Source organism: Puntigrus tetrazona, chromosome 16, assembly GCF_018831695.1.
Source record: "Puntigrus tetrazona isolate hp1 chromosome 16, ASM1883169v1, whole genome shotgun sequence".
In the NCBI taxonomy this organism is placed as follows: Eukaryota; Metazoa; Chordata; class Actinopteri; order Cypriniformes; family Cyprinidae; genus Puntigrus; species Puntigrus tetrazona.
The window spans coordinates 14,510,515-14,715,718 of NC_056714.1; the positions used below are offsets into that span (position 1 = coordinate 14,510,515).

General features: G+C 36.7%; 15 protein-coding genes and 2 long non-coding RNA genes across 40 annotated transcripts; 4 read left to right on the forward strand and 13 right to left on the reverse strand.

The window, feature by feature from the left end:
* Positions 1-310: 310 nt before the first annotated feature.
* LOC122360167 lies at positions 311-5,194 on the reverse strand. Of its 2 annotated transcripts, none has more exons than XM_043260555.1 (9): positions 5,109-5,194; positions 4,568-4,676; positions 3,191-3,493; positions 2,759-3,055; positions 2,578-2,664; positions 1,005-1,100; positions 758-783; positions 600-658; positions 311-468 (listed from the first exon to the last, which is right to left on the reverse strand). In XM_043260555.1, the coding sequence occupies exons 2-9, from the start codon at positions 4,623-4,625 to the stop codon at positions 465-467; spliced, it is 930 nt and encodes a 309-aa protein (XP_043116490.1). In that variant the 5' UTR covers positions 4,626-4,676; positions 5,109-5,194; the 3' UTR covers positions 311-464. The 2 variants fall into 2 exon arrangements, with proteins under 2 accessions (XP_043116490.1, XP_043116491.1); XM_043260556.1 differs by having other exon boundaries at positions 4,568-4,673; positions 5,109-5,154.
* A 2,352-nt stretch (positions 5,195-7,546) lies between these two features.
* On the reverse strand, positions 7,547-13,602 carry LOC122360169. The gene is made up of 7 exons (XM_043260558.1): positions 13,572-13,602; positions 13,309-13,433; positions 12,018-12,332; positions 10,752-11,060; positions 8,157-8,216; positions 7,921-8,001; positions 7,547-7,805 (listed from the first exon to the last, which is right to left on the reverse strand). Exons 2-7 carry the CDS (start codon positions 13,367-13,369, stop codon positions 7,768-7,770), a joined length of 864 nt encoding a protein of 287 aa, XP_043116493.1. The 5' UTR covers positions 13,370-13,433; positions 13,572-13,602; the 3' UTR covers positions 7,547-7,767.
* Positions 13,603-16,330: 2,728 nt separating this feature from the next.
* LOC122360164 lies at positions 16,331-22,561 on the reverse strand. Of its 6 annotated transcripts, none has more exons than XM_043260545.1 (9): positions 22,543-22,561; positions 22,161-22,278; positions 18,954-19,262; positions 18,562-18,870; positions 18,402-18,473; positions 18,096-18,176; positions 17,881-17,943; positions 16,935-17,015; positions 16,331-16,848 (listed from the first exon to the last, which is right to left on the reverse strand). In XM_043260545.1, the coding sequence occupies exons 1-9, from the start codon at positions 22,555-22,557 to the stop codon at positions 16,799-16,801; spliced, it is 1,098 nt and encodes a 365-aa protein (XP_043116480.1). In that variant the 5' UTR covers positions 22,558-22,561; the 3' UTR covers positions 16,331-16,798. The 6 variants fall into 6 exon arrangements, with proteins under 6 accessions (XP_043116480.1, XP_043116482.1, XP_043116476.1 ...); XM_043260547.1 differs by having other exon boundaries at positions 22,539-22,557; XM_043260541.1 differs by lacking the exon at positions 22,543-22,561 and adding an exon at positions 22,366-22,430.
* A 1,470-nt stretch (positions 22,562-24,031) lies between these two features.
* LOC122360166 lies at positions 24,032-28,682 on the forward strand. Of its 4 annotated transcripts, none has more exons than XM_043260551.1 (10): positions 24,032-24,405; positions 24,654-24,962; positions 25,046-25,351; positions 25,440-25,508; positions 25,703-25,783; positions 26,419-26,502; positions 27,205-27,232; positions 27,326-27,400; positions 27,902-27,964; positions 28,167-28,682. In XM_043260551.1, the coding sequence occupies exons 1-8, from the start codon at positions 24,354-24,356 to the stop codon at positions 27,336-27,338; spliced, it is 942 nt and encodes a 313-aa protein (XP_043116486.1). In that variant the 5' UTR covers positions 24,032-24,353; the 3' UTR covers positions 27,339-27,400; positions 27,902-27,964; positions 28,167-28,682. The 4 variants fall into 4 exon arrangements, with proteins under 4 accessions (XP_043116486.1, XP_043116487.1, XP_043116489.1 ...); XM_043260552.1 differs by having other exon boundaries at positions 25,706-25,783; positions 27,896-27,964; XM_043260550.1 differs by having other exon boundaries at positions 24,033-24,405; positions 27,896-27,964.
* A 1,018-nt stretch (positions 28,683-29,700) lies between these two features.
* On the reverse strand, positions 29,701-34,228 carry LOC122360165. 2 transcript variants are annotated; one of them, XM_043260548.1, is made up of 9 exons: positions 33,713-34,225; positions 32,926-33,231; positions 32,534-32,842; positions 32,367-32,402; positions 31,901-31,987; positions 31,557-31,594; positions 31,390-31,464; positions 31,217-31,285; positions 29,701-31,044 (listed from the first exon to the last, which is right to left on the reverse strand). In XM_043260548.1, exons 1-9 carry the CDS (start codon positions 33,771-33,773, stop codon positions 30,991-30,993), a joined length of 1,035 nt encoding a protein of 344 aa, XP_043116483.1. In that variant the 5' UTR covers positions 33,774-34,225; the 3' UTR covers positions 29,701-30,990. The 2 variants fall into 2 exon arrangements, with proteins under 2 accessions (XP_043116483.1, XP_043116484.1); XM_043260549.1 differs by lacking the exon at positions 31,901-31,987 and having other exon boundaries at positions 33,713-34,228.
* A 104-nt stretch (positions 34,229-34,332) lies between these two features.
* setdb1b (SET domain bifurcated histone lysine methyltransferase 1b) lies at positions 34,333-46,551 on the reverse strand. 2 transcript variants are annotated; one of them, XM_043261381.1, is made up of 22 exons: positions 46,343-46,551; positions 44,878-45,111; positions 44,366-44,529; positions 44,234-44,277; positions 43,629-43,926; positions 43,280-43,481; positions 43,131-43,204; positions 42,667-42,857; positions 42,383-42,512; positions 41,797-41,929; positions 41,572-41,700; positions 40,969-41,257; positions 40,377-40,729; positions 39,268-39,384; positions 38,978-39,147; positions 38,644-38,886; positions 37,409-37,573; positions 36,458-36,630; positions 36,034-36,121; positions 35,483-35,721; positions 35,282-35,370; positions 34,333-34,915 (listed from the first exon to the last, which is right to left on the reverse strand). In XM_043261381.1, the coding sequence occupies exons 2-22, from the start codon at positions 45,105-45,107 to the stop codon at positions 34,798-34,800; spliced, it is 3,639 nt and encodes a 1,212-aa protein (XP_043117316.1). In that variant the 5' UTR covers positions 45,108-45,111; positions 46,343-46,551; the 3' UTR covers positions 34,333-34,797. The 2 variants fall into 2 exon arrangements, with proteins under 2 accessions (XP_043117316.1, XP_043117315.1); XM_043261380.1 differs by having other exon boundaries at positions 41,797-41,932.
* A 587-nt stretch (positions 46,552-47,138) lies between these two features.
* Positions 47,139-57,591, forward strand: znf687a (zinc finger protein 687a). Of its 3 annotated transcripts, XM_043261167.1 has the most exons (12): positions 47,139-47,674; positions 48,343-50,389; positions 52,143-52,221; positions 52,324-52,408; positions 53,167-53,351; positions 53,438-53,629; positions 53,754-53,916; positions 54,003-54,224; positions 54,603-54,715; positions 54,821-54,923; positions 55,295-55,754; positions 57,153-57,591. In XM_043261167.1, the coding sequence occupies exons 2-12, from the start codon at positions 48,358-48,360 to the stop codon at positions 57,188-57,190; spliced, it is 3,672 nt and encodes a 1,223-aa protein (XP_043117102.1). In that variant the 5' UTR covers positions 47,139-47,674; positions 48,343-48,357; the 3' UTR covers positions 57,191-57,591. The 3 variants fall into 3 exon arrangements, with proteins under 3 accessions (XP_043117102.1, XP_043117100.1, XP_043117101.1); XM_043261165.1 differs by lacking the exon at positions 57,153-57,591 and having other exon boundaries at positions 47,141-47,674; positions 55,295-56,123; XM_043261166.1 differs by lacking the exons at positions 47,139-47,674; positions 57,153-57,591 and adding an exon at positions 47,745-47,954 and having other exon boundaries at positions 55,295-56,123.
* Positions 57,592-57,799: 208 nt separating this feature from the next.
* On the reverse strand, positions 57,800-70,728 carry otoa (otoancorin). The gene is made up of 30 exons (XM_043261481.1): positions 70,689-70,728; positions 69,394-69,483; positions 69,198-69,292; positions 68,410-68,431; positions 67,971-68,007; positions 67,727-67,856; positions 67,336-67,404; positions 66,657-66,847; positions 66,369-66,532; positions 66,183-66,260; positions 65,967-66,091; positions 65,673-65,815; positions 64,876-64,984; positions 64,564-64,782; positions 64,306-64,467; positions 64,054-64,194; positions 63,912-63,967; positions 63,159-63,279; positions 62,937-63,055; positions 62,657-62,792; positions 61,833-62,026; positions 61,557-61,647; positions 61,107-61,272; positions 60,800-60,987; positions 60,513-60,665; positions 59,857-59,999; positions 59,599-59,735; positions 59,415-59,512; positions 58,474-58,696; positions 57,800-58,344 (listed from the first exon to the last, which is right to left on the reverse strand). The coding sequence occupies exons 3-30, from the start codon at positions 69,288-69,290 to the stop codon at positions 58,265-58,267; spliced, it is 3,588 nt and encodes a 1,195-aa protein (XP_043117416.1). The 5' UTR covers positions 69,291-69,292; positions 69,394-69,483; positions 70,689-70,728; the 3' UTR covers positions 57,800-58,264.
* A 1,236-nt stretch (positions 70,729-71,964) lies between these two features.
* LOC122359961 (RIIa domain-containing protein 1) lies at positions 71,965-72,835 on the reverse strand. 2 transcript variants are annotated; one of them, XM_043260210.1, is made up of 4 exons: positions 72,694-72,835; positions 72,455-72,531; positions 72,319-72,347; positions 71,965-72,074 (listed from the first exon to the last, which is right to left on the reverse strand). In XM_043260210.1, exons 1-4 carry the CDS (start codon positions 72,772-72,774, stop codon positions 72,010-72,012), a joined length of 252 nt encoding a protein of 83 aa, XP_043116145.1. In that variant the 5' UTR covers positions 72,775-72,835; the 3' UTR covers positions 71,965-72,009. The 2 variants fall into 2 exon arrangements, with proteins under 2 accessions (XP_043116145.1, XP_043116144.1); XM_043260209.1 differs by having other exon boundaries at positions 72,319-72,365.
* A 47-nt stretch (positions 72,836-72,882) lies between these two features.
* Positions 72,883-133,200, forward strand: LOC122359962. 7 transcript variants are annotated; one of them, XR_006252743.1, is made up of 7 exons: positions 74,859-75,415; positions 79,228-79,402; positions 91,946-92,155; positions 102,040-102,104; positions 120,362-120,519; positions 122,806-122,959; positions 132,380-133,200. It is a non-coding gene; the product is annotated as an uncharacterized LOC122359962 (long non-coding RNA). The 7 variants fall into 7 exon arrangements; XR_006252742.1 differs by lacking the exon at positions 132,380-133,200 and adding an exon at positions 123,875-124,877; XR_006252744.1 differs by lacking the exon at positions 132,380-133,200 and adding an exon at positions 124,752-124,877.
* Positions 122,700-127,818, reverse strand: LOC122359963. The gene is made up of 4 exons (XR_006252747.1): positions 127,079-127,818; positions 126,525-126,626; positions 126,336-126,426; positions 122,700-126,251 (listed from the first exon to the last, which is right to left on the reverse strand). It is a non-coding gene; the product is annotated as an uncharacterized LOC122359963 (long non-coding RNA).
* Positions 133,201-133,373: 173 nt separating the features above from the next.
* On the reverse strand, positions 133,374-140,378 carry il6r (interleukin 6 receptor). The gene is made up of 10 exons (XM_043260201.1): positions 139,873-140,378; positions 137,908-138,531; positions 137,703-137,826; positions 136,849-137,018; positions 136,627-136,778; positions 136,363-136,525; positions 135,771-135,808; positions 135,587-135,644; positions 135,248-135,359; positions 133,374-135,126 (listed from the first exon to the last, which is right to left on the reverse strand). Exons 1-10 carry the CDS (start codon positions 139,961-139,963, stop codon positions 134,880-134,882), a joined length of 1,779 nt encoding a protein of 592 aa, XP_043116136.1. The 5' UTR covers positions 139,964-140,378; the 3' UTR covers positions 133,374-134,879.
* A 680-nt stretch (positions 140,379-141,058) lies between these two features.
* On the reverse strand, positions 141,059-167,244 carry atp8b2 (ATPase phospholipid transporting 8B2). The gene is given in 30 exon segments (XM_043260197.1): positions 141,059-142,780; positions 144,286-144,765; positions 145,213-145,343; positions 145,945-146,083; positions 146,188-146,433; positions 146,526-146,568; positions 146,570-146,607; positions 146,690-146,913; positions 148,556-148,739; positions 149,813-150,041; positions 150,140-150,245; positions 150,332-150,443; positions 151,235-151,369; positions 151,371-151,400; positions 151,852-151,967; positions 152,687-152,875; positions 153,092-153,260; positions 153,359-153,393; positions 154,162-154,370; positions 155,867-156,063; positions 156,176-156,264; positions 156,342-156,500; positions 157,318-157,397; positions 157,490-157,560; positions 158,186-158,258; positions 158,515-158,576; positions 158,739-158,837; positions 159,072-159,185; positions 159,299-159,357; positions 166,160-167,244. Coding segments are annotated over 30 exon segments (4,017 nt in total). The 5' UTR covers positions 166,266-167,244; the 3' UTR covers positions 141,059-142,687.
* A 5,069-nt stretch (positions 167,245-172,313) lies between these two features.
* Positions 172,314-177,654, reverse strand: aqp10a (aquaporin 10a). The gene is made up of 6 exons (XM_043260203.1): positions 176,287-177,654; positions 174,937-175,063; positions 174,679-174,816; positions 174,415-174,533; positions 173,961-174,178; positions 172,314-173,702 (listed from the first exon to the last, which is right to left on the reverse strand). The coding sequence occupies exons 1-6, from the start codon at positions 176,380-176,382 to the stop codon at positions 173,498-173,500; spliced, it is 903 nt and encodes a 300-aa protein (XP_043116138.1). The 5' UTR covers positions 176,383-177,654; the 3' UTR covers positions 172,314-173,497.
* si:dkey-92i15.4 lies at positions 177,217-186,574 on the reverse strand. Of its 2 annotated transcripts, XM_043260200.1 has the most exons (8): positions 186,381-186,574; positions 185,339-185,436; positions 179,376-182,384; positions 179,026-179,215; positions 178,722-178,820; positions 178,315-178,528; positions 177,993-178,109; positions 177,217-177,848 (listed from the first exon to the last, which is right to left on the reverse strand). In XM_043260200.1, the coding sequence occupies exons 3-8, from the start codon at positions 182,120-182,122 to the stop codon at positions 177,691-177,693; spliced, it is 3,525 nt and encodes a 1,174-aa protein (XP_043116135.1). In that variant the 5' UTR covers positions 182,123-182,384; positions 185,339-185,436; positions 186,381-186,574; the 3' UTR covers positions 177,217-177,690. The 2 variants fall into 2 exon arrangements, with proteins under 2 accessions (XP_043116135.1, XP_043116134.1); XM_043260199.1 differs by lacking the exons at positions 185,339-185,436; positions 186,381-186,574 and adding an exon at positions 183,688-184,295.
* Positions 179,084-190,503, forward strand: c16h1orf43 (chromosome 16 C1orf43 homolog). Of its 3 annotated transcripts, XM_043260205.1 has the most exons (9): positions 179,084-179,222; positions 183,489-183,556; positions 186,916-187,069; positions 187,595-187,696; positions 188,050-188,158; positions 188,226-188,279; positions 189,243-189,409; positions 189,493-189,551; positions 189,633-190,503. In XM_043260205.1, exons 4-9 carry the CDS (start codon positions 187,634-187,636, stop codon positions 189,838-189,840), a joined length of 660 nt encoding a protein of 219 aa, XP_043116140.1. In that variant the 5' UTR covers positions 179,084-179,222; positions 183,489-183,556; positions 186,916-187,069; positions 187,595-187,633; the 3' UTR covers positions 189,841-190,503. The 3 variants fall into 3 exon arrangements, with proteins under 3 accessions (XP_043116140.1, XP_043116141.1, XP_043116139.1); XM_043260206.1 differs by lacking the exon at positions 183,489-183,556 and having other exon boundaries at positions 179,095-179,222; XM_043260204.1 differs by lacking the exons at positions 179,084-179,222; positions 183,489-183,556; positions 186,916-187,069 and adding an exon at positions 187,084-187,357.
* Positions 190,504-191,383: 880 nt separating this feature from the next.
* Positions 191,384-204,452, reverse strand: tuft1a (tuftelin 1a). Its single transcript, XM_043260202.1, has 12 exons — positions 204,271-204,452; positions 198,630-198,698; positions 197,522-197,623; positions 197,332-197,418; positions 197,169-197,234; positions 196,991-197,068; positions 195,585-195,695; positions 194,284-194,507; positions 194,063-194,168; positions 193,883-193,966; positions 192,872-192,966; positions 191,384-192,753 (listed from the first exon to the last, which is right to left on the reverse strand). The coding sequence occupies exons 1-12, from the start codon at positions 204,325-204,327 to the stop codon at positions 192,681-192,683; spliced, it is 1,152 nt and encodes a 383-aa protein (XP_043116137.1). The 5' UTR covers positions 204,328-204,452; the 3' UTR covers positions 191,384-192,680.
* Positions 204,453-205,204: the final 752 nt, after the last annotated feature.

Below are 205,204 nucleotides of genomic sequence, written 5' to 3' on the forward strand. Positions count from 1 at the left end.
TCCAGAAGAACACCAAAGTGTAAAACGCCCTTTTAGAAGAAGAAGAAGAATGACTTCGACTAAAAATACAATTTCAAACATTAAACATTTTTGTGTCTATATAGAAATCACTAAATAAGAAATATTTCAGAAGTAAACATACAAATGCATTGATTCATTATAAAATGATAACAGAACCAAGAATAACATGTGCTGAGGTGTCATTACTGACATGACTTTATTGAGGAATGAATTCTTGAAGGAGGTATTCATAAACTCATTGAGTATTCCTGAATTATATTTATAGTTACGAAAAATTACAATTACAAGATCACCAAAATGTTTTATTCAAACTGTGAAGTAGAAACATTTACCATTAAATTGTTGTCAACCAATTCATTTGCAATGAAGTCTCTTAATCACAACCAACTTATTGGTTAAGCAACCTTTTGCTTGATTCTCTTCTCATCATTAGCCAGTTTCCATTATCTGTAAAAAAAAAAAAAAATCATTATAATTACTTAAATATTTATTTCCTTTCATATCTTTCTATGATATTGTCTGTAATAAACAAATAAGGCTGTATAAATCCTTCTGGTCTTTGAATAGTGTTTTCTCACATTATTGTCTTTGACATGCTTTCTGCTGGAATCCCAGAATACGTCACATATGTCAGCAACTAAATATCAATGAACAGGATATGGTTATAGTTAAGATATTAAATGAAATTCATACATTGATCTTACCAATCAAACAACAAATAAGAAATAATACTTACATCAGAATCAATAATCCCCTTGGTATCTGAATAGTGTCAAATAAGATAAAAAATACTGTTCACAAAATTTGTCGTCATGAAGTGGCTTTTTAATAGGATATTTATTTTGCATAAAACATTTCATTTAAACTCCTAAAAAAAACTCCAATTCTTCTACATCACGAAAGCGATGTGCATATATTTAATGTTAGACATAGTCTGAACTGTTTGTTCTATAATACTAAGTATTACAAGGTAATTGGCCTACCTGCTTTTTTTGTATAAACCACCCAAAGCATAACGGCAGGAAGGAGAACAGCTAACACAGTGAATATAACCAAAATCACCACCATCGGGGAAGAGGCTGCAGACAGACATATTCAGGATCAGTTATATGTGCATTTGAAAATGGGCTTCTCTCACAGTGTGGAATCTTTTTTGGTGAATGACACCCTTAAATTTTAATATTGTGTGTCATTTCGTGGATGAGCCACAACTGTCTTTCTGTTATATGATAGTTGTCCATCGGTGCCTTGTTGGTCCTGAGCAGTTCAACTGCCCGCTGTTCTTTAGAAAAAACCTAAAGCTCCTTCACATTCTTTAGTTTTCCAGCATCCTCTGCATATCTGAACCCTTTCCAACATTTACCGTATGATTTTGAAATCAGTCTTTTCACACTGGTGACACTTGGGGGACTCATACTGTTATATAAGGTGAAAACTTATCGCTTAGCATAGAGCATTAAATCCTAATAGATGTTCCTAATCCTGTTCAAAAATGACCAAAGAGTTTTTGTATTTTTCTGGAGGATTTTTCTGAAGAACTGCTCAGGATCAACAAGGCACTGATGAACAGCTATCATATAATAGAAAGACAGTTGTAGATCGTCCAGAAAACTACACACAAATAAAAAACAAAGTATAATTTCCAATTAATAAAAATATGTATGCAACTTTGTATTATAGCCTACCATAATTTTACATTTTGCCAGTAATTTTCACACATAAGATAGGAAATTTTATTTTATGATTATTTTACACAATAATTAAAGTAGAATACTAGTATCTTTAATATTGAAAGTTAAATAATTGAATATAATACAAACTCATAAAATAAAATATGTGAGAATATCCCATCTTGTTGAATAAAAATAAAAAGTCAGGTCATGGTTAAATCTAGATGTATTCACATTTGACTGTTTTAAAGTGTTCGATGTATTCTACACTCATGATACACGAGACAGGACAGGTTATGTTTGTCTGCTGAAAAGTAAAAAGATACCAGGAAAACAATAGTGTGATGTAAGCAACACTACAACAAACAAAACTGATCATGGGTGTGTTAGATTTGTGCAAATAAAAAACTTTGAAAATAACCAGTCCTATTATTGGCACTAAAGGGCCCCTTTTATGGCTCCGTACAATGCATGCATTATTCATTTTCTGTGCTTTTTTCAATTATCCCAATTATTCCATGCCTTAATTATCTGTATTTCATTCAGCTGATGGTTCCGGGGGGTTAATGCTAAAGCTCTAGTGTTATTATGGAGCAAGAACCTCACCACCAAAGATAACCTTGCTTCAATAAACTCAAAATAACTTGCCAAAGTGGTCCTGCCTGAACTTATGTTAATGGAATGAATCTTATAGTAATCTAATATTTCACAATTAGCACATTAAGCTATTTTATCCTGACTGAATGATATTGATGATTCTTAGAGTCTCTGATATTATTAGGGCCTATACTAAAATTGATTTACAAGATATTGTTCACACCTGAATAATAGTAAATCTGGCTGAACAGTTAACAGTAAACATTCATCTAAACTGCTGTTTATATACCTGGTTGTGTAGGAGTTGTTGGTGTCTGTACAATTGTCGTTGAGGTGGTCAATGGAGTCAGTGTCTTTATCCTGGCTGTAGAAGAAGCTGTAGAAGATGAATGTTTGGTTACATCAAAGACTATGTTAAAGTACTGAATATCAATACAAAACTATAATAAGTTGTTAAAAATACAATTTACTTGTATATTCAGCAGTAAATGTAGCTACTATCTTCCCAGTAACCTGACATCTCCACTCTCTGTTGAGATCTTCTCTCAGGAGTGTTGTAGTCAGAGAGCTGTTACAGTGTCCTGATGGTGATATCTTATATCTGGGGTCTGTCTGAAGATTCACACCGGCCTCATTCACCCAGATCAGCTCAACTCCCTCATCACGGACCAAAACATCACAAGAGACTCGATCATATGAATATAACTGGCAGGACAGAGTCACAGAGCTGCCAGGACTGATCTCAGACTGTGAAGATGATGAAGAGACTTAAACAGAAAATAAGAAAAAAGAAATCACATGACAGACTTTATCACTCTTCACTCTTTACAAACTTCACTCTTTATATAGTAATCATGCAATTTAGCTTTTTTAAAATGTAATTTACATTATTATACAATTACCAAGGAGGACATGCAGAAAAACTTGTCTATCCATATGTCCATATTGTTGGCAGATGTAAATTCCATAATCGTCTTTAGTGACTGTCTTGATGTTCAGAGAGCAGTCAGGGCCCAGACTCAGTCTCTCATGTTTCTCTCTGTTATACTTAATTTTCCCATTGACAATCAGATCAACAGTCTCTAAATATGTTAGCCTGTCATAGTTCCATGAAGTTGATGTGCAGTCAGAAAGAGCATTACAGGGCAAACGGACATTTTCACCAACAGTGCTGAATATGTGAGTCACTTCTGATCTACTGGTGCCTGAAACACAATTGATTTGGATCACCATTGTGCTATATATTACTAAACAATACATTGCCCTTTACTACACTACCATCAACATTTGGTTGGGCTAGCCAACATTATAAAAGACGGCCATAAAAAATGATCTAGTGGAGAAGATAAGGGTGTTACATAGTCTTTTTGACACAAGCAACCAGATTTTGAAACAGCTTTTTCTTAGATTTGATTCTTTTCCCCTTTCAACTCTCATATCACATCAGAAAGGCATTTGTTTTCAATAAAAATTAAGGAAAAAATCCAAAAATTAAAAAAAAGGTATTGGGTAAGATCAAGGGTATATGCATGTCCTGATTTAGCTGAGTTCGATGTGTTCCTAGGTCAACATATTTTGTTGACCCTGGAACAACATTTTCTTCCAAAAATGTAGTATTGGCCATATCTCTACACATAAACCTAATCTTAATGATAGATGAGTGGCACTGATTTGCAAGCATCAGAAACTGATTGAAGCCTAAACTTCGCAAAAAACTAAAAACTGGTTCCTCAAAACTGACTGGTAAACCACAATAACGTCACAGAGTCAACAAAGATCTAGACCTAGGAACACATCGAACTCAGCAAAATCAGGTTCTGCGCGAGGACTTATATGTCCCAATAAGTCTGCATCCATAAAATGTTTATAAAAATGTACACTTACACTCACTGTTGCATTGCATTCTGTTTTATAACGTACTACTGAGATGCAAAAATTTGCTGTTGTTGCAATAAGTAGTATAGACAGCAGAAAATGTGGTTATTTGTATCAAGTGTATATAGAATCTATTGCTATTTGCCCTTTAATTTCTAAATACCGCTACTTGCACTTAGTGTAGCATCTAATTGCTATCTACACTGAATGTAAAAAGCATCCATTGGCATTTGCACTCGGAGGAAATACTATCTATCATTATTTGCACTTGTAAACATCCATTGCTAAGAAAATATGGTATATTTCTATTTGCATAGTAAAAAGAGCTGGCGTCAATACATTATCACATGCATATCTAAATGCAACTTACAGAAGTTTTACAATGCATATGGAAATGTGTTTACCTGTGAGAAATGAACAGAGAATGATTAGTCCCAGACACTTGTGATACTTAACAGCCATCTTTTTGTTGCTGTCAGTTTTCCCTTCAACTTAATGTCAGCCTCTTCTCTGCTGTGAAAAAAGTGCTTTTATAAAGTGTCGTTATAACACAAATAATATACTTTAAAATAATACACTCAAGTGTGAATTAATTGTAATGGTTTTGAAAAATTACCAGCACTTTCTTTTTAATTGTGTACTGTCAAATGTACTGGCAAACAATTAATGTAGACTAGGCTAAATACTCTACTGTCAGGAAATTATTGTTTATCATTTACTGATCATCAACAAATGAATTGCACAAACTTTAAATCATGAGTATTTGTATAATCAGGTGCATACATTTAGTATATATTATAAACATCTAAAAATAATTAACATTAAAACTTTTTTCATTTTATTTTTTTAGTTAATACATCAACTTAAGCATGCTTCTTTGAAGGACAATAATTTTACATTTATAAGTACAACTTAAGTGTGTTACTGAAAAACATTCAGCAATACCTTCACTTGCAGACTCATAAAGACTAGCTTGAGCGTCCAGTTCCTCGCCAGCTTCTGAAGTTGAGATGTTGAGACCGGTATAGAATGCAATGGTATGTAGCAACTTTCCCGAAAAAAGAGGAACTGAAAAAAACCCCCCCAAAAATCAGAGAAGTAAAATTTACTTATTTTACTAAGTAACTAAGTTTTTGCACATATATTTTTAAAGTAAAATGTAAAGTTGTCCGATCTAGTGGTTAATAAATAGAACTACATGCATCTTGTGGAAGAACATTGTAGCCAGAGCTTTTTCTGCTTTTTCGGGCTATGATCTAAAGTGTTACCCTCTTGTTACGTGTACTTACTGTGTTAGTAAAATCATTTGATTTATGCTACAATAGATATTATGCTATACGCTATAATAGATTAAAGAAACATTTTTATTATTTAACACACATTTTTACAGATATTTTCCAAGAACAGAATGCAATAAAAATAAATTGCCGTTTATATAAAATACAATAAACAGTGATTTTTCTCCTCCCAAATCATCCAAAATTGTCCAATTGTCCTAAATTCTTCCTCGGCTGACATCATTAAGAGCCACTTGAAGTTGCATTTAAACTGCATTTTGGAAGTTCATACTTGGGGGCACCATAGAAATCCACTACATGAAGAAAAATGTTTTCCTCAACAAAAAAAAAATGACAAGGAAGCGAACAAGTCATCTCAAAATGTTTGTTCTATATGTAAACTACTCCATTAATGTGCATTGGAGCCCATTAGAGTGGAGATCCCTGTCAACTACTCCCTGACACATTTTCACTATTTTATACTATTAAGTTCTTTGTTGTTTTCCAGTTACCTGTGTACTTTTATAGTCCATTGTTATTTTATTATTTATTGCTTTGTTGTATCACAGCATTGGCAACTCTTACTGATTTTTCTTTAATCATTGCTGTGACACAGAATACTCACAAAGTCCTTATTTTTATACTCTGTTAAATTTAAGCTTTGTGCAACATTTCTTTACATCATGCAAACTTCATATGTATTAACTTTTTTTGCAACATATATTTATCTAATTGTGATCACAGATGAAACCCGCATCAGAAGGGGAGGACCTTTCTTCTCCCTCGTGCACTGCAGGGACAACTATGTTTCGAAGTTAATATCAATGAATATACTATGTAATACATTTAAAATAATATTAACTTATCTATTTACTTACACAGTAACTACATGTACCAAGGGAGTATCAAGGCATAACTTTAGATTACTGATTATGATGTTATATCCTCCAGAAAGTCTAGTGTCTTCAGTGATCTGCTGTTTCTCCATACTCTCCATACTCTTCCATGCCTGTTGTCTGAGGCCATTCTGTTACGGTGCTCTCATTGTGCTGCGTAGTTTCGAAACGGAGAAGATAACGTTCATATTTTGCTTTTATTTCAGTTAATTCAAGTCAATCACCCAAGGGTTTTTATGCACTGTAACCTTGATACTTTATCTGCACAATAAAGTAAAATAGCATTCATCTGCTAACTTTGTCTCATTTTTGCATGCAACATAAATTAACAAGGTGTTAATGATGAAGTGCAGACAGTAACAACATTTATCAAATTACCTAAATATATTTGCTCAGGTGGATGCTGGGGTATTATCAGATTGCAGTAAATATATACATTTGTTAATTACCTTTACATACAGTTAGCGAGTTGGAGTGGTAGCCCAAACACACCTAGTCATAGAAGGCCACTATTGTTAAGCTGATCAGCAAGGTAGCCAAGGCTCATAAAGACAGTAATACATGCAGTGGACATGACATCTATTGGTGATTTCTTATATGCTCACAGCAAGACCAAACACATTAACATTGTCATGCACATTGCCATTCCAATTCCTCACACACCGTGTTTCCATGTTTTAGGGGGACATTCTATAAATTATCCTGTATGTTTTATAAGCTTGTTTTGACATGGGGACTTAAACAATGTCCCCACAAGGTCAAAATTTGCTGGTATTCCGATCCTTGTGGAGACATTTAGACACACACACACACACACACACACACACACACATATGTGTGCGTTTACTGTTATACACAAATTAATGCTGAATTATAAATCTTTTGATTTAAGAATTTCACAGCGTTTTATAACCACTACATGTTTGTTGTGTTTGCATCAAATAGATGCAAATAGTTAACAATAAATCAATTTTCTGACTGCAGTCATCTTATGCCTTTCATTACATGTGCTAGTATTCGTTTTGTTAGAGTATGTTATGTTATGTTATGTTATGTTATGTTGTTGTGTATTATGTTTTCTAAAATGTAAATGTTAAAACTAAACTGTGTAATAAAAAACATAAATCTTAAATTTAGTGTAAACAAAAAATGTTGTTTGAGAGTGCATAGAGAGACAATGCTACACTTCTCTCACCAGGGAACAGTGATGTGTGGTACATGTCTCCGGATGGATTTATTAGAAATCAGTTTTTAGAGAAACAATGGACAGGTACATTGAGTTTGGAGCTGTGTATAGTTAACTATTAATGCATTTTAAGAATCATTCTATTGAAACATGTCAGACCAAAATTAGCATATCCATATATAAAAATATCATTTGGTTGTTTTCTTTCATGTTGTTTGTAAAAAAGAGTATTTTCTTTTCTAATATCATTGTTTCCTCTGGGTGGTCTGAGTCTTTCTTCTTTCTTAAAAAAACAAACAAACAAAACCAAAAATGAACAAATAAAAGAACTTGTAAGTTTGACCATGTTTGAAGATTGTTATATTAAATGATCAGATATTGTGATGTCCAAAACTCACCAGCTCTTCTTGCACAGATGATCTGAAGAAGAATCACAGTAGGAGCAGCAAACACTGCAACCTCAACAATAATCACAATCACTAGAGGAAAGATGTGTGGACAGACGATAGAGAGAAAAAAATTAATTAACCTGTAAAACTGTAAATAACTAGAAATCAAATGAACAATTACTGTCAGAATATTTACAGATTTATTCAGTATTATAAAGTTAGCAAGATGTAAACTCATTTTATACCTCTGAAGGATAATCCAGCAGTCTTACTGACTTCAATTTCTGATGTTGTGTTATCTGCACCTGTGGATTATGAATATTAATTTAGTTTAAACATACTGCACTGTCAGCTGTCACTGGCAAGGTACACTTTTGTCTCTCTTAGTTTCAAATATGTACACTTTAAATACTAATGAAAGATCCTTTAGGTACAAACATGTACCTAAAAGATACTGCACCAGTGACAACTCTTGTAGCTTTATTAGTGTGTGATGTATGAAAAAAACCCCATCAACATTATTTCACACATTTTGTATACACATATTCATATTAGCAGAACAGACATTATGAAATTACATACACAGGGTCGAAGTTTTTCTGCTGGATGTTTGGTCTGATTGACCGCTTTAACATGATGGTGAATATTAAGAAACATCTAATCAATGAATTCCACAATTGACCATTCAGACCGATGTGTGTCAGAAAGATCATTTCTTACATAAATGTTTATTTAGATACTGATTGATTCTAAAACTGAAAACTAGGAGAGTGGGGTAAATGCCCTCCTACTGTTTTTCCCAAAATAAACACAAGAAAAAATCAAGATGAATGTTTATTGTAGGCCAACTATAGACTATATTAAGTGACATCGAAGTTTTCACTCCATACATAAAGCTTACACTGGTGATGTACTTAAGAAAAAATTTCACAGTAAACGATAGAATTTTCCAGACTGATATCACGTCAGTTTGTACATATTTTAAAAGGTAGCTAATTTACAAAAATTTGAACAACCTCACTCGTACGAATTTATACGATTATTGTTAAATCGTACGTATTTTATAAGATGCCAATTCATATGAATGATCTACACCTAGTCCTGCCTCTAAACATACCCGGCAAATCGTACAAAAACATATGAGTGAGTAAAATTTCAGTAAAATTTCAATTAGTTTCATTTGAGGGCCAGATTATCAAATTAACATTTTGAAGGGGGCCAAGGGGGTTGGAGGCCATACTGATCTCTTTATGAGGGTTAGACATTAGAAATTAAACTTACATGCATATTCAGCAGCAAAATTAACTAATACTATGAACACTAACATCTATAGGAAGTTAACATTAGTGCTATCTGTGAATAGTTTAAAATTCAATGACATCTTTTTACCAAGTAGCCTGTTATTAACAATGGCCAGCATTGTATTCTAACAATGCAATACTGCGACTGATGTCTCTATTAAATTAATTTTACCTATTAATTATAGGAAATCAATGTTGCACTACAAATGAACAAGTCCGAGATGTTCGGATCCGTTTGCAAGCTTTTAATGAGGAGGGTCAGGCAGGCAGAGTATCAACATCAATGACAGGAATGTAGGAGGTAAAGCAGAGACAGAAACGATAGCAGGCAGAGGTCGAGATGGGCAGCGATCATCAGAGGTAAGATAGTCCAGGCAAAATGAACAGAGAATCAGGGGCGGTCCAAGGGTCAATACGAATAATGCCTAGAATTATCAGCCGTGCCAAGGATAAGACATGGCACTGAGTGGAAAGTGTGCAGGGTTTATATAGGTGAGTGTAATAGGTAACACATGGGCAGGCAAGCAGTCTGGGGAGCAAGGCATGATGAGACTTGTAGTTGGGGCTCAATATTTGGGGGAAGGTTCCCTCCGGCGGCCGTCAGAGAAAGACAACAGTGATAAATGACAACAGTGTTGGGGAAAGTTAGTCTACTTGCATTACAATATCGCGTTACTCCCTTAAAAAATTACCCAGCAAAAAAAAAGTACCCAGCAGGCACCGAACGTCTATATAATGTCAGATTGATGTTGGACATGATGACAGACATTGCGTTTCAGTTGAAAATGAAAAACGGGTCGACATCAATATTTGACATGGCCTTAACGTTGGATTTTGGTTACACAACCTAAAAACAACAAATATCAATGTCAGCTGATGTCTGTATGAGACATCAATTTAACATTGACATTAAACATGGAATTTACATTGAATTTTGTTCACCTGACGTTGCAAATAAAAGTGAACCAAATATCGACGTCTTATGATTTTGTGTGCCTGCTGTCAATTTTTAAATATGAGCGGGACTTGATTGTTTGTTTTTAATGTATGAAGTATTTTCAGGTAAATATAAAAGCTTTATCACACCAAAAACTGAGGAAAAATAAATCCACAGCCACATCTGTACTCTAGAATACAGTTATTTTCTTGTAAAAAAAAAGCAATGCATTACTTTACTAATTACTTGAAAAATTATCTTATTACATAATCAGAATTAGTGACCTAATATTTGATAGATACGAAAGAAGACTATTCATAACCATCACGCTGTAGAATATGATTATCATATTTAATTTCTTGCTTTTCAAAACAGAAAGTTGCAGTTAAATGTTAAATCTAAACACACACACACACACACACACACACACACACACACACACTGAAGCTATGTTAAAACTGAACTACATAAAGCAGTTTTAGGTGTTTAGGTGAATGACAGTGAAGTGCAGTCCATGTACCTTTAAATTACTGCCTGAATAACACATGACATATCTTGATGTTATTTAGAGCAATTATTATAAGAATATGCAAATATCCTACCTAAATACTTTATAATATATGTGGCTGAGGTCTTCACTTCATTTCTCTGAGTAAGCAGACATGTCCACTCTCTGTTGAGATCTTCACTCAGGAGTCTTGTAGTCAGAGAGCTTTTACAGTGTTTTGAGGAGAATGATATCTTATATCTGGGGTCTGTCTGAAGATTCACACCGGACTCATTCACCCAGATCAGTTCAACTCCTTCAGCACGGACCAAAACATCACAAGAGACTCGATCATAAAACAACTGACAGAAAAGAGTCACAGAGCTGCCTGGACTGATCTCAGACTGAGAGGATGATGAAGAGACTGAAACAGAAAATAAGACAGAAATGATGACAATGACCGTTAATTCTGAGATAATCAGAGGCGGACAGCAGTGAAGTATATTTACTTGAGTCTTTTACTTAAGCACACTTTTTGAGTATCTGTACTTTACTTGAGTTGTACTTTTTCTGGAAACATATGACTTTAACTTCCCTACATTTGAAACACAAATACTGTACTTTTCACTTCACTACATTACTACCAAGGTCCTTAAAGTAGAAAGTACTTTCTACTGTATGTAGAAACTTTAAAGACAGTTGGTGATTTTTTTTCTTCTCTAAATGCGAGTAGTGTTTTTTTTCGGGTGATAGACATTCTATCAGTAATCACTCTTGAAGGGTCACGTGAACTTCAATCATTTTAGACCGTTCTTTTTTTACATCCTCCCAACAAAGACAACTGATGACAAAACGGAAGAAGACGTCTCCTTGGTGCAGTGAGTGGCCATATTTAGAAAGTATGCTTCAGTTTTGTGAAAAGGTTAAAGAATAAATTTGTTTCAAATGTTTGTTTTGTTTGCCAAAAACAAACTATATCACAGCCTTTAACACCTTGCCGTCCAACTTGCGGGAGACGTCTTTTTCCATTTAATACTCCTACTACTCTTGTTAATAAGCTCTTTATTACACAGATATTACAAACTAGTCAGTGTATTCAGTAGGTTGCTTCAGAGGCATAAAGTATTGCAAGTATAACATACAACAATGTAACAATAATACATTGACTGGAAATTTACTCATAATACGTAAGTACTTTTAAAAGCTAGTACTTCTATACTTTCACTTAAGTAAAAATTTGTGCTTAAAACTTTCACTTGTATTGGAGTAATATTTGACCCGTAGTATCTATACTTTCACTCAAGCATTGAATTTGTGTACTTTGTCCGCCTCTGGAGATAATTTTGCCCTTTGTAAATTAATCACATAATCCAGAATATACCCTGAAGAACATGCAGAAAAACAAGTGCATCGGTTCCTTTTTGTTCTCCATTCAAATATTGTCGGCAGCTGTAAAATCCACTATCTTCTTCTGTGATTTTCTGGATGTTTAGAGAGCAGTTAGAGCCCAGACTCAGTCTCTCATGTCTCTCTACGTCTTTCTTCTTTATTCCTCCAGCAATCAGTTCAACTGTATTTGATTGTTTGCTGTAGGTCCAAGTAGTTGATGTACATTTAGAAAGAACATTTTTACAGGGCAGATGGACATTTTCACCAGAACTGTAGAACACATAAGTGTCATCCATTTCACTGGTCCCTGAAACAGAGAAGACTTGACTGATCCTTATTCCTTATGTGCCACAGATTTTTGCTTAAAAAAAGTTTTTCTCATTTAAATGGCATGAGACTTCATGGCTTTGTCAACACTTGCTAGTGTTACATAAAAGAAACAAATAAATAAATACATCAGAATGATATCTGGATGTATGTTGTGACCCCATTTTAAGTTGAATCGGAAACGGACAAAATAGATGCTGATTATTTTTTTACATTTTCTTTAATAAAATCCCTAAATTAACCACAATGACGCAAATACACAGAATTGTGTGTGACAGGTGACAACACTCTCAAGCATCCACAATGTGAAACGCTCACAATCATACACACTTATATCATGAATTTCCAACGACATTACTCAATGACAAATTAGCCATTGAGTAATGCAGTTGGAATTTCGTGTTATTTTACATTTTAAAATGTTTATTTTTGTTCATTTTCAGAGTGTTAGTTAAACCATGGCACATTGGCAAAGTTGTCTCATGAAGGTGAGAAATGTGTGAATTTTACATAAAATATGCTATTATACATAAATAATATACATGAAATGTAAATAGAAGACTCTTCTCATGATTATGGCTTTTTAAATTTTCTATACATTATATAAATTTGCACATTATATGAATAGCACAAATGCTGCCAAAACTGCACAAATGTAGAGAATAAACATGAATAAAGTGATATTACATAAAATTACTTTATTATGTTACAAAATAATATTTGTTCTGTCTGGGAATATCCCAAACATCCAGACTGTACCCCCCAAACAAACAGTGCATAAACATTTTACTATATGAAACTACCCATGTGACAATTCAGGAATAAAATAATATTTACAGATGCCAACATGAGAGATCGCAAAAGACCAGCTCTAATACAATGTTTATTTGTATGCATATTCGTATTTGTTTAACTTTTTCACCAATGTTGTAGAAAGCAAATAGAAAAGTGTTTACCTGTAAAAGGCGAGTAGAGCGTTATTAGTCCTAGAAGACACACAAGACACTTATCAGCCATTTTGTGTTGCTGTTAATCTTCCCTTCGGTTTAACAGAATCAGCTCGTCTTTAGCTCGTTTCTTCCTGTAATCACAGAAACAGTTTGCTTGTTTTTAGAAAATTTGAAAAGATGAAATCAACAAGCTAACAGGAGAATTCATTATACCAACAAAATTAACAGTATCTTATGCTAAAATCTAGAAATAGTGTCCAGATCATCACCAGCTTCTAGAGTTGAGATGTTCAGACCAATACAGAACTCAATGGTATGAAGCAACTTCATGAGAAAGAAGAGGAACTACGGAGTGATTCAGGTTTTGACCTAAAATGTGTTTTAAACCAGTGTGGGTAAACTAACCATGTTTAGCATGTTTACATGTGAAGAACAGCTATTAGTATCTTTAAATAACTAAGGACATTTACCTGGTCAGAGTCACAAATTCAGTCTTCCACTCATAACCCTCGTGTACAAGTGGGTAATGGAACTTAATGGTGATTTTTGAGAGCCCAGTAATGCAAGGCCACAAGCCTCTCTCTTGCTTGGCAACAAAGTAAAAGGAAGCAGCAGAGGAAGCTTAAGGGTGGATATGCTGGTCTACAGTAGACTGAGTGCAACACAAGGTTTGTGACTAAACAGTTAGTTGGTCAGATGAGAGGTCAGATGTTTTTGTTCTTTCATCAGAGTCCTCTAATTTCATCCACCTACTCTCAACGTGATAGTTTGTACCTAAATCAGTTTTATTATTGAATGAAGTTGTACAAAATATGTAGTTTGAATTTAACTCCAATAAAATCTTGTAGTAATTGCGGGTTAGCACTTGCATCTTGTTTGACAAAATCTGGGATGTTCATAGTGTACAGGTTCATGTCAATGATGAGCTGATTTGTTCTTCCATAAGAGAACCAACAGTTCAGGAAAACTGTAGTCAACTTCATGCCTCTGTAAACATGAATCATTGAAAATACCATGAGCAAAGAAATATGAATCTTTTTTATATTCGATCATTGATAATTAGATCCAAGTGTTGATCATATTTATTTTTAGTATAGTATTTTAGTCAGTTTGCCATGTTTATTTCACAGTGGCTGCATGCTTATGCTGCATGCTGGTGAAAGGTTTTATTGTTTTTATCATCCAATTAAATCTTCCATTTTGCGTCAGTTCGTATTTAACGGTTACACAATTTCCTTTGTTGTGGCTAATGCCGAAATAAGTGATCTGTTTAAAAGAGTTGTAGAGGAACCATGAGAACGCGGTTTCTCATGTCAAATTCTGCACTGTTTAATTTTTCATGCAATAGGGTATGTGGCTCACTATTTTTACCACTTTTTACCACTTCAGTTTTATCCATTGTCTGCTTAAAAGTCTCTTAAATCTCTTAAAAGTTGAATCGATTATGATTGGCTTTTGATATTTGTATTATTTCAACAATTTGTTTCTCCTAGTTGTGGTGTGGACTATGGTTTGGCTGATCTTTTTTTCTTGAGTAGAAATCTGATTTAGGGAAGTTAATCAGGGAATACTTCCAATAACACATTAAGAGACTAGAGCCTTTTTATATGACAAATCAAATGTGTGTATTATACACCCCTAGTGAAATGCTTGAAAAAGACACAACCATATAAGCAAAGGAAAAAAAAATATTTTGGTACAAGCAGGTTTGGTAATAAAACAGTCGATTTAACTCAACAAAAGAGCAAATGAAACATGAATGCCTTAACTGCCATCCGTTGGTGAACAGGAAGAACATTCAGCAAAAACAACGATGGTAATCCTGAACAACGTAACTCCAGTTGCAAAACAGGTCCACCATCCAAGTAACTGAACAAAGATTACATCTTTATAATCCTTGTGCATAAGATCTGTTTAATCAACAAGTCTTACCCTTTCCGAATGATGATTAAAGAGATCAATTGATAGTGGCAATAAAGAGTTCTTCTAAAATAGAAGATTTAAACTTAACATTAGCAATGAACTGCTTTAAAAGTTAACAAACAAATCATACATAACCCAAAGAAAGAACACGTGAAAACACATACAAAAACCAGCAAATACATAAACTAAGGAAAATACCATACTCCTTGCTTTGGTTGAGCTTAAAACAAAGGTTCCCTTTCAGTCAGTTGCTCCAAGTCACGTCGGATGTCCCTGGAACAACATTTTAATCCAAAACTTTAGTCTTTATCATATCTTACACTTAAACCCAACCTTACCCATGAGTAATGCCTAAATCAGATTTAATAATAAATAATAATAATAAATAAATGACACTGATGTACAAGCACCAAACACTGATTGTAGGTCTAAACTTCACAAAAACTATAAACTGGTTCTTCAAATATGATTGGCTAATATCAGATCGAAAGACGTTGACCTAGGAATATGCAGAACTCAAAATCAGGTTCTGCTTGTCTCTTCAGACATGTTTGAGAACATGCAAATGGTGGAAAAGTGGGGAAACATCTCATCTTAAATCTGGTGCTGTCCGTGAAAATGAGATGCTCTATGGTACTTCAAAAGCTGGAGGACACACAAGTTACTCAACATGGCTTTTGATATTGACCCCTTTGTTCAGGGACTCATTATTCCATTCCAGTTTATGTCTCAGTTGTTGAAAGTTTTTGTGTTTATACAAATATTTAATTGTGTTGGTTTTAATGGAAACTGTAATGATCTCTGTAGGTTTAGTACTGATTGGTCACCTTTTATTGGTGGTTTATTAAAACAAATACATTCTGAAGGAATATGTACCAAAACAGTACAGAAAAATATTTTTTAAAATACATTTTTTTCTTTTTAAATTACATTTTTTAAATGGGTAAATTAATGGTTTGTAATGGTATTTGTAGTGGAAACCATTAGAACTGCAATGGTTTTTATTATTGTTGGTGAAAAGTAAACTAAAATAATTTTGTTGAGGGAACCATATTATACGAATTTCTGAAATTACTACAGCTGTTATGAACTGCACAGGGACACAAAGGTTGAGGAGCATTTATTAGAAGAATAATCCATAAACAATTTAAAACCAGACACAGGCCACACACAACCAAACAGCAAACAGTGATTAGTTTAAGTCCTAGATGCAGACAAACACAGAAATCCACAGTCAGAAGACCAAAAAAACCCCAAGACATTAGAAGAGGATACAAACACTCTGAACTAACATCTACGACTTAATGATGACTGACAAGAGCAGGTATGGTTGAAGAGTCCAGACCAAGTCTAATGCTAGATGAAGCCCGTGAAGGAATGACAATAATGTGAGGAGGAGTGCTCTCTAGTGGAAAACCAGGTTACTCCAGCTCCAGATGATGGTGGCCGCAGCAATGGACAAAATTGTTGATGTACAAAATCCCCAGCATACTATCATACACTGATTATGTATTTATTATATGTCTAAATGAAACACATTGAAAGACATTCCTGCTATTTGAATGTTTTTTTCTCAAATTGAAGACAACTTTATTTCTTCTGAGTGGTGGGAGTTTTTCCTCCCTACAAAAAAATTGTAATAAAAAATATTTATCTCATACAAATTTTTGAGATGTAAATCATCAGATATTGTGATGCTCAAAACTCACCAGCTCTTCTTGCACAGATGATCTGAAGAAGAATCACAGTAGGAGCAGCAAACACTGCAACCTCAACAATAATCACAATCACTAGAAGAAAGATGTGTGAAGAGAGTAAAGAGGAAAAAAGAATGAATCTGTGAAACTGTAACATCAAGCATATATAAAATAAACAATTACATATTGTAGTTTAATTAATAGTTTCAGTAAAAGTTATCAGTATAAATAAATGCGTCCAAAGATATTTCATAGCTCTGAATAATAATCCAGTTTCTTATGTTGAGTCGACTGGATCTGTGGATCATAATTAATTCAGTTCAAACATGATGTGACATGAACAATAAAGACTGATAAACAGTGTGCACAGATGCAGTCCCTTTTTAGACTTTTGGGTAATAAATGAATATTTCTGTGTAATTTTCTATATAACAGATGTATTTTTCATGTATAAATACAAGAAATATATAAGGTATTGGCCTATGTCTAAATGTAAGGCTTCTGTCCATGTAACCTAAATGAAAACTTTAGAAAAACAATTATTTACATCTAATCCTCAACACATTACCTCTTTGTACCATTATATGATTCTATGTGTGTCAATCAGTTGTTTAGAAGTAAATAAAAGCCTAAATTAAATCTGTCCTCTAAAGTAATCGTATCTCTTTACAACTGCTCAATTGAGTTAGATCTGTTTTCTAATTTTTTTTGGCAGGCTTTATATTTTGGTCTCCACTTTCAACGGAGGAACAGATACTTCATGGGTCATTACAAACATCTTAATAATAGTTCGTTAGTTTCGTGGATTTGGAACATCTTGAGGTTGAGGAAATGAAAGAATGTTTTAAAGGGGTGAGCAACACCTTCAGAAGAGAGTAAAGCTAAAATATTTATGGACTGATATGAGAGTTTCTGCCAATGAGTGAAAACCAATAACATGAGGAATACATGGATGCACCTTTAATTGGTGTAAGATGGCAGAATGTGATGTGGGTTGGAATCACTGGTATTGTTCTACCATCTTTAATTGAAAAAGATAAATGTTAGTTCAGATAAATCATACTGCATATAGCAATCATATTTCAGGTAACACTCAAGAGGAAACCAGCATTGTGCATCTAACAGAGATTCCTATAACACTGATTATTTGTTTTTGTATACTTAATTATGTACCTGGTTGAGTGAAAGTTACTGGTGTGGTTGTCATTGAGTTAGAGACTGTCTCTAGAGTCACTGTCTTTGTCTCAAATGGAGCTGTAAAAGATACATTTTCAGATGTTCATATTTTAATTTTTGATGATCAGTACAAAGTTATAAATAAAATACAAAAAATAACAATATGCATAAACAACATTAAGTTATTGAATTCTTTTTTACAATTTTGGAGCTATTATTATCAAATGAGGAAGACAGATCAATAAAAAAACATGTTTAAATGCAGTAGATTAATTAATAAACATTCAAGAGCTGATTACGTACCTGGTGGAGTGAAAGTTACTGTGGTAGTCAATGAGCTGGTGACAGGAGCCACTGTCTTTGTCTCAAATGGAGCTGTAAAATTTTCAGATGATCATATTTTAATTCTTGATGATCAGTACAAAGGTATAAATAACTGAAATTATACATAATAACTGTTTACTTGAATACTTGACAGTATATGAGACTGAGGTCTTCACTTGATTTCTCTGAGTAACCTGACATCTCCACTCTCTGTTGAGATCTTCACTCAGGAGTCTTGTAGTCAGAGAGCTGTAGCAGTATGTTGAGGAGAATGATATCTTATATCTGGGGTCTGTCTGAAGATTCACACCGGCCTCATTCACCCAGATCAGCTGAACTCCTTCAGCACGGACCAAAGCATCACAAGAGACTCCATCATAAAACAACTGACAGAAGAGAGTCACAGAGCTGCCTGGACTGATCTCAGACTGAGACGATGATGAAGAGACTGAAACAGAAAATAAGACAGAAATGACCATCTTCACAGTTTTAATATATTATCATATGTGTTGAAATGACATAAACACTGACCATAGAGAACATACAGATAAACAGGTGCATCACTTGGTGGTCTATTCACATATTGTTGGCAGGTGTAAAGTCCACTATCTTTTTCTGTAATTTTCTGGATGTTTAGAGAGCAGTCAGAGCCCAGACTCAGTCTCTCATGTCTCTCTACGTCTTTCTTCTTTTTTCCTCCAGCAATCAGTTCAACTGTATTTGATTGTCTGCTGTAGGTCCAAATAGTTGATGTACAGTCAGAAAGTGCATTATTACAGGGCAGACGGACATTTTCACCAGAACTGCTGAACACATAAGTCATTTCTGCTCCACTGGTACCTGAAAGACAAGAACACATTATCCACCCTTTCTCTATATACTGTTTATTCTCCGTGGGGTCGTATTGATGCTGGAGCCAGTTCATCGCAATACTTGCATATATATATATATAAATATTTGTGTTTACATTGTGTAAAATAGCGTGCTTGGCAATTTATGGAGAAACTAGCAGCCAGGAAACAGACAAGTGACAAATCCTGAGTGACAAAGTCATGTACACGCACTGCAGAATCCCGGGCTGAGAACGGCTGGATACAGCACAAAAAAAAAAAATTCATAATGATCACAATTCATGAGCTTTAGTTCTGATAATATTCTTTTTTATTGTTTAACTTTTTTAAAAAAGTATTTTTTTTAAATATTTTTTTAAATTGATGATAAAGACATTTAGAGTGTTACCAAATAATTCTAAGACAAAAAAGACTCAAAAACGGCAGCAAAATCTGAACACTGGAGTAATGAAACTGAAAACTTTAGCTTTGATCACAAGAATAAATTACACTACATTTCAATTACAAAACTGTAAAATACATGTACTTTTTGCTTGTATTGTATTTTTTACTTTGGATCAAATAAATGCAGGCTTGGTGAGCAGAAGAGACGTCTTTAAAAAATAAAAAAATGTTCAATAACTTTTGACAGGTAGTGTAAATAAAATACAGCAAATATGTGTTGGTGGTGTGGTTGCATTTCATTCATTTTGACAGTTGATGAGCTCTCCAATAAGAAACAGCAGGATGGGATTCAGGCTGCACCATCTTTTCAGAATTTCAGGTAATCTGTGACTTTCAATGCATTTGGTGCCACAAAGTGTGACCGTCTGAATGAACCTGCAAGCACAAAAAGCAGTGTTTACACATTTTCAAAACCTCACTTTTCAAACTTGTTGGTGCTGTATGCACATGTGATGTTAAAAAAAATGTTACATGCTACATCTAAACACACCTACAATAATGAGTTTTATTACAGGGACAGTTCTATGAGTGGATATCCAGGGCTTAGCATGTATCAGAATATACAGCATACACTTCAAATAATACACTGGCTTTTATAAAAGAGACAAATATAATTAAAATGATAATTGAAATGATATAATTATTTGGGGGCTCAGCCTCCTTAGCCCACCTCTAGCACTGCACTCAAGACCGCACCAAAAAATCAATAATAAAATGCACACTTTAAATACAATGTAACTTGCTTTGAATGAAAGAATGTCAAATGAATAAATGTAAAACTAAATGTTTTGGTTTTCTAATTCTGCATTTCTGTAAATGCTTGCTGTATGGTTGCTGCTTTTGCTTGGAGAAATCTCTTGTAACAGTGTCACAACATCCTTTTGTGTAACTGCGGTTTTTATTTAGTAACGTTATAAAGTTGATGGAAGCTAGTGTGAATTATGTGCCATTTTTCTTTCGGGCGCGTCCTGGCCAGAACGTGTTAAAAACACAAGTAATCGATGTCATTCACAGATCGGTCTCCACAACCAAACAAAGCCAAGAGAAGTCTCAAGAGAGGACTCCAATACACCTCCGATGCAGACGACATGACCACAAACATGATAATAAAATGCAAAAGATGTTTTTAACAGTGGTGTTTCTTAACTCAGTTTTCCTCAGCAGGTTCACGTTAGCTCGCGGTTTTGTGTTAACTTGAGGCTGTCTGTGAATTAAGGGACCGTCTCTAAGTTACGTACAACATCGGCGCACGCCTCTAATTAAGTGAATTTGGGCTAAATTAATTTACCGGTATATATAATTAGCGATATGGTATTCACAAGGCTCCCAAAATACACCTCTGATGTTGAAGACGACATACTAAAAACCTGAAAATAGCAAATAAAATATGTACTAAAAAATATTGTGTAAATTCTCCAATGAAACAGTTGCGCACTTTACGCACTTTACCTCAGTATTTCACCTTAATTAGCTGTTAGGGTTAAATGACGACCGGCCAGATGAGCTAACTTGCATTTAAGGGCAGGAAAACGTGTTTCTCAGTTTACCTAGATATTATTTCGACTAGTATAGGTGACCATGACTTACTCACCAGTTTCAGTCAGTCAGAAAAAAGGCTCCAACTCCAGACATGAAAAACGGCACAAAGAATAATGTTAGTTTGCTGTTGAAAATTATTATTTTTTTCAATTTAGTTTTTAGTTTTTTATAAAATAAATATAATATACTAACCTTGGTGTTAAGTGAATGATGCACCATTCCACCTTTGCCACTTCCAAAAAAAAAAAAAAAAAAATGGAGTACCCCTTGCCATTGGTCAGTTTTTCAGGGGCAAGTAGTGAAGAAATACAGTAGTGACCATACATTTTCTCATAATCCTTTGCTGTTTACAGTAAAATACTGTAATCAGCAAACATTTTACAGTATCTTACTGTCCATATTACAGTAAAATACTGTTCAAATGACAAAAATCTTTTGCAGTGTAGAAGCTAAAGTTTGATTACAAAAAAAAAGCAAAAGAGTAATAGTTTTTATATTTTTATATTTTAATATTTTTCTATGGACCCTTGTTATTTGTTATTCTAATAAATAAAAAGCCTGTTGGACTATGACAGCAGCTTTAACAGAGTTGGCTAGCAGAATGCAAAATAAGTCATGCCTATTATTGGTTCCCTCTGTGCTACTTCAAAGTCCTGTCACAGACGCATTGTGGGCAGCGACACAGAGAGTAACTGAAACACTGCAGTGTTCACGGACGCAGATAGTTTAGGAATCTTCTTCACTATAATATATAATAATGGCTCCTGTAGTTTTTCTCATCCAATATAAGTCTAAGGGATATTTTTCATTTTTAATAATTAATAATAATAAAACTGTAAGTCTGGTCAATCTGAATGGATATAGCACATAGCTTTTCTTACAGAGCACAAAGAAATGTGTTTACCTGTGAGAAGTGAGCAGAGAATGGTCAGTCGCAGCAGACACATGAGACACTTTTCAGCCATAGTTGTATCTGTAAGACTTTTCTTCCTATCATCAGCTCTTCTCCAGCTTGTCACTTCCTGAATCACAAAAAACATTTTAACAGCATCTGTATTCTACGAAATGTACACTTCTTATGCAGGTTTATGATCTGATTAGTTAATTACACTTAGAGAATTGACACTAGTGTAGAAGAGAACAAACACCACATTACTTAAAGTGAACATTATAAAGCTCATCACCAGATTTTTACATACACCCACTCAAAATGTTCAGTAATACCGTCATTTGACATTTTAAGATATAAAGACTATTTTAAAAAAAAAGGAAGAGAAACTACCAACAGTTTTCACACCCATCAGTCTAAACTGTTTTATCGCGAGTTGAGCAAGAATGGAAACTCAAACTTCGCAGTAACAAATCTTAACAGTGAGCTCACAACTCTGAAAATACTGGAGAAAACATATAACTTGTGCACAACCCACAGCCACAAGGCTAAAATTAAAAGACTCAAAGACTATTAAAAGAGAACTTATCTCTCTCTACCTCTCTCTCTCTTTCTATCTATCTATTATAGTTTTATGTTAGGTTATTCATACATGAAACAGATTTCCCTAATAGTACTAATAACTCAAATTAAATTTTCATACTTAATGACCAGTTTTAAATATTTATCATCAATAAATCAATTTCTTCAGCTTTATACATTTTAATCGAATATTGTTAGTTCCACAGCATATCATATTTACTTATATTAATACTTTTAACTAAATAAAGTTAACTGTATTCACAATAAAAATATTTATTACTTATTCTAAGCTATTCCAATAAACACATTTTGAAAATATGGTTATATAATAGCCGAATAATAATAATAATACAAATAAAAGGTGGTTAATTTATAGATTAATTAATAAACTGTGCATTAAATGTTAAAATTAATTCAAACATACTGAAATTTTACATTCTATTCAAGTCTACATAAATCCTAAATATTTTGAGAGCACACAGAGAGTCAATGCTACACTTCTCCTAGCAGGCACTCAACACCTCTGGATGGATACGTTTATATATTTATACCTGCTGTCTGTAAATTATGTAAAAATTATAAAATGTAAAATAATGTTAAATTTAAATATGGGAAGTAAAGGATCACAAAATAATTTACTTTCAAATAATCAATTACCACAAAAAAATGCATTGCCTGTAACTGACTGATGAAATGAAGACACAGGTGAGGTGTGTGGGACCCAAAAAATGTGTCCGATCTAGATAAGAAGAAAAACAAGAAAAGAAGAAACGTCCCAAATGAAACTGATAAATGAACTGCTGTAAACAAAATTGAAATAAAATGTATTTAAAATATTTAAAATAATGTAAAAAACTCTTTTTTGACTTCTGGTAATTTTATTAACCATTCCTGTTTGTTCATTTGTTGTCATGTTTGTTGTTGTTGTTGTTTTTTAAATAAAACAAAAATATACAACTTATTGTCAATTATTTAATATAAATCATTCATATAGACTACTAGAAAAAGACCAAAAAAGTAGCATAAATCGTCAAAACAGCAGCAGGAGCATAAGAAATGTATCAGTCTTTTTCGGTTTTTGTCATTCTATCTCTCCATCATCATCAGTTCCTCTTCTTTTTGCAGCTTTCTGTAATCATGAGGACAACTTTAACCAATGTATGCCTCAAACCAAAATAGAATTCAGTGTCATGAAGCAACTTGCTAAAAGGAAGAGGAACTGCTGATGGAATGACTTTGGTTTCTCATCTATCGGTCTAAACTGACGATCGCTTCTGTGCGTGTGAGGACAACCAACCATGTTTATAGGAAGGAAAAGCTAAAGAACAGCTATAAATATTACATAGAGGAACAGAAATCCATATTTTGGGTGTTTGCTAATAAAATCACTGCACTTTGGTTCAGTATATCACCATTCTTTAGATTGTTACAGATGTTTCGCACAATGAGATTAAAGTATAGGCATGTGTACAGCAGAAAAGACAATTAAAATAAACACGTGACACACTTCTCCATTACACATTACAACAGTGTCATTGAAATGCAACTGCATCGTGAGGATTGTGACTTAACCATCAGTTGCTCAGAAGAGAGGAAGCTAAAAACAACAAGGATTATCTGGAGAAAATGGCTGATATGTGTTTGCTGGGACTGATATTTCTTTGTCCACTTCTCACAGGTAAAAAATGTGTAATATCTGCGTAATCTGAAGATCTATTTACATATAAAGCAATATTAATCATTTTTAATTTTTAACATTAATTGAACATTTATGCTTGCTGATGTTCATGCTGTGACCTCATGTTCTGTTTGGAATGTAATTTTTTTATTGAATGTACTGACACACGGCAGCGTGTAAATCCTGAGATACACTGCACAAGTTTTGATCTGATCGAAATCTGATCAATCAGATGTGGTGTATTTCAGGTTTGAATGGAGCGGAAATGACCTATGTGTTCTGCGGTTCTGGTGAAAATGTCCGTCTGCCCTGTAATAATTCTCTTTCTGACTGTACATCAACTACTTGGACCTACAGCAAACAATCAAATACAGTTGAACTGATTGCTGGAGGAATAAAGAAGAAAGACGTAGAGAGACATGAGAGACTGAGTCTGGGCTCTGACTGCTCTCTAAACATCCAGAAAATCACAGAAAAAGATCGTGGACTTTACACCTGCCAACAATATGTGAATAGACCACCAAGTGATGCACCTGTTTATCTGCATGTTCTCTATGGTCAGTGTTTATGTCATTTCAACACATATGATAATATATTAAAAGTGTGAAGATTGTCATTTCTGTCTTATTTTCTGTTTCAGTCTCTTCATCCTCTCAGTCTGAGATCAGTCCAGGCAGCTCTGTGACTCTCTTCTGTCAGTTGTTTTATGATGGAGTCTCTTGTGATGCTTTGGTCCGTGCTGAAGGAGTTCAGCTGATCTGGGTGAATCAGACCGGTGTGAATCTTCAGACAGACCCCAGATATAAGATATCATTCTCCTCAACATACTGCTACAGCTCTCTGACTACAAGACTCCTGAGAGAAGATCTCAACAGAGAGTGGAGATGTCAGGTTACTCAGAGAAATAAAGTGAAGACCTCAGCCTCATATACTGTCAAGTATTCAAGTAAACAGTTATTATGTATAATTTCAGTTATTTATACCTTTGTACTGATCATCAAGAATTAAAATATGATCATCTGAAAATTTTACAGCTCCATTTGAGACAAAGACAGTGGCTCCTGTCACCAGCTCATTGACTACCACAACTTTCACTCCACCAGGTACATAATCAGCTCTTGAATGTTTATTAATTAATCTACTGCATTTAAACATGTTTTTTTTTATTGATCTGTCTTCCTCATTTTTCCTCATAATAGTAGCTCTAGATTGTAAAAAAGAATTCAATAACTTAATGTTGTTTGTGCATATTGTTATTTTTTGTATTTCCACAAATACGGCTCATCTAAACCAAAAGCAGCAACTACACTCATCCCAACTACCAGAAAAAACTCTGAGAAGCAAACAAGTCCTACACCAAAACTGTCAGATAAACTAAGTATGCATAAATGTCATTATAATTCCACTGAGTTTATTAAGAATCTTCTTGTAAAAGCAAAGCTCACTGTTAGAGTGTGGCTGATCACAAACTTTTGTCACTATAACTTAAAACTACTGTGTGAAAATTACTCTTTAATCATATATCATTCCAAAGCAATCGTGCCTGTGTTATGGGAATTTAGTAAACATATATTCTCTGTTATTAAGTGAGTAGATGGTTTTCATTGCATACACTGTAAAAAAATGTTGACCTCCCAACTCAAAATGTTCTAGTGACTCGTTGCATCAAACCTTTTCCTAATCAGCCTAATTGAATTTATTGTTTTTCAAATGTGGCAACAGTTGTCCCAACTAAAATGTGTTCTGGGCAGTGCAGAAATTCAACTGGGCCAATGGGAAAATTTAGATCAGTAGAAAATTTGGAGTTGGGGAGGTCTGAAATTTTTTAATGTATAAAACTGCATATAAAGTGGCAAATGGCAAGCTTGAAGGATTGTGGGCTCTTTCCAGCAGTAATAAACCCCTTTAGAAACTTCAAATATGATTTTTTCATTCTAAATACAATTATACTATATTTTCTTGTCAGTACTTGAAATGACAGCAATGTACCGTTGTGCTGTTGTTTTCCCTCAGTGATTGGGATTGGTGTTGCTGCTGCTGCATTAGCTCTTCTCCTTCCTGCAGTTATTCTTTGGGTGATTTGTAAAAAAAGAGCTGGTGAGTTTTTAAATTTAACTCAGCATTTATGACAACATACCAACAGTCCAAAACATTCAAAGTTTTTCCAGACAAACATGTCAGTTTCTGTTTTATCATATGATTTCAATTTGGAAAGATTTTGAAGTGCTCGGCCTGAACTATAGTTTGCGTCATTTCACTCATAAGTTGAGAGAAAACAATGAATTAATAAATTAAATTACAAATTAAAAATGAAAACTTGTCATCATTTACTAACCCTAATTTTGTCCCAGATTTAAATGACTTTCTTTCTTCTGAGGAACCTAAAAATGGATTTTTTTTGAGAAATGTTTGGTTACGCTATATTTAAATAGCCCACGTTGAACATTATGCTCACTGTCGACACGTCAGCTAACTTGTATTAAAGTATCAGCTGAGATGTTGACGTAGCAAAGTCGCATTTGCCTAAAGTGTGTTTCTGTCCATACAGAGGAGGTCAGTGATAACCAAACCTGTTCTTTTATTGTGTTCTACAGAAGAACAAAAGTCATAAATTTTTAAAATAGCATAAGGGTAAGTGAATGGTGGCGTAATTTTTATTTTTAATAAACTAAGGCAAACATAATTTTATAATTCTAGCATTTAAAAAATTCTAGTGAATCAAGTGTCAGTTTGGGTGTGTTTTACTCATTTGTTTTTATCAAAAATATTCCTATTTCACGAGACAACATTATTTTTTAGAAAAAGAAGAGTGGCTAATGACGCTGTGGTAAGTATCATAATACCGAAGTCAAAGTTATGGACTGTTTTTATTTACATTAGATTCAAGCATCAGCTAAATGTCAGTGTTTCTTTTCTGAAGGACACAAATATGAATACATATGATGTACCCAATAATACAATCAACATATCGATCAATCCTACTCCCGGCACTAACGTAAGTAAACAATATGATTAGTCTTCATGTTTATAGATTGTGTATCCACATTTTTCTTCAATGCAGAAGTTAGCCTACGGGTAAGGCTTTAAGCCTATGGATGAGGTTTTACCGTTTTTAGACCAGAAGCATCTCATTTACAAGTTTAGATATTTTTCCTGTTTAAAACTTTAATTCTTTAGTTATATCGTTTACTAAGCCTGACAGAAAATGAAAAGTTGCAGTTTAGTACACAATCTAACTACAGAAGAGCCTAGGTACTCATTTGCAACCGTCGCTAGAAACAGTGTCTATTTTTTTTCTCCAAGGAGTTATTAAAAAAGGATACAGCACTACTTCATGAAATTCTCTTCATACATCAGTTCAGTATTGAGCTATTTACATTTCAGCCCCAACATTGTTTTAATTCAGTCAGAACAGAGTTCGCCAATCAATCAGCACCTGCAGATAAAATAATTAACCTACTTTTATGGGTTCATTTTTCATTTTTTTAAGGAGCAGAATGATGATGTGACTTACACTGAGGTGGCCACATACAACAAAACACAAGCAAAACAGAATCAAGTGAGTAACACACTTTTCTGTTCTTCAGTCACTGTATAAATCCATTCACCTTCTCTCAGCATGAGATTATTTTGCACACCGAGCTTTTTTCTCTTTTTCTAAATTCTTTCAAATTTGTTTCTTGAATTATAGTTATCATGCTATGATAACTGTGAGTTAAAAACATTCCGCTTGTGTAACAGTATCTGTGATTTATATTCAGGTTAATGCAGACAAAGTGACTTATGCTGCCATCACAGTAACAGCTAAACCTCAGGATAACTGCAGTCAACTTTATGCTTCTGTGAACAAGAACCATCACAAATAACACAAACAGTCAATAATTACACAAAGACCTCACGATATCATTATTTTATCATTATTGACATTGTAAATATTTTACATTTATAATCAAACCCAAGTTTTGATCGTATTTACCTGTTGGACTTTGGTGAGTTCGGGATGTTTTCGAATGAACAATGTTAATCTTTTCAATGTAACAGTCCAAAACATTTTCATCGCTTTAGTTACAGAGGTGCTAGATTCAATGCAGTCTTGTGAAACTTTTGGATGAAATTAAAAAATGTTGGTTGAACAGATGTTTGAAATGATGTTTTGCACATAAAGGTGAGAGAACTGTAAATGTGAAGAAACTGCGCTATATTTTGCATAAATTAGGTTCAGTTAAGAATAAGGTTCTTGTGATTTCGTTGTAAAATAAATGTCTGGTGCATATTAATCTGTTTTGATGGTTCTTAAAATCCATGTGTGGTTGTTTATTAAGAGCAAGTTCAACAAACAGATGATAAGGCTGGCAGTGAGTCAGTAACATCCGTCAGCATGGGCAGGTCCGGGAATCAATAAACAGGAAAACAGGCAGAAATCATACAGGAACCGCAAACAGGAATAACAGGTAGAATGCTCAGTAAGGCAGGTAATCTGGCAATACTTCACATCAAGCATATGGAGGGCCTTGAGTTACATAGCCCTCAAACAGGAAATGAGAATAGAAGGAGCAGAGTTGATGTACATATCAGTGCAATTTGAAAATGAGTTCATATAATTTGAATATCCAATTAAGTTAAAATATATTCAATTCAATTCAATTCAAGTTTATTTGTATAGCGCTTTTTACAATGGCTATTGTTCCAAAGCAGCTTCACAAAAGCAAATTATTATATAACAAAAGCAAATCATTCCATAGACAAAGCAAGTCACTACACAGCAGGATGCGTTACAAAATAGCAGGATGAATTACAATGCAGAAAGTTCAAGATAGAATTAGTCCAGACAGAAGGTTGAGTTTTCCTCGACGTCATCGCAGGAAGGTCATCTCCTCACTGGGTCCACTGGAGAGGCTCGGTAACTAGATGCCTCGGGATATACATCCCGAGGTGGAGACAAAAGGATAATTAGAGTAGCGGCCATTCATACTATTGGGAATCACGATGTACTGTAGCATAGTTTTATGTTAATCTTTACGAGTATGCTTTGCTAAAAAGATATGTCTATATGAATTAAAAAAAAAAAAATCTAAATTTCAAACAGTTCCAGCTCCACGGACATCACCCGTTTTCATCAAAACACTGACTGCACACATATTAACAGTTTAATATGGACATGAATCATGATGTTTTGAGCAAATGACAAACACATTTAGAATTAGTTTATAGAGTTTATCCAATGGACTCCATCCATTACATTCAAATGTAAACAAATTTCTATGCAAAACACAGGCGAGTGATGTGAATGGCAAATGATGTTTTCTCTGTATCAGCTACAGAGAATTTATTATAATTCAGATATATGACATTTCAGAATATCAAAATCGCATTTGGCAACAACAAAAAAACAGATATTTAAGATATTTATATAGGTTGATTTTGAGTACTTTAATGTTGATCATTGTTCATTTCTTTGTCATTATATATTAACTAACATTAATTTATCCAAAAAAATGAACTTTACCTAACAAACGCTGCAGAAGGCATTGCGACTTTAAGCAGCATTTCATTACAGAGCGTGCTGAATTTATTAGGAAATGAAAGACATCCAGTGATAACAATTCACATGTAGACTCTAAGTCTAGCTCAAGTGTCCAGATCCTCACCAACTTTTACAGCTGAGCCATTGAGAGCAGATTAGCTTGCTAAAAGCTTGCTATTTGGTCTAAACTGAGTTCACAGATCATCACTTCTATGTTTGTCGGTTGAAGCAGTGTGGCCAAAGTAAGGCAGAGCCGCACACTGGTTCTCACACAGAACAGTCACATGATTTGACAAAGTTCTGAAAACTCTTCATGCAATTATGCACAATGCATTAAGAGCTAGGGGTGAAAAGTTTTGAACAGGATGATTTTTTCATTTAGTTTAAAGGTCACATTTTTTTATTTGGTACAGCACTTAAGAAGCTACATACATACTTAAATGTTTTCCAGAAGACTAAATAAGTACAATTTATCATCCATTGAACATCCAAAAGTTTTCACCCCATAGCTCTTTATGCATAGTGTTGCCTTCTTGAGCATCAGTGAATGTTTTCACCTTACATAATAGTCCCTGAATTGTCCCCAGTGTGAAAAGATTGATCTTATAATCATACAGTCAGTGTTGGAAAGGGTTCAGATATGCACCCTTGCATAATGCGCAGGAGCTTTAGGTTTTTTCTAAAGAACAGCAGGACCAACAAGGCACCGATGGACAACTATCCTATAACAGAAAGACAGTTGTGGATCATCCAGGAAACAAAACACAATATTAAGATTTAAGGGTATGTAAACTTATGAATGGGGTAATTTTTTACCAATTCAGTTATTATTTTGTCTTGTGGAGAATATATTAATATTTTTCTTATGTGAAATAGTTTACTCAGAATAGTATTAAATAAACAACAACATGCAACTGTCCTGATCCCTCTTATTTTGTTAAAATTATTAACGTTTTGCATATTTCGCAAGGGTTATGTAAACCTATGAGCACAGCTGTACAATGAATCTCAAAATCTTATTTGTGAGTGGTGGAGGTGGTGGCGTAAGGTCCATCTTGAGGTTAATGTTCTCTTCTTTCGATGGCAGCGTACGTCACCGTATGATCAGAATCATTCTGAAAGAACATCATTTTCTCAGTCAGTGTGTACATTTCAACCCACAGCTGTTATTAGCCTACTTCTTGTTAAAGCTTCATTTATTTGCAAAGTCAGAGCTACACAGCAGGTGGACGTATTTTCTCTGAACAAGATCAAGTGAATGCGTGGGTGCCGTGTCTATCTACTCACGTAGCGCACTTGCACTGGGTTTTTACTAGAAGCAGTCACCTCAGAATAGGTCACATCATCTGTCTGTTCCTAAACATCAATAGAAACATGGCAAATGAGAAAATTAGATTTCTGACAGTACAGTAAATTGCACTGTAGGAAATACAAATAGACACATAATACCATTAACTCACACTGGTGTCTGGCATAGTAGGATCGGACATGTTGATGGTTTCATAGGTCCCTTTATGTTCATTACTATCTTTGACCTTATGATAACAAGCAGTTATTAGTAATTGCATGAATTATACATTTTACTGAACTTAAAATACAGTAATTGCATGCAAACAACTGCCATTACCGAATTCACCACAGAGCTGCCAGTGCCTTTTTTATTACCTATAAAATGCAAAGCGTTTATGTAACGATTCAACAGATATGCAAAACACAGAATGTCTGCAATGCTTATCACACTCAAATAAGAATCGGTTGCCCCACTGAAATGAATGATGGAAAAAGATTCTTTTAACTTGATAACTGTATCTCCGCAGGAATAAATGTCTGTTTTAATACTTCATGGTTCGATATAATCCATATGTTGCTATGATTTACACAATCCCAAAATGACGGTTGATTGTTCACGATAAAGCGAGATCTGATTATGTTTGTGTGTTATTGCACAAAGGAGGAAATATAAGCATTTACCAGCTCTTTTTTTACGGATCACGCAGAAAACAGCAACAAGAGCAAAAGCCAACACAGCAGCCACGGCTGAGCTCACAATCACGGTCGCTAAAGGAGAGAGGACAGCCAGGCATAGTCATGCGCAGAAACCATCTGTAATGAGTGTTTCCTTGTTCCTTTATGCTCTCTTGCTCTTTTTTCTTAGCTGCCTGTGTTGAGTTACCAAGTACCCCTACCCCTGACTTGGTTTATTTCCTGTGGTTTTTTGCTCTTGATACTTTTTTGCATTTTGCTATTGTTTTGCAAATGCATTCAAACTCAAAACTACAGACAGACTAATACTATCATGAAATGCAGCATCCGTTTTTTTTATATTTTTTGACAGTTATAGTTTAAAGAGAGTTTAGGTCTGGAATCAGCCATATAGAATTGGTATCATTATTATGTCAGATAAATGTCATGTGGCCTAATTATCATAATCATGTACCATGTTCTTGAGACTCTGATGGGTCTGTTGAGGGATCTGTGGAGAATGAAAGATATATGAAAGATGGGCAAGCAAAAGCCTCTTTTACACTAGTATTATAGTTTGTTCTGATAATATCATTGATATTGTGAGGTTATTTTAAAATAATGTTTAAAAAGTCTCCTCACCTGCATGTTTGAGAGTGTATGGAGCTGTGGTCCTCACTTGATTTCTCTGAGTAACCTGACATCTCCACTCTCTGTTGAGATCTTCACTCAGGAGTTTTGTAGTCAGAGAGCTGTAGCAGTGTTCTGGGGAGAATGATATCTTATATCTGGGGTCTGTCTGAAGATTCACACCGGCCTCATTCACCCAGATCAGCTGAACTCCTTCAGTACGGACCAAAGCATCACAAGAGACTTTATCATAAAACAACTGACAGAAGAGAGTCACAGAGCTGCCTGGACTGATCTCAGACTGAGACGATGATGAAGAGACTGAAACAGAAAATAAGACAGAAATGACAATCTTCACACTTTTAATATATTATCATATGTGTTGAAATGACATAAACACTGACCATAGAGAACATGCAGATAAACAGGTGCATCACTTGGTGGGCTATTCACATATTGTTGGCAGTTGTAAAATCCATGATCTTCTTTTGTGACTTTTTTGATGTTTAGAGAGCAGTCAGAGCCCAGACTCAGTCTCTCGTGTCTCTCTATGTCTTTCTTCTTTATTCCTCCAGCAATCAGTTCAACTGTCTTTGATTGTCTGCTGTAGGTCCAAGTAGTTGATGTACAGTCAGAAAGAGCATTATTACAGGGCAGACGGACATTTTCACCAGAACTATGAAACACGCTGTTATCCATTTCACAGGTCCCTGGAAAAATAAACACACTGGCAGACAAAGCAAAATATTTAAAATAAAAATATCCTTGCTTAAGGCAAATAGCACGCCATGGAGAATAAACTCTCTTATAAGAGAGGAATTGTTCAAATCATTAACATTTTCCTAATATGAAAGGAACTATGAATTATATTTCTGCACGTGCCACTATGTCCAGTTTTAGTGCTTTCAGGAATAACACAGATAAGTTTCCAACCACATTTCTGGAGGCCCCTCAACATTTTGCATCTTTCCTTTGACACATACATTTTAGGTGCTATAAATCAGGTGTGTTTGATAAAGGACACATTGAAAACGTGAAGGTTTGGAACAACTGATGTAAAGTAAGCAGCACAACTCCGAAATCACACAATGAAAAACTGCAACATTAAACTGATAACTTTTTTCCAACCAGACTAATTCAACTACACAACGATTTGTAATAGCATGTGTTGTAGAGAAATAGATAGTTTACCTGTGAGAAATGAAGAGAGGATTATCAGTCCCAGCAGACTCATTTGACGCTCATCAGCCATTTTATTATCAATTTCAGTCGGCTTGTCTTCATTATACGATCGCAACTAAACAGTTATAAGCCCCTCCTGGGATTGTTAACTTCCTCAAATCTGACCAATTGCATGTTTAAATCCTGCTATTCAGTAACGCAATGACAAGTGTATAACTGAGAAGAGTTGTTTCACTTACAAATGTTAATTGAAATTCAAATCGATTTCACTTCTAGCTTGTCTTTTCACTCACTCATTGAAGTCACTTAGAGCACAATCTGCAGGAAGTCACAGAGAGTTTTCGTTACAACCCCAGTAGTTCACATTTCCTGTAGAGTCTTGGCTTTTGTTGAATGGGACACGTCCCTCACTCTAAAGACTTTTGTGTGAACCAGTTTCACTTCTTTAAGCAATTCCACTGAGCTTAGAAAGAGACTTCCTTTTTTAATTTTTCCTTTCCAATTTCCAATGAAGTACATTTTCAATGTGCTGTAGTCCAAAAGATCATTTCGTGACTCATCACACTCTGGCGTTACGAAATCTTCTGTTGTTATGTTAAGTCATGTGAACAAAGTCTCACAACACCGGATGACATTTTTGGTCTTTGTAGAACTTTAATTCAAATAGCGACAAAAGTACAATTTTGTCTGTTTTCATAAACTTGTTGACCAACAAAAGCACATTTACACAGAAGCGTACGAAGACGATCACAAACAATAAGTAAAATGAAAAAAATAAAAACATCCTCATTTTTAGAACTACATATATAAAAGCAAAACAGGGTATTGAGATTGATGTATAAAAAAAGAACCAGGAGTTTACAGAAAGGATTGCATAAACCATAATGATAGATGAAGTGGCGGGGGGGTTTAAGGCAAAACTCTGAAGCGGGGCAACTGAAATCAAGCATACGTACACTTTTTTACAACCTCAGTAAGTTTCTGAACAAATTCCTTGTTGTTCAGAGTCTGCTCAGTTCTCATCAGTAGAGCGGACCAGTATAAGTGTTCACTGGCACATCTAGAACGGGAGGTATCTTTAGTGCGTGTGTGTGTTACAGCAGTCGTCCCCTGCATTCTGTTGATCCACAGCAGCACAGAAGCTCCTTGCCCTCCACGCTGCCAACTTCATAATTATAATCCCACGTCAGCTCTGTCCCTGCTCGGATGCGCCTGTAGAAACACACCGGTTAATACAAAGACCACAGCTACATTTACATAAAGCGTAGTCTTTAAATATTAAATATAACAGCTCTAACGCATATAAAAAATTATTACACTATAAAGACTTATACTATTATACTACAAAGCAAATTGCATGTATAAAAACCTATCAGAGTCATAAACACACACCAACGCGATAAATATGTTATTAAATTATTCATGTTTTTAAAGATTAACTTTGAGCGAACAGAAGATGACAGTATCACACAGACACCAATATTAAATGTGAAAAACTAAAATATTAATAACAGCCAATGACTGGCATGTAAAATTATTAAATTTACAAATCAAAACAAAAAGATGCGTTACACTCACTTGCTAGCAAAGAAGGCCACCCAGGGGAAGCGGAGATCATGAGTATCCACGAACACATTCTGGACGAATAGATTGGGGCTGCAGCTATGCTGTGAGACAAATACAGCGGAGAAAGATAGGATATAAACACAGAAGTAGCAAACTAGCCTTAGACTCACGTACATGTCTAATGTAAGTCCATCATACGTGGGTGTGTCTTACATTGAGGTAGCGTCCGAGGTTGCCCTCCAGTTTGGCATCAATGATATAACAGGATTCCTCCCCATCAAAAAACTGGCGGGTGTTTTTAGGGCCACTTTCGGCCCCCCCACCTCCCTGTCCATGAGATGGGCCTGACCCTCCTCCTCCTGCACCCCCTCCTCCTGTTTTCACCATCAGACTGTGGGACTTCAAAGCTATGCCCCGTGTGGACTTTACCGCCACCTGCCTCTTCACCACAGCTGAGAGAGAGAAAGATCTATCGGTGTTCTGTATAGTGCCTTGTTACAGGGACTTGAATGATGCTGAACGCAAGATCATTCACCCTTCTAATTGTGCCAGTTTGGTTTTCATAGCCTTTTACTATGACAACAGACGAAAACTTAATTCATAACAAAGAAGTAGGGACATAAAGGGTTAAAAAGGATTTCTGCTCATTCGCCTCTACTACAAGCAGATGCAGTCATCCGATGGAGAAGTAGCAAAAGTCTGACATAAAGAAGTCTACTGATGTAACAGGAAAACAAGCAACTTCTCCTTTTCCTCAATTTTACCCTGAGTCTTTTTCTCCCTCTCCTTGTTGTCATCTGATCCTGAGCTTATAGTCTGCACATCATCGCTGTCAGAGAGGGTCATTACATCCTGAACAAAAGACAGAAAATCATAAAAAGAGTGCAAGATGAGAGGTAAATGATAGAGAGAGACAGTGATTATCAAAGAGTGACAGAAAAAGAGGAACAAAGAGAAATTTCATGTGAAAAGCAAACAGGGTGTGTGAAAACTAGACCAGTGGTTTTCAAACTTGCTCCTGTGTACCAACAGCTCTGCACATTTTTTTTTTATTTTATTCTTTTAAATACTTAATTCAGATCATCAGCTTATTAAGAAAGAGCACCTGGGACTCAAATGAGTGTGTGAGATAAAAAAAAAAATGTGCAGAGCAGTGTGTCCGGAGTAACAGGACTGTTCTGCACTCACCTTCTTCTCGGTCTTCATCCCCCCCTCCACCTTGATGCTCTGATTCGCAGAAGTGGAAGACTGGCTGGTGAGCCAAGATGCCACTTTACTCTTCCCGGTCTCCTCTGGCATCGGAGGTGGCTTCCTTTCCTCACCTGTGGACACACTCAGTCCGTCCTTACTGTCCTGACTCTCTACAGCCAAGAAAGACAATGATGGGAAAGTAAATTTAGGAAAAACATGTTCAAATTAATTTCACCACAAAATAAAAAGCAGAAAGTTAACAATATGCAACACATGTAATATAATAATAAAAATTTCATCACCACAATAAAATAGTTTATGAATATAATAAAAAAGACTATTAATAACAGTTCATTTGCCACAAAAAATACAAATCAATGTAAATTATATACACTTTATGAGATATTACTATTAAAAGGTCATAAAACCCCAGACCACTTTTTTTTGTAGGACTTTAGCGGAGGTGTTTGTGTTGCATAACATAGAAGGTCATGCTAACATTGATTCATTTTAAAAGTTTGAGAAAACTAGGTAATCTGAAGCTTTTTTGCACAATATTCATTTTCCGGGTTTGAAATCTACAGTGTGTTGACGTCACAATTTGTGATGTGGCAAAGGACGATAATACATAGATGCTGAAGAGTGCAAATGGCTGTGCATTTATGTTTTTAACGCAATGGGAGCAAAATGAACCTGTCTGAAACCAAAGTAGTCTATGTTTTGTCTTCTCTCTTTTACCTCTGCAGCACAATATTCACACTTTTTTGACATCTTTTAAAACTGTGGTGACAACTAACTAATGCTGAACCAGCGGGTTTCATGACCCTTAATAATATTTATACTGACTGTCATGAAAATCCTACTCAGACCTCGTCCTTGACAAATTTAGTGACAAGTTATAAGACTTCTCCTCGAGCTTGGCCTGTAGTGTCCTGTCTCAGTGCTCACCTTCCTTCATTCCTTTGGCCTGTCTGCGAGTGGTGTAGCTTCTCCACACAGAGCTGGTGGAATAATATGTGTCTTTCACAAATGTGTCGTCTGAGCTGTCACTCTCATCTTCGTTAGACTCTTCGTCTTTGTCATCGTCACTGTCTTCAGATGAATCATCTTGGCCTAGTAAATGAGGGGAAAAAAAAGTATTATATAAATTATAACCTGGATAATGCTGGATATAATTGAAGGATAATGAACTTGTGATTAAACTCAAAGAAAATAAACAGAAAAACTATCTGGAGTTATCTTCCTCCAAATGGCATGAGACTTTGTACAAATGGTCAACACTTTCTAGATCTACAAAGAAAAAAAAAACAGTCACACTCAAAGTCAACAAAATGTAATAAGTTTTTGTAAACAAATCATTTTATTCTGTTTATTAATATGTTAATTCACATGTGTAGTTTACCCCCCCAGCTTTTTATGTAAAATTCACTTTATAAAAATCCACATTTCTAAACATTCCTTCATGGGGATAACATGGATCATTTGACATGGTTTAGTGTTAGATTTTTGTCCATCTTTTGGCAAATGTGGTTTTAAAGATGAAAAAACAACAACTCACTTTTTCCAGTAGATGGCTGCAGAGCTCCACTATTTGATATTTGACTAACTGAAAGATCTTTTCACAAGTTTTATTCAGTTGAATTCATATCTGCATCTTATGAAATCAGTTATAACCATAAAATTACTTATGTAAAGTTTAGCACTTTTTCTAATGAAAGAAGTCTGTTTTTTAAAAATGTTACATTGATTAGAATGTTACCCAAAACCTAAACAAGATGTCCCACAAAAACTACACAAATGTGAAGCATTAATAAACATAATAAACTTTCATTTTTTTAAATAAATAAATAAAAATCACAAAATTGCATTGACCATGAGTGTACACCCCAAAGACCGCACATGGGTTAAGTAAAAAAATCTAAATAAACTAATGTTCATGTTCATGTTCATGATGAACTACACCTGTTAGGAGACCTGTGTGAACTTGAGAAGAACTGACTTCACACTAAATCACCTAGAGAACAGTTAGGTAAAAGTGATTATTGCCAAAGTGCCACTTAAAAAGTTAGGAAAACTCATGATTTTGACTCCTGATTATTGTACTTGGTTTAACATTTGATATCCTTACATCCACTCTTTTTTATAACAAGCAGAAAGGTCAGATGTGTGCATAGGTCTCTCACTTTTGCCGGTAGTGCTGCTGTTACGCTCCTCCATCTTGGTGGTGGATTTACCGTGTTGGGAGGAAGCAGGTAGTTTAACCCTGCTCATGTCCACCCCGCTGCCCTCGCTGTCGGAGCAGTGGGCTTCACTCTCGTAACCTTCCTTAAAGTTCTCCACGCTCTCAATGTGGTCCAGATTGGCAAAGTATTCATCACCCATTTCCAAACCTTCTTTATCGGCAAAGTCATCTGTCAGGATTTTACCTGATAGAGAAAGAATCAATCATTACTTACTTACTTAATAAACTTCTTTTGAATAAACTAAAAAGTCCAAATCATGTTCTGAGTGGGTTACCTGCATAGATACAAACAAATGAGCCCTTGGCGATGTCATCAAGGCAACGAATGCCCCAGCCCTTGTTTTGGGTCTTAAAGAGCTGCAGACGGACCTGTAAACCGTGCTGAACCAGACGGTTAGTGCACATCTGATGATTACAGCGGCAGCGCTTATTACATTCATAGATCCTGAGAACGCAAACGAGAGGGGGAAAAAAAGAAAGACAGAACAATTCACATTAAGTTGAATGGTTTGACTGTAGATCAAAATCATAATGCCACTATGGAGGACTGTTATATCACACAGACCCTGTAGGGAGACACTCTTCCAGTCTCTTGTGATGGTATCCAGCGTTGGGGTTGATCTGCCCACCTGGCGCACACCCTGTAGCCTGCAGAGTCAGCTGATGACACGAACACTTGGATCTACAAACAAACAAAAATGTACGCAACAAAGAACAACAGAGATGCATATTTAAAAATGCAGTCGTCATATTTATGTACATTTTTATACGGTTTGAAAAAACGTAACCAATAATTAGGGAAAAAGTTGTGAAGTAATAATATTCTCCATTTACCCTCATGTCAACGTGCAATGTTATTTTCTTTACATGATACAATCTGGACATAAAAAGGTCAGATGATCTAATGTTGAGACTTGACTTTTACATGTGATGGGCTGCAGGTGGTCTTTTTATACAATAAAGTTTTTTTTATGCATGTTAGTTGTACCACATAACTGACATGTTTAAATGAGGATAAAAAAAAAAAACAACCATCACAAAAATCTCGTTTTACTGGAAGACCCAGCTAAAAATAGGGGTATATGTATGGATGAATCAATTAATCAATCACAATAAGATTAAAATATATATGCCAAACTAGAGCAGCATTATTTCGGATAAATGGAGAATCGTGTTTTTAAGAATAGAGATCACAATTCTGAACTAAGCAAAATAATGTGTAATTTATTAAAAGCTGCAAAAGAAAATTAATGATTCAATCAAATATTTCACTTGTTTCATTACTGAATGAATCTGCATTTTTCAACAAACAAATTTTATTCACTACCACAGATATCGGTGTCATTTATACCAGTACTTCTATGATAATATGAATGACTTAAGTCAGAAATAACACTGTGTGATTAAAAAGGCTCTTTGTGAAGCTGTTTCACACCAGACATGATAACTGCCCTCTCTGTCAGCCACAGTACAAACACAGATTTCAATGGTCAAAGACTTGATAGACACAGACACTGTCATTTAGAAATATGGCCATGTGAGTGTTTGAATTAGGATTGCGATCTTTAAACAATTAATAGTGCACCGCTACGCTAAACTACATTTTATTTTCTTTACTATAAAGCTTTTTTCATACACTATTGTGTATGCTGAAAGCCAGTCAACGTTACTAACTTGTCTCTACAGCCGTCAGTGCAGTCACAGCCCACCAGGAAGTCTGTGCTGGTGTTAATATACACTCCATCTGCTGGGATCCTTTCTTTACTGTAGGCCACGCTGGGAGGAGGAGTGTTGTCGATCTCATTCACACAGGACAAGGGAATGTCTTCACGACCGCCCGTGATGTCCCGGATAAAGTAGAACGGCCTCTGGGGTTGGAATCGACGGTCCACCAGCACATAAGGGTCCAGACAGAACATCTCCAAGAAAATGAAGTCACAGTGTGTCTGGAAGAGGTAGCGCTGGATTTCCGACATATTTCTCAGACTCAAGCCACACGGGGACTTGTAGATGACATGGAATGACATCTGTGTGAGGGCAAATATAAGTTGGTATGTTTATTAGTGACAAACCACCATTAAAAACACGTTAGACAGGAAAAAGGCCCAACCAAGCAGCTTTTTGTTCGTCAATGTGACCAACTTGAACACAAAGAAATTTTTTACCCTCACTCAAACCTTCAAATTGCGCAGCTACCTTCTGACTGTATTGTGAACATTTTTTGCCGAAGAGCAGTAAATGTTACTACAACCAAAGACACACAAACCTTGCGGTTAAGGCGTCTGCGGCCAGTCATGCGCCGAAACTCGTAGAGCAATGGAGTAAGAAGTGGGTTGCGTCCTCGATGCAGGTTGGGGCGGGTGGGCCGGATGCGCTTTAGACAGTCCGGAGTGCAGTTGTGTGTAAGATAGAAGAGTCTGTCATTCGGAGCCTGGTACGATGGCTCCTGAGGAATACGCTCACTTGTGTAGGTTGACACAGCTGTCTGCAAAGTATGTGGGGCTGGTGTGATTGGCGTCAATGTATGCACAGGTCCAGACTGTAGGAGAAAGAGCCTGCAGAGGAAGAGAAAGATATAAAGCATTGTGTTTCCCAAATAAATGACACTTAACCACACCCTGACTTTCATTTTTTTTTTTGCCTGGTTGAGCAGGCAGTCTTCAATGATGGATAACTCAATGTGAACATGTACTTCTGAAGGATTTGAATTAAATGACTGGTATTATTTTTAATTGGTTGGACAATCTAAGATACCAAGACAAAATGAGGCCAAGTAAAGAAAGGTTTTAAGTTTTAGGACAACTTCAAAATGTTGACTACTGTAGATCACAGTAGTGATGAGTACCGTGTGATTGGGTGTCACACTAACCTGGAGGTATTAGTTTGAACGGTGCCGATCAGTGCTTTGGGTTGGAGGTCAGTGGTCACGGTCTGACGAGGTTGCAGTGCAACCTGACCAGTGCTCTTTTTGGCCATTTGACTCTTTAAACTAGGACTTCTGAAATGGAGAATGAGATGATCCTGGTCAATGGTTTACCATGTTTAAGTAAATTGTGATATATTGTGAAAGAACAATCGCTCTTAAAGCACGCACTCAGTGCGGACAGGCTGTGGGGGTCCGGGAGCCACTGGACGAGGCGGTGGGATCTGTGGGGCTACAGGCCGACTAGACGCAGAAGCACTGTTGTCACTAGTGTACTGCACTACAGGGCCCTTTGTTCTCAATGCTCCTGACAACACAGAAACAGTTTTAGTATGATGAGATGGTTCTATAAAAATTATGCATAACATCTAAATTAACAAAATCAAATATAATGTTGCAAATAGCATAAGCAATTATGAACAAAATAGAGAGATTTGTAGCTATACATCTAAAAATGTGTAGAATATACATTGACTGAATGGCTAATATTCATTTTAATTTTATAATCATTACAGTCAAGCGCAGCACTCACTTCAGCATGTGTTCTCGTGTGCTGTCTTCATGTCACTTACAGTATTAAATCACACCAGCTTAAAACTATGATGAACTGTAGCTGGTGTAACTGTTTTTATATCGTTAACAGTGAAGGTGTAGGTTTATATTTCCCAGGCCTATGCATGCATAAAATTTTTATTTGCAAAACTGGCTTATTTTCATAAGACGAACATATATGGACAAACACAAAGAAATCTGTTACCCATATTAGGCCGCAGTCTTTGTTGACCAGCCATTTTCTTCTCTTGACTGTTAGCCGTGTTCATTTTCAGATTAAACATGGGTTCTAGTCTTGTAGAGCCCCGATAAATCCACTCACTCCGCTTATCATCCTGAAACATTGAATAAACAATATTGCTCATGTTGAAACATCATTTAACACACAGCGACTCTGCATATGAACATGAGGGCGATCAAAGAAATTAAGCAACAAATGAAACAAAAAATCTCTAACTAAGACACTTCTATTCGTGCTGCTGAGCTGACCAGAAAAAGCATTTTGACAAGGCTGCCATCCACTTCTTCCACACGGCTTTTCCACCACGTTCCTTCCCATTCCGTCTTTATGATTTGTCCCGGCTTCAGCAGCACCATGGGCCTGTTGGGATACGACGTGATGTACTCCTCAATGAAATCTTTGCATGATGCGTCCTCAATATCTTCCCAGGTCTTTTTTACTGAACACAGATTGAGAGAGAGAGAGACAAAAATAGAGAAAGATCCAATGTGTCAAAGCGTAATTACTTTTTTTTTTATTATTCATATTTTGAACTAGTAAAGTACATTATGTATTATTACTTATTGATATTAACTGATTATTTATTCAATTTGTTATATCTGAAAGGTGATACGAAAAAAAAAATTAAGTCACTTAAAAACATCAGCAGTGTTTAATTTTACATTAAAAGAGAGCAAAACAAAAAGGTTGAAAAAAAAAAAAAAAGTCTTACATGGTCTGCAGATTGGGTAGAGCTCGGGTAGGCCCACATACGAGGCATAACCATCATCAAAGAAAATCAGAAACCTACAAAAACATTCAATCAGTAATCAATGCATTCTATCCTTCCATACTGTCCTAACATCTTCTGTTTATTCTCACCTCATACGGTTTTTGCTGTTGGGCATCTCAGCAACTACGCCTGCATAAAGCCAGACTTGATTGCCATCCTTGTATCTGGCAACAACCCGGGCACCAACAAACAGTCTCTCCAGTGTTGGGTGGTAATCAAATGCCACGTGGTTCCCAGAGAGAAGACTCTTTCCTTTATTCTCAAACTTCACCTTATACTTGAAATTGTTCCCTGTTAAATTTTGATATCAAAAAGAATAAAAATCAAGCTTTTTTATTATTAAATTTTGTAGTTCACACATAAACACACTCACACACAGCTTGAAATGTACAATATGAGAGGATTGTTCAAAACAGGCGATAAATTGCGTGCACTTACCCACTTGTTTGATGGCGACAAGCGTCCCACGATGCCATGTCTTGGTGCGTTTTTTACCCAAAAGTGTCATGTTGATCTTGATAGCATCCTGTTTTAAATTAGGGTTTGGTTGGGTGGGAGCGTTCCTTGGGCCTGAGGACATAAAAACAGCTGGAACAGCCAGAGCACCATGGGATTGTGCAGGAGGGGCTACTGCTTTAGCTGGTGTGATACTCGACTGGGGCGTTCTGCTGACAGACTGGGCCAGGTTCTGCACCTGCTGAGATGTTCTTTGAAGAGCAGCTGAAGCCTCCTTAAACTTTAAATGCAGCACAGACACACAACACAGAAAAGGAAACAATACAACATTAAGGTGAAATCACATTAGTGAAACTATTGTAAAAAAGGTCCGTGATGAATTACACGGTCTTGTCAATAAAGCGAGCTCACACAGAAGTCAATGGCAAACCAAGCAGCTTTGTGTTAGTCAAATTCAATCTGTGTGGGAAAATCTTTCACCGTCATGGGAACTTCTTTTGGGTTTGCCCACAAAAAAAAAAAGGGTCAAACATGGTTAAACTTCACTACTGGTTTGTCAAATGATACGAAGGACACATTTCTCTTACCGCCGAGTCCTTGGCTGGAGTAACCACCTTCTTGGGAGGAACCACTGTGAAAGGCATTCACACTGTTACTGCTCATATTTTACATCTAGAAAATGAAATGGCTAAATAAACAAAACACAGCTTTTAACTTACCGCATCCCACAGCAATGACATCGTCGTCGTCGTCGTCATCAATTTCAATGACCTCAGAAGGGTTTGCTCCGCCTCCTGCCTCATCCTCAGAGCTGCTCTCACGATACACTAGACCCATATTATTGTACACTTCCTTCACTAGAGCTTCGCACTGAACCACAGACCTTTGAAAACAGACAGGTCTATGAACTTTGTCCTCCGGAATTTAGAAATGTAAAATTTTTAGTTAACAAAATGGTGGCTTTTGGATAATCAATCGTATTATCAAAAGTAGTATAGGCTTGTTATTGATTTAGTAGAAAATTACAACTTGTGTTGTATTTTTGTTGGGAGTGGCTATTTGCTAATTATAATATGCCATTTAGTTATAAATTCTATTTACACTTAAAATAGCAGGTTGTTCTTCTATTTGTACTACGCATTGCAAATAGCGGTAATTATCTGTACCTCAGTGTCTACGAGCTGTATTGTGTTGATCTCCATGCATCATCACTCTCACACTTTAAACTCACTCGGAAGCATTACAGCAAAGAGCATCCATATCGGCGACCTCCTTCTCCCTCTGCTCAACCCAATCCTGCAGCTGCTCAAGCTGAGCTTTCCTCTGCTGCACAGCTTCGCTGCTGTCCACCTGCTCCTCGATCCACTTGCGCAGCTCGTCCAAAGACACCCCTAGCTCCTCCTCCAACTCTGGATCCAACTCCATCTCCATGCCTGAGGCCAAACTGGCGCCCACCTCCATAACTCTGAAAGAAAGGGAAGACGGTGTTAACATGTCACAGCAGGAATCACAAAACAAATAACTTTGCCACAGGATCTTAAAGGGTTAAAGGTTAAGTTTATCAGCTAGCTTTGTATTATTACAATGTTGGTAGAAATAATGTGTAACATACTTAGATTTTTTTTTTAATTTCCTCTTAATTCCATACATTCACCGATTAAATTGCAGCTGGGCAAAGCTAGTGCATAAATGTAAAATGTCATATGCAGAAGATCTAATGTTATTGATAGAAACTAATGTTAGTGGTAGCATACGTCCTCTCTAACCACTGGTATTTATTTCCTGCCATTTAATTTAGCTATTTACACGTATAAAAATAATGTATAACATGTATAATATTTTGTGTTTCCTGCAATAAGATATTTAATTACAGATTTTTAACAAAAGCTTTTTTTTCCCCCTGATTGTACTTCTGTATTTTTTTTCCACACCTACTGTATCAAGTTTCCTACTTTTTGCCTTCAGCCCTATTTTTCCATAATCTCCATTCAAGCAGCACCTTTTTTTCCCGCTGCACAAACTACCGATTTTTTAATACCTATAGAGAAAACTACAGACCATTCTATAGTTCACAATCTTTCAAGGGTGAGGTATTAATGCCATAAACAAGCAAAACTGTATTATGCAAGTAAACAGTAGTTTGTGGAAATGCATTCATGCTACTTCTGAGCAGCATTAAACAACATATTTAAATGCAACTTCAGAAGCTACTCTGGCTGAGCCACATTTGCAGTGCAAGTTCCCTGTGATTGTAAAATATTGTTGCAAATATACAATACACGGGCAAAGTAGCATTTCTGTAAATATATAAATTATTCTGTTTAGGATATGTAAACACAACCTGTCATGCGGACACCATGGCTTTTAATTCGGCACTTTAACTGGCATCTATCTGACAAGGAAAAAAGCTGTATTTTTCGTTTATGTTTATATTCGTAACACATGAAAATGGTCGCTATGAGTAACAACACTCCAACAACCACAATTCCTGCAAGACCTCTAAACGGCGCGCAACACACGTATGCGAAGAAAAAACAGATCATTGTGTCCCTTTCTGGTCGGAAAAAAATGAATACGCACGCCGCGTTTTAGTTGTCTTAAAAAGTACATGCAGGGACACATAAACAAAAGATTTATGAAATGCAGAAACGAGTGAGCTTTATTCAATTGTGTTGATGCTAACTGGGTTAGCTTACCTCTCCTGGCGTGTTTATCCCTCCAGCTGTTTTGCAGATTTCCTATTTCCGCCGTGCATCAATGGACAGAAAATCAACAACACAATGTTAACAGCGTTTTCCTATTCTAGGAGCATTTTAGTGTAATTTTATGTAAACATAAAAGCTCCGGTCCTCGAACACCACGAACGTGTATGACTGATGACGATTCTACGAGCCGACCAATCGGCTTTTGCCTGACGAGTGAGTGGCAGTTAAACTGAGCAATTGAATCCAAGCAAAAAACTTGAGCACGCCCTATAGGACTGCACTGCCAGCCAAGTGAATCAAATTATTTATTATTAGCTCCAAGGAAACTATCATTACAAGTAAAGGATCCATGTAAACAATTTATTGAAATACTGACAATACCGCAACATTAACTGACAGCTCAGTATTAATAAATAGTTTAGATAAAAAGAGGTGTTAAGCCCACCCATAGTTAAAACCGATGCAAGAACCCAGACTGTTCAGATATTATTATTTAAACAAGACCTCACTGTTGACTTTTTATGATTATATAAAGGTCACGTTAAAGAAGACATTACCAAAACATTATCATAGTACATAATCACACAAATAGTAATGCACATATTGCAATGGCTGACTTTTGGCAAATATCAACCACAGTCCGTGATAAGAAGCTCTGTTGATTTATGAAAATCGGTTCTTTCGAGCAGTTCGTTTCAGCGGACTCGGTTCTTTTACATTGTCAGGTTGCTTTCAAATCATGGCATAATATTACATAGCCTACATGTCAATCTTAAATATATGGGTATTAAAACATGTATAATTGTTACGCAGGTATTACAAACTTCTGAAAAAAAAAATTCAATTTATTGATCCAAGTTGATTGAGTTAACCTTTGAAATAGAGGGTCAACTAATTAATTCAAAAGATCCGACTCGATGGAACGATTCTTTGACATCGATATAGCGCTGCAGCAGGTCGTGGTCGTACACACTTCATACATTTGCTGTATAAAGTTGTATGCATCAGCAGTGGCTCTTCCGGAGTGAAAGGGTTGTCAAATTCAAGTTGCCCGTGTGTGGTTGTGATGGGCATAAACTCCTGTTCGCCGTTGTCACATGCAACAGGTAACTTAACGTTACGCTGTGAAAAATAGCTGCGTCATGGCTTCATATCAGCAAAGCAGCTGAACACAAGAGAATAAATCGAAGAAATCAGCCACTCTCTTTTCTCTGCTTCACTTCTCGACATCTGCATGTGTACGACTTGTTTTTCTTCAGAGGTGACGCAAATACTGTGCGCCGTCCTGGGTCAGTCCAGGAGTAGACGAGAATATTTGGTCAGGTAAAAAAAAAGTTTTACGCTTGGGCACGTAGAGCAACAATGCGCGCATTTATCGCTTTACTGTCACTATACATATATACTAATAATTGCCATCGTTATCGCACGAACTTCTTGTTTGTTGTATTATCGACGTCAGACGTTGCAGACGGCGCATTAAGCTAATCTACTGTAGCTGTTGGGCTAGACACTTTAGCAAGACTATTATATTTTACAGATACGATTGATAATGGCAACCTGCAGACTGACAGTTATCGCACAACTACATTCTCTCTGAAAATAGGTAACGCTAGCCGTGATATCGCGCTAAAGACACCTGGAGCATTTTGGGATGTTTTTGGTTTAGCTAGCATATGACAGGACTACTGTAAAGTTGCAGATGAAATGATAAACGCTCGCATTACTCGGTATTCCGTACATTCACAGTTTCAATTGCAGCTGGGCAAAGCTAATGCATAAACGTAAAATGCCATATGCAGAAGACCCAATGTTATTGATAGAATCTAATGTTATTAGTAGCGTACTTCCTGTCTAACCCCTGACGTTTATTTCCTGCCATTTAATCTAACTATTAACTGCCGATTGAATTTTTGTTCTTAAATGAGAATTTTTAAGCTCCTGTGTGCGAGTTCAGTAATTTGACATTAATTTTGTATTGTCTTGTAATGCAGGTATTTGTCATTCACATGGGAATGGGGGACATGAAGACACCAGATTTTGATGACCTGCTGGCAGCATTTGACATTCCAGACATTGACGCCAAAGAAGCAATTCAGTCTGACACTGATGGTAATCACAATGAGCGCAGTGGTGTTGTTGGAAAGGAAAGAAGTGGAAGTCCATGCCTAAGACCTCCAGAAAGCCCTGAGCCTGTTCCTTTAGCTTCTCATAATGACCCCTCCATGGTCAGTGTGATTGTAAAAAACAGTGTACATTCTGATGACAAAATTGAGGGGAATGTAACCGAAGGGGATGTTTCTGATGAGTCTCCCCAGAAAGGTCCCAGTGAAGATGGCCTGGGGCCACCAGATCCGTTCATCTATAATGGACTTAAAACTGATGAGGCTATACAACCCTCTCAACCACCAGCTCTAACCCGGATGCAGCCCAATGGCCAACTTTGGTCTCTCTCTGCTCCTAATGTTTCTAGTGATGACAACCAGGATGGCACTTCTTCTAAACACCCTTCTAGCACTTTCTCCCCACCTCAGGCTTTACCCCTGACTGATCCTCCCATCTTGTCTTCACATTTCATTAGTTCAGACTTTCCTTCAAGAGTTGGTTGTGAGGAAGCGCCACCATTAAACGGCGCTTTGAGGGCAGGAGTCCGCCGACACTTATCTGAAGATGAAGAATCTGAACCCGATCTCGGTAGCCCTGCGCTTGTCATACAAGAAAGCCCAGATTCCCAGCGGTGCTCTGCTCCAAAGGTACCACGCATGCAGCGGTCTCCTTCAAGTGTGTTTCAGCCGCCCTCTCCCTCATCCCCTTCCTTACCGGTTAGTAACACTCAAATCGAAGAGCCATCTGTCCAGAATCCAACAGTTCTACAAAGCGGCGACAACCCAACATCTTTGACCCCCACAAATGATCTGCCAGTTGAAGAAAAAGACGTGGAGCATATAATCGAGGAGAGAGATTCTCCTGAAAGCCCTGAGCCAGAAATCCCTCATCCTCTGCCATCAAATCAACAGGAAGCCAGTGAGCCAGAACAGAAGGTCAGAAAAGAAGAAGCCCCTCAAGATCAAGTTATTGACATGAGCCTAAGTGTGCTGGAGAATAGTGGTCTTCAGGAAAAAACAGAGGATGGAGGAGGTGAGGAGACACAAGGGAAATCCACCAAAGCTAGTTTGGTAGATTTCCCCCCTGAAGATGTCACAAGCTCCAGCAAGACCTCCTCCAAACCTCTTAAAGTCAGAATCAAGACTGTCAAAACGTCTGCTGGAAACATCACACGTACTGTATCTAAAGCGGCTCCCAAAGGAGGGACCTCCAAGGGTCCTGGTGGCTCTAAAATTCAAGCAGGGGCCCATAGGATTCAAAGGTCTGGTAATGCTCCTCAAGGGCGAGCTCAGGGTTCAAAGGTGACGATGTTGCCTGTGTCCACCCTCCAGGATGCGAGCACAGCTATGTTATTCGCAGCCAGCAAGGCACAGAATCAAATGGCCGCTGGTCTTTCCACCACTGCAGTCAAGATCACCAGAGCATCAACCCTCCCCTCCGTCACCTCTTCTCCCATGCCTGGGGTTCGCAGTTTGGGGCAGAAAACGGTGAATGGGAATCCCGGGTCTGCCAAACCAGCCTCCATTGTGAACAGCCCGGGAGCTGTGATCTCACGCAGCCAGTCCAGCCTCGTCGAGGCCTTCAACAAAATCCTAAACAGTAAGAATCCACTGCCAAGTTATCAGCCAGATCTCTCCATCCCGCCTCCCCCAGAATGGGGTCTTCGAGTCCCCTTAACAGGATACCGCTGTCTTGAATGCGGGGATGCGTTCGCTCTGGAGCGCAGCCTGGCGAGACACTATGATCGGCGCTCTATGAGGATCGAGGTGACCTGTAACCATTGCTCCAAACGCCTGGCTTTCTTTAATAAGTGCAGCTTGCTGCTCCACGCACGAGAGCACAAGGACAAGGGGCTGGTTATGCAGTGCTCACACCTCGTCATGAGTCCTGTCAGCGTGGAGCAGATGATTGGCCAGCAGGATACCGTGCCTATAGGTTTGTGTCTCTGTTATTGTTAGCGTATATATTGATGGGAGTAGGAAAAGAATACTTTTAAGGCCTTTTCTCAAAAACTCAATATTTTTAGACATCGTGAGATAACAATACTTGTGAGTGAGGGTGAAAATATTTTAGATTTAACATTTTGGTTCACACAGGGATGATCTACAGAAAATTTAAGAGAAACCAAAAAATATGCAAAAAACTTTTTGCTGAGGTGGATTCTTTTGCATCAAAAATACTAATAAATACAATGCACACAAGTAGTGGGTCCAAATAAAGGGGGGTTTCAAGTATCAAAACAATAAGGATAATGCAGCTTCGAATTGGTGTTATTGTTTTTCGGTACATTAGAAAGTGTCCTCTTTAATATAAGCCGCAGTGTGTATCTTTTGGTAGCTTTAGAGGTTAAAGGGATCATCTGAGATTCTGAGAATCCTGGCAAATTGTCGTACCTCTGCACAGACCCCTCCCAACATAGTTGATTGACAAGACTGTCTTACTTTAGACCCGCCCTGAGTGATCTGTTTCCGGTTCAGAGGAAGATTAAGCTGTTGAGGTGTTTTGTTGTTGTACTTAGTAATAAATATAGCGGTCATCATTTACTCCCGATATCTAAAGAAGTAGTCCAGAGTGACTTACTTAGTGAGTACTTACTATTTCTTTGAAGTTAATGCACCAATCATGATCTACATAAATGTGTCAGGGTCAGCAGAGCTCATTAGCATTAAAGGCAATGGCTTAAGGGAAAAGAAGGTTTTTAACACTACCATTGAAAAATGTAAACAAAGTATGTTATCGACTTTTTTATTAAGACCCTAAAGAATCACAAATACCTTATATGGATGAATTTAAATTCTTAATTAGAGTTTTATGTTTTCTTAATGCCTGAACAAATTTAATTTTAAAAACATTCAAAAATATACCAAAAAAGCCCCTTGCTGCTGGGGCGTAGAACATCCGTAAATCAGTGCTCTTTGGATACAGGATTCTTTTGCATCAAAAATACTTATAAATCCAAGGCACTCAAGGATGTGGAAAAATGAAAAGGCCTTTATGATTACTTTGTACTTGACTAAGGTGTGTCCTTTTGAGATTACTTTGAGTTATATATATTATTTATTTTTTTTATTAATAATTGATAAATGTAGAATTTATTGGGTAGAATTTATAATTATGTTTCTCCTGTTGTTTCGATACCCGTTTCAATGACTATCATGTGATGATCCCTGAGTGTGTTTGTAAATTGACACCCTTATGAAGGCCAGTTAGCCGCAACGCATCGGTGCACAAATGCGTTCGTTAATTATAAACCCATGCGGATGTGGTTTTTAATTTTTGCACACTACTCAAGCGTCTCGGATTTATAAGTATTTTTGATACATTTGAAAAACATTCTGGAAGTAAAAACAGACATGAAACTCATAGTTGTAGGTAACAGTAGCAGGTGTGCACACGGGGATCAGGGAGCAGCCACTGTCTCAATCCACAGGGAATCTGTGCACTGCAAAACAAAAAACTCAATCACTGATGCAGAATAATTCAGCTGGGGCTTGTTCTTTCTGCACGCTTTTTCAAAGAACAGTCTCTGTGCTCGGTGCGTTGCACAAGAACTCTTTAGGGAGCTGAACTATAAATCACAGAAGGTTTACAGTGGTGTAGATAATTAGTACATTTCATTAAACCGTGTGCATTTCGGAATGATTTAGCTGATGTGTTATTTGTGCTTACAGTACAGTCTCTTTTACAGGTGTGCTTTCTACAGCTGCCTCCGCTTTATCTGCAATTAAAGAAAGTGGTGTCCATCTGTCCCAATCTTCTGATAGCAGGTAACGGGACACTGTCAGATCTTGTTCATAAATAAATGAAAACTGAATGTGACAGAGTGATTAAGATGCTGTCTGGTGTGTTTGTTTACTCGATGTTCTCAGCTGTCCCGAGTGTTGGAGTCCATTCAAGGGGAAGGCAGAATTAGTAGCACACTTTCAAGAGGTGGAGCCTGGTGGCATTGAAACGGTGAGTGAGTGCATGTGTGGGTGTCAGGACAAGAGTGAGCTGCCTTTTTAGTGCTTCATTCGCTTTGCAGTAGTTAAGACTTGCATCTGAAAAATATATTTACATTTTTCATTACAGTAATGTTGTGGATATTATTTTAAAATAAAATAAATAATAAAATGAACAATATTATTTTTACAAGTTGTTAATATTACATAAAAATGATAATTTCATGAAATTGAAAATGTATTCACCCTCAGGACATCCAAAGCGTAGATTAGTTTGTTTCCTTATTGAAACGGAAATTTTGAATTTGCTTGCTCAATAAATGGATCCTCTGCAGTAAATGGGTGCCGTCAGAGTGAGAGTCCTGATAATCTGCACAAATCCAGACTTTCAATAATGTCTTGTGAATTGAATTGAAACGCTGTTTGTTTGTAATAAATAAACCAGTAATAAAGATTTTTTTAGCTTCAAACCATTGCTTTTATTCAGTCTTCTGAGCTGAAATATGCACAGATCAAGGACAATGTGCAAGTTTAAGCAGTCTAGAACCATTCTAACAAATTTCTTGGTGGATTTTAATGTGGACACCGAGGACAATGGTTTAAAATAAAACAAATCCTAATGTTGGAGTTGTTTATTACAAACATGCAGATGAAGATCATTTTGAGCATCCATTGGTAAGCAAGTGAAGTAACAGTTTTTTAAATTTTCATTGTAGTGTGAACTATTCCTTTGATATTAATTAGTAATATTAGATTTTGATTTCTCTCTAGTGCTGCATGCAGTGTTCTCCTCCGATGCCGCTGTGGAACCCATGTAGTGCTGCGGCTCACCGGCGGTTACATCAACAGCTCTCTCCGCTGGTGTGCCCCGAATGCGGTGTCACCTGTCAGTATCACGACCTCAGCACTCATCTGACTCAAACCTGCCTCCACTACTCACGCCGCCTTGGATATAGGTAACCTCCTAGCCATACAGACTACTAATAAACCCTTGTTTCATCTATTGGATTTTTATTCTCATTCTCCCTCATTTTCATCGCAGATGTGCTTGTTGTCATTTGGTGTTTGGAGGAGTGAATAGTTTGAACGCTGTAAAGACTCACATGCAGACGGCTCACTGTGAGGTCTTCCATAAATGCCCCTCCTGTCCCATGGCTTTTAAATCTTCCTCTAGCGCTGAAGCCCACTGCGCCTCCCAGCATCCCGAACTCCCTGAGACAGCAAGGCAGTCCAAGTAAGTTTGGAAAACTGCCTTGAAACAGTAGCTACAGGAAATTGCAATCAAACACAGTTAAGCAAATAGCATTTGAATGTTCACATATTTTGAGGAGCTGACAACCACTGTTTTTTTATGACAGGGAGATCTATAAATGTGTGATGTGTCGGACTGTTTTTACTCAAAAAGCATTGCTCAGCGTTCACATTGACACTCACCTAGCCAAGCAGAAGATGCACGTCTTTAAATGTCCCGACTGTAACAAGCTGTTCACGCAGAGAGGTTCCCTACTTGAGCATGTTAAGGTTTGCTTTCTTTTTAGTTCGTCCAAAAAATAAGCTCTGTTCAGTGACATTATGAGAGTATGACCTCATTGTAATTTCGCCTTTAGGACTCTCACAGGAACTTTTATGATACGGCGGCTCAGAGCAGCTTGGTAAAAATGGAGAGTTCCGATGGGGAGGAGTGGGGACGGGATGAAGACGAGGGCAGAGGAAGAATGGCGAGAGAGGACGGGAACGCTGCCAACCAGAGTTGGAGCTGCTCACAGTGTCAGACGCACTACACGGATAAAGAGAACTACATCACCCACATGTCTGAGCAGCACGGCAAGGTCGGGACTTCATCACGCAGAGCTCACAAAATAGGAGATTATTTGCACTGACAAAATATTTCAATAGCCCTACCTCAGAAAAAAAGAAAATATTTGTCTAGTATTTTTATTTTTATGCATGTTTAAGAATATCGTATTAAAAAAAATGCTGGGTGGGAATGCCAAGATGCGCATCAATTCTAGAAATATAACACATTCAAGTAGGATAACCTTCTCCTAGTTTTCTTAGTGATATTTAGTGGCAGTTCCCGGGAAGTAACCATTTCATTCTCTTTGACTGGTTAGATGGAAATGGGGCTTTATTCAGGGTTTTATGTTAAAATTTTTGTATGGAAACATAGCTAATGTTTTTTTTTTTTTTTTTTTTGTTTATTGAAGGAACTGAAGAAGTTTCCATGCACTCTTTGTGAAGGGTCCTTCTCTTCATCCTCAAGTTTAAGACGCCACATTCGCGTCAAGCACAAAGGCATCAAAAGAGCATTTTATTGCCAGTAAGTAAAAAGCGTTTTTTTTTTCTATTAGGGCCTTTTTTGTTTTTAAAATAGCATTCATTCTCTTCTTTCCAAAGTGATTTACTGTCATTTCCTGTTATGAAGACTCTGTACAGGTGGGAAGAGGAGTTTCAGTAGTAAGCTGATTCTTGAGAAACATATTCAGGCTCAGCATGGAGGAGACAGAAGAGCAGCCGCAAAGAGTCAAGTAAGAGAGGAGCAAAACATGTCCAAAGCCATGCTCACCTGACAGTGATTATTCTTGCTTAATATCAAAGTATTTTAGCTTTTGAAAATGTAATTGCACCTTGTTTCTTCACTGATCATTGAGATTGGTGTCGGTTCAGTTTCATGAAATTCAGTGAGAAGCTGCTCTATAGAAGCTCGAATCAGTTCGGTGTCGATTCAGTTCTCTCAAAATGAATCAATTCTGAAACAAGTAAAGTTTTCTCAAACGTTAAGTCAAACCTGTCACAGCTGGACGCAATTTACCCATGGTTAAAGCTCATTGAAAGTGAAGAACTTCCTGTAGTTTTGCCACACTAAGCGACTTTCGGTGTCCCTCTCTCACTTTTTCAGGCAGTTCCTCGTGTCACAGATGCAGCTGACAGCTCGTCTGAGCACGATGGTTGTCCTGGCGCTTTGGCCGGGGCCTCAATTGAAGCAGAGAGCCAGCTGGCGGAGAGCAGCCTGACCAGGCCCGGCAGAAGAGCTGCAGCCGAGGAGCAGGAAGCAGGATTCCGCTGCATGCCGTGTGGTTTCACCACAGAGCTCAGAGAAGAGTTTCTCCAGCATATTGTCTGTCATCGTGACGGGGGCAGCAGCTTTCAGTGTCAGCAGTGTGGAGCGTGTTTCGCTTCCTCTTCCTCTCTCAGCAGACATCTCTTCATCAGCCACCGTGTGCGTGATTCCCCCTCCGAGCACACCGAGGCCTCTCCTCTCACTGGTTCAAATTCGGTGACCTCTGACTCCGCAGTTGCAGCAGGGTCCCCGGGGTCGCCCTCGAGTGTAGGGGGGACGCAGGCGGAGGACGGGGAAGGTAAGCACACCTGTAAGGTGTGTGGACGTTACTTTAGCAAACCTGCTGATCTTAATACACACTTCAGAACTCACGGCATGGCCTTCATCACTGCATACAAAACAGACAAACCGGCATAGAGACAGGAACATGTCACCCCAAAATAAGCAAAAATTAAGAAACCGTTTACCTAAAAAACAAAAAAAAACGAATTTTAAGAATTCTTTTGTGATTTTTTTTTATTTTGTAGCGTTTTAATTTAACACACCAATTCTCAATACTTAAATGCTAAATATTAGCGCTGTCAAATGATTCATTGCTATTAATCACATCCAAAATAAAGGTTAGTTTACATTATGTACACTGTGCATATTTATTGTGTATATATAAATATATAACCACATGCAGTATATATTTTGAATTGATTTCCATGTATATATTTATGTTCATATAATTAATATTCTATATATCTATATATATTTTCTTAACTATATACGTGCATGTGTATTTATAGATGCATCATAAATATACACTGCACATATTATGTAAACAACACCTTTATATATTTGGATACGATTAATTGCAATTAATTGTTTGACAGCAGTACTAAATATGTAATTTTCATTACTGCAATATAAAAGAAAATGTATTTACACATCTTTTATATATACTTTAATTTATAGCCCTTTATGCTGATTTAAATAAAAACTACAGCATCACAATAACAGACCAATAATACACAACAAACTGCTGTATTACCGTAATGAATATCTAGTTTCAGAAATCTCAAAAGTAAAATGGTAAGATTAAGATAAAGAGAGTTTGGCTGAGAAAATGTACTTAATTGTAATATTTAATTCAATTCAAGAAAATTTCAATTTCTCAATGCAAAATGTAATTTCTTGAATTTTATTTTAGGGGTTTTTGGGGTGCTTATGTAAGATTTTATTATAAAGCGTGTATGTAATTGAAAGTCTCCGAATTATAAACCTTTGGCTGTCACAAGCTGTTAACACTCCACATTCTCACCTAGTGCAGTAAATGTGTGTAATAACACGTAGAACTCTGCTAGACAAGTTTCATAGACAAATGATACTGTAGATCAATGATTAGGTTTGATCAACCTAAAAACTGATTTCTGTTACGTTTCTCACAATTGATCTGAGAGCTTGAGAGACACTAAGCCTCGTATTCAGAGAATGTCATACACGCGTTTACCAGCCCTGCTAAATTCTTGTGCCTACTGATTCCATTCTACAACAGTCCGTTTTGTCCAATGCTAAATGCAGCTGCTTCTAGATAAAATACTGTAATTGCTAACAGTTTAGCACAGCCAAATGCTCCCGAATCAGGTGACTCCTTTTGTGCTTGAATTATTTTTGTTTAATGTTTGTATTTCTTCTATTTGTGTTTCCACAGAGGCATTAAAATCAGGAAACTCGCTGAATAGTTGCTGATCTTTTAGAATGAGAACAAAAAAAGTGCCTTCTTCATTTAGTCTAAGATTAAGATTACTGTTAAAGGCTGCAGATGAGTCATTTTTATGCTTGCGCTGGAATGATGTTTTATTGGTGCCTTACATATCTTGTCTACTGGTTTTCTTTTAAAAGATGATTAATATAGATTTGTTTTACTGTAACCTCCTGATTTTTTTTTTTCTGGCTGTTTCATATGGATTGTGTTGAAATAAATAAAAATACCATAATGGCTAAATCACTACTCTATGACTAGTTCTAATCTACTGTACTCATTTGATAAACGTGTGTGTGTGTGTGTATATATATGCATGTATGTTTCTCTCCCATAAAACCTAAAATGTTGCTATTGTATTTTTTACAGTAAAGTTCTGGCAACTACATCAAGTTTTTCTTTTCTTTTTTTTCTAGTGTACTATTTTAAATAACTTTTCTATTTTAATATATTGTCTTCAGCAGCACATGATCATTCAGTAGTCATTCTAATGTGCTGATTTTAGTCTTGGTTACGGTCACCTTCATCACGTGAGTGTGTGAAAGTCTCAACCTTGAGTATTCAAATCTCACACTTGCTTTCTGTACAGACAGATCTTTATTAACCTTTATGTTTAGGTATAAATGATTTTAAATAGAACACGACCTCTAATACAAACATTTAACTGCAATTAAATAACTGAAAATAAAACTTCATCTCAGATACACCTTAATGAAGTACACACCGGGTTTACTCACATAAATAATAACATGGAATAATAACAGATGTGCATTTGAAAAAAACCCAAATAGCAATATTATCAAATATAATTTCTCTTTATAGTTAAAGTTAAAGATAGGCTAGACCCGCATTTTGTCAAACCCCCATCTCACCATCTCGTGCTATCTTTGGTTAGGGTCTAATCACTGAGTTTAAATGTGCAATCAGTGACTTAGTGTTAAATAAAGTTTTGAAACGAAGCGATTATAGCATTTCTTAAATCTACTGCTTTGCTGGTTGATCATACATCAGCCTCTGTCATTGGACACATGGCAGGCGGTGGCCTTTGACCTTTCTGCGCCTTAGAGAATGTATCCAAACAACAGCAGTGCAATGGCCTGCATGAGGAGGACACATCCCGCCATGCTCTCTACAGCTGCACCTAGAGTACAAAGACAAAACATATTTGTGTATGTGCATACGATAAAAAAAAAAATAATAATAATAATATATATATATATATATACACATTGAGATTATTAAAAATCATTTGTGGGAGACTATCACTTACCTCCTTTTAGTGGTAGCGTGGCTGATCCGCCTGAGCCGGAGCCGGAGCCTGGACTGGAGATTGAGGTGGCGTTTCCAGTGGACACCTCACTACGTGTAGTTTTTAGCCCCACAGCTTCATCCAGTGCAGCATTTTGATCGACTTTCAGCCCTGAACGCTGAGCCTCTGTTACTGCCGCAGCATTGTCAGGACCCAAAGCCTTCAATTGGCTGACTGACAGTGCCTGATCACAAATGACAAGAGTAACTTTTTCTTTACTTACAGAGCAACTCAATTAAAGGGATACTCAATGCCAAATTGTTTTTAGTTGAGTCAACTTAAGTTTTTTAGTTACTTAATGTTAATTTAAGTGACAATTAAATATTTTAGTTGACTAAACTAAAACTTTTTTCAAGTTAAAACAACTTTTTTTACAGTGCAAAAACCACACAAAGTAAAAATTATTGTAAACAATATGACTAGTTAGTGAATTAATACATTTCAGGTCAAAAGTTTATAGAATCTACAAAATGAAAATTTCACATAAATGATGTTTACATATAGTTCACAAAAGAAAATTATTTATAAATTATTTTTGATTTTTATAAAAATCACCCTGTTCAAATTTTACATCCTCTTAAATTACTAATACAGTGTTCTTGAGAATTTCAGAAGGTTCAAACGATCACCGCTACAGAAGGAAAATCCATATATTAACACCAGAGGGTGAAAACTTTTGAACAGAATGGAGATCTTTCTTATTTTGCCTAAATATATATTTTTTCATTTAGTACTGGCCTTCGAAGGCTGCAGAAGATACTCATGTTTCTCAAGAGACAAAATAAATTTACCCCGATCTTTTTTGAGGAACAGCTCATTATTAAGAATCAAGGATACTCGAGCATAAGAAATTCAGCAAGAATAAAAAACATGAACGTTTGCAAACAAGAGAGTAAACTTACAGCTAAGCGATCCGAGGATATGAGAGGGATGGCGGACGGCTGAATGAATGACAGGACAGATGAATTTAGACTTCCCAGCTCGGCACCACTTAAACCAGCTGGAAATACATTAAATGACAGTCAGCTTGAAATAGTCACGTGTAAATATTTAAGAGTCTATGACTTAGTGTCCTTTGTAGCTCACCGATGATGTTGCCCATAGCGCTGACTTGAGCTTCAGTCCATGTTTGTGACTTTCCAAACACAGCCACAGCTTTTTCCTTCAGACGCTCTCTAATGTTCAAAGGACAAGGAGCACGACCCACCGCCTCTACTGACTCCCTGAGAAACACACGCATGACAGGAAATCACAAGGTATACCGCAGCGTTCCTGTGCTCTAGGGTAAACAGACATTCTTAGATTTGTGAATATGACAATGAATGTGGAAGCGATTTGTCTAACCTGAAGCTGAGGGAATTGAGCTGATCGACCTGGCCAGGCTGCAGACCACAGATAAACTGCCCCAGACCCACCATCTCCAGCTGTCCCAGTCTAGATACATTGATTGCAGCCACCCTTTCAAAGACCTGCCAGACTGATGTCCTCTGCAGAATTCAGCAGTTTCAGTATTTGCTTTTGTATAAGTAAAATTTGTATACATGATATATTCAAAAAAATTAACTGATAAAAAATAAATTAGTTTGTGGTTGCTTTTGTTGTTGTGTTTTTGAAAGAAGTCTTTAATGCTAACTAAGACTGAATTTATTTGATCAAAAATACGATAAAAACAGCAATACTAAATATTCAAAAAATTTCAACTATTTTAAAATTTTATTTATTCCTCTAATGTCAAAACTAAATTTGAAGTGGTCTTTAAACCAGTCTTCAGTGACATGATCCTTTAGAAATCATTCTCATTTGATGATACACCTGTTATCATTATCAATGTTGAAAAAAAGAGAAAATCTGGATTATTTCATAAATACAATTTGCTGATTTTAAAATAGACAGATGTTTTTGTAAACATATTTAGCATTTTAACAGTCAAAAAAAAAAGAAGCGCATACAGTGTGTATGTTTGGTGATTGTGTGTGTGTGTGTGTGTGTGTTTGTATTACCTGCGTCTGGGTAAAGTTGCAGGTGGTCATAGTCTCTAGAGTGTCCAGTGAGGCAATGCTGAGGTTGCTCAGCTCTTCAGCACTGAAGCCCTGGCAGATGCAGCCCAGATCCGCGATCTGAGACTCGTTCCACATGGACACACTCCCCCAAGCCTGACATATAGAAAGACACTAAAGTCAAGTTGTGAAGGTTTTCTTACATTATGTATGTATAGGCTATATTACGATTTAACTTTGCGAAGTGTGTGTGTGTGTGTGTGTGTGTGTGTGTGTGTGTGTGTGTGTACCTCCACAGTTTTGAGTCTGAGTGCAGCCAGTTGTTCTGTGCTGTAGTTGGTTATCTCTCCTAATGTCGGCACACCATCTTTGAAAGCCTGCACAGTCATTTTACTGAACTGGGCTGGACTCCAGTATATGTTCCCCTGTTTGAGATCTTCAATATATATGAGTGTGGGCTCTGTTAGGGAGGGCACCACTGTGTTTATAATTGCCACAGTGAAAGAAAGAAAGAAAAAGAGACAATTGGCATATTGTTAGATCTCACAAAAATATTCTGAATATTCCGGTTGTTTCACAACTCTCTGCCACACATACCTTCACGCCTCCTGCGGTTTTGTAGCGTGCTACTCGTTTTGAGGTCGAAAAGTTTGCGACGAAATGCAGAGAGATCGAACCAAGAGCGGAACTCCTTTGGAGGAGGAACTGCAGGCTGAGTCGGCAAACTATTCATCAGGTCTGACAGATATGACTTTATCCAGCTCTGCAAGAGAGATGAGGGATGGATGGGTAAATTAAAAAGAAATAATTAATAAAATGACAGCCATTTAAAATAAAATTAAGAAAACAATTACTCATTTATTTAATGACAAGTAAAAATACAAATGTAAGATTGTGAATACAAATGTAAGAATTTTAATAATCCTTTATTATTTATTATTTCATTTTGTTTTTAATTATTTTAACATCAGTTAAATTTATGTTACATGAAATAATGTACATTTAATCTGACTTTTTCATAATCTACAGCATTGCTGAGATTCTTACTTTGGGTGGCAGCTTTTCGATGGCTGTGTCATTAAGTAGCAAAAGCGGCCCAAGCCCCCTCATATCTTCCTCTGACCATAAAGTAGGGTCCCTTGTTTAAAGAAAACACATGCAGCACAGACTGAGTGAGAAAAAGAGCGTTCAATGCAAGGAATTTTTCAAATGTTTAAAATGCAGTTGTTTTGAAACCACTGCAGGCACAGTCTCTTTAACAACAAAACAACTAGAAAATGTGGCCTGCCGAGGTGGGCTGTGTGATTTTGCACGCGCTGTTACCCGAAGGTGGTCGTGAGCAGCCTGAACAGATGCTCTCTGTGCTGTTGCTGGATACACTGACAGGAGGCGAGAGCCTGCAGAGTGGAGTTCAGAGCCGCGGGATTCAGAGAGGAAATCCAGACAGGGTCCAGCTCACACAGCAGAGGACCTAGAGTCAAAACCTCCGCCGCAGACAGATCAGACGCATTCTTCTTCTGCACAGATACAGGATGTAGATTAGAACAATGCGTACAGTTCTAGTACGGAAGATTTTTCCTTTTCTGTTGATGTCACATGGTCTGTATTTTCCAATGGATAATGTATAATGTTATAGAAATTATATAATGGATAATGTTAAGCATCAGTCATTTAATATTTTACAGCTTTTTTATTGTTTTTCCACGTATTTATTTTATAAACCTGTGCTTTTCTAAAAGCAAACATTTTAACTTTTAAATTTCAACATGCATGCAAAATGTAAAAAATAATTGTACCTCACTTTACTGCATTTAAAGTTTACATTCTTTAATTCGGCTAAGATGTCGTGCTGTGATTGATTTGGAGAGCGGCAATTTGCATACGTTTGCATTTCCTGCCTCTTGCATTTGCATCGAATGTACAGTAAGTCAATGGAACGAAAAGTGTACTGTGACGCCCATTAAGTCTAACTGGATGTAATGTACGCCATCCAATCAGTTCATGATGGATAAGTCCCACCCTGCATTTTTTCACTTAAATATTCACTTTTACCCAGAAGTGCATCACGTTACAGAACAGAAAAGGTTTGCAAACAGCAGCACGTTAACCCTTTAGATGTGTGTCGGTTATTTTGGACAGGATATTACCAGGCAGCCGATGGCTCTTTTGGTAAGTGCGCTGCGTGCTGGAGAGCTGTTTGGTAGAAAGGACAGGTTGACCTGATTCATCTTCTCCATGAAAGCAGGACACACGGCATCGGACAGGTTTTGAATCTTCTCCACTCTGAATGCGTCGTAACAGAATGGATAGTGTGAGAGGAGACAAGTACAAAATAAAAAACGCGTCTGTCTCAGGATATGATTTAAAGTTAAATTCAATTTGAATGCATTCAACTTTCATGCATATACAGCCCTGTTCTGTTCTTACGGTAGATGGATGAGCAGCACAGCTGGGATGGCCTGGAGCTCAGAGTTTTTAACGTCATTGAAATATCCTGGTCTCTGTTCCTCCAAGCTGGCAAAGAGCTTTTGAGCTGTACAGCGAATCTAAGAATAAAAAGAAGATCATGATGTGAATTTTTGTATATTTGATCATAGAAAAGTTCACACAAGAAGGTGTGTAAATGCATAATGTATACGTGATGTTTACCTGAACCCTGGAGAGCCATGCGCAGGAATTGTTAAGTGTCTGTGCCATTTCCAAAGCATCAGTTCGATTGATTTTTTCAATCATTTCACAAGTGACACCCTGTACAGCCTGACCCAGCTTCCTGTTGACAACACCGAGAGCTTGATCAGGATTACTACACAGATTTTCAGTCTGGACAGTTCAACACTAGCTGTCAAAGTCAAAGATTTCACAGAAAACTGCATAGTGTTCGAGGAATACATATCGCAATTTTTTTGCTTCAGAATGTGATCCAGTCAGAGGCTATGAAATATGTTTCATACTGTAAAATAAATTAACATTTAGACGATAATTTTAGTTTGTCACCCTAGCAATGAAGTACGCATTTCTGCATGAGTTTATTGTGGTCAGAACAACCTAAGTAAGTAATGTGTGTGATCCTTAAGTAGTGGGTGATCCTCAGTCAGCTTGCTGCCCAGTTTTTTTTACAAAGTTGGCAAGTGCATGATGCTCTCATTTTAAGATCTGCCCAAATTTTACAGTCAGCTCTAATGTTAAAAGTCATCTATCTAATTCCAGTCTTTATGCAGACAACATTTATTAAGATGCATTCTGCTTACAAGTTTACATGAGATATTTATCATTGTTTTATTTAGTAGCATTTTCATTTCGTTTTCTTATTCTTAAGGTCTTACCTATCTTATTTAAAAAAATCCTTCTAGGTCTACACAAAGCAGCTGTATTATGTTTCAATCATATACTGTAGAGTCTCACCGTAATTCACTAAGGCTGATCTTATTACCCAAAATCTTCTTCAGAAGGAAAGCTGACTACAAACAGAAATAAGGAATTAGAGAAAAAAACAGACGTAATGGTAATGGGTTTAAATATTTATATTAGTGTCTAGCGCTTATACTTGAGCACGAGTCCATCCGCGTCCCTGCAGCTGATCCACGGAGCTGAGGTCTGCCTTCTCCAGCATGGACAGAGGCACAGAAGAGAGGAGAGAATCTGGCAACCCCTTCACCAGCACAGATGCATTCACATCACGACGGAACTGTGGATTTAATAAAACCAAGACAAGGAGGAGGATCAAGGATGATAGTTAATGGCTTGGTCACTTTTTATTCTTCTTATTTGGAGAAGCTCTTTCTGAATGAACTCTTACCGCTTCCAGTAGTGCTGTTTTTTGTAGGGAGGACATCTTATCACTCATATTGTTCAGGGATGGATTTCCCAGCAGCCCTTCTGCCTTCACATTCTTGAGGACGGAACTGGCCACCCCTCTCACCACCGTACCCAGAGACAACAACTTCTCACCACTTACATTCTACACAAGACAGCATTATCATGAGAACAAAACAATACAAAACAAAAACAAAACAAATATATATATATAAGGGAAAAACCGAGCATAAAATGAAACCTTAGCAGCTTCCAACAGTTTCTTAGCCAGAGTCTTAGCTTGAGCTGGGCTCCAACTGGCCTGACTCAAGCTGGTGAGGGTATTGTTCAGGTCCTCAGAGGTGAAGCGGGACAGACGGGAAAGAGGAAGGGCAGACACGGCGGAGCCCAGAGACAGCAGAAGCTCAGGAGAGGAAGAACTGCCATCATTCAGAATGTTCTGTACTAGCTGTCTTTTCATCTGAGGGAGGGTTGAGTGGAAGAACGAGTTACATCACATTAATTCTACAGAGATTTGGGAGCAACAGAGATTTAATGAAGTGGCAATTCTGACCTTGTCTATTTCAGGGTTGTTACAGGCTTCAATCTGAGACAGCAGTTTTCTACTAAAATTCAGATTCAGAGACTGTGCACCATCAAAGAAACAAGCCAAAGAGCCCAGCCTGTCAAAAAAAAGGAGAAGCTGATGTAACAGAAGTGAATATGTTATCCGTGGAAGCATGTTTCCATATTAGAGTAAATAAACTACAAACATAATGAGACTTTATATTTTGCAGCTCTGTTTCAAACTTTATATTTCATAGTGTGTATTAAAATCTCACAATTCTAATTTTATATATTATAGATACAATGTTATTGTTTGTAAATGCAACTCTGTACTTTGACTAAATACTTTATACTAGGATTTTATTTCTCACAATTTTGAATTTGTTTCTTACAAATGTAACTTTGTCTGATCTTTTTATCATAACTGTAGCATACATTTCACAATAATTTATATCTAGAAATTTTTAATCCGTTTGTTATAATTGATACAATTTAACAATGTGACTTTATATCTTCAAATGTAAACTTTTTGTTCTCATAACTGTGACTTTATATCCCACAATGGAACTTTATATCTCAAAATTGGGATTTCATTTCTTGTAATTGAAAATTAGTCACATTGTGAGTATATATGCAGTATTTAATCACTTTAATTTAATTTAATTTGTATCAATGTAATATTTCATTTATTTTAAACAGAGAGGAAACATGCATTACAGAGGAACCAATGCATTACTGCTGATAAAGATATCTCAAATATCTTTTACCAAACACACTAAAAACACTAATGATGGAAATCCCAACCTGTCCAGGTTTTGAGTGAAATTGTCAGTGCTGGAACACTCTTGTTTTAAACGCTGAAAAAGTGTTCGACCAAGAGCAGGCTGTATTCCGTTAGCATTTTGAAATGATGGAGGAAAATCTGAAGTCCTGAAAAACCCGCATAGCTGAGAAAGAAAAAAAGATTACTCTAGTTATTTGCAGAGCTATAAGCGGTTTCGAATTTACATTTTGTAAATGCTCTGAGAAACAAAAGCGACGAAACAATACACATTTGAACTATGCCACTGATTTGCATATCACAGGTAAGACTCTGACCTCTTCCTTAGGGATGGCCTTTGCTTCTTCTAAAGACAGTCGAGATAGAAAAGGCCCCATCATTGTCAACACCGTAGAGTTCAACCACTGCATTTTGGAAGGGCATATATGGACAGCTGTTGAAGCTAAAAAAAAAGTGTATATTCAATAAAAATAAAATATCAGTAGCTTTTCTTTTTCCAACACTTTGCCATTCCAGACTTCGTTCCCATTTACCATTCATCATTGCATGTTGAGTCCCTTGAGCTCCTGCATTCATCCCAGTCATCTCTGCTCTGACTGATGGGCCATTTTCTAGATTAGTCCAAAAAAGTGATGCCTAGATCAGTATATTATATTATCACATTTTAAATGATCGGGTCTGCTTCGATGATTAAGGCTTGCAGATCACTCAAGACTTACGTATGATAGGTTTTTCCAGTGATCCTGAAGGCTGGGTGCTGAAGGCAGGTGCTTTCAGATGGCATTTAAATTCATTTAACGTAACTCTCTCTTTGATCCACCCTATAACCGTATTTCTCTTTTCCTCAGACAGAACGCTGAACACTTCACCAAACACCTTCATCCTTTAGCATCGTGAGGGAGAAGAGACGACGGACACAAACAAGGAAACAATATTTCACTTCAACACTGAGGACTAAGATAAAGTTGTTTAGTCACTCGAGATTAATTAAAACGAAATACGCTCACGTTTCAGCCAGGTGAGAGCTTTGTGAAAACGCTGGCAACACAAAGCTAGATTGAGGCATTGTTTCTAAGAAGGGTTTAGACGTCCATAAAAGCTTTGTGAGATCTTCTTTACTGAGGTCTGTTCCATTCTGCACGATCGCCATCCAGGAAAGAGGAGCAATGAATGCCTGCATAAAACATCGAGGACCTTCCTAAGTGTGCACAAATGTAAAAATAAATAAATCAAATGAAGAGAGAGAATGAAAAAAACATGCGTTAATTCTGTCTGAACTGTAAAGCACTGAACACCACATAGTTAAGCGCTACCAATATCATATTATTTTATATTATATTTAGTATTAATCTCATTCAAAATGACTTTTTGTTTACATTATATATTTATATGCACTGTATATATATTTATGTGTATATATATATATATATATATATATATATATATATATATATATATATATATATATATATATATATATAAAACAAAGCATATTTTTATATTTTATTCATATAAATTATTATATATAAATATATTTTATATATAACCATAACACATATACAATACATGCATGTGTTTGTATTTATATATACATAATAACTATGTACAGTATACACACATATATTATGTAAACAAAAACTTTTATTTTGTAAGCCATTAATCATTTGCTGGTAGTCAAGCACTAACCGAACTATTCCTCATGAGATCAATCATATGGCCCAAGTTGGTGCAGTTCTGCATCTTCTCAGCAATGTTCTACATGTAATGTAGATTTCCATTCAGGATAAGCATAAAATAAAGACAAAATATATAAATACATATGGGTGTTTCTCCTGCGTATCTCTCTGTATTTAAGCCAAAAACATGTATTTGCCAATAAATGTCCCAAGCCAACCCCCAGCACTTAACTAAATCTGTATTTATTCATTTTAAAAGCTGCAAAACGTTAGTGAGTTAGTAACCCTTCACAAGGGAGTTTGATTGACAAATGAGCTGACTAATCATAATCATAATCATAATCATGACTAATGATGAAGGGGGGCGATCTTATGTGTGTGTTTGAGATATTGAGAGTTACCCAGACTGAGTCCTGTTCCCCTGCTGTTTCATTAATCTTTGGTTTAGGCTGAGAGAGGACAGACTGAGTGAGCGAGGAGAGAAGCTCTGGAAAAATAGAGATGGGGCTCGCCATCATTTGTCCATATGAGCTAAAAGATAAACAAAGAAAATGTAGTTTTCCATGCAATGAAATGTGATCATTAGTATTCAAATATACACCTGGCATATAGTTGCTCTATAACATTAGCTCAATGGCAGTCTACCTGTTCTTTGAATTGTTCATAACAGGCACCTGGTGACCTGAAACAATACAACCACATCATTTAACAAAAGACACAACGCATGACCGAGAAACAAAAGCAGTCTCTATTTTATGACTGGAAACAAAAGGAACAAGCCTTTGCTGGTTCTGTATACTGGTATAGAACAATTGTTATTTTTACTTCATAATATATATTGTATTTACGACGGTAGATTAGTAATACATTTTGTTCAGGTTGTGGCAGAACTGGAATGGATGCGATATGCAAATATATCCTTCACTCCTTGCTTGGACACTTTAATTTGCTTATGGTTTATGCAATATAGCTATTATTTATTACATTTAACACAGGTTTAACAGGTTTAAGTCATTTTGATACCTTGCAAGGCAAAATGTGTTCAAGCTAACAGGTAATGAACATGTAGCTATAAAAAGTTTACCTTTCTTGAAGCATGCGCTCATCTGTCAGGAAACAAAGTAAATGTAAATATTACATTACAAAATAACGTAACGGGAACATGCAGTTTGTTCTGAATATGATTTTTTTTAAATGCCTTAACGTGAATGTTGTTTTACCCTCACATCACTTTCAATATTTAACTATGAAATTCCATTATAAAAAAATATTCATTATTTTCTGTATTAATTTTGTCAAAATAAAATAATTGTAATATTTATTGTACGAAAAATATTTATATATTTTGTTAAGAGCAAAATGTAAATTAATATTCATGTAATAAGTTATGGGATGGACACAAAGAAAAATCATAGTATATATAAACCTATACTTTTTTTGTTTTTCTATGTAAGCGTAATTTTATAAATTGTGTGAACAGTGCAATCTCACAGAAGTTTGTATATACATATATATATATATATATATATATATATTATGAAAAGGCTAATTCGTAGGCATTCCTCAAACCTATATGTTTTTTCATAGGTTTCATACAGATTTCACCACCTGATAAAATATATTCAGTTATACGTCAAAATGCATAAATTTGTACGAGTGACCTAGCTGTAAGATAACGTGTACCTATGTAACTAACCTAAGTTAGCCTTATCAGGACAAAGCCATTTTATTTGTGTCATTTCCACATAACATTACAGAAGTTACACTATTGTTTCAGAAAAATATTTCAGTAGGGTCTGCAGTTAAAGAAACCTGTTTATCTTAGTCCATCACAGCAATTTGTGTTTGAAATCTATTGATCGTGTTAGTTACCAGTTTCTTGGCCATTTCCCTGAAGTCTGCAGGCAGTCTAGGAAATCCTATTATTGACTGGTTGAAGGGCATCTCCTTCATACCCTGTGACATTACTGTAATAACACAGAACATTTATAATGAAATTAGTGACATTTTTGTTAATTGTACACAAATACGTGTCTCTTAAAAAGTGTAAAACTATTAAAGCAGTTACCCGTAGCCCACTGGACTAGAAACGAGAGGATCAGAACCTCCTGTATAACCCCATTTGGCTGTTCCCTGTTCTCTTTCTCCAAATGAGGTTCTATGGACATTCAATGTGGATTTAGAAGATTTCAATAAATTTTCAATAAACACATTGCAATGATCCCAAAAACATTCATATAACCATATTACATTCTAGCTATTATGCGACAGAGGTAAATCACACGAGGACAATACAGACGTATCTGAGGACAATTCCATTCAATTGCCTCAATGTTTGCATATAGTACAAAAACTTTGCATTATTTAAACATGCAAGAGCAAAATGAAAACTGAACTGTAGAACTATATATATATATATATATATATATATATATATATATATATATATATATATATATATATATAATCGCTTATTATGCATGATAATGTTTGCATAGTGATAAAATACATACAAATAACATAAGATAAAATCACCAGTATATAGGTATATTAAAAGCACATTTGCAAAAAAACGGAATACTGTTTTCTTTCTGTTTTGTGGTGTCCCTGACCAATTTGTATCTTATGTTCCAGTGTTACTATGGTTTTTGTAGGCATGCCAGCTGACTAGCGTTCCCTCCATCTACCTGAGAGGATTTGGGATGAGCGCTAGGATACCGCCTGTGCGAGATCACTCTCCCTGGAATACAGGTAGACAAAAACAGCCTTTATTTCTGATCTAGAATAGCTGTATGACAAAGCAAATCTGTACAATGTAACTAATGATTGAATTTCCTTCGATTTGAATAGCTTATTTGTTTTGGTGCTGCGGTATTATGTTGCCTCAAAGAGTATTATCAGTGCATGAACTGAGCATGCATTTATGACAGATTCGACGCAAATGTTTTTATTCGGTCTGACTCAAAGGGAATGAAGCATAGCAAATAAATTACGTTGGTCACCTCAGCTGACATCATTTTAGGGCGTTACGGCAATAGATGTCATGTCGCCACATACACACATTTATTTATTATTTCGACTGCAAACCCCAGAGCAATAACGAACCCTGTCCTATTTATACATTTATTATGTACAAATCATCTAATAAAATGCATTTTATCAAATACTTCTATTGGTGCTAAAAGGATGCTAAATACGATTCTAAATGCCTTAGTTTTACTTTGAAAATATAAAAAGTGACATTTAAATACTTACATTTAAGGGTTCAACATTTAAATATTTATGAAAACAGACATAAACTAAAGCCATTAAATATAACAAGGACTTTTCCGATACAGTTTAAAATGTGATGGAGCCACTCACCGTGATGCGATGATCTTGAGATGATACAAGTGTACTGCAGCTGTTAGTCTGAACGTCTGTTGAACAGGTGCACACTGGGACATCATTTTCCTCTCAACCCCACCCAACACAGAATCTGTCAGGTGTGTCAGCTGTGAAATTACTTGTGTGGGCTTGTGGGATCTTTTCATCGCCTTGCGCTTTTTTTTTTTTTTTAAATAAAAGGTACGAACAGACTTTTCTTATAGTAGTTGAAACTATCATCTTTTGAAACAATACACTAGACTTAACATATATTATAGCTTTTTAAGTGCAAGATGAGTTATGTTGGTTTAGGGGTTAATGAGCTGTTGTACTGTATTAGATAGATTTTACATTGAGAGGACAATTAGTTGAATGAGCAGTAATTTATTTGGTCCCTGGAGGCTTGTTAAATCCAAAAAATCATCCCCCATGAGTAGTGTAAAAAAAAAAACGCTAAACGAATGGCCAAATGTCAAAAACAGCACTAATTTGGACTGTTGAGTTGGATTTTAAGCTAATTTAAGACGAAGCTATGACACAACTGAATGGAAAGCTTAAAATGCTCTAACAGTTTATGCTATAAAACAAAATAGAAATGATATGTGAGGTCTGGACATACTTGAACAGAAAGACCTGCTTAATTCAGCTTAATTTGCCTTTCATCTCTGTGGTCTCATTTAACAAATAAACCTGGACTGTCCTCTCCCCTGATACACACACTAATGATTGCTGATAATAGTATATAACAAAGATGCTTTCATGCTGAAAATCCAGCTTTGATAACAGCAATTAATTACATTTTAAATAGAAATGTAACATATGCAAATATATTTTTTTTTTGCTAACCTTAAAAGGGCAAAAAAATGTTACAGTTCAAAACCTTTTAACAGGTAGGTTTATATATTTATACACGCATACACACACACACACACACATATATATATATATATATATATATATATATATATATATATATATATATATATATATATATATATAGATACATATATATATACATATATATACATATACATAGATATACATATACATATCTATATATAGATATATGATATATATATATATATATGATATAGATATATATCTATATCTATCTGTCTATATATCTCTATCTATCTATCTATCTATCTATCTATATATATATATATATATATATATATATATATATATATATATATATATATATATATATATATATATATGTCCCTCTCACTTCTGACATGCTTTAATATGTAGGATCAAGACAGACACGAAATTCAATTTTTTTCTCTCTTTTATTACAAAACACTATCCACTTTTTTCACTTTTTCTGCATATTCATTTGCTCCTGAATTTTCCTTGGCAATCCTGGGTCGCAGAAGTGATCTGGGGGGAAAAAGATCTTGGCTTTAATTTGGAATTCCACACATAAAAGTACACACTTTTATTTTATTATAAAATCAAATAAGATGTTTATGTTTATTACATTTTACACGGTTCTGTTGTAATATACTCTCCACCATATTTTGAAGAAAAATAAACCGTTTAATCTAAGCAGACTTGCATTCTAAATGAAAGCAGTTTGGCAAAAAAATACTAAGCGGTTTGCAAGAAAGTTTTACCTATTTACCTGCGGCAAATTCACGAATATCTGTAGGCCTGTTTAGAAACACACCCCTGTTAAAAAGAGACACACATAGAGAGAACTGATTCATACAAACAGGTTGTGTGAGGTTGATGGAGACTTATAGAATATAAGGACTGACCTTAAGAAGCCGCTCAGTAACATTTCCACCTCCGGATGAGTCGTTAAATATTTTTCATTAGCTATCCGTGTCTTGACCTGGAGCATAATTTAGGTTTTGCTTTAGGAAAATCAAATTAATCATATTTCCCATACAATTCATTTAATAAATGCTCACTCTTTAGAGGCTCGTTCATAGAACTTCATAAAGCGCCAAAACATTTTAAGCATAATAACTTTAAGCAGAAGAAAATGAAATACCTTAAACTGATGCAGCTTCTCCTGCTGCTCTGGACTTAAAGCGCCCAAATCGACTTTTTCCAGAGTGTTTCTCTCCGCCATCTCTGCGTCTCTGCGCCGGCGTCACTAAGCACCTGATGTTGACGTGCGTCACGCATTCAGTTGCTAAGCAACAAACGTACGCTTCCGTATGCACACATTTTATAAAAAAGTCGCTCGGGTACATTTATGTTCATAACATCAAATTCACAATTTTTTTTTAATTATTATTGTATCAGCTTTCACATTACTAGAATTTTTGCTAACGCGATGTTCAAACTAGATTGTGTTTAACGTTATACAGGAGTTTTATGCAAACATGAATACATCAGTCATAAATATCTGCGTTTATGGGCTCACGTCTCAGTGAGCTACGATGGATTATAGCCTATAATTTATGATGAAATGTTTATTTCCTCATATAACCCATGGGAACAGATGACAGCACGGAGCCGTTGAGAATCTAAACTACAAACAGACACAGATAGCGCGCGAAGCTGGTGCTCACCGGTAAGTGAGATTCATTTTAACGATATTACTTAGCTATATATCTATACAGAAAGAAGAAAGAGTCGTTATCGTCAATTCAAAGAAATGTTTCAAAGTAACTTACATCCTATAACACAAGGATTAAATAAGAGCTACAAGGATGGAAAACCGTAAAAATAAACAAGAAAGTCTCTATAAAACAAGATTAAGATTAAGATAAGCAAGATTTAAACAACTTGCAACATGAGCTTTACCATTACACTTTGTAGACACAGTAACATCATGTCGTAACTATGTGAAAAACAGTAACATGTGACAGCCAGGGAGCTATTATACATTCTGGGAGAAAATACAAAGTAAATTGTTTATTTTGTATTATCCTACATTATGTATATTAACGGTCGCATTCAATGAAACCATATTTAAACCATATTCCATATATTGCCTCGATGTTTTTATATAATACATTTCAGGTCATGGAAACTATACTGAGTCAGTTGCGTTGTTGGCGATGGTGAAATTAATACCAACATTAAAAAGTTTCACAGGATTATGAACTTATTGCCTGAAAGTGATGTTTTTTTATTTTCCCTTTCTCTGCGAAGGACTATGTAGATGTATTTTCCCTGATATAGCCAAGTTGTCTATCAATTCTGATCATTTGTATTCAGCCTGTGTGCTCATACGTCACTGCCTTCATCATAATTTATACATTTTATTATTATATTTAACCTATAGAATATGTACGGTTATGTTTAGATTTTTATTTATGTATATATTATCATTATTAATATAAACATTTTTTGAACATATACAGTACTGTGCAAAAGTTTTAGGCAGGTGTGACAAAATGCTGTAAACAAATGCTTCCAGAAATATAAATAATGATTTAATTAAAACTAATCAAAAATCTAAAATCAAATCTAGTGACCACCCTTGCCTTCAAAACAGCAGCAATTCTTCTAGGTGCACTTGGCAGTTTTTGAAGGAACTCGACTGGCAGGTTGTTCCAAACATCTTGGAGGACTAACCACAGATCCTCTGTGAATGTAGGCTTTCTCACATCCTTCTGTCTCTTCATGTAGTCCCAGACACACTCAATGATGTTGAAATCAGGGCTCTGTGGTCGCCATGCCATCACTTCCAGTACTTCTTCTTCTTCTTTAAACTGAAGATAGTTCTTAATGATTATGGCTGTATGTTTGGGGTAGTTGTCCCGCCTCCCTGAAGGTACTGCACGATGGATAAGTGTCTGCCTGTATTTCTCAGCATTGAGAGTCCGAAACGTTTAAGGAACCTCCACCATGCTTCACTGTTGCCTGCAGACACTCATTATGGTACTGCTCTCCAGCCTTCTTTTTCAAAAGAGCTTGAACAGCACATCTTGAAACCTCAGTCTCTTGTAGGATCATATTTTGCATTGCTAGAAAATAGAACATAGTGTTTTATGCATATTGCTTTAATGCAATACCTGCTTGTCGTGTAGATGAGGAACGCCAAAAGGACATTAATGCAATATGTATTAAATACCTGTTGTGTCCTGCAGATAAGGACAGCCAAAATGACTAGGCTTAGAGCAAAAGTGGCAGCAACAGCAACGGCACAATCTGCAGACAACAATTTGTCACCAAAATATTAATGCATTGAGAAGAAAATATTTTAACATTTGCTTTAGAATAATTGATTTATGAACCATGCCTGCACTAATAGTAACTACAAGGTAAAAAAGGCCACCTGTCAAAACTATAGTACTATATTTCTAATCTAGTGATAATAATAATAATAATAGATTATACAGAGTATATTAAATCTGTTTATATATCATCTCTTTTACTTAAAGCAAGTTCCCTGTTGCTAGCAGCAATGTTTTTCTCCACAACTTTAGTTTAGCTTCCTCATTAGGGATCTATTTCCTGTTTACATTTTTTAAGAGATTACTAAAAGTTCTCTTAGTTTAGTGCAGTTTTTGGTTGTGTGCTCAGATCTGTTTCCTCTTTGAGATTGCACAACTGAGTTTTGACACTGACACTGGATTAAGGAGTGTCTTGCAAAACAGGAATTTCTTCTTGAACTTATTTTTTGCAGTCTGTAGTTCCATAACCTCGACCAACTAGGCTAATTATTACTACTGATACTACTACTACTGATTGCTACTGATATCCTTTCATTTTGCGTGGAATTTCTGAACAGCAACCATAACAGACGGTGAAGCCTGGTAAGAAAACGTTTGCATGCGATTTGCAGAAAGCTCAATTGTCCTGCATGTATATTTTGATGCTAAAGTCAAACTGTTTGGCAATGTCTTTGAAAGAGTAGCCCTACATTTTACCGTTTATCATACCATACTTTAACTAATGAGACAGTAGTAAACTTGTAAAAGGTTACTCCAAATGCTAGCTATTTGTTCATTATTATTTATTTTATGGACTATACTTACAGTGTTGCCTCACTGATGAATCACTATTGTTGGCATCAGAAGACATATCTGTAAATGCAATTATATTACAAACATTCAGCATTTGGATTAGCAAGTTCTTTCTACTTTTTTTCCCTACCACCATTTCCTGAAGGCACATTCGCTGCACATTCCAACACTGGACTATACATTTGAGGTTATTTCATTCCAGCATGTTTCAAAAGTAATAGTTAATAACATGATTAATGATGTTAAAGGTTATTAATGATGTTTAATACCTGGCAGCTTTGTGTTAAGAACTGGATTGCTGGTGAAATTTGTGCCTAAAAAAAAAAAAAGAGATGCCGCTGTTATCTTATTTATGCATAGTTTTTGTATATCTTTTGTTATTGGTGTGAACAAAAAGCAAAGTGATAAAAAAAAGTCGAGGAGTACTCACAAGAACATGTGAGGTGATTGGTATACGTCTACAAGAGATTAAAAAGCATTAATATGTGCAATCCTTAAAATAAAGAGCAGTAAATCTGTTCTGAAAAGATAAATAGCCAAATTGCCAAATTAACTCACTGGACAAGAGATGTGGCATTTGACTAAAGCTGCACAGTAAGTCACACTTATTCCTCGATTAGTTACGTTTTTGAAGGGATGAGAAAAGTGAGCAATCCTTCTATCTAGGATTGCAGTGAATTGCTAGTAGAGAAATGTGAGACATTTAGTAATCATGGTAAAACTTTCACAACTTTACATTTTGCTTGTTTTCACTAATGTCTAGTACAAGACAAAACAAAACATTTTTAACAGTGACAAATGGTAACACAAAACACAGAAAATGGCTCATATTAAACTAGTGGTATAATCTAAATCAAATCTAGATGGCAGTTATCGCATATTATGGAACATTTTGATGTAATGCATAGAACATGAAACCTAATGGCCACTTGGTGTTATAGTGGCCATTTTAAAAAGAACACATCACAAAACTACGACGATAGTGACCTCTTGTGGTTAAATAACACATAAAATAACATTAAATTACATTAAATAAAAGTAATTTATCGCACAGGGAAATACATAACATTCTCATATTTAAAAAGTTCAAGTTAATCGTGGCCTTTTTAGAGATATTTACATCAAGGGTCCACTCCGCGTCGCACGCGGGGTCCTGCGCGTTCACGGCTACAGCGTCAGGAAGCTCGAAGTCATAGGATGAGTCTTCTCTCCGGATACCGACACACGTTTCACCTGCTGCGCGATATTCATGCAAATTAATTACATCTGTCTGTCGTAATCCCCGCATTAAAACCGGTCTTAGTGCTCAGCGTCAACTTTACTCTTTGGCTACTTTATAGAATGACAGATACATAAAGATCCCACCTGCTCGGACTGAGCTAACCTGACAAAATGCCTGACAAAATGAAAGCAAACTATATTTTTGAATGAAACCTTTTCCCATGTACGTCATATAGAATTCTAATAACTCAAATAGCTCATCGATAGCCTATTTCGTTTCGCTTATGTGCATAACATGCATTTTCGTTAACTATGGCAATGGGAAAGCTTACCTTGGAGTGACTTTATCTCGACGAGTGAAACGCACGAAAAAAAGGCAAGAAATGATATCGCGGAACGCATGATGTTGCTGCATTAGCGGCTTTGGCTGAATGAAAGTGTATCGCCAAGCGCGTGCCCAGCTAAGTCCCCAGCTGGAGTGCACGCCTCCCGTCCGCACGACGTTCGAGGCGCTGAAGTTATTATGGAGGACGCTGTTTGTGCATGCAGATATATTTATTGATATGGGCGGGATCGGCATATGACGCTACGAGCCATGTTTCCCCTTCGTACACTGCGCTTTGGAGTTTTGAAAACCTGGAAAGGTTGCGCAGTTACTTCCCGTCGCGTGCACGCGCTCTCAAGTGGCCAAGACAACATGTGTGGGTATTTGGACAAAGCCATGGTTACCATGGATAATATAGTTAAAAACGTGCGAACCACAAATTAACCATGGCATTGCTACACTAACCATATAGTTTAACCGTATATTTGTTCTGTAGAGGCAATAGCAGTAACAGTTGCCAATGATAAAAAAAAAAATTATGAGGTGCAACTAAAAGACATGTTTTCATGTTTCAATCTTAGCTGGCCAGCATATGCAAGGGTTTCCCAACTCAGTTTATTACATGCCCTCTCAACAATGGCAGATCAGGTACCACTAAAAAGAACATGTCAGCCAATGTATAGTATTGCTTGTGGGCACTGAAAGATGTAGGGATGTGTTTCAAACTGATCCGGCATGAATGGTCTGTGACAAAGTCCACAACAAGCTGACTGGCTGGTCTTAGTCAATTTACCTGTCAGTCAGATGGCCTCTTTCGAGCAGGCTGTCACTGGTCAGGCAAAGGACTGACCGCACAAGGTCCTTAAGTGCTGTGGAGAAGATTCACATGGCATTGCCTTAGACAACCACTCTGATAAAAACCTGATCAAAATCTTTTTTAATAAATCTCTTTGTGAAATACAGCACTGCTGGGTTAAAGTAAAAATATAGTTCATTTCTATGAATTATTTGTAGGTTGTTATAAATACAGGTTTGTTTAAACAAAACATTACTAAGTGTAAATAGGAAGGGAATTACTAGCGCTTTATATATTAAATATTTTTATATAAAATACAGGAATATAAATATATAAATGTATATACATGTAAATATTTTCAAAATACATACTGTATGACTTTTCATATATACATAATAAATATACACAGTACACATACATTTCGTCATAGTTATAAAATTCGTCATAGTTATTAGTATTAGTCATTAGTCTGACATCAGTTAAAATGGTCACACTTCAGCAGTTAGTTACTAACAGCCGACTGGGTATGAGTAGGTCATTTCTATTGTCAGCAAACGTGACACATAAAACACTTTCAAAATGCAAATAAACCAATAGGCTGAACCCAGTCTGGAATAAATGCTGTAATAATGCTACTCATTCACACACTGACACACTCAGAATTGCACTACTTGCCAAATAAAGTCATAATGTATTGCCTTGATGGTTGTTTACATACAAGGAATTCATTTTTGTATAATATTCCAACGCAATCATTGAGGTGTTAGCCTTGTGGTAGAAATATTATGATTTGTTCTGTCACTATCCCTGGGGCTAACATGATTCCTCAAATTTGAAGTCTGAAGGGAACTGTAATTGGTATAATGTAACTACTTTCAGCTAATGAATTACAAACACAGATTATAAGGAAGAGAAATATACACTCAATAGAAGTCAGATGTATAAAAACCCTATGTATAAAAATCACGTTTGAGCCTGCTGGAAAGTACCTTCCTCTGGCAGGGGGGAGGTAACAAGGCAAGAACGTTTAGCAAGTTCTTATTGTCTGATGAAGGCCTTGAAAATTGCAGAAATGTCTGGGGTTTTTTGTTTTTTTAAAGAAACTTTCATTGTTTTTTGTTTTGTTTTGTTTTTTTGAGGACCAACATTTATTTTGTAGCACTTATCTGACCGTGAAAACAATTATTACAGATGTATGTTCTCTTAACTAGGCTATATTAAAGCTATGGTCTAATTCTGTCACTGATGTGTAATTTTCAGGAACACACGCTGGTGTTTATCGCTGGACTTGGAACCGTGTCAGCTGTCGCAGTAATGTTGCAACAGAACTGCAAACCTGTACACATGAAAAGTGAAGAAAACGAGGCTTTTTTACTATGCTGTTTAGAACAAGAAATCCGTGGCCTGCGCTTGTCTGAAAATGTACACCAGCTTGGTAAGACATTTAATATTTGACTTGACAAACATAGGTGTACCTAAGTATTCAATATACAGCTACTGTACGTCTGTGTATTAGTAACAGGTCAGCACATGAATCAATCGTTTTCAAGTTCATATAGTAAACATTTGCAGGATTCCACAGACATTTACATTGTAAGGAAATCTTTTTTTACTATTTTAAGTTGCTTATACTAAATGGCCAAAAATAGAGTTATTTATTGTTTATTTGTTATGTGACTAAGTTATGTGGCACATGATCTGTTCTCACTTAAATGCTGAGTGAATGCTGGCTTACTTTGTAAAATGAGTTAACTTTGTAAAAGACAGAAAGTGCCATTAGAAAACTTGAGAAGGTTATGTACAACCATGCAGTTTATCAACAGTTAACTTTGAAAAAGTGAACATAACACAAAATCACAAAATCAATGAGGAAAATATCTAACATTTTGTTCCACAGAAAAAAAGTCATACAATGTGCACAAAAGCAATTTGATTTACCTTTTTAGGGTATTGCTGTGGATATAATGCACAAAGTTTACTTTTAATGAGCAAAACCGTTGCCAAGATAATAGACTTACTTCCATTTTGTTTAGAAAATGAAAACGCACTTACTAAGGGCTCTAGATTATTGTGACCAATACATAGGTTAACACCAGGAAATGCGGTTGAGGGGTTTCCACTGAAAAAGGTTTGCTTGTTAAGAGAAGTAACATTAGAGTTGAAGGTTGCGTGGTTATAGAAGTTACAGAAACAAGGTGGCAATCATTCAGATTTATTCAAAGTCATTGTTTCCTGTGAGTGGCTGCAATATTTATTCTGTTATTATGGCAGCCTCTGCATACCCTAAGATATGCAGAAAAATCATGTGCATGAGGGATTGCAAGCAGTCCAGTAGTATAGTGACGTTTGTCTATTGCTATTGTGACAAAATAAGAAACTATATGTTTCAGTATTGAAGGCCTGTCATATTCCTTGCTATATTGAGCATGCATGTAGAGTCATGTGAATTGTCACTACAATTTTTAACAAAATAAACTTTTACTGTAAGTTGATCTTTTGTTGCTGCTGGTAAATAGAACTATTTTCAGGCGTTCTGATCATCTGATCAACGGTTTCACGGCAAAAAACATCCGAGTAGATTCCTGAAGATCGTAAAACGCGCTAGTGAAACTGTAGCTGGCTCTTGTCATTGCTGTCTGCAGGTTGTGTTGACAGGCTCGAAACCTTTAAAGACCACTTTAATGACAGACAGACACAACTGTCTTTAGGATGACAACCACTTACGGTTTTGGTCAGTGTTAAGGGTTAGTGGTTAGTCAACGCTTTCACAGAGCAGCTCTCGTCCTCTCATCTGCTGTGCATTAAAAAATGATCTGAAGTGTAAAAAAATTAATCAGACACACACCTGAAAAGTTTTTTTTAGTATTTTATTAGCAGAAATCCCCTACAAATATTTTGCACCCAGGCACAAAGGGTTCTTAAAAGAGGTTAAAGTGTTTAAAAGGCAGTAGTTGCAATGAGCATAGTGGTTCTGCGTAATATAATATTGCTAAACATCATTTATGACACACTGATACAAATATAAGCAAACATAGAAGTGCCCACTTCCTTTACCACAAAGTCACAGTGGGCACTGTATTAATATAAATCAATGGCACAATCAAACACTGATTCAACAGATTTCATTTTGCTTCCACAGCAGCAGTTTACAGGAAATACTTGCCCTGGACACACGGTTACTTTTATGTTCATATGTCCACACACATTTTTTGCTCACTATAGTGCCATGCAATGCACCAAGTTCCTTCCCACAGACTGACTGAGCCAGTGACAGATATATCAATAGTTTTACTAGAACTTAGACGTATGAAGTTACATTATAACTTAGTTATGTATAGTTTTATTTGCATATGCATATGTAGTTATGTATACTAAATGTGGCTATTTGCATAGCAGGCACATAATATGTAGTATATATATATATATATATATATATATATATATATATATATATATATATAATATATATAGGTCTAAAATACATAATAAAATAGTATAATTATATAGCTTCATTTCAGGTTTAGTTAAGAGTCACAATCGATTTAGTTAAAAATACAATCATAAAATCAAAAGACTAAGTGTAGCATCATTCTTTACGCTAAAAACCAGCCTAGATGTGGTTAGGACCTCGTTATATAAAAGATAAGAGCATAGCGAACGACTGAAGACTGAAGATCGCCCAGGTGCAATGATTGAGTGTTTCCTGTGGTTAAATCAACAGGAAAAGCTATTAGCTGTACTCACCGCTGTTTGTACTGTAATTCACTGCTTACCATAATGTCACACATTTCAAAAGATAAGGATAATAAGATAATGATTTGAACTATTCTGACATCATAACAGCAGTATTTTATAAAATAGCAAGCATACATACCATAGTCAGATTATATTTTCAGCAGAACCTTGCCCGCTAAGAACATATCCTGACCTATAAGCACAAAATTACACAAATATTAAAAGACAAATATTACACAAAGGCATGTGTTCAGTTTATTCACGGTAGTTTTTAAGTCGAGCTTACCCTTGTTTTTTCAGATAAAGCACAGCAAGGAGAATAATCGCCAACCCCACAAAGGCACCCACTCCAATATATACATAAACACTCCAGTTAGAAAAGCTCACTAGGAATCAAACAAACATTAAGCACAACAGAAAGGTGTTAGAGTATAAAAACACTAGATTATAGGCTTTTCAACATTAGATCCTGCTGACTTTCATTGTATAGACAAAAAAAAAAGACATTGTTCAGAATTTATTCTTAAACGCTTCACTGAAGAAAAAGTCAGGTTTGGAATTGTAAACAATTTTAACATTAAAATATGTGTGATTGTAAAGTCATGATATACAGCGTGCTTCTGTAGAAGATACAAGTGACTGATTTAAGAGAAAAAAAAAGTTAAACAGAGGCAGAATTCCGGTGGAAAACCAGACTCACCGTAAATTCGAAAATAGAAAACAAAAATTCCATTCTATTGCTTTGAAATGCTTTGACATTCTATGAGCTAATGAATCATATAAGCTGCGTAATCAAATGGCTTTATCCACACTTGCAAACTACTTCTAGATTTAAATATTTAGCTAAATCTTTCGCAGATTTTTCACAAATTCACATGAAGGGAATGAATAGGAAAAAGTCAATAAAATGCATACAGTCACTGCTGCATACCATTATGACTTAAAGCTGGTGTTTGATTGTGCCGTGGCCAAGCTGTTTCTATTCTAAAAAATCTACAAAAAGCCTATTTTGCCAACAGAAAAGACTGGCAACCTTTTATTTCAAAACCTTCGTGTTATGAGCATAAATTAGCGCTGTAATAGAAGCAGCTGGCCTTACCTTCAGGAAGTGTAGTAGGATGAGATGCATCACCTGCAACACAGTCATTTCATTTGTTATGCGTACTAGGCAATGCAAGTGTTTTGTTCCAATCAATTTACATTACTGTAGGTGCATTTAAGATGCTTGCTTCAACATTTACAGGTTAAAAAAGTATGACAAACTGTATTGCACTCTTCTATAGCAACTTCTTCACCAGGTAATACGTATTCTATTGTCAGTGCAGGCACATTTATAAATATTATCTAGTCAGTAAATCCAGTATATAGCAGTAAATGCATTACTTACATGAGCACTGCAGCTTTTCATTGATCTACACAATAAATGAAAAGAGAAAGCATGAAGCAAATCAATGCTATTAAATTAAATACCTAGCGGTAGATAAAAGCTAAAACACATCAGCAATATTAAACTTACATTAGTGTGAGGGCAGATGAGCAGGCATTCAAATCTTTCAGGACACGTCTGTAAGACGGCTGCATTCACTGTCAAATTTACAATTGGGAATATATACACCTTTTTCCCTTCAGCATCAGAAATCCCTGCCACTTTTTCCTGATCAAGGGAGCAAGAAAAAAAATAATAAAGTAAGTTAGGAAAGGTTAAGGTTAAACATTTGTATACTAGTGCTGTCAAAAGATTTATTGTGATTAATCGCATCCAAAATATGTTTTTGTTAATATAATATATGTGTGTATGTGTGTGCACTGTGTATATTTATTATGTACACAGGTGCCTCTCAATAAATTAGAATGTAGTGGAAAAGTTGACTAATTCACTATCTCAACATATTAGAATACTTCATGAGACCAATAAAAAACATTTTTAGTTAATTGTTGGTCATCTGGAAAGTACGGGGGGTTATTATAGGGAAAAAAGGGAAATTTTTGTTGAAATGTAATTTTTTCCCTTTAATAACCCCCCGTTTATTATAGGGGGAAAAAAAAGACATTTCAACAAAATAAGAAAACTCAACATTCATCCTGTTCAAAAGCATCAGTGAATGTTTGAACCTTTTTTAATAGATGTGTTTGAGTCTATGAGTGTTGGACTATATGTTAACTTCTTTTGTGCAAGGACAGTACTAATATATATAAAAAAAATAACACGCGTTGTGTATAATCCGTTATTTTGTTAAGATTTTTCACATTTTGACAGATTCTGCAAGGGGTGTATATAAAAACTGGCCTTGTCAGTGATAACTCCATGCGTTCGATATAATGCAGAAACGCAGATTTTGACAAAATTATTCATATCACTGTTTACTAAAGACAAAAAAAAATGTGTACATCGACAAGCCATTGGGTCTCGCAGTCATAGATGTCCTCCGGAAATTCATAGGGCATGTTAAAGTTGAACTGTCCATCACTCAGCCTCTCCCCTTTGCACTGCAGCTCATCAGACTCTACCGATGACAACACGATACATAACAGCAGAGCCACAACTGAAAGAGACATGCACCAAACAATCAGAATATTAGGTATACGTGCATATAATACATTTTAACATACGCAATACATTTTAACAACATTTTGATATATAAAGTTAATAAAACATTTATGTGTCCTCTTGATTGGGCTACTGGCCAACAGAAGAAACAAAACCTTATTGTTGATTTATTATTGCATTTGATTAGCTTATTCTATATTTACATAAACGTTGTGGCTTTAATTGTACTATAACTTTAAAAATCTCGGAAGTCACATGTTGCATCATACGATTACTGCAGCCAATCACAAAAAAAAAAAATTACATCACAGGAAATGATAACGCCACATACGCCACAACAACACTCAGCTAGCTAGATGTGTGTTTAATGATGAAAATGTGACATTATCTATCATTAACATGTATATAAACTGTGGTCAAAAGTCACAGGGACTATAGCGTCTACGAGTAAAACAGCTCAACAACATCCTGGGGGTTAAGAGACAAGATATAATAAGCTGAACGTAATAGCACTAAACGTTCAACAAAAACAAAACTTCTTAACTGTTCTGCATTAGCCTAATTTCCTCGAGAGAGTCATCTACTGGGTTTAACAGGAAAGTTACTGCTGGTTTAAGGCTGGCGGACTACATATTATCCTCTCACATGAGAATGCTTTATGTGTCTGCATGAACACCTGCGCTTTGATCACGATCACGATTTGAGCAGCTTCCTAACAGGAAACCCAGTGAATCTAGCGGAAAAAAAGTGAAACTAATCATGATCCAACCGCGAACATCGTCTAAGGGCACGCATAAAACAGTCAACCAACGCCGATTTAAAACCGCGTTTGATGTATTTGGCTCAATGAAGCTAAGTCGGCGATCTTTAAAATATTTTAAAGACCAATTTTGCATCAAAGATGACCCCAAAAAAAGCACAGCGCAACGCTATTACGCTTAGCAAAACGTATTGTAGCCGCAAAAACGAAAATGATTATTTAAAATGCTTACCGAGAATACTCAGGACTGCTTTCATCTTGTATCGAAAGATATGTCCTACTAGTACTATTGCTACTGTACTTTCTGTCAATTGCCTGCCACTTCCTTAGATCTGAATGGTCACTCTGAGTGGGCGGGGCAAGTGTTTGGTTACTGACAGGTCTACACGTTTTTATTTACATCTATCTTTGTCTAAATAAAAATAGAAATGTAAACAAACTTTGGAGTCTCTTTGGATTGATTATCTTACTTCCACTTCCACTTCCATCCGATTACATGTAGGAATGCAAAGTATTGTTTTCAATGAAACAACGAGCTTTTGTTTGACGTGATTATTATAATTTCAGCGCATAATCACAACAGTTTTTTTTACTGGCCAATCTCAAATTTCATCAGCAGCAGTTTCTGAAAAAACCCCAGCACCAGGGATTGAAATTCGCTTTTTCACTCACCAGTCAATTTAACTACTGACTGTTTAAGTTACAGGCCATTCATAACAGCAGAGAGGGACTCGACAGGCTCGCCGCAGACACCCAGCAAAAGTGATTACATCACATGGGCTAATGAATAACTTCATAAAATGGCTCATCATAAATGCACATTTTTATTATTCAGCGGCGTATTTAGGCCTATATAATGCATCCTTCCGTTGCAAGTGGAATTAAAACGCAAAGTTTTATCTTCAAGTCACTTTCCTTCATTAAAAAACGTAATAAATCGGTTAAAAAATGTAATGACACACTTATCTCTCGTTTTCTAACGCCGGTGTTATATTTGTTTGTTCAGTGGTTAGTGTGCCGTTTGAGAGAGTGCATTCCACTGAGCTTAGTAATTGTTTGCCTTAAACTTTCATTTTACAGACCGTACGCTGTGTGAGGTTAAAATAAGTTAAAATAAATAAATAAAAATCAATGAAACAAATCACTTCAATTGTTAGGCCCTATAGTAAGCAAGTAAGATAATGCGTTATACATGAACAACCCTTTAGTACAGTGTATGTGTCACACCTTTCTAATAGTGTTCTCTAATGCTCTTGTGGTTAGGATTGGGGGGTTTTTCTGACATGCTACAGTCAGAGGGAAGGGGCACAGAAAACAATACCTAGACAGTCAAAAAAAGAAGAGATGACAGTCCATAACCACAACCGGTTTGTATATGGAAGCAGTCCAGATGTCACACCCATGAATCATGATGGTGGAGCACACAAAGAGTATCAACTCAGAGATCTAATCTGACCAACTCCTACTGAAATCTTGTGTCTTTTACAATAAACAAAACCACTCAGATGAGCTTGTGCATACCACTAAAGTATAATTATTGGTAAATGAAACGCACTTCTAAGAAATAGTTCCTTTCTGTTGGGTTTTTGGAGTAAATGACTAATTGAATTGAACAAACTAAACCATTCTCTTTTTTTCCGGACATAGCATCACTGCTTAAGACAAGAATAGACTTAAATATCGATTGCAGTGATTTACAGTTGTTCTCATTATTGGTTTATGAAGGTCTGTGAGGTCATTACAGGGTGTTGGTGTGTGTCATGCTCTGCTACAAAATATTAATCCACATCCTTCAATATGAGAGCCATATACATTATAAAACCATATGCAAAAAAAATACACAACAAAGTTCTGCATAGTTATGTAGTAGTATGTATGAACCGTTGGGCCGTAATGTCACTTCTGTTCTGCTTCATGTTGTTCATTCATAATAATGTTACTCATAAACACTCGACGAGAATAAATAACTTAGATTTAATCCTCTTCAAACGGACAAAATAATAATATGCAGGCAGACAGGCAGAACAAAAACCACACGTATTAACCTTGACGACCGGACAAAGGTGAACTCACACACACAGGACTAAAATATACAATGTAAATACTTAATAAATGAGACACAGGTGGAGACGCTAAGACAGTTAACTAAAGTAGGTCACGCGGAACACATGGCACACGGCAAAGACACACCCAAAAATAAATCATTGGCCTTCTTTATTATCCCATTACAATTTATTGTTCTAAATGTTGAACAATGCATTTTGTCAATTAGATATGTTTCAAAGTAATCAGTGAATTTTAAGCCTTGTGGTATAGTTTTTCTCTAAACTCGGTCATGTTATGTTTGCGTATATGCATCTTTTTAAAGGCAATACCTTCCACTTGACTGGGGGAAAGGTAACAAAACAGAGAAGGTTTAGCACTTTTATGCATATTTTGGTCTCAAACTAAACAGTTTGAGATGTATTTGTGTCATGTCACACAATAGCAAAGGTTGTAATGACACTTCCTTGTCTTGTGTGACTCATGAGGTTGAGACCTGACTATGAGAACTTATCCTAAACGGGGTCATTACAGTTCACTAATTTCTGTCTATCATTCTGGTGGCACATGAGGTGATGTTATTGGCAGATGATTGGCTGTAGCAGTAGACAGGCGGCCTTTAATCCTGCTGTTACCATGGCAACCACTGTAACCTCTAAGACTCTTGTGCATGGGGAATTCCAACCATTCGTATATTCGTGTAAGTTAGTCTGTTGCTGCAAATTTAATATGAGAAATTTAAAGAGAATATCTTTTTCAGTACTAAAGGCCTGTGATACTCCTTGCATGAATAATATATTAAGCACGTATGCAGGCTCACAAGAATGGTGCTATTTTGTTAAAATTGGATTCAACAAAGTAAACTTACAAAAAGTTGATCTTTTGTTGCTGCTGGTAACATGCAAACAGAACTATTTCCTGGCATTCTGGTGATCTGATCAACAGTTTCTCTGCAAAAACGTCGGTGTGTATTCCTATAGGTTGTGAAACAAGCCAGTAAAACTAGAAGTGATGTTTTTTTTGTAACTTACCATTATAGTGATTAGCTTTTCCTTTGGTTGGGCACTTTTGTCTACATTGTTATCATTTTCTTCTTATTAATGCAGCGATGCAACATGAAATCAACATATTTGGTTTCAAAGGAAGAAAGATAATAAATAAGTTGCTTTTAGAAGGTGACCTATGTTTTAATCGATTTATTATATAATTACATTTTTTTCTGTTAGTGTATTTTTTATGTGTTTATTAAAGATCTTTTATACTTTAAATGTTCGCCCAAAAGATTTAGCATCGGTAAAGAAAAGGCCTACTGTAAGTGTAACCTCATGCGTCATCAGAGTTATGGTTAAAAAATCCATAACTGCAAAACAGTGACCTAGACATATATGGTATCACTTTGAAGCTTAGAACTTTCTTTTAACAGATTTCACTTCTGCTTTTATGGTGCACAAAATAACCTGATAAGGTCTGAATTTGTGTATGATCTCTCAAAAGTAAGAAAATAGAGATCCCTACAGGACACTTTGCCTGTCCATTAGAAATTCATTAGACCAGTCCCTCGAGAGTGCACTAAATTGTCCTCAGTTTAACAGCACTGCTAATACACCCATGACATACTAAACTGTCTTTGTATGGTGAGAAAACAATAACATAAGCCTAAGTGAAAAGCCTGAGTTTTGTCATCTGAAGCAAAGTCTGTTAAAGTAGGAAATATTTACAACATACAACGAAACAAGCTATTCTTTACACTTGCTGAGTCTGTATCAGAACCTGTTTTACTGACCATATTAAAATTCTTTAGATGTAGCAGCTTCTGACAATAGACACCACTTAAAAAAAGGAGGAAATGCAAATATGTACATGCAGACAGACACCCGAAGAAAGACCTACGGTATTCTTGTAATTCATCATGTTTCCAATAAATGGGTGTGACTGTTTACCACAACAATTGCTAGGGATACAGTAATCTACAATTGTGGCAATACCAGCAGACAAGATATTATCTTTCTTTCTGACTCAGAGGATAAGCAGGGTCCCAATTCGCTCTGTCCGTTTTTTTAGTTTCTCTGCACTTTTTCCAGGCATTCAGAACAACTCTTAGTATTGTGGTGAGGGTTGAAGAAACACACAAGGAGATTTATTAAACAACTGAAAGTAATACAAGTGCTGGGGAAAGTGTGGTGGGTCCATGTTGTGAAGTGCTGGCTGAGCGCAAGAACAAAAGAGAGCAAGAGGGCAAGGGAGAGAGAGAAGAGAAGAGAGAGAGGAGAGGAGAGGAGAGGAGAGGAGAGGAGAGGAGAGGAGAGGAGAGAAGAGAGCTGACTTATATAGCAGTCATAACTTACTTAGCTTTGTGAGCATAACACTGACACTGACATTAACAAGGAGATAATTTGACTCAATAAAAAGCTGATTTGCATGCTGATATATTATCTTTTGATCAACTTCCTGAGAAAGTGAAAAGAAAAAACTACCCACATCAATTTTTTGCGCTGCTGGTATAACATTTACTGTTATTTGATTATTATAACACCATGGCGTGTCGTATGCATAACTATGACTGTGTAAAATACAATAAATTGTAGATAACTGTCTTTGTGCCAAACATCTTTTCCCCCCCTTACGGGCAGATATAAATATGCAAAGTTCAAGGAATGAAGTTTAATTTCTATGTTTCCCTTTAATGCTTATTTGACCAGGCATGTAAACCAGACACACGTCTTGCTTCTTAAAATACTAACAAATTATTACAATTCTAAAGTTTAGTTTTTCAAGGAAGATAATATTTTAATTGTTTTAGATATCTTAGTCAAGCATGAAGAAATGATATAATCGTCTGTTTTCCACTCACTGTCTAATGCTAGGAAACAAAAGTTCCTCTGCCTCCCATCTGACACCCACTCAGAACTCGTGACTACAGTGCAAATCTTAACCATCTTCCCAGTGATGAAAGGAAAGGAAGTCCATATAAGGACTTCTACAGCCATCTTATAGTAGAGAAAGGAAACATAAGTTTGTTTTGTCCATCAACACGTGGACTTCAAACATCATGCAACATAACAGTGACATTTTTAAATAGCTCTATGGATGAGACAAGCAAAGAAAACAGAAAGTGCAGTCCACTTTCTTATATTTTCTCTAGGTGATTCAGATACAGCAAAAAAAAAAAGAAAAAAAGACTGCACAGGTTTACACAGGCTTGTCTGCTTCTGATTGTTACACAATAATAAGTGAACATACTGTCATCATTTATATATATATATATATATATATATATATATATATATATATATATATATATAAGACTATTATTTTTAAAAGTGAAATTTTGTTGTGACATGCTGGCAAATGAACATATGGGAGAAATAAAATGAATAATAAAGAAACTATCCCTTTATTTCCTGTAAGTGTGCCTATGTGTCACACTGTGAATGTATTTTGAAGTTTAAATAAAAATGACTATTTGTAGACATACACTGTCAATTAATTATTTTAACTACAAATCTATGCCCTAAAACCGCAGATCAAACCATTCTGATATCCTCTTTTTTGTGACTTCTAAGCTGATAGTCTATGATATAGCCCTACAATATTATTCTTAGAGATATTCATTAGAGCTATATATAGATTATAAAAAAAATGATATAAGATCCTGTCACTGTTATTCAATCACAGATATCTATATTATGTCATTTCAAAACAAAGTGCTGCATAGTTATGTGGTTCACAGATTTCTGCAAAGCCACTATCCAGTGTGTGATTAAGTATTATGTTACTCATTCTGCTTCATGTTACTACATCATCGTGTTATTCATTTACACAGACACACTCAGCATTATGCTCATATTACTTTATTGTATCACTACCTTAAGTGCCTTAAGTGTTGAACTATTGTTAGGTATTTTGTCAGTAATTGAACAGAATATTCTGAAGTGTTTTGGTTGAATTTAAATATTGCAATTTGTCCACTATCCCCAGGGCTAACACATTATCCTTTAAATTGGCCTGAAGGGAACTTCAACTCTTTCCCTGCTAAAAAACGCTTTTACCTCAATCCCTGTTCTAGGTGTATTATGATAGGGGAAGCCCTAGTGCATATCCTGAATGAGTCACTCAACTTCCAGGGTCTAGGACAATATAGAACATAATATAGATCATATATGGAGATCATGCATGTAGATCGTGTTTTGACCATTTTGAAACTGATGGGGACGAAGTGGCTAGTCGGTGATGGAGATGCTTTTACAGACACATAAACATCAAGTTACACCATGGATAGATAGATAATCCAGTTTTATGAACATGAATATGTATATGTATATGCGTGTGTGTGTGTGTATGTACATATGTATCTATGTATACAGCCTGAATGCATGTCTGAGTGTATTTGTGTGTGCATAAAGGTGTGTGTGTTTGTGTGTGTTTTTTTCTGTTTACTGAATACCATTTCAGTTATTCATATAATTTTATCACAGGTAAAATAAAATAAAATTTGAATATATTTTGCTTGAAGATGCACTACTTTGATAAACCTGCGTTTTTGAAACCTACCTGCATTCAAGTGATTATAAAACATGAACACTTTTTATTAAGACAGAATATTTTTTGTTGTTGTTGTTTGAAAGCGGAGACGTGGTCATATACTCAGAGCAGAAAATACCCTGAAGGCTGTAAAATGTAGGTGTGAACACCGCTGAGAAATGTCACCACAGACAAATCAAAATTTGTTAAATTCCCTGAATGAACCAGAAAAGATTGGATATGAATGGTAAACAATTGTTACAGATATCTATTCTCGTAGCTAGGCATATTAAACGTATGAAAACAATATAAACATGCACTGTTCCTTCACTGTAATCTAACACCATTGACGATTGATGTTTCATTTCCAGGAAGGCAGCTGGTGGTCTAAATCAGGAGAGCTGGACTTGGAACCCAGTCAGCAGTTTGTCCAGTGTGGTTATATAACACAGAGCTGCAAACCTGAACACACAATGTGTCATCTAGATTTTACTCTATAAATTAAATACTGTGGATTACTATGCTGTTTGGATGAAGAAAACTGCATGGGCTGTACTTGTCTGAAAATGGACACCAGCTTGGTAAGACTATGCATTTTATTTGGCTTAACAAACATTGTTATATAAAATTATTGTTATTTACACCGCTTCGCGTCGGGCTGCAGATAAGCCTGTCTAGCTTTATTCTGTGATAATAACCTGCTGGATGTTTTTGTTGCTCATACTAAATGTAAAAAAATATTGGAGGTTGATTTTAAATGGGTGATTCTTTTTTTTTTTTTGAAGTGAACTTGTAGGATGTTATATACTGTACATTATACCAAGCACTGACTTTCCTTTGTGCTGGTTCATGTTAAGTTATATTCATATATATTTGTCAAAAACAAACCTTTAATATCATTGTTTACTCTTGTTTCTGAGTGTCATGGAACTACTTTGTTAGCCTGAGCAGAGAATATTTTATTCATAACATGCACTAAAGTGTGCCTGGTTAATATGCACAAGGCAATAAAAATAAAAAGCCTTTTCAGCCTGATAAACTTAAATGACACTGCATAAATAATTGATTGTAACTGAGATCTTAAAGATGCACTCACGAAGAGATCTGGGTAAATGTACTAAATATTAAAATGATTATATTAATTAATATAACTGTAAATGTTTAAAATACTTCTTAAATGTTAGTATTACAAGTACTAAAATATAAAGTGTTCCCCTCAGCTGCGGTTTAAAAATAAAAAAATAAAAAAATTCAGGTACACGCTTAAAATATTTGTATAGCATTTTATTAAATGAAAAGGGGGTTTTATGCATAAATGAAACAAGTCATTACAAAGAATTATTTAATGCAATACAATAGCTAAGCAAATATAAGCGAATAACATATATGACTTGTATAAAGGTTTAAACAAACATCTGCTTGTCTCTTATCAGTGGCCACTTACTTTACCACAAAGTAAAAATGGACACTGTGTAATTATAAATCAATGGCTACAGGGAGAAAGAACTGAGCAGACAGCATAGCACATAGTCACTACTTTGTAACGTACATTAATACATGTATATCATGTAGTTATTGGTGATCTACTACATTATATTTTGAGTTATTTATTATAGATAGTTAATATTTGAGGCTGGTTCTAAAGCAGTGGCAGGTGCTGAGTGGGTTTGACTGGTAATGTATTAGACGTGTGGACGCACTGGCACAGCATTTCTTTTCATTTTGCTTTCACAGCAGCAGTTTATAGGAAATACTTGCCCTGGATGCAGTTACTTTTATGTTCATATGTCCACACACATTTTTTGCTCACTATAGTGCCATGCAATCCACCAAGTTCCTTCCCACAGTCTGACTGAGCCAGTGACAGATATATCAATAGTTTTACTAGAACTTATGAAGTTACATTATAACTAAATTCCCACAGACTGACTGACTGAGCCAGTGAAAAATATATTATTAATACAAAAGATATTATTAAATATATATACTATTAATTAAATTTATATATATATAATATATAAAGTTTTATATATTACAATATAAAGTATTATTATTTTTATCTATGGACATCAATGCTTATAGACTTACTGAATGTTCCCATTTGCATAAGTATTTATGCTAAAATAATTTAAATAGTTTTTATTTGTGCTCATCAAAATATATGTAGTATTTCATATTTAAATATAACATTCTGTTAAACAAAATAATATCATTATTGTATCATTTAAGTTAGAGTCATGATCATAATTAAAAAGAGACAAACACAAAATCATAAGAGCTATAAACCCCTGGCATGCTAAATGTGTAAATGTGAAAACACAGAGTTAATGCTATATAACAGAACAGCAATCACCGCAGATATTGAGCTCACCTTAGAACCGAAATATATATAGGCTATCAATTATGCCATTTATGGAGGTGCTTATGTAATGTGTTATTCATTTAAACACCTTTACCTATTTATTTCTTTACAAAAAAATTGTTTGCCCATCACCCTCTATAAAGTTTAAGAAGTGGTTAATGAAGAAATGAAGACTGAAGAGTGCCCAGGTGCAACCATGAAACTTCTTCTGTGGTTAAATAAAAAGAGAAGGGAAATGCTGTTAGAGGTACTCGCCACTGGCTCTACTTTTATTGACTGCACAATATAATGTGGTATTTTTTAAAAGACCAAATATAATGATTGGAATTGTTGAACATCGTACCCACATCACGGTACAGAACACTACTTATTATACACACCTGAATCAAACGACCTCTTCAGCAGCGCAAGGGCAGCAACGAGCACGTACTGAGCTACAAGCACAGAATGATCCGCGGTTACAAATATACTAATAGACAAATATGTTTTTTATTGCAGTAATAAAACACTGTGTACGAATGAATATTCACACTTTTTATAGGGCCTTACCATTTTATATAAAGAGTGACAATGATCAGAATCAGCAGCACGCACCCTCCAATCCAAATGGCAGTGCTCCAGTCAGTCAGACCCACTGAAAAAACAAACAAACATACATGTGTGCATAAAAACAGAAAATGAAATGCATCATTTAACAAGACATGCTCTCATGTCTTTCCAAACCTGTATGACCTTTTTCATTTTAAATAACATAAAGAGTGTTGTAATTATATTTCTGATTATCTGATCAACCGTTTCTGCAAAAACATACGTGCAGATTCCTAAAGGCTGTGAAACAACTAGCAAATGAAAATGCTTCAGGGTTTTGTCCTCATGGTTCATGTTCATTTCATAACATTCTGGTGTCTGAAACAGGATCCTACCTTGCCGGCCTACAGTAAACCTATTTTTGCCTATAGAAAAAGTGAACGTACAGACTTGTGTTTAAAACAATTCAGAAGCTGTTGACTTTACCTTCAGGAAGTGTAGTTGAAGTCATATTAACTTTAGGAAGTGCAGTTGAAGTGATGTCACCTGTAGACCAATGTTATTACGCTTGTTATTGCACATAATAGGGCAAAAGAAAAGATATTTAGTCATTCATAGTAAGTCACTCGATATTACTACGTGCTAGCACTAGGGATTTAACACTAGGAATGTTTAGAAAGCTTTCGTTGTCAGTCAAATCAAGATATAGTAAGTCAGTTACTCACAAGAGCACAGTTCTTTCTTGTTGATCTGCAAAACAAATAAAAAGTCCATAGCAAAGCAATGTTTGTTAAGCTACGCTATTAAATTAATTTGATAGCCATAAAACCTGAAACACATAAACAGTACGACACTTACATTGGCGGAGGGACAGATGAGCAGGCATTCCAGTTTTTCGTGGCAGGTCTTCAAGATGGCTGTGCTTGCTGTTGCATTAAGAAGCGGATCTATGTACTTCGTAATTCCATCAGAGGAAACAATTCCTGCCACACTTCCCTAATAAATAAAGAAATAAAGAATGGTGGCTTGGAAGAGTTAAGAATAAGCACTTGTGTACAATTACATTTTCACTAAAGCAATGTGCAATGTATTGTTTATAACGCCATGTCATCTTTATGTTTAGGCTACAACCCTAAACAGACAAACGGTATGAGATTTAGTCACTGGATATATGTATTAATAGACTGTAATAGCCCCAACAAACAAACAGTACTTTCAGCGTGACCTCCTTATCTCTCTTCTTCCGTCTTGTAAAGAAGTCATGGAGCAGAGGTTTAGTTCTATTACACTTACTGTTTTTACTACGCTTACTTTTTCCATCCGGTCAGCTGTTTGTATTAAATTGTGACTTGAAGACCAGACCATGTTTTACGAGTAATAAACGCCACTGTATATTTTTGTAGTATGTAAAAACATTTACATTGATGACCCATTGGGTCTCGCAGTCACGGACATCCTTTTTAAGGGCGTATGTCATGTTGAAGTAGAACTGTCCATCACGCTGTCTCTCCCCGGTGCATCGCGCTGCTGTTTCTGACAGTATGATGCATGACAGGAAGGCACAAACTGAAAAATACATGAACAAAACCATTAGTATACCATGATCATTTGAACAGCAAATATATATATTGATGGCATGTATCCTGTCGTTGTATTAAAGATTTAGTACTTTTGCAGTATCTGGAAAATATTACCACATTAATCTAAATTCAAATCGTTTCATTTTCACAACAAACGCTTTTTTGTAAACACACTTTCTCTGAAATGATAGCATCCTGGTCTAAAGAGACCAGTTTCTCAGTTTTGACATGTACAAGACAAACACACTGACACTGTGTGTATTCTCAGCAGATAACTAAGGTTAAGAGCTAAATTATAGCCCATGTGTATACCCCGCAATCAAAGATCGACACTTAGCTATAATTGAGCTTTGTCAACAGCAACCTACTGTTAATTATATTTAAACATCACTTAAATACGAGATCAAGAGAAATCGACAAACATAGCTGTATTTATTTTCCACTCAAACCACACTTACTTTCCTTTTTATAATCTACCGCTGGGATTATTTTACTTGTATTTTAATAAGACATTGGTGTTAAAGCATCTTAACAGATTTTCCTATATATTCTGAAGTCAACAATGGTTAAATTCAGACGAGTAATTGTTAAGTACTGCGACGTGCGTCCTGAAAGGGTAATCAGCGTCGCCCTGGAAACCAGCGAGGGACACCTCTGCACACTCATCACATCTGCAGCTCATTAGGAGCTAGCTTTATAAGCCGCATGAGCCATGCAATGACTCCATGAGACAGCAATAATGCTAATCTCTCATCTTTCCTCAGACAACAGCGTGTAACCCATCAGCCCACAGCACTGGAGCACCTGTTTTAAATTGTCACTCATTCAGTCACTGTAAATAAATCCACCCTCCGGTGCACTTATTTTGAGCTGTCCTTGTCATACGATTCTTTACTCCATGGCACGTGGAGTATTTCTCCACGAGATATTTTCTTTTCTTTTTTGTGTGTGACAGAAGCGGTTCTGTCACAGGCGCTCCTCACCCAAAATAGAGGAAATCCTTCAGCGGTTCACCGAGGTAAGTATCCGCCAGCAGCAAACTGTTGAGCGCCTTGCCACTCGCCAGAGTGAGACCAAGCAGGAGCGTTCCGCAATATGTGCAGCTCGTTACTTCCATGAGTGGGATTATAAACCCCGTCTGCCAGCCTGTGCCCAGGCCGCTGAACTTGTGCATCTTGCGCAGCATTGGCTGCTAGAGGGGGCTCCATCGGCCAGCCAGGTAGCGGAAAGCGCGGTGGAGTGTTTTATTCGGGCCCTCCCTCTACCTCACCGACAGGCGGTCGAAATGTGGAACCCAACCACCAACCTGGAACTCGTGGAAGCCACCGAACTGGCAGACGCAGCCCAACATCATGAGGCTGGGGAGCAAGCACCGCAGTTTCCCTGGAGGGTGGTAAAGGAGTGACGCGTGCCAGAGGGCACCCAGTGACCAATGCCAATGGAGGACCTTGCATCCTACACCACCACACACCAACTGGCGCTACAGAATGGTAAGTCGTTTCGGGCCCTTCTGGATTCTGGTATTGTGGTCAGCCTGGTACAGTCTCACATCCTCGCCCAACACACAGAGTACAAAACCTTACTGCTCATCACATGTGTTCACTGGGATGCACGACAAGTCCCAGCACACAGAGTAACCATTTCCGCTGCTCCTGGCGCCTGGCTTGTGGAAGTGGGGGAGAAAAAATTGAACGAGACGTTCCTGGAGCTAACACGCTCACATCTCACGGCAGGTCATATAGAGGATGCGGGACCTCTTCCACTGGCCACGCCTGGACTAGGAATTCAAGCGGTTCTGCCAACCTGCCGCCCAGGACACCCGTCAGGAGCTGCAGGTGTGGAGCGCTGACACAATCTTTAAACAATTTAAAGAACTACCCACATAACTGCGTGTAAGTGGCTTTACACGACACACCTTTATCTGGTCTTGTTTATTGTCTGGAATAAACAAACCCCCCCTGTGAACGCAAAAAGCCGAACCATTTCACCGTGCTCTCATGCAAAACACAGATAGGGTCATCCATATTAAAACCTTCACAGCCATTTTAGAGCGAGAAAGAAACATTGCCTTGGGCTGTTTCTAAATGACAACGTAAGACTTTCTCTGACTAACAAAAAACCACTTCCAGAAGCATATAAAAAAACTGTTTTGTTGTGTACAATATACAAACACACAACCCACACTCAGCATGCTCTAATAGAGGGGTGTTTCCTGCTTTCTATATAAGCAAAAACAATAGCTGTTGTATGAAGTTTTTTTTCCCTCTGCATGAGTTGCACTGCAGCGCGGATGAATCTAATGCTGAGGTGAATGTGTATCTGTAGTGAATCCTGTAGTTATCACATGTTCTAATCTACGTCTTGGAAGATATGACCCAAACTAGAATTTTCAGTTAATATTGTCACCCGAACAAGCAAATCTGCCATGCTTTATTTTGACTGAGGAAATAAAAAGCATCATCATAAATTGCGCCACCGATGGTGATTTAATCTAACGATCAGATAGCTCGTATCGCATCAAACCCTGCAGATTAAATTAATTCTTTTAACCTCAAAAACCAAACTATGCTCCCCTCGAATTGGTTTTCTTTAAAGTGCAAGTCTTTCGCTCGAACAGCCCGTCCTGTCTGAAGGGTTGCTCCTGGAGGGAAAATCCCGAATAAACCAGACCGAATCGAATGCCAAAAAAAGTGTGATATTTTGGCTGTAATTTTGATGTTGGGTGAAAAAAAAGGTAACGTTTGCCTAATTCCGGGTGACCGCATGAAACCGTTTCTAACTCGGAGCAAAAAAGTAGGCTAATAATACTGTAATTATTGTAGGCGATAAGCGGTAAATTTACATACTATTTATACACACACCTTGAAAACATTTCAGGGCTAGTCATCAAACGTGACAAGCATATTTTTAAATCACCAGCAGTTACTTTATGCAAATTCCTTTATATCATGTCGTTTATACTGTGTAATAACCACAGAAGATATTTTAAAGAATGCTTTGTGTCCACTGATTTCCACTTTTTGGACTTTATTTTAGAATAAAGAACACTCTAGAAAACACAACACACTATTTAGACTAATGGCTGGATATGCTGATTTTGTTAATAATTTTGTTTGTATACGTGTGTTATATTTTAACATTCATTAGAGATGTTGGAACCAAATAATTGATTGTATACAAATTGGGAAGTCACTGGTAATGACAAATAAATGTTTGTTAAGAGGTGTCTGGAAATGAGCACTATTCACAAAAAGATGAGACTTATGTGAATAAGAACTGACTGACTATGCCATTTTGCTTTGTTGCCAGTGGTTGTGCCAAGGTTTGACTTCCTGCTCTCTTTTACTTTTCTGATTGCCTAATCCAGGGATTCCCAAAACCTTCAGCCACACCTCTTACATGCTAAACATTGACCTGAAGCAGCTTCTAAGATTTGAAGTTTGCATGTTCAGTGTTTTCTGACATTAATGTTGGCAACCTAATATTTGTGTGTGATAGCCCTGCTCATGTCAAGATGAGCTAAAAGTAGCTCTGTACAGTATGAAACACATAATAGTAACGGCTGACAATGAATGTTGCAGAAACAATTTGTCAGGTAGCTTAACTGATTTATACATTTTAACATTAATGTTATATTGTAACTATGGAAGTCAGTTGTGAAAACAGCCTGATTACAATTTACTATTATTTGTTGTGTTCTGCAGAACTAAGACATTCATGCAGGTTTGGAACTACTTGAGAGTGAGAGATGGTAAATGACAGAATTTATTATTATTTATTATTCCTTAAGATTCCTTATTGTAAAATGATTGTGAATTCAGTTCAGCTCCTTTAACTCAACTCTAACTTTTTTAGTCTTTTATATTACAAACATTGCAAACTGTTATGAGTTTACACGTGGAATCTATATTTTTTCTATTTAAGCCATTTGGTTTATGATGACATAGTTCATTCATATTTACATTGTAATACTAATACAGAACCTATACACAATGTATCACCATAAACATAAGCCATTCCAGATCACACACACACACACACTCTAACTTGTATCGCTAATGGTTCTTATACCTTTTTCTTGATAGAAAAATGGGTACGACCGTTTGTAAAATCATAAAATCAGATCTCTCTGGAGACCGGTCCTGCACAGACAGATGCTAACACAAATAAACACAATGAAAATACACAAATTCTTCACCATCTGACAGTTGTTTTTTTTTTGTATTTATGTCAAATAAGGAAAGTGAGGAGATACAACTTTCCACATACTAAACATAAACACAGAGTGAATCTGCATTCAATAACAAGGCAGTGAGTCACAGTTAGTAGTAACACCCGTTTCATCACGCTCCTTTCTGACGCAAGTTACGTGTTCTGGACTGCTGAATTGTTATAAATATTGCTATTGTCTTGGGAATACAAGTTGTATTCACAGTTATTCATTGTTCAATCCAAGAGATTTGTAAATGGCAGATTTAATTCCAATGAGCTGTTTGGTTATGTATCTCAAGGTGTCTCTATGGTTAGAGCTGTCTCGTAGTAATGTGCAGTGAGAAGGGCTCATGGGAAAAGCAGAAGGGGAAAACAGAATCTCCAGCCATAACAGATTGTGAATACAAGTAATTAACTTGTGCAATGTTGTAGCAATGATGCCAGAACCATTTTCTGCTCAAATGAAAGCATACTCATAGGAATACTTCACTAGATATCTACAGCCCTTTTCCCATTCCATTTTCTCATTCCATTCCCTTATCTATAAATTAAATGCTTATTTCAATTAAACAAATACAAATAAAATTACTACTTAAATTTTGGGGTAGCACCCTGGTAAGCACAGGTACAGTGTTCAACACTGGACGAAAGAGAACTGAACAGGCTAGAGCTTAAGCATGGCAGATAGTGAGGGACAGGTACTGGGGTTTAGCTGAGGATAGACCAATAAACCAATGAGGACCGGAACAAAACCAAATATGGGCAAAGAGGAACTAAACTAAAGGCAGATGACAGAAACTGAATAAAAAACAACTGAAGGGGTGTGACAGTTATCTTGTTATTTGTCTGTTTCCTCTGTTCATATTACCATATATGTCTTATGATGCTGTGTTACGTATATGAAGTGTCTCCTGAGATTTGTCATTAAAGAATTATAATTTTGATATTTATTCTTTGTATTCAAAATGTGCACATGCTGAAATGAAAGGATTTCAGCAAATGCAGCCTCGTTAGAAAGATCCTGTTACTGTTGTTCAATCACATATATGACTAATACTAACTTGTCAGGAAATGTTTGAACAACAGCCTACACGTGTAGCTAATGTGTTTTTTTTGTGTCGTCACAGTGTGGTGTAGTGTTATGTAGTGTGGTGTATTTCTGCCCATGTGCTCCCTGTGTCCTAGTTTTACCTCTTGTATGCCCATATTTGGCTCTGTTCCTGTTCCTAATAGTTCATTCAGTTCCAGCTGTTTTTGTTTAATTCTCTTCTTTGCATTTATTAATTAAGCCCATGCTTTCTATTGTCTATAACATACAGTATTCATGTTAGTCTTCTTGTCTTATATCACCATTTTTGGATTGTCTATAAAAGATTGCTTATTTTGAGTTTAAATCTCATCTGTATTCTTTGCTTCCCACAAAAGGCAATTTGTGACACCCAGTGTATTATATTATTGCAAGGTCTTGTCGTTCTGTCAAAGAAGGGAAAATTTCTTTCTTTTTTTTTTTTTTTTTTTTTTTTTTTTTGGTCATGTGTTTGCAATTTGGGAAGTACGTCTCTCCTGCCAAGCAAAATGAAGAAATTGCTTTTGAGGACCCCTGTTAAATATGCCAAATATGTCTATTTTACAGTTCCATAGTTAACCTGCCAAACAGCACCATTCCTAACCTCTGCTGAGTTATGTTACAACAAAACTGCCAGTAGAATAGTCAGAAAAGTTATGTGCTAATTTTATGTCACAAGCTCACAAAAGGAATAACAATACCTATTTTATTTTGTAGATTAAAAAACCTTTTGAATGGTGAGGACTGTGGATTGCACTTCTCTATACATGGAGACCAGCATGGTAAGTCTATGCTTATATTGCAAATTCTTGTTATTCAGCAAATCTAGAAATATAATGGAAAATTCCTCCATTTTATAAAACCGTAACATATGCTGGTTAACATTCCTCAAACTCATCCCTTTTTAACTTGTCAAAAACAGCTCTATGTACAGCTACCTGTTTTAGTGTATGTCTATTTAAATGTTAATTAGCTCTGCTTACCCAAACTAATACACCTATGTCCTTTTTTATCATGTGGAAGGAATAAATACTCTACAGTTCATGTCCAGAGCAAATCATTTTAATAATTCCTGCATACTTCCCTAACACATCATGAATAGAGGCAGAAGAGTGGAAAAACAAGAAAGCAGTTTGTCCCTTCCTATCAAACTTCTTCTTTCTCTCCACTTTTTGGTGGTTTTATTGAAGTAAAAGTGTAGCAATGTCACAGTTGGTGTAACTTAGAACACACAAAGATGAGAGAATAATAATCACTTTACTGACAACTATCCCCTACTTAAATTATGCGAAGAAATTGGATGTCTTGAGATTTATAGGTTGTGTGAGATTGGCCAACACAACATTACCCACAAAACACGTCGAGATAAAGCACTTTGTGAAAGGAAGGTGGTGTCTATGTAAATGATGGATGACTCAGCAAAATAGCAATTACAGGCCCTGTCTATTGCAGCAAACAGAGGAAAGGGTTTATAAAATCAGGCAGAGCAATTCATGAGCATAGAAAAAAGCATAGTTATTTTCTGACATTAGAGGTTGAAGACTGACCAAAGGTCTTTCACTGTTTCTTGCATAAATTTCTTGTTCTACCAAAGCTGAGGTGAAATGGGTACTCTAGTGCAGTAATGTTTGTATATTACATTATATTGTGACAAATATCAGGTGTTTGAAGACCTGTACCAGGACTGATATTCTGTTCTAAAGCATGCATGTGAGAATTATTAACAATTTGATGTTTCACTATAAGTTGTTTTTGTGTTGCTACTGGTAACGTACTGCAAACATAACTGTTTCCTGGCAGAAACATCTGTGCAGACTGGTTCTTGGTGGTTTAGAAACAGCTAGCCCCTTTAATATCAGACTCGCCATCGCAGTCTTGACTCATTCTAACTTATCTTCTCAGCTTCTGAACAATGGCCTGTAGAGATAGAAATCATTTCAAAATTTTATTGATAAAATCTTTAGCAGTGCCAGATTCACTTCACACAACGTGACTGCGGACACCTCAATCAAACCAGACTACAGATTAGGGAAATTCCCTGGTCAACATGAGAAGTACTTTGTCAGCAGATCCAGTGACATTTCAATTTTACTACACATTACTACTTGAGGCTAGATCCGAAGCAAAGACAGGAGCTGAGTGTTAATCATTTTTTCCTAATTTGGACATTTTTCCTTTGTCCCCTCATTAGTATGGTTTCCACTTATTGGTTTCCAGGTGTGTTTGGTCTAGTCTAGTCTAGTTTCCTATTTAAGTTTGTTTCTCAGTTTCTTTTACTGTTCAGTGACTGTTACGTTTAGCTTTGTTCTGTTCCTGTACTACATTTGATTTAAACACTGATTCTAATTTATCTCCTGTGACGTCTGGTCCTATGTTCCTGGGACGATGACATCTGTAGCTACAAAAAAAGTGTTCTGAAAAGTACCCTTTTGGAATAAAAAGGAAACCCGGCTCATGACAAATATTTCACTGCGTGAAAACGAGGAGACTTTTCACATAGTGCATACATCTGTCTGTTCTTTTACTTCTCCCCACTCCAAACCTCCCACATTCACCCACTCTTAAATAAAGCTGGTCTGATGAAACACAGGGTGTGTATTTGGACTGCTGTTTTAGAGTAAGAAATTAAAGACATCCCCTATTTTTATTTATTTTTTTTATCAAAATCTCCCATGACTTCCAACATCTGATGCAACACAACAGAGACTTCTAGTCAGTTCCATAATAGATGGGTGTTACATCTGTTTAAAAAAGGGCAGGAGAGAAGAAGATATTGTAGTATCTTAAATCTTGTAAAAATTTTAAATACACTGAAAAAAAACAATGTAAAATGACATTAAAAAAATGCACAGGCACTCAGCACCCCGATTTACCTTTGTCCTCTGATTTACAAAACATACTTAAAGACGTGTTTGTTCTTATGTAAGCTGATACATCCCATTCATCACTCTATATAGGCTGTGGGATGTGTAGTGGAACACAGAACCTATGCAGGACTATTGTAAGGCAAATGCTGTAAATGTGTCAGCAGTATAACCTTAAAATCTGCTACAAATGCCTAAAAATGCTAAACAAGATACTGATAGCTCAGTAAAACCAGAAGTCAATAGAAAGTAGCCATGAGGATGCATAAACAAACCAGTGTGTGTGTGTGTGTGTGTGTGAGGACTTCTGCTGCAGCTTCACACCAGATCCACTAGTTTAATCACTTGAGTGAGTGCTACAGTCTTCTCAGTTAAACAGGATTATGTTGAGAATCCTCTCAAAGGAGACACTAGTCTCATGTAGCCTTCAGACTGATAGCAAACCTTGACCGATTTGAAAGATTAAGACCCACTTAAGACCTCAAATGACTCATATGGTAGATAAGGCTGATGTTGATTGAGGGAACCTAAACAATAATTTACACCATTCTGCTGAACAAAACGTTTTAGATAGTAGATTGAAATATAGAAAATTTAGTAGTGTCCACTCAGATATTTGATAAACCGCTTCCTTCTCAAATAAATTTAAACTTATACCCGCTTTCTGGTAGAGATATCAACTGGATATCTCCTTCCTTAAGATACTTGCAGACAGCAGAACAATATAGGAAACCACATTTGTCAAGAGTTAGAAAAAGTGTTGAGGATGTTTAATATCTTGATGAAGATGTTTTTTGCCTTGGGCTCAGCCGAGTCGGAATGAACCCAGAACATCCTAAGTTCACACCGTTTATACAGTTACAGCTCACTATCTTTCAGGAAAGGGAGGAAAAGGAATGGGCGTGCTGTGATGTGTGGCCAAGTACGGTGTCCCATTGAATTTGTGTTCTGCATATAACCCATCAAAGTGCACACATACAGCAGTGAGAAGTCAACAAACACACACAGACAGGGTTGGCAGCAGCTGGTATCGAGAGTGGAGATAGCACTGGATTATTACTTCCCACCTACAATCCCTACCAGACCGGAGACTTGGAAATTAAGGATTTAATGGCAGCGGTGACGAGGCACGCCCCTCCTCTCGGACACGCCCACTCCCATTGGGAGCCTCCTGAAGGGCGGTGAATAAAGGACGGGGTGATGATGACAAAATATATATATATATGAGCAATGAGCCTGTCCTGATCTGAACTACAGGGCATCATTGCTGCTGGATAGGGGATTCTCCCTGCTGCTTTTCCGGGAACAGGTGTGGCTGTAGAAGAAATCTTCTACAGATGACAGAAATCTTCCAGCCCTAATTCTTTGTTACGAGCCTAAAGCGAGTACTAACAAAAATATTAAACGCGGTTATCTATGTCATGACTGAGATTTAGGTACCTCGAATAGATATAATTAGAAAGCTGGTTTCTCAGCTTTGTTTTTAAGAAGAGTGATAACGTGATATCACACGAGTTGAGCCACTTATGAAATATGGTTTTTGCTACTTTAACCAAATTCATGGGCATTGTTCAAGCACTTTCAAATTATGTTATATTGTCTTCTTTCTTCAGAATACCTACCATCATGGTTTCACCAACACACTTCATCTTTTTCTGTTAACACTTAACACAATAACCTTTAAGGCCGCTTGCTGTCCAGCATAAAGTATCACCTTTGCAACTCCCTCACCATACCTTAGCATCTAGCAAAGATATAAAGTTGATTTAAATAACTAACCAGCTGAAATATGCACATTTAGTTGTCAATATAAGGCATTTTGAATTTCTACATGTTCCTCAACGTGTTAAAAGGAAGGAAAACATTTTAAAATGTAAAACCAAGGTAGTAACTTCACAAGACATAGAAGGTCTTTTATTTTCAATTTTATTAACAGAAAGCCTTTCATCAAGAAAGCAAAGAGATTAAAAAAAAAGATATATTATTATATATTATTATATATATATTATATATCTTTAGATATATTAATAAATGTATTTAATATCATAATATTACGCACATTACAATAAAGTGTAACAGCATCCTTTCTGTTTTAAAGTTATGTATAAACAGAACAATAGTGTGCAATATTATACTTTAAGGCGTTTTAAGGCTGGAGCTGAACTGGAGTTCATCTCCCCGTACTGATGCATAGTTTAGAGGCAGACGGTGTAGAAAGAGGGGCAGTTTTGAGTGTGAAAAGATAAATAACAAAGCATTGCCACTACAGCACATCCTGGTTTTGGTTATTGAAGAATTTCATCCTATGGCAAAAAAACAAACAAGTCATTTACTCAAAGTAAAATCAGTCGACCCAGACACACATACACAAAGATGAAGTATTAACATTTACATAAATTAAATGCAATGGTCTTTATTTTTTCTAATAGGACAGAATCATCAGCGTCATCTTTACAGGCTAACTTTGCAAAAGGCACTCACCTTATTCCAATGATGATAAATGCACCAACTGTAATTAAAGCAATTAAAGCAATGCTCCAGGCAGGTAAATCTGTTGAATATACGTGTAAAAAAGATAATTAAAATTAAATAATAGAAGGTTTAGATTCCATAGTGAAATACCATCAGATAAAAGCTAAACTATTGCCTTTACCAATGCCTTTATGGATGCCATCATATGTGGTATTCCCTAGCAGGGTGTTAGGTGATCCAGAAAGTTTCAAATCTGTAACTTTAGCCAAAAAAGCAAGCAAAAGCACACTTAAAATACACAGACAAGTACACGTTTCCATAGCAGGTCTGCGTAAGGTGTGAATTTCTTACCTGTATAATCTATGAAACACTTAAACTGTAAGAGAAGGAAAGGGATATTTTACAACAAGGTCTGTTCCAGTGACTTGACAATGTAGCACTGCTTTTAGAATCACACAAAGCTACCTCGGGGCAGTCGAGCTGCCACTGCAAGCTCTCGCAGACGCTCAGCGTGAGATTCCGAGGGGTTACGTGCACCACGACGTGCGGCCTCTTCCCACTGGCATTCGGAGTCGAGTCCACAATGAACGTCCCGTTCTGTACAAACAACAGCAAACCGGGGAGTCGCTAAACATCGCACTTAAACAGCTACATCCTTAACAGCAAACGTTCTGACCTGGTAGTACCACCCGTGCTCACAGCTTCCAGCGCGCGGGACGCCCGGTGGCACGGGCGCAGAGAACGTGTATCCGCGCGACGAGCGCAGGCTCTCACACGACACCGTCTGATTTGAAGGGCATTCTGATGCGGAGCACAAAGCACGCCGTGCCTTAATTTTCACTCTGCGCAGTTCACCATGCTTAGATGTTACGAACAAAAACTTTGTTACAGTGAGGAAAACTCTTACCGTTGGATGTGGACGCGCACCTCGCAAAAATAAATGCTAAAACTAGTCGCTTAGTCATCGGATGCATCTTCGCCGTGCTCCTCAGTTCCGCGGACTCCACGCCGGAGGCAAAGCGTCTATTTATAGCCCGACGAGCTGGGCACTGTAGGTGTGTCTCGAGGAGCGTGCAGTACAGACAGTAACAAAACACCGAGATGGACTGTAGATAGAAAGCAGAATACACTAATAAAAGATCAGTTTCTAGTCTCGAATTAGCTTTTTGCACCTTTGTACCTTTGTAATACACTGGATTTCCCTAACACAGACGTGATGAGAAAGTCACATGATCATTCAAAACTTGACAAGCAGCCAGAGGTGGACATAACAAAGTACATTTGCTTTTTGCATATCTGTACTTTGAGTATTATTTTTTTTCTGCAATTTTTTCTATGACTTGAGTATTTAGTAAATTTCCTACTTTATTAAATATGAATATAATGTAATATTTCATTTGGACAACTTTAAAGGCACCTTTCTCATTGATTTTTTCATTCTTATTTTTATTTTATTTTTTTGTATTTTTCAAACAGTTGTATCATCATCCTAACTAATCATACATCAGTTGGAGGCTTGTTTATTCGGTTTATTAATTTTATTTACTTATTTGTTTTTATTTATTTGTTCGTTTAATATCACACCAATATTTTCCTTAAAGCAACAACTAATATTCTCTAACAAATTATGTGCATGTGCAAAAAAATAATAATTTTCTTTATTAGAACTCACTCGTTCTGACAGACTTCCGATATTGCAGAGGTAAAGTAACTCTTTGTTTCACCTCAGCAGGACAGGGGCAAGGAGGTGGAGTATTTCAGTGAAGCGATCAATAACCCATCTCATTAGGTGTTTACCTGCCTGGCTTGGCTGGCCTTGCTTCATTTTTACGTTTCATTGGCGAGTACATTGTTGGAGTAGAATTTGCTGTTGAAAATGCCCTGCCCTCTTCTGCGTAAACATAGCGGCTTTCGTGTCTTACAAATGATTTATATAGCAGTCTCTGTTTTATTTCTGAATCCCTAATATTTTGGCCTTGAAAGATGTGAAATGAGGTAGCGTTCCTAAACCCACAGAGGGTCTGATTATAACAAAAGCATGGTGAATGAAACATTTGTGCAATTGTAAGCATTCAAATCCAGGTTGACACCTAAAGTGATACACCCTTGTCTGTTTGCTCTATTACCATGTTGAGATCCATGTTAGTAGGTTAGTATGAATAAAACTGAGAAACACTAGGCTATATTGTGTGAATGGGAGACTGGTTTATGGCTTTTGGCTGTGTTGGATATATAAATCTAATTTAGTATTTCAAATGAATTGTGTATAGGGCAGTGCAGTAGAACATTGTCTACAGAGATGTGGTTTCATGTGGTTTGAGATTGGATCAATTGATGTTTGTAAGCATTTCACCACAGCAATTCAATATTAATTTGCTGTACTAAATGTAGTCTTCAGATAACAAAATGCTGTTGTTACTTTAACCCGGGTAATTTCAGCTGAATCTCATGGCAATTTGTACATATTTTACAGAGGGGGGCGGGATTCGTACAAATTCGTATGACCTCACTCATACTAATTCCTACAATTTTTGCTAAATCGTACATATTTTACAGGTTGCCAGTTCATGGAATTTGTACGAATGACCTACACTTAACCCCGTCCCTAAACCTACTGGGGTTTTAGACAGATCATACAAAATCGTGCAAGTGAGGTCGTACCAATACGTACAAATTTGCCAACTCGTAAAATACATACAGATTGGTCATGAGAGCGTGTTGGTTAATTCACCATCTAAGAGATTAAAGAATGAACTATATAGGTGCTGTACACAGCTAGCCTATAAAACACTGTATTTTCCTAATTTTTATATATTTTTCCCCTGTATACTATATATTACTATATATTAATGTGACAATGTTCCCAGAGTCTCCCTAAATACTATATATTTTAGTTTTATATTGTGTGTTTAGGAAGTGAGAGTGTTAATTGAGTTATTTAGTAAGACTGAAAAGCAATATAACACTCAAGTCCGTTGGACCATATGATGTGCTTTGTTTTTGATATTGTTTTTTTTTTACCTTTTAAAGGCAGTTACTTTGTTCGAATAGTTTTGCACAACACTCCACCCAGGCAAAAACATAACATTTCCTGGTTAATAATGTAAAGGTCCTTCACAGCAAATTGAAAAAAATGCAATATCCATCACAATGTGTGGCAAGCTGCAGTGTCTAATGAGGGCAAATTAAGTTGTTAACGCGTTTGGAAAATTAAGTTCTTAACTTAATTAAAAGGGCAAATAATTTGTAACGCGTTTGCCAAGCAATGATTTTCAGATTATTTCCAGCAGCAAAGTAGTAACCTTTGGCATTGGTCATGACTGGGACAGCGTCCAAAAGAGGAAGTGCACTTGAAAAACACTCCATGACTAAGAAAATCACTGCTCGCTGCCAATGTCCCTTTTCCACATTTTCAAAAATGTTTCTGTCTACTGTTTCTGATAGTTGGGTAAGGAGCATTCATTACTGTCACTTTTTACCCAGCCATCCAATTAATTGAGTAAGGGTGTGATAAATACACCTATCAACCATCCTTACGGCATTATTATATTCAGCAATATTCTTGAGATATTTTTACTGTTATGGATCCAAAGCCTTTCAGCTGAATGTTTTTGAATCCCTGGCATTTTTCAGCAGACTAAAACATTTTGGTGGACACATGTTAATTCAGTATATATTGTTAGTAATGTGGATTAATTGCCTTTTTTGCATTCATGACAAATACTTTGAAATGTTTATTATTTGAATCTGAGACTGATTAATGTGCAAATGACCCTGAGTTTACTTGTAAATTTATGAATGAGGCCTGTTGACAGGACATTTCCTGCGGTGAGTCATATAGTTGTAGTCTGACTCAGACACTCCTAAATGTCACATGAAGACTGTGATGCAACGGCTGAGAGTCAGAGTTTTAAATGTCCTTCAGCTTACACAAGGGGTTCACACAAACCCTAATGAAGGCTGTTATTATCTAGGACAGCAGCAAGCAGCAATGATATTATCAAAATATCTGGTTAATTGACTTAAGAAAATGCTCATTTGGTGGATTTGAGTGGTCGCAATGTCACAAATCTGTTTTGTCTGGTATCTAAGTCATGGGTTGTCTGATACGCAAACCAAACCAAAAGATCTTGTCTGCTACCCAAGGTGTCTGTTACCCACAACTGCGTAATCTAAAAATCATCTATCAGCCTGAGAGGTTTACAGAGGAAGCCACCGATTACCATAAAAAGTGAGCAGGGTTTATTTAATCATCTTTGTTGTGCATGTTTAAATTCTCAACCTTCGTCTGAATGCTGTAGCATTCTAGAAATTTTTGTTGCAGATACTTCTTGTGAAAATAATGCCTGAACAATTATTTATTATAAAGGATCTAAGAGATATGTGTATTCTAATTTGAGTTCCTGATAGCTTATGTTGGTTATGTGCACCTGTCACTATGGTTAGGGCTATGATTTCAGTCCAGATAAAGATTTAAAAGTAAAAGGGCCATAGATACACAAAATCCCCACTATAATGAGAAAAGAATGCACGGTCATGCTCTACTCACAATTTATTGTGATTTAAATAATTTGTTCAGACCTTTATTGCAAAATGACTCTAGAGATTCATGCATAAGATCCTGTCACTGTTATTGAGATTAAAGAACGAACATTATAGGTGCTGTAGAAAGCTAGCCTATAAAACACAGTATTTTCTAACCTTTTTTTTAACCTGGATTTCCCCTGCATACCATTTATTAATGTGACAATATGCCCACAGTCTCCTTTAATACTCCTTTAATATATATTATATGTTTAGTAAGATGGAAAATACACAACAGCTTAAACATTAAAAAAAATTGTATAATGACAAGCCTTTTCTTAGTTTTAATTTTTCCAAGAATAATCTCTCTCTTTACTATTGACTGAACAGTACACTAAATCACAAGAAACAAACTTCCAGTCATTACTCAGATGGCTGGGAAGTGTGACACTTTGACTATAGTTACAATTAAAACTGATGTAGTTCCCAAGTTTCCTTTTTCAAAAGACAGAATATAACATACAAGACCATTGGACCAAATGATATTTTTTTTTTGTTGTTGTTGATTTCAGTTGGTAAGCAAAAAGTAGTTCTGACACTATATATAAATGAATAGAAAATTACAATATTTGTTCCAGTAAACATTTTTCCATCTTGGTTGTATGTGTGAATGAGAGAGAGAGATGCACAGGCACTCTCTCTCTCTCTCTCTCTCTCTCTCAGCAACATGGAAAGTACCTCAACGAGAAGATAACAAATCAATGATGTTTCTGAATGCAAAAACAGTTGCCTGGAAAATACCAGCAATCCCAAAGTCTTTGTTTCGCTGGTTCATTGTGTTTAATGAGGAGCTAAACACTGGAGGAGAGAAGCAGGTTTGGATATGAAATAAATAATGAGGCACAGCGCTAGTTATTCCCTATTTATCTTTTACAATACCCTGATTACAACCGGGAAACAACTGCTAGTTGTCTATAATCTTGGACAAGCTTTTTGATAGATTTTTTCGGAAAGCATCTTTCACTGTAGACCTAATTCTACAGTGTTTATTGAATTATTTTTCAGTCCTGGAGGGCAGAGAGCTGTTTACATCTCAAGTTGCAAACGGATTCCAGTTATGCAACCGTACTACATAACAGCACAGAGATGCAGATTCTCACACTCGAAAAGGGAAGAAAACATCTGTGTTCTGGAAATGGGGATTACTGTAATTTTTTAGATGAAAAATACTGTGGATTGCACTTCTCGGAACACGAACGCCAGTACGGTAAGACAATGTGCATTTTATCGAACGTTCGGTTGATGAACGTTACTGTATTCAGCTACGACTGTAGTAAACAAAAGCCTCTTGCGGGACTTGCAGGATGTCTGTATAATGCACACAGAACCGACCTGCTTTTGTTTTGTGCTCAGATTATGTTAGGGCATATTTAATAGATTTGTTTTATTTCATTAAAAATTTAAAATGCTATCATATAATATTCTGGTTTTTGGTATCAAGGTGATACATTGCTGGGCAAATAAAATCTGACAATACTTAATCCATTTCATAAACGTTTCAAAACAAGTAAGTTTAACAAATGTGTAAATCCTTTTTATTCTTTCCTCCTTTAGAAAGACGATTTGTCGCACATATTGTCTGTACACAATCACATTTTATTTATGTTTTACAACATAATAGGTCCCCTTTAAAGTTTGAACCAAATAAATAACATTACGCTGTGATTACATGACAGGATTTTCAGGATTCACTGTGTAAGCTGCAGCACTGAAAGATGTTTTTAATTTATTAAATACATATCATTACATATTTTTAATAATCTCTGTGAAGCCGTGGTTTACTCCACCTCGCGTCGTGCCTAACAATGCCCCTTAGCTGTTAAACACTTTGCTGTACAATGGCACTTATAAAGCTTATTACTCCAGGGTATTGCAGCCTCAGACTGTTTTTGTGTCTTGCAAATGAATGGACTTAAAATGTCGAAGAGTACTTGTTAAACTTTGATTTAAAAAAAAAAAAGGCACAGAAGATTAAGGTGAGCCATCTTAGTTCTGGGCCAACATGAAAGAGGGCTAAAAAGGGAGGTCAGACAGACGAAGACATATGCAAGCAGGTATGAGAGTGAGATGAGAGATCAGGACAAAAAGGTAATATAGAATAGAGTAAACACGGTATTTTTAAAGCATCATAAAACAGAGGGCGTCAAAAAAAAAACTGTTTCAGTACTAAAGGCCTGTGACATTTTTTTCGCTCGATATCTTAAACACGCATGTCTCATGTACTCCATTCCAAATCATCAAAGTAATGTTGTTACAGTGCAGTGTTTTTCTGTTGCTACTAATAAACAGAATTGTTTGCTGGTAGGCTGATGATCTCAACAGCGGTGTTCTCGTCAGAAGCTGTGCAGACGGGTTCTTTGAGGTTGTGTTGTGAGCACAGCTATCTGTGAGATAACATAATGAGCATCTACTTGAATCACTCATCCCTAAATCGTGCCATCAGACAACTTCTTGATGGAAGAAGGCAGTTAAATACTCATTTTGGGTGTCAACATCTCTGCTTAATAGCTCTTCTGTTACTGGATTGACTGATATTTTCTGATGGGATCTGGCATCCGGGGGTTGGATCCTTAATATTATCTGGCATGGAGACCCGATCCGACACAATATACGAAATTCTTAAGGAGCAGCTTACTGTCAAGATATGCAGGCATGTTTAGAAAATAAAACATGCTTATAAATCATTTAGGATCAATGCTTTTCATTGATCTGCAAAATAAATAAGCAAGCACAAAGCAAAGCAATGCTGATTCAGTTATGCTACTTAATATCAATAACAAATAGCATTCAATAAAGACAACAAAGTATAGCAGTGCTCACATTTCTGGTTGGGCTAACATGCAGATATTCAAGATTTTCAAGACAGGCCTGCAGGGATGGTTCCAAGTCTATGTGAAACCAAAATTGACCATATTTATTTTGTTAGTGTACACCCAAATGTGTTTTCTAATGTTTTTTTGTTTTTAAATATAATTAAAATAAATGCCGTATGGAACGCATGCAGTCAGACTGCTTTGGAATATAACCGACCTACCATTTAAAACAAAACAAAAACATAACAAAAACATAATGTAGCATTAGTATAAGACTACTAAACTAAAACATTTAACAATAGCTATACAGAAGGGAAGATATTAAGAACTGGAAAAACCTTTGCCGAAAAACCTCATTCAAATAGTCATTACATTTGCCGCTAAACATTGTTCTTCCACCAAAAATGTTGCCCCAGTAAGAATCACTTTAGGTTTATTTAGGTTATGATACTTCTACAATATCTGCAAACAGTGATTAGCTGTCGCACAACTCAGAAAAAATCAGATGACTGATGCTGGTATCTCCCAATGATAACACAATCTACAAATAACTACCTTAAAACGTTAGCGGTCTATGGAATGTTCCCATTTGGATACGTAAAAGCATACGTTTACACTGTAAAGACATATGTCTTTATGGCAAACCATAGTGAAACCTGAAAAAGGTTGTGACATTGTGGAAGACAGACAACACTCACAAACCACAAAACAGGTTAATATAAGTTCTGGAAAAACAAACTTCTGTGATTTATGTTTGAGAGTAAGGATAGAGAGAAAATATCATTAGCTCAGTATAAAAGCAACAGAAGTCAATGAAAAATTCCACGACGGGATTAGCGTGTGTGAACTCTTAGCAAGTGTAATTCCTTTCATCTGTATAGCTTTAATCTCCCGAGGGGATGCTACAGTCTTCTCAGTTTAATAGTATTTTAGGATTAGCCACTGATACACGATATCCTCTCAAAAGAAACAATTGGAATGGACAAATAAATCATTGCAATAAAGCACAGAGTACAACACCAAACCAAATTAACGTCAAACTGAATGAAAATAATGTTAAGACGTTCAGAGTTTCCACAAATCTGGCCTCATCTGATCTAGGCTATTATGAATGCCGCTGCTGGATAAAGGACTCACCCTGCTGCTTTTTTATTTGTGCCCTTTCCTATGTCAATAACTTGCATTACCAAGGAGGTTTACTACAACTGTTTACTGTTTACGTGAGTGAATGTCTGTCGCTAAGGCAGTAAGGTCTATGATACATCTAAATATGTGAGCTATTCAGATCGTATCAATGGCTGGTTACTAGCAAACATCTGATCGACAGTCGAAGTGTTGGTGCAAGTAAAATAAATATAAAAGAATCAGTAACTGAAGTGCTTTTTCTGAGCTGATGTGTGTGATGGATGATGCTTTCTAGAGAGATAAACAGAATAAACAGTGTTTTTGAAAGTGTATATGCAAAACGAAGGTCTAACTGAATGTGTGAAAGATTCTATCTCTGTGACAAACGGCTGCTTCAAAGGAGAAGAGCTCAGGGCTTCCCCTAAACCATAAATCACATCTGAAAATGACGTAGAGTTTTCAGTAATCAGATCACTTTGAGTTAGCAATATTTGTCAATTATTTGACAATATATATTTGTCATTTGGCAATGGCAACTTTATTTATATAGCACTATTTAAACACCACAAGCTGACACGTGTTTTAGTGTATCACACAGGCAACACATATAATGCAATTGTCACTGATTTCATGCTGTACTTCATAAAATCCTGGTATGTTTGATATGTAACCCATCCAATACATTCTAGATGTTTTTCAAAGCTAACTGATGCCCGTATTTGTCTCTGCAATAAATTGATGGTGAGTGATAGCTGTTATATAGCAGCAGTAAAAGTGTTTAAACTGGCCACACTTTCAGAACCTGCAGGTAGGGAGTTGTAGGGAGGAAACCAGGCATAAAGCGATGCTGGCACAGACAGAAGATGCAGACTTCACACAGAAACCAGTGAATAGACAAAAACCTGAATAAACTAAAGATCACGGTCAATGATCATTTTCATTGTTAAAATGTAAATGCTAATTTATCAGTAATTTGATACATGTAAAAGTAATCGGTGAGATAGGTTAAATATCTCGCTTGTCATGTGTTTGTTTAAAAACAGTCGAGTACTTCCCTCTAAATGGTAGAAGGTGGTCCCGTTCGACCACGACATCTGAAGTTTTTCACAGTTATTGTTCTGTGGTCATGATGCCTGAGGCTGCGACTAGGGAGACGGTAACAAAACTGTTTTCTGCTATAAAATACCTCAACAAACAAGATCTATGGCTTGTGCCGTCTTGTTCCTGAATGCCAAGGACATTCGATCCAGTCTAACCACACACACTATTCCTGTTGCCTGGAATTTTTCTTTAACACTAAAGACCGGTCCAGGTGTGTTTATTTAGGATTAGAGCTAATTACTGCAGCACAGATATGCCTGCCTAACCTGCCAAAAAACGCTATTCCTACAATGACAGTGCGCTCAGTTATTCATAAACATACAGAATATAAATACATTAGATGCTAGTGCATGGCATCGGAGGTATTTAGTGTGTGTTTAACACAAAACTAGATAACAGAAATTACAGGTCAGTTACATGTTACTAAATGTTGATTTTTTTTTTTATATAATGTCTGTTAAATGAGTTCAAATATAGGCAATACGTAAGGCCTGAGTATAAAAACTATAAAATATTCTATAGCCTACCTTAAATGTGGAACCGGTGGTTGTGTAGAGTATTTTCAACACAATTCATACAGATTTTACAAGGCGGCTAATTCGTATATATTTGTACAACCTCATTCAAACTATTTTGCACAATTTGTCTAAACCCCAGTGGCGGGTAGGTTTAGGGGCAGGTTTAGGAGTAGGCCATTCATACTAATTCCAAAAAATCGGCAACTCATAGAACATGAACAATTTAGTAAAAGTCATAAGAATTTGTACAAGCGAGGTCATAAGAACTTGAGAATTAGCCACGTCATGAAATATGTGCAAATTGCTTTAAATGTATTGGATTCATTTATTGTGATGTTTGCTGATGTCTCGCTCTCACTAACAAATATCTAAAGGTCAAGCACAGTCAACAGGAAAAATGGCTAAATGAGGCGTTCCAGTGGTGCCTCGGGTCCAACTCAAAGAAGTGTATATCTGAAAAGGGAGATAATATGATGAAGGCCTGCGATGAGCGAATATCAAACGCGATAGACAATAGAGCAAACAGTGCCAGAGAGTAATCAGAGGGCCAAAGCCAAATACGGGAATAAGAGGTCAGATTCAAAGCGAGCAGTTCCTTTTATTTGATTTAATTTGAAACGCAATACTATTTGATATGCTTCCTTATTCTTTTATATATTTCATTATGTTCAAGTAAGAATAAGCATGTTTCTTGAATTTTTACTAACAATAGTGTTTTACACTGAATGACAACGTAACATTATCTCAACCGGATTTTGATATTTTATTCTCCAAAAAATTGATCTGCAACCTTAAAAGTAGAAACTTCATTTAATGTGCTTTCTACACTCTCAGAAATAAAGGTACAAAAGCTGTCACTCGTGTGGTACCCTTTCAAAAAATACATGTTTGTACCTAAAGAGTTCAATTTGGTATCTTAAAGGTACACATTTGAATCTAATATGGATATTTGCATTTCTGAATACCTAATACAAATCTTTTAAAAAGCTACCCTGATCTGATGTCTTCAAAGTTATGGCTATGTGAGACTATTTAACACTTTACAAAAAAAACCCCACAAAATTACTCATAAATAGGGCCCTTTTGTTGTGAAGGAGGGGTCTGGACTGTCTCCAGATTAATCAGTAAAAAGGCAGCAGAGCCGTCACGAATGACATCTTTTCCTGTTGGCAAAAAAAAAAACCTCTAGAGAAAAAGTGGTGTGATTATTTTTCTGCCACGTGAGTGGCTGTAACAATCACACCACAGGTTTATTATAGGTCACAGTTTCTTGCTTGATTTCCTGTTTCAACAAAGCTGAGGCGAACTGGCACTTCACTAGCGGCATAGTTGGTGTGTCCTTAATTCATATGTTTTGAGTTGAAACCACAGAAATTCCCAGCATTCTCCTGGGTATTTCTGTTATTGTTCTGTCCAATATCAGTTGTTTGAAGACAATAGTTTCTTTACTAAAGGCTTGTGATGTTCCATTTATAGATCCCATCTAAAGCATGCATGCATGTGTGATGCACATCATTAACAAAGTAAAAACTCAACTCTTTTCTCTGTCCTGATTAGCGTCTGCTAAATGACTAAATGTAAATGTAAACTTTTACTATGAGTCGTTCTTTTGCTGCTATACTGATGATAAACAGAACAGAGGATTTTACCCATCACTGAATCAATTAAACAAACAAATTATAGTAATTGGTGTTAAATAGTACCTAGCCAGACTTTGAGATCAAATGCAGTGCTCAGATATAGAGAACTGACTGACCACTTCACTTCATATCAGCGCATCAACTATCTGTCTTCAAAGCTGCTGCATAAGCAGTCTGGGAGAAATCAATAAGCTGAGTCAAAATGTTTTTAAAGCATTTTATTAACAGAAATTGCCTAGCACTCCTTTCTTCTGCCTGTTGTTTTTTATTTTGAAGTCCACGGTGACTGATTCTATTATAAAATCGGCAGGTCAGTTCATGTTTGTGCCATTAAGACAGTATCGTGTCAGAGATACAGATTACTTAAAGGTAAGATGATTATAATTTAACTGTCAGTTATTGTCTGTCAAAAATACATGCAGAGCTTTTCGCTTTCTGTTATCATCTCAAATACAAATTGAGTTCTATGAAAAACACTAGGCTGCTTTATGCTGGAGTTGGCTCGCTTTCCAACAATGAAGCTACAGTAAGTAGCCAACGTCTTTTTATAAATAAATAAATAAACATTTACACACCGAGCACGTGTCTGTTTGTGTAACAGTCATGCAGTTTTCTTTTAGAAGTTTTATAGATTTTTAGTACACATAATCCATGCGTATCATAGGTGGACAGATGCAGTACTTATATAATAATACACTTGTATATGTACTTTAATTATTGATAGATCAAGAGAGAGAGAAAGAGACGACAGTTCTATGCATCTCTCTCTGCAAACACTGAAGCTGCGATTTACCTCCTCTTTGCTGATCAATATCTGACCTTTCTTGCTTTTATCTCGCTCGCGCTCTCAAGAGAAAACGTTCTTTTTTGTCTAGTGCAAGCTCATGATTTCTCCCCAGAGTCTTAAAGGGACAAACACCCAGAGCTGTGTTTGAGTAGTTTTTGAGTAGTTAATATTTAAGTGATCGCAGGGGGGGTTATATGGCAGTAGGCTATGCTTCAAAAATTAACAGGATTTGTTCATTTCCTTCATTTGTGTACAGTTAGAGTTCACTTCATCAAACACTCCTTTGCTTCTGCTCATTTCATCTTATGCGTTTCGCTTATTTGATTTTATTTTGTATAATTCACTAGGTTTAGCAGATCTGATTTTAATAAACAACATGATATGTTGGCCAGCCATTGTTCACTTATAACCACATATAAACATGATTTTCTGAAACCTTGTGCTGTAAATGAGAGCTGCTTAGGTTTGTTTAAAAAATGTAAGAATTTTCATGAAAGATAATATATCTGTGAAGAAAACTAAATCTTTTTTTGTCATCTGTTTTACTCAACAGATTATTATTGCCTTCTGACTCAAGATAGACTACAAGTTTGCTGGCCTCAAAAAATACCTCTTTGTTTAAAAAAAAAGCATAGCTGATTTGTAACAGTTTATTTGCACATTACCTTGATTTAAATTAGCACTATAGCATAAGCGTTGAACCAGAAAATGAACGTTTTTTAAGACTTTTTTAGAAAAAAAAGCTCACTTTGTATGATTTATAAGCGTTTTGAAATGTGAGGACATGGGGCAGTAACCTAGTAATACCTGCCATACTGGTTTTAATATACAAATTCATGTCCCGACACACGCACAATCACCTGAGATGGCTGTTTAATGAAAAGTGGGTCTAAAGTGTGCGTAGCTTTTTTGGCGAGGTGTAGATTTTATCAGGCAATCCCAGACTCCCAAAAATAAGATGTTTCTTTTTTTTCGCAAAAATTAAATGTCTTTTCAAGTCTCTGATTAAACCAGAAAATAAGTGTTGATGGTGAACAATTGCTTATTGTCTGTAATCTTGTCAGACTTTTTGATAGATTTTATTACAAAGCATCTTTAATTGTAAGCTAATGCTGTTTATTTGTTATATTTTCAGTCCTGGAGCCCCAAGAGCTGTTTACATCTTGAATGTCAAACGGATTCAAGCTGGTTCAAAAACTCGAAAAGGGAAGAAAAGCTATATTTATATTTTGCTATCCTTTTTGGATGAGGACGGCTGCGTAGTGCACTCCTCTAAACACGGACACCTGTATGGTAAGACAATGTGTATTTTATTGAACGTTTGATTGAACGTTAGTGTATTTATTTATGACTATAGTAAACTACAGTCTGTGCAATGTCTGCAGGACTTGTCTGTATAATGCACACAGAACTGCACTGCTTTTGACATCTAGGTATTATATTGTTGGTCAAAAGAAATACGTATATACCTAATGTATTAGAACAAGTCAGATTTAAAAAATGTTGTTTATTCTTTCTTTCTTCAATGGCGTGATAGATAGACGTTTTTTGCGTATTTGATTTATGTTTTAGGTCAACAAATAATTTCCAGACAATTTTGAGCTGCTTGGTATATGTATGATTTGACTGACGTAGAGGAAATGAATTAAAATCTTATATAATAGATACCAGATTGTACAGTTCATACCAGGACAATCTTTGGCTCTTGCTGTTGTAAAGCTGCATAAAAAAAGTCAAATGCATGACTAAATGTATGAGAAAGGCTTCCTGCTTCAAACAGAAAAGACGAATGTGAGTTGTTTTCTCCAGTTAAAGTGCACAGCTAAAGTTAGTACACCTCCTCTGAATAAATTCGAAAGATATATTTTCTGGTTGCACCTTACTTTGCTTCTCCAATTTGCCATTCTATTAAACTACATTATCAATTACTTATTGCTTATTTTCAACTACAAAATATCAAAATAAAGCAATTCAGATTCATTGGAAATATGTGTCTCTACATACTTTTCTGCAACCCCTTAATTATGTACTTTACTGCACATTTCCAAGAAGTTTCTAAGTGAAATGTCGAGAGAGTAACGCTAACGTGTTTAATATGTCATGTCTTGACCGTATATATATATATATGTATATATATATCTGTGACCCTGTTTCAGTACTAAAGGTTCGTCACTTTCACTTTTACGTTACTTTCACATATAATATGCATTTGTGGTGCACACTGGAAATCATTTACGGCGGAACTGTGCACTAGAAGGCTGATCATCTGTATCATCTACACATTCATAGTAATCTATCTACTTGAGTCATCAGCCAAACCACTTTAACACTTTAACTGTAGAAAAATCAATGAACTACTCATCAAAATTTTAATAAAAGCATTTTGTCAACAGAAATCCCACAAAGCATTTGCACCTAGACAGCAAGTTTAAAGTGTTTTAATCATTACAAAAAGTATAGCATAGTGATGCTGTGCAATACAGCTAAATAGTAGGCCTAAATAAGTAAACAAGGTAAATAAGTAAATAAGGATTTAACTAGTAATACATCGGATGTATGATGTACTGACAAATATTTCATACTTGCCCAACAGAAAATAGCAGCCACAGTGAAGGATGTAAAAAAAAATATAATAAAGAAAATAATGATTCAGTCTGTCAGTTTGCCAAGGTCAGCCGCTGCTGGTTAATTCAAGGCTTTCCTTTCAGGAGTCATGGTTGTAGTGTAGTTGAAAGCATTTATAACAACTATTTCCCACAGTTGTGTGTTTATTTCGGATTGGGGCTAAACACTGCAGCATGATTAGGTGACAGTTCTATAATTAACCCGCCAGATATAGTGTGCAGTTATTTCTGCTTTAAAGCAGATGTCATTACAAAGAACGCAATACAACAGCTTGCAATACAGTAGTAAGTATTTTAACATGTCAGTCATGACATCTGGCTGCCATTTGATACAACTCTGGTGTTATGCATAGTTTCGCTTCACACTTAACATCCGACGGCTTCATGTCACACTATCGTAAATTTCTTCAGACGATAGCGGTCAACCCGTATGGGTTTTTTGAAAGCAGATATTGCTGAAGCTGATGAAAATGGATTTAAAAATAAATGTGTGAAATAAAGTTGTTTTTTTAAAATGAATAAATATAATTAAAAAGCGAAGAAGTAAACACTTTTTTTTAACTAAAGCCAAGGTAACGCTCATTTTTCATGTAGCGCGCAGTAAAAAAGTACATGAAAATGAGAGCATAAATGCATAAAACTAAGCGTAATTAAAAAATCACGAATTTTGTCGATCGCATCTCTACATAGCGATATAAAAAATAGACTTTGGCGTGTTTATTCTACGCGATTGGTATAGGATCGGGTTTGTGGGGTAGATGCGTCTCAAATGGATGCGAAAACTGCTCATCGTCTGCACGCCAATACATTTCGTATCATATTCAGGCAAAAGTGCGTATTATATGCACGCTAGTCATAGTCACGGTGGAGAGAGAGAGAGAGAGAGAGAGAGAGAGAGAGAGAGAGAGAGAGAGAGAGAGAACGAGGAAAAATAAAACAATTTTAATCTTTCTAGGAACGAAATAAACACTGCAGACACAAAACCACACGCATTAAGAGACGAGAACCGACGACAAAACCGAAGCAAGTTGGAAGTTAAATACACACCGGAATTGAGTGAACTAACACGACACAGAGGACAGACTTATTTGCTCAGAAATACAGAAAAGGTAATATTGTTAAATATTATTGCAATTAAAAATAATGGTTTACTGTTTTAATATAATATAAAATATGTTTGGATATTTGCGAAAGCTGAATTTTGATCAGCATTATCTGAAAATACAGATAATATACAGATAATCATTCTAAAATGCCGATTTATCATCATTGTTTCAAGACGTTATTTTTGTTATTACTGTTTTATTCAATTTATTCACAGTTTCAGAAAACCGCTTCATCACCCCGCGCATTTAATACCGACTACAGATATTGTCTTATTATTAATATCGACAATAAGATAGTGCATTGCATTGTTGCTTTGATCCATATGCACAAAACAATTGTAACAAAAAATCACAATACTAAGGAGAAAAAACGCTATTTTTTAATTATAGTTGAAACTGAAATTAGCTCATGTTAAAAATCACGTTACGTTCAGCGGTAATAATAAAAATAATCTACTATTACAAAACCCATAACTTAACTTTAAGTTGTGTGTCTGTTGTGTGATCTTTTTAAGGGATGTCACGGTTAAGGCATCTCCCCAAAGCCCTGCCTGCTCTTTTTCAACCAGGCAGGCTCATAACAAATAACTAAATAAATTAACAAATCAAAACAAAATAAAAATCGAACAGCTTCCTAAATTATGTTATATCAATTAATTTATTTCATTAATTATTTATTTATTGGGCTGCATTGAAAATGCATATAATAAATATTCTCAAACTGGATATTCCTTCTTGAATGTTTCTAAGGCTCGCACAAACTGTATTTTTTAAAAGAGATTAAATCTTAAAGAAATATGCCTATTTAGCGAAAAGCTCAAGTGTTTTGAAAGTGTAATCATGCTGTGGTTATTTTTTTAATTTAATTATTTTTTTAAGCTGCTATGACAACTGGATCATTCTAACACGTTCATACAGGAGCCTATTTCATTTCTTTGAGTCCCAGGAAGGGCTGAGGATAACGCCGAGGATCCGCGGACACCAGGGCCGTGAAAGCGCTGCAGTTTAGCGTGCAGGCTTATTTGTGTGCGGAATTCAATTGGTTATGATCCATAAATAAAGTAAATAGCTAAACGGCCATATGTATTTAAAAGATTCCCAAATGACACACGTTATTGCAGTAGAATCAGGGCCGCGGCAATACTTTTTTGTCCTTTTGAATGCACCGTGTGTTCAGCACGTGCGATTAGCTGAATATTACTAGATGAAAGATCTCATAAACCGTGATCGGAAATGCAAATATTTGTAGGCTATTAGGCTATGTACGGTGTTGAAAAAACAATAAAAAAAAATAAAACATTTTAAACAAAGCTCGTGCAAACGAGTTCATCGTAATAATTATATATATATATATATATATATATATATATATATATGTGTGTGTGTGTGTGTGTGTGTGTGTGTATAATGAACTCGATTGCACGAGCTTTGTTTAAAATGTTTGCATTTGTGAGCAAAATTTAAAGGTCAGTAATACATATCTCTCCTGATGTTTTTTTTTTTTTTTTAATAGTCATTTCATTATTCTAATTAAATGTAGTCTATCGCCACCTCACCCGTGTAGCCTTAGGTTACTGGAAACTAAAAACTTTTCTTCCACGGAATAAAAAAAAGATAAATACCATTTCAAATCCAAAGAAAATGGCATGGAGCCTGTTGTTTTCGTTTCGTAATTAAACAATTCCACTGACTTGTACATGCAATCACACACACATGAACTTTATCGTGGGCTTTGTTCTATCAACTGAACAATTTAATAAAATGTGCACGTTATTCATATTTTTCTCCCGTACAGGCCATGGGAGGCTATGTGCCAAAGCGATGCCTCCAAGGGGTCTACAAGTGGTCTTCTGACCGGTCAGTTGTTTTAGTAAGGTTAAGCGTAAGCTTATTAAAAAAAAAAAAAAAAAAAAAAAAAACCCTAAGAATATAAAAAAACTAAAATGAGAACAGAAACTAAAAATTGTGGAAACGAAACTGGTGTCATTATTAAAACACTGTCTAACTGAGATCAGGATATCAGTCACTTTTTTTTTTTTCTCTCACACAAGGCAATGAAAACTAGTCTATAGGCCTGAAAGATGAAATAATTCGTTTACTATAAAGGAAAATGCGAAAACAACCGACACCGAGCATTATAACGTCAAAGACAACTTTGCTGCATTTACCAAAATCATAGTAAACTGATCGTAGCTCCACTGCTCTCAATGGATACGATTAGATTAGGATTCATTTAAATTCTTGCAGCAAGCATTAAAATAAATGTATCTTTTTTTTACTTCTCATTTTGTCATGCATGACCGCTCCGACCAAGCACCATTTTTTTTGTATAAGAGCACTACTGGTAAACCCTTTCTTTTCGTAGCCTTGCTTATTCTTATTCCTTATTCCTACACTTCTCCCTTTCTGTATTTCTGTCGTATTCCACATAAAGGCCCACTTAATTGTAATTAGGTAGGCAAATTGCGGTGTAAAGCAGCCTCAAACAGCAGCAATATTGTGCTCAGTATCGTCTAGCTTTTATTTTTTTTAACTCTCTCGAGTTATGAAAGCAGCCTACACTGTTAAGCTGAGACTGTGGGAGGATATGAGTTCATCTGCTACTGAGAATACCGCCACAATGAATCACTAAATTAGCTTCAGGTAACTGGCTGACATAACAAAAAACATTTCATTCCGAGAGTAGGCGGGGCGATCGCACTGTCACGCTCAGGTTGCGCAAACAAACACAGAGATGAAGATGAGAGACGACGATAGTCTTTAACAATCCACTGAGAGCAAATATCACATAGAAGCAAACGATCAGGCAAGCGTAGTAAAAAGTCCATGCAGAGAAGGAGCAGAGTGACACTGGGCGTCCCGGGGAAGGGTTACTAACACCCGCCTCCAGTCAAAGAGACACAGACGGCCCCACGTAACGTCTGAAGAGGAGGAAGAGGAAGAGGAAGAGGAGCTTCTCTCAGCTCTCTTGTATTCAAGAGATTCATCCGTTCAACTGAACTGCTGAGCTGGGGTGTTGTAAATACAGTAAGTGTGCCAGACGTTGAGGTCCGATTCAGGCCGAACTGTTTTTGGTCTGTTCTGAGCATCACCGCGTCGGCACGCCAGACTACATGTTTCTATCACTCTTCTCTTGTTGTCATCGGTGGAGTGGGACTGGACCCCTCGTGACAAGTGGTTTGCCTTGCCTTATATCATCAGAAAAGGTTCAAATGTATTCAGACATTCTAACTAAGACTAAGATTAACTAGTTCTAACTGACCTATTGCTAAAAGACACTAGATACTCTCGCACTCTGGGAAAAAAAATAGAAAAACGGTTTCAGATATCATATACTATTATAGAAATAATATGAGCACACAAAAAATGTACAACTTACTTTATCTTCTTCCGACAAAGTCAGATAACAGATATGGAAAACACAGTGACACCCCCCACGATGAGAACAAGAAGCCAGTCAGGAGAACTTGCTGTAACAAACATGACAACAGAAGTGTGTGCACGGTAATGTTTAACACAAACTCAATCTATATGAGACTAGTTTACAATGTTTACATCATTGTCTTACCACCCTCTTCGTCTCCTGAAGATGTGCGATTTCCTGGCAGGGGGTCATGCGATGCTTTATGTTTCACTTTAAACAAACACGCAAATGCACACTTCATTTGTGCTGAAAAAAAAAAAAAAAAGCTAAAGAACGAACTGTTACTGAGTTCTAATTCATTATCATTGCATGGTGCGGCTTTTCCACATAGTAAAAGCCTAAAATGATCTCCGTGTTGTATTAAAGAAATAAAACAATGCATATGCAAAAACGTAGCGACTCATGCTGATTTAAATGCAAGTGATTTATTTTGGTATTAAGTTTAAAATTTGTATCAAAAATATATTTGATTGTGTTAATGTTAAAGAAGGTCTGTGCACGACACTGTGTGTGTGTGTGTGTGTGTGTGTATATATATATATATATATATATATATATATATATATATATATATATATATATATATATATATATATATATATATATATATATATATATATATATATATATATATATATATATATATATATATATATATATATATCCTAGACTAGAAGTATTGTTTAAATGGTATTTACCTGTATAATTAACAATACAGTGAAACTGTAACACAGTGGTTCCCAACCTTTTCTTGTTTGAGGCACCCTTGGAAAGCCTTTCAAAAGTTCCCGGCACCCTTATAAGGAAATAGATATTTAAAATCTCCGTAGCTTTTTTCTTATTATTTATTTATTTGTTTCATTTCGAGAGTTTGCATGCAACAACACCTTATACCTAGTCCTAGATGATATGAGAATACTGTTTACACTGATTCTGCCTTAATAAAAAAAAATAGTATTACGATACAAATATGCAAGGAAAAAATCACAGAGGCTTAAATTAGTTTCTGATAGTTAAGTAGAGAGCGACAAACACAGTTTTAGCTTATCACAAGAATTGCACTCGATCACAAATTTACGTGCACTCGTGCACGTGCTGCTTAATACAATATCTTCTGCCTCCTTTGAGTCACCAATCAGTACTGAGGCATGCTGGCGAGTGGCGACTCGATGTGCGCCCTGTGCTGTACGTGTGTTATACGCGTCAATCCACAACCCTCACTGAGGAACGGGTGGGGTGGAGAAGGACTCTCCGCTAGAGACCTGCGCGGGACAGATTTTTCATTCCCGCTCCCGCAAGGTTCTGTCCCGCTCCCGCAACAATATAGATTATTTTTGTCCCGCTCCCGCCCGCAATATTCAAGTTTTGTCCCGCTCCCGCCCGCATGTAAACATTAAAACTGTGCACACATGACGCTTCAGACCTGAAGTTCCAGACTTGTGGCTGCTGTATGCGAGTATTTTGCTGCATTTGTCGCAGCTCGCAAAGGGAAGGTGCTTTCCATACCGTCTTTGTAGTTCTGTATGTTCCTTTCTTTAATAATGAACTAATATCTGTAGCACTAAGCGCTCCACCTGTGTCATGCTCTTCAGACATTTTGCCTCGGTGTGGGTCTATGGTCTTTTTTTCCTCGAATTTACGTTATTTTGAGTTGTTCGTGTTGCTTTTGTGCAGCAGATAAATAATATTTTATTTCTTTTTAACTATTTAATTTTAAGATATTTCCATTTTGCGGGAGTCCCGCAAATAATTTTATTCTCCCGCAACCCGCACACACGAGGACCTTACCGCCCGCACCCGCGTTCACATATCAAACCTCGTCCCGCGCCGCACTGGGTTGCGTCGGGTCCCGCGAGACCCGTGGTACTCCCGCGGGATTGCAGGTCTCTACTCTCCGCTATCTCGGTAGTCCTCTCCCTCCCTCCCCCTCTCCCGCCAAGAGAGAATGACGTTAGTGCAATTTTTTCTCCGAAATTTTGGCGGCACCCTCAAAAGATCTCACGGCACCCCTTAGTGCCGCGGCACACCGGTTGGGAACCACTGCTGTAACAGAACAAAAATGATATCATTAGAGTCATTCAAAATGAGCACATGTATTTGTTCAGCACTCATTCTCAATGTGTAAGAGACAGGTGTATGTTTGCTGCTTCTGCCTGAATGTTCTCGCAGTGAAGCTGCCACTGAAGGTCTGTGCAGGTGCTGGCTGTGAGCTTCCGGTGAGTCACGGCCTGCGCGAGCCCTAAACTCTCCCCGGGGTCCGTTGAGTCTACGATAAATGTTTGATTCTATGAAAAAAAACCCAGAACCATTATAGTTTATATCGGTAATATTGTATCTTGTCTTTTAAATGAGAAGAAAAACAAAAAGGCGTTCCCACCAGGTGATACCACCCATGTTCACAGTCCCGATCTCTCAGGTCCGGGATCTTTTCTTGAGGCACCTGGTATGTAAAACCCTCGGGAGTGACCATGTTCTCGCATAGCACTTCCTGCGTTGTGGGACACTCTGAAAATTACATTAAAAAAACCATGTGAAGTGAGTGGACACACGTGTTCATTTCCTCTCTGGCGCTGCACTAAATGATGTGAAAACTATAGCCCGCACAACCTTAACGCGGCGTTTTGATTCATCCATTCAGAACAAACAGCAAAGAATTATAGCAAATGGTTATAGCGTTCATTGAGCATCGCTACGGATGCTGTCGAACAATGCTTTTAAGCTGACGTCTAATGAATTAACGTTACATAGGCGTCGCTATGATTCAAAACTCTTACCGTACAACTTTTGAGAAGGCAAACGATATGCCGCGCATAGGCATATAGCGATCACGCGTGTCGTCGAAGTAAGACGGATCATATCTGCCGTGCGAGGTAGAACCGCAAGATGAATGAAGACTGCATTTAAAGGGCAAGCGTACACAGAAACACACTCAGCCTTCTCTAAAGGCTCCTGAAAAGATACACAAAGATTACACTTAATTTCCATTCAAACTCAATCAGAACAAATATAATGATGATTACAAAAAAATAACACGGGGAAAGAAAATTACATAAAGACAAAGAAGTAGAGGAGTACATGTATTTCACATTATGAAACCAGTCCTCTAATAAAGAAGACAAATGCTTTGGTACTTTTCACCCCTCTTAATCTCTCCAAATATGTCATCTAGGTTATTATCATTTTTATTTTGTATGATGCCAGTAATTCTAAAACCCCACGTTTAATGCAGACAGTATCATACGTGCCTTTTAATTTTCGATTACATTCACGACTGCTTTATTTAATTCAGCTGCAGAATGGCAAAACATATGAATGATATGAACATCATATCCTTTGTGTCTCCATCAAATGCATTAGTTAATTAAAAATATTTGGACTTAATATTTTGTAACCACCTCAGGTCAGGTAGCTAGATATTAGCCCGTTAGTATAAGATTATAATGTTTATCAAATACTTTCATAATTACTAATCACAACTACTGATTATATTCTTGTACATTTTAAGCCGCCTGATTTTGCTGAAAATATATAGGCTAAAAACAAATAGCTCTACCTATGGGGCAAAATACACCTTTGGTACAAATTTAATTTTGGGGTAAAAATCTAATAACATGAAAACTGGAACTCCTGGACCCTCACTCACCAATTCTGGCAGATGTTCTTAGATTCACAACAAGATTGCTTGTTGTATGCTCGTTATAAGAGTCTCACACCCTTGCCGGTACAGTGATCTTTTGCAAATATTTGTCCGACTCCTGTGTATGGCCACAAAACTCTGTGCTACATGTGTACATCATCAGAGAATAACACTGTATAATGGCAACATACTGAACTGTACGACCAATTGTCAGACCGGGTGTTACACAGTGGATCCTGCAGCCTAAATGATATGTTTGAATAATAAGTTTTTAATTATGTACAATAATAGTGATTGATATAATCATTTCTATTAATATTTAATAAGCCCAGGATAAATTATAATTGAGAGTTACCCCAATTACATGACAAAAAGTACCAATTGAATTTGATGTATATATATATATATATATATATATATATATATATATATATATATATATATATATATATATATATATATATATATATATATATATATATATATATATATATATATATATATATATATATATATATATATATACAGACGTGGACAAAATTGTTGGTACCCTTTGGTCAATGAAAGAAAAACTCACAATGGTCACAGAAATAACTTTAATCTGACAAAAGTAATAATAAATAAAATTCTATAAATGTTAACCAATGAAAGTCAGACATTGTTTTTCAACCATGCTTCAACAGAATTATTAAAAAAATAAACTCATGAAACAGACCTGACAAAAATTATGGTACCCTAACTTAATATTTTGTTGCGCAACCTTTTGAGGCAATCACTGCAATCAAACGCTTCCTGTAACTGTCAATGAGACTTCTGCACCTCTCAGCAGGTATTTTGGCCCACTCCTCATGAGCAAACTGCTCCAGTTGTGTCCGGTTTGAAGGGTGCCTTTTCCAGACTGCATGTTTCAGCTCCTTCCAAAGATGCTCAATAGGATTGAGGTCAGGGCTCATAGAAGGCCACTTTACAATAGTCCAATTTTTTCCTCTTAGCCATTCTTGGGTGTTTTTAGCGGTGTGTTTTGGGTCATTGTCCTGTTGCAAGACCCATGACCTGCGACTGAGACCAAGCTTTCTGACACTGGCTAGTACATTTCTCTCTAGAATTCCTTGATAGTCTTGAGATTTCATTGTACCCTGCACAGATTCAAGACACCCTGTGCCAGACGCAGCAAAGCAGCCCCAGAACATAACAGAGCCTCCTCCATGTTTCACAGTAGGGACAGTGTTCTTTTCTTGATATGCTTCATTTTTTCGTCTGTGAACATACAGCTGATGTGCCTTGGCAAAAACTTCGATTTTTGTCTCATCTGTCCACAGGACATTCTCCCAGAAGCTTTGTGGCTTGTCAACATGTAGTTTGGCATATTCCAGTCTTGCTTTTTATGATTCGTTTTCAACAATGGTGTCCTCCTTGGTCGTCTCCCATGTAGTCCACTTTGGCTCAAACAACGACGGATGGTGCGATCTGACACTGATGTTCCTTGAGCATGAAGTTCACCTTGAATCTCTTTAGAATTCTTTCTAGGCTCTTTTGTTACCATTCGGATTATCCGTCTCTTAGATTTGTCATCAATTTTCCTCCTGCGCGCCACGTCCAGGAGGTTGGCTACAGTCCCATGGATCTTAAACTTCTGAATAATATGTGCAACTGTAGTCACAGGAACATCTAGTTGCTTGGAGATGGTCTTATAGCCTTTACCTTTAACATGCTTGTCTATAATTTTCTTTCTGATCTCTTGAGACAACTCTTTCCTTTGCTTCCTCTGGTCCATGTCGAGTGTGGTACACACCATATCACCAAACAACACAGTGATTACCTGGAGCCATATATATAGGCCCAATGGCTGATTACAAGGTTGTAGACACCTGTGATGCTAATTAGTGGACACACCTTGAATTAACATGTCCCTTTGGTCACATTATTTTCAGTGTTTTCTAGGGGTACCATCATTTTTGTCCATGCCTGTTTCGTGAGTTTATTTTTTTAAATAATTCTGTTGAAGCATGGTTGAAAAACAATGTCTGACTTTCATTGGTTAACATTTATAGAATTTTTATTTATTATTACTTTTGTCAGATAACAGTTATTTCTGTGACCATTGTGACTTTTTCTTTCATTGACCAAAGGGTACCAACAATTTTGTCCACGTCTGTATATATATATAGATATATATATTAAAGGAGATAAGCCTGTTAGCCTTGATCTCATGTAGTCAAGTGGTCCAATACACTGATTAATGGCTCCATCTAGTGGTCATTTAACAACTTAAACCAGGCAGTTGATCCTACATGCTCCAAAGCTACCACAATCATCCCAGTTCAAAGAACACTGAATCACGTGTCTAATCTTACTTTTAAAGGGAACAGCTTCGAATGACTCCAAGAGAGCGCAGACTCAGCATGCTCCTCTGACCATCAATGGCGCAGTTGTGGAGAGAGTGAACATCACAGAGGACCTCTCCTGGACCAGCTGCATGCCCCTCCCTCCAGGACATGCACAGCACCCTTAGCATTACTCATCATACAGCTTCTTTAGACTGCTGCCATCAGGGAGAAGACTCCGTAGTCTCCAGGTCAGGACCAGCAGACTGAAGGACAGCTTCATACACCAGACTGTCAGGAAGCTGAACTCTGCCCCCCTCCTCTCTCTTACTCCACCTTCTCCTGAACCTTGACCCTCTGACTACCCCTCTGGTGTAGGAATTACAACACTTTGCATATGTACCTCCCACGTGTTAAGGTACCGGGGAGGTCAGGTGAAGATCAGGTGAAGATGTAGCCGTCTGAAGCTTCAGAGTTCCCGCTCACATTGTAAATGCAAGCAGCAAAACGAAACCGTCTTCTCAGAGGGAAGGGAAGTTCTGGGTCAGGAGTGGCCCAGAACAAGACATTATACTTTCCTGTCAATCCGTTTGATCCCAGCGAATTCCTCTTTAGATGAACTCTTCTTGTATGGACTTTCCCCTAGAGCTGGGTAAAGTTTTGTTGCCGACCTAGGCTTGAAATAACTCCTAAGGTCGCATGATACCAGTTTCACTTCTAGCAGGTGGTCTTGGTTTTTTCTCCTTTTTTATTCGAGTAATGGAAGTGATGTGCGACTTCCCAGTCTTTGCCCAGTAAAGGAGTTGAAGGTCTATGTCAACCACGTAGTCCAGTTGCATAAATCTGACAATAGTTTGTATGTTTTAGCGTTAAAAACAATGGTGCTGACGTCACCAGAGAATGTCTCATTGTTTGGCTGATGCGGCCTCTGAAGAGTGTGTTACCTTTGATATTTCTGGGGTTAGTAAGTATTTATAAAGTGCCAAAAGAGTAATAAGTATTCCAAAGAGCAATGAACAAACTAAATTTAAATATCATTCAGCATATTCATATATTAAGCAATACAACTGTACAAACACTGCACAATATTCCTTGTTCTATGCCTTATTCACAGAGATTGACTCTCCCTGGCCTGGAGTCAACTGGTATTACAGTAAAGCACAATGAAAAAAAACCCCTTACTTCTGGTTAATAGCTTGCCATATTTCCAACAGGGGATTTCTGTATGTAAATTTACTTTCATCAGCAGGCTCGTTGGCAAACGCAAAACTTACCTTTTAAGGACTATTCCAGGTTTGATGCAAGTTAAACTCAATCAACAGCACTTGTGGCATGAAATTTGCCTTTTCTTCAAAGCGTAAAATAAAAATCTGTTTTACAGTGGAAGTGTATGGGGCCAATCCATACACATTAAAATCCAGAGTATCAACAGTACAGAAACAAGAGGAAAATGTATACGTTTGAAGGAATAATCTAAGATGCCTTCAGACCATCAGATTCTAGAACTGACAACCGCATTTATCCTGTTCACACAGTGACTTATAGTAGCGTCAAACCAATATTCATCATCAATAATCACGGTAACTAAAGACACCAGTTCATCTGCAAATCTTCAACCACAGACAGCAACCTTTTTATCTGATTGGAGAGGTGGATATGTCATGTTCATTTAAAACTCTATAAACCGCAATCTCTTGCTTCCGCTGTTATACGCGTGTTCACGAGAGAGCAGCATTCCAGCAGATGACGCAGGACATAGATATAGCAAAAGCTCTGGTGAAAGGACAGGAGAGAACAACAGTCATGAATTAAAAGTGCAAAATGAGGATTTGTAAAGAAAAATGTAGGAACATTTCAATATAAGCCAAGAGCTTTTCCTTCGCTGCAAATAAGACCTGCTAAATGTAGGTCTTGTGAACACATGTTTGACAGTTAATGGAAGCTAGAGATTATGGTTTGAGAAGTTTTTCTTACTCAAACACTTCACTCCACTCCACAATAATTTTTGTTATGGATGGACGCACTTTATCTTTTACAACTTTATGACGGATATATTATAAAAATGTAATAATGCAATGCATAAAACATAAAAAAAAAAGTTTCAACGGAAGAACTGATTGGCCTAAATGCTTCTGTAAAACTGTGAGCTTCACATCCTCCACAAATCGGTCCCATTCACTTTCACTGTAAGTCACCATAATATCGATTCTTATATTTATTTTAAAAATTGATATTTTCTTAAAATGTTGAATTAGATTATTAACATTCCTGTAAGGCATTCGGCAGACATTTAAATTCAGAGCTATTTATAAAAGAGCTTTAGCTTCATACGACTGCTGTGGTCAGGTAGGACGCACTTTGTAGAAATCGCTTTTAAAAATTCTTATGTACAAACGTTCTGATAGTCATCAAAAATAAGGTAGGCCATGATGAATTACTTTGTCTATACAGTGACACTCGACATTGAGTTGCCACTCGCAATACTGTTACTGAGTAAAAATCAGTGAATCTTAGTCTATTACAGTATATTTCTTCTGTTCACTCATGTCTGTCTATGTCTGGACAAAGGAAATAATCAATGTTATGCAGATGAATGCACTCCTGTAGCTTTTGTTGCACAGGAAGGAAGTCTGGCTGGCGGTGTTTGGGAGGAGACATCAGTGACTTTCCCTCCTCTGGAAGCTGCTCAGATTGAACAGGAGCGGGAATGGGTCGAGGGGAATGAAGGAGGAATGCAAAGGGCAAGGACTGTTTTCCTATTCTAGACATGAAATGCAGTCTATTCCTATAAGAACACAAAGCAAACGGGATAAATATGAGGAGTGAATGGAAAAAACCCAAGAAACAGACTTTGAACAACTTCACTTTTTAAAAGTAAATATTAAAAGATGGATGTATAGTTTTACCTGAGTAAACAGACTGTGAGCATGGTGAAGACCACAAGAAAACATGACATAATACACGACACGTACAGCCACACTGTAGCGTATTCAGTTTCGTCGGCTTCATCAACTGAACCTGAGAGATAGAAAGTGAATGAGGACAGAGGTGAAATGTCAAGGAAAGCTGAAGCATGGAAATTACAGCACATTGTTAAACTCCAAATGTGTTATGGTGAATATTTCCTGTTTTGATTTTCCAGTAAGGTGCCACAATCATTTCTTGTCTGCTTTTGTTATAGAGTTAACAGATGTGCGAGTAACAGTACCTGAAAGAGAACTATTCGTTCTCTCGCTCAGACTCACCTACACCAGGGTCTTCATCAGATCCTTCTGAACCGTCAGGAAACACCTCAAGGGACCCCTGAGTGACAGTGGAATAAATAATAAACATAAATGTTTAAATATTTAAATTGTCTAAATGGGTACAAAAAAACATGCGGAGATATGTCAATCTGTTTGTGAATTATATTTTGTTGAATGAGCTCACCAAAGTAATGCTCTCAGAGGTAGTAATTATCTCAGGAGCTACAAAGAAATGCAAACAAGCATACAAAACATTTTTAGGTTGAATATAAATGGCTGTCACAATCTTAAAGCTTTCGTTTCGCTCCTTCACAGCATCGTTTCGAACAAGAATAAAAAAAACATTTGTTTGTTTGCGTCCTAAAAGCAACTAAAACAGTGTAGGGCTATATATTCCAATTCTTGAGAAAACATTTACATTAGTCCGATTCTGATTTTTTTTTTATTTCAACCACTGTTAGTCTAGTAGCAATTTTGGACGTTTGTTGCAAAGCCCTGTCCTTTTTTTCACAGCTTGCCCGGCAGGCTAAAAAGCAATCATACGCTTTTCCCAATGCAAACAGTGTAAATTATGTTCTCATAAGCACAGAATCTGGACATGATCTGTTCAGAGCCTCTTATCTGATGAACACCGATCTTTGCTCTCTTAAAATCAACAACGTATGTATGTCTCAAATACACCAAATATGCCAAAACTGGTCTAATTTCCGTATAGCAGCACACTGTTTAGATAGATTAATATTGCAGTATTAAAAAAAAAGCATGTATTTTGTTACCCGTCCAAGTGACTGCACAGAACGGGTCAGTCCAGTCACTCCAGACGCCTTCGAACTCATCCTTGGCTCGGAGCTGCACTTCATACTGAACGTGTGGCAGAGCATCATAAATCATCCAGGACAAATGTCTGTCCGGCCTGTCATCTATCAGCACCGACTGGTACTAAATACACACACAAACGCACATAAATACAGCCGCAGACTATACACATAACCCAAGCTGTTGCGTTTCAAGAATTATACACGTAAGCCTTCCCACTTTACCTGCTCCTTGAGTTGTGGTCGGTATCTCAGCTGGAAGTGCAAGGCATAGAAGCCATGCTTCCAGGTGTTGGGATAAGACCAGGAGACATTAAGCCTATGCTTCTTGCCCTCAACCGCTCTCACCGACACTTGGCTCGGAGGGTCTGGCTTAACTACACAGAAAAAGATTGTTGTTTCACCAGCACATTGGTGGAGCGATAAAAGAAAAGCACAAGCACTCACTGATGTCGTGCAGCTTGAAGCTGAGGCGAGGGCTGAGGGCACCGCCTGCCGCGTTAGACACACACAGCTTTGCTCCATAAAGATCTCTGTCACCCTCCTCCACTTGAAAGACGCACCAGCAGCGGGAGAGGGAGAATGAACAAGGCACACTGGTGGCATTGCTCGAAAATCTTTGCAGAGAGGAAAAAGTGCACCAAAATAATTCAGTCAAATTCAGTGTATTGTCTTATTACCTTACTGAAGTAAAGTTTTAAAATGAGGAGGCAGTTCACCTCAAAAAGGTACATCTACACCACTGAAACCTTAAAAATAACCGTTTTGTAGTGGCCTAGTCACACGTTGGTGGGCAGAGTTACTGTAAATAGTCTTTGCCAACAATGCAGTTCAGCTGTTCATTTTACTAGTCAACATTTTTGTTTCCCAAGACACACATTTCATTTCATCAAGCTAAATGAGGCATTTCCTCCTCTCACGTAATTTACCCATTAATTCTCAATTACCCCCCCACTAAGCAGTTAAAGCAAAAGGAAATACATATGGCACTATTAGACATGCGCAAATCAATATAAATGCGTATAAAAAAATTTAACTCATCTCTTCCTCTCACACATAACATTATGTTCATACCTTTTTTGCAACAATAGTTTTTTTATATATTTTTTTAATTGTATTTTTTTAATTTTTTTACACATATTTAAAGTATATATATATATATATATATATATATATATATATATATATATATATATATATATATATATATATATATTTTTTTTTTTTTCATTATTATTTTATTCATATATTATTTAGCTGATTACTGCTAAATAATTCCATTACGTCGAACACAAGCTTACCCTTTAAAAAGAAGTAGGTAACACAGCGGCTGTGGGGTTACTGGATTTTTCGATGTCCACTCACAGGAGACATTACTCGTGTGAAACGTCCTGTAGCAGTAGAGAGTGGGTCTCTCTGGGGGCACTGTGAAAATAGCGCAAGGATGTGAATTTAGTCTATATCTGTAACCCGCTTATCAAAATGAGCGCGAAAGACGGTCCTCACCCCCTACACGGATTCTGAATGTGGAAATGAGTCTCTCTCCTCTGTAGCAGCTGTAATTCCCAGCATCTGCCGAGCTGAGATCAGGCCGTCTTAAAATCCCTCCCCTTTCCACTCCAGCATGCACCTGTCGTCCATTGAGAGTCCAGCGTGTTCGCTTTTTGATGCCTCTTGTCACCCTGGACCTTTCCTCTTCATAACCGTAGTCCTCATAATCATCTTGCTCAAAATCTGTTCCCACGGTGACACCAAAGACCTCATCCTCCTGTCCAGTAGTTTGAGCGACAGCACGTAAAACACGTCTAGGTGCGGCTTGTTCCTTTCTTATGGTTACAAGTGGCTTAACGGTGACCGTTGAGTCCCTTTTAGCTTTGGTATACTTAGCAGAATCAGTCTTCTGGTATGTCCCAGTTGTAGCATTTGGCTTTATACTGGTTAGCTGTGTAGCATTAGCATGACCTTTTTGGGATGTCCAGCTGACAGTGATGTGTTCGCTCTGCTTGTTTCTGTATTTTTTATTCATGACACTGGCCGAAGCCAACGGCACACCGTCCACAGTGATAAAACCTCTGCAGCCAAACACAACATTGCTTCCTGACTTCAAGACCAAAACTCCAGAAGGGGGCTCTGTAAAAGGCCCCAAAAACGGTTTTAAGAATAATTAATCACATTAATCAGTTTTTTTGCTTATGTCTCATACATACTGGTCTCTAAAGTACATTATACCCACAGTTCATTGCGTCGGTTAAATATGGAACAAATTTTTGCAACAAATTGGTACTTTTACTTTCAGTTCCTTTTATTAAAATCTTCCAGATTCTTGTCCACAATCACTCTTTCTTTCTGTCATTTTTGTCAAGTATGCTGACCAGTGGACGTGATTTAAAGGCAATACAATGTCATGATGACTATAAAAGGACATAAGGGAATCACTGTACGTATAAGAAAATGGAAAAACTTTTTTAAACAATAAAGTATTACAGAAAGCCTATAAAATCCACAATTTGGCTCATTTTTATGCCATATGCAAACATTTGCTATAATACCAAAACAATCTTATTCATAAATGTATACCAAGTGTGAGTGTTACTTCGTTTATGCACACTTTTTGTTCCTGTAAGTCTGTAGGAAATAAACTGTTTAAGTATGTTTACTAACAATGTCCAACAATAGACGCAATTCCTTCCACCGCAGCTTAACACGCAATTTTTTCATTTCCGCAACATCTTAAATGATGTAATTATGTAATAAAATGATGTATTTAAATAATTGAATTAATTATTAATACTTTTGCCCTTAAAAAGGTCTAATTTGTTTTGCAATAATAACAAAGTTAGGATTTAATGTATCTGAAATATACTTACATTTTTTTTTTACTATTATAGCTTGATGCACAACCACTTTTTACATTCTTTTCTTTCCACAAATCACACACATTTATTTACTTTTTGTTTTTATAGTTTTTGAAAATTATCATTTTTAAACAATAATTAAATAGTTTCTATTATTATATATATATTTTTTAAAATATTTAAAGTGATTATTCATATGTTTAATGATATATATATATATATATATATATATATATATATATATATATATATATATATATATATATATATATATTTATATTGAGATTAAAGCAAATATAATAAATATAATAATAAAATAAAATGAATTCATGTGAAGTAAAACGTTTCTAAGATGGTTTAAATGTGACCTCTTCCTTGCACCAAAGAATGGTCCCGTGGTCAAATTGTTAAAATACTAAAAGGATTTCTATTAATATCGAGCGTTTATCATTAACCATTAACCATCCAACCAGACAGATGAATCACTCCGACTACACATCTACAAGAAGAATAGCATGAAAGAGACGCAATATCAGTCTAAATACTCAATACAGGTCAAGAATAACTGACTTAATCCCGTAAATTCATCCGAAAGAGAAAAGAAATGTTGAATTACCTTGTCGAGGACACAGCTCTTCTGGGACAGGCTGAACTTCAACCACAGCTAACACACCGAGGAGAAACTGGAGTGTAGATCGCGCCCACATTATAAATGAGATTTTATGTCCAAAAAATAATCAGTCACCAAAATATACAATATGGGCATAACGGGTCATAATGTCAACCTTTTCAGCAAGTTTAACGAGACGAAAATCACGTTTTCCTCCTAGAAACATTTCAAATTGTTAAAAAAAATCTTAACAATCTAAATGTAACTGTTGCATTAGATCTATTTGTTAATCCACGATACAGACTTTGGTCCAGGCGGGAGATACTCGTTTAACACAAGAGTAATAATATTGGCAGCTGCAGCTAGATTTCGATCCGGAGCTCGTTTGTTTGTGAGAGAGAGAGAGAGAAAACTACAACCCCTTCCTCTCCTCCCCGCACATTATACTATCTGTTACTTTGACAAATCCGCTCTTGCGACACCAATGGCCCACAAAGACAAACAAGTTCCTATTTGACAAGGCAAAGACCGAGAACGAACTAATTCTGTTTGCGGTCAGTTTTATACAACATTACTACGTGACCCAAGCCCTGCCGTAGCACCCGAGCATCGCCAGAATAGGCCAAGTCTGCTGCTAGCAATAGGATCATAACACCTTTTATAAATACATTTCATTATTAATTAGAAATAGTTCCCAAAATGAATTACCCACTGTAACGTTGAGCATATATCAGCCGTGTAACACAAAAAGTAGAAATTCGAGCTGTAGAAGCTTCATCAAAAAACGCCGTAAAGCGTGATATAAAGGTCCACGGCTGCTTTTCTGTGGTCGTTATTCATAACGCTTTTACTGGACCATAACTGGATCACTAAATCAGTGAGTCGACCTCTGGAACCGGATCAGCTCAATTCATGCGCGAATCATTTAAACTGGTCTTGTTCACCGTACGAACCGATTCACTGACAAGATTCGACTCAAAAGAACGAATCGTTCGCAAATTTGTGTGAAGGGTATCACGCAGCGCTTCGGTCAGCATTCACTGCATGGAAAAGAGCGAGGGGAAGAATTCTTCATAATGTCTCCTTGTTTCTTACGAACCATGACATGATGCTGAGCAAATATAATTTTGGGGTGAACTATTCCTTTCATAAATGATTCATGATTCCAAAGCATTCAGACACACAGCCGTGATCAGTTTGAACTTTTTTCATTTAATCATGTCTAATTGTTTATTATTTTATTTTTTACCAGGCCCACTCACAACAGTAGGGTCATACTGTTCACAGATCGTGTGGATTTGGCTAACAGACACTGAAACTATGACCTTTAACCTCCTACTGCAATATATGTAAATGTTTCGTGTGTGGATGGAAATAGATACACGTTAAAAAAATAACACACAACGTTAGCTTTTAAGGCATATAATTGTTACCTATTTAATGGTATGAGAGCTAGGCCTAACTTACACAGGAAACAGGACAAGTATGGTGCACAGTAACTTCTCACACATCTTTATCAACTTTCTTGGTCTGTCTCAACCATTCGAAACAACACACATCACTATGTTTACATTCTTATTAGCCCATTTACCTAAATCCAAACACCGGTGAAGGCCACATTTAGACCATGACGGTCAAGGTGGAATCCATTTTGAAAACTCTGATGTTAATTATTTGAATCCAACTTCAAAAAAAATACACATTAATTAATGTCCACTGGATCAATGCAAATTGTTAAACCCTCGAGGGTCCAGTAGAGCAGAGCTTGAGGTTGAACTGGACTCTTCAGAGCTGGAGCACCAATATGGTGCAAAGAAATGGATGAGAAAGGACGGGTTCATCCAGCAGAATCACGTTCTCACTGAGAACTATAGTGTTTTATCACATACATCTTAGTGCTATTTTCAGCAGTGGGGAAAACAGAAAATCTCTAGCCTTCTCTAACAGGACATACTGTAAGAAAGTTCACTTGCTTGAATTGAAGTAGCATTACTAACCTCTGAGCAACAAACAGGCAAAAAGCTGAAGTGTTTGACTCAGCAAAACAATATGCTGACAAAATGGGCAAAACAGTACGAGACCACAAGGAAGTCATTAAGAAATCCAAAAAAACTGAAGAAAAGATGAACCGCTCTATATATAGAGAGACAGACAATCCTTGACCTGACTGAGATGTTAAACGAACAAGATAAGATCCAGAACTACCCAATTTGAATACAAAAACATTAAACCTGATACAGCTGAGGCTGATACTTCAGATCATTTAGTTATCTGTAACATCTGTACAACTGTTACTTGAAACTGTTACATCTGCGGTGTATTCATATATTGTGATATGCACTGATATATTTATAGTAAAATATGAGACAGAAATACTTTAATGTATAAATTTAGGATTTTTTTTGTCTCCAAATTAAATATGAACTCATCTAATTTAACGTAAAATGTAATTTTGCATATTACATCAGCTATTCGTATAGTCAGGTGTGTTGCGATATCAGCCTTGGCAATGTTTGTTAGTGGTTTGTAGTCTGATAACTTGGCTAGAATGGAAAACTCAGTCATAAGCAGCTCAAATAACAACAGATTTATCCTTCTCACTTGACAGGAAATCTGAGAATGAGCATAATACGGGAAATGTACGGTCTGTATGCGCAGTCTGAATCTGCATCCATTTCCATGTGTTTTAATTCAAGCATATGTTTGCTGCTAAACTGTCTGGGGCGCTGTCTTCACCGCACATGTCCTCAGACAGAAACATGGGCACGCGTCAGAAGGTGTGAGCGTTCACATGAAGGATTCCAGTAGGTCCGTCGATCCATCACTCGCCACTGGACGTTTCTTCTGCAATGGGAGGTGGGCCGGGACTGCTGGAACCACTGATACGAGCTCCCTTCCACACAAACGGTGCTTCCTAGAACAAAGAAGGATAGGTCTTACAAATATCTGCACTGTAGTAAATGACAAAAATGGAAACTCTGTCATCATTTACTCACCCTCGTGTTCTTACAAACTCAAAATGACTTTCATTTTTGGTTACCATTGATTTTAAATGTAAAGCTGAATAAATAAAGAAGGAAGGCATAGAAGTTTAGAATGACTTGAGGGTGAGAAACGGATGACACTATTAATTACTATTACTATTAATTACTATTACAATTAACAGAAGCTAATTACTATAATTCTACATAAAAAGAGCTTTCAATACCATTCTTTTCTGAAATATTAATCAAAAAAGTTATTTAAAAGTTCGTTTTTTGGAAGAACATAGAGATTATGAATTATGCCACTCTGCACAGCATTGTATGGCGTTAAATAGCGTTGTGTACTATTTCAGAAATCAATCTGCAAATTCAGCTTGCCCTTAATTCCCCCTTTCAGCCGCGGCTATACTTTTTCTTTTCAACTGAGTGTCAACAACAGCAGCTGTCCCAACCAATAGCTATGCTTAACATTTTTAGATTTTAGCTCTGCTTGAGATCCAAAGAACAGGCACTGAAAAACATGTAAATCAGTAAAGAGGGAAAAAGAAGTGGGAAATACAAAACAGCTAAGCTTTTAGATTTTAAATATTTACATAACCACTGAAATGCAACCACTGCATTAACAAAGTTAATGATTTTTTTATATAGTGTATTGATAATTACTATTAAAATGTAAATGTTCATATATATATATACAGTATATATATATACAGTATATATATATATATATATATATATATATATATATATATATATATATATATATATATATATATATATATATAGTATATATATATATATATATATATATATATATATATATATATATATATATATATATATATTTTTTTTTTTAAGTTTTCAATTTTTTATTTATTCTAACATGTAGTATATTCCTGTGATGGCAAAGCAGAATTTTCACTAGCCATTTTTCAGATTACTTAATGCCTTTTATAACTGTGTTACATTTATTTTAGTATTCTTTGACAAATGAAAATCCAAAATAATATTTAGTTAAAATAATGATGTCTTTGATGTCACTTTTGATCAATATACAATGCATTGCTTTTGTATTATTTTTAAGTATTATTTCTTAAAAAAAAAAAAAAAAAAAAAGATTGTAGGGACTGACTATACTGATTGTGACCTTTTGAACAGTAATGTATAAATTACAAAAAAGAATACTAGGGTTTTCCTATTATTGGGGAACTGAGCTGAGACCACCACTATGTACTAAAGTGAGAAATGAAAGTGTTTATAATAGTTCTGCTTCCTGCCCTTAGGGGATTTTTTTTATTTTGTCAATCTGCAAAATGAGTTTTTGTGCTCGTCCCGAATCGGCGCTCTGTCCAGTGTTGTATAACAACCTACATTTGTGCATGTGGTGTGTCTACATGGAATTTGAGCTTGAACTTGTTTTCAGACGTATATTTACCTGTGCAGTTCCTGTACTATTTTCTCCGATCTCTCTTTCCGGACACTTAATAACACTGAGAGCGATATCATCGGGGCTGTGAGAGGGGACAGGTTCGTTACACGGTTGCTCTGCCTCGCCTGCTGCTGAGGAAGATGTGGAAAGGGGAGGAGCCTGAGAGGTGTCTTCTCCAGTGGGCGGGGTGTTTTGCGCAGCAGCGTTGTTTGCATGTTTTTTCCTGCGAAGGGTATCGATCCAACTGCTGCTGTGGCGAGAAGCGAACGTGGCGAGAGCCAGGGAGCTCAGGCGCATATTTTTCCCCGATGTGATCAGCTCGCCGAAGCCTTCTTGATGGGCAAACGCATAACCAGAGCGTCGAGACCCACCTCGTCCCAAGCGGCCAAGAGTACTGCCACTTGCTACACCCGCACCGCCCACTCCACGACCAGCACGTCCGCCAGGCTTTCGCTTTTTCTGCAGCACAAGTTGAGTGTAGCGCACCTGCAGAAAGACAGTGCGAAAACAATAAGGGGCGGGGATGAGTGTGAGGGCATAACCAGAGACTAAAAATTGTGTCAAACCCACTGATGCGAAAAAAATATGATCTGCGGTATGAATCAACTATCCAACAATCAGAAACACGATTTCAATGAGCAATGCTTGAGATAATTTACATTTAAATTAATTTATTTTCTTATATATAAATTACTAACAAACAAAAACATGCAACACACTTATTCAAATTCATTATTAATGTATTTAATGATCACAAAAAATGAGAATTTGTTTTTGTTTGTTTCTTTTGGTCTTTTTTTAAAGTTTTTAAAGTCTGGTCTTAACTGTGTTACACTGAATGTTTGTTTGGTAAAACTTTTATATTAAGAAATTCAAAGATTCAAAGATGCGTTTGGTTTGGGACAGACAAACTAGGGACAGACTCATACTTACAGTATCTGAGAGCTGAGGTTTAAGGTCCAGTTTAAGAAAGCGGAAAGCAAGGACTGGAGCAATGCAGATGACGGTGGCCAGAGCAATAGTTAACCACACCACTGGCTGCCCAAGTGTGTTATGAGCACTTCCTGTAGTTAATTAAACATGGCATGCACACAAAACAAAAAATAAGCCAAACATATTCATACAGAGTGTAATGTAACACACATTAGGATCAAGATTTAAAAACAAACAAGATTAATTTAAAATCTAAACTTATTTGAAAATCTATTCATTATATTTTCATTAATTTAGGTTAAATAATTGTTAAAGATGTATATATTCATTTTTTTTATTATCTATTTATTTATTGTGTAGCCTACATGACTGTCAAAGGAATTTTATGCCTACAATACCATTTAAACTTTTGAGGTCAGTAAGACTTTTCATGTTCTTGTGTTCGGCAAAACTGAATTTATTTGATCAAAAATGCAGATAAAAAAACTGTAATATTTGAAATTTGAAATTATTACAGTTCAGAATTTGTTTGTTTTTGAATATATTTTAAGCATTTATTCTGACAATGCAGAATGTTCAGCAGCCATTACTCCTGTCCTGAGTGCCAGAAGTCGTCTTAATAAGCTTTTTGAAGATGTTAGAGCTGATTAACTGTGCTCATGACATATACTGTAAAGATGTTATCAAATGTGGCTTTCTGTTTAAGATGGCAGCCACACAGCTCTGACTCACCAAGGAAATGGAACTGCTTGGGGAAGATATTAAACAAAATGCTGGAGTGCATAGCGAAGAGGATGGTGAAGTAGGTACCCAAAGAGCCCCATATAAAGAAGTGATTTATAGCCGTCCAATAACCGGTGTCCAGAGCAATCTAGAAACAAACAGCAAAAAGCATGGGCATGTAAAACCTTAAACTAAAAATAAATACAACCACAAACCATACAAGCACTACTTAAGCGCTAATGTCGGACTCACCTGGACGCTTACAACGATGACAAGAGCTGTCGCTGTAGTTACTGCAAAAGTTTGATAGTCTGCCAGCGGGACTCCATTGCTCTGCGTGGCGTGTGAGAGAACGCCGTAGGGAATGAAGAAGAGAACCACAGACGTGTAGATTCCCTGCGCGATGCAGATGAAGAACTCCCGCTTGTTAAACAGCAGGTTCAGCTGACCCGGCTCATACAGCTTCGGATACTCCAGACTCCTCTGTTCAGGAACGTCCTGAGACAGAAGGAGATTGAGGTGGAAGTGAGCTTCTCATAAAAGCCGAACAAAAACGATACAGTATTAGGGGCGTGTTTCATTTTTCTTACCTGATCGAAGATGCCCATGGCCAACACCGGCAGGGATGTGTACGATATTGTAAAGAGTGATGAAGTACTGGTCATAGACAGTCTAAATAAAAGAATAAACACACCCAAGGTTATGACGTCACCTCGTGCACGAGACACTTTTTGAGCCTCAGAGTAAATCTTACCTGCGCTGAGAATCCACAGAAGAACCCGAACCAGAAGTGCACCATAGTGAAGGCGAAGTTCTTGTAGAAGAAGTAACAGAGAAAGCGGCACATGCGCAGATAGGACCAGCGTCCGTGCACCAGCAAAAGACGCTGCAGGAAGCGAAACTGGGAAAAAGAGTAATCTGATGCCAGCACAGCCTGGATCCCCTCCTGACCGCTGATGCCCACTCCGATGTGAGCCGCTGCAGAGAGAGAGAGAGAGAGAAAAACGAAATATTTCAGATAATGCAGTTCAGTGTAATATTTGAACTTTCATATTTTAATCGGCAGATCGGCCTACAAAGTGGCATCATAGTCCCCCCGCTCTATAGTGCTATGAAAATAAAAAAAATGATTCAAGAATACTCCAGCACAATAACAGTGAGTAGACTTGTAAAAAATATTTGCGTATTGATTAACAATTTTAATAATTTTTAATAGTTTAATATATTTGTAATACATAGCTTCCACTGCACATGCCATTGCAATACAATAATTACAATCAATAACACTCTGAAAGATTCTGACCAGTGTGTTGAATAAGTAAAATAGGCTAAATGCATATCCTTAAATTTGTCACCCCTAAAAAAGATTTTTTTTTCATGCTTCCACCCACTCGAGATCGCCTGACAGTCCCTGGAGCCTGGTTTGAAAAGCCCCTGCTTTCAGTTATCATCTGCCTTTGTGCTTGTTAGGTTCAGTTGCAGGTTAAGGTAGATTAGCTAATATGTAAATACCCCACAGACTAAAACCATCGATTTGGGGCAGTCCGTGTGATTTAAATCAGTAAAAAAAATTCTTCATACTAGTACCAGCGTCAATCAGTATTTTGATGACTGTTCCCTGCAAGATTGACACTTGACTCCTGCACACCAGCAAACTAACCTGAACACACTTACAGCATCAAACAAACAGAAGATGGAACATTGTTTATGACATGGGCAAGACAGTGTGTGTGTATGTGTGTGTAAATATATTGAGTTGGGACAGCACAGGATGGTGTAAAGAGATTTGGACATAAACCACATCCCCCACATCTTGTTCTTATCCATGTTCACAGGAGCCTGTTGAAATATGGTTGTGACACCGTGAGAGCCCACTGGCACAGTTCGGAGATGTTTTTGCTCAGTTAGGGGAAATGAGGCAACCACATGTAACAACAACAGACTGAACGAACCCACCAAATATCAATAATTTGGTTTCTCTGGGGCATCTTTGCATAAGCTAAAAAAGGAACTAGAATTGTTTTTCTTGAGCTGTTTGCTTCAAAAAGCCTCTTGTGATTACTAAAGTTTCCACAGGATTATGGCTGAATATTGTACACACACAATATTTTAGCTGTAATATGCATCATTTATAAGATGTATAAGATGCATTTTAGGTCATTTAAAAATTATACTAATAATAACTACAACCATATACAAAAAGTTCAAAAGTTTGGGGTCTGAATTTTTTTTTTGTGGAAAATAAATAAATAATAATAATTCAGCAAGAATGCATTATAAAATGTATTAAACAAAATATTTTAACTTTAACATTGTCACAAAAATGTTTTATTTTTTAAATAAATGCTGTTCTTTTGAACTTTCAAAAGATAAAATAATAACATTTCATTTTCTTTGAGCAGAAAAAAACTGCATATTAACATGATTCCTGAAGAATCATGTGGTTCAGAAAATTCAGATTTGTTATCAAAATAGAAATATATTCTAATGGTATATTACTGATAGCTGTAACCAATCCTAGTGGTTTGACTCAGAGAACCCTAATGTTTGCACAAATAAAAGTCAAAAAGAAAGTTTTATTCTCATGGCAAAGTGTTAAAGATAGCTCTTTTTCTCTTACTTTTGATCATGCTGACGTCATTGGCTCCGTCTCCGATGGCGAGTGTGACAGCTTTCTTATGCTGTTTAACCAGTTCCACCACTAGAGCTTTCTGAAGAGGAGTCACCCTACAGCAGATCACTGCTCGACAGGCACACGCCGTCTCCAAAAACTCACGCTCCATATCCGCTTCCAAGGCATGAGCCTGAAGACAGGGAAATATTCCTTAGTATCCCTGCTGAAAAATCATGCTTAAAAGATTAGGTTACTTTCAAATAAAAAAAAAATCCTTATAATTTCATTATAAGGTAATATAATGAAATGATATTATCTCACCCCCATGTCAGTCAAGATGTTTATGTATTTCTTTCTTTAGTCGAAAAAAACGTTTTTTGCCCCTCTGAAGCTGCACTGAAACTGTAATTTTGACCTTCAATTGTTTGGAGTCCGCTGAAGTTTATTTGAATTCTGAAATGTTTTCATCAGTTTTTTTCGACTGAAGAAAGAAATGATCAGGACATTTTTCTTTTAAAGTGAACTAATCCTTTAAACCAGCCTAAACTGGTTGGTGAGCTGGATTCAGAGGGGTTTTGGGCACTCCAGCTTGGTCAGAGCAGCTTAAATCAGTTTTTCATCCAAACTGAAATTCTCTTTTACTAATAATCTGGTTTTTAAAAATGCTCTCATTCTAATTTTTTCTGAGCAAAATCACCAAAAACCTAAAACTACTTTTTTTTCTGTAATTGAAATAGAGCTGAAATAATCTGAACAATCAAAGAAAAAAAAATCAGCCACCGGACTATTTGGCGCCTCATCTTAGTCAAGTTATGTTACAATGATTTTTATAATATAAATAATCAAATTAGCTCTCTTTCCTGTCCCTTATTATGCTATTTTGAGCTATCCGGTTTCTTCATTGTTGTTGATAGTTTTTGTCTTCCTTGTAATATCTGTGTTATAATAAAAAAAAACTAATTACAAAATTGGATAACTATTAATAACAAGCAGCAACAATAATAATTTAACCTATAATAAAAAAAATTTAAATGTTTTTCTTGGAAAAGAACTGAAATTAATGATCGGGTATGATCTTCAGCATCTCTTTCGATTAACCAATAAATCAATTAATAATAATAAATATTAATTCAAAATAATAAGAAATATTACTATAGCATATAAACAAAAAAAAAAACCTAATTAAACTCAACTCCAACCATTCAATTAAACCGAAGAGCATGAATAACATTTCAATTCATTTCTGAATGTACTTTTACCCACCAAGCTGTGTCCGCTGATGATGAGGGCGAACTCTCCACTGATCGACTCCAGTAAAGAAGGGGGCGGAGCCTGAGGAGGGGGACATTTGCCCTCATCAGGCATCCAGTTAGCAGCACCGCCACCTCCACATCCATTTCCAAAGGCACAAGCACCACCCCATCCCTGAGCTTCAGCTTCCTTCCCTCCATCTCTGGTGCGTGTGGACTCCAGCATTCGCTCTCTCGCTTTCCTGAAACACGTGAGAGGATGTGAAAATGAAAAAGACTTACTTCTCTTATATTTCACGGATTGTTGGACGGACAGATCGGGAAAACGTCGGCATTGTACCTCAGTTCTTCACGTACGCTTTGGACAGTGTGTCCATTAACGATGAAGATCTCAGTCATGTCATCTGTTAGCATTTTACACGAATAACCAATATTCACTGCAGTCTCTGTCACAAAAGGAGAAAAAGACATATTTAGATTAAACTGTCAGGTAAAAGTTAACGGTTGTGGCCAGTTCTTATGCAGTTCTTACCCTGTTTGTCTCCAGTGAGCACCCAGATCTTGATGTTAGCCAGTGAGAGAATAGCAATAGTCTCAGGAACCCCTTCTTGCAGTTTATCTTCTATAGCCGTGGCCCCCAACAACTAAGGCAAAGATTAAATATATCCTTTGCAAAAACTGATAAACACCACTTAAAAAAAACCAAAAGCTAATTAGCTGATTGCCATGCATTATTCTCCATATATAATGTGATTCTAACCCTATACACAAAAAAGCCTGTATTTTTTTGTCCAAAAAGCGAGAATTATATTCTTTCAAGACATCACAAGGTCACCTTTTACTGTTGTTTTGGAAAAGAAGCCGATAAGTCTATTTTAGTAAATCCGAGCGCCTGCATTCAGGTCATTTTTCACTTTGAAAAAAACACACAAGCTGAGAGCAGTTTCACTAAAGCTGACTTGAAGATGGATAATTTCGACAGGCTTGATGAGATCTTCTTTAGGGCATAAAAGAAAATTAAAGCTGAAACATTTACTGGACTTTGTAAAAGCAGAGGCTTACAATGATGAGGGAAAAGCTCTGTGTATTGCAAAGATTAAACTTTTTTTAACTCCCATCTGCTTTGCCAAATATCTGTTTTCGATATAAAACAAACTTTTATAACATGTATATATATATATATATATATATATATATATATATATATATACACACACACACACACTCACACTCACACGCATTATCACTAACCACCCTATGTGCAATAAAAAAACACACATATATATATATATATATATATATATATATATATATATATATATATATATATAACTCAGTTTTTGCAAATTAACTTTTTGTTTACTTGGATAAGCTAGATTAGTTAAACACTGAAGGACTAAGTAAAGAGCAAAGTGAATTGGACACACAAACACACCATCATGTCCTGTTCGATCTCCTCATAGGCTGCAGCCAGTCGGTCGTCTCTGCAGTCGGTGGCTTTATCAGCGCCTCGGAAGCGCTCTGCCCACTCCTCCCACTGCTCCTCAGACAGATCCCGATAGGCCACCGCATAGCGTCCGTAACCCGTCACCTGCATACTCCTACAGAAAACACACACACGTCAACACCAGCTCACCATGATATCCCTTTGTAAACATCATGCTCAAGGCAGCATTCGTTTATTTATCTATTTATTCAGAAAAAAAATAAACAGTAAAATTATAACACTGGGAAATATTATTACAATGTATAATAATTATTAGTGTTATCAATATTTCATTTCAAAATTTACTAATATAAAACTATAATTTATTTATAATTAAAATTATTATAATAAAATTACTATACAGGCACTGCCTGCCTAAATAGGTAGGTTAGGTATTTGTAAAAAAAAAAAAAATACATAGACCTTAATTCTAAATTACTAAAATTCATTACTAAGACATCCACTAGAGGGCTCTGTTGTAGTACACAGTAACAGGCTGTGGGGTGATTTAGAAGTTCATACAAACAGTGCTAAGCTAACAGTAAACTAAATCAACAAGCACTCACGTTGAGATGGTCTGAAGTGATATTCATTAGATCATGGTTGCAAGAGTGAAGCCTCTCGAAAAGCACTGTATCTGCGCCCTTACAGTACAGACGAATACGACCCTCTGGATTCCTCACTGAGACACACACACACACACACACACACACACACACATTAAATTACAGATTGTGCCTCTGCAGTGATGAGAGAAGCTCTTTCTTTAGTATAGCTCCCACTATCTCAGAGGTCTAACATTATCGGATTTCAGATAATGTATCTTGAATTAACCGTATTTCTCACCCATTTGGGTATATGTATATGATTTGTTTTAAAAAATGTTAATGTTTTGGATATTGTTATAGAGGAAAAATCCCTTAAAAAACGTATTAAGGGAAAAATCTGCTGTGCACTCAATAAATCTCTCACTTCTCCACGTAAACACAAATCCAGAGGACATAGATGGCGATATGCAAACAAAAATGAAATGTCTGCTGCAATGTAAGCACCACTTAGCCGAACATAAGAGCCATAATTCAGCATTATGAGAGTGTATACGACACACACAACACTTTCTGTATTGAATTTAGCGTTAATGTTCCACTTATTTATGATGCTTGGCAGGGCACTATTTATGCTGCATCCAGTTTACTCAGTCCTCAGGGAATTTTACAGTGCTAAACCATCTGGCATTACGGCCAAAATAATGTTTAAAAAACAGTTTGCCACAGTTAAGCACACAAAAAAAGTGTGTGTATGCACCAAGCCACAGTTTGGAATCAAAAAGCTCATTTTTGTGACATATGTGTACCGCGCTTTTCACAAAGTTGTAGGACTGTGAGAGCGCGCTTGGGTTACCTATGACAGACATTCTTTTGCGGATGTTATTGAAGTCCAGGATGGCGAGGAGCGTGTATGTGACAGCCTTTCCGAGCTCTTGTGTGGTGACTGTGCCAGGTGTGCGAGAGCGAAACACAAAGCCAAAGTTGCGTGCAGCTGTTACTAACGCCCCCTCATCTGGAGACTGGGCCTTATACAGCAGCGCTCCTTCAGGAAGCGAAACACAGAGACGGTAAGACACGAGGACAACGTGAAAAAGGACAGATAATGAGATAAAATAATTGCATTACAATCCAGAATTACTATATCATTTCCTTCTAACAATATTAAAGTCAACAGCTTCCTTAAGAAAACCTTATTTAAACTCTTTCATTGGATGAAATAGCTCTCTGAGTGAGGCAGATAATCGATCCAGATCCTTACCCTCGCTCTTCTCCTCGCTCATGACCGTGTGGCAGAGAGACAAGACCCGGAAGAATTCATGCACTGCTGGTTCTCCCACCATCACCGCCTCTAGCAGAGACTGGTCGTAGAAGCAGAAGTCCCGGTCCGCTAAAGGGTTCCACGCAATGAAGTCCAGGGGCTGGACCCTCTGAGAACAACAGATAATCTGAGCTCTTTCTGAGCAGCAGGACTTCAAAAAGGACAACTTGTTTAATTTCAGAAAAAGTGAAACTTGGAGACACTGACCTTCTGCTGAGCTCCCAGAATATTCATCACCTCACCTGTGAAACGAGACACAGAATGACATCTGAAACACAAACCTATTTTATATATATATATATATATATATATATATATATTAAGTGTACGTGTCTACACTTTGTCATAAATCTGCAACTCTGCAACTCTCTATTAAAATAGACTGCATTGTGTGATGGATAAGTGTCATGATTATCTTCTTTGAAGATTAAAGATTAAGATCTTAATTAAACAGTAATTGTGTTAATAACGATAAACATTAATATTTATCTATATTTTTAAGATATTCACTGTTATTATTATCAGTCTTTTTAATGTATGTTTATAACTACATATTGTATACAAAAGTATACAATAATCACAAAAAATATATTTTAAGATAGACACCACACTGTTAAATCTACAACCCTAATAAACAATAATGGTATTTTATTTATTTGATAATATCATCATCATTCATTATTATTATTGTGCTATTTTGTCAGTATTATGTCTGTATTAGAATTAATACTATTATTATTGACTATTGACTATTTTAATCTGAATTTTTATCTGATGTGTTTTATCCTAAGTGTTTTATCTGTTAATTTGCTCATTTTATATAAATATATTTATATAATATGCATATTACTGATTGTTTATTACACAGCTGTTTACCAAAGTAATGTACAGTCAGCTGGTCATTATTACCATATAACCCACCTCAACACGATGCAAGATAGATATATATGATAATGGCCAGCTGATTGCACATCATGCCGCGGATATAAGTACCACATGTCGTTCCTCACCATACGCGTGACCATTGATGGAGCACTTGTTGAAGGTCATGATGTTCTGGGTGAGGGTTCCCGTCTTGTCGCTGAAGATGTACTCCACCTGCCCCAGCTCTTCATTCAGTGTGGTGGTCCGGGCCTCTGCTGCTGTGTTACTACGGCTGCAGAACATCCGCCGGTCCCAGTTAATGAAATAACTGTGACCCAGACGAATCACCTCCACGCTAAGAGATTCAGACGGATGGAAAGAGAAACAGACGGAGGGTTATCACAAAGCAAATGCGACCTGCTTTTCAGTACAAACAATTACATTTACTACAGATCTCTGACAACATGGCAAACTCACAACAAAGCACAGACAAACACACACAGTTTTCCTGTGGACACAGGTTATTTAGTATGCAGCTGAGACAGACAACGGCACAACAGTCTCTGTTTAAAGGCAGGACTTTATTTATAGAGACTTCAGAAATCTTTCATTATACTGAAAAAACTGATTTTGGGTATGTGCATGCTGTGCCATGGTGCTGTTCAGTGCAGTTCTTCCTGTACGAGTCTGTACCAGTCAGAGGTGGGTTACATTCACTGGACCACACGGCAGAGTTAGAGTTCACTCAGAGAGCTGCTTCAGAAAGGTTTGGTCAGGAGTTTAAGTGGTGTTATATGGACTGTGTTATATGGGAGGCTGTTGTTACGTCAGAGAGAGAAAAAAGGGGAGTCTATGGGGTCTATCTCTTACCTGTTAGAGAAAGTCTGAGGAAACATGAAAACAACAAAATAAATAAAAATAAAATAAGCAGCACAATGCATTAAGGGTGCATTAAGCATAAAATGAGCTTAAACTAGTACTTCCAAAAAAAAGCATCTAAATAAGAGATATTGTATTGTTCATGAATATGGTACACTTTGATGTCTTAAAATTTTTTTAAAGGAAAATAAGGAATAGATAGGAATAGATAAGCAACTATTATCTGAAATAAAAATACCCAAACATGAAAAGTAGCTAGTCCTCAATGTTTGCAACCCTCTTCTGATTCTGATTTAGAGGTCTTGACCTTCTAGCAGCAAATAAAAAAAGCAACTAAAATCATACAGGTGTTGTTTGCATACAGGTGTTTTATTTTAGCGTTATTCATTCTAAATGAGCTTTTAATTCATTTATTTTATATATTATGCTATACGTTTTATTTTATTTGCTTATTTTATATATTATCTGTAATTTAGTTTAATTTTGTGCAATTTTATTTACTTTTCATTTTGCTTTTTTTATTATTCTTATTTAATTTACTGCATTTATTTCCGTTTTAGTTTTATTTTTGTCCAGCCATTAATTTTAACATTTCAACTTTGTCTTTTTTCAGTTTTTGTATCTAATATTTATATTTCAGCTAAGTGTTTTTGATAGTTTCATTTATTGATAATGATAATATATAACAATAACATAATTAAATAAACAGTAAAATTGATCTTCAAATAAATTTAGTAAAAATTATAGCTGTACGTCCTTATAATGTAATGCTTACCTAAATTTATCTCTAAAAAGGAAAATAATTGAATAATTAAATAATTAAATCAGTCTTAAATTTGATCATTTGAATAGTTGACAAACCTCACATAAATTAAAATAACTAATAAAAAATTCATATTCTTTTTATATGAATTTTTATATCTTTTCTCCTCCATTACAACATTTCTCCCTCCACATCTTGTACTCTCTCACCTGACGTAGAGGGAGATGGGCACGACTGTGTTGAGGATGATAACATAGGACCAGAAAGACAGGAAGGCAGAGAACAGGAAGTTGTCTACTGGAGGGTCCCAAGGAAGAAAGCTCTGGAACAGAGCACCCACTTCTTTTTCCCAAACTGCATTTCCTATGGCCAAGATCACTCCCATACACACCAGGAATCCAAAAATCTGAGGGGGGGAGTTTCCAATCATTAATTTGCACAGTGTATACTGTTTATATATTTTGGTACCGAAATCTTTAGAAATTCGGCACAGGTTTTTAAGTGATTGTGTTTCTCACCCACAGCACCAGTGTATTCATCAGTCTGTCTATACTGGTCCGCTTGAACTTAGTCCGTCCGCTGTTCTGCATCAGTTTGGTGTCAGGACCTGAGGTGCACCATGGCAGGTTAAAATCAAAACTAAATCACACACACACACACACATTCACATAAGCACACACCAACCTGCAAAAATAACAAGGCCATAGCAGCTCTCTGTGTTGCGCAGTACGCAGCCGCGAAGCAGCATGTTCTGGTTGCTGAGGGGGTACTTGCAGTCTTTCCAGTACAGAGTCCCGCAGAAACGGTCGAGCTTGTTGTTGGGTGGCTCACACACCACTTCTCCTGCACATACACACGTCACATGTGAAATATCAAAAAGGTATTATTTTATGTAATATGTGTTATGACCAACTGTTCAGCATCCAGGGTCTCGGAACAACCTGCGAGCTTTGGAATTGTTTGTTGTTCTTTAAAAACAGGAAGCGTGGGTGGTCTGTGCTGACACAGGTTTGATGGTGTGTGTGTGTGTGTGTGTGTGTCAGTATAGTGTGTTGGGTGTTAAAGAAATGTTGCTGAGAATCTATCCACCACATAATTTACTTTCCGCACACTTTGACTCACTGTATCTATCATTTGTTCTTTTTCTCAATAGTGGGGTGAAAGTGAAGTTTTGGCATCTATTCACTAGCCAGTATTCAAATACATCCTGACGTTATTTGAGCTGGTATAGCACTTCATCATGCATACTTAAATTAAGACATTATTTTTAGAAATGTCAATTATCTTGATTTACTAATAAAATTTTTCAGTTACGCATTTTATTGTATTAATTTAAATTCAATTAAATTAAATGAGTTTGTTCTGCTACCTACTTTACATAATTACTTTATTGAATATTTTACTGCTAAAATATGTAAATAAACAGGCTATCACTGAGTGCAATTCACACAGGAATGCCCCCATCGAAAATATGCAATTCCTTTTATTGCATTTTTATTTTTGTTCCATAAACTTCTGCAAATCTGAAAAATCCTGCGCGCTCATTTATCAGCTCACAGGATTGCTCAGCTGTTTCTTTTTCTTACTAGTTCACTTTCTCATTTCCACTCTGGCTAACTTTCACATCTATTTACAGCAAGTTTAATACCAAATCGCATACCATCAAACTGGGCCAGGTTATTAGGATCCCCCAGCTCTGAGGTAACAGACAGAGACTGGCGCACCTTCATGTTCGTCTCACTGTGGCAGAAAAACAAAGACTTTGTATTGAGCTGCACTGGGAGCATGACATCATGTTACACAGCGGATTCAAGAAATAAACCTAGTCATACCCATCCAGTTCTGCCGTTTCAATGTAACAGAGGCCATGTGGTTCACTGCTGGACAACAGGAGCAGGTCAGCCTGTAACACATGTACAGAAGAGTTATCATTAGGTAAAACTATACTGTACTAATAGAAAAAAAAAACTATAAAATATTTTAATAATAAAATAAAATATAAATATTAGGTGAAAAATATCAGTTCATTTAATTTAATCTGACACACTAAGATTACTAATTGTAAATAAAATAAAATGTAAAAAAATTAACGAACATATTTAACTTTATTTTTTAAAATAAAACTATAAAAAATTAAAGCATGTGACAAAATACTTAAATTAAATTTGAAAATCTATTCAAAATATAACTAAAATATATAATAGTATCTATATTACAATATTACAATAACACTGATATACAGTGGGGCCATGCATTTAGCATATTAACAAAATACCTAAACTGATGTTCATCCTCGAGAGACAGAGTTACATAACCAGAGGCATAATCAGCGAATTAGACCTTGGCTACTGCATCGATATCACAGCACAATATTCAAGAGCAAATGCACCAGACATTGATGTGTACATGACCCTGAATTACTGCAAGCAATGTCTGAGATTGCTGAGCTAGGAACGTGCCTTTTTATTTTATTAAACCATGTTTAATGAATTCATTAATATCATGAAGGACTATAGAGGAAAACTCACTGCCACAAACTGATTGTTCTCCAGTTTAATGATGTCACCCACTCTGACATTCATCCATTTCTCCTTTTGAAGACTGAGAAAGTGAAAAAAAGTATACTTATTAATGCTTTACACACACACACATACATACATATATATATATATATATATATATATATATATATATATATATATATATATACATACATTAGTATTAAATGTTCATGACATTGATTTATGTCATGAACATTCACCATCTTCTAAGCAACAATGTGGACATTTTTTGTAACATCTGTACTTTCTTGTAAATGCGATGTAAAAGGAAGTGTGCATATTAATATGAGACTCACATGCCACCGATGAGGACCTGAGACTGACGGTTATTCACCTGGTTGTCACTCTTGTGACGAAACTGTGAGAGAAACAGAGATGTGTGTGAAAAGTGTCTGTCTGGTTGTGCTTTCGTGCGCTAGTTGTGGGGTGTTAGGTGATCAGCATGAGTGTTACCAGTTTTCTGTGTGGATCGGGGCTTGGCAGTTACAGTAAGTAAAGAGCGTGTGTACGTGAGACTCACATAGTCATCGGTGGCATCTTTAACTGCAGTGATGCTCAGCACCAGCACTAAAGGCACAATGGTGGTGAACCAGGATAAAGAGGAGATCTGTGGAATCAACTGAGACAAAAACACACACACAATTACTTTTTTAAAGCCATTTTATATTACTCAATAATGCACCTTCTGGTATTGTGAATATGTTCAAGCAATCTGAAGACGATTAATGTGTTTTTTTGATCTTGCATGACGGTCAGCCTACAGTTGGGGACTCCCAAAACCAAAACATGAACCTTTCATTTCCCATAATAGGGTCAAATGTAATTAAGAATTTAAACCGAGTATAGCCTATACCTGCAGTATGAGGAGAAACAGGAAGTAGGTATTGGCCACTTCCTGAAACTGCTCAAACAGGTTGACTGGTAGGAAGGTAATGATGTTGTACTTTGAGGTCATGATGCAGTTGCTCTGTGGACAGTTAAAGAGATGATGGTGAGAGTTAAAGTAGATGCAGAAGAAAACACTTATGTATAGTAATGTAAAGTTGTATTTATGATGTACAGGTTGTATGCGCGACTTACAGCATACTGGAACTTCTCATTGTACTCTCTATCGTTGGCTCGGACTCTCCTTTCCTCCTCTGTGAAGAAAAACACTGAGATGTAAACATTGCGGGAAATATATAAAACATAAAAATAATGCTGATGCAATATACCATTACAAATGAGTCTTCGCTGTTTTTCCCTTTTAATAATGACTGGAAATGCTTTCTCAGTGATTCGCTTTTAACTGATGGTTAACCCAAGAACAACAATTTAGTTGTATATTTGGAAAACATTCCTAGCACATTTGTTAGTTGGGTCAGAGCAACTTGATTAGTCTCTAATCTGAAGCTCCTGAAATGCTTAAACGTACTGAAATAGAAAACGTATTTTGTATGTTCAGTTGAAAGACTTGCTCACTAAACTACATTAGGCACAGTGTTCTGTTGTGCTTCTTTCTTTAGTCTTTGCAGTGCATGATAACCCCAGAGAAGAAAGAAACAGGAAGCCATGCGATATGTGCTTTATGTTTGCTGAAGAAATCATTTCAATCAGGCCGAGCGCACACTCATGTGTATCATGCAGTTAAAGCGGCATACAGTGACTTTCAGTTCCCTTTGAGACGAACTACACAATCTGAGGGCCACGTCCATATTAAACACCAACGTTAATCAAGCGAGATCTGTGGTTGCTAAGTCAAGCGCAACGCAACAAAGAAGAAGGAAGTCATGGCTAATAAGTGTGACGGATTAATTTCTGCATTATGAGGCTGAAAACGGGACTGTGAGTGAATAGCTGCAGTTAGCATATAGTTTTCACTTCTGTGAACAAGACTCACAGTTTCAAAAGCTTTATTTTGTGTCCACACTGACACAAAAACACGCTAAAGCAGTAAATAAACACACCAGCTTGTATCTGAGAAAACCTCTTTCTTTTGGTTCTCTCGTTTTCTGACAGATATAGCAGAAAAAGGCTGTCAGGTTCACTTCGCTATGCATCTCTCACATCCTGTGCTCACAGCTGCAAAGCTTTTTTTTATGCTGGGTAATGGCCACTCCATGTGACAGCCTGTGTGTGTGAGTGTGTGTGTGTGTGTGTGTGTGTGTGTGTGTGTGTATCACATCATATTATCCATGGGTGACTCGCCGCATCTTTTTTGGAGAAGACACGTTCCCGAGCTCTCGCCCGCTGAGAAGAACTCAGACCAGCATGAATTTCCAAACACTGCAGATTTTGTCAGAAGCATTGTGCAAAACGTCCCAATCAGATCTCTCCTCTGAAGGCAAAAGCAAACCGAAACCATCTCTCGTCTCTTCCCCACTCTCAACGTAACCTCTCGTAATGGTTGTTTGCAAGAGACTTATCATAAAGATAAAGAAAAGTTGAAGCATTTGGTTCTGTGCTGCTGTAATATCGATGAGAGTCTTTACGAAAATAAAGAGGCTGACCTCAATACTCCCTGCTCAGGAGTGAGAGAAAGAGGTCTGATGAATGGCCGAGAGCTGCATCTGCACCATTTACATGTGCATCAAAAGGTCAAACCCATAAACCCATGCACGCGAATAGATAAAGGCAGTCTGTTTCCTCCTGCATGTGTTCTTCACACCCGCTCTGGTCCTCTGCTCAGTCACCGAGACTCTCTCTGCCTGTGGTTTCCTGTGTTAAGACAGCTTGGCTCTCGCATTCTTCACCGCTATAATGGTCAATTCATATACACTGCCCACATAGTCAGCACACAGCAACACACTGAAACAACCACTTTAGCTGCCACAAAAAAAAGCTATACACCATCAGCAAAAATTGCCCAATTATCTTGTCACTGGGGCAGTACCCTTAAAGCACATCTTTGTACTCTTAACTGTATGAATATAAGTAGGTCAGGGTACTAATATCTCACCCTGATTTCAAACCTGTTTGTCTTTCTTTCTTCTGCTGAACACAAATGACTGTATTTTGAAAAATGTCCAGTGCTGTGGAATGAATAATCACGTTTAATAGCATGTAAAATGAAAGTTTTTGTTTACATGATATATGTGTGTGTGTGTGTGTGTGCTGTGTATATTTATTATGTATGTATAAATACAAACACATGCATGTATATATTTAAGATAAAATGTTACGTTTATATATTTATATATAAACAAATACATATAAATATTTCCAAAATATATGCTGTACACGTGTGTCTTTATATATAATAAATATTCGTTTGCACCGCGATTACACTAGAATGAAAGTTAATGGGGTCTAATGTTGCTTGGAACTCAACATTACTCAAAAAAAAAGAAAATCAAAATACGCAGGTTTGGAATGATAAAAGGGTAGGGGTGCTTTAATGCACCATATATATTAGGTAAAATGCCATCCTCACAAAGTATAATAACTATGAAGTTTTATAAACATTCTCAAAAAGTCATAACTAAAATAATAGCAAAAGAGGTAAAGAAATCAATTTCCAGCTGCAGAATGATAAAATCAATCAGATGCAATCCAGTTGCACCCAACTTTATAAAGCCCACAGTCATTCAAAGCTGTGGACTTAAGATAAATAAAATAAATAAAAATATTATTGAGCATTGGTGTGGAGCTAATACAGTAATCTATACAGCTATCTTTTGATTTAGCACTCATGTTTTAAATAGGCCTTAATGCATTTATTTGTAACCGTTACAATGCGTCTCCATTGGTAGCCTGGAAACTACCAATACTTTAAATTTGAACGTATTATTTATGTCATTCTTGTGAATTTTGCTTACCAGTAAAGAACATTGTGTTCCAATGATAATAAACTAAATCTGCATTTCTCTAAATTTTCGGTTCATTTTTTTCTCAATGAAACAGTATACGTTTGGAATATTTCCTGATTTGTCAGAGGGTATCATACAAACATGAATATTCATGAAGACGATTAACTCATTGCTTCCTTTACTGTATTTTGAAAAGCTGAAACCTTTATCTGTCTTCTCAGCTATCTTTACGCTATCTCCTTCCTGTCCCATTGCTCATCATCCTATATGCATTCATCTTCTCCTCTCGTCCTCAAGGTCACGTCTTTCTTTACCTTTGCTCGTGGCTATCTGTTGTACTCTCTGTTATCAGTCCTGATGGAAAACCACACTGCTGCTGCCAGAGTCTGGGAGAGCATCACCTGCCTATTGGCTGCCGATGACATAATGGCTTTGGCCGCTGGAGGGTCTGGTTCCATCCGGAGAGCACCTCAGCAAACTGGGCCATTAAGCACTTTTAACACAGCGCCCTTACTAATACAGCCAAGGACGATTGAGAGCCGCAGTGAAACGCTGCTTGTGTGACGTTTCTCAAAAAAACAGCCGTTGACAGAGAAGGAGCAGTTATTGTTGTGATTCAGCACTACTGCCAAGGACATCCGCTTTGCTAGCTCACAAATCTGTGCAAATTCAAACAGACCAGCAAGTTATGGATGTGCAGTGTTGCAGAACATATGTCTTGTGTAAGCTAGTGATGAACTTAACCGAAAGTCATGCGAAGCTTTGTTGTTTGACTGACATGATGCTAATTTTCTTTTTTACCTAGATCCATTATTAATATATTCAAAAATACATTAAATGCACAATGAATATATCTCTTCCATTAGAAACAGTTTTTAAGTACTGAATTACATCCAAGTATTCTGGCATAGGCCTGTCTTGTGTGCTCACTAAGGCTTATTTTTATGAAAAACACAGTAAATTCTCTAATGTTGTGAAGTATTTTTCTAATTTAAAAGAACTGTTATTAATTATTTCTGAATATAATATTTAAGTTTAATTTTATTTTGGTGATGGCAAATACCTCTTCATGCTGAAAAAAAGAATTAGCCAATATTACAATAAGTTATATAATTATAATTCAGAAAGTCTCATGAAATGTGTCAAGGTAAATAAGTCCATTAAAAATAAGATAATTTAAGACTACAAAATCAGATAATTCTGAAAATATTTTTTGAGGATGTTAGTTCAAGGTTGTAAAATGTTACCTGTTACACCCCCTTATAATGGTGTAATAATAAATATATTTATGATATTTGTAAAACAACAATAAAAAATATATTAGTAATAAATTATTAATATAAGTATTATTAGTATAAGTATATATGTATGGTTATTCCACATTATTTTATTATTGATAATTATATAAATGGCTTTTCAAACCATATGAATCTAACAGTAATACAGAGAGAATAAAGCATGCATACGTTATAAAACATCTTTTTAAAGTTTTTTCTTTAGCATGGACACTTGTTTTTTTCAATGACCTTGAAGTCGGAAGAAGATGACATTGGAGAGAGAAATAAAAGTTCAAATAATAGATTCTTCTGAAGTTAATACCATCTATGCCTTTTGATATAACAAACACAATCAAAGTGTCAAAGCAGCACTAAAGCACCATTGAAGTTTCTGTTGTCCCCACTATCCGAAAGCATTTGTCTCATTTAATGTCTAAAAGAGACAAGCCACTGGCTCAAATTAGCCTCTAAGTGGGTGAGCTAATTGCTACTGTACTCACACAGCAGAGCAACAGAAAGAACACGAGCTAAATACACTACTCCATCCTTGACAGAGGCCAAATACTCACAAATGTATTCATACAAATGCTTGAGTTATTCTCTTAATTTAATGCTTTAAATATTTACTTCTCTCATATTCTCCTAAAAGCACAAGGCTGTTTTTGTTCTGTATATGGTTAGAGAATGTGTACTATGCAGTAAAACCAAAACAAGTGCCGAGCATCATTAATCATTTGTTCATTTGATAAAAAAGCAGATGACCTCCACGTGGCCCTTCGCTTCATCTCAGTCTCTATGCATCCTTTGCTTTGCTCTCCTCCTCTTGCAGTCTGCTCCCATTTCCCCATCCCTTCTTCTCTTTGCCAAGTGCCTTCATATGCCCATCTGGCTGACTCATCTATCCATATCGGAAAACACTCTTCATCTCTCACCATCCTACAGTATTTATTTCTTTCCTTAACTGGAGTCTCTGAGTTGAGGAGTTAGGGGTTCACATGAGGACAGACCCAACACCCACTGACTGCAACTCAGAACAAATCACTCTAACATTCATTTAGTGTGACATAAATATGTTTCATGACGGCTATTTGTGTGTGTGTGTGTGTGTGTGTGAGTGAGAAAGAGAGAGAGACAGAGAGAGAGAGCCCACTAAAAGCACTATTTCTACTTTTCATTATAATAAATACTCAACACAACATCCAATACAACTCTAATATAAAAATGTATTTGATAGCATAAATGATCTACAGAGATAATGACTTATCTTCCACACTTATCACCAATAGACTTTTGAATTCGAACAAAATCTAGTTGGAAGTTATGATAATGCTGGCGATATTAAATGCACCACATGGATACGATAGTCGAGTCAGGAAGGAAATGACTGCTAGTGTGTCAGAACAGACTGCTTCTCGAGACATTCACTCAACACTTAACAAAAGAAATCAACCCCCGAAAAGGCCAGGAGTTACTAGATTTACTTGGACAATAACTTTTTTTTTATTAAGGTGAAAAGGCCACTATAACAATGACTTTCTTTCTGAGGCTTGCCCACTGGATATTTATAGGCCCTAAAGGTCAACTTAAGGTCAGTGCCTATACTTAAAGTCTAATCACATTAAAAATGTTTAAAAGTTCAAAGCAGACAGCATAGGTGATTTTGTGGGACTCTTCTTGATTTGAAATGAAACCTGGACGTCTTTACACTTGGCAGTCAGCCACCTCTGTAGCCTGAGTCATTCCGGACAGTTTTAGATGGCGCTATCTGTACAGTGACTGATAATGAGAGCATCTATGCTGGGTACGACACTGTAATATGTGACGCATCTCAACTTAACTTGTCATAAGGAAAGTGAGACATAACCCTGAAAGACGAAAAGGTTGCCTTTTGTACAGGTAAAAAATCTCAGAAAATGTGGCACAAATGACTCAGCAATGGCTAGCTATATATCGAGGCCACGGAGTATAAAAATTCCACAGACCTCAAAAAAAGCACATAAAGTTCATCACGAATCAAACAGCAATCCTTGATCGATTTCGATCTGGCTTTACAGAATCTGAGAGGTCCAGCTCCCTTCCTTTACAAACCAGAACAGCATCCGATTACTTCATTCCACCAACAAAAGGTTCTAACACTTACTCCCCGAAAAATACACAGCGTTTAGCAAAAACAAAACACGACACTGAAAATGTTTCGGTCTGTGTTCATTACATAAATGACATTTGAAACGGTGCAAAATCTGGCCGCATGTTGATAAACAATTCACTGATTACTCATTTGCCTACTATGAAACAAACTGCTACGCACCAAGCACTGGAAAAAACGCAGACGGGAAAGAGATTGAAAGGCTGGTGGTTAAATATATTGTGAAATATGCTGTGTGGCATGTTATAAAAGCCATTAACTTTCAACGTAAAAATTAGATTTATGCAATAATGTCAATAACAAGACCTTCTAAAGCTTTATTATACAGTTTTATGTTAAAAAAATACACTGAGATGTAATGAACTGACAGTGATTTTGTAGATGTTGACGGGGGAAAGCATGATGGATGTGATCACAAGGTCACGGGGCACACACGGGACTCACACGCAGCGGACACTGGACATTGATGTGATTTTGTGAAACAGTCATGAGGGTGAAATAATGAACGGATAAGCACACTTATGAAAGAAGACAAAGTTGTTTATTTACATGACAGGAAAGTGATAGGAAAAAAACATTAAATGAAGTTTGAAATGATCATTTTAATACCTAAATGATCTCTATTCTAACATAAATATGTTACATAGGCCTATGTTAGAATAAAAGTAATCAAGTAAAACTATACTTCATCTGTGGTAAACAAACGAATTATAGCGCAAAGTAAAGGTACCTGCTCCTTTTCTTATTTTTCTCGCGTTGCTTAATCCCTCTTTCTTCCTTTTTAGAGGGAGAATGATTGGAAACCACTTCTCTGGGATGTCTTTCGGGATAGTCATGTTGTCCCAACGTCGTTTCACTGACACAGCTCTGCGCTCATCACAGCCGCGGAGCGACGGAGGAAGGCGCGCGCGGCAGCAGCGGACCGGCGCCGAATGACGGAGCGGTGCGCGGAAGACATCAGATTACAGACGCGGCGGTAAATTACACTTCACTCCCTTCTCAGTTTTGATTTGCCGCAGAGTCGTTGAGGTCATTCGGTGTGATTCGATCTAGTTCTCGAATGTTTTTTTTTACACTACACAACACCACCGTCTCTGCGCATCCATCTCAACTAAGCTCGCTGCGTTCCGGAAAGTGATGCAAAATTATTTTCTTTTATATATATTAAAGTATAACGCACAAGGCTTCAAACTTATAAATAAGCAAACGTTAACCGACATTGAACTAAAATATCGATTTATGGCCGGGCTGACGGCTACTTGTATCAGCACTGTCACCGGACTCTGTCATAGCAGCGCCACTAGAACTACGGCGTTGTTTTTATATGACATAATCAGAAAGCTGTCCTATTGGTCAAGGATGTGGCCAATAGAAACTGGCTGAGGAGGTTGCCAGGGTAACTTAGACTGCAGAGATGTAAAACATGTATGAGTTAGAACCCAAGAAGCCAGCAACTACAGCCTCATCTGGCAACGAAATAACCATACAGTAATAAGATTCAGAGGCAAAATGGCAGATAAACAGATTATTTTATATTTTAGGGCAAGTAGGGGGTGAGAAAGGGTGGCACTGCGGAAGACATCTGGATGAGTCAGGTGTTTCTGCACGTGCTACGTCTGATGTGTGTGTGGAGAGAGAGGGAGTCTCGTGCCAAGGAAGGAATCCTCCCGACTGTTAAACACAATGCTCCAGCGTGCTCACGTGTAGCCTACATCTTTAACTTTTCATGTTGCACTGCACCACGGTGAAAACACACAAGAGCCAAGCTTTGAACAGCATCACACCCAAGGCTACCCACACACACACACACATACACACACATATATATATATATATATATATATATATATATATACACTTTTTTTGTTCATATCTAACTGCACAGCATAACACAATACAGGTAGATTAAATCAGACAGACAAGTTCAGGGAGGTCAAGAAAGCTGCATTTCATAGGCAGGCTAGACATGGTATTGAATTTAAAGCAAGTGAAAATGAGACTGTGAGGGATAGACTAACAGTCTTTATAATAGCATGAATAGCGTAAATATCCAAGATCAAGTAATATTTGTTGACTCATATAGCTTTCAGTTTTTTCCTTTTGTTTAAAAAGACCTTTTGTAAGTTATTAAACAGCACTCCACTGAATGCACTTCTATAACTCGGTGCCTTGTTTTCATCCCCATCAAAAATTAAATATGGAGCTACCCTGAGTAAGGTCTACTGATGCATGAAGAGGATACTGCATATCTTTTAATCTAATTTTCATAAGCATCATTGCTTAAGACGCAACCCGGTGTCATGAATAACAGTTTTAACTGGTGGTGAATTTGAATCAATATGTGCAACGTGATCTGTATAGAAATGAACAATGTTTATGGAAAAGAAAGCACGAAGGTCCTAAAACGAACCATCAAAATAACTTTAGCAGCAGCGGCAAGTATAGTGAAAAATAACATTTTTGACAAGAATGAAAATGAGGTAGTGAGGAATAGAATTAGAGTGTGTTCAATGGATTATACTGTTGTTTAAGATTGTCCCGACTGACAAAATTTCTGAAAAACAAAACAAAAATGCATACGGTCTATGCCATTGTAAAGACTGTTAGTCCATCCCTCAGAGCCTCGTTTTCATCCAAATCAAATAAATTTAAAATAAAATAAAACAAATTTTCAAAAATCTCTTAAACACTTTCATTTCATTGCAGAACAATATTCAGCTTAATTTCAGTCAACAATTTTTTTTTCATACACCAAAACGAGACAGTAGCAAAATAAAATAAAAACTCAAAATAAAATACTTTTCGTTACATCTTAAGTGAATATAAACTGGGAGAATATAGCCAGTATGCTCAATCTGTGTTTTAGGATATTTTGTCAAATAAAAATAGACTAAGACTAAAACACCTAAAACTAAATGGTATTTTAGTCCAAAAAAAAATCAACATTTGTTTTTAAAATGAACACTGTTGTCATGTGAGTGAAGGTAGAGCTGAATGTTCAGGGGACTCCTAAAATGAATATTAAAAACTTTATTTTGCTGACACACATTGGTTAAAATTAAAGTGCGTATTTTAAATTCACAGCACAATGTGGCAATTAAATGTAAAAATGTGTGTGCGCATGTGTGTGTTTAGGGAGAGTAGTTAATTGTTTACCTGGGGGAGGTCTCTTTCTGAACATTTCCACACCTCTGAAATTTTGCCGCTCCGTCCCATGGATAAAATCTACATTGGCATACACACACACACACACACACACACACACACACACGAGAAACAGAGAGAACCACACTGTCAACAGGATCTCAAGGGTAAAACAGGGGACATACCAACAGTTTACGCTCACTCAGGAAATTCAACGATATTTAATCCTTGACTACGACAGTATGCAGATCAGTCAGCTAAAACTAAGTCACTGCTAATGAACCTGCAGCCGTAATCTTCATGCCTGACATTCGTGAACCCTAGAAAAATTTGGTCCACCTCTTTTTCTTTAATCATGCTAATATTAAGATAATGAGACTGTTTAATGTGGTCACACGAACACATTAGTTATGAAACAAACTGGAAGCATCATTGTAATTGTAAAGTGGTCTGGCTAGGTCTGTTCTAGAAGCACATTGATGTCTGCAGGTCTGGTTTCCAATAAATTTCTCTCTGAAGACGCCACACGCTGTCTGCTTTCTGTCTCTTATGCCTGACACAAAGGGAGTATGGAGGCCGAAAGAAGTGAGTTTAATTGTTTAGAAAGTTTATAGAATATGTGGCTAAATTGCTCTTTTTCTATATTAGTGTGCTTACTATGTAGCATTATTAATAAAACCAAACAGGAAAATACAGATTCCATAAATCAGGCAAGATCTTAAAGGTGCAAAGGATATGACTACATCCTCAACAGAAAGTAATGCTTTATACTGCAGTCAATAGACTATAAAAAAAAGCATTGCTAGTGATCAAAGCTACTTAGACAAACAGCACTTTGATAGTGGATGTAATCATCATTTATGCTTTTGCTTTTAATACCCTCAATAAAGATATGATTTTATTTTATGTAGACTATCAAAGTAGACTGTTCGAGAGCGTAGGAAGAGCTGGGCTGGAGGAGGCCACCTCTGGGTTGAAAAAAAAAAAAGCTATCTGCTGCTGCAGGTAAAAATATTCTCACAGAAATAACAAATCCAGAGATCACAGAGCCCAGAGATGCAAAGAAAGCACAGAACATTAGTTCGGCGCTATAGGTTAACTCAGGTGAGATGGAATATTTCTGACTCTTCACACACACTCACATAGATGCGTGTCAGCCATGATTAGAGTCTATTACCATGTATCTGACTGGAGGCTCCCACACCAGCAGGTCAAAACCAATGACCCACAACCGACACACACACACACACACACACATGTGAGCAGGGACACACACTGATATGCACAAACCTACTTAAAGACAGACTCACCCAGATTTGAAAGCCATGTTGAATATAAAGTCTATAGAACAGACTGCAGTGGTGTAAAGCAGGTCATTTGACTCAGCGTCTCTAACAAGCATCATGCAGCACATGTTCTCTCACATATGTTACATGCATGCATAATGCACACACGGTCTGCCACAAAGTGTACACGGGAAATTGGAATTTTAAACAAGAAAAAAAGGGCACTCTTAGTTATTTATTTGAGGTCACGTAAGGCTGAACAAGTTAGCTTTTGAGTTTTATGATTTATAATTTATGATCAGCATATGTGCAGCATATTTTAATTCCTTTGACAATGTTTTTTTCCCCCCCTGCACGTTATTCTAGTTTATTGTTCAGTAATTCTTCTGCCCTCATTGGCTTCCCATCTGTTTTATTCTTATTTCTTTACCCATCTTTTACGCTCCCTGTCTCAAAAGGTCAAACAGGAAACACTATCAAACCAGAACCACAATAATGGTATAATGATATTGACTACAGAAAATTATGAGTCTGCTCTCTCACTCTGTCTTTTATACACACACACACACACACACACACACAGCACATAGAGAGAGAGAGAGAGAGAGAGAGAGAGAGAGAGAGAGAGAGAGAGAGAGAGAGAGAGAGAGAGAGAGACTGCCTTTAAAATGCATATACTGTATAATTAATCATTCTTACATAAAGTAAGTGGTCATGCCTCTGCATGGTGTTGATACGCTTGCTTTCTCTAGGGAATTATTCCATTGTTGGCTCTTTAAGCACAACAAAGCACATTTCTTGCCTGTCAGTCAGAATTTCACTCTCAAAGGAATTTCAAGAACTAGCTTAAATCCCTGGTTCAATTAAGATTACAAGTAACATAAATGCCTAACCCAAATTATAAACCTACGTTTCTACCAAAAAAAAAAAAAAACCCAAAACACTGTTATAGTTTGATATTCCTCTTAACGTAACTAACAGCAATAATTAAGGTTTTAATTCAGGGTTGTTAACCAGGGATCTCTGAAGGTACATCACGGGATGATACAGAACACAAAACTCACATTTCCATGCCATTTCTACTGATCTATTTGTAACTAGTAATACACTTTTTTTAACGTTAGCAATATAATGTTGGGTAATGCCTAATGGGTTTTTTCACATTACAGTAAGTGTTGCCAATTCAGCGACTGTTTTGTTAGATCTAGCGACTTTTTTGGAGTCTCCTTTTGAGACTTTTTTCGCATGTTTAGAGAAGTGAATTATGATATTACTTTTTATGATACTACATTTACCCGCTACTTTCAATTGAAAGCAGTTGGCAACACCGGTAACACAATGTTACCACGTCAATGACTAAATGTGTAACATGCCTCCTTTCAATGCGACACAGGGATGGACATCTTATTACTATTTATCATACCTTACAAAACCACATTTCTTAAGACATGCCAAAAAAATATTGTTGAAACGTGCCTGTCAAAAACTGACCTTCGACATTCGCAAATTTCCTAGAAATGCCTTAAATAACGTATTAATTCCATTATTAATCCTGTGACCATAATCAGTCTATTGCATTCATTAGGTGGCCATTTTGTTTGTAATCTGCGTGCTTATTGATACAGACGCGAAATAAATAACAACAAACCGTTAAAGCAGGTTACAATGCGCTGTGTTGGAGTTTCCCTCGTCCACTTCAGCAGTTCTAGCTCACTTTCAGACTAGAAAAGCGCGATCTTTATAGAAGTATTCGTTATAAGTAACTGTTTTCTGAAGTCGAGCCGATACCACGCAGAGCCTTGAACTAAAGGTAAGCTAAAGCTTTTACTGCGAGCGAATAAGCAAAGACCACCGTTACCTTTATCAGCTCCTCCTGTAAGCAATGTTGATTTCGGGCATTTCTGGTATCTTCTTCCTTCTCTACAGGTATCCCGTCTGGTTTAAGGCAGCATGGGTTATGTGTCGGATGCGCGCAATCCTTTGACGATCAAAACATCCTTGAAAGGTGAAAGTGTATCGGACTCTACAGGCCAGCAGCTGCTCATAGTAATAGGATGAGGGAGGCGGGGTGGAGGGCGGTGTTTGCATCTGCATCTGCTGTCTCCCGCTTTCAGCCTCTGCACTGCTCTAGAGTAATGTTAGTTTACACGTTAGATGAAAATGAATCCGGATTCGCTCTGCTTGTTCCAGTAAGCGTGGTCGCTCTGTTTATGAATGTGTCGATATCAGCCAATTTATGTGTTATAAACAACGTTTAACATACAATTGTATCTGAATGCAGCGAATACCTGCCGTAACTTTGCTCACGGTGCAGGCAGTGCTGACATTTACCATGTGCTCATTGTTTTGGTTTGTCGAGCGCGCCCTCTTCTGGACACAGAAGGTCCATTTCGTGCAGGACGCTGAACAGCTTTAAACTGTAATCACAATATAAACGACACTGGCGACGGAGACTAAAATAAATTGTGTATTTATTCTTTCAAGAATTAGACAACACCCTTTCCGTCTTTCCTGTTATCTGTCTGCTGCCATTGTTATAAAAAAAAAAAAAAAAAAAAAAAAAGATTACATGTGCGCATGTGCGAGCCTGAGGTGAATTTTGAAGGGACGCTGTTAAACTAAAGTTTGCGAATGATGGCTTACACCTACACACGTTTAAAATGATTGTTGTGAATATTTACCCACGCATCTGGACAGTGTTTCCGTAAAAACAGAACAGAACCGGCAAATCTGTCGCATTTTGCGAGCTAATGTCTCTCAACGCTAAGCAAACATTCTCATAAACCTTCTCAAAACGACTCTGCTCAAACAAGTCCCCCATCAGTAATATTACCAAAACCTTTTCATGACAGAAGATGGCTTGATTATATTCCTTGCTGTATGGTTGCAGTTATTATTGACATTATATTGTATTGACATTAATAGCAAGATCTTTAATTTAATGCATTGCTCACAACAGAGAATATTCCATGAAATGGTAGGGATGTGACCTTCTGAGTACATATAATCAATATACCTCTTCCCCAAAAGTTCAGATAAATGTTTGCTCAATAGTGGCTTCAAACAGGTTTTTAAAACTCTTTGTTTGTGAACCTGTTAATGTACACCACAGAAGTGTGCACTGTAATAGTGGTGTAACATAAACAATCTCTGCTTGCAAAATACACTAGAAAGAGCACTAGACAACAAACAGATGTGAGAGTTTGATGTGGTTATATTAATATCATTTCTGAAAGATTACATATAGCATATAGTGTGTGTGTGTGTGTGTGTGTGTGTGTGTGTGTGTGTGTGTGTGTGTGTGTGTGTGTATAGCTGCCACTGGTCTAGAATAAAATAGCTAAAATACTATACATAGCCTACTATATACAAATTCCACTTATGTGAAACAATGGACAATGTGAAAGCCAATTAGTAATTTTCTACATGTTGTTGAGAGTACGTCCCAGTTTAATATTTTGAAATAATAAATAACAATTGCTATATCAAGGCTTCAGCTCTCCGGTGAAAGATTTAGGAGTCCACCTTGTGCATCATCCCCAGTGCTTGGCCTTTTTGTTTATTTACAGTATAAAACAGTCTGGGAAATAATGTGGAGAAGAGGGGAAACAGGATCTGGAAATGAGATCCCTACTCCTTTAAAGCGCAGACATTTTTTGGAAAAACGTGTCCTTTTTGTTGTTGTGCTCCGTGACCTTTGTTTGTTCATTAAACTCCTCAGTCTCAGTTTCATCCTCAGGCTCAGGCAGATGCCACTGAATGAAGACCAGATAAATGATGGATCCCAGCACGCCCCCCACCATAGGAGCCACTAATGGTATCCAGAAGAAGTAGTCATAGCACCTGTGTGGGTCAGAAAAAAAAAGATATTTAAAATTGACCGCGTTGAAAGAAGTAGAGCACAGGTCACAGTGAAATACCAATGTAGTAACTAGACATTGCACTGAGATCATTAATAGAACACCGGTGGCGTAACCAGTCATTTATTTTATCGGTAGAGATATAAGTTGAAAGGTAGGAGTCACATGTGCAGCGATAACAAGGCTTTGTTGATCTGACATTAATACATGTAATAGGCAGTAATAGATGTTGATTGCGTACGTGAAGACTTCGGTGCCCCAGCCTGCTGTGAAGGTGAAGAGTCGTGGACCGAGGTCACGGGCAGGGTTTATGGCAGCTCCACAGTTAGCCGACATTGACATGGAAATCCCTAGGACAACAGTTGCTACAATTGGAGGGAGCAGCGCTTCAGGAGCAGGAGCATTTCTCTTATCGTTCAGAGGTAGGATGCACAACATCAGCATGGCTGTGCCAACCACCTGCACACGGACATACAAGAGACAGATGACCTTCTTTTCATTTCTGGCATGATCTGATCTCTATTATAAATAGATTATAAATGTTTGAAAATCTTTTTAATATCGCATGATATTATATTGCTTTAGAGCAATTTGTATTGCATCAGATTAAATTACACAATTGTATTATATCAGTAGTAATTCTACTGTGCTTGCATGAACTGCAGAGCTCTTATCGGCCACGACTTTTTGCTGACCTGATCAAGAAAGTTGGTCTGCATTGACACCACATCAGTTGGGTAAGTGGCAAAGATACTGGCTGTTTCATTAGGACCAAATACGGTCAGAACTCCGCCACTGAACTCCATAATTGCATCTGGAGGAGAGTTGAGAAAAATATATTTATTTTACAATTTTCTTTTTTCTTTCAAAAACATAAAACTATCGAATGTGAAGTATTGTAAAAATACAGGATGCTAAATAAGATTACGCATTTCTCTCTCTTTTTTTTTTTATCTTACCATGATAGATGAGATAGACAAGTCCAGAGGCGAGGTAAGCACCGAATATTTGAGCCAGAGAATAGGGTAACAGCTTTATCCAGGCTAGGTCTCCCAAGACACAGAAACTCAGAGACACAGCTGGGTTTAGATGAGCTCCTAAGGGGGTGAATAATAGAGAAAAAAATATTAAAAGAGAAGTCACTGTTATGTCGACCCAAAGAAATATTAATACTACAAAGGATTTGACACAAATCATATAAGCTATAAGCGTTTTACCTGATACTGCCCTGCAGAGGTACATGGCAGACATCACACCTACAGAGAAAGCCATGTTAACAGACAGAAACTGCCCCTTAGTTTCTCTGCTGGTTTTCACCTGAGCTGCTGCAGCGCAACCAAACAGCTGCAGTAAGAAAAAAATAACATTTTTATTTATTTATTTTTATTAGTTGTGTAGAAAGGCACAGCAATATTTTGTATTGCTTGGTGGCATGCAAAGCTTGAAGCTTTGCCTTTTTAGAGGAAAAATATGCAAATTAACAGGACCAATTTTGTCAGAAAAACAAGTTACTTCATAATAATTTTTTATTTGTTGAACTGTTGAGTTAATGACATAACCTTAACCAATCATCTGCAATTACCTGCAGCTGTGGTAATATTCAGTAATGTGGTAAAATTATGTGATATTTCTGTTGGAGTTGACCTGATAGTACTCTAAATATTTACCCTGCACTGGATTATTTATTATGTTATGGATGAGGGTATTTCAGGTAAAATCCTTCTGCTCGACAAACACGTTGTCAGCATATATAACCAAAAGAACATGCTCACAGAACATTGGATTTGTCCATTGCAATAGCTTATCTTATGGTGTAGCGTATATGATAACGCAATCATTTTTGACATAAGCAGCTCTAAACTGCATGTTATGCATTTTCTTATGCATGAACATATTACTGATATCGATGTTATGTTTTACAGCGGCCTTTCCTTTTGCAAGAGAAATGGAATAATTAATTCAGAGATTAAATTATATATTATATTTATTATTATCAAGGAAATGTTGCAAAAACAGTATGTAGAAAAACATAAAAATATATATGGTTCTGTAACCCTCACAACAGAGACCAGATCTTGGGCTCTGCTGTAAAAACTGTTCAATAAATAAAGAATCAAAACAAAACGGCAGGCAGTTTTGTGTAACATTGATGTGTTTTAAGGAATGATTTATTAGTTAATGTATTTGGCATCGTCAACCTACAATGAGCAATGCTTATACAACATTTACGACCTAGGTTCATGTTATAATTTTTTTTTGCACATAATATTGCATCATTAAATTATAAAATAACATTAGCCGACATAATCCACACAAGCATAAATTAGCATTGAAAAATGTTTATTTATAAATTACCATTAACAGACTAATACTGTAAACAATGTTGTTATTTTTATCTCATACTCTATGCAACAAATTGTTTGATTTCATAATTGTAATGCGTTTTAAATTGCAAAAAAAATGAAAAACATTTTAAATATATTTCAGTAGTAAAAACCTAGAGGACAACTCTATAAATCAATAACTACGCTCAAAGTTTGTTTAATAGTGAATATGCAAAAACTTACCAGAAGTACAAAGGTCCCTAAGACCTCTCCCAATATCTGTCGCCCCAGTTCATTTTTCACCTTCATCCTTTTAATTATCTTTTTTACCCGACTCATTTTCAGTATTGGCTTTTACGTTTTGTGCAAAACCTGCCGTCCTGCTCTTCTGAGATGATCCCCTGACCTTAGTCTGTGTCTGTTAGCTCAGCTAACCTTTAAACCCTCTTTTAAATACACTTGCAGGGTACAAACGTCCCACATAAAGCAGTCAACATCCACATCATAGCTTGTCTGATCCAGACTACGACCCCTTAATAAATCATTAATAATCATGTAGGACAAAGAGATAGAGAAGAGAGCGAGAGAAAGAATTAGTAATCCATGATCTGCTGCTGTAAAACACTTATCGTGCTTTTCCGTACATCCAGATAATCTAATCATTTTGACACTGGAAGATTAGATGACATAGAAATTAGGTAATTGTGCAATTATCTAGCTCATATATCTGTGCACCCAATTTTATTTCCCAAAGCCACCATCCATGTTTAAAATGATGTTTAATGTCACTAATATAGCAACGAAGGAATAATTGAAACAGTATATTCTTACAGGATGAGTAAAATTACCTTAACTGTTCTCTGCTTGGTTGGAATAAAAGATCAGCTTAAAGGCTGATTTAACAAAATACAAAGATATATCAGACCAATTTGTTGCTTTTTCTTTTTTACTTTTTGTCTTTACTTGTCTTTTATTTATTTATTTATTTAAAGGCCATGAAAGGGTGGTAGGGATGGAATTTGTGAGCTGGAGCATAAAAAAATGTATTTATATTAAAAAAGAAAACTTGCCTTGCCCTGCCGAATTAAAATTTCTTAATGGATTTTCTGTTACTGATATTTAAATAATAAATAAATAAAAATGTTTTAAATATCCCATATTAAAGAAATATAATTGATTTCTTTGTCTTTATTATGAAAAAGAGTTAATTGGGACGGATTTGTGCTGTACAGACAACATATACACATATACATAGTGGCATTAAAAAACTGTAAAGACTGATAGTGCAATATTACATTAATAGTTACATAATATAAGAGCTTAAACATTATTTAAAAGAGGTGTTGTAAAAAAATGACCTCCTGGCCTCCAGTGCTTTTATGCCTTTAATTTTGGCATTATTAATTCATAGCTATGATATGATGTCATATCAGTAAGAAAAAAAGAATGATATAGTTATGATAGTTATGATATGATCTCATATCAGTGAAGAAAAAAAACACTTCAAAACACTATAATGAACGATACTTCTAATTGAAGATTATAACTTCATAGAACCTGTAACAGCAAAAATCCTTATAGAAAAAACAGTGTTAAATTGACTGAATTGTGTTGAGAATTGAGGTTCAAGACGGAAGAAGACGGTCTTCAATGTGGCTGCTGAGGACGGTGTAGTAAGACCTCCACTGGACCAGGGGGCAGTCTCTTGATGAGGTTCCAAGCCTCAAGACGCATCATACCCACCAAACTCTGTCCCTGCACCTCCAACAACTCATCCCCCGGAAACACTTCATTAACTGGCCCACCTGGAAACAAAGAGTACACTTAATTGTAATGGAGAGACTTGGGATGAGACTCAGCACAAGCTAAAGGCATGCCAGTGGCAAAAATGTGTGAGGTAAGCATGTATTTGTGTTGAATGGGATTGTTTTTTGAAAAAGTGGTCTTACCACGGAATATTTTTTGTACAGTGAGAGGTTTGTCTCCCGAGCTGGATCCCACCCCTCCTTCCAGACTGAAGCCAAGATCAGAGCTGGACTTGTTCAGATTCACACGGACTCTGCTGCCTGTAGGGGGCGTACACACACAAAATGTCAGCATCAGACTTCACAAGACACTGCTTTTTTTAACCCGTTTTTATCTCGCCTGTCTACAAGTTAAGGCAAACTATATTATTATCAAATAACTTAAAACCTTCCCTCAATGCTGATTAATTTCCAGATGTCTTTACATTTATAATGACCATACATATGTTTTCTGTCCATAGCTCACCTGTTATTCCTGTTTTTTCAGTGACCTCCTTTCTGCTGTTGCAGCTCTGAAGAACAACCACCGCCATGCCCTGCCCCCTCGTTTTTCTCAAAGTACGCAGAGCCTCCCAGTGGGCAGAATTCTGCAGGGCAGTGCCATTGATCGACAGCACCTGAGCACCCTCGAAGATTGAGCCTTCCTGTGCGGCGACTCCACCTGGTATCACTCTGTGCACCTAAGAGACAAGATCTGAGTGAAACTCAAATCTGACTTTAACCTAATGTCTTACAACATATAGGCACTGTGTTGTACTTCAAACTCCACAGAGAGGGGCATTTTCTTGCATTAGCTGCTTTTTGTAAAGACTTTTGTTTGATCCCCTTGATTTGTTTGTATTCGTCAGCATTGTAGCATTCGTTGATACTCACTGTGACTGGTTTATTCTGATCCACTCCACCTGCCAAGGTAAATCCTAAGCCGCTCCCCACCTCCTTGTGTAACACAACCACTTGCACATCTTCATATTTCTGTCATAAGTCAGAGGTACAAGTTGTAATAGCAAGAGGATTTTTTTTTCTAAAAATTCCTTAGCATGCACATATTTTCTATCTGTAATTGTCTTTGTATATGTATTTTCTAACAAAATTGACAGGTCAAGGCAGTTTGTGTGTATTACATTGGTAAATTATAGATTTTATGCATTAAAACATACATTTATATAACTTGTTTTACCTGTAGGGTGTCATCTCCCAAGCCCCTGACATCATCCAGTAAACGGTCGAGTTCATCAGTGCTCAGCAGAGTCACAGAAGAGAAGGCAGAGATGTCTGAGCTCAAGGATGCAGACCGTCCAGATGGCAAATCTTCATCATCCTCTGATGGTTTATAGTCCACGCCGCCATAATTACATAGTTCCACAAGACTAATGGGTAAATATGTAGAAAGAAAATGGGAGTTATGTACAGTGGAGAAATGTAAGGTGTTTAAACTGGGTAATCTGCTGGTTTGTGTATGTGAACTAAGCTGACATTTCATTAAGTCTAATGAATTGTGTGATTTTTCTATTTTTACATATCAGTTACCTTAAAGAGAAACTTCTGCGTTCTGATTGGCTCATGTTGCTTGTGATAGTCACAGATGATTCTCCTGAATCAGAGTCTTCTTCTTCAGTGTCTGTTTCCTCATCATCGTCTTCTTCATCAGAACTCCACCTAGCCATGCTAGTAGTGATTGTGGTCAAATCCTTTCTTGGTGTTTGATAGTTGTTATTATTTGAAGTATTGAGTGAGGAATATGTCTGCATTGGAGGAGAAGTTTGAAAATGACTGGGCAGCACTTTGGGATGGGTACCATTTTCTGTTACGGCTCCAGGGCTACTCTGCTGTTGAATGTTAACTTTAAGAGGGGCTCTGTCAGGCGAGTTAGTTGGTGTGTTTTCATCGTCATCATCATCATCAACTATTTTTACATTAAATGACTTCTGCTTTAATATATTTTTAACATTCGACTGTTGAGAGATTGATGGGACTCTTGCTTTTTCTTCTGTTGCTCCATTGTCTCTGAGCCCTGAGTGAGCAGTCATGGTGAAATCTGCTTCATCCGTATATTTTTTATTCATAGTCCTCCTTTCATCCTCATTCCTCATGATGGTACCTTGGTCAGTTCTTGATTCATTCAATTGTTTTAATGCTACCTCAAAACTGTTTTTGTGTGTCTCTTGTTCTAATGTTGGTCTTACTTTGACTGTGGAATTTGAATGAAGAGTTCTACCTAGGTCTAGAGTGCGTTCAGTCTCCTCATTAGAATTACTTCTGCTAAAGAAATTTGTTCTTATGATTTCTGTGTTGCCTGCAACACTTCCAAAATTTAGATTTTTGTCTGAATCACTCTTCTTTATTAGAGCTGCAGGCTTGGGATGCTCTGGTACAGATAAGGCCCTCCTGGTGCGAAGAATATCTGGTGTGTTCTTGCTTTGTAGAGCCAAAGTTTCAAACATGTTAATTGTATTCTTTACAGAATCTGAAGACGGTAAACGCAACTTTTCTGGCACACTTTCTCCTTTCTTTCCTTTAGTTTTACCTGTGAATACATCGTCATCCTCTTTATGGATTTCATTGGGTGCTCCTCCTTTTGAGGCTAGTGAGTGTTTAGGCTGGGTAATTCCATCTTGCAAACCACCAAGATACTTGTTTTCATTTATGTCCAGTTTTTTTGTAATCTCTTTATCTGATTGTTCATCATTGCCAATTTCCTCCTTGATTTCTCCAGAATTGGTTAATAGGTGTTTGACACCCTGTCTGGATATGCTTGAGCTGTCAGGCTGGTTCCTGTGAACACTGTATTGCGCAGTTGCTGACAGTCTACTACTGGTTCTTTCTAAGGACTGACTACAATACTTTGAAGACCCCGTAAACGATGTTCTGCTTGTCTCTTCATTGTCTTTAGGCAGAAAGGACTGAGGTTTTTTGATAGAAGAAATTTCGATACTCCATTTAGGTTTTGATGACAAACTTGCCGAAAAACTTAATCCAGAGGAACTGTCCCTTTGATCATTTCTGTTCTCCCTGTTAGTAGAGGGTTCGTGCTTTGGATCAAAGTATGATTTTGAAAACCCTCTAGGGAATGTTCTAGCTTTTTCTGTATCATAAGAAGGTTTCCCCTGTTGGCTGTCAGTATAATCTAAAAACGTTCCAGACTCATAGTCAGTAGTGTATTTTATGTGACTTTGAGTAGAGTCCACCATGTCCATACATTTGGGATATGAATTATCAGAATTTACAGTATTGCTGCGTTTTAATCTGGTTGAATCCTTTGGGTGTGGGTCAGAGTTGGCATCCGGCCCAAACAGTTTCGCAATTCTTTCCATTATTGTTTGATTTCCAGTTATTTCCTCAGCACTGGAAGATCCTTGCTCTCTGGCCCAGGATCCCTTCCTATTGTCCGTCTTATCAAAATTCGATTCACCTTGCCAGAGACTGCTATCTTCTCCAATAGAACCTTGGCTAAGTCTTGGCTTCAATCTTGATGGGAGTGACTGGCCACTGTTTGCTCGCTCCATAGCAAAATTTACCCGGTTCATTCTCACAGATGTAGATCCAGAGACTGGGTAAACCTTTCTGTCACTGTTCTGATCACCTTGATTGGCTGCACTGAAAGCTTGAACCTTCCGTGAAATACCACTGGGTTGATTCTCTGGTGTGAATGAAGTTATTTTGTCGTTGGTCCCTGTTCTCTCTAAATTTTGTAAATCAGATCGCCTTGTATAACTGTCAAATTCTCTGGTCCCACTAGTCATCCCGGTTTTATTTCCATGTCCTGCTCTCCAGTCTAAGCTTTTGCTTTTGTTTGTCTGATAAAATCTCTTCAATTCATCTCCTCTGCTCCTGTCACTTGCTGCCTGACTCTTGTCTTCTTGAGTGTTTAATGTTTTAGCGCTCACACCACCCTTCTCAGAACTGCTCGGAAGAGTTGAGTCCTTGTGTGTATCCTTGCTTAAAGTTTTACCTGTCTCTTTGTCATCAGTGTTAGTGTGGGCATAACTAGCAGGAGTAGTACAGGCTTTATTGAGATCCTTAGTAGCATCACTTTTCTTACTTAAGTCTTCAACGTTTTCACTCTCAGGAAAGCTTTTTGTCCTGAGGTCCTTGGTAGTAAGTGTTTTAGCAGAGCGGATTTTGAATCTAGCAGCTGCTGAGCCAAACGGCTTTACAGATAACTGACTGTGACTTTGTGCTGCCGTTCCACTGGATGATTCTGCACCTTCAGTTGCGCCGCTAGCTGTGTCTGATTCAGGAAACTGACGTACAAAACTTCCAGTATGCAAACTCATGCTGAATGTCACACAGTGTATTCATTACAGTTTGAATTGAAAGCCGGTTGCTAACATTTTCAGCAAAAATGCTTGTTTCTTTTTGCTTGTAATGTATTTTCCTACCATCATTGTAAAAGCTGGAATAAGTCCAGGGAGTTTGTAATCCAGGGAGGTGAAGGAGACCTGCTAACTTCAGCTTTACTCTGTGGCAGAAGTTTCACGATCTGGATCCAAAAAGAGCTAGCAATGGGTCTCGGCACTCTCTGGTCCTTATCTTATTCTGTCATGTAAGGACAATAACAAGTGTAGGTTAGATTTTTTTTTACATTTTAAATCAATTTAACATTGAAAGCATTCTCATTTTAATTCTGAATCAATACCCTGCTACTCTGGCCTGAACTTACAATTTGGTCCAGACCTTTAATTACTAAACTATACCATCTCCCACTTAAAGTGTAAATGCTTCATTCTAGCGCCTCAGGATTTCAACATACTGAAACTCTTTACTCTTTATTACAATGAGAGTCCATAAATCTCTGCTGGGTATATGGCATCCATACCCTCATATGTAAACATCTAGAAACTCTGAACAAATGGCTGTAAATCTAAAACATCTTGAAAATGTTTAAAATCATCGAGTCAGCATATGTATATGTGGGCACTTCGTTGTATGTTTACTCTGACAGCATTCTTGAAGCTACTTGTCACACTCTTGAACTTTTTTGCAAAACTTGATACACAGTCAGATAACAGGTCAAACACACCAGACTACAATCCTATCAAACACTACATGTATTTGTCCACACATTGCTAAAGCTATGTGAATAAACTGTAAAAAAAATACAGGATTATTGTATCTTAAACCTGTGAATAATGTCAATTAGCCTAGCAGAAACTCTGCTCTCTGTCTCACTTACACTCCCACAATTATTCAAAGCAGCACATTGAAATTCATTCACTTTAGTACCATCTGATAATAGTCACATGCAATCAAGCAGACAAATCTGCACACAAATCAATTTAAACCCTATTTAGGCAAGATTTAATCAACAGCTGAAACATTTTAAATCTGGGTTTTGTAATGGTCTTTTCCAGATTTGTTTGCCCCACCTTTTTCTGTTGTAAAGATTGCTTTTGTTATCTTAAACCGAACATTTATATACGTCAAGAGTTATGTTTAAAATAAAAGACATGAGCAAACACCAAACAGAGATAGAGTAGAAGCAGGAGGAGGAGGTGTGACGTACGCTTTCCAGGAGCGCAAATACAAACCTGATGAAAATAAACCTGAACTGATTGAAAACAGTTGACACAGTAAATATAGGTTGTTACATGGTCGCTCATAACCACAAATGGCCTTGTACCTCTGCCTTGTATTTCACAGATATGGATGCAAAATAAGATTACCAGTCCCACATGACTGCAACATTTCAGACTTTCCAAGGAAAACAGGTCAGTGTCAGTTTACAGAAACACCTGTTCTCCCATGGCACACACACCTGAACAACAATGGCCATACACCTTAGCTGACACATATTCTAAACCATACATGAGTTTTAGCTCGTCAAATAGAAGTTACGTACCTTAAAGGACTGCTGTGTCTCTTAGCTGTTTGAGAGAACAGGTGTTCCCCATCCTGCCCTGTGACTCTAAACTCTCTCACTCCTGTCATTTTTCTATAATGCATTTCTACTGTAATAAGAACTTGCCTGACTGGTTTGACATGCTTACCCATTTCCACCCCCTTTGATTGTTGTGCCTTCCTCTCTCATTTCCCTACCTCTTTCTCTCCTCCCCCGTCTCTTTCTGTCTACCTCTCTCTTTTTCTCCTTCCATCTATTTGTGTCTCAGTTTCTTTGTCTCATACACACATACACACCTGTCAACATGCACACCCTTCATGTCTAATGAGAACATTCCTGGTCCGTGGTTTCTTGGTGACTCAGTAAGTGTTAAAGAGTAGAGAAGGTAAATTCTTGTGACATCTGGTCCTGGAGTTATAAGACCTCTGAACGTGGTTCACGTAGTTAATGAATTCAGAACCCAAAGTAAATTAAAGATGGATATTTGTATAAAACATACAATTTTTATTTTTACGTTGAAAATGTAAACTCTTTAAGTCAACTTAAATAGCACAATAATACAGTAGCTCATGTATACCTTTTAAATGGCCTTTAAAAACAACATGCAATATGTATTTCATCACCTAAATATTTGATTATGTATTCAGTCATCATGTATATATAAACGTACTGATTCAATAACCACTATTATCTGACGTTTTATGTAATAGTAATAGAATAAAAAAAATCAGATTGTCAATAACATAAATTATATTAAAGTTGAAATTAAGTTAACTAAAATAGACGTTTTCTGAATTTTGACAATTAACTAGTACTATGATGTTACAAATATTACTAGATAAACACATTGAAATGCATTTATTTTTAGACAGCACACTCTTCAATCTTGACATCAGTGATGTCTTTGGGATTCGTTATGCTAATGTTAAGAAATATATTATTTTACTATTATTTTATCTGTTCCAAATTTTGTCTTCCCTCCATTTTTTGTTCATTCATTTCCTTTGTACATGTCGACTTGCTCACAGTTCTTTATGATATAACATTGTTAAATCAGTGACTTGTTACACTGTGGTTGAAGTGAGGAGCAGCAGTTATCCAATTTTTAAGAATTAATTTCATAACAAACCATTTGTGAATCAGAAATCAAAAAGATACGGTACTACAAAAATACAAACATACAATATAGAGACGTGTGCCAGATTACTGAAGATATACTTTGTGTCAGGCACCAAACAGTCAAGAGCAAGGAAACATGACAAAGCAGAATATTAAAATAAAGTGAATGCAAAATAATGCAAGTGTTTGAAAAAGAAGACTAAAACTTTGAATAGACTGGCAATGACCAAAGTGAAACCAAAAACACCAGCGGCACAGTATACTGCATAATTTTAGGAACTTAAAGTGGCCCAGAAATGCCAAGGACATGTTTGGAAAGGGCTACCGCATGAGCATTTTTAAACGAAAAGTGGTCATCGTGCATCATTTACATGAATTCAAAATTGAAAATTGCCTGTAGATGTAAATCTGCAAATGCACAGCAAAACTAATCGTGCACAACCTTAAAAGATGACTGCATTGCTTACACTAAACATTGTAATCATATTATATGCATTGTAAAAGGAAACAAAACGTTTTGACAATTGATTACCTGGGAGTATTTCTGTGGCACACTTGTGGGCTGAGTTGCTCAACTTCCTGCAGCTGCAAGAGCAAATGAAGAGTGCAGCAGAAAGAGCTGCTTAGAAGCTGAGAGAAAGAGAGAGAGCAGATGGGCGGGAAATGTGTCTGAAACTTGACAGCCAGACCTTGTTCAAGCTCGAAAATGCATGTACTCTACGCTGCATAATACAGTGCATCACCTTTATTATTAGTTCGGATCAATACTGGTTTCACACTGTGATATAAATGCACCGCATTTAGCCATAAAATATAAACCAAAGATGAACTGACCATTGAACGTTACCTATCAACACAGCTTTCACACATATATTGCAAACCAAATCAAATAGCACAAATCCAAAGCATTCTGTGAATAAATGTGTGCGTGTGCAGTAACCATCATCACTCAACGGTCTGTCTTTCATCAGACACATGCACGCTGCTGATGGCAATGGCAGAGGAAGCTGGTTTGTGGTTTTTAGAGAGGCAAAAATGTAACAGCAACTGTTTCTTTCGACCCGTTTTGATTGCGAGTAAACTCAAGCAACGCACTGACATGAAAGATGGGATGGAATGATAAACTAAACAAAATAAGCCGCATTGTTGAGCTGCTTGTGGACACACGGTATAATTAGATGTTTTCGCATCTTCTGTCGTTTGATGACCTGTTTAGCCAAAACAGCTTGAGAAGTCGTTCACAGTGGAGGAATTTAACTACCTAGCTGCCGAATAGCTTTGCATCCACACTGCATCTTTAAAAATCGGATACAATAACTACTTATCTCTGCACTGATTGTCATACAAATGCAGGATGCAAATGGTTAGTGTGGTTTATTTTTAACAGGACTGAGTGGCTGTCACTTTTTTTTTTGTCTTTTTTTCTACCACAGTCTGTACTATATAGAGATTTAATTTCTAGTTTATTTCATCGTTCTTTACCGAGGCCTAAGAAAAAGCCTCGATTGTTGCGGTATCTTGTTACTGGGAAACCATTTCATTCCTCGTTGTCATTTCATGCATCTGCCACCTACCTCTGTTCCTTCTGAAAGAATCAGTGCCATTGTTCAGAGCGTTGATCCGATAAAGGTCAGCTGTCCACCAAGTCAGATGTTCTCAGACAGCTCACTTCATTTTCACTGAAAAGAATTCGAGAACGTTGAAAAACCACGTGCACAGTGTTTGGATACATTGACAGTACATGTGCGTGTGGCTTGTGAGCTCCTAGAGAGCTATAATCTTACACAGAGGAAAAGATGACAAGAGAGCAGTGCGGTTTGGAACAGCGACAGACACAGTGGTATTGGTGAAAATTTATATACCCTATATGCCACTTATAAGTAACTCCCTTAAAATAGGATTCTGGAATGTGGAAGGCATCGTCATGTGGTCTGAAGAGGAAAAAATATATATATAAAAAATCTGATAAGACTCAAACTTCTAAAAAAAAAAAAAAAAAACAATACAGTTGTATTTCATTGGCTGTTATATAGTATACTAGCAATGGTGGCATATATTTTAATGTACAAATAATGTATGTGCTGATGTTTTTTTTTTTTTTTTTTACAGTTTTCTGAAATACTTGTTTTGCTAACCTGAAATGACCTGTGCCTCGCTGAAGACCCATCGGGCATTACTGACAAACCTTAGGCCTGAACTGATGTAGCGATAACCCGCCAAACATCTTTAAAAAGAAGAAGAAGAAGACGACGACGACGAAAAGGTTTTAGTTGCGTTATCTACGCCAAGCCACGAGGGGGCGTCTCAGACAAGTAGACGGAAGGGTTTTTTTGTGCAAAATATGCGACGAAGAAACCACGGGAGATGTCAACAAAAAAGTCGCATGAAAATTCCGCTGTCAGCTCGAAAAGTAAAGAGCTAAATTTGACCAATTACCACTAAAATCGACCGATATCTTCTTTTCATTAAAATTTAGAAAGGTCTCACAATGGCAGATGGAAACACTCTTTCCGGTGTGAATATTGTGCTTGTCATGACCTACGGCAGCTTGGTACGTACCCAACTACATGACATTTGTATTATTATTTCATTAGTTGACTAACAATAGCCGTAAAGCTGAAGCAATGTGGCTGTCTGAGTCGCCCATCCAGAAATTGCCCTATTATTGGCACCCGTTATACCTAAATAATATTGCCTGCATAACTTAGGCAGCTCAGTAACGTTTGAGAGGACCAGCTGAAAGGAAACGGTGTGTAATGTGTTGAATGAACCCTCTGTCGTTCTGCAGGTGTTCGTGCTGCTGTTCATTTTTGTGAAAAGACAGATCATGCGCTTCGCCATGAAGTCCCGCAGAGGACCGCACGTCCCGCTGGGTCACAACGCACCAAAGGTATCAGATCCATAATAGCGTTTGTAGAGGACATTACATTCAAGACCATCCTGGACACGTCCCTGGTTTATTGTAGTAAAAGTAAAGATATATTGGGGGAAAGTATTGCTATAAAATTGTAAAAATGAAATGAACCTTTCTATGTTTTATTTAGTTTTTCTTTCTCTTTTTTTTTTACTTCCTACTTAATTATTGTTTAAGCATAAAGTCATTTTCACTGCATGGTTCTTGTGGCGAGTCCAAAATATGCATCCAATCTTACATTTTCAATTTCTATGATTTCATTCTGTCTATGTACCGTTGTGATGTTTTTGCTGCTGTAATGCACTGAAGCAAGGCCGCGTCTTTTACAGGAGCTGAGAGAGGAGATCGATTCCCGTTTGTCTAAAGTGAATGACATCCGTTATGAGCCTCATCTGCTGTCTAAAGATGATGATCGATTGAAGCATCAAGGCCAGAATGGTGAGAGAGTTCTTTGTGAGTGTTATTGTGGATGTGAACACTTACGTCTGTGTTTGTGTCTGTGCAGGTTGTTATAATTACCTCTTCAGGATGCAAGCGTTAGACGCCATCAGAGACTCAGGTAAGAGCAGCCAAACATTTAGAGGCCTAGAAGTTTTCATTTTCAATTTCATTTGATGCAGATATTTTTACAATTCTAATGTAGTTTAGAAAAAAAAAATTGTTGTTTTTTTGCTTACACATTACAATTTTATTTTAACTTGTTATTGTTTTAGTTTTTTCATATTGTTCTACTGTAGTTTATGTGTTTTATTTTTATTTTTTTAGAGCTGTTAGTTAAGAGGTACTGTATGTACCTCTTTACTAACAGTGTGTAATTGCTATTTAGTGGCCTTTGTACGTGTGATTCAGAACTTATGAGTGTTAATAATAGCTGTGCATAAAAACCTAACATGATTGTAAGGGCATTTGTTCATTTCATTTAGATTTGGATACATTAAAATGTATTTTATGCAGTTTAGTTCTTACTTTTAGTTCTCTGTCAATTTTCATTTGCTTCAGTTAACAAGAGTATTTTTGTTTTTGTTTTCTCTAATATTAATAATACTGCCATACATTTACAAAACAATTGCTTAACAAGGCTAAGTAAAACACTAATACTGTAAAATTATTCTAATTTAATAACTGATTTCTGTTTTAATATTAGTATTATATTATATTGTATTATATTATTTAAAAGAGCACAGTTAACTTATTTTAAATTCTACCAAGAATCTATATGTCTTTACTTTTAAATTAAATTTAGAATAAAATGTATACCTAAAACCTTTGAACGGTGGTGTACATTAAATGTATCATTTAGTTACATTATACATATAATGGGATATACATTTAGTTTAAAATTCTGAACTAAATATGCTTACTGAGTTTTTATTAAACTTTATATAATATTTATATTATACTTATGTATTATATTATTAAGTTTCACTTGGGGAAAATTATTGTAATTAGCTTTTGAAATAGAAACCTGTATGCATCCAGGTCTAGCTTATCCTGAAGTGATCCGCTTCTGTCCCGTCTGTAGATATCCCATTTCATGAGCTATGTCGCAGTGCCAGCGCTCTGACCGGCCGGCGCTACAGGAAGTGGCTGCAGGACCTGCGAAACTCTCACTCTCTGTTCAAATCAAGTCACAGTGCATTAATAGATCGCTTAATGGAGGGCTACGACAACGCTCGCCACGGGACAGGGGTCAGTCTGGAAGTTTAGTAAGATGTGTATGTACAGCAGGGGCGCTGCAGGACAATAAGAGGCATGCCATTTCTTTCCTGTAGGTGTTTGGTGAGGCAGAGTTTGTGAAGTATAAGGAAGATCTGGCAGAACTGGCAGATGTGTAAGTGCTGCCGTCCGATTTCTGTTGTTTGTCTCTCAAATGATCTCTCTAGTCACTCCGTTCTTCCTCGTTTCTCCGCAGTGTGAAGACCTACTCCAGCACCACCAGTCTAAACCAGCAGCACCAGTCAGCAGCTAAAGATCTGACCAGCTCCCCCGGGCCGTCCTCTGCCTCTACCATTCAGGTCACGTACCTGCCGTCCACCGGACAGCGCAGCAAGAGGCCCAAACACTTCCTGGAGCTCAAGAACTTCAAAGACAACTATAATACACTGGAGAGCACACTTTAGATGAATGAAACCCTTTTGCTCCCTGGAAAAGTCTTCATGTAGAAATTAAAACATTGGGAGATGCAGACAAATCGCCTCAAATCACATAGAGAATGTGAGAATGACTTAATATATGACAAAATCAGTGGGATAAATGTCAGGGCAACTGCTTTGGGCGCATTGTGAGAATGTTATGTTTGTAGTTTTAATGTTTTTCTGATGACGCTAACAGGAAGAGCATTTTTGTCCAATGTCAAAAGTCCCTGTTAACCAGTTTTTATTGGCAAGAATGGCCTTTTAATGTGAATAGGGAGTGTAAAGTTTATATATTTATTGTCCAGAGAGCACCAACAAAGTACCGCTTAGCTGAGATGATGACTTTTCAAACGACAGGGTAAACGACAGAATTTGCATTTATGGGTAAACTATTCCTTTAACCATCCAATTTTATACTATGGTTTTTAAGTAAGAACTTTTTCCACCTCCTTGAAAAGAGCTATGCCGAGGACAAGAAATTGGGAGAGAACTGTGTTACTGATTATTTCTTTTCAAGTGCAATTTTTGTTTTGGAGTTGATGTGGATGTGTGTGAAGGAAGGAAAGCGTGTCGTGAATTGATATGGTCGCTGTATGAGAGAACGTCTATGCTGATTTTCACCTTATTGTAAAGTCTTATCAGATCTAATAGTGTCTGTGTCATCTGTACCTGCACTGCTTTGGCTGGCCGATCCTGCTCTGTTCCTGGAGATATAGACACTTACCTGTTCGCTTCAGCAGTTCTGACCCCGTTCCAGCACACCTGTCTGCAATTATCAAATGCTTCTGAGGAATTCAATTAGCCGGTGTTTAGCTGGTGCGTGTTTGATATGGTTTGGAGCTGAACTTTCCTGGAAGGTAGATCTCCAGGAACAGGATTGGGAACCCCTGATGTGAGAGATGCTTCAGTATCACAGAGAGCTTTTAATATTTCTTAGTTAATGCTTACGATACACAAATGATCAAAAGGTTTTTTTTTGTCTTATGCTCACCAAAGCTACATTTAGTTGATTAAAAATAAAATAAAGCAGCAAAATTGTTTACTAATGTAATATGTTAAATGTATATTGTTGCAAAGCTGAATTCTCAGCATCATTATTTCATTCTTCAGTGTCACATGATTTTTCAGAAATGTTTCTAAAATACTGATTTAGTGCTGAAGAAGCAGCTGAGCTGCTTTGTATATATTTGTTTTCTCCAGAATTATTTGATAAATACAAAGTTCAAAATCAGCATTTATGTGAAATGAACATAAAGCTATTTGCAATAGTAGTTTACTGTGATTGCTACATAATAATATTCCACTGTATTGTAAGCAACCAACAGGCAGTTGTGACCCTCAGCTTGAAGATGAATTATGGGGACAAGTAACGTGAGAAGAATAACATATCCTGGTGGAAATCAGATTCCATGGTAGTACTTCATAAAAATGTTGATAGGATATATGTTTCATTGTTTTTAAGATGCCATAAAACTAACCATAAACCACATTCCTTCACAGACGCAGAAAAGGTAAGACAACAGCAATGTTCATGAAACTAATTTATTTAAATATACAAGATGCCGTTAATTAAAGCGTTGCAAACCACTCGTTTTTACTACAAAAAAATATTATTTAAAAAATAAAAAGATGTTAATATGAAGCTTGTCTAAGAAATTCACATACAGTTAAAAGTTCACACAAAGACAAAATATACACACTATCTACAAAATGTGACGGTGGATAAACATGGTCATGAAATGCATTTTTCAACACAGCCCTGCCCACAAATAAATTAACGAAGCATAAATAATCTCTGCTCTGGTATTAATGGTTCACATGACATTACTTTGAGGAGGGCAGGTGCTCCGGCCAATCACATCACTTCTCAAGCTAGATGTTATAAAAGCAGTTTACTGAATGTTGTAAATATCTAACTGAGTAACCGTAGATTGTACTGCAGCGGCGGCTGGACTGGATGACAGAGGTCACACTGTGCCCTACTGGTCTGAACTGGTGTGGCTCACTGGAGGACAAGTGTTACATTCTTTCAAACTTATGAAACACTCACAAGGCGTCTTTGTTTTTCATAGAAGGTGAGTCACTGGATTCTCCCTGCTGTGTCTCTTTGGTCGAGAAAAGCGTGTAGAGCAAAAATAAATACTTGTTGCAGTTTTTGTTTCAGGATGAACTTGACTCACCGTCTACCCTAAAGTTCTTTCAGGACCATCGGTTATCGGCTGAATGATTGCAAAAATAGCCACAACAGCACGGAACGTATTTCCTGCCTTTACAGATAGATACAATAATAATACAAAAATCCTTCATTGCTTCTTTTAAAACAATTCTTCCCATCCGTTGTACAACACTAAATACAACAGATTTTCACCTGTGATTTCTGTGAACTCAAAAGCCCACTGAAGTTTAGCCGAGCTAATACCGAAGGAGATTACGAGAGATAAGGAGAGCTCAATGAGGGTGTTTAGCAATACAATCTGTCTATCTATTAACGTTGAGTGAAAGACATCGTCTTCAGAGGGCCAGCCTCAGATAAATACCACAACCCATCTAGAAGCCCTTCACAATTCTGCAAACGCAAAGATGAGTTCTTCATTTGTCTTCATATTAATGGATATGTTCTCTTTAACAGTTCCTGTTCTGTCAAATCTAAATGGATAATTCATAGCTAGATTGTGTAGTAATGGCGATAACAGTAACTCGGCACTGTTAGTAATCTTGCAGAAAAGGCCTTTAGACATTAAAGCAATGGCATGTAATTTGGTGAAGGTCTTTGATGGTTATGTCGCTATTATTCTTCTTCACTGTGGGTGTTGCTGTGGTAATGTTCATGATTTAATTTCAATGACCTTGATGAAGGGCAGGTTCTTGTTGGTCTGGGTGGATGGTCTCAGTGGTTTGCTGCGGAGAAGACACATGGATTTGAATGTGTGGGCTTCTATGTCCGCTATCAAGCGTACGTGACTATTTGCATAAAAAGAATTTGCATGTAGATATCGGGATCGTTTGCATGTCCTACCTGTACACGATCTGAGCATTGCCTTCTGATGGCAGGTATGAGTTTGACCTTTGACTCCCCAGGTAGTAATCCATCTGATCACGCATCTGTTTGTTCTATAAGAAAAACACATTGAGGTCAGACGCCAGGAAACATTCATGAGATTAAAGGGTGGGTTTAGTAATTGCTTTTGAGGTCTGGTAAAATTAATTTTATTAAAAAAAAAAAAAAAACATTTGTGTGCATTTTCACGAAATTACGAAAAGAGAGAAGAATTAAGAAGAACCAAGGCTAGGAACCAAGAACTGATTCTTTTTCAGAACTGGTTTAAACTATCAAATCTAAATGAGTCAAATCAGTTTGTTCCTTTTAGTGAACCAAACAAAGCACAAGTGTAGTCTAATTCCTGAATAAATGACTCTAAAGAATCAGTTATTTTTTGGTGGCCTACACTGGTATTATCACCAAGACAAATGGTCTTAAGTGAGTTAGTGTGTCAGTAGGAAATATCGGTTTACATTTCCAAACATTCATTCTGTGGTTAATTATAATCCAGTGAGATTTATGTTTGCACAAGGAGTGTGACGACGGCTAGTGCTCCACACAGAGATCTGATCTCATCATCATCCAGTCTGACTGGAACCACACGAAGAAACTGAACAACTGTGCCTACATCTCCAAGATGATTCAGGAAACCTTTGCAGGTAGGTTTCTTGAAGGACCTTGGAGACATTTGTAAATAGAAATAACTGACTTGAAATCAATTTTAGCTGCTTTAAAATTTCATGTTAAATTCAATGTTACTTTCCATTCTTAAAACCGCTTGTCAATTTTACAAATAATTATATAGTAAATATAATATACTGGAGTGTACAGAAATATCCGAGTGAATGCTGTGAAAAGCCACATCTTTCAAAAAAATCTTTTCTCAAAGTAAAGTACTGCAGTCAATGAGTCATTCATTAGATCTGATCTGAATTGTTAGGGGTTGTGAATCCTCTCTAGATGTTTGTTTAAATCCCGTGGACTGACCTCTGCCTCCAACATGGCCACCTTTTCCTCCAGCTCTCTGATCACTCGGTCTCTCTCCTGAATCACCATGCGTGAGTTCTGAAGCTAGACGACACACGGATGGAAATCCAGAGTTAGCAAGTGAACCAAACAAGACAAAATTTGGTACGAGAGTCTGTGTTTGTGTGCACACACATGTACCTGTTCAATCATTTGCCGTAGCTTTCTCTGTTGACTCTTGAGCATGTCATCCAAATGGTGAATCTTTTCTTTCAGAATGGCATTTTCCTTTTCCAGATCTTCTAACCTGTTAAACGATTAAGCAACTGTTTATAGCTACACCCAAATGATGCTTAAAGTTGCAAAAGGCAACATAACACGACCGAATCAGTATGATGATATACATGTATGAAGTCCCTTACCTCTCCCTCCCCGCATGGCCCTCCTCCCTCAGTTCACGCAGCTGCAGGAGCTCGGCTTCTTTGGTCATGAGCTGGTCTCTGAGGGTGGAGCTCTCCTGCTCCATGCCGCCCATGAGACGTCGCAGGTCCTCGATCTGCTGATCCTGCTGCTCTTTGCTCTGCTGAACCCTCTTCAGATACTCGCTCTGCTCAGATAACTGCTGCTTATACTGCTCGGCCTCCACCTACAACATGAACAACAGAAATAATTCAATCGCAAGGCACGAAAGGCATGTTTATGTTAACTATTACACAGCTTTCTGTGATTAAACATTTTTATACAAAGAGCATTAAAATGTACTGTTCACTGTAAAAATCTCTAAAGTTAAGCTTCAGCAGGTTTGAGTTTTCTCAACTTCTCAAAAAAACTTTCTCAAAATCTGCTGAAGCTGGTTGCCTTAAACTTTTAGGCTTTCTCAACTTTTGTTTTTTTTAATGTGTTGGCCCTGATAAACGGTCTCATAATTGTTAATAAAACACCTAACATTTACCTCACAAAAGATCTACAGTGTACATAAGTCACAGCCTAAAATACTCTTTAATTGCTAACATAGTACATGTATTATTAAATATATGTCCTCCTTAAATATTTACACTAATGTACACTCAAATATTATCACTAATATCTTATTTAATGCACTGCATATGTTGTTTTAATGACTTAGCCCAATTAATTAAAGCATTATTATTTTTAGTGCTTTGAATTCTAAATTTTTTTTTAAACAGATTAAGTTTGTTTATTAAATAAAATGATTAATTTGTTTAAAATGATTCATTCATGTATTTGTTTTGTTAGCAGTCATTATAAGCAACATTTCGGAAAAGAAAAAAGAGAGAAGCACAAGTAAACAACTTCAGGATAATACAAGATCCCGACCATATAATTTAAAACAATTTGTTGCAACACATTTGTACAGCAAAGACAGTTTCAGGAAGTTGAAAACGATTAAACATTTCAAGCTGTTTAATTTTAATCATATCATTTTGACATCAGCTGTTTGCTTAACAGTGAAATCGTTGACGTCTGAGACACGAGCAGTAGCTGATTATGAAAGTGCACATCATCCTGGAAGAATGCGCGCTCTCACCCCTGCACACGCTGTTCTTTCCCAACCTGGATCTGACCCAGTTGGCCGGCGGGAATGTCTGGCACTGCTTTAACACGGCTCACCTCTCACAAAGCTTCCTTTGAGTGCTCTCATTAGGATCCTTATATGTTAAGAAAGAAACGGATGACAGAAAGTGCATGTTAAGTGACTGACCAGGAGTTTTTCTCTCTCCTCCTGGTGTTTTCTCTCTGCCTCTTGGAGCTGAGCATACAGTCGTTTACTGGCCTCCCTCATCTTCTCTTTTTCCTGCTCATCCATGCTTTCCTGAGAGAGAACACAGTGACAAAACCTTACACGAAGAATCTGGAATTTGTTCGGTTACGGTCATATTTGTGTTCATGTAGTTCTCACGTGTGTTTTCAATTACTTATGGTTTAGGCAATAAAAAAAATGAACCAAGGCACTAGTTACAAATTACGAAATGATAAAAAAATGACAAATAATGTCGATTGAAACGCCCCCATCTCTCCCGGCAGTTATTTATAGACGTGTGTGAGAGCGAGAGTTAGACAGAAAGAGGGAGGGGCCTTCTCTGTGCGTGCGTCAACAGGGTGTGTGTTCTAGCAGTAAAACACTGACGTACGCTGTCATAGCTCAGCTTTTCCACCCGTTCTCCTGCTCTAACCAGAAGCACACATCCCGTTGGGAGGTTAATCCACACTATTCAACGCGAAAAAGAATGTGCTGCCTCCACCATTTACTTTCACCAAGCAACAAAAGCTAAGAATCTGAAGAATGCGAGAAACGTTAAAACCTGTTGAACAAATACTGTCGATTATAAAGAGCCACAATTATTGCAGGTGGCTCAACGTGTTCCCTGAGCTGTGGGTTTTTGTGTGGTTTCCTGGGTGATTAATTCCTATCTCCTGGATGACATAAATATTCATGGGTGTTTACCGCTGCGGGTTTGTTTATGTGTTGTGTGCTAACAGATTCTTGAGATTTGTAACGTAGGTGTGAATAAATAATTATCTAATTAACACCCAAGGGATACACATTTTTTTTTACGCCGTATATTATATAACATGCTGGTCATTTCAAACAGACTGAAGTGCTCTTTACTTTTTGAATGGCCCATAAATCATAAGGCTTACTTTAAATGTAATAATCTCAGTAGGATTGTGTGAGGAGTAAGTTTATGTTTAGGGGGAACAGAAAATATCTTGATTAATGTGAAAATGAGGGATGCACAGATATTAACATTTCGGGTGATATCAATAATTTAAAGATAATTATTAAATAAAAAAACACTAAAGGCTAAAATCAAAGGTTTTAAATGCTATTTGTAGTTTAAGCATCAAAATATTATAATGTATTGTATGTAATGTAAAATTAGATTCAATTAGATATTGAAAGATTTTATTAAACAGTGTTAAAATTGTTCGCTTTTTTGACATCAAGTGTAATATAAATAACAATAAACAATAAAATCGAAAATCGGTTATCTTATGTTATACTATCAACTAATTTAGGCAAATAAACATAGAATGCTTTTGCAATTGCTTTACATAATAAAGGTATCAATTTATAACCTGCAAGTGTGTGTGCTAATTTCTCACCTGTCTCTCTAAACCATTTAGGGCCTTTGTCAGTGCTGAATGAGTGCCATTAACTTTTCTGGGACCAGATAACACCAGCTGGGGATGAGAAAAATTATTTAATTAACATTTGATGATTAATATCTTAAAAGCAGTATATATGCAAACTGATGTGATGTATATATGCAAATATATGCACCTTATGTTCTGTCCTGTGACTTTTAGCTGCCATCTGCTCTCTGAGGTTTTTCAGACAGTATCTCACCTGCACACAGTATTACATACACTATTAATACACATGCTCTAAAAAACACCTAAACAAATTAAAAGTGGGAAATGATACTGGGGATTTTTGCTCTGACCTCCTGTATTTGTGAAACTTCCTCTGAGAGCATCTTTAGACTCTGTTGATGTCTGGTTTGTGCCTCTTTCCGGTCTTCCAGATAAACCTGACAATTAAACACAAATATTTTAAAAACATTTACTGTAAACATGGACACTGATATCACTTATTTCAACAAATTCCTGAATGAAAGTTAAAGTGAGACCCACCTTGATGACCTCACCCTGGTCCTCAGACTGCTTGATCAGATCAGACTTCAGTGGTTGTCTCTCAAAAGTTGGTTGTACCAAAGCAAAGGCTCTGCCAATTGGCTGGAATTACATGAAAAGTACATGTTAAAAGCCTATTGTATGCATGCTTAAGTGCACATTCACAGCTTGACGAGGAGGACTTCTACCTATCAAAGTAGTACGATGCCATAGCTCTTTAAAATTTACAGAATAATTTTGACAAAATGCAGATAAAATTTGTTTTCATATTTTATATGATTCGTCTACATTTCCAAATAAGAACTGAAGTCATACCGATCCAACTTTCTCAGAATCAACCTTTACATCTGCATCTCTTTGCAGAAAACAAAAGCCCCTTGCTAATATAAATAACTCTGACACACAAAGAGCAGCAGGAAACCCCTTAAGAGCAGATGTGGGAAAAGAGACATGGAAAGTTATGCAATTTCTGGAATCTGAAACAATGAGCCTCTGGTCCTACAAGAACGTCCCCTGGAACACAGCCACATGTTCCTTGTGTTTACAGAGCTTTGGCAGACAGAAAGAGTGATTATTCCACTGAAGTTAATCTGAACTGATTCTCAAGAATCACTGTCACAACATAACCAGAAATAACAAGCCTACAACACACAACTACAAACCCTTAATGCAATACTTTATCAGTGTCAGGTTGGCCATTAACCAGCAGTTAGAAAATAGGTAATAAGTCTTACTTTTCATATTTACATTAGAACAATTTATGACCAGTCTTGATGGAAATTTTTTTTTTATGACTAAGCAGTTTGTGCAGATGGTCACTGATAGAAATAAATATAGAACGAAATATAAATACATACTAAACATATATTTAGGTCATGCTCAATAATACTAACACTGGTATTAAACTAGAACATTCTAGTGTTATTTCAGCTAAAGTATAAAGATCAGAGATTTAATGCAGGAATGGTTTCAAACAAGCACTTTTTCATCCTTCTGAAACCTTCAAACCTGAATATTTTATAGATTCTGAAGTTGAATGTGATATCTGAGCATTTCAAGACTAGATTATCTCTATCTATGTGTAAAATAGAAAGAAACAGACACGTACCTTATCTGTGGGGGGCGGCTGCTGCTGGTTCAGCTCGTGGAGAGTCAGTCTGAGTGTTCTGTGCCCGTTCTGAACAACGACATGAAGAGAAGCACAAATGTGAGCGAGGCATGCAACAAAGAGACCGTTATAGAAAGCAGAAGGGTGGGAGCTGTATGGATGAGGGGAACATGTGGGGAGGAGAAACTGAGTAATGCCCTCTGAGAGAGAGAGAGAGACTGACTGGAGGCCAGTGGCCCATTAAAGTTTGGCAGGAAGGTCTGCGGTTACTCAATGAGAAAGCGAAAGGCATTTACAGTCCAGTTTCTAGGATATACAAAGTCTGATTTGATTTGTTCCTCAGCTTCTGGAAATTCTTGAGCCTTGCAGGCTTCGCCAAAACTTTGTATTTGAATGTAAATTTAAATCGTCACAAAGATGGAGGCGGGACGCCACAAATCTAAACGGAACAATGCATTCCAGCGCAGAACGGAATATCGCCATGACAACCGGGACACCCATCAACAACATAAACTACGTCTGTTGGACACAGGAAGAGACAAAGCAGAGACTATGAAGCTTTGGCAACCACACAAACAGATCAGAGGAACCACTCTTACACAACATAAGATAGCATCCACATGACCAAATTAAGAGAAACTGAACTAAATAACTGTATATGGTATTCAAGAACATAATCTGATTAAATGGGTAAAACAATAAACCAATTAAACCAACCACAGATGGCTGTGTTTGTCAGTGCATAAATCCAGAACATTCTACTGACTCCAAAAGTAGTCTGTGTGAGTCACGGTCTTGAAAGTGAGCATGTGGCAGACAGCATGCACAAAATGTGACATGTTTAGTAAATATGTGTGAGACAGGCCCAGTCCAACTGTGAAAATGTCTCAGGTCATCACTGGGGTGAAGATCAAGTGTCTGAAAAGTCAGAGCAAAGGTGACAGAGGACATTACACGTTCACATGAGACATATTCCAGTCGTGGTGTATTAGATTAGTGGTGATTTATATTTACTGTCATTAGCTATTATTAGGGTGCAAATAATATGGGTATAGAAGCAAAGAGGCCAGTTTAGTGCAAATGACATGGAATATAAAAAGAGACGGTGACATGGACTGTGATAATGAGATATAATGGCAGATAACTGTTACAGTAAAACTGACATCATGGACAAGTAGAGAGGCTGCAGTGATTCGTAAAAATACTGCAAATTATTATCATTACTTACTGCTATATCATCCATGTGAGATAATATAGTAATAGGTAATAATGTGACAGAATATGAGATACCATAAAAGGTAAATTACTACAGCAAATGGCATTATATAACATTATGTGATTAAGAAATCAAGTAAACTTTTAATTCTATGAAAAACAATGAATCATCTGTGGTATCTGCAAAAAAAGATTCCCTATACCACTATATGAGAGATACATGGAGGGTTTAAGATCGAACAATATTCTCAAGATTTAAATTTAAAAGTTTTTTTATTGGTTTGGAGTTAACAAAAGTATTTGGAAGCTACAGTCACAGAATCAACAAATTAAAAACGTATTAATTTCTCTTGAAAGTCTTTATCTCACAATTCTGAATTTATATCTCACAATTCTCACAAGTTTTGCAACTTTTGTCTTGCCGTTCTGTTTAAATCTTTAATAAATGCTTTTGCATAATGCATACACGTGACCTTTGAAATATCCAAAGCCTGTTTTTGCCACAGAATGACAAAAATAAAATTTTGCAATTCTACGAAAAAAGAGCTGTGAGATTTACTTTGATCAGGAGGTGACTTCAGTATAGCTCAGTCAGAGATAAAGCACACAGTGTCTGGCACTGAAGCAGGAGGCTACAACTTTATCAGGCTCTAAACTGAGTCAGCCATCTCAAGGGAACAGGACATCTGCAAATTTGACAGATGTCGATTAAATGTTTTGCAGCTGACAAGTCTTTTCCTCAAAAGAGATCATTAGACAGCATCTGTTGTAATTTCGAGATCAGCCAAATAGTCATGATCATGACAAGATGATGCTATACATTCACCCAACTACCACAGAACAGTCTGTAATCGACGCGTTTCTTCAAAAACATTCCATGTAAAGCTGGAAGTTAGACACGTCATAAAGACGGATTACATCATAAGTCTAGTGATGCAGGTTTGTAAACGCAAGCTGCCCGAGTGGAAAAAAAAAAGACCTATTACTATTGTACCACTTACTAAATCACTAGACAAAACGCAGCCACACCTCAACCCACCTGGCCAAAACAAGACATTTATCATAATCCCATAAACGAGACAAAACAGCAATGTAACCGCAGCAGGAAGACGGACGGACTCAACATAAAGCAGTCAGCATCAACAAAACGACAACCAAACGACTAAAGTTGGTTTAGGACACTAACCAAATTTAAAGTAAATGATTACGCCTTAATGTATTTACCTGAGGAAATCTACAGGTGCTACCGCAGGGAAGTCTTGTGACTGTGTGCGGATTGGGTGTTTCCATAGAAGGCAAAGTAGCATTTAGAGAGTTTAACACCACACCTCTACCCAAGAGAACAAGAAAGACACACAACACACACCTGCAAAATGACACGCACCTAACACAAAACAATTTTCATGCCTGTAATGGGAGAGGATTAAAAAAATCTATTTGGAAAGAAGTTTGTAAGGATTATGCTGGAGGCATCAGAACAGGCTATTCATTAACAACAGAGATTCACATACCAAAACTACATGATAACACAAACGGACACACATAAGCATGCATACAAACATAAAGTCTCTGACTGACAGGCACGATCATTATTCAGAGATTATATAAGAGCTCTGTGAGATTTGCATGTTTTGTGTATCAAGGAAACAGAAAAAAAACTGAGGCGTTGGCACAGGGGCATTAAGAAAACAAACAGACGATTAATAAGAGATGGACGGAGATGGAGCGCAAGGTGTTTGTTCGCTGGAAATCAAACCAGGTCAGGGTGAAACCTGAACGCGGGGGTGAGGTACAAAGCAGAGACGGAATGAGAAGAGCTTCGAGAGAGAGACGGGACAGAGAGAAAGGATGGGTGAAAAAGAGAGGGAACATGGGGGCCATGAGTGGAATGTGTCACTGGATACAGGCCTCTGGCCCTCTAAAAAGAGACAGACAAAAGACTTCGCTAATCACACAAGCGTTTTTTCCCCTCGGTAAGATGTAAAGGTCACGTGAGAAATCTGAATAGCTGCTGGAAACCTGAGACTGGATATAGACAATGGTGACTTTATACAAACACCGAATCTGAGTGCACTGAAACATTGATGATAGTGCCATTAATCATTTTACAGAATGAAAAGAATACGATTTTTTTATATGAAATATTACACTTTTATCTTATGAAATGCCAAAAGTCATTATAGTCCAATCTAAAATTTCTGATCCCACGCTTGACGGTGGAAGCATTATTATCAATATTCAAATAATCCAAAAGCATTTCACTATCAATCATGTGACAAATAAAATTTGAATTTGATTTGATTTGATTTATAATTATATCAATCAATAAATAATTACATTTTCTGACATATACTTTTTTAATTGACAAGCAGTACGTACAGTATGTTATTCAGAAATGTTTTGCATTATCAAAAGTATTTGCATACGGTTGTGATATGTTTTTTTTTAATTTCTTGTATTCTGAGGCCAGGAAAAAGAAAACTATCTTCGAAGGAGATCAAATGAATGGTTGAATGAACAAATTAATAGTTTAGATTAGTAATAAATAAATACATTTAAATTAGCAACAAACAGGTACAAGTTTACATTGTCCTTAATTTTCATTAATGTATATAGAAGCGCTTCAAGCATTGTCGTGACAAGACAAAACACAAAAGTCATTTTCACCGCAGTGTTTTGTGAAACTCTGTCACCTCAAGGCAACACAAGCAAACCAAGCTTTTGCATACTGTACATATTTGTAACTACTGTATTGTTTGTACTATATATTACCCCCTGTTAGTGCCATAGACACACAGAGGGCTAATGAGTGTAACTTGAAGAGAGAGGCAAAATTTGTACTTTCACACAAGCCACATAAAAAGCGAGTAAATTTGAAGTTAAATATTTGTTGTTTGACTCCTAAGCCTATGCCAAAAGCAAAAGTGGCATTGATGAAGGGAGCGGTAATTTAACTAAATAAATAGAGTAGCTGGAGTAGAGGGAAAGTAAATATACTGACACAGCTGGTTGAACAAAGGTTTTAAAAAAAATGTTTTAAAAAAAAGCAGGAACGCCTTACATAACCACTGATCATCCGGTTAATCTAGTAAAAAAAAACAATATAGCTACAAAAAAGCTTTTGTTGGCTTTCACTTCGTATGAAAAAGTGGGAAATGTTTTTATAATCTTCGATTCAATTTCTTGAACCTTGCAGAATAAAAGTGAAGCATAACAGTGTAAAAGTAAAAAAGCGTTAACACTTTATTTTAAGGTTCAGTTCAATCACTGATTATGACTTTTGCATCCCAATAAACTTAAATTTGCTACTTAGTAAGGTAGTTACGTTTTGGTGTGGGGTAGGATTAGGGATGTAGAACATTTGTTAAAAGTTTACTTTCAGAAATCAATCTGTAAGTGGCTCTCTGAAGAATGCATCTCAGATGGTCGTTGACCTTGAGTCCATTAAAGAGCTTCCTGTTGAATGATGTCCTGTTTTCATATTTGCAAATGAAAAACATGCAAAAGCAGTAGCTGCTGAAAAACATACGCCACAATATGGTGCATTATCAAACCGCGCTTTTGAATCAGTCTGAAAGGCCATAGTGTTTAAAAGGAAGGAAACCTTCCACAATCAAGCAAATACTTGAGCCCTGGCTCACTTCCTATACCTTCTTGCCCCCTTTGCGTGTAGAAAGCATTAAATATATATTCTGTGAAGCCATAAAACCAGAAAGGGCACAGGGCTGCCCAGCAACCAGATGGTTAATAATCACCTAACCTGCCATTACACTTTTTAAATACAGTGCTGGTTGAACAGACACGGACACAGCTGCTATTTGGCTTAACTATCCCCTGTGCTGGCACAAATGCCTCTTACAGGTTATTAGGGAAACCAAATATCAAGTAAGTGACATTAAACCAGATTAAGCATCTGTTGTGCATACAGAGAAGGGCACAGAGAGGTAAAAGAAGGTTAGCGCAGCTTGCCACTGTACATACTGTTAATTAATAAAGGGTCACGTTTAAACTGGGATTATTTGTCTTTACAAACTTCATTTTAACTATAAAAATGAATGAATTGATAAACGGAGCACTTAAGTAAGCGAGGAAACACGTATCGCATTTAATATTTTACCAGGAAGATCAAAGTTCGCTTTTATGAGTATGATGAGAAAACGACCCAGAAAACTTTGGCAGCATGTGCTGATATTTAAAAACTAACTATTTTAGTAATGTTTGAATCAGTTTTAATGGCTTGCTCATTCATCCGTATTCATATATAGGCTTGTCTATTATATTCACAATTTTTACGTGTAACTCTGATTCAGACAAAAACCAGGCCCGTGCAAAATTATGCAGACAAATTTAAGTAAAAACAATCACGTTTATCGTTTTTCAAGAGATTGTAAACAATAACTAGCCTGATAAATAAATCGGTACGTACCGTTCTGTCATCCCACCTGACTTCGTCAAACGTGCACATACTCCCCATTCGGTTCATTTTAGCTCGGTGTATAAAAACTCGACAGAGAGTAAATGAAGTGAAATGAGAGGGTGGACGCGAGCTGGTCGTTGCTGTGTGTTGTGTTGTGTTCTGATATCGTCGGTCACGCTGAATAATAAATAAAACCGTTCAGTCAGACACTCCCCCTGCTCTCCCTCCCTCCCTCCCTGTTTCCCGCAGGTTTCACGGGTGAGATCTTGTCGTGTGAGCTCATTGCTTCGGCATCTCTCCCCGTTTGTTTCGCCTCAGCCCGCGGGAACGGCGTCGTGTGGCGTGTTTCACCCGAGCGACGAGATCTCGTTCCACTATCCCGAGGTTACGGAAAATTAAGAAATGCCACGTATCTTTGAACTTTGGTTTCTCGAAAGTCAGTCAGAAGTAGAGTTAGAAGCCAAGAAAGTCGAAGGACATCAGCACAGGCTAAAACTTTAGAATTTTCACAGCTGAATATTAAATAGCCGGATATGTAATAGCAACGACAAATAAATAAATAAATTACTACTACTGTTGCTATTATTGTTGTTGTTATTATTATTATAAACGTAAAAAGCATGAAAATAATGAATCAGTATCCAACTATAATCAATCAGTTAACTATGAATAAACTATGAATATATAGAGAAAAATAAAATCAGACTCAAAATCAAGACTCAAGTGAGTAATCTCCTATGTCACAATCATTGGATGTCTCACTCTGTAATTATTGGATGAACGCTGAAAGTATATATTTAACAAGTTTGCATCATTGTGGTCCGGACCAGATACGGCTAGTATTTAACTAGAAAAGAGCTGGAGTTTGATTTGCAGTTTTAAAGGACAATCATAACCATAAAATAACAGATATGCATCAATGGAAATACTACAGGGAACTGGG

Excerpts from the sequence above, each read along its gene's own strand:
- LOC122359961 (XM_043260209.1), bottom strand. The coding sequence starts at position 72,774 with ATGGCGGAGAGAAACACTCTGGAAAAAGTCGATTTGGGCGCTTTAAGT. Across the intron at positions 72,532-72,693 it reads AGAAGCTGCATCAGTTTAAG|GTCAAGACACGGATAGCTAA; the intron begins GTATTTCATTTT and ends ATTATGCTCCAG. Across the intron at positions 72,366-72,454 it reads TTACTGAGCGGCTTCTTAAG|GGGTGTGTTTCTAAACAGGC; the intron begins GTCAGTCCTTAT and ends TCTTTTTAACAG.
- tuft1a (XM_043260202.1), bottom strand. The coding sequence starts at position 204,327 with ATGAACCGAATGGGGAGTATGTGCACGTTTGACGAAGTCAGGTGGGAT. Across the intron at positions 197,419-197,521 it reads ACCAGGGTGAGGTCATCAAG|GTTTATCTGGAAGACCGGAA; the intron begins GTGGGTCTCACT and ends TTTAATTGTCAG. Across the intron at positions 197,069-197,168 it reads GTCACAGGACAGAACATAAG|CTGGTGTTATCTGGTCCCAG; the intron begins GTGCATATATTT and ends TCTCATCCCCAG.
- LOC122360164 (XM_043260541.1), bottom strand. The coding sequence starts at position 22,425 with ATGTTCACTTTAAGTAATGTGGTGTTTGTTCTCTTCTACACTAGTGTC. Across the intron at positions 22,279-22,365 it reads CTAGTGTCAATTCTCTAAGT|GAAGTGACAAGCTGGAGAAG; the intron begins GTAATTAACTAA and ends TTTGTGATTCAG. Across the intron at positions 17,944-18,095 it reads AGTAACTTTCACTCAACCAG|ATGGTAGAACAATACCAGTG; the intron begins GTACATAATTAA and ends TTTCAATTAAAG.
- LOC122360167 (XM_043260555.1), bottom strand. The coding sequence starts at position 4,625 with ATGGCTGTTAAGTATCACAAGTGTCTGGGACTAATCATTCTCTGTTCA. Across the intron at positions 3,494-4,567 it reads TCTCTGTTCATTTCTCACAG|GCACCAGTAGATCAGAAGTG; the intron begins GTAAACACATTT and ends ATTGTGTTTCAG. Across the intron at positions 784-1,004 it reads GGTTTATACAAAAAAAGCAG|ATACCAAGGGGATTATTGAT; the intron begins GTAGGCCAATTA and ends GACACTATTCAG.
- aqp10a (XM_043260203.1), bottom strand. The coding sequence starts at position 176,382 with ATGAGTCGGGTAAAAAAGATAATTAAAAGGATGAAGGTGAAAAATGAA. Across the intron at positions 175,064-176,286 it reads TAGGGACCTTTGTACTTCTG|CTGTTTGGTTGCGCTGCAGC; the intron begins GTAAGTTTTTGC and ends TTCTTACTGCAG. Across the intron at positions 174,179-174,414 it reads AGACCAACTTTCTTGATCAG|GTGGTTGGCACAGCCATGCT; the intron begins GTCAGCAAAAAG and ends GTCCGTGTGCAG.
- LOC122360166 (XM_043260551.1), top strand. The coding sequence starts at position 24,354 with ATGGCTGATATGTGTTTGCTGGGACTGATATTTCTTTGTCCACTTCTC. Across the intron at positions 25,509-25,702 it reads CACAACTTTCACTCCACCAG|CAGCAACTACACTCATCCCA; the intron begins GTACATAATCAG and ends CTAAACCAAAAG. Across the intron at positions 25,784-26,418 it reads AAAACTGTCAGATAAACTAA|TGATTGGGATTGGTGTTGCT; the intron begins GTATGCATAAAT and ends GTTTTCCCTCAG.
- LOC122360165 (XM_043260548.1), bottom strand. The coding sequence starts at position 33,773 with ATGGCTGATGAGCGTCAAATGAGTCTGCTGGGACTGATAATCCTCTCT. Across the intron at positions 33,232-33,712 it reads CCTCTCTTCATTTCTCACAG|GGACCTGTGAAATGGATAAC; the intron begins GTAAACTATCTA and ends TTATTTTTCCAG. Across the intron at positions 31,595-31,900 it reads GATCCGTAAAAAAAGAGCTG|GTAATAAAAAAGGCACTGGC; the intron begins GTAAATGCTTAT and ends TGCATTTTATAG.
- LOC122360169 (XM_043260558.1), bottom strand. The coding sequence starts at position 13,369 with ATGGCTGATAAGTGTCTTGTGTGTCTTCTAGGACTAATAACGCTCTAC. Across the intron at positions 11,061-12,017 it reads TTTTCTGCATGTTCTTCAGG|TCTCTTCATCATCCTCTCAG; the intron begins GTATATTCTGGA and ends TTTCTGTTTCAG. Across the intron at positions 8,002-8,156 it reads TGCTGGATTATCCTTCAGAG|TGATTGTGATTATTGTTGAG; the intron begins GTATAAAATGAG and ends TCTTTCCTCTAG.
- znf687a (XM_043261165.1), top strand. The coding sequence starts at position 48,358 with ATGGGAATGGGGGACATGAAGACACCAGATTTTGATGACCTGCTGGCA. Across the intron at positions 50,390-52,142 it reads GCAGGATACCGTGCCTATAG|GTGTGCTTTCTACAGCTGCC; the intron begins GTTTGTGTCTCT and ends TCTCTTTTACAG. Across the intron at positions 53,630-53,753 it reads GAGACAGCAAGGCAGTCCAA|GGAGATCTATAAATGTGTGA; the intron begins GTAAGTTTGGAA and ends TTTTTATGACAG.
- otoa (XM_043261481.1), bottom strand. The coding sequence starts at position 69,290 with ATGTCACAGGGTATGAAGGAGATGCCCTTCAACCAGTCAATAATAGGA. Across the intron at positions 60,666-60,799 it reads TCAGACTCAAAACTGTGGAG|GCTTGGGGGAGTGTGTCCAT; the intron begins GTACACACACAC and ends TCTATATGTCAG. Across the intron at positions 59,513-59,598 it reads CGCTATGGGCAACATCATCG|CTGGTTTAAGTGGTGCCGAG; the intron begins GTGAGCTACAAA and ends ATGTATTTCCAG.
- c16h1orf43 (XM_043260204.1), top strand. The coding sequence starts at position 187,295 with ATGGCAGATGGAAACACTCTTTCCGGTGTGAATATTGTGCTTGTCATG. Across the intron at positions 189,410-189,492 it reads ACGCTCGCCACGGGACAGGG|GTGTTTGGTGAGGCAGAGTT; the intron begins GTCAGTCTGGAA and ends TCTTTCCTGTAG. Across the intron at positions 189,552-189,632 it reads CTGGCAGAACTGGCAGATGT|TGTGAAGACCTACTCCAGCA; the intron begins GTAAGTGCTGCC and ends GTTTCTCCGCAG.
- il6r (XM_043260201.1), bottom strand. The coding sequence starts at position 139,963 with ATGTGGGCGCGATCTACACTCCAGTTTCTCCTCGGTGTGTTAGCTGTG. Across the intron at positions 136,779-136,848 it reads CTTCAAGCTGCACGACATCA|TTAAGCCAGACCCTCCGAGC; the intron begins GTGAGTGCTTGT and ends TTTTCTGTGTAG. Across the intron at positions 135,645-135,770 it reads CCTCTGAGAGCATTACTTTG|GGGTCCCTTGAGGTGTTTCC; the intron begins GTGAGCTCATTC and ends ACTGTCACTCAG.
- setdb1b (XM_043261380.1), bottom strand. The coding sequence starts at position 45,107 with ATGGAGGTGGGCGCCAGTTTGGCCTCAGGCATGGAGATGGAGTTGGAT. Across the intron at positions 43,205-43,279 it reads AACAGCAAAAACCGTATGAG|GTTTCTGATTTTCTTTGATG; the intron begins GTGAGAATAAAC and ends ATGTTTTTGTAG. Across the intron at positions 42,513-42,666 it reads TTGTCAAAATGCTTTTTCTG|GATGATAAGCGGAGTGAGTG; the intron begins GTCAGCTCAGCA and ends TCAATGTTTCAG.
- si:dkey-92i15.4 (XM_043260200.1), bottom strand. The coding sequence starts at position 182,122 with ATGAGTTTGCATACTGGAAGTTTTGTACGTCAGTTTCCTGAATCAGAC. Across the intron at positions 178,529-178,721 it reads ATCAGAATAAACCAGTCACA|GTGCACAGAGTGATACCAGG; the intron begins GTGAGTATCAAC and ends CTTGTCTCTTAG. Across the intron at positions 178,110-178,314 it reads TGAAAAAACAGGAATAACAG|GCAGCAGAGTCCGTGTGAAT; the intron begins GTGAGCTATGGA and ends CGCCCCCTACAG.